The sequence below is a fragment of the Mauremys mutica genome, chromosome 2 (genome assembly GCF_020497125.1).
Source record: "Mauremys mutica isolate MM-2020 ecotype Southern chromosome 2, ASM2049712v1, whole genome shotgun sequence".
Lineage (NCBI taxonomy): Eukaryota > Metazoa > Chordata > Testudines > Geoemydidae > Mauremys > Mauremys mutica.
In genome coordinates, this window is record NC_059073.1 from 269,110,243 (window position 1) to 269,398,600 (window position 288,358).

Here is a 288,358-nt window from a genome sequence, read left to right on the forward strand (position 1 = left end):
TATTAGCAAAGCTTGACTTATAGCTGACTGTCAAAGCAATGTTTAGTTTAAACTGGAAAACCAGCAGCATTCATTTTAATACACAGACTGATATGCTGGAAAGTTCTGGCCTTACTCTAAGTGAATGTAATGTCAGAGCTAGCTCTTCCAGTCACTGTGCATTGATTCCTCCAACGTGCAGGGAATTCTCCATTCTACCAGTCCAAGTTAAATATTAACATGAATTGTCAGTAGGTGAACTCTGTGCTACATTTGAACTGAGAAAGTGAGCGCCTTGGTTAAGCATTCAATCAGATGGGGAAAAAAACCAAAACACTCAAAAAACAATGCCTTGAACTGTAACTTGTTTGTTTGACTTTCACTGCACTGGAGCATGGAATTAATTCAAAGGTAATTTTTTGTTGTTGTTTTAGATTGAATAATTACATCTTCAAGTGTTTGACATTAAAACTTGAAGCAGATTTAAGCATTTAGGATATATTGCGTATTAATTTGTGAGAAATGTCCTTGAATCGTTCTTGTTAAAACACAATATGTGACCAGAGCTGATCAGAGCATTAAATTACACATTGACAGCTTGTGCCATTAGAAAATGTAGAAGAAGAAAGATTTCTCTAACAACTAGTGAAGGATGGTGTTAATTGCAAAGGTAAAAAGCCTTCTTTGGAGACTGTGTAGTCAGGTATTTGAAGGTATTTCCATATATTTATAAGGAGAAATAATGTTGGCTCATAGGAACAAAAATATTCTTTGTGTGGATCTTTACCCACTGCACCTTGTTAACAATGCTGACTGAAGCTTGCCAACAAAACATTCTAAAACATTTATCCACTGTCATATTCTATAAGTTACAGAAAGCAGCTGAGCCTGTGTCAGGTTCTTTATTCCGAAGTGGTAAAGTACTTCTTTGTGAACCTTGGCGTTAAAACATTAGAACGCTAATTGACAATTTCCAGCAATCAAAGTAAATGACTGAAATAACTTATGGGTAAAACTGAAATAAATTTCATAACAGCAGCCAGGGAGTTTCTAGGGGGCAATGGTTTCTAATGCCTCATGTTGCCCCAAACATGGTATTAGCTTAAACCACACCCTCTGATGCGCCTTGTTGTTTAATTGGCTAACTGTTCTCAGTACAAAATACATCACTGATAGCACTATCCTTTTCTAGTATAAGGAATGTTCATTCCAAATGTAATATGAAACATATCTCTAGGGGGACCAGATGTCCCGATTTTATAGGGACAGTTCCGATTTTTGGGTCTTTTTCCTATATAGGCGCCTATTACTCCTGACCCCCGTCCTGATTTTTCATACTTGCTGTCTGGTCACCCTACGTATCTCCCCAAAATTATATATTTTGAACTAATATGAGGCTCCAAATAGAATTTTATGTGTACAGTTACTGCATGCTAAATTCTACAGATATGTAAAGGAATATATATGAATTACAGTGATCAATTATTTTCATTGTTCAGCTAGGGTAGAACAAGGGAAGTTGGTCTTAAACTTCAGAAGGAAAAAAAGTATTCAAGGCCTGAATCAACAAGCCTTTAACTCCATTGTTGAGAAGTAAGAATAGGCAAACTTCCCTCGCCTAATTTCTGAACACATTGTAGGACTGAAGGTTCAGTCTTTGTTTGCATTTTGTATTGGAGAGGCTCTTTGGACAAAAGAGAAGCAGAGAGTGGCAGATTAAAAACACAGAGGCTGGGGAAGAGGGGGAGAATTTGCACAGCAAAAATATAGCATGCATACCATATAATGGGCACCAAGTTATGGCAGTCTAGCTTTTTGGGGTTTCTTCTATCCCTAACACATAGCACAAGCTTCCAGCCATTGGGTGGAGAATAGAGAGGTGCAATTGGTTTAAGTTAAAAATAAATGGATCACAAATTCAGACTATTTTTGTGAACCTCCCCAAAACTGGTTGAGACACTAGCATAGAGCATCTAATTCCACAGACTTCACCCACCCCTAATCAGAGCAGTTAGGCAATAGAACAAGCTGCCAAGGAAAGTTTTGTAACCAATATCCCTGGAAATATTTAAGACTAGACAAGACACTTGTCTATTAGAGATAGTGTAGGAATAATGAAATCATGCTGCAGCGGGGTGAACTATCACATACTGGCCTCAGCATTAAAAAAAACACAACTTTTCTATTTTTAACAAATATTTTATTAATTGTAATTAATCACGTCACCACCCATTCTCCCCTCTCCAAATAGCCAGAGATACATTTCTGCCAGTATTAATAAATTATACATAAAGTTTATGGTATAAAAAACTGAAAACAACAAAAATATGACCAGTTTTAAGAATAAAATAGCTTTATTTTTCTTTCTTTGGTTCTGTTTGTTTTCCTGATCCATAATAATTGCTGGCTGTGTCTATATATAAGCAATTCAACAAGTTTACTTTCCCAAGGCTAGAGAAAATCATTGTCTTCCAGGAGAAGAGCTGGAAGTTCCATCATTTGAGGCCTTTCTAAGCTGACTGGAGGAAGCAGTAGAAAAGACACTGTAGGGTACTATCCTGCATTTTCAGAGAAATAAACTAGCTAGTGCTTACAAAGGCCTCAGTGCTAGGAATGGATCCATGAAGACAGACCTTTGCACCTGTCCAGAGCACCCCTTTACTTCAAGTCTGTGCAGACATAAGGAGCCACTGTATGGATTTGATTGCAGGTTTAGGGCTATAGTTACATAAGGCCACATTCTGCTGTGCTTTCTTGAACAAATTTCCCATCAATGGAACACATCTCTAATAAAGACTGCACCATTTGGCCTAATGGACTGTAGACCCAGGGACAGTCCAGGTGCTTTCCTTGACTGGGAATGTCTGACAATCTTTCACCTACATTATGTAAACTTCTAAAACAATTTGTGCCAAAGATGGTCAAGAAATCTCACCTATAAAACCAGAAAGCAAAATATATAGCTAGTCCGGGGGAAGAAAACCACGACCAGCAAAAAATTCCCTTTGGACTTCCGTAAGGATGGATGGGTTCCTACAAGCACAAAACTAATACTCCTTGATCTTACTAAGCACTGGTCTACACTACAAACTTATGTCAGTATAAAGATGTCACTCACACTGTTGTATCAACCTAACCCCGAGCTTAGAGAGGGCTTCTCCAGTCACCGTAGCGATCGCTTCTCAGGGAAGTGGAGTACCTATGCCAATGGGAGAGCTTCTTCACTAAGAACTGCAGTTCACTAGTGCAGCTGTGCCGCAGTGCTGTAAGTGTAGACAAGCCCCTAGTTCCATGTAGCTATCCAATTATTGCTTAAATACATTAACAACACTTGATTTCCCTACTTCAACTGGAAGCTGAGTTCACTGGTTTACCACTTGGTAAAATAGCACATCCTTACGTTCTTCTTATAAATGGTCTCTCTTTTTATGCCCCCTAGTTCTTACCTGTCAACAAACTTCAAATAGGTAACAAGATTTAATGATGTAATCCTTGAGGGAGGCCCCAAAATGTGTCCCTGTAGGGCTTGCCAGAGTCACAGAATCACTGGGTTGCAGATTTGTTGCAGCTACACCTCTTCCCATCCTCCTATGCCCCTCCCTCCTTTAGCATGACCTGGTTCTCTTCCCCACCTCCTGTGACCCCTGTGTCCATGGCTGCCGCAGAGATGGCACAGAGCTGGCAGAGTTAGCTCTGGGACATATGCAGTGGCTATCCGTTCCAGTGTTATTCTCTGCCCGCCACCTCAAGCTGGTGCAAAGAGGCTGCAGCACAACCTTGGCCCAAAGAGTTTTAGACAGCACACCTATACATGCCTTCTCCACCCAATTGCTCAGTTTTTACCCTCCTGATGCCACAGTGGCACCAAGGGTTTCATCACTAAAGAGCAGCGCTGTTCACCTTATGGTCAGCTTGATGTATGTATGTGATCTGAAGGACATATTCAGATTGTTCAGAATCTTATCTTTATTTTTTTAAAGGTACATTTCTAGGTCTTGTTGTTCTGAAGAAAAGCTTCCAAATGTGAACTGAGTGCAGTAGAACCCCTATAGCATTAACTAATTGGGGATTGAGGAGTTCATAAAACTGAACATCTCAAAATGACAGAAGGCCCAGTGCATAAGTTGCAGTATGGTGCACTGCATCACTTTCCTCTTGTCCTTCAAACCACTGCAAAGCCATTGCCAGTGCACTGAAGGCATTGGAACATAAAGGGATGTTGACTTGTTCTTTGTCTACATTACTCTTGTGCAGGGGTTCTCAAACTGGGGGTCAGGACCCCTCAGGGGGTCATGAGCTTATTACATGGGGGGGTCGCGAGCTGTCAGCCACCATGCCAAACCCCGCTTTGCCTTCAGCATTTATAATGGTGTTAAATATATTAAAAAATGTTTTTAATTTGCGGGGGGGTTGCACTCAGAGGCTTGCTATGTGAAAGGGGTCACCAGTACAAAAGTTTGAGAATCACGGCTTGTGGATATTTGTGTGTGGGGGGGTTTTTTTTTTTGTAAGATTGGCGTTCATAAAATCAATGTTCTAATCTAATGTTTGCCTGAGTCTTCAGAGAGCCTGAGACAATGACTCAGGCAAATCAACTCCCCTGCACCCTATTGATTTCCTTGTGGTGTCCACTCTAAGATCCAATGATATTTCATTATCAACTAGCTATTTGAATGCTGATCATTCAATGGGGGAGCAGGTCAGTGAAGCCCACAGGGAGGTGGGAGTTGCTGCAGGGAGGAAGTGAAGAGGAAAGAACCCAGGAGACAGACAAGAAAGAGGCAGGGAAATTGAAAAAGGAGGCGGGGAGGACTAAAATGCTTTGGTTTAACTGAAGTTGTGGGGCTCAGTGTAGGGGAATTGGGTGGAAATTAGTAGCCTGTGATATACTAGAGGTCAGACAAGAGGATCTAATGGTCCTTTCTGGCCTTAAACTCTACAAAACTATGAAGGAAAAGAAGCAAACAGCGGACACAGTGGTGGTGATAAAGGGGAACATATTTTTCTCATAGAGTGCTGCTGAATCTGACAATAAGGTACTGAATAAATAACACCTAAAAATTCAATTGCTATATAATTCTTCCCTTGGTCTGTCTGGAAACCTCCCAATGACATCAGCAGGAGATTGCTGTGGATTGAGGGCAGTATGGAGTCCTAATTTTTTTCTCTGGCCTACAAAAACCTAAATTAACATCGAATTCAGCCCTTAGCACAGGAATCGGGAACCTTTGGCACACGGCCCATCAGGGAAATCTGCGGGCAGTTCAGGATGGTTTGTTTACCTGCAGTGTCTGCAGGTTTGGCCAATCACAGCTCCCATTGGCTGCGGGTCGCCGTCCCAGGTCAATGGAGGCTGCGGAAAGCGGTGTCCAGCATATCCCTTAGCCCATGCTGCTTCCCTGATGGGCTGCATGCCAAAGGTTGCCGATCCCATCAAATTAGTTTGACACCCTGCTATAGCGGCATTTTAGCATTGACAAGACTTGAATTTCTAATGTCAAAAATAAATAAGAAAACATTTTTTAGTTTTATTTTACAAAAATATTTTTAGGTCATCTTTATTAAGCATATATATAAGCAATAAAGGGCACAATCCTATTTTTTCCCCCTTGGCAGGTACCCTTTACCAATCTTCAGTATGGTAACTGTGACAGTTTGTTTGAATAAGAACCATATATTTGGTTACTTGGTATATGAGTCACCTTTTATTCAGTTTCTACAAACATTCATCTGAATGAAGTTTTGTAAAAATGTTTCGGGAAAGGGAAAGTGACGCCAATAATTATGTGATTCTGTATTTGTATGTGAATGTGCGCCAGGGTCAAATCCTGACTTCATTGAAGTCCACGGAGAAACTCCCATTGACTTCAATGGTGTCAGGATTTCACCCAGAACTCTTCACCTGGAAATCAGGGAACTAAAACATCACCATGTAATGTAGGTGGCAAAGCACAAGCGAACCCAGCAAATTACAGAGAGAAAGTACTCCAAGCAACGTTCTGATGACTAGTTTGTGAGGCAACCTGTGGGCTGAAGTATATTTGCAGGGACCATCCGTGGAATAATTTCATATAGCAGACAGTGTATCGAACTGTGTTCATGGATAACTCACAAACAGAAAACATTAGTGGACTATATAGGTCAATGCAAATAATTCACCTGAATCCAATCTGCCCTCAGCTTTTCTTTAAATGGGGTGGTGTGGCACTTACATACAGTCCCCTAACTTCCTTATGCTGTAGTCTGTTCAATTTAGCCCTTTCTTCCTTCAAACAGAATGAATAAATGTAGGCACTTTGGGTGAGTTGCGTGATAAAGCCAATCAGAAACCAAGCCATGAAGGCTGAGGGATTTTCCTGGGATTGACTGTAAACACAGGAACTAAGATTGTGTGTGTAAGAGAGCAAGAGAGAGAGGGATGGGGAGGGAAGGAGAGTGAGCAAGAGAAGCAGAGGTGAGTGTGGTCCCAGGAGGAAGCTGAAAGTCAGAGCTTCGTATAAGCACAGAACTCTTTGAAAAGGCAGACTTAGACTTCTGTTTATTTCTACTGTGTTCAGGGAAACAGGACTTTGTGTGCATTCTTTGTAAGTAAATGGGATAGCACCAAAAAAATACTTGACTTGTATAGTCAATTTCTTCTTATAGTGGAAAGAACCTGGGAAGGCCCCAAATATTGGCTAACCGCTCAGGCCAAAGAAGCAAGGGGAGGATACGGTAATAATTAATGTGAGTATGCAAACTTCATGAAGGGCTTGTCTAGATTAAGGAAACTGGCATTGTTGTTAATTCATTAATATAGTTACACAATGCAACCCCCACTGTAGGTACATTGCACTGGTCAACAAGGGCTTGAGCTGGTAGAATTTACCCATCACACTAGTTCAAATTTCCCTGATCTAGACAAGCTTAGAGGCTCCTGAGCAGTTGCTAGGGCAGATTTTCAAAAGAGTTCATCCTCACAACAGCTTGTTTTGGGCTCAGTCCTATAATGTGGTGAGCACCTTGGCCCTGACCTAGCAAAGCCTTTTAGCATGTGAGTAATTTTAAACATATGTGTAGCGTCACTGACTTTAATGAGACTATTACGCATTGCTGGATCAGGGTCAGAATGCCCAGCACCTAATGGAACTGAGCTCTTGAAAATCTGGCCAATATATTTCAGTGCCTAAATGGGAGCTCTTGGGTAGTGAGCTTTTCTGAAAATCTAGTCCTCAAATATCAACCCTCTTAGCTATTTCAGTAACGATCATTTTAGCAGAAATTTCCAGCATATGTTTTTATCCCAGTCCTAATTACCTCCCCAGGAGGGAAATTTAACATGAAATAAACACCACATGGGCTAGTCTACTGATTGTAGAATTATTGTTTATTTGTACTGGGGTCGTACTTAGTACAGGGGCACTGGAATGGGGGGGGGGGAAGCAGGGAGCTATGTTCCCCTCACTTTTAAAAGTGAGAAGGCTATGCCCTCCCACTTTTTATTGGCTGTAAGGGTGAGTGAGGAGGGTAGTGGGGATAAGAGCAAGCAGAGGGCAGGGTCTTGGGGGAAAGAGGTGGAGCAGTGACTTGGGGAGAAGGGGCAGGGCCTGGGGGGAAAGGGTGGCGCAGGAGGTGGAGCCACAGTTTAGGTGCCTGTGGCCCCCCCACTGTTAGGAAACTTCTGCCATCCCTGAATTAGTAGCCCTACTCATGGACCAGGACACCATTGTGGTAGGCACTGCACGGACATAGTATAAAGATGATCCTTGGCGAAAGAGTTTACAATCTAATTAATTAAAAACTTCAATATTTCAATGTAGATGAAGCTGTCTCAAAATTTCAAGTTTGTTCCACTATAGTGTTGCAGAATCCATGAACATTTATCATTCAGGTCTAGCTTGCCCCAGTGTACATAGGACCTTGCTGTTAGGTACATCATACTGGTTCCCCAGGCAAAATAAACTATGCCAACAAAAGGAATATAACTGTTTGTATGCACTAGGGCTTTTGCTGGCAGATGCCAGTTAGCGATGTGATTCTTTTGTTTTTTTTGTCACACTCCTAACTGACATAGCTATGCCAGGAAAACTTTTAAATGTACATCAGGCCTGAAACCAATGTCTGAACTGTATGTGGTTGTTGGAGAGCCCACTTAATTTTTCAGAAGATTCTGGGCGTTAGCAAAAGCTGGTCAACAGTGGAATTTCATTTTTGCAAAAAAATGTCAGTTTCAAAATTTGTTCCCTTTTGATGTGGAACAAAACCAAGACCTTTCAGATTTTTTCAGCGAGAGAAACCGTGCCCACTCCAGAATAGCCAATAACCCAAGTTGGAGCAAGGATTTGGACCTGGGTATCCCATGTGAGTACCCTAACTACTGGACAATTGACTAGTCTGGGGAATTGGTCTCTCTCATTTTGAACACAAATTCCATCCTGGACTTGAGAAACCTTCCCAATGAAAGTTTTGTTGAAACTGATATATTTCCACAAAAGGGTTCGGTTTTGACAAATCAGCATTTTCCAACAGAAAAATGTTTGTTGTCAAACAAATTCCTGACTAGTTCTAGTGTTAATTTGAATGTCCTGGCCAAATTCCATCTTGGGTAATTGGATTATGTTTACCCTTAAATTACTTCTGAAGGTCAGTTGTTATATCATGCCAAACTAATTTGCCTAGCCATACTTCTCCTTTTCAAAGAATCCCTAGTGATCAGTTTCATCCCAGAGGTCTATGTTTGCATGGACAAAAGCAATTCTCTTATAATTAATTTAAGCAGCTTTTCTGCTTTGAATATAATGGGCCAGATTCTGATCTCCATTATTCGGGTGTAAATCTGGAGTAGTTCCATTGACTTCAGTGTGGAGAAATAGCCCAGAGTCTGGCCCATTATGTCTTCCTTGCCTCAAGAAAAACATGCAGAGGTGACACTCTCAAAGAGTTGCTGGTAAGCAATCTTCCTTTATCATACGTAAAGGACCTGAAAGCTGAATACAGCTTGTACCAGAATCTTTCATTTCACAAACAGTATGTATCTTCTTACACCATGAAAAAACATCAATTGCTATCAGATAAAGGGATACTGATTAGTTACTTTAAAAAGAATATATTGAAAGCAAGAGTGGAAGATTGCATTTGGTTCAGCTACAGTTACTTAGATACCTAATATGCAAAAGTCATGGAGCAACTTTTATGCTGGATTAACATTCAAAATAAGGACTCTGAATATTACTGTAGCAAAACAGCAAACATAACTGGGCGGTTTGACCAGCTTTCATTCTTATAACATTATAGATGTATTGTCTGAACTTCACTCTAGAACATCCTTTTGATTTGAGGTATCTACTTTCCAGTTATATTTGTGACATCTAATGAGTGGTAGATGCCCCCATGACCTGGTAATCTCATTGGTCCATCAGAATATGGATCATGCAGACATTTTTGCATAACCAAAACTGCTATCTTTAATATATTCTAGGCTCTTCCTTCAGTCAGTGGCAGGGCAAGTGGTGTCTTTGCTGCATCAATGGGTTATCAGAATGTTGAAAAAAAATCTGTCTAGTAAATGCTTCTTTTGCTTTAGTCTGGAATCACATTGTGCTTCTTAAATAAGTTGTATGGCCTTTACCAAGTGGTAATATTTTGTTTACCAGAATTTTTAAAAAAGCTTAAATTACTGGGAATGTGGCATTCCCTCTCAGTACACTGTCATGTAACAACCTGAAATCACTAATATAGTCTTAATTTGGCATCTCTAACAGATATTTATTTTTGGCATCGCTTTCGCGCAGAGTATGAGTGGGTCTGATTCTCCTTTTGCTTGTATTGTTTTCACACAGTGTAACTCCATTGGCTTCAGTAGTGTTGTTCCTGACTTCTGCCTGTGTGAGAGTAGAATTGGGCCCAGTATCTTTTTAACTTGCCCATTTTGTTACAGGATTTGCATATATAACTGAACAGATCACTGCCCTTCATCATAAAAATAAGTGCCAGCTTGTTTGATCATTCAATCCAGCTAACTAGACACATTTCAAACAACACTGGTGTGTACACCACTGATTCAGTATTTTAAAACAGCCACAGAAATTAAATGTAAGGGATTTGAGGCCCCACAATGTTATTAAGTAAATATCCAGTGATGATAATATGTTGGATACATGAGTGCCACTGCTAACTTAATTCCATTTCAGGATACCAAGAATCACAAACACCTCTTCCCCACTTTAATTGCTGTGTTTCATTTGTTTGCTCATGTAACGCAATACTTTGGACTAGAATAGAGACTGAAAGGTCTCAAATAGTTTATTTCCTGGAACAAGCCCAGAAATGCAGGAGAGGCCCAAACACGTTGAATATCGATCGTGAACAGCAGCTAGCCTTTTGCTTTTTTAAATAACAATTTGCTGACTTCTAAATTGATTATTATGATGCCGTTTTGAATTCCTTCTGTAGTACGAATTCTTTAGTTTGCATAAAGGAAATATTTAATGGCAGCAGGCTGCTTACTTTGGACAATGATTCACTTTTAGCATTTTAAATGAGACATTGGCTTAATAATCAGGAGATTAGTTACAATTCTGAATCATATGCTACTGTGTCTGCCAGTTGGTAGCCAGACACTAGAGCAGATATGTCCACTGGTGACTGGACATGAAATGTCTCTCTCTCTGTCTGTCTTCCCCAGGCATATTAACAAAGTAAGCACGTGAGCCAGGAACTCTTTATCCTTAGGCAGCAACTCTACCAGGTGAGCCATGATAAGCTTGTCTCTTCTGGAAATTATTACAAAATGACAGGATATTGAACCTGTCAATGTTGGGTGAACTTGTGAATACTGAAGTCCTCTATCAATATACTCTGCACTTCTTGCCCTATAGTGGACTGTTCATTTCCACCTAGCCAGATCAGACCATCCTGTGTGTATATCAGTAGCCTTGTATTTTTTCTGAACAAATAAATGTATAGCTTAATTTGCATTTAGTCACCGCTTGGGATGCTGTTTTGTGCCCTGAGTACTAAATAGAAGTTTCTAAATCAGGAAATTCTTCAGTTGAAATTCCTGGGGAAATTTTAAGTAAGCAAAACATAATTACCCAAGGTAGAATTTGGCCAGGCCACTGAAAAAGATGCATTATATAACCACAAAGTTACTCTTGCAACTCATCCAAAAGGTAGCAGTGTGCCCTCCAGCACAGTACTCCACAGTGGGTCTGTGGTATAACTTTACTCCTACCCCATTTGCTACAATCCTTTCCCTGGTGGCTTCCTTTCTTATTTCTTTCTGCTTGTCCTGGTGACTGTTGCATCCCTTTCTTTTCCTTGGTGGCTCACTTTAATCCTGGGGGGTATGGTTGAACAAAAACAATGGAGAATATGCTGCAGAGAGCAACCCAGTATTATCCTCTAGCTCCAGTGAGAAGGTCCTATGATTTTGCAGGATAACGATCTGAGTTCTATCTTACTGCTGCCCTGATGTACCAAGTGGCAGTGGTGTGCGCATAATGGCAATAGCAGAGTCCTCTAGGTGGTAATTAATTCCTTGTGTGGGTATGTTGACATTCTCCAAGATATGCCATTTTTTGACATTGGACACATATGACCAACTGGGTAGAACAGTGGTTTTCAATCTGTGGGACGTGGACTATGTCTAGGGGGTCCTCAAAAGGTTGTCATTACCAGAGAACAGTGGTTTTTTAGGGGTCCGCAATGAAAAATGTTGAAAACCACTGGGGGAGAATATATACAGAATGAGCAGCAAATATGGATTGTGCTTAGAAGTACTGAGAGTTTGCACAGTTTGTTCCTTTTAGAAAAGGGCACGAAAAATGCACATGTGAACCTGGTAAATTAATGAGTGTATTTGTACCTAGTTTCTCTCAACTTGAATGTGTGAATAGTTGTTCAAAAATATCTTGTGTGCTTTGGGCCCAGAAGCTATCATTGTAATTCATCAAGTGCACAGACTAACCTCACTGCCCAGCCAGTTGTGACAATTTAGCTCATTGTGACTGTAATATTAAAAAATGTGTTCTCCTGCTATGGCCTAATTTGCCTTTTCCCTTTTTTGCTGATAATGTAGCTGCACCCACACTGTGAACATAGTGTAAAAAGTTTCTGTTCTTTTGGCATCTCTTATGGACAAACTGCCAGGGTCTTTGCAGCTTCAAACAGCAAGTAAAATTAAAATATCGATGCCATCGTTGGCTAGATTTGTGACATGGAGATTTATTTCTTGAAAATGTGCCTGTACAAATGTCACTCAGCAGCATGAACACTTAGGCAAAATACAGATGTATGTTAACCCTACCTAAAGTTCTTTTTTTAAAAAGATGGGCCTGAACTAGAAATGAGCTCTGTTTTATATGTGTGGGTCCCCGCCACGCCCTGGGGGTGTGCTAGGGTGACTAGGTGTCCCGATTTTATAGGGGCAGTCCCGATTTTTGGGTCTTTTTCTTATATAGGATCCTATTACCCCCCACCCCCATTCCAATTTTTCACACTTGCTGTCTGGTCACCCTAGGGTGTGCACATGTGTGAGTCCCAGCTGCTCCCGCCCCCCTCATTGAAGGAGGTGTGCAGGGTTACTGCCCTGGGAACTGCAGGGCACCGTGGACATGGGGCTGGCTGGAGGCAGGGCAGGGGCTGACTGGAGGTAGAGTCTGGTTGCAGGCAGGGGGTGCAGGGCTGGTGCGGGCACGGCAGGGGGTGAGGGGCTGGTGCGGGCAGGGCAGGGGGTATTGGGATGGTACGGGCAGGACAGGGGGTACGACAGGGGCTGGCTGGAGACGGGCTGGCTGGAGACAGGGCGGGGGTGTGGGGCTGGCTGGAGACAGGAGGTGTGTGGGGTGGGCTGGCTGGCTTCAGGCAGGGCCGCAGGGGGATGCGGCAGGGGTTGGCAGGGCTGGAGGCAGAGGAGTGCGGGACTGGCTGGCTTCAGGTAGGGGTGTGTGGCTGGGGCTGGCTGGAGATGGGCTGGTGCGGGCAGGGGTTGCGGGTACAGCCCACCCTGTACGGTAAGTGCCCCCTCCTCCTCCATCCTCCACCGGGGTAGCAGCAGCAGCCCGGGGCTCCCCTGCATCCACCGCCCCGGCCTTGTAAATAGCCGAAGGAGTCCTGGGGAAGCGGCTGGGCTCCAGCGGCTATTTAAAGGACCAGGATGGCAGAGGCAGCAGGAGCCCCCCCCACTACCCCAGGGCTCCAGTGGCTATTTAAAGGGCCGGGGCGGTAGAAGCAATGGGAGCCCTGGACTTTTTAAATAGCCCCCAGAGCCCCGCAGCCCTACCCCAGGGCTCCAGCAATGAGGCTCTGGTGGCAATTGAAAGGGCCTGGGGCTCCAGTCCCTGCTGGGAGCCCCAGGCCCTTTAAATTGCCCCCTGGGGAAGCCGGGCCACCCTGGGACAGTGCACCAGCTCTTGCTGGTACGCCGAACAGGGGCTTGGGCGCTGGGGCCCTCTTAGGGGCGGGGCCTGATTCAGGGGAATTGGTTGAATTGGCCTAAAGCCGGCTCTGAGGGGCAGGGTGCAGGGCCTGTGGCAAAAAGTGGATGGGTGAGGCCTGTCCACTTTCAAAAGTGGGAGGGCCCTGGGCCCTTGCTCCTCCCCCTCTGTTCTGGCACCCCTGCTTCCTATGTGACTCAATCGCTTTGTACCTGAGTTCCACGCCAGTAAACTAGTGATAGTCGTATTTCTTTTCTGTCTGCCTGTCTTTCCACTCTGTCTGTCTTGTTTATTTATATTGTAAATTCTATGCAGCGGAAACTGTCTCTTAACATGATGGGTAAAGCCCCTAGTACAATGAAGCCCTGATCTTGGTTGAGGCCTGTAGGTGCTGCTGTAATACAAAGAAAAATAATGATTGAGTCTAGGTGGAAGTAGCGATTTTTCTGAAAGTTTATCTAATCTGTTTAAACTACCCAGTCATCATAGCTATTTATATCCAGTCATATCTGAATAGCTGGTGACATTGTTCGCAGAAGTGTGCGTCAACTAGATTCCAAGCTGCTTTACAGAGAGAAGCAGCTAACACTTTTGTTTAAACATCAGCACTCAGTTTATGATTCATAACTATTATTAAATCAAGGTTGATACTGGCTTATTGTCTGTTTGGCCACAACTGCACTAGGAAACAGTACCCTTTTTGACACTCAATGTCGGGTACAGCTGCCTCATGGCTCCAGTCACTGTTGAAAATGGTTGTTCCGCTTGGAGAAAGGGCCAGGTGAGTTCAAATCTGATTGTAAGCAAGCATGGTCAAACCTTAGTTCTAGGAGGGGTTGATAACACTATTATACAATACAATGAAGGGTGAACGTGGTCAGTCCTGTCTGCACAAATGGAATAACACTTCTAACATTAGTTTTAGGTGGGGCTGGGATAGGTAGCCAGACACTAAGATAGGTAGAGGGGAAATCTGGCATCAAACACAGCAACTTTTAATTGTACACACAGACTTCCATTGGTATTGGCCTTTCATGGTGACATCACAAATAACATTACTTTTCATCCAGATGGCACAGTTGCCCTTCAGTTGGTGCCTCCATCTCTAAACTCAGAAATGCTGGGCTATAATTAAAAGTGTAACAATACCTGTCACAGTTTATTCACTGAGCTTCTTACTCCATACAATTTTGTACTGCTGGGCTGAGCTAAACTGGCACAGTTGTCCTTCAAATGCCCTTTTGGATAGCGTGATCTAAGATGGAAAATTAACAGGGAGCTAAATGTATTCTCCAGTACACAGGCCTAAAAAGGAGAGAAGGTTGCAAAGAAAGCAGGAAGTCTGAAAAAGTCTTGATTAAATTTCCATATATGTTTGTTCTGAAGATACAGCAAGTACCAATATGAAAAAGCTATTAAAATACTCCTGCCTGCTCCCTTTTTTCTGGAATGTTGCTGATTGCAACTCCTTCTACTGAAGTTTTTCCCCTTTGAGTGCTATAATTCTGAACTGCTATAAGAGCACATATTTATAATAATGCCAGGCAGAAAAACCCAGAATCTAAAAACACGTATATGGAGGGCCAGAGATTCTGTTGAAATAAAGTTGTTAATGGAATTAGAATCACAATGACACACTGTGTATGGTTTCCGTTTATTGCACCCTGATGACTTCTGAAGGAAATGGGCCAGACTCCTACAAATTCTTGCAAATAGTGAGGAAAATATATTTTAACGCACAAGATAAAAAATGAGCTTTTAAAGCAGATTTAAGTGTAGCTGGGCTTCAGGATAAATAGTCTTTTCAAAGGCATTTGGAATCTGTTTCATCAATCAAATTACTGAGAAGTGATGATTAAGCTGTACTACATCAGATCAGGAGCAAATTTTAACCCAGTAAACTTCTTCCACAGCAAATACTAGGTTTTGGGTCACTGAATAGTCTCCATACTGACCTTCATTGCAGGCACTTTTCTAGTCAACGACAGTGCTTTAGACAAGTGTGGAAGGTGACAAGCATTTTTTTTCTTTTTAGCTTAAGTGAATTTTGTGCTGTTGCAAGGAGCTGGGCTGACAGCAGGGTCACTGCTCTACCAAGTTGCCTCTACTTGGCTGGAAGGGACCACCTGTAAGGCCTTGTGTACACTGGGAAATTGGCCGGCATAGCTATAGCAGAATAAGCTATTTCACTGTAGCTATTCTAGAATAGCTTCCAATGTGGATTCTTTTTATTCTGGAGTAAAAATGATTTTATCCTGGAATATTTACTGCATTGTGTGAGTTTATTCTACTATAGTTATGCAGGTCAGTCTACCTGTGTAGACGAGGCCTAAGGATAATAGGATAGGTCAATTTTCATGTCTTTTTCATCCCTGGGGTTCCAGGATGAGATTACCTAACAAGAATGCTAATTTTGATTATGCTTCTGTGGTAGGGATAACTTTCCATTAGGAACTGGACTGAGAAGGCCTCCTCATGTTATGTAAGCCACTAAACAGGTACCAGTTTCAAAACTCTGTTCCTAATGAGACAGATTTTCCAAAGACATCAGCACTCTCAACTGGGGCCAGATTTTCAACAAGAGCTGAGCTCATGTTTGGCTCAAATGAGGTGGCCAGACTTCAGTACCCAACATCTCCTCTTATTCTCAATGGAGCTAGTGCATGCTGAGCTCTTCCCCAAATGTGGCCTAAATCTACTGTTAAGTATCTTTGCGTCAAATTAGATCTGCTCAATTACACTTCTAAGTAGGTATGCGGTACAGCTGGTCAAAAAATAGAATTTCCATTCTGTGGGAAATTATGGCATTTGAAATTTGTTTTTATTTTTAATCTGAATGAAAAGTCAAATTTCATGCAGAATGGCAATTCTGAAACCATTATATTGTTTTGCTTTTGATGTCAAAATATTTTATTAAATACAATACACAAATGATTGAACTATTAAATTTAATGTTATATTTAATATAATTTAAGACAAAATGATAAAATAGAAATGAAATATCACCTTATCAAAACAAAATGAGAAAGTTGAAATGATTCATTTTGATACTTTTCTGTCTAAAATTTTGTCTAAATTGACACCTTCCCATGAAACATTTAAATTAGGATGAAATTGTATTTTTAGACAGAAAACTGATCCAGTGAGAACTTTTTTGACCAACTTCAGTATCCAGATGCTTAAATCAGCCTACTAAGTGTCTCAAACACTTAAAATGTCATATGGATTTAGGTGTCTATTATTTGGTGCCCAATTTTGAAAACAGGACCCCAGTTACAACCAACATGGACTAAATGTGAAGTGATGAAAGGCTCCTGCAACAGCTCATTATTATCCGCTGAACCATCTATCCTGCAAATCAGATAATTGCTTTAGTAGGAGGAAGTAGCTACTCTTCCACATTAAGAAATACCAGCTGCAAATGAATCATTATGATAGATATCTGTTGTCAATTCTATCCTCAAATCATGTGAATTCCAGGTAGAATTCCAGCTTGAAACAAAACTCCAGATCCAAGCAACTTAAACATTTGAGCAAGTTCAGATTCAGAGGTGGATCTGAATTTTTGTGGACTGGGTCCTTCTTTGATTCTAGAGCATCTCCAAAGGCTGGGGCTGGGTTAATTCTAGAGCATGTCTGGCTTGCAGAAACTCTAATGCATGTTAAACTAGAATTCATTCCAGCATAGACAACGTTTGAAAGCTTAGAGGGCATCTCCTGAATGCAATGCCACTTCCCTCTTCCAAAGACCCAATATGTGACACCTATTTATGGTCAGGAGAAAGGGGTGTTGTGGAATTTCTGCTGCATGTTTTAGAAAGCAAGAAAGGTACTTGGAGGGCAAAGGGATGTATGAATGAGATGGAAGATTGAGAGACAAAGACTGTGGAAGAAAAGAGGAGAAGAGAGACTTCAGGGGTTGGATAAGCAGCCATACTTCTCATTATTTATTTGATCCAAATGTCAGAAATCAGTTTGGTTTGCCTCTCACTAGTTTTTGACCTGAATTGGTAATTCTTCTAGCCGTATTTCTTCTAGAAATAGTGTAACAATTTAGCCAAAACCCTGTGATTTTTTTCGGAAATCTTTTGTCTAAATGCCATTATAACCAACAAAAATACATTTACCATGAGCCTGTAGCTTCCTAAATCCCATAATCTTTACTTCTTTCTTAATGTGCACACAGATAATGATTTTCTTGTTCTTATATTGACTTACTTTTCAGCTTTTATGCATTTTGACGGCAGGGAGGGCCATATCCTCATGCCTCTCAATCTCAACCTCTTCATGTGTCAATGTCAAAAATTAAAATGCACGAAACTTGAATCAAAACCTCCTGCAGAATCTTCAGACCTGTAATGGACTCATAAACAAAACCATCCCTGGTAAATAATGTAATTTAGAATGTTGGTATTGAATAATGTGTATTTTAGGTTGAAAGTGTTTTATGATTGAAGGCGTTACAACTTTCATTTTAATCCTAAATGAATGACTATCAAAACCAGAGTTAGAATGGAGCCAAGAACGTATCAATTTTTCAAAACACCATTTACAAGGCATATTTTTGATTTTTGTTTGGTCACATGTCCCTAGATATTATGCAGGCTGTGCACTGACTTGTGATTGAAAGATCTTTGGTGTATGAGGTGGTGGGTTTTGTTTCTTCAAGCTTTTCCTTTACTGCCATTTAAGATGGAAATGGTCCCTTTCCCCATTCATTTTAATTGTCTGCTGTGAATTCAGCGGTTTTATGTTGGTACATTTGGCATAATTCCATTTTATCCTTCCTCACCATGCTGGAAGTGGGCTCCAGATCAGAGACACTGAAAAGGACATGCATTAGTATCAGTCTTTTGAAAATGGGCATATTCCCAGAAGCACACAGCTGCTTCTTGATATTGTTTAACAAATTCAAAATAGCTGAATTTGTCATAGGTAAAATCTTTCTGTGTCTAATAATAACGGGTGAGAAAAAATCTCTGTTGCTTTACTTTTATGTTTTACAGACATCAGGATGCATAACAGCTGTGAAGTCCAAAGGATGAAAACTTTGATTTTGAAGCATGCACAACTTCGCCTAATTGCCTCTAATCCTCATCAGGAATAGTTAGCATTTAGAAAGAAGGAGATCTTTCCATCTCTTTGAGCTTCCATCTGAGATCTCCCCAGTCATTTGAGCAGCCTGGCAGAGTCTTCTGCTATTCACTGGTAACCCAAATTCCTTCCCTTCACAATTCATAAACTATAATCTAAGGAACATTTTGTAATCTAGTGATGTCACATGATCTCTATTGCCACACTCCCTGCTAAATACATGCTCTATGCTGGATCCATGCAGGAGCACTTTATTTTAAAAGACAATCCTTAGTTTCAGTTTCTCCATTTTGGTTGCACTCACCAGCACAAACCAATGCTATGTGTTGTGGCATGACACTGATATTCTTCACAGCGATTCTTTTATGCTTTTATAGCATGATGATATCACAGTTCCTTCATATATTTTGTTACTGTGGTATAATATTAAAGCAGTCATATGGCCTTTCATATGCAACTTGCTTTTTTAACCTCCTGAGGATTAAGCTGGCTGCGTTGTCTGTAGTGAGGTCTAGTGTTTAGAACAGGTGATTCAGAGTTTGGATACCTGGATTCTGTTTTTTGCTCTTCCACAGACTTTCTATGTGAACTTGAGCAAAACACTTATCTTCTACATCCCTCAGTTTATCAAAAGGGTGAAGGGGATTCAGCTGCACTTGCTTACCTCATAGGGATGTTAAGAGGCTTAATTAATTGTTTACAAAGCACATTACACAGTGCTTCTAAACCAAAAATCTCACAGCAAAGCATCAGTCCTCCCGTGACACAAATTACAGAGCAGCAGGGAGATCTCCAAACTCCCTGCTATATACTAGAAAAATAAAATGCTGACCTGAAGGCACTTTTGAGGAAACAGGGAAAGTGATTCAACTGTGGACATTTATGGTCTGAGCACCTGCAGCCCTTACTAATTTCAGTGGGAGCAGTGAGGGGTAAGTGTCTCTGAAAGCCAAGCCAATAAAGAATAGACCTTATAGTTTTTTGCTGCCTCTTGTGTCATTCAGAACTTTCGCCCACCTCCCCTTGTGCATCCAGGTCAACAGGTACAAGATGATCACTACATGTCCTGCCAGATCCTGCTGTGGGCCTCACAAGAGCAGGAAATTTCCTTGCACTCTCCCACTTCTACTCTGCACCCACATAAAAGCCAGGCAGACTCTGTCTCTTATTAAGAATCTTCCCTTTTAGTACTAAAGAACTTGGCTATAGGAAAGCAAAGCTCTTCCATTGTTAGTAAAACTGCACCTATCTTTCCACATCAGCCACCAAAATGTACAGGAGCTGGAGTCTTTGCTCCTTTTTTCAATCTTGTGAATTTTGGGTGGCTGATGGAATTTGTGGCACTTGAGGAAAACCCTCCTTAGTGATCTGAACAAAGCCACTCAATGTATTGTCTGACAGCCTTGGGATTTGATTAACAAAATTGTTAACTCCATTTGAAATGGTCAATGTTCTTTTAGTATTTTTTTCTTCAGTATCCATTACTAATTACGATACTGAATCGAAGGCTACTCCCACCACTGTACAGATTAGTTTGGAGAGATGTTTTGCTTTTAGTAGTCATAACAAACTGGCATTGGTATTTACTTTAAAGCACTGGTATGTTCAAAGAAACACGTAGTTAGAGTGATAAATCAGTATCCTCACACTTTTTTAATCTGAAAAAGGAATTCAAGGGTGCAATTTTTAATGACTTAATTTATATATACAGCATATTTTCTTATCTTCCAAACAGATGACTGGTATGGCACCATTCACCGTAATTTGACAGGTGGGCACTTCACATTGTGTAATGGAGCTATAGTGTGAACAACCTGTGTCAAACAACATATGTAGTATCATTGTTTAGGGGACTGATCCTATAAGGAAGTGGCTATCAACCTTTTCAGACTACTGTACCCCTTTCAGGAGTTTGATTTGTTTTGCATACCCCAAGCTTCACCTCACTTAAAAACTACTTGCTTACAAAATCAGACATAAAAATACAAATGTGTCACAGCGCACTTTTACTGAAAAATTGCTTAATTTCTCTTTTTTACCATATAATTATAAGATAAATCAATTGGAATATAAATATTATACTTACATTTCAGTATATAGTACATAGAGCAGTATAAACAAATCATTGTTTGTATGAAATTTTAGTTTGTACTGACTTTGCTAGTGCTTTTTACGTAGCCTGTTGTAAAACTAGGCAAATATCTAGATGAGTTGATGTACCCCCTGGAAGACCTTTGAGTACCCCCAGAGGTACACATGCCCCTGGCTGAGAATCACTGCTTTAAGGGGCTGTATTTGCCTGGTAAATTGCTGAGTTCCCTCAATTCCCAGTGAAGTCAGAAACCATAGTGATGGTAAAAACTGCTATATAAACTATAGCAATAGCTAGTGTGCACTACAGTACATATTTCATGGGCCTATAATAAATATTGTGATACTTGACCTGTAGTAAATACGATGCTACATGTGTAAGATACTTAGCGTGCAAAGATTTATGCATTTGCTGATTTTTATTCATGTGAGTAGTCCGGCTGGGCCTGATTTTCATTGCTGTAGAGGGGCTCTAGTGTAAATGACTATCAGACCTGTTGACTTCTGTAGGGTTGCCAGCACTGTATTTCAAAAATAAGGGACTGTTTTCTTAGCACCCCAGCCCCACACCTCCTCGTGATATTATTATTAATTATTATCATCATAATCAATAAACAAATAATAGCAAAATAATAATAAGCAGTACTCACCTACATTCCCCAGGAGTATTTCTTGCTGCTTTTTGCAGCACTCAACAACTCCCAATCTTGTTGTACAGAGATGAGGAAATAAGGGACGTCTCTTGTAATAAGGGACTGTTGGAAACCCTAGTAGCACAAATAATCCTGTTGTTTCTGCAAAAATGCTATTGTAAAATAATGTAATTTATTTGTAGCAATGTTAATATAGTAAATTAAACTGATAGTAAATTGCAGGAAAAAACTTCATTAATATTGAGTAAAATGTGACCTGCAAAGGAATTTTTTAAACTGTAGTTTTTTTACTTCTTTATGCTGTAGAAAGAGGCCCGAAAAGGTTTTTTGTTTTTTTAACCCTACAGAAATATCAGAAATGTCAATTTTAGTCTTCCTTAATTTTGATCAAGGACCTCTGGACGATCTCAGGGATACTTATTGTGAGCTGTTACATCTTAATTGAATTGGTGTCAGTTTTGAACCTTTAACAACTATTGTATTTCAACCAAGATTTCTTCTGTCACTGGAGTTCAATAGGTGATTACTAGTGATTTCTAGGTTCCCAACTAGATATGCCTTATAGAGGCCTGATTTTTAGAGGCAAGGTGCTCAGTACCTTTTGGAAATCAGTCCTCCTTACGGTAACTCAAGTTTGGCAGTCAAGATCACTGGTCAACTTTGAAAATCTTGGTCAAAGAGCTTTAGATAATCTGAATAAAAATCTCTTCAGTTGTTCTCTTTTTCAGTCTCTTGCCTCTTATATTCTACTTTCTGAAGTGTTCCAGTCACTATAGAATGTTGTGGTGTAGAAAAGACTTGAATTCTGAATGTGTTTAAAAACAAACAACCCCTCTCTCCCCACCCCGCACCAAAAAAAAATCCTCCTTTTTTTATTAAAAAAAAAAACGCTGTAGGTCTTCTGTGTATAGAATAAAGTAGCAATACATCCATTTTCCCTCCTTTTGTGGATCACCTTTTAGAGTCAAAAGATTCTGTTACTTTGGGAAAAGACCCTTAATTGAATATAATTTGTTCAAAAACTATCTTTAGAAATCCAAAAATTCATGGTTAATATTTCCTAAACCATCTTGACTCTGCAGCCCTATCACTGCAGCCAACTCTCCATATTCCTCTCAGGGCAGGTCTATACTACAGCCCAAGTTGATCTAACTTAGATCACTCAGGAGTGTGAAAAAGTCCACCTGCTCCCTGAGTGATTCAAGTTTTGTGCTGTCCACACAGGCGCTATGTTGGTGGGAGACACTGTCCCGCCAACATGGCTGCCGCTTCTCACCAAGGTAGTTATGCCAACAGGAAAGCGCTCTCCTGTCGGCATAGTGCGTCTTCACCAGACGTGCTACAGCAGTGCAGTTGCATTGGTGCAGCTGAGCCTATGTAGCACTGCAGTGTAGACTTGCCCTCAGTGAATCCTTTGTATATACTTTGAAAAAGAATATATGACTTGACTGAGTTGACGAGACTCATGATCAGGGCTGGCTCCAGCGTTTTTGCCGCCCCAAGCAGCAAAAAAGAAAAAGAAAAAAAAAAAAGCCGCGATTGGTGGCACTTCGGCGGCAGCTCCACCGGTGCCGCCGCTTCATTCATCAGCAATTCGGTGGCAGGTCCTTCCCTCCGAGAGGACACTGAGGGACCCGCTGCCTAATTGCCGCCGAAGAGCCGGATGTGCCGCCCCTTTCCATTGGCTGCTCCAGGCACCTGCTTGCTGCGCTGGTGCCTGGAGCCAGCCCTGCTCATGATGGTGGTTTGCAAGGCTGCTGTATTTGTGTAGTTTGAAGGTGGAGGGTAGTAAATGTGTATTTCAATGTATTGGTTATATGAATAGTTATGTCTCTGATACCAAGTGTGATCCTTTGCCACCACATTGCTCCATGCTCTTCCCATGGTGTTCCAGTGATGTGGAAATGGAGGGAGGAGTCTGGAGCAGGGGCGGCTCCAGGCACAGTGCTTGAAGTGCGTGACTGGGGCAGCAAGCCGTGGTGGGGTGGCCTGCCGGTCGCCGTGAGGGCGGCAGATAGGGAGCCTTCGGCGGCATGCCTGCGGGAGGTCCGCCTGTCCCGCGGTTTCAGCAGCAATTCGGAGGTGGGTACGCTGAAGGCACGGGACTGTGGGACCTCCCGCAGGCATGCTGCTGAATCCGCGTTATCAGCGGACCTCCCGCAGGTGCGCCGCCGAAAGCCGCCTGACTGCCGTGCTTGGGGCAGCAAAATACATAGAGCCACCCCTGGTCTGAAGATGGCAGACTGAAGTTCAGGGGACCTCTGGATTCTTCTCTTCAGACCCCCAGGGGCATCAAGCAAAAGTGAATACAGTCTGAGGCATCTCCATTAGGTGGTGTCCCTGGAGGTATGGCACCTGTAAGGACAGTGTTTCTACAGGTCAGGGCCAGGTGGCAGAGAGAAGCTATGTCCCATGGGTGCTTGAGGAGAACCTCAAGCTTCTTCAGGGAGTAGAGATGAAAAGGGACCAACCACCTCTCATTGGAAGAATTCCTAGGAACCTCAGTCCGTTAAAACCTGTTCAGTTTCCTCTCCTGTATGTGGCAATAGCCCATACAGTGGCAATTAGGGCCTTTGTAAGATTAAGAGAAAGGTGTAATATTCTTAATGATGCGAATCAGTGGTTAAAATCATGATTTTATATGAGTTTCACCTCACATCTGGCCAAATTCTGCTGGCAATGATGCTGCTGAATTGATTAGTCAAAAGGCAGAGTCTAATTTTTCCTTTTGGTCTATTTTGATTTTTAACATAACTATTTTTGAACATGGACTTAAACTCTGGAGAGGTGCATTTGGAATTTTCAATAAATATATTGTTAAGCATGTATTGTAATAGTTGTCCTCTGTAGAAAACAGTGACAAAACTCAATCTGCTTTGTATTCCCTTTCTTACAGGGAAATATAGAATAATACCATTGTACGCAGGGCCGGCTCCAGGCACCAGCTGATTCTGGGGCAGCAGATTCTAGGGGGCGGCTTCCGCCCAATCCTAGGGCGGCACTGACGCTTTTTTTTTCTGCTCTGGCCGCCCTGTAGGGGGCAGAGGAGGGCAGCCCGCGTCCTTCCCTCCCCACCGACCGGAGCAGCACGGAGGTGATGAGCGCCCCCCTGAAGCCCTGGCTGCCCCCTTCTCTCCCTCCCCTTCCCCCCATTAGAGCGGGCGCATACTCTGCAGCACAGGGAGTCCCCTGGCTCCGGCCGCCCTGTAGGGTTTTTTGTTTTGTTCTCCCCTGCTTTGCCGTTCCCCCACCCCCGCTTTGCCGCTCCAGCCCCGCCGCAGGTTGGTTTTTTTTCACCTGCTTTGCCGCTCCAGCCGCGCAGGGTTTTTTGTTTCCCCCCCACCCTGCTTCACCGCTCCGGCTGTGCTGCAGGTTTGGTTTTTTTCTTCCCTGCTTTGCCATTGCAGCTGCGCCGTTTTTTTGCCCCCCCCCACCCTGCTTTGCCGCTCTGGCTGCACCGTGTTTTCTTTTTTTTTTCTTCACCTGCTTTCCCGCTCCAGCTCCCTGTCCCGCCCCCCCCCCTTTACCGCTCCAGCCCCACCGTGTTTTATGGTTGTTTTTTTTCCCCCTGCATTGCTGCTCCGGCTGTGCTGCAGTTTCCCCTCCTCCCCCTTTGCCATTCCAGCCCCGCCATTTTTTTGTCCCCCACCCCACCCCGCTTTGCCGCTCTGGCCCCACTGTGGTTTTGTTTTTGTTTTTTCCCCTGCTTTGCCACTCCGGTGGCCCCCCCCCCTTTTTTTTTGCTTGGGGCGGCAAAAAAGCCAGAGCCGGCCCTGATTGTACGTACATTTATTGGCAGTTATGTAGATCTGAGTGATTTAAGGCATAACCAGCAAGCAATAATAATGCACAGTAATACAAAGTGTGCGGTTAAGATTTGGGTGCACAAGTTGCTCACTTGCTCTCTCTCCATCTAAACCTAAAATTGTAGGTTCTGAAGAGATTCATTACACTTTTTTTCTTTACGTGTTTTACCAAGCATACTTGATGGACTTTCACAGGTGCAAGAACTAGATTATTTTCAAATGAAAGAGACAATAAATAAAATGCTACAGTGTAGCAGAAAAGTGACCTTTTAAAGAGGGACTGCATACAAGATTTCATATCCCTAAAGAAAAATGTAAGCACCATTAATTTGGAATACAAAACAAAAAAACCAAAAACCCTGCACTGTTTCCAGATTCATTCTTGGAGTCTGGAATCTGCATTTGCTTACAGACAGAACTATCTGCGTTCCTCTCTAGCAGAAATATCCGGAAGAAAGTCCCTCACAAGGAAGATATTTCTGTGGGGAGAGGGAGGATTTCATACTGGAATAGCCTGATCGCTTGCTGCTACTAAATTATTAACTGGCTTTCTAAGCCTCTGTGCTGGCAATTCAGCTTTTTTTCTCCTTCAGGCAGCTTTGGCTTGAAGTACAGTAATTGTTAACAGTGCAGGAAGACTGAAAGTGGAGGGAATTCAAGTTTATACTTCCTTGAAAACTGTTACTGCAAACCGTTCTGGTTCTGGTGTCCTGACTTCATTATAAATAAGTGTCTGGGAGGTGGTGATGTTATAATGGCTGTGGTCAGCTCATTAATTTGTTTTCTTGCTGAGGGGAAAATGATTTTGTATATATACATAATTAGGAAATTGATCCCACTGCATCTGTGAGTCGAAGTCAAAAGTTATTCACCTCACATGTTCACATTTTTAATATACTGACAAAAAGGTAAAAGGGGAAAAAAAACCTGTGTGACTTTAGTGGCTCTATAAAGTAAGGGGCAATTGGCACTGGGTTGAACTACTTAGAGAGTGTAGGCCATTATTGTACAGGGTCCCCTGCACAGCGTTACCTATGTACCAGCCTTGGCCTGGAGCCTGGATGTGTTTCAATCCTGCATATTTTGTCTTGGATTTGCCAAAGTGCTGCTGCTCCTCATGCTGGGTTTGCTCAGGGTCTGTGAAGAGAGCCTGAGCATAGTTCAGAGAAACATATACATTGCTAAGCAATGTGAGCAACCTCTATGTCCACACAGAACAGAGCACTGGTGAGTATGTGTGGCACGACCAGGGAGCTAAGAATAGTTGCTTAAATACAATCCAGTGACTGCAAAGGGTCTATGCAGTGATTGCTTTTAGGATTTGCAATTGTTCCTCTGCTATTGTGGGGTTGGGGCTTATTTGATCATGTTTAGAAGAAACTGATCTCAGCAGCAGTCACTGACTGATCTATCTCTGAAGGCTCCTGTGAAACGTTCTGTCTCCCTCAGCCATTGGCTCCAGGCCTCCTGGCCTCTGTTGGCCACAGTGTTCCTGCTAGCCTGTTAACACGATGTGCTTCCTCCCATCTTCCCACACTTCATATTACTGGACCACAAGGAACAAAGTAGAGAGCTGTGTGAGTAATTCTTGACAAAGTCTGACAGAAACACATTAACGCTTTTTTGGTGGAACATTTCCCCCCGTTGTTTGACCAGCTCTAGTCACAAAACACCATGTTCTATGTACTTTTCAACAACTCACCTCTGTCTCTTATCATCCTCTTCTACCCCACTGCAGGATTGAGTCCTTTCTGAATAAAGGTTGCCAGTTGTTCCCTATTACACCCACTCAACGGGAGTGGACATATTGTGATATATTTTAGGGTGAAGCCATCAAACTCATTTTTATTTGTGAAAAATGTGAACCTCTTATTATTTAACACTTACATTGTGTAGCCAGGTATGCCAGGGCCCCATTGTTCTAGGTTCTGGATAAACATGTTGAAAATTATTAAGTCTCCAGAAATGAGAGTAACAATTAGTTGTGGTCTACATGTGAAGGTCTGTCCTTTCCCCTTTCTATTCTGGGGCTATTGCTTCTATTTTCTTTTAGCAAGCACAACACTGATAGTAATTACTGCATTTATCAGCATGGTAGATAATGTAGTCTCATCCAAGGTCACTGTGTATGATACTTGAAGTATTTGAGGTGGGGGCAAGAAGAGGAGGGTATAATAAAGGTGAAATATGAGCACTGCACTTCTATGACTTCTCATAAACTCTCCCCAGTGGCTAAACAGTTCATTTTTCAAGCTCTGGTGATGACCTGTTTAGAGAGTAACAAGTTCACAAATCGCCACTGTACTAGTGTGCAAGACTATCACATGAGAACGGCCATACTGGGTCAGACCAATGGTCCATCTAGCTCAGTATCCTGTCTTCCGATAGTCACCAATGCCATTTCATTCAGTTCGTAAATAGCCTGCAAACACATGCCGATTTTTATGAACTATTTAGTTATCTGAAATTGTCCAAACACTTTTTATGTCAACATATTTCACTCCGTGGGTGTTCAGAAAGTATTCTCTTTGGCTATGTTTTTGGCTACTAACCATTCATCATTTTAGATATGTGATTATCCGCAAATAAACAGCAAAATAAAGACAATGGATTTTAAGAAGGCAAACTTTAGCAAACTCAGGGAGTTGGTAGGTAAGATCCCATGGGAAGCAAGTCTAAGGGGAAAAACAATTGAAGACAGTTGGCAGTTTTTTCAAAGAGACATTATTAAGAGCACAAGAGGAAACTATTCAACTGCGTAGGAAAGATAGGAAGTATGGCAAGAGACCACCTTGGCTTAACCAGGAGATCTTCAGTGATTTAAAAATAAAAAAAAGAGTCCTACAAAAAGTGGAAACTAGGTCAAATTACAAAGGATGAATATAAACAAATAACACAAGTATATAGGGATAAAATTAGAAAGGCCAAGGCACAAAATGAGATCAAACTAGCCAGAGACATAAAGGGTAACAAGAAAACATTCTACAAATACACTAGAAGCAAGAGAAGACCAAGGACAGGGTAGGCCTGTTACTCAGTGGGGAGAAGGGGGAAGGAAATAGTAATAGAAAATGTGGAAATGGCAGAGGTGCTTAATAATTTATTTGTTTCTGTTTTCACCAAGAAGGTTGGTGGTAATTGGACATCTAACAGAGCGAATGCCTGTGAAAATGATCAGAAGAGGCTAAAATAGGGAAAGAACAAGTTAAAAATTACTTGAACAATTTAGATGTTTTCAAGTCACCAGGGCCTGATGAAATGTATCTTAGAATACTCAAGGAGCTAACTGAGGAGATATCTGAGCCATTAGCGATTATCTTTGAGAAGTCATGGGAAACGGGAGAGATTCCAGAAGACTGCAAAAGGGCAAATATAGTGCCAATCAATAAAGAGGGAAATAAAGACAACCCAGGGAATTACAGACCAGTCAGCTTAACTGCTGTACCCAGAAAGATAATAGAGCAAATAATTAAGCAATCAATTTGCAAACATGCAGAAGATACACATGCATCTGACGAAGTGGGTATTCACCCACGAAAGCTCATGCTCCAATACGTCTGTTAGTCTATAAGGTGCCACAGGACTCTTTGCTGCTTTTACAGATCCAGACTAACACGGCTACCCCTCTGATATCTAGAAGATAATAAGATGATAAGTAACAGTCAACATGGATTTGTCAAGAACAAATCATGTCAAATCAACCTAATAGCTTTCTTTGACAGGATAACAAGCCTGGTGGATAGGGAGGAAGCCATAGATGTGGTTTATTTTGACTTTAGTGAGGCTTTTGAACTGTCTCACATGACCTTCTCATACACTAACTAAGGAAATGTAGCCGCCTTAGATGGAGCTACTATAAGGTGAGTGCATTACTAGTTGGAAAACCATTCCCAGAGAGTAATTATCAGTGGTTCACAATCAAGGTGGAAGGGCATATTGAGTGGGGTCCTGCAGGGATCGGTCCTGGTCAATATCTTCAGAAGTGATTTAGATACTGGCATAGAGAGTACACTTACAAAGTTTGTGGATGATACCAAGGTGGGAGGGGTTGCAAGTTCTTTGGAGAATAGGATTAAAATTCAAAATGATCTGGACCAGGTGGAGAAATGGTCTGAAGTAAATAAGATGAAATTCAATAAGGACAAATGCAAAGTACTCCATTTAGGAAGGAGCAATCAGTTGCACACATACAAAATTAGAAATGACTGCCTAGGAAGGTGTACTGCGGAAGGGGATCTGGGAGTCATAGCGGACCACAAGCTAAATATGAGTCAATAGTATAATGCTGTTGCAAAAAAAGCAAACATCATTCTGGTTGTATTAGCAGGAGTGTTGTAAGACACGAGAAGTAATTTTTCTGCTCTACTCTACTCCAATTAGGCCTCAGCTGGAGTATTATGTCCAGTTCTGGGCACCACATTTCAGGAGGGATGTGGACAAATTGGAGAGAGTCCAGAGGAGAGCAACAAAAATGATTAAAGGTCTAGAAAACATGACCTGTGAGGGAAGATTGAAAAGAATGGGGTTGTTTAGTCTGGAAAAGAGAAGACTGAGAGGGGACATGATAACAGTTTTAAAGTATGTAAACAAGGAGGAGGAAGAAAAATTATTTTTCTTAACCTCTGAGGCTAGGACAAGAAGCAATGGGCTTAAAGTGCAGCAAGGGCAGTTTAGGTTGGACATTAGGAAAAACTTCCTAACTGTCAGGGTGGTTAAGCACTGGAATAAATTGCCTACCGAGGTTGTGGAATCTCCATCATTGGAGATTTTTAAGAGCAGGTTAGACAAACACTGTCAGGAATGGTCTAGATAATTAGTCCTGCCATGAATGCAGGGGACTGGACCAGATGACCTCTCAAGGCCTCTTCCAGTTCTATGATTCTGTGATTACCTGCCTAAAGCATATGGTATTATTTCTTCTTTCTCTCAAGATGACTGAACTATCTATACACAGGAAACCAAAGGAAATTCAAGATGGTTGTGCAAACACTTCCAGCATGAAACTTTGTGTGACTTTTAGTTCCATGAACATATTTGCAGAAATGAAAAATGATTGCAGAAAATGAATAAAAAGAATCACAGTTTAGAAGGATATCTGCAATTTTTATTTGCGTGAATAATCACAAATAGTTAGTTATTGCAGTGTTCACACAGATGTAGTTATTTCTTTGGAAGGCTGCTGTGTTGTATGTAATGATATCCTACAGACTTGATTGTATTATAGAGATACAATTGGCACATCTTATTAAAGGGTAACAAAGATTTCTCATGTGGAACCATGGCTGGCCCCAGGCACCAGCGAACGAAGCAGGTGCTTGGGGCGGCCAATGGGAAGAGGCGGCACGTCCGGGTTTTTGGTGGCAATTCGGCGGCGGGTCCCTCAGTCCCTCTGGGAGTGAAGGACCCGCCACCGAATTGACGCCAAGGAGTGAAGCAGCGTGGTTGAGCTGCCGCTGAAGTGCCGACGATCGTGGCTTTTTGCCAGTTGGGACGGCAAAAAAGCCTGAGCCAGCTCTGTGTGGAACTTTAGAGAGACACATAGAGAGACACCTCGGGAGTTATAGCGCAGAAAGCTGCTTTACTGCACAGGAACTTGCCAGTGTAGATGGGGCCAAAGTGGGGAGGTAATATCTTTTATTAGACCTGCTTCTGTTGGTGAGTGAGACAAGCCTTTTAGCTACACAGAGCTCTTTTCAGGTCTGGGAAAGATAGTCAGAGTGTCACAACTAAATGCAAGGTAACAGATTGTTTAGCATAAGTAGTTAACCCAACCCATATTGTATGTGGAGCATAGAAATAATTGAAAAAAATAAGTTTCAGTTCCAGTTAGAACATTGAAAACATGTATTTGTGATGAGAGTTATTAGCTAATTTATCACTCTACAATTTAGACCCTGATCCAAAACCTATTGAAATCAATGGCAGTCTGTCCATTGATTACAATGAATTTTAGACTGGGCCCTTAACGGGTCTCACAAAGTTTTAAAGCTGTTTTACTGCCACTTTATAGGGTAGTTTTTGAATCCTGCTTAACTGAGGGAAGGTATCCCTTGAACTCTTTCTTGTTGAATACACTTATGATCATCTAATCTGATGATCTGCATAACAGAGGCCATAGGTTTTTACCTGACGATTCCTGCCTCAAGCTCATAACTTCTGCTTGAGCAATAGCATGTCGTGTAGTGTACCTTAGTATAAACTCAATTAGTGGTATTGTGGAGACGGCTCCAAGGTATACTATTGAAATCACACGGCACAGGTGATACTGTGGTTTAAATAAAGATAGTTTAAACTCTAACCCAGTTAGAGCTAAAGTGGAGTCTGTCAGATGGGAGACAATTTCCAGATGGATCAGTGTCCAATAGGAAACCTTTAATGCGAGGAGACAGTTGTAGTAAAAATAAGTCATTGCCTGATATATTTTACTTTTATTATGTAGTCCAGAGACAGAGGTACAATATTGTTTGTCTTAATCTGTGTCTTGTACAAAAGACACCCCTCAACTTTGATTCTCTCTTTATCTGCTTACAACTCCTGGCTGATGAGGAATTACAAAATCCAGCTTGTTTCCTAAGCCTTTTCTATAAGTGTGCACAGGACAAAACCAAAGCAAAACAAAGGTTGTCTGAAAAATCTGAGGTACTTTGGGTTTGTAAATCCTTTCAGGAGATCCTGTGTTTACTAGAAGTGAACTACATGGGTTAATTTGCTAAAGTGTTTTGAAAGAATTAGCCAAATGAGAAAAGAAACAATTACCTGAAGTTGCTGCTTGTTGCCAAGAACAAAAGTAAAACAAATCAGTGGCAGGATGAGTGGATCCGGTTAAATAATTATGTCTCTCCAGCAGGAAGTCTGTCTATCAACTGAAAGGTGAGACAGCAACATAATGACAATGCCCTGTGGATCAACTCTGAGATTTTTTTTAAAAAGCTACCAAAACACTAGAATAACTGACCAAAACTAACATTTTAGCATTAAAGCTCAAGCAGTAGGCGGCCAAATTATCCTCTGATTCATGGACATCTAGCTCCACTGATGTTAGTGGAGTGCATGGGGGTAACTGAGGGCAGAATATGACTTTGTCCATGAAATGTCTGTTTTAAAGCTGTACAGCTGTGATCTGCAAAAGTATCTCTGGCATTTCCTTCTTTCCATGTAGGAGGTGAGCCCCACAAAAGCATGCTGAAAACTTGTGCATTAAAATGAAATAGGTAAAGATGAGTGTCAGACTCCATTTGTGACATGGGAACTGTGGGTCATAGATGCATTTAAATCAGTCGGGCGACAAAGGACAGAAAGAGTTTAATTATAAAAAATACATTTTTAAAAATAATTAAAACCTCTACAAAATCTTTTCAAATGTGAGTGCCTAGAGTTAGTTCCCGTCATCTCTAATTAGCCCCCCCTAAATAAATGGCCTGATTTTTTTAAAGGCAAAGAGCACCTGCAGCTTCCATTAACTTCAAGGGCAATCGTAGGAGCTCATCACCTGTGGAAATGAGGCCTGTTATTAAGTGGACATAAATATGGGTTTAGGAGCCTAACATAAGGTGCTCAAGTTTGAAAAATTTGGCCTTAGTTTCCAGGACTGCCTATATAGCACCTCTCAAAATCACTACATTCAGTTCTTTGTTTTTGTTTTTAAAGACCACTTCATTCTCTAATACCAAGAAATCCAAAATTAGCCATCTCTATTTTGAAAACATCTGTGGGTAACAGATTGGTGTAGAGTTTTGAAGTAATCAGTTCTGCTCTTATTTACATTCTGTAATTAAGATGACATTAACCTGCTGCTACATAATTCATTTTGATTGAAGATTTCTTTGTTTTTGCTATTTGGCTGCTAAGAAATTTACTGTCAAGAAAATAAAACAAAAGCTTCATCTTCTCTTTGGAGAATTAGGGTACTTTGCCTTAAGAATTTTTTTTTAATAATCTGTTTTAATATAATACAAGAGATACACAAATCCAACGAAAGGGCTTCTCCATTTAAAAAAAAACAAAACATGTTAGATTTTAACTGTGGCCATTTTCCAGGAGAAGCTATTGTAGTAACTTTACAAAATGCTCAGTATCTGATGGATTAAATCATTCATGGACACTGTGGTTTGGTGTGTTGGTTTCTTTCTTGATTATGACTAGCAGTCACATGAGCCCTGGGGTGTCTGGGACATCATAGAATATCAGGGTTAGAAGGGACCTCAGGAGATCATCTAGTCCAACCCCCTGCTCAAAGCAGGACCAATCCTCAGACAGATTTTTATCCCAGTTCCCTAAATGGCCCCCTCAAGGATTGAACTCACAACCCTGGGTTTAGCAGGCCAATGCTCAAACCACTGAGGAACACTATGAATATAGCTGAGTGGAATTTTTTTTTTCTGCAGAATTTTTGACCTTTCTGGGAAAATTGTAAAATGGAACATATTGATTTGGAAATGCTGCTGTGATGCCCCATGGGAACTATAGTTCAGGTGCCTCATGACTCCATTCTCATTTATAAACTGGGTTTGTTGGCAGGACTACATCTTCCATGATGCACCAGGATCACCCCTCTTGCTGAACTGCTGTGATGCATCATGGGAGATATAGTCTGGCTGGGGAGCCTGATCCATATTGGAAACGTGGGCATGAGGCATCCAAACTACAGCTCCCATGAGTCAGTGTGTTAATATTTCCAATTTTTATTTTTTAGGTATTTGTTTTTTCATTGAACAGTCAATATTTTCTGCAGAAAGCAGACACTTTTTGTGAAAAAAATTAATCAAAACCCTAATTTTCCATTGAAAACCAGTTTTGATGGAATTTTTTTCACCAGACCTAGTTGTGAAGCTATTGCAGAGTTCATGCATAATAATGGCACAAATCTGCCATTCATTGTTCAATGAAAACATAAAAAGGGAACAGGGTTTTTATGTGGGGTTAAACTTCATTAGAAAGGCACTTATAAAAGTCAGACAATATTGTTAATGACAACACTACACTGAAGAAACATGGCTTTATGATTTGTAAGGTCAGCTACACCATGTCATCATATTTAAGGCTCAACTGGTGATATTTTGGTTCTAAATTCAATTTTTTTTAGTAGCTAGTAATTGAACCATAAAAATTCACTCTAGCCTGACACTAGCCAGACAGGATATCAATAGATGGTAGTATTTTATCTATTTATTTTAGGTGATTTTTTCCCTTCATAGGTGAAAACAATAACTCCCTCAATTAACACCCCGCCCCCCCCCTTCCCCATAGGCTTTTCAAGAAGAATTCGCTTCATGGTTACTCTAGTGTAATGAGTTTTGGAATGAATCCTCTGCCCCAATATTAGGCATGCATTCACTCCTCTGCCCTAATGATGCATGGTAATTGGACTACATCCTCATCTCTCAAAACAGAAAAAACAACTCTCAAAAGCTGCACCCCATCAGAAAACCATACAGAGTCTTACTGTCAAAGGGAAATTATCATAGATGAGTGTTGATAATCAACAGCAATCAAGCTTGCACATCTAAAATAAAGCAGTTACTCTCAAGACCTATATCATGCTTAGCCTACAGTAGATCAAAACCCAACCCAGATTGATTGCACTTAGAAGGTTCTGAAGTAAGATATTCATAAAAGTTCCAGGTCGCATGAAATATTTCCAAGCTATTATTAGATAGATCTGGTTGTCATCTTCTCTGAGGGCATGATCAGTAACTATAATCTGTATCATAATGAGTGCATGCAGGTGGGTGGCTCTTTCTTATTACAGTGCATCTTCATGACTATTCTAGTCATCGGGAGACCCAAGGATGACATCTATCAGTTACCTTTATACACATGTCATCTAATACCTAGGATGCTGGTTATACTTGGTGTTTTTTACCTGAGGGGAGGGTATGATAAAACAAGTCAGATAGCAAACAGTGATGTTTGGCATGCATCTTGTTTCATTTTTTTTATTGCTCTTTCCTATGGTTCAATTACTATGGGTTGTGCCATAGGCTAGAGGAAAGACTGTGTTTAGATCTCCAGATTGGAAGTAACATGACAAATAATTTCCTCTGAGAATTACTTTCCTGTGGAAATTCAGGCAAGACCAATATTTTAAGCACTTGCCTAGTTTGTGGAAATCATGAATCTATGCTGTTCTTTCAAAACTACTAAAATATGATTCGACACTATTCCAACAACCTAACTGAGGGTTTCTGAATGGAATCAAAATATATGTTGAGTTTTTATATTTGTTCATTGCTTTGGTGAGTATGTAGTTTCTGTAAACAGCTAATGCATTTTGAGTTTACAACTCAACCTTGAGTCTACAGTCACAGCGGCTTGGCTAGTATTTCTGCTAATACTTTAGCTAATTTAAGTAGATGTACCATATTCAGTATCTGCCCTTCTGTAAGGTAAAGGTTTAATATAGAAGAGACTAATTACACTGAGTGCTATTTGATGTCTTTGCAAAGTGTGTAGTTTGAGTAAATACCAAGCTCTTTTGCTGTGTGAAGGGTACAGCTGAAATATTTCAAGCTTTTGGATGTTGTTCTTAACTAATTTTCCTGTCTTCTGCATACAGGTGTGTCATCAGATATTTGACCAATGCATGAATAAAAAGCTGTCCTGTCCAAACGATTCCTAAAAGGGAGATTTTTCAAAGGAAAAATGGGAATTAAGTGCCCAGCTGCTGTTGATTTTTCAATGGCTGCTTGGTGGCTGAAAGCCCTTTCTGCCATTGAAAATCTCTAACTAAATGGGAGATCAGGGGGACCAGGACTCTTGGGCTTTTTGTCTTGGCCCTGCCATTTTGCTGTGTGACCTTGGAGAAGTCCCTTAATGGCTGTGCTTTGGTTTCTCCATCTGTAAAATATATATAATGAAAACAGCTTTGATGAGATGTTGTGATGGTTAATGACCTAGAACCAGATTTTCCTACCCTTATTTGTGTTGAGTAATAACTTGCTCTTTGAGTATTTCCATTTATTTCACTATTCAGTACCATTCATTGTGAGTAAAGGATCTGGCCGGATCTGGCTCCTAATGTTTGCAAAGTCTTTTGGAAAAGTGCAAAATATTAAGTGTATAATGAATACCCTAAACTCAAAATCTTCCTGATGAGTTTATGTGGTTGTTGTAGTAAAAAGAGAAATTATATTTCCCTCGGAAATAAGTATTTGTAAATTTTGAAACCACTGCATTTTTAGATAACACATTTTGGCCCAGTGTTGAGTTGCTGAATTATAAGGATACCAAGTAAATCCACTTAAGACCTTAAGATGTAACACCCTACTGGAGGCAATTAACAACTCTGAGAAATCAAATGGAAAGTGGTGAGGTTTCATGTTGAAGCAAAAAGACTCAGAAGTTTAAGGGAAAACATGGAAATTGCCTGAATGCAAATTAGAGGTGTGTGTGAAATCTTGTCTTAGCTATTAGTGAAGACTGACAAAAATAATTTTATTTTTGATTGTTGGATGGTAGGGAGAAGTCTGAGGAAGAATTCCATTCCCTAAGTGGAGGAGGAGCTCACTAGCAGGCAGCCTGTGGAGGTGAATAGACCGATGGGCCTCCTGATTCAGAGGGAGCTTTACGGGAGGTTCAGCTGCCTTGGGTTCCTGACTATTGAGAATTTACCTGATCTGCTCAGGGGAAGAAAGACTCTGGACACTTGCATGGTCTGGGCTCTGTCCTTTGATGTATTTTGTTTCTCTGTCTTTGCCTTTTTCTGTAAGGAGACTAGGGGAAAACAATCCAGAGGAGCAGTGATGCAGCACTCTTTGGGGGTGCAGAAACTTGCTGCCCACCACAGAGCCCTGGACTGGCACCTGGTGGAGAGGGTGAGCCAAGATTCTCCTACAACATCTGGATGGGGCTGAAGGTGAAAAGCTTCCTCAGATACAGGGGAATCTGGATTGGAAGATCATATAACTTGGAGGGCCATGACTCTGGAACCTTGGCCTGGTGAGGCCTGGGACCCCTTGCCTGACAGCAGGATTGTCCTTTATTGGACTCTCTGTATACCCTGAAAAGGGTGGATGTGATTCATTGCCTGGCCAGAGGTCTGAGTCGCAGGAAGGTGCTGACTGCTGCAGGGCTAGAGCAGCTGTCAACAGGGGCCACCAGGAAGGAAGAGAACCTGCTATGCCATGCCTGACCACTAGGCGGTGCCAGCAATGAGTGATCCCCTTCATATACATGCTAGTTAGATGAGTTGAGTTTACTGAGTACAGACTATTTACCGTACTTCTTAGTCCAGGAATATCCATAATGTGGCTAGCTGTTGACCATGAATGTTGGGTCTTGCTGTTGTTTTTTCTCTCTGAATTCATGTCAAGCTCATACTGTCTGAAACCTTGGCTTTGGTATCAATCCAAATGGACATTGTGGTGCTTAGGACCAAATTTATTTGTGGTGAATTGATAGTAGGTATATTCATAGCCTCTGTGTTGTATGGGGAAAATGACAAAAGCTATTTTCACTGATAACTTACTTTCCATTTCTTTTTGTTGCACTGTTTATTATGTATTCTAGCAACTCAAAATATTGAACAGAGTAAATAAGCACTATGGAAATCCACAGATCAAAAATATTCATAATGCTTAGAAAGAAATACATATGTTTCTTTTGGTCTCTTTAGGAGGACTTTTGTTTTTCTGTTTTAGTCTCATTAAAAAGACAGCATGAACTAAACAGATAAAATAGCCACTCATTAGCCAAACTTGGCCAGATATTTTCTATCAATGCACTACTGTAAATACGGAATAATGTCACTGGTTTCCCTGGAGTAACTCTGGGTTTATCCAGGTGTACCTAGAGCTGGAGAAATAGTGGGGAAAACAGTGCACAAACACATTAGGGAATTCTGATCTGATCAAACAAACCTGTTCCAAATTGTGATATGATCTGACCGTGTTCATACTCATTGGCTCTCTGGTGAGTACTCTGGTGACAGGATTTTGTTTGCATGAATATTTAGGGAAGAACTCTTATATGCATGCAGCTGGTGCCTGCAGAAGCAAGAGCCAGATTCAATATCTAAGGGTTCCTCTTAACATTTCAAGACAAAACCATCTTGAATACCCACCCAGAAACCTAGGAAAATGAAATACCTCCCCTGAATGTTCGTAATAGGCAACGATTCCCCACTCTCAAGCACTGACTCTGTGTATAACAAAAGAAAAGGTGGGTTTTTTTGTATTGAGGGGAGAGGGAACACAGCATTCATTTGGGACCACAGTAATAATAACTGAAAAGCATGCAAATAATAAGTAAAGTATCAGGGGTTGGACACCCATCCCGCAGTATCTTGGCTAGTGTCCTTTGCCTTGTTTTCCCAACTTGCAGTATGAAAGTCTACTGGAGAAATGTCCCTTCGCACTCCTCCCTTGGCCATACCCTACTCACGGTTTATTTTTAGAGATCAGCAAAGTCCCAGAGTCCCACAGGCACATTCAGGTGCGTTCACCTCCAGCCCTCACAGCACTGGCTTACACATGAATGAGCACACGCTGTGACCTCCCAGCACAGAACGTTGGCATGACTCAAAACATTATATTTTGGTGTTTCTGAAATGAACTAGTTGAGGATTACTGGTTTTGCTGAGAAATGTTGGTAAATCCGCATAGAACAAAAGCAATTTCAAAAATACCCAAACTTTAGCTGGTTCCAACCAGCTCTACTCTTGAACTGATTTAAGAAGAGCCATACTATAGGGTTGCACTGATTTAGGGAAGCCAGTTTCTGAATGTTAGTTTAGCTGAAACTAATCAGTGCAACCTGAAAGTGTAGACAAGGCTTGATGGGGGAGGAAAAGGCAGAGTAGTGTAAATTGAACATGGAGTGTCAGCCTTCAGTTTGGGTTTCCTGGCAATTGTTGGTATGTGTCAAACTCTATTGTTTACATTATTTTTTACTTTTAAAAGCAAACACTGCTCCTGACAACAAGCTCACTGATACCTTTCAGCTATCTATTATTTTATTTACAATACAGCATTGGTCCTGTGGATTGTCCTTTATGACAGCTAAATGGAAAGACAGAGCTGTCAATGTCTGCTGGTTGTGGTACTGTAGTAGTATCTAGTTCAGTACTATTTGCATATTCATCCATTCTCCATGTTAACTACCAACTAAAAGAATGAGCCAAAAAAATGTTAAAAAATATTTTGAGTTTGAGGCAGTGGGTTTTCTAGTACATGTAGTCTTACCTGTCTGTCTGTTACTGCCTGCTCCTATTCCCATGGAGTGAGTGCGCAGGAGAGGTCTATCGGGTGTAGAGGAGGGTGTCCTGGATACTTAGCTTGTGACTATGCACAGCCTCCAGTGGTCACAAAACTTTGTGTAAGGGGATGTCAGGGACCCTGGCTTCAGGGCTGCCATATACCACACTAGTGAGTGATCCTGTCCATTCACACAGGCTATATGTAGGTGCATTTTACCCAGAGGGAGTAGGCAACTGAAGCCACATTTGAACCCCACAGACCTTGTTTTCCAACATTTCGGTGTAATTGCTAGACCACAATGCCTCCCTTAACTAATATTTGTAATAAATGTATATGTTACAGTTAAAACATGGCTATGTGGTAGCTGTTGGCAGTCTAACCATGAGGCTGTGAAATTAACCTTTGATCTTTCCCAGTTTAATCAGGAAATTGACTTTGGGAGTTATTCCTCAACTCTGGATCTGTGGTTAAAGTTAGACATCACTAATAGGAAGTCTAGTATCAGGAAATGTGTGAATGTTCATCCACACAAACAAAAACAAACCTTTGGCTTACATACAGTTTTACTGGAATTTTCCTCTACATTCTATTTCCTTCTGTAAGTCAGTAAAAAGTACAAGCAGCTTGTTAAAATCTCTGAAAAGCTCGAGACTTTTTTGGGGCCACTTTTACTTCAGGTGCCTATTACGTATTCACAAGAGCTTTAAAAGTCTGGGATAGGGATTTCAAATACTTGTGTGGGTCATCTGTAAACAGGTACATGCAATTCACCTTGATTATAGCTCTAATTAATTATGGTATTTTCCTTCCATATAGACAAAAGGCACTTTCTTCTCAAGGATCACATTTGGTTCCTGGTCCAGGTCAGTTTTCCAAATCAGTTAATTAACTTCAAGTTTGTCCAACTCCATGATTTAAAATCCATCATATAATCCAGAGAGAAAACAGGTTTGGAATGAAGGCATAATTTGGCAGTATCATGTTAGAGATTTTCGTGGAAAAAAATCATCAGAAAAACAGTAAAAGGAATATGTGTCCGGTACAAGCAATCTATGACTATTTCAAACACACTTATCATAGAATTATAGGACTGGAAGGGACCTCAATATGTCCTCTAGTCCAGTCCCCTGCACTCAAGGTAGGAGTAAATATTATCTAGACCATCTCTGACATGTATTTGGAGATTTTTAAGAGCAGGTTAGACAATGATAGTGATTCCACAACCTCCCAAGCTAATTTATTCCTGTGCTTAACCACCCTGACAGTTAGGAAATTTTTTCCTAATGTCCAGTCTAAACCTTCCTTGCTGCAGTTTAAGCCCATTGCTTCTTGTGCTATCTTCGGAGGATAAAGAGAACAATTTTTTCCCTCCTCCTTGTAACAACCTTTTATGTGATTGAAAACTGTTAAGTCCCCACTCGGTCTTCCCTTCTGCAGACTAAACAAGCCCAATTTTTGTCAGTCTTCCCTCATAGGCCATGTTTTCTAGACCTTCAATCATTTTTGTTGCTCTGCTCTAGACTGTCTCCAATTTGTCCACATCTTTCCTGAAATATGGCAACCAGAACTGGACACAATATTCCAGTTGAGGCCTTATCAGAACGGAGTGGAAGAATTACTTGTTGTGTCCTGTTTACAACACTCCTGCTGATACATCCCAGAAGGATGTTTGCTTTTTTGCAACAGTGTCACACTGTTGATTCATATTTAGCTTGTGATCCACTGTAAGCCCCAGATCCCTTTCTGCAGGACTTCTTCCTAGGCAGTCATTTCCCATTTTGTATGTATGCAACTGATTGTTCCTTCCTAAGTATAGTACTTTGCATTTGTCTTTATTGAATTTCATCTTATTTACTTCAGACCATTTCTCCACCTTGTCCAGATCATTTTGAATTTTAATTCTATCCTCCAAAGAACTTGCAACCCCTCCCAGCTTGGTATCATCCACAAACTTTGTAAGTGTACTCTCTATGCCAGTATCTAAATCACTTCTGAAGATACTGAGCAGAACCGTACTCAGGACCGATCCCTGCAGGACCCCACTCAATATGCCCTTCCACCTTGATTGTGAACCACTGATAATTACTCTCTGGGAATGGTTTTCCAACTAGTAACTCACCTTATAGTAGCTCCATCTAAGGCGGCTACATTTCCTTAGTTAGTGTATGAGAAGGTCACGTGAGACAGTTCAAAAGCCTCACTAAAGTCAAAATAAACCACATCTATGGCTTCCTCCCTATCCACCAGGCTTGTTATCCTGTCAAAGAAAGCTATTAGGTTGATTTGACATGATTTGTTCTTGACAAATCCATGTTGACTGTTACTTATCACCTTATCTTCTAGGTGTTTGCAAAATGATTGCTTGACTATTTGCTCCATTATCTTTCCGGGTACTGAAGTTCAACTGACTGGTTTGTAATTCCTTTAGATCAGGCCCTAATGTTAATATCCACAACACCCCTATTGGAATTCCCATTTAATTTAAAGAAGAAAATAATCTATAGTAATTTTGAAGCTGCACCCAAATCCGTTAACTGCCCTACCTGTAAACCTGGCCTGAGCCTGCAAACTTTTTCTCTTTGATTTAGATCCCAGTTTTATAATTAAATCCTTTGCATCCCTGCTGAGCTCCATTGATTTCAATGTGATTTGCATGGGCGTGTAGGTCCACTCACTCTGATCTGACTGCAGGTCTGGCCCTATGCACCTATTGCTGTGAGAAGCTCCACTGAAGTCTATGGCCAACCTGTCCTAGCTGTACTCTGTGCAAGACCTGAGGGGGGCAGTACGAAGTCCTAGTCCTAAGAGAGTGTCCCACAGAACAGAAAATGACAAGGTGCACAACAGGGGATTCTGCAAAATAATACTTAATAGCATCCCCATCTCCTCTCATAACCTTCTTAGAATTAGTAAAGCAATGATACTCAAAAAGAAATTGAACAAAATGTTCTCTTTGCACTTTAAAAGAGGATATTTAAATATAAGGAAGGGGGATCAGAACATTTCCTTAATTCCATCTCCTTTTCCACATGGAGAAATACAAAATTGGTCCAGAAATGCCAGCCACAGCAGGCTGAACCAGTAGGAAGAGTTTTGCAACCTATATGCACACAGCTTCACTGCACGGCTTCAGAGATGATCTTGTTCCGGAGTGAACACTTCAAACAACATTCTCAAATATGCCATTATGTTGGCTTCAATCAAACAGTTATTGCATGTTAGTCATTTGGTATCTGTTTTTTTCCCCCCCATGAAATACATTTAAATAATATAATAAAATGTGGATGACATATTAGTTAATCCTTGTTAAATACAATTGTATCTTGATCCAATATCTCTTCTAGAACTCATAAACGTTCTGGTCACTTTTGAGTATTCAGACTCCTTACTCTGTATTTTGGTCTCTTACAGTAGAGATCAAACTGTTCTAGTTAAACCCTGCAATGTGAATGACTACAACATAAAAGAGCTCCTGGCCTACAGTACTCAGACATTACAAATATACGATTAAAACCTTATTAAATACATATTTGGACAAGCTGCAGTAACAGGAAAGGAAATTTGCAAGCAGTAGGAATCTGCTAAACTATGATCAGATTTAAAACATAACTTATCATGTTATATGAGGTCAGCTCCTTAAAGGTGTGACAGCATTTATGCTAGAAAGCAGGCAGGACTTGATTCTTCTCACTACCCTTGTGCCAATCAGAAGTGTCCTTGAAGCCAATACATGATACCAACATAAAGCTGGTCTAAGGGCCTGATCTTAAGTCCACTGAATTTAATGGACAGACTCAATGGGCTTTAGATCAGGCCCTAAGGGAGAAGTGGATCAGGGTCTACAGTGGCACAAAGCTGTCATTTTCATTTTACTTGCAAAAATGGAAGCTTTAATGGATTTCTCCCTCCCCCCATCCCTGCACGAGAATTTGGTAAGAGTAAAGTTCCTCCATTGCTTCAAATGAGTAGCATTTTCATAGCAAATTTCAATCAGAGTGCATATTTTTCATATACTTGCCCCTTGTGAAAATAGACTTTTTTTGCACAGAAACATCACCACTTTTGCTGTGAATCAACATTTGTTTGTTTTTTGTCGTGTGTGTGTGTGTGTGTGTGTGTGTGTGTGTGTGTGTGTGTGTGTGTGTGTGTGTGTGTGTGTGTGTGTGTGTGTGTGTGTGTGTGTGTGTGTGTGTGTGTGTGTGTGTGTGAAAGCAGCAAACCATTTGGGACCTGACTCTGCAGGAAGGGCCTCCTTCCTGCTCTGTCTCAGTTATGTGATTAGCTCCATTGACTCCTGTGGGTAAGCACTGCTAAGCATAAGGGCTGCAGGGTTGAATCCTTGAACAGAAGCTGTAAAATACTTTGCTTCTTGTGAAGCCATTCAAAATAAAAGTCCTGGTGGTGTTGCTGACTGGGCTCCATTTTTCTCGCAGCTCTAGAAACCTGTTATTATCAGTGACATGATTATAATGACTCAACTTGAACAAAGCGCTTGAGGGTGGAGTTTGGCGTGCAAGCCCTCAATCCCTCTGACACTAAGGGCCCGAGCCAAAGCCGATTAAAGTCCAATGGGATTCTTTTCATTCCCTTCAATAGACTTCGACTCAGGCTCTTCATTTTTAATAGAACAGTTATAAAAAAGTTTGGTCATTTATCGAAGGGTGGGAGGGAGAGTGTCACAACAATAAATGCTTAGCAGTTGGGTAACAATTCGGTGCAATCTTTTCCTGCCTTACAAATGGCATTCATCTAAATAATGTTTATCTGATCCATAAATTGAGACTACATGATCTCCTGTTGGGGATAAAGTGCACACGAGTCCACATAGAGTTTTCACAATATTTGTCCTGCAAGAAGGAGAGTTTTGGGAATTCACCCTGGAGACCGGACCTATGGCTGCTTGTCTGTATATTCCAGTGCAGTTGCTGGGGAAGTTGGCTTCTATCTAGTGCTCGCTTCATGGTCCTGTTTTTGCCTTCTGGAGGTAAGTGTCCTGCCATTTACTCTTTCCACCTTTCCAGGAACTTAATCAAGTTACCAGTTCAAATCTAGCACATATCAATAGAAAGTACCATCTAACCATCTGTTTACTGATATATCTGAAATAAAATGCTGAGCTCAAGTCAAGGATGGAACAATAGATAGAGCTAATGGATAGGTAAACTAATGGAATATGGAGCTCAAGGTCACTGGTTCCAATGTGGTTCGAGTCACAGGTCACTGTGAACATCATTATTAGCTCACAGCTATGCAGTGGAATGAGTTTGTCATGTCATTCCTCTTCCTATTGAACAGGTATCCACTCCACAAAATTACTATCACACTTGGCTCCAAGTGACACCCGTGTTAGCAGTCTCAGCAGAGAGACCAAGTATTGAATAATCATAATCCTGAGCTATCCCCTGGGCTCTGAGAATAAAGGCTGACGTGTTGGTGGGCCTGGAGAAGCAACCCTGCTACTCATGCCATAGCTATCACAGAGGACTTCATTCTCCAGGGCCATCAGTCCAGTATCGTTCATAAGTGCTACTACATTCACAGAGAAAATAAATCCATAATATTGTTTAATTGGTGGGTTTGCTGAATAATTTATAAATGTCATCAATAATGAAATATAAACACTGGTTTCTACAAAGGTAGCTATTGCCTAATGGTTTTTATGTGCCTATATTAGCAACAGGCCTGAGCCAACCCCACCCAGATCCAGTGCTATCCCTGGAGAAATCTACATCCAGATTTTGTAACTCAGGATTGTTTGTCTTCAGTGCACACCTGCTTCCTGAGCCATAACAGCTCTTTCACCCTCATAACACTTACAATGAAATTAACTGAGAATAATTGGTAGTTAGGGTCCATTAGTTTCAAACCACTTTTATAATCTGTGGAGTACACGGTGCATATTTAAAAACAGGTTAAATAAAAATACATACAAAGGACGCAATGGGTGATTAGATTTACACAGCTAGGCATGCTGGCTCTGTAAAGCTGGCCCTGTCTTATAAAAATTAACACAGTTAACTACTAGTGCTCTTTCAAAGGGACATGTGTGTCATAGCATCATGAAGACAGTCAACAGAAGAGCTGTGTAAATGGGAGGTCCTTGAAATAGGCATTGCAGAAGTAGATTCATATTGTTTATATTTAGTAGTAATTTTGAATAGTTGTTTGTTATTGTATCTGTTTTTGTTAAAGATATAAATAAGGTAACCATATTTCTCTAAATTGAAAACAGGACACCGGTTAAGCAGCGCTCTCAGGTGGTTTGGGCACCACTGCTTGCCCCAGCCCTGCTGTGTGGGGCTGACAGTCAGAGCCACTTGGCATTGCTGCTTATCTGAGCTGACGTCATGGACATCACAACTTTTTTGGCAAAACTGGGCATTTGTCCCATTTGCTCTTGCCTAAACATTCCTCTGTGCCCACCTATGGCTAGAGCAAAGGGGACAAATGCCCAGTTTTGCCAAAAAAGTTGTGACAGAGGTGAAGAAAGAGACTTTCCCAGAAAAAATTCTATAATAAAAGAAATGGGAGCTGCCCCTTTAAGAATAGGGTGGGGGCCCAGTGAGTGAGCCATTGCAGGGGCTAGGGTGTTTAAAGTGAGGCAGCTGCTGCTGCTGCTGCAGGAAGCGGTTGGCCTACAGCTGTGCACCAAGGAGGTCTCTGGCCGCAAGAAGCTCCTAAAGCCAGAAGTTTGAATCCCAGTATAACCAATGGTCTTTTAGAAAAGCTGAGGCTCATGATGAAGGGTGGAAAAGATTAGGAGTTCCCACTGAATCTGTTTGTTCAGGGCCCTTCTGCAGGAGTGCAGCTGAGCAGGCTACAAAATAGTAGAGAGTGAAAATTTTCTGTGTGGGACTGAAAGCTGTCTGTGCTTCCTAGCAGAGCAGGATCTCCTGAGCGGGACAGAATGGATGCAAATTCCAGAATACAATCTAGCAAATGTAAGGCGCACAAGCAGCAGAGGGTAGATTCTGCAGTATTTAGAGCGTGTATCTGTTCAATGGAGGATGAGGGCATGTGTCTATTACTTCATCTGAATGGTCAAATCTAGGATCTGATTCAGAAAGGGAAGGTCAAACCAGAGTCAGAAAAGGCTAAACAGGAAAACCTCACTTTGCTACTTTGTAAGAACATGGAACAGATAGTGCTGCAGCAACAAAAACCAGGACAATTTAGAGCTAAGCTGCTGAAAATGGAATCAGAGCAATGACTGAAAGTAATGGAACGTAGCCTCAGTTCCATCCACACCTGCTATCAGTAGTTAGGAAAGATGTCACAATTAGCGAGCAGACTGGTGATGTCACACAGAAGAACAAGTTAAATGTAGTAATCTGGAACACAAAACTGAAAATGGATTAAAGAAGGGTTAGCCGGAGAAAGACATTATAGACCATGTGATTGGTGCAGGCAGCCCCGGATTAAAACTCTGAAGTTACCTGGAGGGCAAGAATGATCTCACATTGCCCAAACTAAGGCAGATCCCACAAACACATTGTTTTGAAGCAAATGCCATTGATCTCTATCAAAAATTAACTAAGGCAGGTTTCCTCGTGTGTGCAGTAGATCTTCATCAAAAATAATCTTTGTGGCAGAGAAGACAGTCTATATTAAAATATCATCCTGAATTGGTCCAAAGTCAGTTTCTATAGTCTATCTGGACTGGGTTGCATAATGAAAATATTAAAACTGACCTAAAACCTGTACTTAGAGGATTTAAATGTAGCTGATGAAATTTTCTTGGGAAAAATTGAATACTGCCTGTAGCATTGAAATGGAGTACAAGCAAAAATTAAGAGCCTCAGGGCATCTGAGACCATTACAAATAAATGCTATGCAATCTGTTTTGAAAGAAGGAGAAATGAAAGATCTCATCACTGTCAGCCATAAACTGCCAAGGCCAAATTTGTTAGTTACTCAGGTGGAACAGAACAGTGAAGCAATCTGATAACTAGCAATTGAAATGTCTGCTTTCACAAAAACCATGAGTTCAGGGAAGACCTGTAGTAGTTCCCCAAATTATACAGTTCAGAAAGGACAAATGCTGCAGAAATTCTGTCAAAACTGCCAATGGGAAGAATCAACTGAAACATGATTTTTGCTGCAAGTGTGGTAGCAATGCACTCTGGGCAAGAGGATGGCAGGTCAATATCAGTAATTCGGAAACAAGAGAGGGTCGCATCCAGTGGGAAAGGAGTGATCAACCCTCATTAGTCTTCCACATTATCCAGGCTGCCTCACAACTCTGGTTATATAGCACAGGTTCTGATGGCAGGTTGCTTAAAGCAGTGGTTCTCAACCTTTCCAGACTATTGTATCCCTTTCAGGAGTCTGATTTGTCTTGTGTACCCCAAGGTTCACTTCACTTAAAAACTACTTGCAGATGGTATAGTGCTTACAAAAGCTTTTTTCCATTTTAAGCTAGCAAGTCTGGAACGCAAAGCTTTCTTTAAAAAAATTCTACTGGCTTGCCCGCATGCACGAGTTATTTTGTCTTCAGATATCATTGTAAATGCTCTGGCTTCATACTGTTATTCTACAATTTCTCCGCAAAGGAAACACAAAGCTTGGGGTGGATCGCTATTTATAGATGTGAATCCAAAAGCAATATATTCCTCACAGAATTGACGATGGCTTTTTTGCCAGTTATTTTGAATTTCTTACAATTTTCTCTGTCGCCGTTATTGCCGCTTCCAGCTCCTCGTTTAAAAAACCTATCCATTTTTAATCGCAACCGCATACATACCATGACAACTTCAATCTCATTAACATGCTTGCATGCATCAATAAATGACATAAAAAGCATGTCTAATACCGTGTGTATACTCACACATTATGTTACCGTATAATATAGTATATAGAGCAGGATAAACAAGTCATTGTCTGTATGAAATTTTAGTTTGTACTGACTTCACTAGTGCTTTTCATGTAGCCTGTTGTAAAACTAAACAAATACCTAGATGAGTTAATGTACCTCCAGAAGACCTCTGTTTAAACCATACCAAAAGGGAGATTTAAACTATAAAATAGCTTAAAATAGAAACAAGATTTTCATGTCATCTCACAAAAGTCAGGAATTTAGAGTTGAGGCTAAAATTCCCAGTTGGATCTCATGCTGCACTCACTGTCCTGGTATTATTTTTAAAGAACTGCCAGCGATCTATAAGTTTCAGAACATAGTGTTTTGTCAATCCAGAATATTTTTCCATAGCTAAATCCATTTCCAAGTTCTTGTGGGCTGAAATCTTGTGTGTTAGGTTATCAAAGTTTTTGTGGTTTAATGTATTTCCTAATTTTCTAGATACAATTAAGGGATCTCCAGAATGGTCCTTCACACCTCAAAGAAACTGAGTGAGTGTGTGTGTGTGACACAAATCTTAAACAAAATGCTTACAAAACCGCTAATCACCATCCCTGTCCAGCTCAACAATGATGCATCATTCATTACAAAATTACTCATATGTATGGGTGACGCCTTGCGGGGAAATCTGACAAATACTATTACATTACCTGAAGAATAGTAAAAAAAGTCAGTTTGTTTTCTTCATTGAGGCCTAAGTCTTAACCTCATTGTAGTCAATGACAAAACTCCCATTTAATTCAATGGGACTGAGATCTGGCCCTTTTGGCATGAAGAATGCCCTCCATGATGAAGGTATGGTAGATTAAAACAGAAACCTACAAGAGAGACAACATGTCTTAGTCACATGGTTAAAGCACAGGATGAAGTCCAGAGGACTGCAGGCTTTTCCTGACTCTATCACAAAATTGTTTGCCTAAGCAACTTGGTCCAGGTCACACAACACTTTCAAATGTAGCTTGTAAATTTGGGTCTGGGTGCTCAGCTGTGATTTCTTGGTCCTAGTTTTTAGACATGCTGAATACCTGAATCTTCCACTAATATACCTGGAATTGCAGGTGTTTAGCGCTTCAGAAAATCAGGTGCCAGAGGGAACTAGACGGGCAACCATAAACAGAGGCAGCTAAACTCAATGTCCATTTTTGAAAGTGTTGGCCTCAACTTCCCTATGCCTCAGGTTCTTCAGCTGTAGTTTAATAATAATAAATTAATAATTAATACCTCCATCATGGGTGTGTCAAGAGCCTTGATTAATTGGTATTTCTACTGCTCTTTAGGAACGTTGGATGAAAAACGTTACAGAGGTGCAAAGTATAAAACAAACTACCTTTGTGTTTGTTTAGAAGCTTCCCTGGATTCCCTGCACTTTTACCATACAAGCTGGAGGGGAAAATAATTCCATTTAACAGAAGCTGCTTTCATTTTGAGCAACCCTTCATTTTAAGCTGCAGGGGATGTAATTACATTTAATTAGAAATGGGCTGAGGAGGATGAGCTTTGGTTTTGAAAAACCTTGCGAGTCAGGTTTTGGTTTTGCAAAACCTAAACCAAAACCTGATGAGATTTGGGTCTTGGATTCCGTTTTATTTCAGCTAGTGAAGTTCAGGAAGAGGATTCACAGCAAAGGTTCTGGTTTTGGTGAATCTCTGCATTTAATAGAATCTGTGGTTTTCTAATGAAGATATATAATATGTTCTATTAATTTTAGTTCCTGTATAGGATGCTCACTCTAAATGATATTTGCCTGAGGTGCACCTTCAGCAGTGGAGCACTTGTGTTGGCAATGGGAGAAAAATAGATATTTTGCCAAAAGTCTGATAAGACAGTTTCTGTGAAACTGACAATAAGGGCTGGGTAGGCATATTATTCCTGAGAGAATTCTGTGCCAATAAAATAAAATAAATTAAATTATGTGCACAATATTTTATAATTCTGCAAATTTTATTTGTCAATAAATAAATGGCTCTAGCATGGCACTTGGGAGCACAGGCCACTGGCTGCACAGAGATAGGAGATTACCCTGCAGACCCCCCTCCACCGGGACAGGGACTCGACGGTGGGGCTGCACCCAACCCTGACACAGCACAAGGGATAGGCCTGCCACAGAACCACCCCGGGGCCCTGCCCCTCTGTGCCAGGCACACCAGGTGCGGGCAGCCAGGCTCAGCCTAGCAGGAGCCAAGTGTGGAGGGGCTTAGTGTGGGGGATCCAGGTGTGGGGTGAGAGGTTTCTGTGTGGGGCAGTCTGGGTGCAGGTGGCTCAGTGGGGGATCTGGATGCACAGGGGCTCATTGGGGGGTTCCAGGCCCAAGGGCAACGGGACTCTGCAGGGGGTCCAGTTGAAGGTGGTTGGGGCTGAGTGCGGGGGGGGGGGTCTGGCTGTGGGGGGTGATGGAGTGGTGGTCCAGGTACAGCTGGTTGGGGCTCAGCAGGGTGGAGTTCTGGTTTGGGGGGGCTCAGGGTAGGATGGTCCAGGTGTGTGTGGGGGTTATTGAGGTGGGGATTCAATGGACCTACTTAATGGGGGGGCTCCAGCTACTGCCAAGGGGAAACCACATTCTGGACTCCTGCTCCCCCCATTCTCCTATCCCCTTCTGTTCCTCATCCCTTCCCCACTGCCATCCTGCCCCACCCCCTTCCTCTAACCACTGTCCCCTGCCCAGCCTCCCTCCCCTCACTCCCACATCCACCCCGCCCCATCTGCCTCCTCGCACGCCTACATTCCACTTCCCCTGCCTTAGCTCATTCCCCTTCCTTCTCCACTGCTTCTTCCCCTAATGCCTCCACCCTCCTTGTCCTACCCCACCCCTGGTGAAAACAGGCTGGCTCCCAGCACACACAGAAGGGGAGCACAAGCGGTACTAGGACCCAGGAAGCAGCATCCATCTGCAGAGTCAGCGAGTCAGAGTGGCGCTCTCCCTCTCCGGGGCAGCTATGTGCGTGCAGAAAGGGGGGTAGGGGGACAGTGGCATATGACTCTGCATGCCCCAACATGCCTCATCTCTGTTTTTTGGGGGAAAATACCTCTCCTGCTCCCCCAAACGACACCCATGGACATCCCCAGCCTCCCCCCCCCGATGATTTACTTCTCCAAGAGCTGCTCCAGGTGCCAGAAACCATGCGCCCACAGTGCTGGGGAGGGGCGCGGGATCTCACTTGTAGCTTCCCTGTGATTTTCTGTAGGGAAGTGAAAAAATCTTCAGGGGACATGAATTCTGCATGCGCACAGTGGTGCAGAAATCCCCCAGGAGTGGTATATATACTCAACCCCTTTACACTGCACCTGAAAATGTCATTTACATTTATATCAATTTTATGGCCTTTTTACACTGCTAGGGTAGGTCTCAGTGTAGATGAGAATTGGGCCCCAAAATTAGTGCATTGAATTAAATCTTGCTTCCACTTCATTTGCTGTATTTTCACCTGCACTGGTAGAGGCTGAAGAAAAAACAAACAAAAAAATCCACGAAACAAACCCCAAATCCTGTAATTAACTGTAAAGATGATATTTTCACTGGGATTAGCACTGCAGATGTTAATATCTTTCACTTTCAGCTATGGCACTGCAAAAAGCTATCACTTCTTCAAACAGCCCCGTTCTGGACCAGATAGTCCTGTGCTGCATCACAGATAGTGAGTTGTGACTGTCATGAAAGGCCACAAAATCCGTTTAGCATATGCTGAGATGCTAGATTACTTGGGAAGCCATGTGCTTGGAAGGCTAGAACACTGGACTTGAGTGTGAAAGGAAGTGGGATCCATTCCTGCCTGTGTCATTGACCTGCCTGTGTCATTGATCTCAGGAAAGTCATTTCACTGTGCTGTGCCTCAGTTTCTCCATCTGTAAAATGGAGATAATGAGATTGACCTCCCTTTATGAAGTGACTGACTACTCAGGCAAGTAAAGGTTACATAAGAATGGCCATACCGGGTCAGACCAAAGTTCCATCTAGCCCAGTATCCTGTCTTCTGACAGTGGCCATGCCAGGTGCTTCAGAGTAAGGGTTTTCAGGAATGGGCCTCTACTAGACAGCAACCAAAAGGAAATAAATCTAATATAATGGTGTAGTAGAAAGTATTACAGTATTGGGGAAAAAAAATCTTTAGCACTAAATTGAATTCAACTCCAATTATAACATCTCTCAGCTGAGTGTCTTCTACTTGAATCAGAAGACATACTTATCTTTTGAAGTTCAAAATGAAACTGCTCTTCACTGCTAGATAAATCCACTTGAAAATGGGAACAAATTTCTTTCAGAACCCATCTCCAAGTAAGTCCTTACACTTCAGTGTGTGCTGTTTCCTTGTTATCTCAGTAAAGTTAGGATAAAAACTGCTGCTACAGATAATGCATGGCTCTTCTTCTCTTAGACCCTGGGAAGAATTTTTACATGAGAAGGAATGTAAGAGTGTTTGTTTATAAAAAATAAGAATTAACTCTGTAGTGCATTTACTCTAACCACACAGGTAGAGAGAATTTGGCCTCGCTTTATGCCCAGTTTCCTCCTGGGTTTTGTGCCATTGGAAGGCAGTGGAAACCATTAAAAAATCAGTTTACATAATTTTCAGTGCTCAGGAATCTAGATGCATAGGTGCCGACTCTGTGGATGCTCTGGGGCTGGAGCACCCATGGGAAAAAAATAGTGGGTGCTGAGCACCCACTGGTAGCCCCGACGATCAGCTCCTCTCCCTTTTCCACAGCACCTTCCATCCACTGACGGGTCCTGCCAATCAGCTCCTCTCCCTCCCTCCCAGCGTCTCCTGCCCACCATGATCAGCTCTTTAGCGGCATGCAGGAGGTGCTGGGAGCGAGGGGGAGGAGCTGGGTCAGGAAGAGGCAGAGGGAAGGGGCAGGAAGAGGCGGGGTAGCGGTTGGGCCTTGGGTAGAGTGGGGGTGGAGCCTGGGTCAGAGCAGGGGTCGAGCACCCCCTGAGAAATCAGAAAGACAGTGCCTCTGCCTAGATAATTTTTTTTTCTGGATTAGGTCCTTCATAGTAGAAAAAACAAAGCCTCCCAAAACAAAAACCCACCCAAACATTACATCCGCTAAAGATCAATAAAATGGCACCATAAATTCTTAGTCACCAAGTGGGATAAGCTGGTTTCCTATCAGACACAGATTTCTGGAGAGCCAGAGGGGGTTATGCTCGGGTGAAGGAATGTTTCTGGGCACCAGGAGTCAGGGCTAAGTAGGGACTCCTGCCTGTAGTGAGTTCTCTGTGACCTTGTGATGAACCAGTATTTCCTTCCACAGTGATTTCTCTCAGAACCCCACCACTCACTGTGGCAGCTCTGAAGCCAGCAATAGGAAACCGAAGCTGAGGGAGGAACCTACACAAAGCTTAGAACAATTTCATGGAGGGTGGTAGGGGAGCTTTGTCTCTGTGACTCAAGAACCTCTGGATGCCAACTGATAGAGAGCCCTGGGGTATAGTGAGTGCAGCGATCCCTTGGGTTCACCAAAAGAATGTTATGTGAGGTCGCTAATGAAAGCCTGTGTCACACTGGTCTTCATAACCATGGTGATGAGAATATGTGATGAGTTATGTGTGTATATACATCCTAAAAATTATAGTCTGTTGTTAAAAAGCAGGTCACTCAAAGGTAACATGTCCTGAGACAAACTCCTCCAGATAGGGGGTGAGAAATTGTGTATTGTATTGTCACACTGTCCACACTACTAGCATTTTAAGCCAAATGCTAACAAAGAGCTGGTGGAGTCTTGTGCAGGGAACTAACAAGAAGAGGCAAGCAGCTGGGATGGGGTTGAGGGGGGGGCGACAATGGGACTCTGTCTTAGGTACACCTCAAAGGCCTGTTCTGATATATTTAGGGGCGCAAAGGAACACCCTGGCATCCTTCACCTAGGAAGTACACAGCCAGCAAGTTTGCTTCATGGAAAAAAGGCTCTCAAGCAGGGTTGGCTGAAGAAGCTGGAGAGAAGTTTGGGTGAGACAAGCTTCTTTGGCCAGGAAGGTAACTTGTTAAATTTAGGCTTTAAAAAGCATGCTATGTATTTGTTTTATTTGTAACTATTTGTTCTCATTTCTCGCACTGTTTCTTTTATTTTAATCTTTCTTAAGTAAATTTCCTTTCGTTCTATCACTGAACTCAAGCACTGTGCATAGTACAGGAGCGGAGGGGTCTATGGTCAAACTGGGGTACACAGTTTCTTTGGGAACAGAACTGGGATTTTTGTGGGCATCCAGTCATTACAGACTGGATACCTCTGGGGGATGCTTTGGAATGACTTGTCTGGGATGATCTGTTGTCAGCCGGCAGGGCTGGTGTAGCCCAGGGGAGAGCACCAGAGTGGCTGACAGGCTGGTTGTGTTAGGGACTTCGTACAAGCAAGATTCCCTGACACTGGAGGTAGGTGATAAAAAGGGGATTCTACAGCCCTGGGTGCCCTGAGAAGTGTCAGTCTCCTGGTTCCTGGAGGTGGGGAGTGAGTTTGCAAAGGGCTCACTTAGTGTAGGCAAGAGGAAGGAGCACAGAGAACCAACTTTGCTTACAGAAGTGTTTTGTTAGCAGATAACACAGCAATGACAAAGGTAGTAGTCTTCTGAGTGCAGTTTGACCTACCGTACTAACCCCTAAAGTGCTGGCTGGTGCATATCCCTTTTTAGCTTCTGTCATAGGTCTCACCCCCACTTGGAGCTGTTGGGTTCCAATATGGGGACCTGCATGGACTTTCCTAAACTAAAATCCTAGTTTAGATCTGGTAAAAGCTGCCACCACCCAATAATGTACGTGTATTGGGACACAGTCCTTCCCCAAAATCCTTGGGGATCCCAAGAGCCCCAAATCCATGGAGTTCTTACACCCAGGAGAAATAAACCATTCCCCCCTGCTTCCTCCCCCCTCCCTTTTCCTAGGAAGGATACCGGGATCCACTACAGAGGGATGCTTCCCTCCTCCCCTTTCCCTGAGAATCCACCCAAGGAAAGATCAACCAAGTCCTTTACAGAAAAGATTTATTAAAGACTAAAAAGAAAGTAACTGTCTCTGTAACCAAGATGGAACAATACACAGGGTCTAAACTTATCAATCTCTGGAGAGAATTCCCCCTCCTTTCTTTCTCAGTAAAAGCAATAACAGTACAGAATTAAAGAAATTCTATAGCAAAACACAGAATTGCAAATACAGAAATAAAAGTATAAGAATACTAGTTCCTTGCTAATACTCACTAGCTTGAATAGAAGAATTTATTGCAGAAACCTGGGAGGACTTGATTAAGATGTCTGGACTCCCTCAACTCCCAAGAGAGACTCTCTAAAAAAACAAAGAACAGGAAAAAAAACTTCCCTCCACCGGGATTTGAAAATATCTTGTCCCTCATTGGTCCTCTGGTCAGGTGTCCACAGGTACTGCTTGTTAACCCTTTACAGGTAGAAAAAAACCTTAACCCTTAACCAACTGTTTATGACAGCTTCAGAAACATTTGTTAATACTGAGAACTTCATTGAGGCCTTAGAACTGGGGCAGACCACCTGAACACTAGTACAAGATGAAAAGATGATTCTGTTTCACATTCTACTGGCTTTCTATTGTGCAGATTCCTTTCCTTTGACTTTAGGCTTTTCCTTTGTCTTCCCTTCATTTCCAGAGTAGCCCTTTAGCTTTATACTAATCTTGCCTCTCTTCTCTGTGACTATAGACTGGTCTTTTTTTCCTTTTCTCTCTTTCTTCTCTCTCTCTTTTTGTTTGGGTTGTTTTTCACTTCCTTTAACTCAGAAGTCCCCTGTGGCAGAGTCACAATTCAGTTTGTTGACTAAAGTGACTAGGCAGACCTGTCCTCTTCTGTATCATCAGCTCCATCATAAAATTTCTCAGTGGCAGTTCTAAAGGTTTCAATATAGTCATGGCCATGAATTATGAGAGGGCTGGGTGCATGGAAAGGAAGTTCATTTTTCATTTTCACTTCATCAATTCTATTGAGCTGGACTTTTTGAAATGCAGCGTATGTCTGATATCATTTGACGAGAAGTGCCAATCTGCACCTAAACAAGCTAACCTGGCTTCTGTCTGCCACCATTCTTACGCGCCTTATGGTCATGGAAGGTCTGAAATTCACTCCCCAAACCACTACTGAGCTATGATTTAGAGCTGGGCAAATAATTGAGGTTTTGGTCTGGTGGCAGTTCTGAAAAATTGAAGAAAATTTGGTTTGGGTTGAACAAAAATCTCTCTTTCTTTTGAATTTTCAGTCAACTGAAGTCTGTTTCAGAGAGGGAATTTGAACTTGTATCTTTCACATCCCAGATGAGTTTACTAATCACTGGAGTTAGGTTATGGGGGGAAGGCAGCACCACCACAACCTCCATCGTGGCTATTTTATGGATGACTGAAACTATTTGTGTCAAATTCGTGAATAGTTTTGGGTTGACTGAAATGGTAGTTTTCAGCAAATAAACTATTCATCCATAAAAGTCTCCCAGCTCTGCTATGATAATTTTCAGTGAGCTGCTCCTTCCTAGGATGTGGTAGCAATGGGGGTAGAACTTCCTTCCCAGCACTGCTAGGAGCTTTGTAACTGGGTCTGCTGTGGCTATTTCACCAACAAAATGTAATCTGCACGCTCTCTGGTGGTTTTCTACCATCTGCTATGGTTTATCCAGTGCACAGACACTGGCAGTTCTATAACCATTTATACTGTATTCATCTTCTCTCTCTGATTCTCTCACCATGTATCACTTCTTACCATAACTTCCACATGCTTTTTTCCATTCACCTGTTCTCCAAATTTTTTGTTAGAGCTGCTCAGGTTTATTTTTTGTGTTCTTCTTGGCCTTTGACTAACCTTGTGGCAACAAGCTATTTCGATTGCCTGTACTCATACACTGTGCAGTTGTGTTTGGGCTCCAACAGTGGAGGAGATTTCAAATTCCTGCTTCTTGCCATCAGATTAATACAAAAACAAAAAACATTCTTTCCTTTGGAAAATAATTCACACAAGCTTTTGTCCTGTTGAGTTTCTTAAAACTCCTAACCTTTACAAAAAACAAAAGAAAACAAAACTAAACCCAACCTTTAATTTTTGGCCTAACCTCAGATGACAAAATTTATTTTAAATGGTGGATGGCTAAAAGGCAGGCTTCCATTAGTAAGCCATGTTAACCATAGTTTGAAACTGGCTAGCAGGAATCAAATTTTTTATTTCTCCTCAGTGATGGAAGGATTCATTTTATGATAAACGTTAATATACTTCAAAGGTAAAAAGAACAGGAAAGGTCAAGCCTGTGCATGTGCTAAAATTGAAAGCCACCTTATCAGTGCTGTTTAATTTCAGGGCTAAACTGACAACTCTCCTGAAATATCTAGTTCAAATGAGTAGTTTACCATTGATTATTAGCCCTTTATTTCTAGTGCTGGTGGAAGAAGTATACTTTGTACCATGGTTCCTTCCTTCCTGCCTTCTCATTGATTGATTTGTTTCTTTCTTCTCTTTGGATTTTCTTCTTAGAACTTTAATTCGATTAATTTTTTTATAAAACAAACAAATCAAATATCACATTCCTAATACTATCAGATGAACGTCAAATAGCATACAATCCATTTGCAATATATATTGGAGGCACATTGTGGGCCATAGTTTAGTTTACAGGCATAAGAGGATGTTATTGACGTTAGGCTCTGGACTCTTTTATCTTCTGCATGGGTTACTCCTACAACGGTGACAAGCATTTGCTATAAATTATTCTACTGGGGTGTGGGGAAAGGAGCATGGTTTGCCCCAGGCAGAAGTAGCATTTGGCTTCATCCCTGAGTGGCTCCACAGAGACACAGGGTACTCTCAAAAGAGTCTGACACCCCCAATCCTGCAACTTCTTGCATGTGAACTAACTGTTGCAACCCTGTGGTCCCAATGACTTCAGTACAGCACTCTGCCCTCATCAAGAAGTTGCAGGCTTAGAACCTAAATTTAAATGCTTATTATAGGCCTGATCCAGCCACCTTTACTCAGAGTGAATAGCATTCGTTAACACAAATTGGCAAATGGTGTATGTTAGGGCAGCAGGACCAGGCCCTCAATAGCAGCACGCAGCTAACATTAGTGGATGAAATTGATTTTTGCCCTTTAACCTGTATATAGGGTTACCATCTTTGAAATTCAAAAAAATCGGCAACCCTCCCCCCACAAGGCACGCCTGCCGCAACCCCAACCACAAGGCAACTCTGTAACGCCCCCCTTGAACAGCCATTTGTAGTATCTAGAGAGAGAACACAGAGATAAGACTGAGAACATTGCACGTCTCCTTACTCTTGTGTGACTCAAGCCCTCTCTCGCGCACACATGCGGTGCACTTGCGTGTTGATGGGCAGACAGCTGCTGTATTTTCAACAGTTTTTTAAACTGCAGAAGTGGGAACACTGCAGCATCTTTAGCTGGACACAGAAACTTTTAACATTAGAGCTCCCAGTGTATTGTGGTAAAAATGCAAATCTCTAGACCCACGTAAAAAAAAAACTTGGCAGATTAAATTATTTTCCTGGCAACTGGCAAATCCACAAAAAATTTTTTGAGTTGGGTCAATTACTGGCCAGGTGGTAACCCTACCTGTCTATCTTTTGTTACACTCTCTGCTGTAGTTGCAATGGCAATGTACTGGTCAGAACCTGTTCTGGTCTCAGCCTCAGCATGCATGTGTAACTCTTGGGTGCACAAAATCGATAGGAGAATAGACTTCTCTGAAACTAATCTGAAATTCTAAAGTCAGAAGAAGACTGCAGAATAATAACCTCAGACTTTACTGAGATAACATTCACCCCTTGGAGGCTAACTGCCCGGGGTTTATATTACATTTTGTAAAGACTGTAGCAGGTTAACTAACTAAATAAAAAGCAGGGGTAGCTTCAGTGACTGAGGCCAGAGGAGATGGGCCCCCTTTGCTTAGCCTAGTAAATTAAATATTAAATACATTTAGGTGTGGCATTCAGCATGTTGGATGCTTACGCACACCAGTTCTAAATAACTCAGATTTCTAGTAACCTTATATTGAGAAGAATAGCTTTTTGAGGTGGTTTTTAGTTGTATTCTCTTTGATATGAACACTGCTACATGATGCACAGTGCCTTCGTAATCTGCAGAAGAGAGGAAAATGATAAAATAATATAGATTGCCATTCTTTGACTATACAGGTTATTCTTGGGTGGGGAAATGGGATTTTAAATCAGTGGTGTTTTCTTGGAATTCTGTTGTTATGCTGTGTGTGTGTGTGTGTGTGCGTGCACGCGCGTGCGCGCATGTGGAAGAGACAGAAAGTTCAAGCTTTAAAGTCACAGATCATGTGGAAATCCACAGGAGGGAAGGGGCATCTGCTTAAAGGCACTTGCTTCTGCACCACTACCTGTTTCCACCTTCTTGTCTCCTTGAAGCTCTGGAGACTGTAGCTCTTACTTAGGATCCATGCTGACATGATCTTGCTTCAGCTGGGATCGTGTCAGGAAGAGAGATTTGTCCATGAAAGACATAGCAGGTGGGGGTGGGGTGGTGTTATTCCTGTGCATGGAAGGGAGACCTCTGCAAAAATACTGCAGACATCGTTCGCAGTGATTTGATTGGATTCACCCTTTGGCAATAGTGCGGACAGCAAGCATATTGTGGAGGGTGGTTGTCACACCCCCACTGTCTCCACACCTCCAAATATAGACCCTACACAGTGATTTCCTAGAGCAGGGGTAGGCAACCTATGGCACGTGTGCTGAAGGTGGCACCCGAGCTGATTTTCAGTGGCACTCACACTGACCAGGTCCTGGCCACCAGGTCCTGGGGGGCCCCTGCATTTTAATTTAATTTTAAATGAAGCGTCTTAAACATTTTTAAAACCTTATTTACTTTACATACAACGATAGTTTAGTTATATATTATAGACTTATAGAAAGAGATCTTCTAAAACCATTAAAATGTATTACTGGCACGCAAAACCTTAAATTAGAGTAAATAAATGAAGACTCGGCACACCACTTCTGAAAGGTTGCCGACCCCTGTCCTAGAGGCTGACAGGAAAGGAGGGAACATGACTTAGTGCTGGCATTGCCCTGGCTCACTTCCCCAGCCAGATTCACATTTTTGGCTGCCTTCCTCTCATGGAGATTGTTATGTCTGTACCCAGCAGAGAAGGAGATAGACCAGAGGGTGCTGAGAGAAACACAGCTGTCTGTTGTGCAGCCTTTATTGTTCTTCAGAAAAAGTGAGGCTTTTCACTGGGGAGGGGAGTGTGTGCTCATTTAAAGAGGCAGGACATTACATTCCTCCACCCTGCTTTAAAATAGTTTCCAAACACATATGCATTATTGTTTACATGGCTAACATACAACAGTATATAACCTAACTAAAAATTGTGGGTGGACTACCCCAGATTCTCAGGTTGCAAGGGATTATTCTGGTCTGGAATAGCAACTCACTAACTAAACAATTTATAAGTTCAGGCGCACAACTGATTTATGCACTCTTTTGGGATAACATGGTGATGGCAGTGTGAGTGTCCTAAACAACAGCAGTAGCCAGTCTTAAGGAACCAGCTGGATTTGGTACCAAAGTTTCTTCCACAAAGTCATCAAAATTACGAATTTTAACGGAAGGAGGTTCGATCAGAGGACTAGAAAGTCCTAGTTAAACATCCCCCGACTCTGGTACTTGTCATATGAACAACTCTGGTCCATATGTTTCCATAAAATATGATTAGACAATTTTACAGTGAATGAAGCTGGTCCCATGCATTTTACAAGTTCTCCAGGTACCCATTTAACTCCATAACTATAGCTGTGAATCCACACTAAGTCTTCCACTTGAGAAGAACAATGCCAAATCTCATGTTATCGATCAATTTTCATAGCTTGGGATTTGGCCACAATGTGAGGCAATATCAGGATGTAGCAGGTCCCAACAGGTATGCAAAAGTCACTTCAAGATAAGAGTTGCAGGTGATTCCTGGGTAGTGGCATATGGTGTATTCCTACAGACAAACAAGAAATTGTCCAGTTTCTGCTGATGAGTGAAAATAGACTTGTTAGCTCTTAGGACATGCTTAAGTGTCTGTACAAAGCGTTCTGCTAGTCTGTTTGTAGCAGGATGCTAAGGAGCAGAAGGTATGTGCTGAATTCCATTTAAAGCTAGGAACCTCTGAAATTCTTCAGAACAGAATTGAGGTCCATTATCACCCACAGACTAATGGTAAACCAAACTGGCTAACGAAGGTATGAAGATGTCCAGTGGTTTTGGCAAAGTCATTCTGAAAACTTCTAGTCATATCAAATGGGCATTGACTATGACCAAACATGTAACTTTCTAAAGGTCTGGCAAAGTCCACATGAATATGTGTCCAGGGGCTTTGAGGCCATGACCAAGGGTATAGGGGCCAGGATCATGCTGAATTTGCTGACACAGAACTTCACCTTCCTGTGAATGTCTTTGTCAGTCCCCAGCCACCAGACATAATTCTGGGGTATGGCCTTCATCAATACAATACCAAAATGACCTTTGTGAAGAGCTTGCAAAACCTGATATTGAAGTTATTTTGGAATAATTACTCACATTCCCCATTAGATACAACTGTGATTTGCAAATAATTGATGTTGATGTGACATGAATTATGTGAACTAAGGATTACTTTGACCCAACACTGACCTTGTAGTACCAATCCCTTCGCAAGAGAAAGCACATCATTCTTAGCCGTTTCTTTGTTGATGTATGTGCTAGTAATGGGTAACCTATTCATCAAATTGAGATAAAACACTCCATCTGAAATTTCTTTTGGTGGAAGGAAGTTTGGGCATGGCAAGTGTGACAGCCTGTCAGCATTGTCATGCTGAGTCCCTTTACGGAATTGAACAGTATAAGAAGGAGTGAAAGTAGGAATGCCCATTGTTGCAGCAGCTAATGATGGAATTCCATCTTTTGTTCCAAAAATTAAAAGTAAAATGTGATGATCCATCAGCAAGGATAAAACATCCATCATACAGATAGGTATGGAGCTTGCAAATTCTGAAGATAATGCTGAGAGTTTCTTGTTCTATTTTGTGCATAGTTCTTCTCAGGAGTGTTGAGTGTTTGTGATGCAATGGCAGTTGGTTTCTCCATGTCATTAGGAAAAATGCACCCACTCCATATGGTGAAGCATCACAAGCATCAAAGTGCATAAGAACTTTGGCTGATGTCAACGGTTTCTTTGCTTCCTTAAATGGACAGTCACAGTCCTCAGTCCATTTCCATTTTTTCTTTGCTTGTAACAGGCCATGTAAAGGTACCAATACTGCCACCAAATTAGGCAGAAATTTACCAGAGTAGCTGAACGGTCCCAAGAATGAATGTAAATGTGACATGTTCTCTGGCAGGGATGCTTAAACAACCACTTTTCTTTCTTTGGTGATTTCCTTAAGCCTGTGGCATCAATTACATGTCCAAGGTATTCAACTGAAGGTTTGAAAAACTCATATTTGTCTCGACATACTTTCAGTCCATGGTCTTCTAAACATTGCAAGATGGTGTCCTAATTTTGAAGATGATTGTTTTGATCCTTTCCTGTAACAAGAATGTCATCCAAATAGAATGGAACTCCATTCAACCCCTTCAGAATCTCATTCATGGCTTTCTGGAACAAGACAGGTGCTGATATGATATTGAAATGCAACCTGTTGTGACAAAATAAGCCTTTGTGCATGTTGATTTTGAGATATTTGTGAGATGCCAGATCAGTCTCCATCTGTAGGTATGCACTGAGCAAATCCAATTTACTATCCTCTATTAAAAGAAGCAAACAAATCTTCAATACAAGGGAGTGAATACTGGCTTATACATAAAACTGGATTAAGTGTCACTTAGAAATCTGCACAAATTTGGATGAAGGCATCCTTCTTGGTAACTGGTATGATGGGTGTAGCCCACTCAGTGTGTGAAACTGGTGACATGATTCCAGTGTTCAGTAAAGGTCCAAACCAGCTTCTACCGGAGGCTTCAGAACATACGGCATAGCCCTAGGCTTGCAACATTTTGGCTGGCTGTGAGACTTGACAGTAAGCTTCACTCACACATTGCTTGTCTGTTTTCAAAAACTTTGAAGTGTGTGTGCAATATTTCTTGATGATTTCATGATCACCTTGATCTCACCTTGAGCTTCTGAAGCCAAGATCTGCCAAATAATGGTGGATATTTTCTTTCAATCACATACAAGGATAAAGCAACTAATTGTCTATCTAGTTGAACCTGGAGTCTCTTTTGGGACTCACTTTTCTCAGGTAGAAGTCTTCAAAACCATGGACATTTCTTCCAGAGGAAATTGAGACAATGTCTGGTGATATAGATGCAGAAATCAGTGAAACTGCACCTCCAGTATCAAGCGCCATTCTTATAGATACTCCGATCAAGTATGTTACCCAGATGCAATTTCTTACTCCAGCTTCCAATAACGTGTAGTGGTAGGTTTTGATCAGTGTCACTGGAGTTCTTGCTTTCTTCCACATTATGAATTCCCGACTTCAGTCTTCATAGGTGTCTTGGATCTATGGGTCTTCTTGGACGCATAGTTACTCTGTGTTGCTAGTTGTTGAACTATGTAACAGATCACGGTGATGTGTCCTTTCTTCTGGCACTTCCTGCAAATAACATGGCAAGCCCAGCAGTCCTTCTCTGCATGATTTGTGCACAACAGCCACATGGGAATTCCTTACATTCCCAGTGTCCTCTGTCTCGCTGATTCAGGAGGTCAACTTCTCGGTTCACATTAAAGTCCAAGGAATCCTTTCTGTGGTCTCCATGACAATAGCTATTTCAACAGCCTTCTTGAATGTGAGCGCTGACACAGTCAGTAACTTTTTCCAGATTTTGTCATTGTGTAGACAAATTGATCAAGCAAGGCATTACATAATGTTTGTCCAAACTGCTAATGCTTTGACAAGTTCCTTAGAGCAGCAACAAACTGTGCTACTGACACTCAACTTTCCTGATGTCACTAATGGAGCCAATATCATTTTGCTATCATTGATGGGGTAGGAGAAAAATGTTCTTGCATTGCTGTAGTAAGTGTGGCGTATGTGGCAGTTCCACATATGCCTTCAGACTCATCAATGTTGGCAAAATTGAAATTGCTCTAAATGGTTGAGGTACACCACCCATGATTCGTGGTTGTCGTTGAATTCACCAACATTGCCCCAAAAAGTTGCTATTTTACTGCTCTCCTGTCAGACTTCATGTTTCCTGGACATCATCTCTGCCACAGGGGAATTTTTTTCCCCTTCACAGTGCACTCTACAGAATTCTTCTTTTGGCTGCACGTGGACTCCCCCTACTGGGTGTAGACCCTCAGTGCAGGCTACAGACTGTTTGCCTACCTGCTGGCATGTGATCAGCCAAGATGGCTGCTTGCTTCCCCTGCACTGCTTTGTATGAACAGCTCCAATAGTAATTGCAGAACTCTTTCCCTTTGAGCCATCTTTATTGCACACGTCCCTTCTCTTGCTAGCTAGCTGTACTTGAAGCAAAATGCAGCAACCCTCCCCCTTTTAAAAAAACTATTTTCTTACCTTTTCTTCTCCTTGTTCAGGCAATGGGAGCCTTGGATGCTTGTGGGATCTAAATCACAGTTGCCAACTTTCACATGGCAAATAAGCAACTTTCACAATAAGGCAAAAATCAAGCTGATCCCATTTCAAAACAAGCCAATCCCTAAGAACCACAACACTTCATGTGACCAGATCGGCAAACTTTGGTATACGTACCGTGTGCCACAGGTTGCCGATCCCTGGACTAGATCCCCCCTGGCATGCAGTCCTGGACTATGGTGGACCCGCTGTGCACCCCTGACTCTCCCTGCCTTGCCCCCGCTTGCTCCCTTTTGCCCCTCCCCCCCCCCGCCCTTTGCCCCGGCTTGCCAGGAGCTGATCAAAGAAAATAAGTAACAAGCTACAACAAGCAACAAGCCAAAAACTAGCCAACAAGTAACTCACAAGCCAATTAAGCCAAAAACAAGTCCAATTTCTGTATTTTTTTCACGGGTTTGGCATGTCTGATCTAAATCCCTCATTGCCAATATGATATATGTGGACCCAGAAGAGAAGGAGATAGACAGACAGAGGGAGCTGATTGAAACAGACTTGCAGACTTTATTGTTTCCCAGCAAAACTGAAACTAACAGGGAAGTGAGGCTTTTCACCGGGGAAGGAGGAGTGCTCCCACATTTAAAGGGACGGGACATCATAGAAGTGAAGGGGCCCACAGCAAGCTGAGAAATGTGGAGATAGCTTTCTTTTAGTCCCTCTCCCCACTAGGGCTGCCAACATTGTATTTCCAAAACAAGGGACTGTTTTCTTTGCACCCACCCTTCCTCCTGATGTTATTATCATTATAATTAATAATTATTCATTAATTAGAAATATAAATAATATTAAGCGGTACTCACCTACATTTGCCAGGGGGATTTCTTGCTGCTTTTTGCAGCATTCAGCAACTCCTGATCTTGTTGTACAGAGATGGAAAAATAAGGGACATCCCTTGTAATAAGGAACTGTTGGCAACCCTAATCCCCTCCCCACCACCTCCATGAATATTATGCTTGTGGAAGGGGACAGACTCGCAGAAAGGGAAAAAAATTAATAGGCAGGAATTGTAGACCAAACTGGATGAGCAAGCATCTCAGAGAGGTGATTAAGAAAAAGCAGAAAGCCTACAAGGAATGGAAGATGGTAGTGATCAGCAAGGAAAGCTACCTTATTGAGGTCAGAACATGTAGGGATAAAGTTAGAAAGGCCAAAAGCCATGTAGAGTTTTCCCTTGCAAAGGGAATTAAAACTAATAGTAAAAGGTTCTATAGCCATATAAATAAGAAGAAAACAAAGAAAGAAGAAGTGGGACCGCTAAACACTGAGGATGGAGTGGAGGTTAAGGATAATCTAGGCATGGCCCAATATCTAAACAAACACTTTTTGTTTTGTATGTTTTGTTTTGTTCAGTCTTTAATGAGGCTAATGAGGAGCTTAGGGATAATGGTAGGATGACAAATAGGAATGAAGATATGGAGGCAGATATTACCACATTTGAGGTAGAAGCCAAACTTGAACAGCTTAATGGGATGAAATCAGGGGGCCCAGATAATCTTCAGCCAAGTATATTAAAGGAACTGGCACATGAAATTGCAAGCCCATTAGCAAGAATTGTTAATGAATCTGTAAACTCAGGGGTTGTACCATATGACTGGAGAATTGCTAACATAGTTCCTATCTTTAAGAAAGGGAAAATAAGTGATCCAGGCAACTACAGGCCTGTCAGTTTGACATCTGTAGTATGCAAGGTCTTGGAAAAAATTTTGAAGGAAAAAGTAGTCAAGGACATTGAGGTCAATGGTAATTGGGACAAAATACAACATGGTTTTACAAAAGGTAGATCATGCCAAACCAACCTGATCTCCTTTGAGAAGGTAACAGATTTCTTAGACAAAGGAAATGCAGTGGGTTTAATTTACCTTGATTTCAGTAAGGCATTTGATACTGTTCCACATGGGGAATTATTAGCTAAATTTGAAAAGATGGGGATCATTATGAAAATTGAAAGGTGGATAAGGAACTGGTTAAAGGAGAGACTACAACGGGTCGTAATGAAAGGTGAATTGTCAGGCTGGAGGGAGGTTACTAGTGGAGTTCCTCAGGGATCTGTTTTGGGACCAATCTTATTTAATCTTTTTATTACTGATCTTGGCACAAAAAGTGGGAATGTGCTAATAAAGTTTGCGGATGACACAAAGCTGGGAGGTATTGCCAATACAGAGAAGGACTTGGATATCATACAGGAAGATCTGGATGATCTTGTAAACTGGAGTAATAGTAATAGGATGAAATTTAATAGTGAAAAGTGCAAGGCCATGGATTTAGGGATTAATAACAAGAACTATTGTTATAAACTGGGGAGGCATCAGTTGGAAGTAACAGAGGAGAAGGAGAAGGACCTCGGAGTATTGGTTGATCACAGGATGACTATGAGCCGCCAATGTGATATGGTCGTGAAAAAAGCTAATGCGGTCTTGGGATGCATCAGGCGAGGTATTTCCAGTAGAGATAAGGAGGTGTTAGTACAGTTATACAAGGCACTGGTTGTTATATCCTTGGGGCAGCCGGTGTAGGAAGCAATCACTTGAGGCCAGAGAGCAGACAGCTAACCAAAACCTCCATTTTATTTACAGACACAGAGAGCTCACTCAGCCGGTTGAAACCGGCTGAGCTATCCCTTAATAGTCTAACTCAGTTGCCATAGTAACAAAACCCATGACAACCAAATACACAACTTATTCCTCCCCCCCTAATAAGAACATCCCCAAAATAAAACACACACTAAACTAGAGAAGGAGGGTAGACTGCCTCCATTCCCGGCTAAACCCTGGGGATTATTTTGCCCCATAACCGTGGGTTCGCCCTAACTAAAGATCCAGCCGATGAGGAGGCCTTCTGTCTCTAGGTGGATTACGGCGAACTTCTGGTGTTGTTGCACCCGAAAGTACTAGGGGCTCAGGGTCCGCAGCACGAATAGGTGAGGAGGTGGTATCAGCTCGTGCTGGGCAAAGGGGTATCTCAGCTGCCGGCGGTAATGGAGGAGAACAGTCAGGAACAGGTGACTCATGATTCGGTGTCTCACCAGGAGGGGTGAAGTCAGACCCCTCAACTGCAGATGCGTCCTGAAGACTGGCATGACCTGGCAACAGCTGATCTACATGTCGCCGCCAGGTAAGATTCTCTGCAGTCCGGACTGTATAGGAAACAGGTCCTGTTTGAGTGATGACTGTGGCCGGGACCCATTTAGCTCTGGAAGTATAATTCCGAGCCAAAACTGGCTGTCCTGGGCTAAAGGTTCGGTCTTTTGCTCTGGGTGCCCGTCTGATGACTTTATATTGCTGCTGATGTTGCACAGTTTGTCTGGGTTCAGAAGGTTTCAGCAGATCAAAGCAAGTGCGCAGCTGTCGTCCCATCATTATAAAGGCTGGGGAAGCCTGGGTCGTAGCATGAGGTGTGTTTCTATAGGAAAGTAAGAAGGTATCCAGACGCTTTTGAATGGAGTGTTGTCCCTTTGCTGATTTCAAAGCGTTTTTCATTGTCTGCACAAATCTTTCAGCTAATCCGTTGGTGGACGGATGATATGGTGCTGACGTGATGTGGTGTATCCCATTTGCCTTCATAAAATTTTGAAACTCCTGAGAGACGAACTGCGGTCCGTTGTCGCTCACAAGTTGTTCTGGCAGACCGAAACGACTAAAGAGTCCTTGTAGTTTTTGAATAGTACTCTCTGCAGTAGTGGACTGCATTATAGAGACTTCTGGCCATTTAGAATGGGCATCTACTGCCACCAAGAACATGCTGCCTTCAAGGGGGCCAGCAAAGTCAACGTGAATACGTTGCCACGGGTTTTCAGGCCAGTCCCATGGGTGTAGGGGTGCCAACTGGGGTGCATTTCTTACACCCTGACATGACATACAAGCTTTTGCCTTCTCTTCAATAGCACTGTCCAATCTAGGCCACCAAAAATAGCTTCGTGCAATTTCCTTCATGCGCACTATTCCACAGTGACCGGAATGTAGCTGTTCTAACATCTGTGATCTCAGGGGTGGTGGAATAATGACACACCTCCCCCACAACAAACAACCAGATTGGACCGATAACTCCGTCCGCCTGGACATGTAGGGAACAAGGTCGGGTGAGACCGGAGAGGTTTGTCGAGATTTTCCATGCATCACCAGGTCCATAACTTGGGATAATACTGGGTCAACGCGGGTTGCCTTCTTTATCTGAGTAGCAGTGATGGGTGTATTCTCTACCTGTTCAAAGTAGAAGATTTCCTTTTGGGCACTATCTTGATGTTTGACCGGTAAAGGCAACCTTGAGAGGCCATCTGCATTGCCGTGCAGAGTGGATTTCCGATATTTGATTTCATATGTGTGTGCAGAAAGTATCAATGCCCAACGTTGCATACGACTAGCAGCTAATGGGGGAATGCCTGTGTAGGGTCCAAAAATTGATGTCAGAGGTCGATGGTCTGTAAGAAGAGTAAACTTTCGCCCAAACAGGTACTGATGAAACTTCCTAATTCCAAAAACAATTCCTAATGCCTCACGTTCGATTTGGGCGTAGTTAGTTTCTGCTTTGCTTAGAGTGCGTGAAGCAAAAGCAATAGGTCTTTCTTCTCCCGAAGGCATAATGTATGACACGACCGCTCCCACTCCATAAGGGGAAGCATCGCAGGCCAATTGCAGGGGTAAGGATGGATCAAAGTGCGTTAGAACTTCAGAATTTAACAATGCATCCTTAGCTTTGTTAAATGCAACATCACAGGCTTCAGTCTACTTCCAGGCCTTGTTCTGCCCAAGGAGCTCATGAAGTGGTTTTAGCAGTGTGGCTAACTGTGAGATGAACTTTCCATAATAGTTCAGTAGTCCTAGAAATGAGCGCAGCTGGCTTACATTTCGAGGTGGGGGAGCCTCCAGAATAGCTTTAACTTTTGCAGGGGCCTTATGAAGAACTGCAGAATCGATGATGTGTCCCAAATATTCAACAGAGGGCTTGAAGAATTCACACTTGTCTTTGCGAACTCGTAGGCCATACTCTTCCAGTCTTTGTAGGGTAGCCTCTAAATTCTTTAAGTGATCCTCTTCATTTTTTCCAGTGACCAGGATATCATCCAGATAGCACTGAACTCCTGACAAGCCACACAAGATCTGGTCCATAGCCCTCTGGAACAGGGCGGGAGCCGATGTGATTCCGAAGGGTAGGCGACAGTATCGATAAAGCCCCTTATGATTCACAATAGTCAACAGCTCTTGGGACTTTTCATCGACGTGCATCTGTAAATATGCTTGACTCAGATCAATCTTACTGAACTTTTGTCCCCCAGCCAGGCCTGCGAAGAGGTCATCAATGCGGGGAAGCGGGTATTGCTCTGCACACAACACTGGGTTGACAGTGACTTTAAAATCACCGCAAATCCGGAGAGAGCCATCTTTCTTCACTATTGGAACGATAGGAGTGGCCCATGAGCTATGGGTAACTGGTATTAGGACTCCATTGGTGACCAGGCGCTCCAGGTCTGCTTCAACTTTTGGCCTGATGGCATATGGCACAGTTCGGGCTTTCAGATATTTTGGTGGACTGCCAGGTTTAATGTTCAATGTCACAGTGATTCCCTTCATACTTCCCAAATCATCTCCAAAAACAGCAGCATGTTTCCTTAGTATAGGGGTTAGACTGGTTTCTTCTTTAGTCATCCGGTGCACTTCTGCCCAGTTCAGCTGAATCTTCCCAAGCCAAGACCTACCCATTAAGGCTGGGTAGTTACCTCTCACCACAAACAGTGGCAATTTAGCCGCCCATCCATTGAGCTCCACCTTAACATCAATAGTGCCCAACATGGGCACAGCTTCACCTGTATACGTCTTCAGAACAGTTTTTGTTGCCTTAAGCGGAAGATGCTGTAGCTTTTCCTTATACACAATCTCAGGAACCAGCGAGACAGCTGCACCGGTGTCTAGTTCCATGCGTATAGGTTTGCCCTCCAATAAGGGGGTTACCCAGTATTCATGTGAGCCCGCTGCCAAAGACAAAACATGCAGTGGCACTTCCTCTTGTGAGGCGGTGTCACCTTGATCATCCTGGGTCTGCTCTAGGGTATGCAAGGTTCCTCTTTTTGTCGGCCAGACCACAGGCCTCTTTTTCTGTGCCTGTAAACAAAAGAAAATGTGTCCCTTTTTGCCACAGTGTCGACACACCAGGTCCTTACACCAGCATTCTGATGCCTGGTGTCCTGGCTTACCACAGCGGTAACATTCTTGACTCTGCACAGTTTTGTGGGTCGGTTCTTGTGACACTTTTTGCACCCTAGGGGGTGCACCGATGTATTGTGCCTCCCTTGTAGCCAGTTCCATGGAGACAGCAATATCAACAGCCTTCTGTAATGTAAGCTGAGCCTCTGTCAGTAGGCGCTTCCGTATAGCTTCACTGCAGAGGCCACACACTAACCTGTCACGCAGGGCATCATTTAACATCTCTTTAAATTCACAGTGTTCTGCTAGCTTTTTTAAAATGGCTACAAATTGTACAACTGTTTCATCTTCCTTTTGGTCTCTTTTGTGGAACCTATATCTTTCAGCAATTACCAGTGGTTTTGGGGAGAAATGAGACCCCAGGATTTCCACAATGTCACTGTAAGATTTAGTCTCAGGCTTAACAGGGTGTAGTAAGCTGCGTAGCAGAGAGTAGGTTTTAGCCCCTACAACAGTTAAGAATATTGGCACCTTCTTCGCTTCTGTAATGTCATTTGCAATACCAAAAAGCTCAAAACGCTCAGTATACACATGCCACTGCTCTGTATTCTCATCAAAAGGCTCCAGGGGCCTGGTCAGAGTAGCCATGATTTTTAGTTTCACTTTCACAGTCAGTGCAAACAAGCAGCTTTTTTTCTTTGTTTGGTCTTTACCTTGACTTCTACTTCCTTCTGTTACTGGAGCAGCACCAGGATCCCATCCTCGTCGCCAGTGTTATATCCTTGGGGCAGCCGGTGTAGGAAGCAATCACTTGAGGCCAGAGAGCAGACAGCTAACCAAAACCTCCATTTTATTTACAGACACAGAGAGCTCACTCAGCCGGTTGAAACCGGCTGAGCTATCCCTTAATAGTCTAACTCAGTTGCCATAGTAACAAAACCCATGACAACCAAATACACAACACTGGTGAGACCTCATCTGGAATACGGTATGTAGTTCTGGTCTCCCATGTTTAAGAAGGATGAATTCAAACTGGAACAGGTTCAGAGAAGGGCTACTAGGATGATCCGAGGAATGGAAAACCTGTCTTATGAAAGGAGACTCAAAGAGCTTGGCTTGTTTAGCCTAACCAAAAGAAGGCTGAGGGGAGATATGATTGCTCTCTATAACTATATCAGAGGAATAAATACCAGGGAGAGAGAGGAATTATTTAAGCTCAGTACCAATGTGGACACAGAACAAATGGATATAAACTGGCCATCAGGAAGTTTAGACTTGAAATTAGATGAAGGTTTCTAACCACCAGAGGAATGAAGTTCTGGAAGAGCCTTCCAAGGGAGGTAGTGAGGGCAAAAGACATATCTGGCCTCAAGACTAAGCTTGATAAGTTTATGGAGGGGATGGTATAATGGGATAGCCTAATTTTGGCAATTAATTCGTCTTTGACTACTAGTGGTAAATATGCCCAGTGGCTTGTGATGGGATGTTAGATGGGGTGGGATCTGAGTTACTGCAGAGAATTCTTTCCTGGGTGTCTCGCTGGTGAGTCTTGCCCACATGCTCAGGGTTTAGCTGATTGACATATTTGGGGTTGGGGAGGAATTTTCCTCCAGGGCAGATTGGCAGAAGCCCTGAGGGGTTTTCACCTTCCTCTGCAGCGTGGGGCACGGGTCACTTGCTGGAAGGTTCTCTGCACCTTGAAGTCTTTAAACCATGATTTGAGGACTTCAATGGCTCAGACACAGGTTTGATACTGGAATGGGTGGGATTCAGTGGCCTGCATTGTGCAGGAGGTCAGACTAGATGATCATAATGGTCCCTTCTGACCTTAAAGTCTATGATTCTTTGATTCTACATAACCCCTGTGTTTCTACTCATCACAGAGGCAGTTCATGGAAGCCTTTCCACACTGCTTGGCCAACATACCTTAGTCTTACTCCTTTTCTGATGAGATGAAATGGCTACTAAATCTTCTTTCCTTTTGGATCATTGGCCTGTCTTATGAGACAGCCAATACGAATGCCAATTGATGCCAAACATGATGGTAATTATGCAGGGGATGGATACTCACTAGAGGTAGACTGCAATTGCAAGATCATTTCCCATGGGCTGTCAAGCAGCCATCTGCTAGTAATGACTGCTGATTGCCAGTTCAAATTCACTGGTAATGTATAGCCGAAAAGCTCTGTATCATATAACCAGTGCTCTGAGCCATTCCATCCTTGGAGATAATTTCTCAGCTTCTTTTTAACTTTTGACACCTTGGTCAGACATCTGTATGAGGGTGTCCACCCACCGCATTCTGCTGTTGATGAGATGCAGGTCACCGACTACATGCAGCTTTGAACCTTTCCGTGGGCTGACAAGAAAAAAGAAAAATCAATGACTTTAGTTCTGAGAATGGAACAACAACAGGTGCCTGCACCATTACAACAAAGAAGGCAGAGTTCTGATGATTGCTCTGTCCATTGCCACCACAGTTATGTTCTTCTCTGGCTGCTGTGACAATTTTGACTTCCATGGCTATCATTTTTGAACTCCCCCTTTCAGTTTTCTTGGGTGTCACTCCATGATTTCTCCCAGGAGCGATGATGGGATTACGTCAGGGATGTCAAAGGAAATAGCTGTGGCAGCAGAAAGCAGGTGGTAATAAAACCCTTGCAGGCAAAGGTCAGTAATCCATCCACTGTACATTAGCACAAGCAGGTTTGATGTGATAGATGTCAAATATACTTTGAAATCAGGTAAATATTTTAGAAAGCAATCCACATTTAGAAAGGGCACCTTGCATTAACCCTTTGAGTTAACTCCTAAACATCGAGCTAATTACATCTACACCATAGATATAACTCCAATGCGTCTGTTAGTCTATAAGGTGCCACAGGACTCTTTGCTGCTTTTATAGATATAATGGGCACTTTCTCAACCAAGAAAAGCTACTTGTACTCCAAGACCAGAGCAATGTTTTCAACACTACAACTAAGGGCTGATATTGTCCTTAACTCTGTGGATGGAGAATGAAGTGAGGTGTTGTGATCCTTACAGCTCCATACAGCTCCTTAAAAGTGAATTATCCAAGATGGACTTAACTATTTTGAGAATTTTTCTATTTTTCAAACTTTGCCACTTCACTGTTTACCCCCTGTCATGGGACGTATATACCTCATGCTGGCCCAGCAACCAAGGGTTAATGCAGGTACTGCCAGCCAATGCGGATTGGCAGCCTCATAACAGCTAGGAGAATAAAAGAGCTGGGAAGTAGAGGGGCAGGGAAGTTGCCAGAGGAGCAAGCAGGCTGGAGAAGGGAACTCCTGAAAGCAAGCTACTGAGAAGCCATGCAGAGACAGCATCCTGAGAAGGAATGACTGGACCAAGAAGCTGAAAAACCTACAGAAACCAAGGGAAGTAGGAAGGAGCTCAGGGCACGGCCGGAGTAGTTGAGTCCTGACTGTCTGGCTTAAGGACCCTGAACTCACTGAGAGACTTAAGAACTCTCCTGAGAGAGTTAGGAATTGAGGGGGTTTCCAGACCCCTTGGGCACTAGGACCAGCTGACTTCTCCTAGAATAAGGGGGAAACCCACACACCTCAGTGCAGGGGCTGTTCCAGGCCCCAGCATGCCAAGCACATGCTTGGGGTGGCATGCCACAGGGGGTGCTCTGCCGGTCGCCGGGACGTCCACCGGAGCCACAGGACCAGCGACCGGCAGAGCACCCCCCGCTGCATGCTGCCGTGCTTGGGGCGGTGAAATGGCTGGAGCCACCCCTGCCTCAGTGGGACTCAAGCAAGGGGAATTGACTGACTGCCCTGCTGGACCAAGCAAACTCTGGTACAACACCCTGCCTGGCCAAAGGGGGTACTGTTGTATTGATGCATTAGCTCACCCCCCATTTTCCAAATCATTTTATGAATAGGTTGAACAGTACTGGTCCCAGTACAGATCCTTGAGGGACACCCTATTTATCTCTCTCCACTGTGAAAACTGATTGTTTATTCTGTGACAAAGTTCTGTCCTTGATTCCGTGGGTCCTGCATTTCCTGGCAGATTTTTGCTAGCCTCAGAAGCTCCCTGTGACCCTCCACGTAGCCCTTCTCTCTCTAGAGGCAAGGGTCACAGCTTACTGAGCCATTTTCATCATAAGCCAACAATGGAGGTGAGGAGAAGCAATCCTCCCTCACACAGTCTCTGTCTCCCAGTCTCAGTGATTAATCAGGGAGGGGAGGGGGAAGCCCAGGCCCACCCTCTACTCCAGGCTCCAGCCCAGGGACCCTAAAATTAGCAGCTATGGTAGCTGACTTTTTGGAAATAGGACATGTACAATTCCCTGGGCCACTTCCCCACAGCAGCCCCCCACTCAATATCTCCTTCACTGTTACCTCAAGGCCTCCTTCCTTACACCTGATGTGGATTTGTACTGCTTCATTCCTCCAACAGCACAGTTTCCTCCTATAGCTCCTGACACCCACAGCCCACTGACTAACTGGGAGGCTTTTAACTAGTTCCAGCCAGCCCTTGATTGGCTTCAGGTGTCTTGATTAACCTGGAGCAACTGCCATTTGGTTACCATGGTACCAGGGATTTGTTTAGCCTGGAGCTAACATACCTATTCTTCACTACTTTACTGTAGCCATCTGGCCTTGCCCCATCACAATTCCTACCCTTCGTTTCCTATCTTTTAACCAGTTACTTATTCCTGAGAGGACCTTCCCTCTTATCCGATGACAGCTTACTTTTACTTTTTTTAAGAGCCTTTGGTGTGGGACCTTGTCAAAGACTTTCTGAAAATCCAAGTACACTATATCAACTGGATTACTCTTGTTCACATGCATGTTGATACCCTCATGGAATTTGAATAGATGATGAGGCATGATATCCTTTTATAAAAGCTGTTTTGACTCATCCCCAACATAGGGGAGGAGGGATAGCTCAGTAGTTTGAGCATGGGCTTGCTAAACCTAGGGTTGTGAGTTCAGCCCTTGAGGGGGCCACTTAGGGATCTGGGGCAAAAATTAGTACTTGGTCCTGTTAGTGAAGGCAGGGGGCTGGACTTGATGACCTTTCAAGGCCCCTTCCAGTTCTAGGAGATAGGTATATCTCCTATTTAAAAAAAAAATAGCATGTTCATCTATGTGTATGATAATTCTGTTCTTTCACACAATTTGCCTGGTACTGAAGTGAGGTTTACTAGCCTGTAATTACCATGATTGTCCATAGAGCCTTATAAAAATATTGGCATTACATCACACAGCTGCTTGTGTGGTTTAAAGAAACCAATCTTCTTCTTTAAAACAAGTCTCAGTAGTGAAAAGGTGGAACAAGGGAATATAGTAATGGACCAATACTATTGTCAGGATAATGTTTGTTCCTAATACAGTAAAAAAACCCTCCTTTTTATTGTTCTTAATTCTGCTGGTCATGGGTTTATCCTTGTGTCCCTTGGCTTCCCTTATCAATTTCAGATTTTCTTAGCTTTGTGAAATTGGCCTTATTAAAGCACTAAGTATATATATTACTGAACGGGCTCCCAGTGTGACACTGTGGCCAAAACAACTAATGTGATCCTGGGATGGATAAACAGGGAAATATTTGGCATGGTGCAACCATTGCTGGAATATTGTGTCCAGTTCTGGTGTCAGTAATTCAAGAAGACTGTTGATAAATTGGAGAGGGTTCTGAGAAGAGCCACAAGAACAATTAAAGAATTAGAAAACCTGCCTTATAGTGATAGACTCAAGGAGCTCAGTCTATTTAGTTTAACAAAGGGAATGTGAATGGATGACTTAATTACAGTGTATAAGCACCTACGTGGGGAACAAATATTTAATAATGGGTTCTTCAGCATAGCAGAGAAAGGTAGAACACGATCTAATGGCTGGAAGCTGAAGCTAGACATATTCAGAGTGGAAATAAGGCATAAACTTTTAACAGTGAGAGAATTAACTATTGGAACAAGTTATGGCGGGTTGTGGTGGATTCTCCATTACTGATAATATTTAAATCCAGACTGGGTGTTTTTCTAACAGATATGTTGTGGGAATTATGTTATGAAAGTTCTATGGCCTGTGTTTTATAGGTCAGACTAGACCAGAGGTTCTCAAACTGTGGTCTGCGAGCTCCATTTTGGTGGTCCGTGGATAGTTCCCTCTGAGGTGCGTGCCTGGGTGGCCGCACACAAAAGAATGAAGGGCCACCCACCTAATTAGTGGCTCCACTAATTAGGTGCCTGGATCCTGGAGAAGACGCACATGTAAGGTGAGGTGGTGGCCTTGGGGGGAGTAGAGGGTAGGTGGGAGGGGGCAGTGGGGTGAGAAGAGGGGGTGGGGGGCATTTGGGACATGCAGGACTGCAGCGGCTAGAGAAAGTGGCTACTTTCCCAAGCTCCAGGACTGCGGCTGCCGGGGAGAGACGGCACTCCTTCCCACTCCCAGCTCTGTGGCTGCCCTGGTGGGGGAGAGATCCCCCCTCCTTCCCAACCCCAGCTTGGGGGCTGCCACGGCAGGAGAGAGAGAGGGAGACACCCCCCCATTCTCAGCCCCACCTTGGGAGCTGCTGCGACAGGGTAGAGAGGGCACATCCATCACATTAGAAAGATAAGACTACTGATATAAAATATGAGTTGTGTGCTTTTATTTGTAGAACAAAAAAAGTTTATTCTTATTAATTATTTTTAATATAGCACTTTTATCCAAAGCTCTTTACAATAGTTAGCTAACGGTACAAACAACATTTGGAAAGATCATTAAGTGGTGTGCCGAGACCCTCAGCAATTTTCAAATGGTCCCTGGAAAAAAAGTTTGAGAACTACTGGACTAGACGATCACAATGGTCCTTTCTGGCCTTGAAGGATGGGACAGACCTCCTGGGTCATCAAACCCAGACCCCTGATATCACAGGCAACACTGTCCTGTAGTCACATTCATAGATCCATCAAGTTATATGGACAGTGATAACTCAAATTGGACCTCTCATGGGGACTTGGGCTGGGTCAACCCACCCCTCTACTTTCCTACTTCACGTTGTTGGGGTTGTGAGAGTGGCTTTCCTCCTTTGTTAGGTAATGATTTGCTTTAAAATTAAGGGCTGATTGTAACCTTGAGCACCCTCAGCTGTAGGAGCATCCTGAATATGTGTTGCTAGTTTAAATTCAAAGCATCATTTGAGGATTCCTGAAGCTAGCAGTGAGGATGGTGCTGAGACAGCACTATGGAAGCATCCTAGAGATTCTTTTCTCCCTTAGTGTTTAGTTTCATATTTCTTTTATTTTTGCCACTGTGGGTGATCAACACCTCTACAAATCAAGCCAGTTCTATTTAGGTGCTTAAATATGGATTCCAGGCTTAATTTTAGGCATCTAGTTTTGAAAAGGTTGACCTTAATCTTTGTGCTCTTTTTATCCCAAGAAACTCCTAAATATGCTGAAAAAAGGGGAAAACTCTCTCCTGGCTGCTTTTAGAACTTGGATCCCAACAGTCTGCTCCTCAGGAACTTCAGGAGTTTTAAAATGATGTCATTGAACTTGAACAGCTAATAAAGCAGAGCCCCAAAGGGAGAAATATGCTATCTTTCCCAAGACATGTTGAAGCATTCCCCCTGCAGCTGTGATGGGCTGACACACAAAATCTCCACCCTTTCACCAGAGGCAACCTCTAGCTTCTTCAGACTTCAGCTGTATATCATCTGTTTACAACTGGTGTCAAAAGACCCAGGAGTTTTCTACCTGTCTGCCTGGTAAACATTGCACCACTCACCATATCTGACTACAAGATGTGAAGTCTTTCCTTCTCTTGCTTTCTCTCGCTCTCTTTTTAAAAGCTGTCAGTATTTCAGCAACTATGAGCAGCAGATCTTTGTATACTTTAATCCATAAATAAACATTTCTTCTTTTGAACTTCATTAAAATTGGATGTGTTTTCATTGTAAAACACTCCAGCATCCCTATCATTTAGACATATATGGTGATGAATCTTGCAATTAATTTTTGTCGTTAGGAGTACTGGCAGCCTAGAAACACTGAATTTATGCCAGAAAAGTAAATAAATAAGTCAAACAACTAGACATGTTGCTTATATCAGGAATTTTAGATCAAGAACCTAAGTTTTGCTCCTGCTGCTTAAACAGACTGGGCCAAATTCATCTTCGGTGAAATTCCCTTGCTTTCAGTGGAGTTTTATTCCAGAGCCGAATTTGACCTGCTATATGTAAGATTGTGTCAGACTTTCTTCCAGTAATACTTGTTGATGTATCAAATTCTAAATTCCCAGCTCTTCCCGTTATGCTCCTGACCTAAAGAAAGAAATTCCTGTCTTTAAAAGCTCATCAATCAGTATTGCATGGTTAAGCTGATAACAAGGCTAAGACTAAGCCAGTGTTAATTTAGCCAGATGTAGCATTCTTGATGATATTTGTCAGCAAATCTATTTTAATTAAAGCTGGATAATGAGATCAGCAGATTCAGAGTATTTCAGGTGATTAAGCCCAAGTGAAAGACTAAAACTAAACAATGACTGCGATGACAGATATTATGGTGAAACTTGTGCTACTGCTGTTTGAATGAAATATGGCAAATGAGAGTAAATTTTACTCAGCTGAGGAATAACTTCAATGGTGGTGAATTTGAATTTGGTGTTGACAGATTTGATCTTATGAAAGTTTGCAGGGTGTGGGCAAGCACTGTGCAAGCTTCCTGGAGAGCTGTGCATGTCAACACCACTCATGAACAACGCCATGTGCTCTGCGTCAAGGTGTGTGCCAGTAACAGCAGCAGTGAAACTGAAGCAGCAGCAGGTACTTGCATTGGAGGCTGGGGCAGAGGAAGGCCAAGTCTGTTTAGAGTTGTGGCTCTCTAGAAGACCCCTGTTAGAAAAACAAAGGGCAGGAAAACCCTTAGTAAAATCTGTTTTAAAAGGAATCTGTTTTTAAGACATATTAGTTAAAGGGTGTTGCACTAGAAACTTGAAATGAAGAAAAAAATCAATTCAAGTGGACAGCAACATTTTAAAATAAAATGTAATCTGCCTAAAAAGACACTGTCCTATGATAGAAAAATCCATCTCACTGTGTGAGCCTGTCCCTCCCCCCCTCTTTTTTTTTTTCATAGCTTTTCTTTCCTAAGAAGCGATGAAATATTCTGGCCTCTGTTTCTTCCCAGGCTACGTGACCTGCCCAAGACCTCTTGGCAGAGAGGCTGTAGGAGATTGTAATGTTAATTCTGAAGCGTGTGAAGAGAGCTGAACCATGATGGGTAATGTGACTCACCTTGGAGAAGTCGGCATTTTCCTGCTGAGTGAAAGCAGAAAGTTTCAGCCTGCTAGCACAGATGTGCTACTGGACATTACGACGGTAGAGGAAACCTTGTCTGCACATCCTGCTTGTTACTAGAGGAGAGTAAAAAATTACGTACTATCATAAATGTTTAATGAGCTGTGTTTAAAAAAAAAATATGGTGAGCAAAATACCAAGTTAATTAACTACAGAGTCCCAGCATTCCCCCAAAGGAAGTGTTCAGGCCAAATATGGCTGAACTATCAGCTGTCATATGAGGAATATTTTAAAGAAGATTCTATTATACACCCAGGGGTTCATTCGCCTCAATAATGAGGACAGTTACCTCTAGGGAGAGGAAGCTGCATTACGTTTGCCACTTAACCAAGGGTTGGTTTGACAGGCGTCAGCTCAGAGCGTGTCAGTGTGTATATATAGGGAATCACAGCTCCTTGTCTCTACCTCACTTTGCAGGAAATGTGGTGCTGTACAATAGTTTGGATTTCTATCTATGGATCTGTATATGGCACCATGTGGGATATTTTTAATCCCAAACCCAACTGTTGAGGTAGAATCCAATACCTGGTAAATATTAAATAGGCTTTTTTTTTTAAAAAGAGCAACACTGTGTGTGCTGACTTTAACAGCCCTATGTGGCCCAGAGGGAAAGAAAAACAGTTTTCTCTTCTTGTTTAGGTGGAGTAATTATATCAACAGGAGAACGCTCTCCTGTCGACATAGAACGTCTTCACCAGATATGCTGAATCAGCACTGCTGCATCGATGTCAATTTAGCACAGTAGTGAAGACAAGCCCTGAGTGAGCAATTCAGATATTACTCATTTGTCACCTCATTGGCACAAATAAAAGCTCTTCTGCAATCATGTGAACAAAAGTCATTTGCATGAAAGTTTGTGGATAAGTGAATTAGAAAGTGATGCAAGTACAGGTGAACTAATGTGCAATTTAGCGTCTTCTAAGTATTTGCAATATTCATTCAGCTCCAGAAACCATCAATGAAATACTGTAATAATAATCATATACAGTTAATAGACTTTTAAGAAGGGGCTCTAGTCTCTATCCTATTAAGATTAAAGCTACCGTCAGTCTTATATCAGACTTTCAACAACTCCCCATACTTCACCAAAATCATACCAGTGCTCCTGAAATTTCAAATGCCACATCCCATCCCAGAGTAATGGTTTGGAGGCATTTGCAATTATAGAGATTTCAGATTGGATTAACTGTTTTGATTAATTTTGGGGAAAAAAATCCTAAATTTTCTTGTCTAGTCACAACTCCAGAACAGCTTATTTTTCAAAATTCAAATGATTTATTCTGCTGCCCTTTACTGGCAAAAGCATCTTTCTCTGGTTTTTAAATGGCTGATGTTGAAAATATTTAGCTACTTATAGGTGTTTCGTGAATACTGAAACACAGATGACCATGTTTTTCACACTGATGCATGTGTGCAATACACAGGCATTCTTTCAGAGCACGTTATCCACAGGCACTATTTTGAATCACACAGTGTGTGTGAATGTCTTGTAAAGTGTGCATGTTTTATCTCAACATGGCTAACAGTGTCTGTCAGCGTCCCTGTGGTGCTTGCAAAGTCTGAGACTCCTGGTCAATTCTTGATCATATTTTAAAATTTACGGGTATTCTTAGGCAAAACACTTCCTCAACCTGAAGTTAGGGTTCAGAGACTCTTGACCTGATCAAAGGATGAGTATAAGTGGTCAAATAGTGTAATCTACACTGTTTTGACATCTGGGAAGTATGCACAATCGGTGTGTATCCTATGTGCTGAAAGAGTCGGATGGTTTATGAGGCTGTGGCAGGAAAAGCAGTGAATAGGAGAGTCTGAGGTAAGGGCAAAGATAATTGCGCTAACTGTTATTAAGAACACATGGACAAAGGGTTGGACTTCTTATTCCAAACTGTTGGGTAGCATTGCAGTACTGTGTTAAGCACCTGTTGTGTTCTGCCCCTGATGTGACCATATTTCACTGGGGGCTGATAAAGAGTATACAGTTTGTATTGTGCTTTGGGATCCTTTGCTTACACCCATTATTTATATTACAATAGTTATGGAACATTTTTTTGAAGTGAACTCATGCTTTTAGGGTCAAACATAACGTTTCTGGATTTTCTTAGCTCAGCTGTCATGCCTGTTGTCATGCCCTGATATGTCAGGAATGTAAGACATTATCACAATGACATTTAAGCCTGGGGAAGTTTGAGGAAGATGCAAGGGGTTATGTCTTTAGAATGTAAGTGGGGGTGTTTGCTTGCCGCATTGCGTAGTGGCCAGAGAGGGGTGAAGATGGCAAAAAAGGATTAGCAAACATTTGTTTGATTTAAACTGGATGATTCCTTCTATGGTATTTACTACTGCTTTTAGTTGTGCTTGGCAAGCATTTGAACAAGCAAACTTTTGTTTTCAAGAATGGTCAGAAGATGATAAAGTGTGGCAAATACGAGGGTCAATTTGCATTGTTGATGTCTGCTCAGCCACCTTGAAAGCTATTCCTTGAAAGTCAGCCATTCAGGGAGCAGAAATAATACGATGCAATGTAGATGACTAGTCACGTAGCAGGAATAGTGAATTAGGAATGGGGGATACTTGAAGTGGTAGTGGTGAACACATTGTGAGCAAGCCAGGGACATATATTTGCATAAACCATTCACTGAATAATTTCAAATAACAAAACAAATCCGTAAGCACCAAAGTGCGTGGGTGGATAATTCCAAATCAAGAGCAGAGCTGAATTCATCAAGACTGTAATTGAAAGTCAATGGACTCTGGGTTTCCTAATTCTCTTAGGCTCCTTTGAAAAACCCAGCCTGGATGAATTGTTTGCAGATGGATGCTTTCCCAGGCTTTATTAGTGATGTAACTTTTCCCCCTGACAGACCCTCAGACCTTTGGAACATGTCAAGCTAGGTTCCCCCTGAAAGTGTATGGGAGCACCAATGCAAGGACTTAGTGATCCTTTTTCCTGGGAAAGTGAGAGGGGACAGCAAGCACCTCTGTCTCCATTCTCTGAGGTCAAGAGATCATTGGCCATCTCTGGAGCGAGGAAAAACATGGACAGAGAGTAGTAAGTTGATGGTTGTATAACAATGGCGTCTCTTGTATTTTTGCTGCAGCTGGCAGGAATCTCCCGCTCATAAATAGTCTGCTCTGATCTCCAAAAGGTCCTGCAGGAGAAAACAAGCAGTTCTAACATGCTGCTACAAGTCACTTGCTACTAGTCATTATCAGGATTGCATGACAAAATGGGAGACTGGGAAAAGTGGGCTGCAGGGATGTGGGGGGGGTTTGTAAAACAAAGTTCTGAAGGTAGATGGGGGCATGACTAACCCCAGCCCTACTTGCTTCTTTTCCCCAAAGACTTCGGCATGAATCTTGCACTGCAAGGGTCTCATTCAGAAAGTACTGACAGGCATAGTATTGGTCTGAGATTTGTGGAGGGCTTATTCAAATGCCACTCGTACCTATCCCCCCCACTTTTGTTCTTAACTGCCTGAAACGGCTCATTTTTCTTTCCAACTTACTGTTCTAAGCACTGATTTTAGCCAGGAGCAGCGAGAATGACAGAAACCTATAAAACGGGTTCATAGTTGGAAGTGGAGCACTACACGCTGAGCTCTGCCTGCCAGCACTTTACTTGGATTTTAAGTGAAGGGTGGGGGGGAGAAAGTAAGAGTTCTCATCTTTGCTTTTAATTAATGCAGTCACCATTTTCATTCTGAAGTGTCACACGCAGGAAATCAAAGGAGTCTTGTATAAATAATAAGGAAAAAAATTCTCTCGATTAGTAATGGAAAACATTTTCAAACAAGATCTACAGAATTATGATCGGGCTGGCACTTCCTCAAGGTGAAAGTCTCTCAAAATCATTACATAAATTATTGATTTGTCCAAGTCTCTTCACTATAGGAGATTTACAATCTCACTTTCATAGTTGTCTGGGCGGGGGGAGGGAAGAAAGAATCTTATCTAGGTCAGAACCAAAGTGTCTGTCTCTTTCAACATAAAAGAAACTTTTAGCTAAGGTGAGCAGCTGTGCTAAGAAACTGTGGGCCTGATTGTGCTCTGACATCAGCATAAATCAGGAGTAACCCCATTTAAATCAATGGAGTTACAATGAAGTAAGTGTGGTCAGAATCAGGCCCACTATCACAGTTTTAGGAGTAAGAGAAACATAGTTATTAATAGTGAGTAAGATGTCTGGTTTGACTTGAATTTCGGTGCGGATAAGAATTTGCTTCAACAGGAAAAAATTCCCCCCAAATGGAAATTACAACAGATTTGGGTGAATTAGGAGACTGGGATACAGTGTTTTCCTCTCAAGGTCACCATAATGGTTCTGGCTCAGTAGAGTATGAGAGCAGTGAATGAAAGTCAGGCACATGAAATGAGGTGTAGTAAATGAAAGGACAAGTATAGACAGTACAGAATATCAGAGGCTGAGGAATTCTTGGACAACCAGATTCAGAAAATCATCACCCCAGCTTCAAGAAAGAAGGGAATTGGACACCAAGGAACCAGAGAGAGGAGGCTTGGTGGTTCATAACCACAAGAAGCAAGAGGAACAGGTGGCCTTCTATATGGCTGCAAGTATACAAGGTTGGGCAGGCTGTTGACTACCAGAGAGAAGAGGACCAGGAGAAATTCTGTGCAGCTAGAGTTATCCAATTATTATCATAATCTCATTGTGGAAATGGCAGGAAAAAAATCTCTGAAGATTCAGCTGGTTGAATGAAATGCAGAGCTGTACGGGACATGCCGGTGAATGACTGCTTAGCTCATCCTGTAAGATGATTCCACAAATGTGCCCTCAAAGAGATATCCATCCACCCAAGGAAGACAGGTGATCCTTGCTGGGAACTCCATACTGAAAAGAATGAACAGAACACCCTTCCATGTAGAGGTGGACAATAGGATAGTGTGCTGTCTTCCTAGAGTCAATACAAGATGTGACCCTAAGATCGGACAGGCTTCTGAAGTTTAAAGGCAAAGATCTACTGGTGATGGTGTATATTGGTACTAATGAGACTGCTTTGTGGGGTACCTCACAGATTATAGACAACTGCAGGGAACTCTGAAGGGTGCTGAAGAAGAACATCCAAGTGATCTTCTCAGAGATCCATCCTATACTGTGAGCAAAGGAAGACAGAAGGCAGCGTAGAGATGGCTAGGTAAGAAGTGTAAGGTTTTGGTTTTATGGAACATTGGTTCACTGTCTATGGGGAGAGGAGCATGGGCAGCGTGTGGTCCCCTGGCTCGGGGAGAATAGCCCCAGCCCTGCCCCTTCCACCGGAGGCCCTGCCCCTTCCACCTCCCTGATGGAGCCTAGAGCCCCCCCACCGTGGCTGCTGGACCCTATTCCAGGCTGTCCTAGTCTAGTGCCTCCAGCCCCTGAGTGCCCCCTGCCCTGGGTGGATGGGTGGGTTGCGCGCCCCATCCCCTCCCAGCCCCAGAGTGTCAGGCGGGCGGGTGGCATGGCCCCAGCCCCCAGAGTGTCGGGAGGGCGGGTGTTGCGGCCCGAGCCCTCCCAGCCCGAGTTGGGGCTACAGCACAGGGCAGCTGGGAAGAGCCAGAGGAGGAAGAAGGAGGAGGCCTGGGGGCAGAGCATGGGAAGGGCCACGTGTGGCTGTTTGGGGAGGCACAGCCTCCTCCAGCCTATGATACCTGCTGCCTATGGAGAGGGGCCAGTTTGGATGATGTCCATCTCAGTAGAAGGGAAGACAATCTTCTAGGGTCAGGCTGGCTAGAGTAGTTAGAAGTGCATTTAACAACCAAAAGGGAGCGTGAAAAGAGAGAACAAACGACACTCGTTTAGAATAAAATCAATATGCTGAGAACAAATCTAATCAAGGCACCAAGGTACAGGAAGAGAAGAAGTTCTTTAATTGCCTGTACACCAGTTGTATCGGAGCATTGGATTGGATCAAGATAGGATGGGTTTTCTAAAAGATCTGCTCTAGTGCAAAGAGGAATTAATTCAGGGAAGTCAGATGGCCTGTGTTATACAAGAGGTCCGACTTTTTGATCACAATTGTCCCCTTTGGCCTCCATAATCTATGAACTGATGAATCATCTGATGACCTGTTAATGGCCTATGTCCACATTACAAACCACTACCAGAGTCCATACTAAATAGTAACATTGGTAGACAGACTAAAGGCATGGAAACTAAACTATCCTCAATCGGATGGCATGTCTTCACTAGCCGTGTTAATACGCTGCCATGGCAGCGCTTTAACGTGGCTGTGTAGTTGCTATAAAAAAACCAGCCTCCACGAGGGGCGTAGCTACCAGCTGGTGCACTGTCTATACTGGCACTTTACAGCGCTAAAACTTGCAGCACTCAGGGTTTTTTTTTTCATACCCCTGAGTGAGAAAGTTGCAGCGCTATAAAGTGCCGGTGTAGACAAGCCCTGAAATGTGTCCCTGCAGACCATGGCCGTGAGACAGGGGTTGGATGGCATGTGGGGAAGCTTGCACTGCTGCTGCCTGTGCTGTTCCTGTCTAGTGGATTGAGAGCACTACCATCTTCTGGGGTAATCATCTGAGTATTTTTCACATGACCCAAATCAACTTAATTTATTACATTTGCAACCAAAAGAAAAATGTGGAGACAAAGGGGTGTGCTTCCTTCTCAGGGTGGGTGATTAATTCCAGTTAGAGTAAATGGAAACTATGTGATGAAAATAGAATCCTAGTCTGGGGTTTATTCCACTCTCTCTGCCTCCATTGATGGTATTTCACTGGTTCTAATGAATTCCTTGTGGACATGTCTTACTGGCACAGGACTTAGGGTCAGTGTTGCAGAATTTGGGAGCAGAGCTGACGAGTGAGTAAAATAGTATCGTCTGCCAAATTCTGCCTTTCTGCATCAAGTAAAGATGCCAAAAAATTATCTCCTGTTTTTTTGACAAATAAGGAAACATGGAAAGAAATTGATGCCTTTAATAGTACGTGTGTTAATCCAGTGCCAGTCTTTGGTGAGGAAAGAAATTAGAGCACTGAACTGGGACTCAAGTGATCTAGAGTCAGTGCCTGGCTCTGCCACAGATTCATGTGTGATTTTTGGGCAAGTCACTTAACATCTGTGCCTCAATTTCCTACCTGTGAAACTGGAGCAATAATCCTTCTTCTCCCCACCCTTTGTCGTGTCTGTTTCAAGTTATGAACATATCAGAGCAGGAGCTACCTCTTACTGTGTGTTCAGGCCTACCACACGGGGCGCCAATCTCTGTTGGGGCCTTTACATGCCTTTAATTCAAACAGATGATTGCTAATAATGAGAAGTAAATTAATATTTTAAAAATGCAGCTTAAATGCTAACATGCAAGAGGTGTCAGACAATAGTACCTTCAGCAAACCCCTGAATCTGGGTGTGCTGTAAACGTCCTTCTAAACTTTCCTACCCTTACTCCTCACACTGACTTGCTGTCCTGCACAGCTAAAGAGTAGCTGCTGCGCTGTCTGACATTGACTGTACTTTGAAGTTACTATAACAATGATATTGCAGAGTTCCATATTTGTTTTTCAATAACTTCCATATCATATATGCTCATATGATTTTTCTAATGGGAAGGTTTTGCAGATGCACCAGAAAATCAAGTTAGGTTCTTTCTGCTCCATGCGCCGTCACACGTAACAAAGAGCCTGCACATTAAACTTAATGGAGCACATTGTTGATGATGTATGAGGCAGAATAAAATCCAACTTTTGGTCCTGACAACTTGCAACCAACTACTGAAAACTTGATTTTGTCAGTAGAGTAAGCAGATATGACTCAGACACGCAGGAAGCAAATATGATGAGTAAGAAGGTGCCATTTTTACATGGATACATTTCTGACCACAACTACACTTTAATGCAGACCAAAACACTGGCTTTATATTTCCTTTGTGGAAGAGAAATGTGCTAATTCCTGAACTGCAAGGATTCCTAAATATCAAGCAGCAGCTTTGTCAGAGGAGTGGTAGCTGTCATACACTATCTAGTTCAAGCTAAGTACTCTCTTGGGGTAGTGAGTTTGTCACGTGTTAAACCCACTTTGTGCACTGGCTGTGGAGCTCTTCCCTTCTCTTCCTAACCTTAATATACCCAGAGGAGTTACTCAAACCTACATGGTGTAGAAAGTATGGATCTAATTTTGATCTTGCTTATCTTGGTATAACTCAGGAGTAACTCCACTGAAGTTAATAGTGTTACTTTAGTGTAAGGAAGATCAGACTCCAACATACGATATTGAAGCACGGTGGCTCTTTTAGAGAAGCTACAAATGTATATTTTTCCAGCTGAGATTTCTACAGATCTGTTTTTTTTATACCCTTCCCTATAACTAACCAGATCTTTCCACCAGATGGTCTTTTATTGCTATTTTATTCTCCCAATAATATTTAATATTAAATAACAATTGTTTGCACTCCTGTAACAGCTTTCATTCAAGGATACGAAGAAATATTTCTATAAACTTTAACTACAATTAATAGGTATTTTTTTACAGTGGCTTTCCACAAACTATAGCTTTTCAGACCAAAACCAAAATAAATCCCTTAAAAAAGGATTAAGGTTATTAATACATACCAATTAATTTTAAACATTTTCAGAATTTATAGTAAGATATCTTGTCCAACTCACATCAGAGTTTGCAGAAAAAACAAACCAAACAAACATTTCTTTGGTTATGGAACATGCATGAGCAATTTCAGACGGGAAGCAGATTTTAATAGGACATTAGAGCAGGATGCAAACTTATAATGGAAGATTAGTTACAACCTACGGAGTTTCTTTGAGCTTTGATTCCTGACACTGACCGTTACTAAGGAAGTTCTGTTTTCCAGTGCTGGTTTTAACATGGAGAGTTCTATCTTTTTCTTTGTCTCAAAGTATAAAATATATTGGTTGTTGAACAACCAATATCACTCAGACACCCCAAAATCTGTATGGTTAAAATGGCATACCAATAGGGAATATTAAAATCCTCTGGGTAGAGTTGACTATCATTTACCCCAATGTAATTCTGGAGTGAGTATTTACTTCAATGCAGTTAACACCAGATTTATGCCTGTGTAACTGAGATCAGTCTTTATTTCCCATTGATTTCAATAGGAGTTAGGTGATTTTGAAAACCCCACTATGTATCTATGTGTATCATTAGATGCCTAAATACCCTTGAAAATCTGGCCCTTAAGGAGCCTAAATCCCACTGACTTTCAACAAGATTTGGGCCTAGATTTTTAAATGTCTTTAGGTGTATTGGTGTATGTAATGTATAGGTGTATTTAAATGTATTTAAATCAATGGATATTAGCTGCCTACACAGCTTTAACAGTCTGAGACTAAGCCACTTTTAAAAATGGACCTTGGGTTCCTAAGTCACTTACACACTTTTGAAAAACCCTAAGTGCTTTCCCAGGGTCTTACAACAAGTCAGTGGCAGAGTTAGGCCTGGCACTTTAAGCGCACCTGCCTTCCAAGCTCTGTCCCCTTTTCTGGTTGGTAATTGTCTCCACAAAATACCAGCCACCTTTTGAGTTTGGTCTAAAGAACAATAGGAAGGTACGTTGATAAAAACAAACTGATTGGAATTAAAATTAGGTTATTTTTTGGCGCTGCTGCTTGCTGTGAAGTCCTGTTGAAAGGCGAGATCATTTGTGAATACGGTGGTTGAGGGCTGTAGTACAGGGTAGAAAATGACATTTCTTTTTTGGCAAAAATGCACCAGGTATTACACAGCTGGCACAGCTGTCTGAAAATGCCACTGCTATCCTATGCATCGGCATTTTGTATAAGACAACATACTGTGCATATGGTTTTTGTCTTGTACCTAGTGTGTGAGTCATCAGGCCAGTAATACTAGTTGAACTCCAGGAGAATGTTACTATATAAATAGTAACATTTTTTGTTTAAATATTAAAACACTGGTATTTTTCATCTGAAGAAGCCCCTTTCCTTCCTTCCCCTGCAGCTGACTCTGGGCTGTGCTGCTCCTGCAGGGCTGAGTCACAGCCAATGCTGCTATGCAGCAGCAGGAGCCTGAGCCAGAGCCCATCCCCATATTAGCTCCTCCAGACTTTTCTTCCCCATGCTCCCATCTGTAGCCTTGCAATCTCCCACACCCCAAAGGTCCCCCTGCTTCCTCCAGACATTAGCCTGCTTTAAAAAAATGGGTTGGAAAGTGATTGGACAGATTCTGACATAAGGACTGATCTTTTTTGGGCTCCCACGACCACCAGGACCTGGAATGTAGTGATAGTTGTAAATAAATCCTGATTTACAAAAGCTTTACACGCCTTATATATAGTGTGAACTTTCAGGATGCTGTGCATGGCAAAATGGGTGGCGCTAGCTATTTATGTCAGTTCCAGATTTGCTCCTGGACTGAGAATCCCGCGACCAGTTTGCTATCAAATTTTAAAACTTTGCCCCAAAATTCAAAATCTTTGTTTTATAAACAAGGAAGGAAATAAATCCTTGATATTTTAAATCTTATACTGCTCACTAATAAACATGAACAGATTGGGTCAGCTCCTCTGCTGGTGTAAACTGGTGTAGCTCTATTGACTTCTGTGGAGGTCGTATGTTCACTTACACACCACCGCAGGGTCTGATCTGGCTTAATACTTATCAAATACAAAGAAATTTACATTTTGTCGCAACACAACCACCTGGATTCTGCCTCATGGAATTTGGGTTTATTTTAGTATATTTTTTGTCACCTTAATGCTGGTATCTAAATATTTTCATTTAGATGGTTCCATTAAGTGGGAAATTTAATCAGTTAATATGTTTTCTGTTGATTGTAAATTTTTCTTATGAAAGATTTTTTTAAATGATATGATAAGCAAGGGAATTGGTTCTGGATAAACTATCTTTTCTAGCACCATAATATAAAGATGTCTTGCTACAAATGTGAACTTGTAGGGACCAAGTTCTCGAAACCGGAACTGGCAAATTTCAGATCTATTTGCCAAGCCTGGTCTACACTAGGCGTTTAAATCGGTTTTAGGAGCGTAAAACCGATTTAACGCCACAACCGTCCACACTAGGAGGCACCTTATATCGATTTTAATGGCTCTTTAAATCGGTTTCTGTACTCCTCCCCGACGAGAGGAGTAGCGCTAATATCGGGATTAACATATCGGAATAGGGTTAGTGTGGCCGCAAATCGACGGTATTGGCCTCCGGGAGCTATCCCACAGTGCACCACTGACCGCTCTGGACAGCATTCTGAACTCGGATGCACTGGCCAGGTAGACAGGAAAAGCCCCGCGAACTTTTGAAATTCATTTCCTGCTTCCCCAGCGTGGAGAGCTCATCATCACAGGTGACCACGCACAGCTCATCAGCACAGTTAACAATGCAGTCTCCTGAGAATCATAAAAGAGCCCCAGCATGGACTGCACGGGAGGTACTGGATCTGATCGCTATATGGGGAGAGGATTCAGTGCTAACAGAACTGCGTTCCAAAAGACGAAATGAAAAAGTATTTGAAAGAATTTCTAAGGCTATGACGGATAAAGGCCACAGCAGGGACTCAGTGCAGTGCAGAGTGAAAGTTAAGGAGCTCAGACAAGCCTACCAGAAAACCAAAGAAGCAAACGGAAGGTCCGGGGCAGGTCGAAAAACATGCCGCTTCTATGCTGAGCTGCATGCAATTTTAGGGGGCTGCGCCACAAGTACCCCACCCCTGACCGTGGATTCCGAGGTGGGGGTTGTAATCTCTGCCATGGCTGAGGATTATGCAGACGAGGAAGATGAAGATGAAGAAGAGGAGGACGACCTAGCAGAGAGCACACAGCACTCCGTGAGCCCCAACAGCCAGGAGCTTTTTATCACCCTGACGGAATCACCCTCCTCCCAGCCCTCACAAGCAACTATCCCAGACAATGACGCCATGGAAGGGAGCTCTGGTGAGTGTACCTTTGCAAATAGCAAACATTGGTTTTTAAGCAAGCGTTTTTTAATGATTGATTTGCCCTGAGGACTTGGGATGCATTCGCAGACAGTATAGTTACTTAGAAAAGTTTGTTAACATGTCCTGGGATTGAGAGGAAATCCTCCAGGGACATCTCGATGAAGCGCTTCTGTAGGTACTCCAGAAGCCTTTGCAGAAGGTTTCTGGGCAAGGCAGCCTTGTTCCGCCCACCATGGTAGGACACTTTACCACGCCATGCATGTAGCAAGTAATCAGGTATCATTGAGTGGCAAAGCATAGCAGCGTATGGTCCCGGTGGCTGCTGGCATTCAAGAAGCATCCGTTCTTTATCTTGTTGTGTTATCCTCAGCAAAGTGATATCGTTCAGGATAACCTGGTTAAAAATCAGGAATTTAAGTAAGGGGGGTGGCCATTTTTCTAATGGGTTCATGGACTGCAGCAGCTTAAAAAAAAACCTTTCCTGCACGTAGCGAAGCGGGGGGAGGGGAGGAGTGAAATGCCGAGGATCTTTTTTGTGTTTGGTCACCGGCGATCTTCCCCAAGCTACCAGCCACGCAGTGGGTGGGGGGGTGGGAAGGTTGTTGATTAGCAGGGAGCTAGCGTGGTATTAGCCATGCGTTGGGGGGGAGGGGTAAATCACTACAGAAGCCGAAAGACAGTGGCTTACCATGGCCGCATGCAAGCTGAATTCTGATGCCTGGACCTGTGTCTGTGAGATCTGTAACTCCAGAGCTGCAAGCACTCACTATTAAGATGAAAAATGTGACCTTGTAGGGAAATCACATGTGCTAGGTGAATAGTGCTGTTCACTGTGAGAGAGTATAACCATTGTTCTGTAAAATGTATCTTTCTAAATATTTATCTTCCTCATGCAGCTGCAAATTTTTCAACCATCCCTCCTCCATCCCAAAGGCTAGCACAGATAAGGCGGAGGAAAAAGAAGACTGAGATGAGATGTTCTCGGATATTATGGAAGTTACACGCAATGAAAGAGCTCATCTGAATGAGTGGAAGGACGTGGTATCAAATTACAGGAAAGAGGCCAGTGAACGTGAGGACAGGAGGGATGAACGTGAGGACAGGAGGGATGAACGTGAGGACAGGAGGGACAACCGAGATGAGAAGTGGCGGCAGGAAGATCAGCGGTGGCGGGATGCAACTCTGGGGCTGCTGCGTGATCAAACTGACGTGCTCCGGCGTCTGGTGGAGCTTCAGGAACGGCAGCAGGATCACAGAGTGCCACTGCAGCCCCTGTGTAACCACCCTCAACCCTCACCATGTTCCATATCCTCCTCACCCAGACGTGTAAGAACGCGTGGGGGGAGGCTCCGTGCACCCGCCCACTCCACCCCCGTGGACAGCCCAACAAGAAGGCTGTCGTTAATGTGAAATTTTTTTAATGGCCTTCTCCATCCTTCCTATCCTCCTCCCAAACCACACCCTTACTTCTCTCCCTCTTTTTATAATGAATTAATAAAGAATTCATGATTTTTAAACGAGAGTGACTTTATTTGAATAAGTAAGCTGTACTCGAAGGGGGAGGGTGAGTTGCTTACAGGGAATGAGTCAATCAAGGGGGTTGGGTGTTCATCAACAAACACAGCAGTCACACTGTACCCTGGCCATTGATGAAGCTCCTTTTCAAAGCTTCTCTGATGAGCACCGCTTCCTGGTGTGCTCTTCTAATCTCCCTGGTGTCTGGCTGCGCGTAATCAGCGGCCAGGTGATTTGCCTCAGCCTCCCACCCCGCCATAAAGGTCTCCCCCTTACTCTCACAGAGATTGTGGAGAATACAGCAAGCAGCAATAACATAGGGGACATTGGTTTGGCTGAGGTCTGAGCGAGTCAGTAATGTGCGCCAGCGCGCCTTTAAACGGCCAAATGCACATTCCACCACCATTCTGCACTTGCTCAGCCTGTAATTGAACAGATCCTGACCACTGTCCAGGCTGCCTGTGTATGGCTTCATGAGCCATGGCATCAAGGGGTAGGCTGGGTCCCCCAGGATAACGACAGGCATTTCAACATCCCCAACTGTTATTTTCTGGTCTGGGAAGTAATTCCCTTGCTGCAGCCGTTTAAACAGAGTAGTGCTTCTGAATACGCGAGCGTCATGAACCCTCCCTGGCCATCCCACGTGGATGTTTGTGAAACGTCCCTTGTGATCCACCAGTGCTTGCAGCACCATTGAAAAGTACCCCTTCCGGTTTACGTACTGGGTGCCCTGGTGCTGCGGTGCCAAGATAGGGATATGGGTTCCATCTATCGCCCCCCCACAGTTAGGGAATCCCAGTGCAGCAAAGCCATCCACTATGGCCTGCACGTTTCCCAGAGTCACAACCTTTCGTAGCAGCAGCTTTGTGATTGCTTTGGCTACTTGCATCACAGCAGCCCCCACAGTAGATTTTCCAACTCCAAATTGATTCCCGACTGACCGGTAGCTGTCTGGCGTTGCAAGCTTCCACAGGGCTATCGCCACTCGCTTCTCTACTGTGAGGGCTGCTCTCATCTTGGTATTATGGCGTTTCAGGGCAGGGGCAAGCAAGTCACAAAGTTCCATGAAAGTGCCCTTACGCATGCGAAAGTTTCGCAGCCACTGGGAATCGTCCCACACCTGCAACACAATGCGGTCCCACCAGTCAGTGCTTGTTTCCCGGGCCCAAAATCTGCGTTCAATGGATAGAATCTGCCCCATTACCATCAGGATCTCCAAAGCGCCGGGGCCCGTGGTTTGAGAGAATTCTGTGTCTACGTCCTCATCACTGTCATCGCCGCGCTGCCGTATCCGCCTCCTCCTCGACTCGGTTCGAAGGTCCTGGTTCACCATATACTGCACGAGAGTGTGCGAGGCGTTTAAAACATCCACGATTGCGGTATTGAGCTGAGCAGGGTCCATGCTTGCTGTGCTATGGCGTCTGCACAGTTCACCAAGCAAAAAAGGCGCGAAACGCTTGTCTGCTGCTTTCAGGGAGGGAGGGGTGAGGCTGTGCCCAGAACCACCCGCGACAATGATTTTTGCCCCATCAGGCACTGGGATCTAAACCCGGAAATGCCAAGGGGCGGGGGAAGCTGCGGGAACTATGGGATAGCTACGGGATAGCTACCCACAGTGCAACGCTCCAGAAATCGATGCTAGCCTCGGACCGCGGACGCACACCACCGAATTAATGTGCTTAGTGTGGCCGCGCGCACTCGATTTTATAAAATCTGTTTTACAAAACCGGTTTATGCAAATTCGGAATAGTCCCGTAGTGTAGACGTACCCCCAGACATGAGCAAGGCTGGTTCTTATACACATGTGGATTTCAACTGTTCATGCAGGCCTAAACATAGAACAATTGATGTTAACATTTTTGGGTCCTGGGGATAAGTGAACAGTCAAAAATTTAACATAAGATTCCATTTGACTTGTTCAATGTGGGCCCAGGTGTCATTATGACTACATAGGCTGCATGAATGCAGATATTTCTCATGAACTATTTTTGTCCTGGTTAACTTAGCCTGTTCTCATCATCAGGAACCCTCTATTGTTCTGTGAGCCACGGCAGTCCCTAGCTATAGTGCTTCATGGGAAATGTAGTTTGGTTGAAGAGCCTAGCCCACAGAGGAGAATTGGGACATGAGCCAACTAAACTACAACTCCCATGAGGCACTGCAGCAGTATATCCAAATTTTTTAAAAATAGATTTCAAATTAAATATTTCAGCTTCTGGGAATTCTGTTTTTTTGACAAAAACTTGAAATTTTCCATTTAAAGCAGATACTTTTTGCAGAAAATATTTTGTCTTGTTGAGCCTCCTCCCTCCCCCCCCGCTTTTTTTGTTGTTGAAAAATAGGTTTTGGCCAGTCCTAATTACTACTCCACATCCACTACTAATAAAATCTGTGCACCGGCAACAAGGAGACCGAGGGACCAAGTTCTCTATTATTGATTCCTGCTGGCTCAGCTGGTGGTCCATGGGCCTTATTAAATGCTCTGCAGTCTGCGCTCATACTTCTATTCCCTTGAGCTATAGCTTCAACCGTGTAGCTGCTCTCACAGCATGCCAATTCCTAATAACATTTGTTGAACAATAGGGTTCAAGGTTGGCTCATCCCTAAGATTAAGTCTTATCAGCTTTCAGCACAAGCATTTGTGTAGTACTTAGATAGACTTGCTTTGCCTGAAGCTTTCTGAACAATTGGCTTGCATGCTACTGCTGCTAACCCCAGTTCTAGCTCCTCTGGTGACCTTTCTCCAGACCAGATTATTTATATGTATCCTGCAGTTCACTAGGGAAGTGTGTGTAGGCTTCCAGACAAAGGTTACTGTCTATTATATGTGGCCTAAAAATATTACTCTGCACGTGTATAAGAGTCAATTCTGATTATTTTCCCCATGAGTTTATTTCTATCCTATTGTATTATGGAACGAATACCTGAGATTTGTGTTTTCAGATATTGTTGTAAAGAGTGTAATTATAGTAATAAATATTTGTACCTAAAAAGCAATGGGCCATATTCATGGGTGGTATAAAAGTTGTTAATGTGATTGCCTTAGTAAATCAGGTACTGGAGATACTAGTATCTAGTGAATGTAACTATTTCCACACTATTGCAATTCACTAGTAGTATAAGCAGATCATCTTGTTACTGGAGGCATAAAGGGTATGTCTACACTATCTGCCAGATCGGAGGGTAGCGATTGGTTTATCGGGGATCAATATATTACATCTCATCTAGATGCGATATATCGATCCCCGAACGCGCTCCCGTCGACTCTGGAACTCCACCAGGGCGAGTGGCGGTACCGGAGTTGACAGGGGGAGTTGCGTCCGTCAATCCCGTGCTGTGAGGACAGGAGGTAAGTCGAAATAAGATACTTCAACTTCAGCTATGCTATTCCCATAGCTGAAGTTGCGTATCTTACGTAGACCCCATCCCCTACTGTAGACCAGGCCAAAGAAACATGCCAAATGCATGATCTTTGGTACTGACTGACCCATGCAGCAGTAATGTAGCCACTGCAAAGGAGAAAAAAAAATTAAGGGCCCCAGTCCAATTTGCTCTTTCCAAATGTCAGTGGCTGCTGGATTGCTGTATATGCTTTGCTGTAAACTCTGCTGGGGTTGGTATAATCATTTTCTGCTTTTTTTTCCTGTTTAAAAAAAAGAAAGCCAGGTCTACAAACACCCACCCCCCTCTCAGCTGGTGCTGAGGAATTGGATATTCCCTCCTTATTTTTTGTAACTTTCTTCTTTTAAAACCACGATAAAAGGCAACAAAATCGTCCTTCATGTTCTGTGTTTCTGGAGCATACAGCATGGGGGCTGACAAAAAAATCTCTTGGAGTGTCTCATGCTTGTCCCACAGGAAGTGAGGCACTTTGCAGGAGAGAGTGCTTTCTTCCTTTCTTTAGCTGTGCTGCTGCTGCTTATTTGGTGGTGATGTAGGGCAAAGCAGGGGGGTGGGGCGCCTGGGGGCTGGGTTTGGAGAAGGGGATCTGCACATGGGTGACAGGCATTGAAACAGAAAAGGCCTCTTGCTGCTTTTATTCTTCCACTGCTTTTGGCAGCGCAGGGCCCCCAAATTCCTGTCGAGTTTGCAAGCTCTTCAGAAAATGTTTTATTCAAAGAATGCTCTTACGAAGTTTCTATTGTCTCGTGTCTAATTTTTTTAACTAAACTCATCGTTGTAGGTATCTGGGTTGATACAAAACTCAAACAGGCAGAACGGGAGAATGACAGATGAAGCTGTAGCAGAGTTAAAAGTAATGAGAGCTGAAAAGTGAAATCAATAAAGCTGCAAGTAAGTATTTTCCTAGACGGACTCCAGTGAGGGAGAGTGGATGGGGCAACGAGGAAGGGGAAAAGTGAGCATAGTTTTAGAGTCCCTCATAGACTAAGACAAGTTAGGCAGGAAGGATGAAAGGGGGAGAGAGCGTTCAGTGCAAAAGCGTGACTTCAGCTGTAGAGAGGAGACAGAAAGGAAGCAATTCTCAGGAGCAATAATACTATTATAATAATACTTCGTGGTACCTATTAATATTCTAGGAGTGCCCGAAGGACTTGGATCCCATTGTGCTGGGTGCCATACAAACACTCTAGAGGTGGGCAGATATGAAGAGGGTCTAATTCAGAGCTTGGCCACAAAAGTCAGTGAACCAAACTTCACCTGTGTGGAAAGGTGCAATGCTGCCGTGCCCCTAAGGAGGGTGCAGTATACTCTTCCGCCTAGTATCCCCACAGAATGGGGACTAGGCACCTTTCCCCTTTTGGGTACAGGACTTTCCTATAAAGGTTAGTTTGGTTCAAACCACACTTCTTAAGCATTTCCTTATGGGAAAGTCCTATAGCGAGCCCGAAAGGGGAGAGGTGGGGCTTGGATTTGTATGGAAGTGATGGGATTTGCATTTTTAACCCAAACTCTTCATTGCTTATGGAAAAGTCTTTTAGAATTTCATAGGGATCAAATGAATAGGGTCTAATTACTCTAATAACCGAAAGCATTGAAAAAAGAATGCTAACCTTTCCTAAGATATTTTTTAAACCACCTAATAGAATTCTCTAGCAGGGACATAATTCTGCATTCTGCTCTACAAAATGTTTCGAAAGAGCCTATGGAATAGTTCTAATTTAGTATGAAAATCTCTAGGACTTCATCAGGGAGAGCACCAGTAATCTGCTCCCACATGTTTTGTTTATTTTTTCCATTTAAAAATAAACAAGGTCTGGTTTTATCTCCCTTCCCCCGAAAAAATCAAACACACAGAACCTGTTGCATTGCTGCAGTCTATGGGGTGGAGAGGGCAACAAACAGCTCATGCACTGAATCCTACCAAACCCGCTTCATTTAAAATTCAGAGCAGGGTTTTCCCAACAAGCCAAGGGGAGCAGTTGAGCACAGGGGTCAATGTCTAATGGAAAAATAGTTCCTTCTCACCTGTGCTAAATGAATGTTTCGTGGCCACAACAGGGGGGACATAACTGAAGTGATGCGTAGAATAGGGAGGGAGCATCCCGGCTTCAGCTGCCATGAAATATGCTTCATACTTCCATTGCCAGGGTTTGTCTCTCTTTTGTGCATCTGAAAGTAAATGAGCTAAAAGGATCCTTGTTTATGCAGACGACACCCTCAGTTTCTGTAACTGGGGAAAACCTGAGTTTATCAGAAATGAAAAGCTAAAGGAAATTAGTTTCCCTTCAAATAGTCCAGATGGAATTTTAAATTGACAACAACAAAGTACTCAGGTGATTTTTAATGAGCCAAAGAAATGAGTTCCTGCAGCTATTTATCAGAGGATTTAGGAAAAAAATAATAATTAAAAAAAAAACAGGTAGAAAAGTTCTGCAAGGCCTCAATGAAATTTCACTAAATGCCCAGCTAATGGAATGAAGAGTGAATGGTTGGCATACAGAGCAGAGCTTGTTAGTAACAATAGACTGGGTAATCAATCAGTGTCTGGCATCCAGGGGCGGCTCCAGGCCCCAGCACGCCAAGTGCGTGCCTGGGGTGGCAAGCCACGGGGGGCGCTCTGCCGGTCGCCGCGAGGGCAGCAGGCAGGTTGCCTTCGGCGGCATGTCTGCAGAGGGTCCGCTGGTCCCGCGGCTTCGGCGGACCTCCCGCAGGCTGCCACCAAATTCGCGGGACCTCCCGCAGGCAAGCCACCGAAGGCAGCCTGCCTGCCGTGCTTGGGGCGGAAAAATACCTAGAGCCGCCCCTGCTGGCATCTTAAACCACAGCTGACTCAGTCTTAGGGCCTGATCCTGCAAACCCTTATTCACATGGACAGTTTACTAATGTGAATGCTCACACTAATGTCAGTGGGACTATTTGTGAGAGTGAAGACTGTACTGGAGCAAGGCCTGGCAGGATCATGCTTTTACTCTGGCTCATTTATACAGAATGCAGTCATTGCATTAACAGCAGTTGTTAGAGGGGAATAAAGCAGACCACTGTAAATCTTATGTGGCACCAAGTTCTGTTTTCAAATACACTCTGCAGACTGCTGAAACAAAGGACATTCCCCTCTTGCTATTCATCCACACAAGGATGTGAAATCCTTTTGCTTTTCTGGCCCCTTTCTCCCCTCATCCATGCTATGTAAACAGTGCAGCAGCATCCATTATTCAGCTATCAGAAGGCTGTCAGGATCTACTGGCTGCAAAATTTGGAGTTCTTAGATTTTTCCTTTAAAATATGGAAAACTGTATTTGCCAAAGCACTGGAGGGGGAAATGAAATTCAATACCTTCCATGGAGTAATGATTCCTTATAAGTGTCTCCCATGCTAGGGGGCCATGAGATGTTTTCCCCCTGAGTGATATGGAGTTAGTTTTTCTTGTGTGTCATTGTTCACATTTAACTACCTACAGTGAAGGTTATAAATGAGGAAGATCACTGTAAATGGGATCTGGAAAACTCATAGAAGGTCTACGCAGCAAGAAAAAAGGACATTGAAGTTGCACATGAAAATTAATCTAACAGCAGCGAGCCCTTAAGTCCCTGTAAATATACATTTCTTTTGGTTTCCAAGGTCAATTTTCAGAGCTTTTAGAAAATGTATATTATGGGTGGGTGACTTCTGCAAAATGTCTTCTGCTCATTTGAATTTAAGTTTAAACTACTTGTGCGTAAGGCCGTTCAACGCTCCCCCTACTTGTCCTCTCTTGCCCCTTGTCAGGTTGCCACCGCCTCTTCTGTTTTGCCAAAGTTATGCCAACCTCACCTGGCTGTTTTCAGCTTCTAACACAAACCTCAGTGCAATAGCCATAATTTTCATTTCTTTAAACAAGACCTAGTTATTGACAAAGCTACTGATTGTTTGTCATTAACAAACAAATTAGACTGAATACTTTGTGCTCAATTCTTTGAACTTGTCTCTAATTTTATTAGTCCACTGATATATATATATATAGTGTTAAAGAGAGTTGGCACTAATATATATATATATTATTAGTCCATATATTAGTGCCAACTCTCTCTAACACTATATATATATATATATATATATATATGTGTGTGTGTGTGTGTCTATATAAATATGTGTCTTCAGAGACAGAATTACTATCTTTATGCAGTTAGGGAGGAAGAGAGTGGGAGGACAGAATGAGTGGTTTATTTTTTGCCTTTGGCAAAAATTCCACTAGTACCAGTTCCATTTCTAAGTGGACTGTATTAGCGGAATTATTTTGTGTATTTCATTGACTCCTAGGTCACATAAACACAGCACATATCCCTGTTTGGGTACAGGAGTGAGGAGCGGGACAACATGACACCCAAAAATGCTGGGAGTGGAGGGGCACTGACACCAATGTGCCTACACAAAGGAAAGGGAGCCCTGGGTTCCATTATGGGCGTGGGTATACTGCTGAGGGGTGAGGCTTGGCTCATGGCTTTGGTTGGGAATAATGTCTGAGAACAGGATCTATAAGAATGGGTTGTGGGAAAGGAGTCACATAAAAAAAGTACTGTGACTCAAAATCAAGGGTTTTGCATATTTCCCCGTCTATATTAATACAGCTGGCTGGCTTTTGCAAACTTACTTTAATATACTGTGCTACAGTGTCTGAACAACAGTAATGTAGCAGACTGAACTAACCGAAGCAATAAAACAAGGCTTATTTTGTTACAACCTTAATAAGACCTCTTGGATTCTGCTTCCTAGTGCTGGACTAAGGGCTAGCCTCTGGAGCACTCCATTCTAGTTAGTTTCCCTCTGTAGCCCCTTCCCTGTTTAAATCTGCTGCGGAAGTAGCATTAAATGAAGCTATTTTTTTCTTGGTGTAGCAGTGATTTTTTCCCCTATTTACTATTTAAATATCTTTGAGTGTACGGCAGATACTGGCTAGGCAAAGCTGCTCAGTTCTACTTTTGTATTGCAATAGTAGGATGTAATCAGGTGGCACAAATCTGCTATCATTGTGGCATTTTGAAGGGACATTCCTCAGTTTTTGCTGACAGTTTGTGCAATTCAGGCTTCTTTTAATGAAATTTCTCAATGTTTTGCTCTGGCAAATCTATGGTAGTTAGGAGCCTAAATACCTTTGAGGATCTGGGCCTATATGTTAGCTTTACCTTCCAGTGAGATATTTTGCACACGTATAACCCACACACCTCCCGGGTGTGGTATTCTGTCTCATCTAGTGGCACTGAGACCACTTACGGAGAGAGATTGAGTCTGTTCTACAGCCTTAGCTAATAGCCAGTTGGCTTTTAGCTCATGCGGTAGAGACTCATGCTCTAAGCTCCAGAGGCCCCAGTTTCCATCCCGCCTGCTGACTTTTACAAGCGGGGGCTCGTCCGGGATTTCACCTGGGAAAACACTTGCATTATTTTTATTTGTATAGTGCTGCGGGACTCTAGTCATGGACCAGAACCCCATTGTGCTAGGCGCTGTACAAACACAAACCAAAAAGACGGTCCCTGCCCCACACAAGCGTCAGACATGCAATTCACTTCTATAGTTCTGTTTTGTGAAGAGCAAACAGTTCTCAGCTCTTTAGATAATCTGATCCAAGGGGTCGTCCCCCAAATGAAATGCATGATGTCGCTATGTTTAAGGGAGTGGGGCTTTTAGAGTCTTGCTTTTTGATACCGACAGCTGAAAGTGACATATGGCCTTTAACGTCAGAGACAGTCATGTTTTTATAAAAAGCTTGTGTGCTGATCTATTTTAATAAGCTGCCCCACACTTCCATTCTCGTTATCTTCGTTGGTATGACCTGGAGGACGTTCAAATAGGAATCTGCCCCTGAACTCTTTAAATGCAGGTTTTAAGAATAGTTGTCCTTGTGTAATCCTGTTTCATCTTAAAGCCCTTCCTTCCCCCCACGTCCCTAACCCAGTTAAATTGTCTTTTGATCGTTACAAAAAGATTCTGATTGAATCAGTAACAATGCACTACTGCTCCCTACCAATCTGGATATGGCAGTTATCATTCCATTTGTGTCTGAAGTTTCTTGAGTTCTCTAGATGTGTCTGTCTGTCTATTTTCTTGTACCATGCCCAACCCTGTGGTATCTTTAAGCTCCTGTGACTAGTAGTTTAGGCTCTGCCTCTCTTCCAGGCCATTTATTTGTTAAAATATGGACAATCCAAACTACATCCGTATTATTCCTGTGATGAACCTAATTCCATTTCTCATCTCTTCAAAGGAGATGCTTCTTTTTTGGATAAGCAGTTTACCTTTAGGGCTAGACCCCACTAATCTCATTTCTCTTCTCTTTTTCTATCTAGATCCTCATATTGCACTCATCTCTATAATTTCAGAGTGCCTTTCAGCAGTGCATTAGGCAACTGTGATATTTGGTTCATTCTCTCATCCTCTCTCCAGGGAGAAAAGTGTGTACAGCAAAGCATATTGTTTTGGAGTTTAAATATATGCACATGTTGCTATATGTTTGTTAGAGAAGGCAATGTCAAAGAAATGTGGCCTGCAGAATGTGGTGAGGTTTGCAATGGTCCATCATTCCTGAGGAAGTTAATTTCACAGTCTCAGATTGGCCCCTGAAAGAAGCTCTATCTCCTGCACAGATGAGCTTTACCCTTATTACAGAAAGTTGCACTGTGCCAGAGAAGCAAGGTTGTTGACCACGGTCTTCATCCTGATGATCTTTAGCTATCCTGGGCCCACGCCAGGGAATACGTTGAAGATAAAGACCAAGACCTTGAACTTGATTCCATATTCTAGGGGAAGACAGTGTAGGGAGCAGGTTTGATGTGTTTGTGGTAGCCAGTGTTGCTGAGGAGACGTGCTGTGGTGTTCTGTACCAGATGTTCCTAAACGCTTAAGGCTTCATGGCCAGGTATATTGCTTCACTGTAGTCCAGCCGAAAGATGACAAAGGGGTGAATAACTAAGGCCAGGTGGTCATTTGGCAGGATGGGATAGATTCTCTTTGCCAAATGGAGATTGTAGAAAGCATTACATGCAGATGCTGCTATGTGAGAACTTAGCACCAGTGACGAAACCAGCAGCACTCCTAAGCTATGGACTGAACTGGCCAATTGTGGGTGTGTGCCTTCAATTGAAGGAGACTACCCCTGGCTGAAAACTCTTCAAAGTGCTTTCTGCTGTCCAGCAATATAACTTCTATCTTGCTTGGGTTCAGCTTCAACCAGCTGTTATTCCTCCATGAGCTCTGTCTGAGGTCAGTAGAAGAACTTGGATAAGCAGGAGTTGGCTGTTAACCTGGGGAAAAGGGGGTCATTGGCCAACTCTGTATCTGTCCTTGAAAAGTGAGTAGTTTGAACTCAGGATAATTTGGCACCTATACATTTCTAAAAGATTGTACCCTGCTTTGTATTTTCAGCTGCATGCTCTGCACTGTTAATTGAGTTAATTAAAGTCTGCCTTCACGAGAGATTGTAAAAATGCTGTCAGACATTAAGGGTTAATGAGTCTGAACAGGTGTGAGAGATTAGATGTAGCTGAGAAAAACCAGTGTGTAGGAGGATATATTGATATTTATTCTATTAAGTCTTTTCTTGGGCGATAAGACAAGAGAAAAAAAATCACTTTCTTCAAGAGGTTTTTAAAAATACGTTTTGTAGTATAATTCATTCTTTTCGTAATTAGGAGTGCTTGGATGAATATAGAACAAGGAGGCTGGTTGTATTGACTGAGTAACTATGTATCAGACAACTCGCTCATCTTGGACAACCTCCAGCGCTTGCAGCCTCACAGAGAGTAAAGCCGACTACATGCGAAACAGCCTTGTCAGCCCAGGATAAATGTTAATTGGCATCATGTTTTTACTGGAAGAACTTGCTCCACTCAGTAGCAGTCACACTGGTATGCTACATTCTTGCAATCAGTAGACTGCATTGTAAACAGTCTGTTAGTCATCCAATTCTCTATGTAACTCTCTCCTGTCCCACAAGGCTTTGTTTACCTAGCAGAATCTAAGACAGGCTTCCCTCTATCTCAGCCTTCTGTTACAGGCTAGTGCATTCAGGAGACGCATACCTCAGCAACCCAGTGAGAAAAATAGATAGCTGAGGCAGGCCTGAGCCACAAAAACTTGATTTAAAACTAAGTTTCCAAATCCAAATCTTTCAGGTGTTCAGAACAGGGATGTTGTTTGGCCCATTGCAGGGAAATGGCCTAATCACAACATTTGGATTCAGGGCCAACTTCAGATTTTGAAAGTTCCAAGGTTAGGGGGTGTTTAGATTTTGGATTCCAGTTGGGACAGGTTGCTAATCTTTCATTCTAGTATCTGGCAGTCCTCACTGCCAAAGACTGTCGAAGGATTGATCCTTCTGGGACTAGGCTGGCAGGTTTGCTAAGAAGAGCATTAAACTAAGAAATGCAGGGGGAAAGTTGGGAGAGGTCTGGTTTTAATTCACAGGAAGATCAAAATGAAGTAAATGAGGATACAGTAAAGGATAAAGCAGCAAAGAGTCTTGTGGCACCTTATAGACTGACAGACGTTTTGGAGCATGAGCTTTCGTGGGTGAATACCCACTTCGTCGGATGCATGTCATGCATGTCATGCAACCGACAAAGTGGGTATTCACCCACGAAAGCTCATGCTCCAAAACGTCTGTCAGTCTATAAGGTGCCACAAGACTCTTTGCTGCTTTTACAGATCCAGACTAACACGGCTACCCCTCTGATACTTAAAGGATAAAGGAACAGCAGAAGCTAGGCATATGGATAGCAAAAGGACTATACCTAATTTGGCTAGGAAATTGGGTGAGTTCAGAGAGAAACAACTGAGATGTTTGTATGCTAAAGCGAGGAGCCTGGGAAACAAAACTGGAGGAACTATAATTACTGATGCAGGACATGAAACTGGATATAGGCATAACAGAAACATTGAACAATAGCACTTCTGACTGGAATACAGGTATTGAAGGGTATGCACTGTTCAGGAAAGAGAGAAATTAAGATACAGGTGGTGGAGTAGCATTGTACATCAATCATGTGGTAGGCTGTAAAGAAATAAGTGAAAGCACTGATAAAACAGAATCAATTTGTGTCAACATCTCTATGTGGAAGGACAGTATAAGAGGTTATATTGGGGAGTGTTAGAGGTCTGCTAAATACCACCAGGGTTAGATTTGGATATGGCTCATTTTAGTATTATTCAAGAGATAAATACTAACAGAAATTGTGTCCTTATGAGAGACTTTAACGTACCACATATAGATTGCAGATCACATGTTGCTAATAATGATAGGGTCCTGGATGTAAGAGTTGATAGATGTCTTCACCAAATAGTCATTGCGCCAACAAGAGGTAATGCTATTCTAAATCTGGTTTTAGTAAGTAGTGAGGACATTGAAAATAACTTTGGATCAAATGATTGAGTTGATTCAGTTTAAATTAAATGAAAGGATAATAAAAAACAGGTTAGTAACTAACGTTTTTTATTTCAAAAGGGGAGACGTTAGGAAAATGAAGGAACTAGTATGTGCAGTCAACTGGACTGAAGAGCTGAGGGACTTAAATGTTTAGGAGGCTGGGAATTTCTTTATTCAAAGGTTCAAAAACTACCTGGAATGGGAAAAATCCTAAGCAATGGGAAAAACATGTAGGGAAAGGCTGCAGGCCTAAATGGATGAATCAACACCTCAAAAGAATATTGCAAGTAAGCAGAGAGCCTACAAGGAATGGAAGACGGGACTGATCAGCAAAGAAAGCTACATCTTGGAGGTTAAAAAAAATTAGGGATAAAGTGTGAATTGCCAAAAGTCAAGCTGAGTTAGAGCTTGCAAGGGAAATTAAAACAAATAATAAAAGGTTCTTTATCTACATAAATAAAAAGTGAACACGAAGAGAAGAAGCGGGTCCGCTATGCAGTGAGAACAGGGTAGACATTAAAGATGATCTAGGTATGACCGAAACATTACATTAATACTTTGCCTCAGTTTTCAGTAAGGAAGGTTAGTGTAGAATATGGTGGGTGGGGACAGCAGGATGGCTAATAGGTATGAGTGTATAGAAATGGAAATGAACACATACTAAAGGGAAAATAAAACTCTGAGATTAATGTGCTCAAATCAGGGGGACCGAATAATCTCCATCCCAGAATATTGAATGAACTGGCACATGACATTGTAAGTCTGGTAGCAAGGATTTCTAAGTCTATCAGCTGGGGATGGTAAGTGTGAATGGAGATGAGCAGACTAGCAAATGTAGCACCTATATAAGAAAGGCGGGGAAAGTGATCTGGGCAACTACAGACTCATTAGGCTGATCTCAATAGTATGCAAGACTTTAGAACACATTTTGATTGAAAGAATGATTAAAGAAATGGAGAGAAATGGAAAAGGGTGTAAAACACAACCCAGGTTTACCAAAATTAGATTGTACCACACTAGCTGGGAATTTTTTTGGAAAAAATAATGGATTTCTTAGACAAGGGAAATTAAGTAGTTCTAATCTATCTGGACTTCAGTAAAGCATTTGACACGGTACCACATGGGAAATTAGTAGTTAAACCGGAGAAGACAGGGATTAGTACAGGCTTTACAAATTAGGTAAAGAACTGTGGTTGACAATGGGTTGTGCTGAAAGGATAGCTATCGTGCTGGAGGGAGGTTACTAGTGGACTTTATTTTCAATAATGATCTTGGCACAAAAAGTAGGAGTGTGCTAATGAAACTTGCTGATGACACAAAATTGAGAGGCATCATCAATATAGAGGACAGGAATATTATACAAGAACTGGATGACCCAGAGGATAAGAGTAATAGAAATGGGATGAAATTTAATAGTACAAAGTGCACGGTCATGCTTTTAGGGGCTAATAAAAATTTCTACTATAAGCTAGAGGCTTGTCATGACAGAGGGGAAGAAAGATCTGGGTGTATTAGTCGATCGCAGAATGACTATACGCTGCCAATGTAATGAGGCTGTTCAAAAAAACCCAAAGAAACAAATGTGATCCTAGCATGTATCAGACAAGGTATTTCCAGTAGATAATGGATGCATTAATACCATTGTTCAAGGCACTGGTAAAACCACATTTGGAATATTGTGTACAATTCTGGTCATCCATTTTCAAGAAGCCTGTAACAGGTTCAGAGAAGGGCTACTGGCATGATCAGGGGAATGGAGGACCTCTCTTATGAGAGGAGACTGAAAGAGTTTGGCTTGTTTAGCCTAGCAAACAAGTGTGTGATGGTCATTGTGTGGCCTGGCTTGTGTTCTATCCTGATATTCCTACCCTGAAGGTTTATACACACCCTCAGAGAAGAGAATTCACCCAGTCTCATGTCTAGGCAATTAGATCTGAGTATTCTGCACAGGTGCTAAGATCAAGAGAGAAGTGAATTCAGGTGAGCAGTTGTTTGATATGGAAAAAATTAAGCAGACAGAGAAATCGCAGAAGAAAAAGAAAATAAAAGTCTGCTTTAGAAATTGCATTTGGGCTGCTTTTCTCTGTAATCAGAGCCTTCAGTGCTACATCTTTCTAATTTGTCGGGGGAAAGAGGAACATGATATAAAAATCAATAGTTTTTCTAAAAATGATAAGATTTTTGTTTATACAGCCAAAGTTTGCAGGTCCTGATTGAATAGTCTCTGTTTGCCCTCACAGAGCCCTTGATAAGTTCATATACAAATAGCTTTGGTAACTGGTGCCAGACTGCCCAGGCCCATCTGAGTCCAGGTGTAAGTGAGCACATAGTTTTGCAAGTAAGCCCATAGAATTACGGCTATATCTCTGAACCTTAATTGCCTGATAGAAAATAAACACTCCTGGTTACATGATCCCCCTGTTACCAGAATAACACAAATCAAGACGATCTGTGATAAGGAGGAGTTTTTAATGAAAGAAGGTCGTGTTTCTCCTTAAATCCCTATGAGCCAAAAGTAAGACTTTGACTTGATTTGAAAGACAGAAAACCAGACAATGTAAACTGAGCTTGAGAAGTGTGAAAATTAAAAATTCCAAAACCTTTTCAGACCTGACCTAGGGCCTGATTCTGCTGAAGTGCTGAGAGATTCTGCGAGATCTTCCACCCTGGGCTCCCACTAAGGGTATGTCTACACTACGAAATTAGGTTGAATTTATAGAAGTTGATTTTTTAGAAACTGATTTTAAATAGTCGATTGTACATGTCTCCATTTAAGACCATTAAGTCAGCGGAGTGCATCCACGGTACCGAGGCTAGCGTTGACTTTTGGAGCATTGCACTGTGGGTAGCTATCCCACAGTTCCCGCAGTCTGCTGCCCATTGGAATTCTGGGTTGAGCTCCCAATGCCTGATGGGGCAAAAACATTCTCACGGGTGGTTCTGGGTAAATGTCGTCAGCCTCCCCCCCCCCATGAAAGCAACGGCAATAAATCGTTTCTTGCCTTTTTTCCTGGGTTACCTGTGCAGACGACATACCATGGCAAGCATGGAGCCCGCTCAGCTCACTGTCACCGTACATCTCCTGGGTGCTGCTGGCAGATGCGGTACTGCATTGCTACACAGCAGCAGCTCATTGCCTTTTGGCAGCAGATGGTGCATTATGACTGGTAGCCATCATCTTCATCTCCAGGGTGCTCTTTTAGCCAACCTCAGTGAGGTCGGTCAGGGGCGCCTGGGCAGACACGTGTGCTCCTGGTCAGCCTCGGTGAGGTCGGTCAGAGGCGCCTGGAGGACATAAATGGGAGATAGGCACTTCTGAATGTCCCCTTAATAAAATCACCCTATTTCAACCAGGTGACCAGGAATAATATCACTCTCCTGAGGATAACACAGAGAGGTAAAGAATGGATGTTGTTTGAAAGCCAGCAAACATCGGGACCATACGCTACCATGCTTTGTTATGCAATGATTCTAGACTACGTGCTACTGGCCTGGTGTGGTAAGTGTCCTACCATGGAGAACGGAATAAGGCTGCCCTCCTCAGAAACCTTTTGCAAAGGCTTTGGGAGTACATCCAGGAAAGCTTTATGGAGATGTCCCTGGAGGATTTCCGCTCCATCCCCAGACACATTAGCAGACTTTTCCAGTAGCTGTACTGGCCGCGAATGCCAGAGCAAATTAATCATTAAACATACTTGCTTTTAAACCATGTATAATATTTATAAAGGTACACTCACCAGAGGTCCCTTCTCTACCTGGCAGGTCTGGGAGGTTTCGGGGGGTACTGACTCCAGGTCCAGGGTGAGAAACAGTTCCTGGCTGTCAGGGAAAATAGTTTCTCCGCTTCCTTGCTGTGAGCTATCTTCAACCTCCTCCTCCTCCTCCTCATTTTCCTCATCCCCAAAACCCGCATCCCTATTGCGTGCTACTCCATTGACGGAGTTAAAGCACAGGGGTGGGGTAGTCGTGGCTGCACCACCTAGAATGGCACGCAGCTCATCATAGAAGCAGCATGTCTGGGGCTCTGACCCGGAGCGGCCATTTGCCTCTCTGTTTTTTTGGTAGGCTTGCCTCAGCTCCTTAAGTTTCACGTGGCACTGCTGCAGGTCCCTGTTATAGCCTCTGTCCTTCATGCCCTTGGAGATTTTTTCAAATGTTTGGGCATTTTGTCTTTTTGAATGGAGTTCTGATAGCACAGATTCATCTCCCCATACAGCTATCAGATCCCGTACCTCCTGTTCGGTCCATACTGGGGCTCTTTTGCGATTCTGGGACTCCACCATGGTCACCTATGCTGATGAGATCTGCACTCACCTGCACCTTGCCATGCTGGCCAAACAGGAAATGAGAGTCAAAAGTTCGTGGGCCTTTTCCTGTCTACCTGGCCAGTGCATCTGAGTTGAGAGTGCTGTCCAGAGCGGTCACAATGGAGCACTTTGGGATAGCTCCCAGAGGCCAATACCGTCAAATTGTATCCACACTACCCCAAATTAGACCCGGCAAGGTCGATTTCAGTGCTAATCCCCTCGTCGGGGGAGGAGTACAGAAATCAATTTTAACAGCCCTTTAAGTCGAAAATAATGGCTTCGTCATGTGGACAGGTGCAGAGTTAAATCAATCTAATGCTGCTAAATTCTACCTAAACTCGTAATGTAGACCAGGGCTTAGTGCCAGTGAAAGATGGGGGGTGCCCAGTGCCTTTTAGGACTAGGCCCTTCTAGTAAAAAACGGAGAGGTGCTGAGTACCTGTTAATCCTATTAAGTTCAGTGAGAGCTCTCAGCACCTCTCAGGATATGACCCAGTGGAGGCCAGACCAGGACATTACTGCAGACATTTGTATCTAGCAGTTGTTAAGAAGTTGTACTCACTGTGTGCAGTCCTTTAATTTTTCAAAATCATGTACAAATTTTTTTAAATGCATCCTTCTGTGAAGTAACTATTATTATCTTGTTTTAAAGATGGGGAAGAAATGACACAGAAAGTCATGGCTTTCACAAGAGAGCCATGAACGGTACCCTGAAGTTCTTGTCACGTAGCTTGAACTCAGTCCACTAGACTAAAGTGCCAACAGTCGATGTCTTTTTATTTGCCTATATTATCTGCCAATGTCTCACCTTTAGAAATCAGGTTAGACGTCTCTTCCTCCCATCCCATCAAAAATAATGAGATTGCATTACAAATCTTGAGATTTAAAATAAATGTCCTGGACTGCTTTCAGGGATGCCATCTGATTTTTAAACCATTAGGGAAAGTCACCTCCTGCCAATTTGTATGTGACCATCTCATGTTGGAAATTCAACATTATTTGTGTATTTAATGCAGACATCCTCCCTGGTACTCCACTTGCTCTCTCCACCCTCTGGGGGATGTCATTCTTCCCCTGTTTACTCATCTGCTATGACATTCTCTTGCTTCTCTCCCATTCTCCCAGCCCCTGACCACCCTGCCTGAGTCCCTCCTATTATCCCTCTGTTAGACTCAGAGGCTCTGGCTTTCTCTGCTGTATCTGTGATGTCTAGCCAGGGTGGGGGATGTGGGTTGCTTGGGTTCCTGCTGCGCCTTCCCTTTGTCAACTGTTTAGGCGTCTCCCCTTAGCTCCTCCTTTCCTATCCAATGAGAGACTCGGGAAGCTTGTGGAAGAGGATGCCAGGAAAGGGAGTTCTGAGCAGCCAAATGGAGAGGAAAAAAAGATGAAGGGGACATACCCTATGTGTGAAGAACTGGGGTAGAAGGATAAGGGTGGGGGAAGAGAACTACTAAGCAAGTTCAGCCAACCCTGCACATGCCAGTGAGGTATGGGGTCAGGAGAGCATGGGAGCAACTCTACAAAATAATGAATGCTTGTTTGCCTCTCTACATCCGTATGGACACTGTTAATACTGCAGACATTGAGAATGCAGGTCCATGCAGAATGATATAACGGAAGTTACCTTTCTAAAGCCACATTTACTGATAGGTAATCTATAGGGTTTGTCACAGTACTACCTGATAGAATGACTTCCAACTCCTCATATTGTGGGGGCAGTTAAAATAAACAGGGTAGGGATCACCTTTTTGTTAGCTTTTTGTACAGCGCCTAGCATAATGGGGTCCTGGTCCATGACTGGGGCTCTGAGGTACTACTATAGTACAAATAAATACTAACCATAATTGTTAGTTTAGAATTCCCAAATGATGTACCTAATAATATACAGATGGCCTGATTTTCAGATCTAGAAATATGCACTTATGAATGCAAACTTGCATATTAAATGTTACCCCTTGTTTGTGCAGGCAGTTACTGTGCTTTGTATATAAATACAATAATTGCAAGATCAAATGGCCAGTTGCACTCAATGTATGCAACCACAGCAATTGCATGAACATTTTGTGCCTAACTTTCAAAGTTATATTAACAATATCCTTTACAAAATCTCTAGCACAATAGATCTAGCATGTAGCAAAGCACAATAACCTGAGAATGAACCATTATTGCTGAATCAAACTAATGTTTGCAGGAGATGCAAGCACTCAAAAAGCCCTTCATAAATCATATATTTATGTAACTGTATAAATTAGAGACCTGACTGAATACACACTTCCCACTGATTCTGCTGTGCCCTTTTAGTTGCTAGTTACAGATGTCATGATCTTTCCTGTGGAGTAACAATGTTTTTTCTCAATGTGCCTTGAGAAGAGTACAATATCCTCAGCTACTGGCTTTCAATGGCTGTCAGCAGGCAGCTGACCAGGGAACCTTTACTTGGCAAATGTGAACAATCAGAGAACTTTTGTTTGCAGGACTGAGGGAACCTGCTTCAATGTACTCCCCCACTGAATAGATGTAGCCTGAACCTCCCTGTCATTAATAAATGACTAGATCAACCTCTCTCACCCTCATATCTTTTTCCAGTTACAAGTGTGAGGTTTAGGAAGTGAGACATGAGTAATATTTGCTGTAATTTGTTTGAAAAGTTGCAAACTAACAGGAAAAAAATTCTTCCTTTGCTGAATTACATAAAAGCTGAGAGTTAAAATGTGGCAGAAGACCGACTCATTAGCCAGATATTATCATTAACCAAATATTATTGTACTACCCTTTCTCTGCTGGAAGGAAAGCATTAGAAATCCAGCTGTTCATTTGTATGTAAGATGTTTGGGAGATAAAGCTATAATGAAATATTTAAACTGGAGACAACTTTAAGGAGAAACTGTTTTTTCAGCGAGGGAATGGAAATTGGGGGCAAAGGCCATGGAGGTAAGGGTGTATAGAAGAATTGCAGAGGCCTTTGTTCAAGATGGGTGGGGGAAATTTATGCTAGCAAAGGTATTAACAATTTAAGATGTTCTGGGACCAGTAAAAGGATTCTAGCATGTGCTGAGCCAAGCTAAGATAGCCAGGTGTTTTTGGAGGCCTTACTGTCTTCTGAGTTCAAGAAATTTCTCTCTTTCCACCCTTTTCACATAGTTGGAGTTAAAATTGTTAAACACTAATGCTGGTAGAAGAGCAAATACAACTTTGGGGGATTTATTTTATAATGATTTTACCACTTTGTGACTAGCCTGTAAATTACTATTTCTTTGACACTTGAGTAGTGGATGAAATTCAGCTGGCAAGCTTGTTTTATTCCCTGCAGGTATTTCCAGGTTTGTCGGGTCACTTGGATATCTTTGCTCTCCTGCTGTGAAAGAGAAAGGTATATCTGATAGCTGTGTGACACTTGGTACTTTGGGTTTGGGGGAGTCTCTGACCGCCTTTCCTTCATGTCCGGTCTATGTGCGTTTGCCTCCTCCGATCCCCTAAGAATTCAAATGAATCCAAAAACTCAAAGTCAAAAATCACAAAGTTTAACTCAGTTTTGCTACACAATCATGTGGAACTACAAGCTTTGCATGCAGACTTGTAAATCAGTCCTGGTCAGTTCAGCTGGATGCAGTATTCCTCAAAAGGTTTGCAGAGCTCAGGAGACGGATAGACCTGGGAAGACTTTTCAGTTTAAAAAACCCCCCTGAAACTAAGGGTACGTCTACACTACGGGACTATTCCGAATTTGCATAAACCGGTTTTGTAAAACAGATTTTATAAAATCGAGTGCGCGCGGCCACACTAAACACATTAAATCGGTAGTGTGCGTCCATGGTCCGAGGCTAGCGTCGATTTCTGGAGCGTTGCACTGTGGGTAGCTATCCCGTAGCTATCCCATAGTTCCCGCAGCCTCCCCCGCCCCTTGGCATTTCCGGGTTGAGATCCCAGTGCCTGATGGGGCAAAAATCATTGTCGCGTGTGGTTCTGGGTACAGCCTCACCCCTCCCTCCCTGAGCAGCAGACAACCGTTTCGCGCCTTTTTTTGCTTGGTGAACTGTGCAGACGCCATAACACAGCAAGCATGGACCCTGCTCAGCTCCATACCGCAATCGTGGATGTTTTAAACACCTCGCGCACTCTCGTGCAGTATATGCTGAACCAGGACCTTCAATCCGAGGCGAGGAGGAGGCGGATACGGCAGCGCGGCAATGACAGTGATGAGGACATGGACACAGAATTCTCTCAAACCGCGGGCCCCTGCGCTTTGGAGATCCTGATGGTAATGGGGCAGATTCTATCCATTGAACGCCAATTTTGGGCCCGGGAAACAAGCACTGACTGGTGGGACCGCATTGTGTTGCAGGTGTGGGACGATTCCCAGTGGCTGCGAAACTTTCGCATGCGTAAGGGCACTTTCATGGAACTTTGTGACTTGCTTGCCCCTGCCCTGAAACGCCATAATACCAAGATGAGAGCAGCCCTCACAGTAGAGAAGCGAGTGGCGATAGCCCTGTGGAAGCTTGCAACGCCAGACAGCTACCGGTCAGTCGGGAATCAATTTGGAGTTGGAAAATCTACTGTGGGGGCTGCTGTGATGCAAGTAGCCAAAGCAATCACTAAGCTGCTGCTACGAAAGATTGTGACTCTGGGAAATGTGCAGGCCATAGTGGATGGCTTTGCTGCACTGGGATTCCCTAACTGTGGGGGGGCGATAGATGGAACCCATATCCCTATCTTGGCACCGCAGCGCCAGGGCACCCAGTACGTAAACCGCAAGGGGTACTTTTCAATGGTGCTGCAAGCACTGGTAGATCACAAGGGACGTTTCACAAACATCCACGTGGGATGGCCAGGGAGGGTTCATGACGCTCGCGTCTTCAGAAGCACTACTCTGTTTAAACGGCTGCAGCAAGGGGATTACTTCCCAGACCAGAAAATAACAGTTGGGGATGTTGAAATGCCTGTCGTTATCCTGGGGGACCCAGCCTACCCCTTGATGCCATGGCTCATGAAGCCATACACAGGCAGCCTGGACAGTGGTCAGGATCTGTTCAATTACAGGCTGAGCAAGTGCAGAATGGTGGTGGAATGTGCATTTGGCCGTTTAAAGGCGCGCTGGCGGACATTACTGACTCGCTCAGACCTCAGCCAAACCAATGTCCCCTATGTTATTACTGCTTGCTGTATTCTCCACAACCTCTGTGAGAGTAAGGGGGAGACCTTTATGGCGGGGTGGGAGGCTGAGGCAAATCACCTGGCCGCTGATTACGCGCAGCCAGACACCAGGGAGATTAGAAGAGCACACCAGGAAGCGGTGCGCATCAGAGAAGCTTTGAAAACGAGCTTCATCAATGGCCAGGGTACAGTGTGACTGCTGTGTTTGTTGATGAACACCCACCCCGCCTTGACTGACTCATTCCCTGTTAGCAACTCACCCTCCCCCTTCGAGTACAGCTTACTTATGCAAATAAAGTCACTCTCATTTAAAAAGCATGAATTCTTTATTGATTCATTATAAAAAGAGGGAGAGAAGTAAGGGTGTGGTTTGGGAGGAGGATAGGAGGGATGGAGAAGGCCATTACAAAAGTTTCACAGTAACGACATCCTTCTGGTTGGGCTGTCCACGGGGGTGGAGTGGGCGGGTGCACGGAGCCTCCCCCCACGCGTTCTTACACGTCTGGGTGAGGAGGATATGGAACATGGTGAGGGTTGAGGGTGGTTATACAGGGGCTGCAGCGGCACTCTGTGATCCTGCTGCCGTTCCTGAAGCTCCACAAGACGCCGGAGCATGTCAGTTTGATCACGCAGCAGCCCCAGAGTTGCATCCCGCCACCGCTGATCTTCCTGCCGCCACCGCTGATTTTCCTGCCGGTCTTCCTGCCGCCACCTCTCATCTCGGTTGTCCCTCCTGTCCTCACGTTCACTGGCCTCTTTCCTGTAATTTGAAACCACGTCCTTCCACTCATTCAGATGAGCTCTTTCATTGCATGTAACTTCCATAATATCCGAGAACATCTCATCTCGCGTCTTCTTTTTCCTCCGCCTTATCTGTGCTAGCCTTTGGGATGGAGGAGGGACGGTTGAAAAATTTGCAGCTGCATGAGGGAGATAAATATTTAGAAAGATACATTTTACAGAACAATGGTTATACTATTTCACAGTGAACAGCAGTATTCACCACCTAGCACATGTGATTTCCCTACAAGGTCGCATTTTTTCATCTTAATAGTGAGTGCCTGCAGCTCTGGAGTTACAGATCTCACAGACGCAGGTCCAGGCATCATAATTCAGCTTGCATGCGGCCATGGTAAGCCACTGTCTTTCGGCTTCTGTAGTGATTTAACCCTTCCCCCCCAACAACGCATGGCTAATACCACGCTAGCTCCCTGCTAATCAACAACCTTCCCCCCCCCCACCCACTGCGTGGCTGGTGCCTTGGGGAAGATCGCCGGTGACCAAACACAGAAAAGATCATCGGCATTTCACTCCTCCCCTCCCCCCGCTTCGCTACGTGCAGGAAAGTTTTTTTTTAAGCTGATGCAGTCCACGAACCCAGTAGAAAAATGGCCACCCCCCCCTTACTTAAATTCCTGATTTTTAACCAGGTTATCCTGAACAATATCACTTTGCTGAGGATAACAGAACAAGATAAAGAACGGATGCTTCTTGAATGCCAGCAGTCACCGGGACCATACGCTGCTATGCTTTGCCACGCAATGATACCTGATTACTTGCTACATGCATGGCGTGGTAAAGTGTCCTACCATGGTGGGCGGAACAAGGCTGCCTTGCCCAGAAACCTTCTGCAAAGGCTTCTGGAGTACCTACAGGAGCGCTTCATCGAGATGTCCCTGGAGGATTTCCTCTCAATCCCTGGACATGTTAACAAACTTTTCTAAGTAACTATACTGTCTGCGAATGCATCCCAAGACCTCAGGGCAAATCAATCATTAAAAAAGGCTTGCTTAAAAAAAAATGTTTGATATTTGCAAAGGTACACTCACCAGAGGTCCCTTCCATGGCGTCATTGTCTGGGATAGTGGCTTGTGAGGGCTGGGAGGACGGTAATTCCGTCAGGGTGATAAAAAGCTCCTGGCTGCTGGGGCTCACGGAGTGCTGTGTGCTCTCTGCTAGGTCTTCCTCCTCTTCTTCATCTTCCTCTTCCCCGTCTGCATAATCCTCAGCCATGGCAGAGATTACAACCCCCACCTCGGAATCCACGATCAGGGGTGGGGTACTTGTGGCGCAGCCCCCTAAAATTGCATGCAGCTCAGCATAGAAGCGGCATGTTTTTCGACCTGCCCCTGACCTTCCGTTTGCTTCTTTGGTTTTCTGGTAGCCTTGTCTGAGCTCCTTAACTTTCACTCTGCACTGCACTGAGTCCCTGCTGTGGCCTTTATCCGTCATAGCCTTAGAAATTCTTTCAAATACTTTTTCATTTCGTCTTTTGGAACGCAGTTCTGTTAGTACTGAATCCTCTCCCCAGATAGCGATCAGATCCAGTACCTCCCGTGTAGTCCATGCTGGGGCTCTTTTACGATTCTCAGGAGACTGCATTGTTAACGCTGATGAGCTGTGCGTGGTCACCTGTGCTGATGAGATGAGATCTCCACGCTGGGGAAGCAGGAAATGAATTTCAAAAGTTCGCGGGGCTTTTCCTGTCTACCTGGACAGTGCATCCGAGTTCAGAATGATGTCCAGAGCGGTCACTGGTGCACTGTGGGATAGCTCCCGGAGGCCAATGCCGTCGATCAGCGTCCACACTAACCCTAATCCGATATGTTAATACCGATACTAGCGTTACTCCTCTCGTTAGGGAGGAGTACAGAAACCGGTTTAAAGAGCCATTAAAATCGATATAAGGTGCCTCCTAGTGTGGACGGTTGTGGCGTTAAATCGGTTTTACGCTCCTAAAACCGATTTAAACGCCTAGTGTAGACCAGGCCTAAGTGAGTTTCACATTACAAGAGTTTAGGGGCTAAAATTTCAACAGTGCATGTGTAACCATGGGCACAGACTCCCATGCATGTTCATATGGGGAAATAAGTGCACAAGACATTTGAACATTCACAAAACATGAGTGCTGGAAAAGAGCCGCAGTCATGGTGTGAACTGGGAATTGCAATGGGCTGGACACAACCAATTGTCCCCGGACAGTGTGAAAAATGCACCCCCAACCAATGATGTGAGAGTTCTAACTCTGAGAGCGGCAATGGCTGGTTGCAGGAGGCTCTCCAAATGTGCTGATGTTGTTAATGGAGCTCCTCACTGTGTTTATTCTGTCCAAGGAACATTTTGTCTTCCCACCTGCAGGAAGGCGCTGACCCCCAAGATGCTGGGCTAGATGGGCCAAGATACGACAGACATTAAATCAAAAAGCAGCTGCCCAATGTTCAGTAGCTAAAGTTAGAAAGCAATGGTGGGCTATGACAAGAGGGAATCCCTTCCAGAGCGTCTGAGGGAACAGCCTGCTGTCCAGTTGGTTGATGTCACAATTTAGGCATACATGAAAATCTGAAAAAATTGTCCTGTACAAAATAGTAAGTAAGAAGTAGGCTCACAGATTTTAAGGTCAGAAGGGACCATCATGATAATCTAGTCTGACCACATGCGTTGGTGTATTATTCCTTAATAGACCCTTAAAGTCAGCCTGAGTTACCCAAGTCCTCAAATCATGGTTTAAAAACTTCAAGTTACAGAGAATTCACTATTTACATTAGTTTAAACCTGCAAGTGACTCATGCCCCATGCTGCAGAGGAAGACAACCCTCTCCCTCTCCCCAGGTCTCTGCTGATCTGACTTGGGGAAAAATTCCTTCCTGACCCCAAATATGACATCAGTTAGACTCTGAGCATGTGAGCAAGACCCACTAGGCAGACACCAGGGAAAGAATTCTCTATAGTAACTCAGATCTCTCCCCATCTAGTGTCCCATCACCGGCTGTTAGGGATTTTGGAGTCTCAAATGCTTAAAGAATATCGTCTGCCTTGAGGTCTGTTCATTGCCTCCCCATTGGACCCTAGCCCTTCTTCTTCTGGTTGAGATCTGCAGTTCTCTTTTGAAAAGAAAGTAGAAAATGAAATGTAAACAAAAGAAGCTGCTTCCTGTATCTGTGTAGTAACAACTAGCAAGGATTGTCACTGCAGAGCAGGACACTGCATGATGCAAGTGACCAGCAATGCCTAACCCCTTCTTACCATGTACTTACCAGTTTTTAACTCATGAAACCATTGTGGTATTCATCTCTGAAAGCAGATGACAGACAGCCTGGTTACAGGGCAGGCAATGATCCCTAAGATAAGGAGCACATGCATAGAATACAGGAGATATCTGTCACTCTCTACTCCATCAGGAAAGGCTGATCAGACACATGGAGTTGTAATACAGTGGACAGACAGGGATACAATGGGGGCCTCTTTCTGGAGCTGGACATGTGACCGTGTCAATCTCTGTCATGATGGAGGGGCAGCTGGGCCAAATTTGAGTGGTGCTGTGATCCTGGGTACCTGATTGGCTTTGCTCATCTTTGCAGCTCTTCTGGTACCCGTGGGTACTGGGCATCCCCAGCCCTGAGGGAGAAGTGGAGCATGGAGCACCAGGAACTCCCCAGGAGAGTGGAAAGATTGGATCCGGGCTTTTGGTGTTTCCTGATGAAGTGGAGATGGAGGAGAACGATGCAGTCTGGGGCTCCCAGAACTGCCTGGCTACAGTTCAGGTGGGTGCTCTTCAGCCTGACATGGGGCACGGAGATTGTGGTGCTGGGTGCAGGACGTTGGTATTGGGAGTGGTGCAATGTGGGGTGAAGACTGTGGGGCTGGGAACGGAGCTGTAGGAGGTAGAACTTATGTAGAGCTGAGTGAAGGGGAGAGAGAGTGGGTCTGGGTGCAGGGCAGGGGAGGGAGAGCTCTGGGCCCCCTTCTTTGGACAATTCTGGTTGTGGCCCTATGGACAGATATTTAGAATCAGCCAATTACTTCATGTGTCATGAATGGCAAGGATTCTTTGGCCACCATCGAGCACAAGGAGAGTTGTTTCAAAGGGACAGCCTTTCTCACCACCAACATCCAGCCCATGGATTCCCATGTCATCCGGAGCTGGCTCTAAGTTGGTAACACTAGTGCTGCAATAGGTTCTACTGGTGAGTCATTACAGCTAGACCTTTCCTTGGGAGTAGCACAAACTTTCTGCCCTCTGGTCTCCTACGCGCCTTAACATTTTTCTCTACCCCTCAGCCTAGGCTACAAACACTTATGCCTCCATGGATTACTGGAACTGGACTTGATTTCCCTGCCAGCAACCCACAAAGAGGCCCCAGACTGTCAGCCCAGACCCATCATTCATCTTCTTGTCTTTTGTAAAATCTCTGGAATCAGTAGATAATGCCTGACACACTAGCCAGGCACCAGGATTCCCACTTATTTCCTAACTGGAGTCTGATGGTAATGCTTTGTGACTGAATGCCATGGAGGAAAGCCACTCTATGGTTAGAAGAGTCTCTGACTTCAGAGATTATCTGCCTTTCTTGTGCCTAAAATTGTCACCAGGGAAAATGAAGCTGTTCAGTAGTGTTTGTGAGGAAACGGAACTACTTAAGAAAACCATGCATTCGCATAACAGGGATCAAGAATGGGGAAAAAAATCTGTAATCAAACCCAGTATTTTTTAACATTTCTTTTGCGTTAAGGTGTTTCTATGGCACAGAGTTTCAGTGGTCCACCCACAGAAGTTAATGGAACCAGAGAATGTCCAAAAGGCTGTGAGGGAAGAGATTATTCCTTTGATGGACCACTCTCTTGAGGTGTGGTAGGGTTTTTTACAAACTTTTCTCCACAGCCATTGAAATAGCGTGCCCTAGGTGTCCTGTTTTCTGGCTTTGTTCTCACATATCACTTGGGTTTTCAGATGACCTGCAATGGATGAAGCGGGAGAGATGATTATAGAGCCAATGTTGGAAGTCTTATGTTGAATCTGACAGATTGCATCTTTAAGAAATTTGGAGTTTAATGCCAGGGCTGTATGGCAGGAAAAGAAACATTTATTTGCTTCTAACATTGCATCTGCAAAATTGGATTTGTTTGAATGGTGCACAGCATGCTTAATCCAAACTGCCTTCATTTGGTAGCTGGTTCAAGTTCTTCCCATTGTGAGGAAATTTCTGGTTACTTTGTGGGGGCCAACCCTTTTTTCCAAACCTGCCTTTCAGGCCCTTCTCTTTCCTCGATGGTGAAGACCAGAAGGGAGACTCTAAGTCTTATGCTTATGGAGATTTTCAACATTTTTCTTAGGGAGAACAGGTTGCTAGCTTTTCTTAAAGAAATTGTTGTGTGATCTTTACTTAAGAAATGATGAATATATAATATATAATTTCCTGTTTCTGGTTACAAGTATAGGGAAGATTTTGGTGAGAACATTTCTGAGAACCTAGATACCTCAGATTTACTTGCCTCATATCAGTCTGGTTCTGGATTTGGCACAAAAATGGTGGTGAAATCAATGGTAGATGATCATCTTCTGGTAATGGATGCTAGTCAGGTGTTCCTGGTGATATTGTTAGATCTATCAGCTGCCTCTCATACCATAGATCATGTAAGGCTATTGACTTGCTTGCATAATGCAATGAAAATGGATGGGACTGCTTTTGAGTGTTTCTTTTAATCACTTGAGAGGATTCCCAGAGAGTGGTTGGGTGATTCCTTCCCCTCCCCCCCCAAGACACTGTCATGAGATGTTCAACAAGGTTTCATCTTTTCTCTTGTTCTGTTCAATGAGCATATGAGGCCATTGGGAGGTCAGTATTGGCTGCTGTGTGCCAGTAACTCCATATCTCTTTTATAGAACCAGTCAGTGTTGTTGGATGCTTTGGGCAGTGGTTAGTCAAAATTCTGGTTAGATGTCTGAAGGTTTATGTAGATAAGTTTGTGGTGACTGGAAACCAGAAGATGTGATGTGGATTATATCTTCCCCTTTGAAAGTGTGGTTGGGTTTGCTACTAGAGTTCACAGTCTTGGGGTATTGTTGGGTCCACAGCTGCTGTTAGATGATCAGAGAGCAGCAGTGTCTCAGAAAGCCCCTTTTCATCTCCATCAGGCCAGGATATTGTAACCATTTCTTTCTTTCTACTTAGATGTCCCCATCATAAGAGTATTTGAATGCCTCCCAAGTATTTATGGATTTATTCTCACATTAGTCCTTTGAGGTAAGGTAGTTTTATTGTTATTATTATCCCAGTTTTACAGATGGGGAAGTGAGACAGAGAAATTGTGACTTGAAGATCACACAGAAACCTGTGGAAGAGTAGGAACTGAACCCAGAGCTCCTGAGTCTCAGACCATTATCTTAATCACAAGAGCAGAGGTTGCTGGTTACAGACATTGCTAATGTAATCCATGCCTTTGTAATTTCAAATTTATATTACTGCAGTGTGTTTTACATAGGCCTACATGTTACACCAACTTGGAAACTGAACCTTATGCAGAATATGATGGCTTACATCTTAAGCAGTGTATTTCGCTGGGTGCATATGGAGTCTTTGCTTTCCATGATCTGCATTGGCTTCCTTTTGTAGTGGGGTTGAAAGTGTTGGTTTTGATATATAAAGCCCTGGATGGCATGAAACCTACTTAGAGATCATGTCTCTCCCATGTCTATCACAACCACAAACATTGGAGGGACTCAACTGAACAGCCCTTAGTTTACAAGAGGGTGCTACCAGCAGGACTGTTCCACTGGGTCCCCCTCAACTTTGAAACTAACTCCACCCTTGGGCTGAAATAACCTGACTCTGTTGACCTTCAGACTACAATGCAATGCCCATCTCTTTGGGGAAGGAAGTCTGTGACATTGGCTGGTATTTATGGGCGAGGTAGGGTCTGTGGTCTTATTTCTGATTGTTTATTTTCTGGTTTTGGGGTATGGAAACTTCTGGCTTAGCTCTTATGTGATGGTATCTTTAACTCATAACAGTAGCGCATAGAGCCCAAGAGAGACATGTTTTTAAAATACTTATTCTAAGCTGAAATAAAGCGTTGGAGTATCTATTATTAGTGAACACACAAGTGGTAGAATAAAGATGGCAAAAATTCAAAATACAAAATATGAAGTAGGGAGATCAAATGAGAGATATAAGTTAAAAAATGTCAAAAGTGTCAAGAGAACTTAGGTAGGCATCCCACTTTTTAGCCATTCAGTAGCTTCAAGGACAGCAGTATAGAATCTGGAAAGTCTTCTTGTTCAACTACTGAATGGCGGCTTATCTTGTGCTGGTCTGTCAACATCCTCAGCTGCACCACAGCTAGGCAGAGGGCTGTTCCTGAGTCCCCAGGTGTGCACCTCACCGCCCCTTATATGAAACAGTTGAGCTTGCTCCAGAGATAGCATGGCAGCTTGAACTAGGCATTCTGTCATCAGGCTATGTCATGAGGAAAGACTTTGTTACAGAGGGAGCAGCTTGTTCGCATTCTGCTCACCACAATGTGGTAGCATCCATCATAGAGATGATCGGTAACATAGCCCAGACTGATCTTCTGCTGAGGAGTCAGTAGAAAAGTGCTTCCCATATGTCTTTGAAAAGTGGCAGTTGTGGGTTCTCCTGAATTTTGTCAAGGAGGTTCTTTGCTGCAATATAATGCCTGATGTTAGGAGGCAGGATATTAAAGAGGACAGGTAGCCAGTTAGTGTTTGTTGATCTCAGATCTCAGAGCCTCTGGTATTCTCATTTTTTGATTCAGTTATACGTCAACTAGTTTTGTGTGGGAAGAATTTTACCACACAGGACCACAGTATTTTCCAACTGAATAGTAGAGAGCTAGTGCTGAGCTGTACACTGGATGGTAGCTAGGTGGAAGGGAATTGTCCTTTCCTGGTTTTGATATAGCTATTAGCCTAGCTTTCTGCCATCTCCTAGGTATCTTGTTCTCTTGGATGACATGGCATCTGAAAATTGACAGCCATTTTGTGATCTTCTTGTTATGTCCTAGGGGCAGCCGGTGTAGGAAGCAATCACTTGAGGCCAGAGAGCAGACAGCTAACCAAAACCTCCATTTTATTTACAGAAAACAGAGAGCTCACTCAGCCGGTTGAAACCGGCTGAGCTATCCCTTAATAGTCTAACTCAGTTGCCATAGTAACAAAACCCATGACAACCAAATACACAACACTTCTTACCAAGGTGTAATAGCATTTCTGGTGAATTCTTGTCCAGGCTGCCTGCTTTTCCTGTTTTCTTGCAGCTCAGTTCTCTCTCCAGTTCCTCAGTGGAGAAAGGCTGAAAAATGTCTTCCTCACTCCAAGGTGGAGTCTGTCTGTATCTGTGCCATTCCCTCTTTACAGACTCCTCAAAGGACTCATCCGTGTTTGCTTTTGCTGTGTTACGTATGTGGTGATGCTGTTCTGGGACACTTTACACTGATGTGGTGGCTTCTGTGCTGCTCATGAGTGACCATGCTTTCCTGGTAGACCTTGTCATGTCCATATTTGATGTAACATCTTCCTAAAGTTCCCTATGATTGGCATTGAGGCTGTGAATTAGGTAGTTTGCTATCTCTGAGTCACCAGATTTTTTCATACTGCTTCAGTCCACATCTATGCCGGGGATATAAGTCTTGTAGTAGCCACATAGGATGGATTTAGTGGCTGCTTTAAAAATTGTTTTGGAGAAACAAGTGAAGGCATTTTCTATGGAGATATTGAGTGACATGCACACAATATATACTCATCGCTCACTTCTGAGTATTTGTTTCCAGTCTGCTCTTCTGTAGTTCCACTGCAGCCTAGAATAGTGCTTATTAAGAGGATTGTCACTCCTATCCTAGTAAAAATGGGGCTGTGCCGGCTGTGAGGGAAGTTTCCAAGACCTTTTGAGAAGGTTGGTAATAGCTGGTCTCCTTCTGCCTGAGGTGACCCAATAAGGTAAGGATAGTAGCTCTGCTTCCACCTTGCAGAGAAAAAGGTGTCTGTCTGCTTAGAATCAAGCAAGAGATCTTGGTGATTATAGAAGCCCAATCAATGAGATCCAGCCCATTTTTGTCAGATTCTCTTTCACCTTATGAGTTGTGGAGGCTATTGAGGTCCCCAACATATATGGATGGTTGGTGAAATACTGGTAAGGGTGGTGTGTTCCAGGCTTCATCAGGAGGTTTGTAAACATTTGGAATGGCTGATTGACTCTTACAGTGTCACACTGAGGTGAAGTAGCTGGTATGGCCTCCACATCATCCATATAAGATTTCACATAAATGGCTCTGCTATATTTCCCATGAAGATAATAGCTAAATATGTCATAGCCTTTTATTGTCAGTCTACTGGCAAAGAAAGAAGCTACTTGCATTTCTTGGAGACGGATAATGTCAACCCCATGACAGGTGGCAAAATTCTCTGGTACTTAAGTGCTTTCAGATGACAGCCCCTTCACACTGCATTGAAGAATATAAAGTGAAGAACCTAAAAATTACCAGGATCTGGATTATCCAGATTCGGTCTGCTGTTTGCTGCTTTAGTTTCCCCAGAAGGGTACTCACAAGGTGCATGATGAGAACATAGCAGCTTTGACTCCATTGGAGTACCTCACAAATAGTAATGGATTTACCCTCAGAACACTCTAAGGAAGGGAAGTATCATTGTCCTCATTTTAAAGATAGGGAACTTAGCTACAGAGATAAGACTGACATTTTAAAATTGGCCAGATTTTGTGGCTGCCTTGATTTTTGGGGTATCCTTCTTGAGGCACCTGAATTGTTTATACTTTAAGTTGTCTCAGCTTGGATAACCACAAACCATAGCACCCAAAATCAGTTGCCACTTTTGAAACTTTCTGCCTAAGTGACTTACGACTTTCCACAGAAGTCAGTAACAGATCTGGGATTAGGACCCAGGTGTCTGAGGTCCCAGTCCAATATCTTTAACCAGCATGTTATATCTCTCTGTTATACCTCAATGACAAATTTATGGAGCTCAAAAATGAACATTCATAAAAGGTTTTTCAACGAGAAATGGGACTGACCTCTTGCAATGTATATACAGAAGATTTTGCAATTTTCTATTGAATATGCACATGAGGGTAGATGGAGTTGACTCATTGTAATGCTTCTTCAAACTGTAACTTAAAGTAGTTACCTTACTAAATTGAAAGTTTCTGTTCTGTTTGTGATTTTAAGCTGTATTCAATGTGAGGTGGAAAAAGACTTCTCTTTTAGCTAGTAAACCAAAACCCACCAATTAATTCTATGATGCCCTCCTTATTATGCCCTTATTATTTGCAAATACAAATACTTTTTTTCATTAGTGAGTGAACTTGTCAAGATCTGAGTGTCTGCATTTAAAATGGGCTTGGTAGAATTTCACTTCATATGAAAAGGGTTAACTATGAACTAGACTATGGATCTTAAATACATCAGCAGGCTAAGTAGCTGGTGACTGCCGCAATCAAGAGTTAACTGTGAGGAAATGAAACAGGACTTATTTACATTTAGAGTGATGCCTGAGTTCTTAATCACCTCAAAGCATTTAAAAATTAACTTTACTACCAACAGCTCAAGAGGCATAATGAACCCCAGGAGGGAGTTTTCTTTTCTTTCATTTTCATTGAAGCCGTCTATTCATTTACATCAGACTGCGCTCTCTTCAGTCTGTCTTCCTGCTACAACCTCAAAAGTTTCCTTATTTAATTTTCTTAAATAACTTGTGGTTCATTTGGTGTGCTTCATCATACAGCTAGCATTAAAAACTGCACAAGAGTGGCCAGCAACTTCTAATGAATGTGCATGCACAAAATCTGTCTGGACACGTAAGGAAGCAAACGTAGTGTTTCTTTTGTTTCATTGTATGTGTGTATATAGTACATAATAAGGAAAGCAAAGTCTTTATTTTTTCATTATTATGATCTTCATAACTACAGGAGAATAGATTTTGGGACTGAGCTAATACATTCCCATGATGTTAGTTATCAACAACAGGAGTAAGGGTACAGGGTAATCAGATAAACCTAAACAACATGGCGATTGATATATGACAGCCAGCGATTAAGACTAGGAAGCTAATATACCCAAACTAGTACAAATTCCCCAAGCTCCCCACCATCAATATGTTTCATCTTGACTTTCATTTGCCCTGAATTCCATAATAGGGGGAATCCTTTCATAATATGCTCAGCCAACCCATTATTTCTATATACTTGTTTTTAGTGCTGCAAGCATGAAGCAATAACACCTCCCAAAAGTGGTCTGCTCCCTAGGGAAAGGCCTAAGATAGGAGGAAAAGAATCTCTTCTTTGAAAGTTTCCCTTTAAGGTATGTGCTGTTTTCCTGGGCTATTTACAGCTGAAGTAAAGGCAGTATTTTCTGAAACAATAGTAATGAAGAACAAATCAATAATCCAGTAAAACTAACATGCTTAATAATGGAATCCCTGTCTTTGTTATCTTATCAGTTATTTCATGGACCACTGGCATGTAATCATTAATATTTTTTTATTAAAGATAAACAGAACTATTGACACTAGAAGTTATTCCCTTATCTAAGTAGTAAAGAGATGACAGATACAAGATAACAAAATACAGAAGAGCTGATGAAGCATACATTATTGGTTATAGAAAATATACATGATTTTCTTATAGAGGTTATATACCTAATTTATTTTTAACCAGTTCATTCTATTTGGGTAATCTTTCATTGAAGACTTCAGCTGTGAATCTAATACAGGCAATAAATTACTCCATTTCTCTTATTCTTGTCATCCACATTTCTGTAATGGATATTGGTTTTTCCCACCCTAGGTCCTGATCCTGAGTCAGTGAGGCCTCGTGTGCCATATAAGGGTCCACACAGAGATGTAATTGCATGAATGCAGCCTTAGGGTGAAATAGAACTTCCTGGCTGCAGTCAAGAGGTATACACAGATTTCTTTGTTTAAACTCAGTGACCTGGGCATTGCCCCAACACGACAGTCATCAGGATTTGGTGGCATTATCTCTAAAATAACTCCTGCATAATCTTTCTAGATGCTCTTCTGATTTGGGACATATCCAGGAAACAGCTCATACTACTATGGCATCCCTCATTTTATTATGGTGATAACAAATGAGAAGTGATTTATTAATACTTTAGATTGATAGATGGGTGGATTTTGCTGTGTTCTCTGCAGGGGCATAATGATATCACCAATGGGGTCTGAATGTCCCATGAAAGGGCAGCATAATATCTGTCCAAGCATCTGGAGAGAAATGGTGGATAATTTCCTTTCCCCAGTCAAATCTCACATTGTCAATATTGCCCTTTTGTTCTATAGGAAACCAAGTGTATTTGATATACTTAATTTTTTTAAATTGGAGATGTAATTATCTTGTAATTTCCTTACACTGAACCTTATCATGCCTTCACATTTTTAGGCAGAATGTCCCACTGGAGCTCAATGAGATGCTATGCTTAAAAATTAACGGCACAATATTGTCCATAGTTCCCCTATTATAGTTAAATTGTCTCCAGGCCTCAGGATTTTGTAAATAATATCCTAAGGCTCATAAAATAGAAAAGTTCTGATTTTCCAACTTATATTTGTCTTACAATTGATTGAAAGAATTTAGCCCAGTTTTATTTCTTTTAATCCTTTTTGTACCCATTTCCCCCTTAGCCCTTTTATGGAAACTAGGTGTTCTGTATATTAGCAATACTGATCAATTTTGAAATGTCCCTCAAGCATATTATTCATTTTCTCATTCCTTCCCATCTTTGCAACACATTGGATTCCACAAATTATATGCTCTGTAATTCTTTTCTGGCCAATAAATAGGCCAGAATCTGCATTCGACAGCACACTGGCAGATCACTGCTCTTGCAAGGAGTCCCATTGACTTCAATAGAGGTACTGGGGAGCAGGGGGCACAGTAGTCTGTCTATGTTTTCAGTTGCCGGGTCAGGGCATTAAATGTATTATCTCTCACCTTTTACATCCTCCAACCATTTGGTCCCATCATTATTTCAATTCAAAATAAACTTTCTTTGGCTTGCTCAGTAGTAAACCATATGTTTGTCTAGGCTGTCCCTCCATTTTCCTTTGTAATAGCATTTATGTTTTACCCCTAGTTTATTGTCGTTCCATATGAAGAACATGGGATGTGTTTGTCAATGCATTCTATACGTTCTCTGGGGGTTGGTGATGAAAGGTATTGATACAAAAATAATAATCTTGGGAGGTTTGTTGATTTTGAATGTTTCTAGTCTAAAGCTAATAAAGATAAAGGCAGCACATTTCATCTACATAATCATTTTTTCCCCCTGGAATAGCTTGCATTAAATTAGTCTTTTAGATCTGGCTTTATTTTTGTTTCTAGGTGCCTGAATCCCTTTAGGTTCAATTTTAATTTATTCCTGATATCAATTTTTTCTGGACCCCTGCTGTTCAGCATCACATTGTAGCTACATTTTTCATGTCATTTTTCTTAGAGCCAGAAATTGAGCCATATAATAATAGGAGATATACCTATCTCCGGAAGGGACCTGAAAGGTCATCAAGTCCTATCCCCTACCTTCACTAGGCAGGACCAAATACAGATTTTTGCCCTAGATCCCCTCAAGGATTGAACGCACAACCCTGGGTTTAGTAGACCAATGCTCAAACCACTGAGCTATTCCTCCCTACATTACTTTATTGTTTTGTATAGTTTTGGGATTAGTTTTGAAGGGTTTGAACTATATAATAAATCTCATCCTCACTAAAAAACATGACACAAGTATACTTTTCTATGTGAACAATTCCCTTGGTAGCTCCAGGGCTGTTATGGATTGTATTTCTAGGATTGTGACTAGGAATAGAAATGGTCTATTGATCACGTATGAGAGAGGAAGTGCTTCCCCACTCAGTCTGTATCCATTTGTGGTCCACACTGTGGAAAGAGTTTGAGAATCCTGGACAAATATAGTTGTAGATATTTCAATAGAGCTCAGTGGGAGTTAGACTCTACAGTATGAATTCTACTCAGAAATACATTTTTTCTTTTTTAAGGCCTAATTTAATTTAATGAATTGGTGTTCTACATGTGGGACATCATTAAATCTGGAGTTCAAATGAAGGGAACAAACATGTCCTTTGCTCACACCAGTACAGATCCGTCAACAGCAATTCTGGGCCCAGCTGGTAGGGTTGCCAACTGACTAATCATACAAACCCAAAGACACTTGCCCTGCCCCCTTTCCCGCCGCTTCCCTGAGACCACGCCCCTGTTCTGCCTCTTCTTCAAGGCCCCACCCCCTGCTCACTCCATCCCTCTTCCCTTCATCATTCGCTCTCCCCCACCCTCACTCACCTTCATCAGGCTGGGGCAAGGGGTTGGAGTGCAGGGTGCAGGCTCTGGGAAGGAGTATGGGTATGGGTGGGGATGCGGGGTGTGGGCTCTAGGAGGGAGTTTGGATGTGGGAGTGGGTGCGGGCTCTGGGAGGGAGTTTGGGTGAGGGGTGCAGGTTCTGGGAAAGAGTTAGGGTGCGGGAGGGGGTGCAGACTGCAGGCTCTGGGAGGGAGTTTGGGTGCAGGAGGGGGTGCAGGGTGCAGGCTCTGGGAAGGAGAGAGGGTGTGGGTTCTAGGCTGGGGCAGGGGGTTGGGGTTCAAGAGGGGATCAGGGGCTCAGGGCTTACCTCAGGTGGCTCCCGAAAGCAACTGGTACACCCCTCTGGCATCAGCTCCTAGGTGAGGGGCCCAAGGGTCTCCACATGCTGTTGCCTGCAGGCACTGCCCCCGCAACTCCCCCTGGCCACAGTTCCTAGCCAATGAGATCTGCGGAGTCAGCGATCAGGGCAGGGGCCACATGCGGAGACCCGCCTCCCGAAGGGCTGCAGGGACATGCTGGCTGCTTCTGGGAGTGGAATGGAGCGAGGGCGGGCAAGAAGCCTGCCTTATTCCCACTGCGCTGCTGGCGGTGGCAGCAGCCGAGGGCCCCTGGGCCTTTTTAAATTGCCAGGGCCCTTGGGCAATTGCTCCCTTTGTCCCCCCACCCCTGTTGGTGGGCCTGCACCAGTCTTAGCACTAGGCACTTTTAAATTAGGCTTTTGTGGCTTCAGCTTAAAAAAAAAATTAAATATATCTGTAACCAATAGGACATTCTCTCAACCAACCAATCCCCTATTCCTACAAACAAACAAACACCCTATCCCATGCAAAGCTTTATTGGGAGAAAAGCCAGTGACTCTATGACAGGGATTTTACTGTTGCCAGTCTATTTGGTGTGGAAGGCACCCAGATGCTAGTTGTTGTTGGAGGAAATAAAAACTCCTAAAATGGAGAGCTAAATAGTAACCTGCCCTTTAGATTCACAGATATTGTCCAGAACCATCTGCTCTTCAGCTATCTCATCAATGTAAATGGAACTGAACTTGTGTATGTGCTGTGTTGTCTGCGATTTCAGACTGTGTGTCCTGAATTACATTGTTTTTACTGAAGTAGCTAGTGTAAGATTGACTGTCGAATCCCTTAGGATCCTGACTAAAATTAAATGAATGTCATGACGAGGCTATTCCAGGGAGCAAAATTTTAAGTAAACATACATTTTAAATAAGTAAACAACTGTCTACTAGGAAGTTGCATGTGTTTATATAGATTTGTTTTTAAGTGTAGAATGGGGAATTACACACACGAGGCTCGCATAGAGATGAGAACATGTTCTTTAATGCTTAACATCCCTTCAGACATGCAACGTTACAAGTTAATAAATAACATAGTAAGGATTTTCTCATTCATAGAGCCCTGCTTCCACTGAAGTCAATGTCAAAACTTAGATTCCATTGGAAAGTGGTTTATGCAAGTGTAAGCTTTGTAATGTGTCTAATTGGGTAGTTACATCGCTCCCGAGGTTTTCCTAGTTAAATTTATCCTGCAGATAACTGTGTTTGTGTGTTTCTGTAGAAACTGTTTTGCAAAAAACCTACAATCTTTTCCCTTCCCCCCATGAAATTTATAAATGTAGCAGTGCTATTCATAAGAAAAAATGCACAAAAATTCTCCTGGATAGGCAAGCCCGAGCTTTGCAACAGTTAGGTATTGAATCAGGACAGCTGTGTAATGCAATCACTTGAGTCTGTGTGACTAAATTATGCAGTATTTTCTCTACCGGAGTCAGAAGATGCAGTCTTTTAAAAAAAGGTACAAGATGCAAACATTAGCTCTGTATTGAAACATCACCAAAGTTCAGGGGAGGAATGGAGAGCGTATTGAAATCTGAGATCTGGGCTCAGCACCTTTCAGAGAGATTGGACTTGGACCCAGTTCTGAACCGTCTAAAAGTTTGGATGGGCCACATTAGTATTGACCTAGCTATACTATTCATAATTCAGTATGTGCGGATTAATTTATTGCATGTATTACCAGAGACTGGACATATGCTGCCTGGGATTACACTCACTTTTTCCTTTATGAGGCAAATTCTGCTCTTGGTTACTCCATGCAAACCCATTGAAGTTAGTGAAGATTTATGGGGTAACCAAGGTCAGAATTTGGTCCTGTATGGTAAGGGAACAAAATCCAGTGAACTGCTCAATGCTTATTGCTATGTGCAAGGGGAACAATAAATAATGGAAAGTGGATTTGGAGTGCAAGCCATTCAGCTCTGCAGGGAAAGATCAAATCTCTTCAAAGAAAAGTGGCAAGAAAATGTAAGTCTCTTCTTAGTAATGATGCAAGATGAATTACACACATTCAATAGGAAAAACTTGCTTCTGCATCATATATTTCCCTATTTTTCTGCCATTTCAACCTTTTTCTCTATTTGAAGTCAGTGGGAGTTTTGGGTGTGCAAGGAATGCAGGATTAGGTCATCATAATTCAGCTGTTAGTAGTTGCCATTTAAAAAGTGAGCATTGCCCTCACCTAAGGTATTGCAGCTGCTTCTTGTATTTAGACCTGCTGGCTTACTTTCCCTCATATATGAATAACAGCATCTCAGATGCTTGTGTATGGTAATTGTGGGTAAACATTGTCATTTTAATGATGACCAATACAAATAATATAAATAAATCTTATACTGCAATTAGATGAATACATTGCATTTACAATTTATTAACTTAGTTCAGTTTCCTCTACACAGGAATTAATTACATTTTGTAGTTGTCTTAATCAATAAAGATCCCATCTAGGTCTTCAGTGGTCGGGCCACTTTTTCTTTTCAGGACAGTCTGTCTCAACATCTTTTCTGTCTGAGCAACATGAAGTAACATGAGACCAAGACAGCCTTTGTAAAATGTCTTCTTCAGTGAATAAAAACAGAGGCTATGATCAGGGCTCCGGGGGATGATTTGGTTAATTGATACTGTATTACAAATGATATGCTATGTCCCAACATTATAAAGGCATGTCTGCCCATTTCCAGATGATATGCTAAATGTCAAGAATAATTTTCAGTGGCAGTTTTTTGAATTGTTAATGGTACTGTTGCTTAACTGTGCCAAAATCCTTGACCTAAATATTTCTGAGTGAATCTATCGTACAGGAGACTGCAACTGTGGCCAGCTGTAAGTTGTCTTGTCTTCACACTTCCAGAGAGGGTGATGCTGTTCTGGACTGAGATGTCTAAGTGCTGAATCTTGGAGTTCTGACCAAAACTGTGCATTTCTCTTTCTCTTTTTGCAGGTGATCAAACATTCCCTGAAGGCAGGAAGAATGACACTAGCTAAATTGAATTTCAGAACCCCTCCCCCCAACTTTATTTTGATTTTCAGGTATCTGTGAACCATGAGGCTTTCCCACCTGTTTAAACACAGGCACATATCTTGTTCATGACAAACTGCTATGTACAGAACAAAAGGGTATGTGTGTGTGTATGAGTGTGTGTGAGAGAGAACAAAACAACAACCAAACTTTTCCTTTATTTTGTTTGTTTGTGAAAATTTCAGTGTGAACAGCTTCACTCTGGAAAAGATGAGATCGACCTTTGCTGGAGAAGGAAAGATATGTAAAGACAAATGACAATCTTTTGTTAAACTACAGGTGTTAGTCTCATGCTGGGCCTCTGCATGAGATCTCAAGTAAAGAAACATCAGTGAATATTTAATTCACTGGTTTGATTTGGATTTTAAACACTAATGTTTTTACCTCCCCCCCCCCAATCTGCTCTTTTATTTAACTTTTTTACATAACATCTTGAATTTTTAGTTTGTAACAAGCTTTTCTCACTCCCCTCCCAAGCCCAAAGGAGAAGGAAAAGAAACAAGCTAGTCTAAGGCCTGGTCTACACTAGGCGTTTAAATCGGTTTTAGGAGCATAAAACCGATTTAACGCCAAAACCGTCCACACTAGGAGGCACCTTATATCGATTTTAATGGCTCTTTAAACCGGTTTCTGTACTCCTCCCTAACGAGAGGAGTAACGCTAGTATCGGTATTAACATATCGGATTAGGGTTAGTGTGGACGCTGATCGACGGTATTGGCCTCCGGGAGCTATCCCACAGTGCACCAGTGACCGCTCTGGACCGCAATCTGAACTCGGATGCAGTGGTCAGGTAAACAGGAAAAGCCCCGCGAACTTTTGAATATTTCCTGTTTGCCCAGCGTGGAGCTCCGATCAGCACGGGTGGCGATGCAGTCCGAAATCAAAATAAAAAAAAGAGCTCCCGCATGGACCATGCGGATGTGATCGCTGTAAGGGCAGGCAAATCCGTTCTATCCGTTCTATCAGCGCTCCGTTACAGAAGATGAAATTCAGAATCCTTTTTTAAAAATCTCCAGACAGACGCCAGAGCAGGGACTCAGCGCACTGCAGCGTGACAAGCGTAACGGAAAGCCAAAGAATCAAATGGATGCGCATGGACTGGAGGACTGAAGCTATCCCACAGTTCCTGCAGCCTCCTAAAATTATTTGCATTCTTGGCTGAGCTCCAAATGCTTCTAGGGTCAAACACAGTGTCCGCGGGTCAGGGCATAGCTCGGCAATCTACTCACCCACCCCCCACCCACCCCCAGAAGCGAAAGGTAAAACAATCCTCTGACTCTTTTACATGTCACCCTATCTTTACTGAATGCTGCAGATAGACGCGATAGTGCAGCACTCAACACCAACATCCTTGCTCCCCCCCCGTCATGGGCGGCTGATGGTACAATACGATGGAAATCCATCCTCATCATCAGCATAAGCTGATCGTGCAAAAAGATGGAAATCCATCCTCATCATCAGCCTCAGCTGATGGTACAAAAGGACTGGTAACCGTCCTCGTCATCAGCCTATTGGCCCTAATTTTTTCTGGTGGATGGATGGTGCAATATGGCTGGTAACCATCCTCATCATAGCAACAGGGGGCTGAGCTCCATCAGCCCCCACCCTTCATGTGTAAAGAAAAGATTCAGTTGCCCCTGGACTAGCAGTGGGATGCTGGGCTTCTCTCCTACACACTGCTTAATGTCCTGTCTGGACTATCATAGCAGCTGGAGGCTGCCTTCCACTCATTTCTCACTAACAAGTCAGTGTGTCTTATTCCTGCATTCTTTATTAATTCATCACACAAGTGGGGGGACAATGCTACGGTAGCCAAGAAAGGCTGGGGGAAGAACGGAATCAACAGGTGGGGTTGTTACAGGAGCACCCCCTGTGAATAGCATACAGATAATAATTTCTGCGGGCTCTGACACAGAGCAGGTGGTTCTCTAGCACACTTGCCTATATTAGGCAGCACTGATTCTATTTTTTTATACCAAAAAGGAGGGATTGACTCAGGGAGTCATTCCCAATTTTTGCTTTTGCGCCCCTGGCTGATCGGCCAGGGGCACTTATGACAGCAGCCAATGGTACAAAACGATGGAAGGTACAATATGGCTAGTAACCACTCTTGGCTTTTGCGCCCCTGGCTGATTGACCAGGGGCACTAGCAGGAAATGGTACAAAAGGACTGGTAGCCATGATCATCCTCAGTTCCAATTTATGGAAGGGTTTGGATGGTGCAATATGGCTAGTAACCATCTCTGCTGTCATGCAAAAGCAAAAGCATGCTTCTGTGTAGCGCTGCTGAATCGCCTCTGTGAGCGGCATCTAGTACACATACGGTGAGAGTCACAAACGGCAAAAAAAGCTCCATGATTGCCATGCTATGGCATCTGCCAGGGCAATCCAGGGGAAAAAGGCGCGAAATGCTTGTCTGCCGTTGCTTTCCCAGACGAAGGAGTGACTGACGACATTTACCCAGAACCACCCGCGACAATGATTTTTGCCCCATCAGGCACTGGGATCTCAACCCGGAAGTTCCAAGGGGCGGGGGAGGCTGCGGGAACTATGGGATAGCTAGGGAATAGCTACCCACAGTGCAACGCTCCAGAAATCGACGCTAGCCTCGGACCATGGACGCACACCACCGATTTAATGTGTTTAGTGTGGCCGCGCGCACTCGATTTTATAAAATCTGTTTTACAAAACCGGTTTATGCAAATTCGGAATAGTCCCGTAGTGTAGACGTACCCTAAGTGAGAACACTAAATGTGGCCTTGCCACAAAGGGCTGGATGTCTCTGAATTGGTTTGGAATGTATTATCTGTACCGTGCAGCCATTGGTATAACCTGCATAAAAGGTACAAAAAGTGTAATGCAGACTCTAAATGGACTTTCTTGAACTGCTTTTGATTTGGACTTTACATCACAATGCCTAAGTGAGCCCTGTAAAATATTTTCATGAGTATTCACAGTTATCTTCAACCATGTTTGCACATCTTTTTCTGCAGACATAAGAGTGATCAAGTTTTGCCAGCATGAATACTCACAGAAGCAAATTTTAAGTCTGTTTATTGAAGTATTTGCCGAGGGAAAATGGGCTATGTTATTACTACAACGCTGTGCTGGTGCTGATGTTAAGACTGGTCCTTGATGTCTGCTTGAGGCCTAAACATGCGGGGTATGCAATGTCTCGTTCCTTTTCATGAAAGGTTTATTAATAGAAAAGGCAGGTGATAAGCAGAGTCCCTCATACAATTTAACACACCAAATGGGAAGAGTGCACAACCCCTCTGACAAAGGCAATTAAATGGATCTGCGAGCATCCCTCACAGATTGGACTGCATGCATACATGTAACTACTTTCTGGCAATGGCTAGGTAATGACAGAAAACTAGCTACCGGTAAATGAAGTGCACTTGGTCTATTTGATATAGGATGGGACGCCGTTCAGCAGAGGTACAGCATTCTCTGTTCTATTCTATATGGTTTTTATACCACGCTCATTACCATAGTATCTGATCTCATCCTCTCCCCACAGGGAGAAGCGTGTGCAGTAGAGTGTTTTTGTTTTGGTAGTGTTGTGTGTGTTTTTAATATAAGAATACCTGTTGCTATGTGTTTGCATTATAGAAGGCAAGGTCAAAGAAATGCACATTACACTTGGAGCAGAAAGTGGTAAGGTTTGTGATGATCTTTAGTTGCTGGGGGATTTCATTCCACAGTCATGGATCACCCCTGGAGAAAGTTCTGTCTCCCCACAGATGAGCTTGACTCTTATGGTTGAGAGTTCCAGTGAGCCCTTGAACTTGATTTGAAATGGAGGACAAGTTTGATATATTGGTAGTAGTGAACCTCTTGCCAGAACTGTGGCACTGAGGCAATTAAATGAGTCAGACAGCAATCATCTGCAGCTAGGATGATGATACTTCTCCATTGTGTGGATGTAATGAGAGAAACTAATCTCTGCTCCCAGACAATAAAATTAACAGTAGTTTAATTTTTTTTTGAAAGGAATGATGTTTCTGGCAAGACCTGTATTGGCCAGAAAGGAAAGTGTCTAAAGTGTGTCTTAAAAATTCCTAATTTTGTTTATTTTTCCTGGGATATTCAAAGCCCCCCTGGCTTCCTCATGCCCTCCTCCTTATTAGAACAATACCTTCATCCAGTCAGAGACAAAAGTAATACTTATATAACCAGTCACAACTAAACACAAAATAATTTGCAAAAAAAATAAGAAAGAAAAAAAAAAGAAAGAAAAGCACCTTTTGAGAAAATTGCAACCCCCTGGCATTTTACAAGCAGAAACCTATATTAAATTAGTGGAGAAAATAATTGGCCACAAACAATTCACTCAGCTGAAATAATTGCATAGTGTTGCAAAGTTACCTGCTGTACTTAGTGAAAGCCCCCAAACTTATTGCATCCTCATGCAAGTTCTGAATGGAGATGCTTCCTAAACTGGGATCAGCTGTGGAGAGATGAGAATGTTATTTGGCTGAAGGAGAATGCATATTCTTTTACCTCAAGAGGCTAAATGAGGTGAACATCTCTCTTGAACAGTGTTAAGAAGAAGATATTTGGTAGGGCTTTGATACAGACTGGACTTGTTAATTATCTTTATCCCTGGGTTTCTGCAGGGCTGCCCGGGGGGGGGGCAAGAGGGGCAATTTGCCCCAGGCCCCGAGCCCCACAGGGGCCCCCACGAGAGTTTTTCGGGGCCCCTGGAGCGGGGTCCCTCACTCGCTCCGGGGGGGCCGGAAAACTCTGGCGGGGCCGGGCGCAGGAGCTTCTTCGCTCCCGGTCTTCGCCGGCGGGGGGTTCTTCTGCTCCGGGGTGGAAGGACCCCCCGCTAGCGAATTACCGCCGAAGACGAAGCGGGACCCGCCGCCGGAGTGCAGCTCAGTCTTCGGCGGTAATACGGCGGCGGGGGGCCCTTCCGTTCCGGGACCCGCCGCCGAAGTGCCCCGAAGACCCGCGGCGGGGACCCCCCACCGCCGAATTACCGCTGAAGCAGGACCCGCCGCCGAAGTGCAGCCCGGTCTTCGGCGGTAATTCGGCGGCGGGGGGGCCCCCGCTGCGGGTCTTCGGGGCACTTCGGCGGCAGGTCCCGGAACGCAAGGGCCCCCCGCCGCCGAAGACCCCAGGCCCCCGGAATCCTCTGGGCGGCCCTGGGTTTCTGGCTTTCTGTGACACTGTTTTGCTTTACTAGCTGGGAGGAGCAAGGAGAGTTTTGTGGGTTTAGCAATCCAGAAAGTGCTCCTCGTGCCAATCATCCTAACACTCTACAGGAAGGGCTTCTTTGCAGAAACTCTTCTTCAGTTATTTCCCACCTTGGAATGGAACGTAGTCCCTTTACGTGTGTTATGTGCACTATTTTTAGCTCAGCCATGTGAAATACTGGAAAAGCAGAGCTGATGGCATCGTTCAGAGCAGGAGATGATTTCTCATAAGATTTCTGGAAACCTAATAAACCAAATTTGCTTCCCCAGTTAATTAATATGATCACTAACAGTTTTACTACAGGGAGGGAGTGCTGCCTAGCATTTAGAGCAATGGATGGGGAATAAACAATCTTCAATTCTATTCCAAATCTTCCACTGCTTTGGCAGGTCACTTTACCTCTCTGTGCTTCTGTTTACCCATTGCTTAGGTATAATAATGTCTGCTGTGTGCTGCATGTATCAAGGGTGCTGTGAGCCTGGATTAACGTTTGTGAAGAGATTTGAGATCCCTTTTTTATTATTGTTAAGCACCTATAGGTTGCTTGGTGTAATATAAGCCCTATATGAAGGCACAGTCTCTGCCCTGAGAAGCTTATGATGTAACAGGCACTTAGGCCTGAATTCACAAAGTGACTTAGGCACTTATGTCAGTATAACTTATGTTGCTCAGGGGCGGGAGAGCTTCTCCTGCCAATGTAGCTTCTACCTCTCATTGAGGATGATTAATTAAGATGACAGGAGAGCTCGCTCCCATCATCTTAGGGCAGCTACACAAGACAGTGTACAGCGGCGCAGCTAGGCCGAGTGTTGCAAGCATGGGTGGCATGTAATGGAGTCTAGGAGAGACTAAGCTTCCCCAAAGCTCAGCCGGAAGAGTTGGGGGCTCAGCTGGAAGAGGCGGGGCAGCGGGCTAGCCTTCCCAAGGGGAAGCTTCACCCACTGCCCATGGTCACAAGCCTAACTCTTAGGCATCTAGAAAACCAGAGGAACAACAATGATCCAAATACCCTGAGTTAGGCACCTTAGTTCCTATTCAGTGAATGGGGAGAGAGAGAAGTCCCTAAAAATGCCACAAAAGACACCTAGAGTGGGGCAGTTAGCATCCCATGGGCAGAAACTTACGCTCCTGTGGAACTTTTGCTGCAAACGGTTAGAAACTGAGTGAGTTTAGCCATCTACAGTATTAGGCAGCAGCTGAGTGGGAGGTTTGTGGATTGCAGTGGTGCCTAAAAGTTGGGTACCTAAACCTGGGGTTTAGGCACGTAAGAACATTTGTGGGTATCCAAGGGCTAGATGATGCCTGTAAGGTGCAGCCTGGGATTGGAACGGGGTGGAGAAACTTGAATAGAGCTTGGAACGAGATTATACTCCCAGGGCGGCAGAGTCCCTCTGATGTGCATGCTCTGTCATACTGTAAGGGATGGTGTAGACTGCTCCTCCTGGTGCACACAGCCCACTCCTCAGACCAAGCGGGAGAGCTGGGAGGGCCAAACTCTTACCTTTTCCCTGCCCCTCCCTAGCCATTTTGGCAATTCTACACCCCTGGAGTGTCCCTGTATTCCCTCAAGCATCAGGATTCTGGCTCTGACAGCCCTTGGGGAATGTATGCGAGGGTGGGGAGGCTCCTATCCCCCTCCTTCATTCCCCTCCCCCACCCTGCAAACCTTTGCAAAGACCAGTCACAGTCTGGCTGTAAAGGCTCAAATCCTTGGGTGGAAGGCACAGGTGCATATTTATAACATAATAGCATTTATGTTAGGCGAAGTGACTGATACACCCCTGATCTTTGGGCCCTAGGGAATGAAATCCAAAGCCGGATTCGATCCAAATATTGTAAATTGCCCTAATATTTATAATGGGGCAAATCAAACCATTCGAATCTGAGCAGCCCCAAGGGTTACTTGAAATCTAGCTCCTGATCTGAATTTTGTAGTTTGTCTCTAGTTAAGAGATGAGTCTAGTGTTCTAAGAAATGGCTGAGAGAATAACGATTCATGTGTACGATTTACACTTGCTTCACATCTCTGCTGACCACTGAACAGGTTGATTACTTGGATTGAAATGGAAGGATTGACTGGACAGAAGGCTGTGCACTGCAGAGTTCTATTTCTGAGGCATTTACTTCCAAAAACATACAGGAGCTTGGGCAAACCATTTGCCCTGATTGCTTAATGGCCCGCTACATATATCTCATGATGGATTTGAATGGGATGTTTTCATGAATGGATAAAATATTGGCAAATTATAGGAAACTAATGCTGAAAGGAAAGGAAATGACATTCAGGAGAACAAGGGAGGCAAGACAGCCTCAGACAATGTGACAGACCCAGAGGCAACTCTAAGGCTGCCAACACAATTAGCTCTGGACCCTGTCATCCTAGTTAGTTTGGCATGTGGGTCCTGCAGCTGGAAACAGGAGGAGGAGGAGGAGGAGGACAGTGGTAAATTGCAGGCAGAATAATGGCTTTGTGCTTCCTCATCACTACCCAATGATATGTACGTTTGTTTTTTAAAATAACTAAAAAACCCCAAACAAACCTTTTGATTACAAAGATTTTGGAGCAATACTGCAAATGAAACAATCGTTTAAAAACACTATGTCTTGTAAGGTAGGGTGTGTGTTTTTCTCACATTGCTAAATACTACAGAGTAGAAGAGAGTGCTATTATCTTTTCCTCAGTGAGTCTTTAATAAGTACATTGGCTGTGCTTCAAAGTATTTGACGCTGATGCAACTATCTTAGGGGAGATGTATATACATGGATTTGTTCTAAGACAGGTACAAAAATTCCCACTGATACTAAGGTACACGGGATCATATTTGTCTCTGGTGTAACTCCATTGACTCTAGTGAGTTATTACTGGGGAAGAATTTGGCGAAGTAGGTGCAGCGCAACAGTGAGAGGTAAAATATTAGAGACTTTCAACAGCAATTGGGCTTTGCCTTTCTCCATTGTTCTCATGAATGGGGAAAAGTATTTTATGAAAGCAAAGTACACCCGGACACTCTTTTCAGCAGGGAGGATAAGCTCAGGTATTTCCTTTGAATTGTTCTGGGACCCAGTCCTAAAAGGCCTCTGCTCTGTGCACAGAATTCCTGTTCACTTCAATGTGTGGTATATAGTGGACAGTGTTGGTGTTGCAAGCTATCACTTTAAGGTGTGTGCTATCATTTTAAGGTGTGTGCGTGGGCTCCTGCTTGGAGCAGGCTAGGGGCCACTGTAGGGAAGTGTGTGATCTGGGTCTAGCAGCCAGCCAGCCTAGAGTACAGTGGGGTGAGTTGTTCCTCTCTGGTTTAGGGAGCAGCCTGGTTTGTCTCTCTCTGTTTTTTGGTTCTTGTGTGTTAGGGTTCTGGATTCTAAGATTCTAAGAAATAAAATAGTGTGATGCTGCAACCTTCCAGCAAGAGTATTTATATTTTTATCTCATTTGTGTGAACAATGCAGAGAAAACTGGCAATGAGGGTGGGTTTATAAAAAAGAAAAGAACAGAAAGGTACAAAGCAGAGTTGCACAACTCATTCCACTTGCTGCAATGTAACTGCTGCTAGGCCCAGACTGTACACTTCCCTACAGTGTGCCCTAGCCTGCAAGGAGAAGTGGAACACCCTTTCCCCTTCCATCCCCACTCTTAGGCCTGGTCTACACTGGGGGGGGGTGTCGATGTAAGATACGTAACTTCAGCTACGAGAATAGCTCCCCCGTCGACTCTGCTTCCACCTCGCACCCTGGTGGAGTTCCGGAGTTGACAGGGAGCATGTTCAGGGATCGATTGCTACCCGCCGATCCGGCGGGTAGTGTGGACATACCCATAATGTGATAGCTTGCAATTTCAACACAGTCCTTAAAACACCATGCAGTAGTACACCTGCATACATAGGAAGAGTTTCTTCCCTCTGCCCTGGTCCCTATACAGCACTCTGGCAGCATGCAGGGGTCATACAGGCACTACAAAGGGTGGTGAGAATTCCCCCAGTACAGGAGCAGCATCGTGCAGCATAACCAGCTCTATAATACTTCACTTGCAAACTCCAGGCATAGGAGGTGGCAAGGGGCATCTGAGTTGCACATGGTGCTATGGAGATTCTGGGCTGTGACACAGCAGCTTGGCATTGGGAGGCTACCATAAATTAGAGGAGCCTTTGGGGCATTCTAATTTAGGCCAGGGGCCACATTGGCCCCCAGATGGCCCAAAATCTGGATGACATATATGTGGTTTAAGACATATATGTCTTTTTAAACCCCCCCTCCTTTCCCTTTGCTCTACTCCCAAGAAACCCAGAGGAGAATCAGATCCAGATTGCTTACAGAAATAGTCCCTACACAGTCTGTGTGTGTGTGTGGTTGTGATGTCATCGAGTTAAGCAGTCATTGATTGGAACAAAGCACAGAGAATTTGGGGTGGTACCTGATACCAGAAGATTGGAGGAAAGCAAATGTATTAGTAGAGGACCAATGTTCCAAAAATGGTCAATTACCATTACACAGATTTAATCTTCTATTCTCTGTAAAATAATGGAGAAAAATATTAAGAGAAAAATTTCACTAAATATCTTAAGATGAGTCCAATTGACTTCATGGGGGATGGGGTGGGGGAGGTTGGCTGTGAAAACACGGAATAAAAAAATTGAATAAGGACCTCAGGATTTGGCCTGTAAGAGATAATGGAACCCAAAGTGATAAAATGCATGGACTTCAAAAGTATATATCTGGCCAGACAGATATGATGATTTTCTGGTAGAATTATAAAGTTCATGGAGGATTGGAAGGGGGTTATAGTCATGTATTTTGATGATGGTGAACTATTTATCTTTCATCTTGTGTAATCCTCCTCTCGAAATTAATTCAAATTGGTTTGACTATGAATATTGTCACATGGGCAGAACTGGCTAGGAGACCATCACCAAAGGGTTACCATATATGGTACGTCTACACTGCACACTTCTTTTGGCAGTGTGTAGAGTACGTGCAGTACACCGGGTATAAATAACAATGTAGATGGTGAGGCGCTGCTCTAGGTGAGTAAAGACATGACTGAACCTTCAGTGTAGGTACCCTACCTTGCTCTCTACAAGCCTAAGTAGTGCCTCCCACCTCTACGCTGCTATTCTGCTGCCAGAGCCTTTCCCACCTGCTTCCCCCCTCCAGAGCTTTTCATTGCCATATGTAGCTACACACCACAGCATGGAAGCAGCCTGCTCTTCACTGTGGTGTCTAGCTACACATGCCCTAAACCCTGCTGCCAGTGATGTGCAGTATAGATATAGCCATCTCATTGCAGCCTGTTGTCGAACAGCTGTCTTACCTCATCCCTGAGATGGCAGCATTTTGGGTGTGGGTAAATGATTCTTCAAGGTAATTACAGAGCCACGTTTTCAAAGGTATCTGTGCTTTCCAAAATGGTAACTGCACACATGTACAGTGGGCAAACTCAACAAGCTCATTCCAGTGTCAGCAGTGTTACTGATTCCAGCGATAGTACTTACTGCTTAAAATGGGGAATGCTGCCGGAACCTCTAAAACCAAGGTGAACTTTTGACATGTGCTCACTTTACATGTTAGTGCATGTGATTGTGAGTTTTTACATGCACTCTTTCTCTGTTCCCAGGGATTCTTCATACTGCAGGTGCCATGGCCAGAGGAAAATGTAGATCATGCTTCCATTTATAATCTGGAACTCTCTGCTCCCAACCTTCTCTTTAAATTTCACCTTAAACTTCTTGTCTTCTGTCAATGATGCTTGACTTCTTGGTGCAGCATATGTGATGCTATGGGTGAAAATTAATGGGGCCAGGATTTTTACCAGGTATGCTTAAGGTGCTATATAAAGTACTCAAGTATCTCCGCTAATCCAGCCATAGTAGACTCTTCCCTGAGTGAAGGCTCTTCACAGGCAACACAATTAGGAAAATGTTTATTTGCTCATTGAACACCCAGATTAAATTAGGATGGTTCTGCACTATAATCAGATGTCATGCTTTGCCTGTTGCTTAAACTTGTTCATTCCACTTGATAAACAAGGTATAAATTACATATTAGGGACAACAACATACTTCAATACACTGCAGACATAGATCACTAGAAAGAATAAATCACAATAGGCCAAATATGTCATCCTCCTCCTCCTCCTGCTTCCTTTCCAAGCTCAATTAAGAAGCAACATGTTTTTTTCTTTTTTAAGCTTCACTTTTATCTGTTCTCCTTCTCCTGTTTCCATGTCCTCCCCCCCTAATCCCCCTTGGCCTTTTTCTGATGAGAGTAGTGCTGTAGGATAATGAGGTAATTCCTAGTAGTGCTCTAAGTACCAAACACCTGGCTGATATTTTTTGCCTAACCGGGTCAGATAAAACCTGATTGCCCATAGGTATTTTATGGTTCTTGTTCAAGTTGAGTATGTTCTTCTGGGACCAGCTGTAGTTCTTGTGTACTATAGAATGTGTTAATGATTATATATTTTAAACTCAGGGATTTTGGCTTGATTTGGAAATTCAGCTCTAAATGAATGGCCAGGAGTGTACTGAAAAAGGGAGGATTTTTTTAGGTTTGCCTCCCAACCTGTTAACCACTTTTCTACAAATTACTAACCCCTTGCAGTCTCTCCTGATGTGGGTCCAGCTCTGATTTGGCAGTGACTCTTCTATCATATGCAGGGTGTAATACCAATCTAGTGGATTATTTTTAACAGAAACTACTGTGTTCACACATTGTAAAATTTAAAAAATACAAACAAACCATAAATCCCTAACATAAAGCTCTGCACAGAATGCCTTTTCCAAGGCTAATTGTTTCAGCAGAGTCTAATCTAAATTAGGTTTCAAACAAAGTAGTTTCCATTTTTTTATTACTCGTATGTAACCATTAGAATTGCATGATTATTTTGTAAAACATTGGATTAATTTAGATTCAATAAGGCAATTACAGTCAGCAAAGGGATTAACAATTTAACAGACCCCCAAAAAGGGTAATAACATGCCCAGTAATTTAGCTGACTGTGTGATGATTCTACTCAGATTCCTACTCCTTAAGCCTGTGTGGACTCACTGTTTTCCCTGGTGCTTAAACTGCAAGCTTGCATGCAAATACTTGCTTCTCAGTGACTGAGGCCTATGCTGCTTTGGGCCAAAATTGATTGCTGAAGTTACATGACTGAAATGCCTCAGGTAAAAAATTCAGTCAAAAGAAAAACATTAAGTAGACAGCTATGTAAAGTATGCTGCCTGACAGTAGCTAATGCTCCCAGGATGGAAGAAGTGCTGCAAATAAGGTCAGTGGAATTAACACTCAATTACCCCCTAAATATGAAAGAGAGTGCCACACATACTTCTGACTACATTTCAAGGCAATCAGAATTAAAAATCATGTGCATATCTGGTTAGTTCCTCTTTCTTTCTTACAAGCAACTGTTGGTCAGTCATAAACTAACACTATTAACCATTTGTAGACACTCTCTCTGTTTATTTCCGAGCATGGAGCATTTGAAATTCTGTCCTTTTAGAGGATTGAGTAAACTCCGTCTAGTCTCAGATCCCCAGCTGGTCTAAATTGTCATAAGCTTAATTTGACTTCAGTGGATTTGTGACAATTTATACTGGCTGGGGATCTGGCCCTTAGTTTTGTTTTATACAGTCAATCCATTAATGTTAAACTCAGAGGTAAGGAAAATACATGGATGAGGAAGTAGGCTGTAACTCCTAGATTTGTTTAGTATAAATCAGGGTGGCAATTGTAGTTCTTGTTATAGTGAAACTCTCCATAGGTTTGGAGCCAAAGCCCACTGAAGTCAATGGGAGGTTTCAATTTACCTGGATCAGACTCAGGGTAAAACTCTTCCCTCTCCCTCTCTGTGTAATATTTAGTTAATTTATTTACAGATGTTCTGCAGCCTATGCCAATTGTTATTTAACCCCAACTCTCTTTTGTCTCCCATATTTTCTTCCCAATAACAAAATCAGATGAGAGTAAGCAAGACTGCAAAACCCCTCTGAAGCAGACATCCCCTAGTCAGTCATTACTAGCTCAGCAGTGCAAAAATGACTCACATTTTTCCTTTCCCAGGTTTTATTCCTCTCCCCCCAAGCCCTTGCTATACCCTGGTAAGTAACCAGTATTAATGATCCACCTCTCCCCTCCCTTTGGCCTTTGGGGTGGGGAAAAAGGATTTATTTTTATGACTGTCCCAGTTTTGTAGCTAAACTTCAGTGGGATTTTGCAATCTGAAATCTGACCTTTTCCAATTGGGTTTGGAGAATGAAATAACAGCACAAAGCCTTTTTTCCACATTTTTGTTCCTGTGCTTTGTGGCTCTCAATGCTGCAGTGAATCTGAGAGTTCAATTAGGCAGCATGTAATTGACAGGTTCCTGAGTTAAATACTTGGGATGGGATCATATCCTTAAAATAGCTTAAAGAAAAACTGTAGACAGACAATCCGGCAGACAAGTCTTTCCAGGCTCTTGGAAAGCCCCTATTTTCTAAAGCACTTGCACTGTAAGCGATCTGGAAGTCTTGCATATACAGTAGTTTATTATACCAGGTTGCTTAGAGGCAGTTAACATGCAAACATATCCCTTGATTTAATGTCCAGGAGGCATTTTTGAATTTTTTTCTGAAGTATCATTGTTGCCAGTTATTAATGTGACATCACTTCCCCGACCGAGCTAGGTTTTCTGTCTGTGCTCATCAGAGCTCTGGATGCACCGAATTTTAGCTTCTTTAAGATAAAAGCCTCATTTCGTGTGAATTCAAGCCCCATCTCCTTTTACCATGTTCGTTTGCAATATCCAGAGGAAAAAATTATCAACAAAGAAAAACAGGAAGAAAGGCAACAGAAACCTTCTATCTCCCGCTGCTGTTAGGCTTCCCAAGTTTGTCAGGTTGGATAAAGTTGTTCCATTTTATTGCAACTCCACTGTTGTAGCAGGATCAAGTCTGAAATCCCTGTATGCCCTGAGTGGCAGAAAAGAAAGGCAAGCTTTTCTGCTCTTGAAAAAAAGTGACAGCACAAAAGTGTACAGCTTCCAGCTTTTATTTCTGTAATCGCAAAAATGAGCCTTCTAGGCCAAGATTTTCAAAAGTGATGAGTTGATTTTTGGATGCTTCCATTTTTGGGTTCCCAACATAGGATGCCTTAAAGGGGCCTGATTGTCAGAAAGTGCTGAACACCGACCCTCTGAAAATCAAGCCTCATTTAAGGTACCTCCCCATGGACACCCAATAAATGAGTCACACGAATCATGGTACTTTACTGTACGTGTTATAGGATGTTTTAAAATTACTTAAAATTTCAACAGAAATGTATCACACCAATTAATGTAGTGAGAAAAGTAGCAGTATTGGGTGGTCTGAGATGACCAGAGAGTGACCAGCTAGCAAGTGTGAAAAATCTGGACGGGGGTGGGGGGTAATAGGTGCCTATACAAGAAAAAGTCCCGAATATTGGGATTGCCCCTATGAAATCGGGACATCTGGTGGTCACCCTCGTCTGAGCACAGAATGTGATGCTGTACTTATGGCCTCCATTACTGTAGTATCTGAATGCCTCACAGTCTATGTACTTGTCTTCACAACATACCTGTGCAGTAGGGAAGTGCTGTTATGCCCATTTTACAAGTTGAGAACTGATGCACAGAGAGATAACCAGAGTCTCAAAGGTATTTAGGCTCTTAACTCCTGAAATCAATAGGAGTTAGGGCTTAAGTGACTCTCTCTCAAGGTCAAACAGGAAGCATATGGATGAACAAGGAACTAAACCCAGGTCCCCAGAGGCCCAGGCTAGTACCCTAACCACCGGCTCGACCACTACTGTACCTGTATTGTGGAGCCTGAGGCAAGTTCCAAGCACTTAGCCCTGGCCCCGCGCTGCTCCGTTCCAGGAAGCAGCTGGAACCGTGTCCCTGCAGCCCCTGGGTTCCCTGCATCTGCTGCTCTTGCCTCCCACGAAGCTTCCATTGGCCGTGGTTCCCTGTTCCCTGCCAATGGGAGCTGCGGGGGGTGGTGCCTGAAAGGAGGCAATGCAGGAGCCCTCTGCCTCCTTCCCCCTCCCCCCCGGACCGAAGGGGCATGCTGCCAGCTGCTTCAGAGAGCGGCGCGGGGCTCGCAGCGCCACAGGGGGCAATCCCACGGGTAGGTAGAGGGGCGCAGGGAGCTTGGTGGGCCACATGCAAGAGCCTGCGGGCTGCATGTTTGAGACCCCTGCCTTACGTGTTGACTTCAGTGCAGCCAGACTGGTTCATGCAAGCTGGCGTACACCTGGACACTTTTTGCTGAAAACTTTTTTTTGATGGAAAAAAGGCCTTTCTTTTAAAACCAGAAACATTCTGCAAGAGCTTTTGATTTTTCATAATGTTCCATGTTTTTTACTCAGACCCTGAAATGTTTGCATTTTCATTGACTTTGCATTTTCCTGTTTCTCTCCCTTCCCCTCTTTATTCCTTTCTGCCACTGAAGGCAATAAAAAGGATGATGTCTAGGGCACTTTCTCCCCCGACCCTGTCAAGGCTGAATCCCCACTCTGGCACTTTGAGTGCAGAAGGTGGGGGCCCACAAGGATTCTAAAAATTAATATTGGCCACTCCAGGCTTGTATTAAACTTATAGCTTTTCTCTAATCTTGGTTGGTAAACGCTGCCACCAACCAAATGCAAAAAACCCCTTGGACCAGGGTTTCTCAAACAGGGGTCGCTCCTTGTGAAGGGAAAGCCCCTGGCAGGCCGGGCCGGTTTGTTTACCTGCCCCGTCCGCAGGTCCGGCTGATCGCGGCTCCCACTGGCCGCAGATCACTGCTCCGGGCCAAGGTGAGCTGCTGGAAGCCAGTGGAAGCCGCGATCGGCTGGACCTGTGGACGGGGCAGGTAAACACACCGGCCCGGCCTGCCAGGGGCTTTCCCTACACAAGCGATGACTCCTGTTTGAGAAACCCTGCCTTGGACCGAGGTAGGAGCACTTGGGAATTCCTCCCTGTGGGATACCCTGAAGCCCTTTCACATCCTGCTCTAGGGAAGAGCTGAGAAAGAAAACAAAGGAAATTAACTGTGGCTACCAGCTAATCAAACAACATGCACAAACCTCTTAGAACACCACAAATCCAATCCTGTTCCTAAAAAAGGTAAATTTATTAAAAACAAAAAAGAAAAAGAATACATCTGGAACTTAGGCTTTTGCTAGATTTTAAAAGAGCAATTCCAAAAATTAAGCACCCAAACTAGCTTTCTTGGGGGTTCAGCTTAAAGGTTATGAGCAAACAAAAGCATCAGGGGTTAGCACAGAGGAGATCCACAAGTCAAAATAAGAAATAAACCTAATTGTGTCTGTCTAAACATTCCCTATCGAAATAATTTCCTCTAGGTATGGAAGATACTTTTTCATATCTGTTTCAAACCTTACACAGCATTGCTGCTCTGTCCCTGCAGCCCAGAGAACAACAGACAAAGGGAAAGTTTCTTTCCCAATTTTAAAAAGTTCTAGCCTTCCCATTGGCTTTTTTGGTCAGATGCCCACTTTTTTTTCTTTACCTAGGGGACTTTTTAACAGGTAAAGCAAGTAGAGAACAGTTACCAAGAGGGATCTTACAGCTAACTGGCTGGCTGGGTGTCCATCAAAGGAAGCTACCACCCCCCTCCTTCATTATCACAGACCCTCTTCAGTTTTCTTTTTTTCTTTTGCTATTTTTTAACTTTCCAAAACTTGATAATCTTTGGAAAAGCTGCAAAGTGGCAAAAGAAAAAACAAAACTCTGCAACTTTGCCACTCTGGAACTTTTCCAAAGTTGGAGACATCTGTTGGCTCTATTTTCTATAGACAAACAAGTGTGTCCAATGAGTGAAGGGCCACATACAGCAATATAATAAGAATGAATTTTATTTATACTGTGTCTACCTACAAAAGTATACTAGGTGCTTGGAAATGAAACAAATATAGATTTAAAAGCTTGACCCATCTTTCACTGAAGTGAGTGGAGGAGTCTTTCCATTGATTTTTGATGAGTTGAATTGGGCTGTAGTAGGCCCAGATCCGCAAACATGGAATAGAACCAGAATCAGACATGTTCCTTTATGTCAATACAAAAGCTCCTTACAATGTTTCTACATACTAGTGCAACAGCTAAATCTAAAATTCAGACTATACTACAAAATTAATCAACCTAACTTAAGTTGGCATACAGCTGCTCTAGTAATTACATCACTTGTGCATGTCTACACTTTGCTCCATGTGTTGGCAGTGCACATCCTCACCAGGAGCTTGAATTGATTATACTGTCAGTGTGGGGCATTGTGGGACAGCTTCTGAAAGCCAGTAACTGTCGCCATAAGCATCGCACTGTCTATACTGACACTGTGTCAACCTAACAACATTGATTCTATGTCACTCATGTGGGTGGAGTTATTAAGTCGGCATAGCTGGGCAGTTACCTCGGCAGGAGTGAAATTTTAGTGTAGACACTTTTATAGTTAAGTCGATGTAGTTAGCTCTCTTGTGTCAAACTAACTCTGTTGTGTAGACCAGGCCTGAGAGCATTACAGTACTCAGAATCCTATGCAGACATACATTTCCCCCTACCAGTTAGCAATTTTGCTAATTAACAAGCTGATTAACTAGTGAAATAGCAGTAATCACTTACAAATGACCTGATAAAGAGCTACTCTGGGTAGGTGTTAGTGGTGTCGGGCTTTCCTAATAAATACAACAAAATGAGTTTAGTCTGAGACTTCCTCAAAGAAAAGGGTTTGACAATAAAATTTCTGAGACAAGAGAAGTGGAAATATTATGTGAATATCTGAGAGAGTCTCTCTGTATTTCTTTCTGTACTGTTTAATGTGGTATGATATTAACCGCCTGAGGCGTATAACAGCTTGGCGCACATACAAAACAAGTTGGGAAGATCACAGTGTGAGACAACAGGAAGTTTAAAGAACAATTACAAATATTATCAGAAAAAAACTTCCAAAGAATTTAATGGAGTTCCCCTTCCCCCAATTCAATGAACATAGTTGCTAGGGTAATAATCATCCCTGGCAGACTTGCATGAAAATATACACATGGCTTGTTCTGTAACCTGAGGACTGGCATAAATCTTAGTGAGAATTTATTCAGTTTTTCCTGATGTGAGGTAGAGGATTTTGCACAATGTTACAGAGACTTCCCGAGTGTGGAACACCCAGCTGTCCAACATGAGCACTTGTAAAGGTTTAGAGGAGGTAATGAAACAGGTTTTTCTTTTGTTCCTCGTGATCAGACCATACTATGGGTGACCTAAAAAAGCCTGAAACAATTACGGTTTCTGATCAGTTTTACCTTACCCAGAATAGTGTAGAATGGAAGTCCTAAGCCCTATCTCTTCACCCTTTTCTTACTATGTCTCTCCACCCCTAATGCAGCCTGTGTCCAATAAGAATATTTTTTACTTACATCATGATTTTCATTCAAAAGTCTTAGAGCTTTACGAAGGTGGATAATTGGGGGGGGGGGGTTATTTGGCTTACCTAAGGTCAATCAATGAGCCAGTGGAAGAGTAGGGACTAAAACCAGGTGTCCACAGTGTAACCGTCACAATAGCATAAGCATTGTTTTTAGTATACTAAGACAGTCTGAAATCAGATTAAGCAAACTGGTAGGCTCAAGTCAACCCTTTATTCTTTTAAAGTACATCAGTTCCTTACCCAGTAGTTCAGTGGCTGCAAGTCTTTCAAATGAAGTCTTAAGACCCATCTGCTGTGGGTGAACATGGAAGATCTCATGGCACTTCCCACAAGATTAAAGACTTGCCAAAAGTCTACTCTTTCTCACATTTGTGGAGCAAGCTGTGTTCCATTGGGTTGCTACCCCCACTCCTGCACGCAGAGATTCCTTGTATTTCAGTGGTACTTCATGCATATAGTTTGTAAAGCATCTTAGCATCCCACCTGAGGTTAGGTACTAAATACATGTAAAATTGTGTTAGTCATGTTGTCTCATCTGATGGTTTTAGTTTATTCTTAGTGTGCTCACAAGCTTATTTAAAGTGCACTAAAATGAAGAAAATGCTGAAAGCTTAGGAAAAATCTGATCTCAGTGGAAGGATGGGCAGCAGAAGCCTACAAGTGAGTGCTACACTATCTACTCTGAAAAGTAGAGCTCTGGGTAGGGTATGACAACTCAATAGATGGACATGGGGGAGGGGGGAAGATGAGAGAGTCAGAATTTTCATTTGAGGGAAAAGATGGCAATTTGAAAGATTGGAGAGTAGGGGCAGGGAAGGGAAAAAAATTGTCCAGTTAAAGTGAGATTGTATTTGGTCATCCTGTCCGTGTGTGACAGATTTGCTCATATTTACTTCAGTGGTCTCACCCTAATGAGTGAATAACCATTCTAACCCTAAACCTAAGGCCTGGGCTACACTAGCGGGGGAAGGGGGGCATGTGTTTTCGAATTAAGATATGCAATTTCAGCTACGCTATCCGCGTAGCTGAAGTCAAAGTATCTTAGTTCGACTTATGTGGCCGTCCTTACGGCGGCGAGTCAACTGCCACGGCTCCTCTGTCGACTCCCCTTACTCCAGCCGAGGTGGAGTATGGGCGTTCGTAAGCGGATTGATTTATCGCATCCAGACGAGACGCGATACATCGATCCCCGATACATCGAACACTACCTGCCGATCCGGCGGGTAGTATAGATGTACCCTAAGTGTGTGGAGAAACCTAGGTGCCTTGGTGGTACGCTGTTGCAGAAGCTCAGTTCACACACCTATCTGTGCTTCTCTCACTTATGTATGTTTATTCAGTCCGTTTAAAGTCCCTACCAACCTGATTTAAATGAAAAATAATAGGAAGAGAGGATGGTCTAAGGCAACACTGTTGATGACATGGCCTCACTTTCATACCGAGTATACATTTGGGAAAGATTAGCCCTGTGCTCAAACACTGGTAATATTCTCAACACAATTATCATTCCTGCATTCATGATTTTGCAAAGCCTCCCCCCTTTCACGGGTTTCCCTTCAAAATGACATGAGGCAAAGTTTTGAGACAACCAATGAAAATTTAACTGAAGACTTTCCTAAGGGTGACTGTTGATCATAGTTCTGAGTGAGGCACTATAAAGTGTCCCAAGACGTGATGATTACATAGGCTATGTCTACACTACTGCAGTAAGTCGACCTAAGTTACGCTACTTCAGCTGCTTGAATAATGTAGCTGGAGTCGACGTAGCTTAGGTCGACTTACTGCCACGTCTACACCATGCTGGGTTGATGGGAGACGCTCTCCCGTCGACTTACCTTATTCTCCTCATTCGGGGTGAAGTATCGGGGTCAACCAGAGAGTGATCTGAAGTCAATTTGGTGGGTCTTCACTAAAGCCGTTAAATCAGCTCCCAGTGAATCGATCGCTGGAGCATCAATCTGGCTGCAGTGTAGACATAGCCTTAGAGGGCCCCTCAGTGCTCTGCCGTAACAAGGGAGCTCACCAATGAAACCACTGCTTTGGAAATATGCATGGAGCCGCCATCTGGATTTAGAGCTATTCTGAATAAATAAAGAGCTCTCAAGGGCACATAAAACTGGGATGGAGATTTACTCACTCCTACTTATTTCTATAAATGGGGTAGTGCTGCAGTTGCCCCAATGGCAGGACCCCCTGAGCCAAGAACCCATCCCTTCAACTTTGCAAGCTACAGCATGAAGCTGCTGATCAAGCTACTGATCAAATGAAGAAATGCTGTCAGCCCCCTTGAAGGCTGAAATCATTAAAGGGATACAGATAGTAAGAGAATACAAGCCCAGCCATGCATGTCTCTAGAAGTCAGAAGGAGGCTCTTTAAAATTAATTTAGCTTTTTAGACATCAAAAGGCAGAGAGAAGTTATATCAAATAATAACTGAACCATAAGAATACATCAAATTACAGAATTTCAATAACATTCCAGACGTATAAGTGGTCATCAAAAAAGTTCCTGTATTTCACAAGTATGACCCAGGGTTCTCTTGGTGCCAACTTGAAGAGGGCACGGGGGTGCATAAGGGTTACAGCAGGGGGTTGTGGAAGTACAGAAAGAACGGACAGGGATTTGTAGGGGATCTTAATGCATGACAGTCTTTGTTAGCAAGAGTTAGGCTAACTGTAACCCTAATAACGCGAGATTTGTAGAAGCGAGGATTGTGTGAGGCGAGTGGAAAAGAACTGTGTGAGAAGTTGTTTTTCGACCTTGTGTAGATAATACGAAATGTAGACTGGAGTCTCTTAAGTGAGAAAAAGAAGATATCAGGATATCTATATGTATAAACAAAATGCAGCTGTTGCTTATTATTGTCTGTAACAAAAGTATAAATGCTGCTGTAATTGTTTACTTGTTGAGAGACCTGTCTAGGAAGGGGAGACCCTATGTCCTAGTGCACTCTCTCCCTGCTGTAGCTGCTAAACAGAATAAAGTGTCTGACTCTGCTGCACCCAAACAAAAAGCGAGAACCGAGTTTTTCTCCGACAGAGTTCTAAGCTTTTTGCTGTCATTACCCCCATTTTAATTAATTATTTCCTCCCCAGACAGCATGGAGGACAACATTTTGAAAAACAAAATGGTGTCCTCTGCACAGCATGTATATGCCAGGTCACACCGGATGGAGGATGCCATTTTGCTCTACAAAATGGTGTCTTCCACACAGCATGATGTCACATGTATGAAGTCACTGTGTGGAGGATGTCATGATGTCGAGACTTGCGCGTGAGTTGGATTAAAGTGAGGGAGAGTTGCACGACGTCAGCCTCACTCTCTCTTCCCAGTTCCTATCTGTATCCAGTGGCAGGACAAGAGTCGAGACGGCTGGAGATAGGGCAGGATGCAGTGGATGACCAGAACGCCTATGTGTCTTGTCATGCTCTTGAGCGTTCCACAATGCTTGCTGTCACCGCCTTCCTGACCATTGAACCAGGTTTCCTCAGTCAGCCGGATCCAGCCTTCGCATGCAATGGGTAGACAAGCCCTAACTCACCAAGGGTCTTGGACTCATCGGCTACCCTCACCTGGTTTAGCCCGCCAGTCGAGACGGTTTCCAGGGTGTGGCCGCTGTCGCATGCTGACAGCTACTTGGAGCCACAGGTGAGAGCTGGGTGTCAAGTGGGGACCAAAGTGGATGAGCTACTCCTAGGAGTACAACTGCTCCCCTATCAGAGGTACTACCCCTCCCTGCAAGAATCACCTTCAATTTTGACCCAATGAAAGCAAGATGGAAAAGACCCCTCAAAAGACTTAAACCACAATGGTTGGGTGGTGTTGACACCTGCCCTTCACAGACATCCTCTCCAGTAATGCATCAGATTTGGCTCAGGACAGAAAATCATGAGGCACATAACACATTCAATGGCCTCTATGCTGTCTAAGTTACACCATGAGAATGAACCTAATCTATGAACTTGCTCCAGACTCATGTACCTTTTCTGCCCTTCTCCCTCTCCTTATTCCTTCAGTCCATCTAATACTGATTTTTTTCTCTGTCCCTTCATACAGTCTTTTCTACTTTGTTGTGAAAGCCTTTTACCCTGTAGCTTCTGATATCTTAAAAAATCTCTAACTCATTAGGACATCTGAAAAAATGTTTTCTCCCATATGCATAACTTCCTCTTTGCTAGTAGAGAATTAATTGCATTATTCAAATCTGTACAGCATTTTGGAATACATTTTGCATGAAAAATACTGTACAACATTCATTTTCTAAGATCACTGTTATAGACTCATCTTGAAGTTGGACTTCTGCAAAGACAATGGCACACACCAAGGGGCTCACATTATCTAGCTATAATGGAAACAACGAGGCACATTACTGTAGGTGATCAGAAGCACATTCACAAGCACAGTGTAAAATCAATCTGTTCCACAGCTTGCACTTTTATCTGTGCTTAGCAGAATATGATAGCATATCATAGTGTCCTTGATAGTTATCTTGGTCATGTATGTAGTATAAGGATTTTTATATAATATGCTGTAACAGAGGAAGAGGATGTAAGAAAGGAAGGGCTAAGGCACTGAACAGGGAATTGGGGGACTTGAGCTGTATTCCTGAATCTGCCACCCTTCCTATATATTATCTTTGGACAACACAGGAAACCGTGTTATCCAAAGGTACAAAGGGTGACAGATTCAGGAATACAGCTCAGGTCCCCATCTCTTTTCTCTCATTCTTTGCCTGTTTTGTCAATTTAAATTCAATCTTTTTGGGGACAAGAGTGTTTCTCTATATGTGTGGATAGAGCATAGCACAATGAGCCCCCAATCTTGGTTGAGGCTTCTAGGTGCTATTATAATATAAACACTGTCACAGGTCTGAAGGGCTACCACCATATTGAAAAAATAATCTATGTTCTATAAAAGAGTATTTCACATTCATTCCAAGGGAACTAAAGTGGTCAATGGGGTAAATATTTATTCACTGGGAAAAACAACAGAAAGCAGTAATAAAATGTACATTATACCTCCACTGAACTTCCCTGCCCTCACATATATTCATAAATTCCCAGAGTCCTTTCTTTGCCCAGTCAGAGTCTCAACATGGCAGCTTCCGATTTGATTGTTAATTAATCATTATTCTTTTTTTTTATTATGAAGGATACTTACCGATTTTAATCTTCCTTGCAGATTTCCATAGCTGCCATTGGTGGGGAGGGCTCTGCACAGTGCAAAAGCCCATAAGGAAGACTGTAAGAGCTAGAATATCTAGACACAAGAGAAGTTTTAGGGGGAACACTCTGTCTTAATTTATTATTGTTATTTATTATGTGAATTATGGTAGTGCCTAGGACTCCATTGTATTAGGTGTTGTATGAACACAGAACAAAAAGACCGTCCCTGCTCTAAAGAGCTCACAGACTAACTTAGTGGTCCCCAAACTGTGGGGTGTGCCCCCTAGGGGAGCATGGAGGAACATCTGGGGGGCCTAGAGTGGCCAGGTCCAGCCCCCACAGGGGGGCAGGAAGAGAGCGCCACCCAGCCCAGCTCTGCCCCCAGCTCCGCTCTGGCCCCAGCCCCAGCTCCCATTTGCAGTGGCAGCCCTGGCTCTGCTCCTGGCCCCAGCTTTGCTCCTGGCCCCTGGCCCCAGCTGTGACCTCACTCCTGGCTGCAGCTCAGCCCCTGCTCTCGGCCCTCTGCTCTCGGCCCCTGACCACTCCCCTCCGCCTGGCTGCGACTCTGCTCCCGGCTCAGGGGGGCATGGACACATTCCATTACTGGTAAAGGGGGGCGAGGGAGAGGGAAATTTTGGGCACCACTGCCATAACTACTTTCATACTGCCTTGTGAACTATAATACCAGAGCTGTGCAGAGTGATGGCAGGGGAAATGCTTTAACCTCAACCCTCACTTTTCTAACTACTGTTAATTTAAACCAGCCCTTACTGCCATGCTGGATTGGTATTCTCCCCGAGAATAATGCAATGCCTTCATGCCCTAATTCTGGCAGTGATTCTGAAAGTACAGTCTTTGATATAGTTCAGTTACTTTCTGCTGCAGCAACTGTGAATGAAGTGATGAGTGATGATTAGAAAGATTGCCAGCTCCCTGCATAAGGGTGTTTTGTTACTTTCAATTCAGAGGAGACCTAGTATCTATGCTTTTTTTTAAAATTCCAGGTTGTTTAATGGCCTTTTGCAAAACTATTAGATCTTAGGTCACACTCAGCATCTCACGTTCCGAGAGAGACTAGGGGTTTCTTTCCAAATTCATCTTCTGGTTGAACTTCCTTTTTGTTTACATGGATACAAAAGATTTTTTCTCCATTTAATCCTGACAGTCAATGTAAAAAAAGTACAGATGTACTGTTTCATTTTAAATGTTGGTCCCAGCTGTTTAATTATTATGGCTGTACCCCCAATGGCAGCCTCCAGAAGGCTTAAAGAAAGCCCAGCTCAGCCTCGTCAGTGTTGAAAGTTTTTATAGATTTCTGATTCCATGAACATGAATAAATCCTAATCATCACAATGAGAGAGACTGAAAAGGACAGGGGAAAAGGTGGTGGTGGTGGGAGGTTAGAGGCTGTGGCATGTGTTCAAGCTAGTTGTGTTAAAGTCCCTAGCCTCTGTTTGCCAGAAGCTGGGATTGAGCGACAGTGGATGGATCACTTGATGATTACGTGTTCTGTTCATTCCCTCCGGGGCACCTTGCACTGGCCACTGTCAGAAGACAGGATACTGGGCTAGATGGACCTTTGTCTGACCCAGTAGGGCCATTCTTATATTCTTAAAGACGGTATTAATTTTACTGGGTGGGGAATTGTTACTGATTAGTCTATTACTGTACGTCTAACCTTGCCCCACACACCTTCACATTTCCCTTTGCTCTGTGTTTAGATGTAATGGATAGCCATTTCTGAATTTCATACAAGAGCTTATCTGTCACAAAAGCAGAGATTGGTACACTGCAGTGTAACACTAGAATGCCCAGATGTATTGCTTTCATGAGATTTACACTGCTGTATATTTACATTTGTCATGACTGTCATTTATCGCATTCTGATCAGACAATTTCATGCTCCGTGAGTCACAGGCAGCTCTCTGTCACTCCTGGGCTCTGTTTCAAAAGTGGGTTTCTACAGTGGGTTCCATCCCGCATTCAGCTGGGGCCTGATCCTCCACTGCCTTGCACCCTAGGTAGTTATTTACACCTGTCTGAAGTGAGTGTCAAGTGCACTAAATCAGAATGGTAACATTTTATACTCACTTTGCACAGGCATCCATGACTACATGAAGAGAGAGGCAGAGGAGACTCAGGCTCTTGGAGAGCTTGCTGCTCATTCAGCTGCACCTCATTAAATCACACACCATTACCCTGTGATCACCTTGGTTTGAAAGTTGTTTTTATAAATGTCTTGTAAGTGAAATTGTTTAGTGGAAATGTTCTGCTATTTGATTAATAACAGGACAAAAGGGGCTATCGCTGCTGTAACAAGACTGAGTGATATAAGCAGTCCTACAAGACTGAAGAAAGGAATATATCACCATATGTAGAAAGGGAAAAATCTCTTAGACTGGAAAGCTCCAAGAGGTAGGGACTGTCATTTTTCATGTGTGCACAGCTCTTAGCACACTAATAATAAACACCCCTCAGTGCCCACTCTCTCTTTCCCCCTGCTTATGTGACCAGTAAAGTGTCAAGGTTTTGTTTCCTGAGCCCCAAATCTGTGTATGTGAAGAGGATTTGAGATCCCAGGGAAGCTTTGAACTGGATTCTTCTCTCAGCTACACCCATGTAAATCAGGAGAAACTCAAGTGACTCCAGTGGAATTATACTGGCAAAAATCTGCTGTAATTAAGGATACATCTACACTTAACATGCTATGGCAGTGCAGCTCTGCTGTTGTAGCACTTCAGTGAACACACTTGTTGCGCTGAAGGGTTCTCCTGTTGGTGTAGGTAATCCACCTCCCTGAGAGGTGGTAGCTAGATCGATGGAAACATTCTCCTAGCACTGTCTACACTGGGGGTTAGGTAGATTTAACTGCATCACTTGGGAGTGTGTGGATTTTTCACATCCCTGTGACATAGGTTTACTGACCTAATTTCCCTAGTGTGGACCAGGTCACAGAGCCAAGAGCAGCTATCCATTCTACCTCTTCTCATCTTGTTTTATATAACAGCCATGTGTGTCTAAACAAAGGAAGAGCAATCTTGAAATGGGGTGTGATTTCACTGAATTCAAGCAAGCTGAATGACAACGGCAAACCCCATAACAATGTTCCTTCTAAAAATGATAAAAGGTGTGGCCAGTCATTATGTTTTTGGGGGTTGGGAGAGGGGCAAAGGAGATGGGGCTGTTCAGTTTATATATGAATCCAACCCCCTGCACTAACCATCAGGAATGACCCTTGTGCCAATCCTTGCAGACTATTTCACAAAACTCATGGAAAACAGCTCCTCCCACCCCATCCAAGATCCATGCAGCTTTACTGGGAAGTCTGCCTGTCCTCACTAGATTTCTAGCACAATTGTATAGATAATCATTCACACCAAACCCAAAGCAACCTCCAAACCTTTTGAGATTTACCAATTACTGGGTAATTATTTAGCTTATTTTATGCCAGAGTAAAACTGCCCTGTGACAGCAATACAGTGCACATTTTCCTGTGCTAAGCACACGCCTCATTTTTCTTTCAGGTAATACGTATAATGCCCCAAGAGCTCATGCAAATCCATAGCACTTCATTACCAAACCAGCGTGTTTGTGATTAGTTTGTTGCAGCAATGAGGTGCTGCCTGAAAAAGGGATCTTGAGTAACAAAGCAGCCCGAGTAAAGTGCTCTCTGCTTTGGAAGTGACCTTCGTCTGCATGGTGTTGAATGCACATAGCTATTCAGGTGAGAGATTGAAAATCTAGTGGTAGACAGGAAAGACAGCAAAAGACTTTTCCAAAATTAATAAATCCATAAATAAATAAGAGACTGGTCTCCATACTGTCTGAAGGATTTTGAGATTGAGTCCATGCAGGCATAAGAGGTTTTTAGACCCTGAAATTTGAGTTTGGACAGGTGACAGACTTACATACATTTGTTTTGTTGTCTTCTATATCTCTCCTACTTCCAACTGGTTTTGAATAAAACTTTGCAAGACACTGAGATCAGTGACTGCTCAGATCAGTGTACAGTAGCTAGTCCCCATATAGACTTACAGAGAATGAATAGCTGCAGTAGTTTCTGGGCATTAGTCTCTATTGCATTCTGATTTTGTTAAGTTCTCCTTTTCAAGGCAACATGGAACAATAGAGCTTGCTTAGGCACCAAAGACTCTCTTAGTTTTTGTGTGGCTATACAGGAGTAGAGACCATTTTTGCAGGATACTTGAAATATCATGTGTTTCCACAGTTGTCAGTCTGGTAGCTGCAAGGAATGAAAGTGAGGCAAACCTTATAAAATAAAAAGGGAGTTTATACTAGATGACGTTAGAGTTGCAAAACAAATTGCAGTGACCTTACACAGGAGCAATCTTTGAAGGGCAAACTTTGTTCTCCTCACTCCCTATGCGATCCTCTTTAAGCAGTCATTAAATATTCATTCAAGCAATTATTCTTTGTACAGCTGGACTATATTGCCTTATTGCTAGTGAGAATTTCTAGTGTTCATAGTAAACTTTTTGTTTCTGCATGTGGCATTTCCATGGAATGGTAATGAAGATATACAGAGCATTACATGAGTGGCAGGCTACAATTTATTCTGGCCCATAGGTTTAAGTGCCTTCAATTATTCCTTACTATAATCATGTCCTGCAGTCATTTTCATGCTGTTGGTTCATTTGTGAGCCATGTGTCATCAGTGTGTAATCATGGAAGCAGCAACTCAAAGGACCCCTGTTACAAACTACCATGCAGAAAGTGATGAGCACAGAATAAAAGTATGTAGCAGAAATGGCCAGAACTGATTTGGTGAATTGCACTTTTAAACTTGTAAATATTCACAGATTTGCAGATAGGAACAGTTTTTGTTTGTTTGTTTTTTTTTATTTTTTATTTTTTTCCCCCCTGCTGACTACTGGATGGGATGAAACACCTTGGAATGTTTTCTGAATCTGCTATCTGCAAAACTGCCAATAAAATGAGTGGAATTAGTGGAGGCAGGGTCTTTAGTGTAGGGGAGTGGGAATCAAGATATCTAGATTCTGTGCACAATGTGACCTCTGTTTACCCACCTATAAAATAGGTATAGCGGTCATTAGCTATTGAACTTAATAGGGGTGTTGTGTGGCTTAATTGTTTGTGTACAAATCTCATCAAATGACTTTGCTGGATGAAAGGAGCCATAATACGTAGGCTTGGGGTGCAAATCCAGATCTGAACTTTCCCAGATTTCAAAGGTGTTTGTGTAATCCACTTATCAGTATATGTTATGCATCCTCCTCTATGTCCAATCCACAGAGGGGGTGAGTCTGTCATATCTGCCATTTATACAGCCTGGCTCTTTAGCTCAAGCTGTAGAGGCAGGGCTGATGAGAAGGAGAGAAAGGAGGGACAATTATACTAGGCCCCTGTGCTTCAAAACATCTGCAACATGTAGGTAAATAAAGAAATGGGAAGAAGGTGGGGTCCAGCAAAGCTGGTATAGCGGTCCTCAAATTTCTCTCAACCGGCCAGTGTTTTCGGCCCAGGCGGTTCTCAGATCAATCCCTGGTGTGTTGTCTAAGAGGGCAGCTATCATATAAGTGGGAGCTTGTCTGGAATTTCACATGCTCAGACTGATCTTCTTCTGGCCAGAAGCATGTAACCCACCGGTCAAACTGTGTGTGTTATGCTTGAGCTACAGCCAAAGTTGGCATGTGAGAGCTCATGGCTCTTTAGCTCAAGTGGTAGAGACTTTTATGCTATTAGTTCAGGACACCCCCCGTTGAATCTCCAGTGTATTGGCCAAGATGGTGGAAATCACATTTGGATCCAAGATTTTTTTAATTTTTTTTAAACCCATCTGTGGTGATGCATACAGTGTAATTACTATTCACTTAACACATATAAGAGAGAATGCTAATGTTGGATTGCTTTCAAAAGGCTCACAGTACATTTATTTCAGGGTTGTGCAAACTAATTTGGATGAAATAAGAACTGACTTCAAGTTTTTGCCCAATGATCAAACTAAACTGAAGCTGACCCTTTGGTTAAGGTCTAAAAAGTTTAGTTGTGGCCCTAAGAGCCCCTCAATGCCAACTGGCAGAGAGCCCACTATACTGTAACTCATATCAGGCCTGCCACTCACTAACCGCAATGCACTCTTGTCCTGATATGGATCCAAAAGGTCATTTGTAAATTAGTAAAGCACTAGTCATGAATATCATTGTGTGGTGTATGGATGGGTTGTGTATAGAAAATTATGGATGTGTACTGGAAATACATTCTTAACATGTACATAAATCAAACCTGTCCTAGACAAGGGAATGTGGATTTACCTGTCTGATCAGCTTAATTGCAGGCAGAGGACAATGAAAGGACATTTGCATATAAGGTAAACAAAGCAATTAAGCTAACAAGTGGAAAACAGCAGTAAGCACACTGGGGGACACAGTCTGCATCCTCAGGAAGTCTTCCTAGCATCTGTGGCAAAGACCATGGTCTTTGAGGAGCATAGAGATATTTTAGTTATCCATCACTTAAGGGACAAAAGAGGCCAGACCTCTTGAAGTCTGTGAAAGGTGGATCTTTCAACCACGGGGTTTGAAGTCTTTGGGAACTGACTATAAATGAGAAATTGCCTGAGACCATATTGCCCTCTGTTAAGCTTTAGACACTGGAAAGCATGTTGTATTTTGTTTTGTTTGTAACCATACCTCTTGCTTAGTATCAATTAAATCTGTGTTCCTTATTAATAAACTTATTCTTGTTTTTATTACCAAACTATTTTGGTGTGGTGTATTAAAGTGATGTGTGCATCCTTGGCTAATCTAACAGGCTGGTCGTACACAGTCTCTTTGGAGGCAGTTAACTTAATTATTTCTGAGTGTGTCACAGTGGGAGGGACTCAACACTGCAGAGGGACATCTCTGGGGAACTTGGGAACAGGAATTCACTGATTGTTATCTGCAAGGCACCATTCAGACTGGCATGCTGGTGAGGCACGCAGACTGGTGTGTCTGGGAGCTGACACACAGTCTAATCTCCAGCAAAGCTCACTCTTGCTGAGGCAGAGGGGTAATACATTGGTTTATGGTTCTGGACTGCCCTGAGAAGGGTGTCACATTAGTTAACACTTTTGGGAAAAGTGAAAAGGAAGGTCACTTTTCATGTGTGTATAAATTCTTTTTAGTTTTGACTGGGATTGGAAGGGAAAATACCAAAATGCAGTGAGAAAAATCTATTCTGGAGGTACTAAATGTACAAACTGGTCTAAACCAAAAGCAAATAGAAACATTCTCTCATGAGGTTTTCAGCAAGATTTCTAGACCAAAGAAGTTTACATAACCATCTGAACTTCTGGCTGCATCTCTGGAGCAAACCTTGATGGATGTTTCTAAAATTTGTTGATGGAGCTGCTGTCTCTTCTGGGAGGGCAAATCCTCTGCTTTCTCTGTCACCTTTGGAGGTTCGCGGATTAATAACACCATCTCCCCTTTATCATATTTATATTTCTCATGGTTACTGTATCTCAGCCCTTTCAGCATGTCACTTCACATACATCTGGTAAAGGGACACTGGGAGAGTGTTTTTCACAATAAAGCAAATCATGCAGTATTCTTTATATCACAGTTCTGAAGTTTTAGTTTGAAGGCAAGATTCTGGGCTGCATCTCCAGAGAGACAGCACAGATAGCACATCCCAGGAGGAAATGGGGCAAAGGTAGCTCTCTGTCTTTATTTCATATCCACAGAACTAAAGAAGAAAGAACAAAAGTAAGGTCTCCATGAGAGACCACATATCCCGCACTCATTAACGGAAATTCCTTTTGCCATTAAAGTCAATTCCCATGAAATTTAATGATGCAGGATCGAGCCCACTGTGGGTATCTCTCCTTAGCAGCTGGCTGCATGATCTCAGCACAAAATAAAAGCTGCTGCTGCAGCAGGGAGGGCAGCCCCTCTCTATTTAAAGATGCCGTGCACAGAAAACAAATGACAATAGACGCAAGCTACATGCACCCTGTGGACAAAGTTGACCCCAAAGTGATTTTTATGTCACATTTCTTTATGTTCTGGGATACATTTTTTGCTATGCATATGAATTATGTTACTATAGATATTAGTTTATAATGACATGTGGCATGTACGCTTTTTACTCCTCTTTCAACTATTTTAAAGTGCATGAGAAGATTTGTAATAAAGGCCTGGTCTACACCTAAAACTTAGGTCAACCTAGCTATGTCATTCACGGCTGTGAAAAAATTAACACCCTGTGCAATGTAGTTAGGTCAATCTAACCTCCACTGTTAATGCAATTAGGCTGCCAGAAGAAGTCTTCCATCGCTCTACTTCTTGAGGCGGTGGTTGTACTACAATGCTGGAAAAACTCTTTTTGTCAGTGTAGCACATGTCTGCTCTACAGCGGCGTAGCTGCAGCTCTGCAGGTGTGCTGCTGTAGTGCTCGTAGTGCAGAAGTATCCAAAGAAAAATCTCCTCCTGTGAAACTCAGTCATGCCTCTGAGTGCTCCTGCTCCTTAACTAAGGAAAGCTGGATGTGGTGGAGTCACATAGCTGATACAGAGACATTTCATTTCTAAGAAAAACAAATATAACCCATCCCAGAGAGTGGCATGCAGGAGCAGACCGTTTTGCTGTCTAAATATCCCCGAGTGGCCAAGACCTTCCCCTTCTCTCTTCCCCCACCCCCAAAAGCCTGCCAATCAGCACAGCAAAAACAGCTGGCCAACCACAGTGAAGCAAATAAATAAATAACGACATGAAAGCCACAAGGTACAGTGCTCTTGGAAGTTGGAAGCTTGGCAACTATGCACACCCCTACAAATGGCCCTGGTGACATGGGCTCTTTCAGTTACTAGCTGAAACAGAGAGGGTGTATATGCTCCATTACTGTGGTTTTTCTGAGGAAAGGGATGAGGGAGAAATACCACAAATTACTTTCAAGTAATTGCTGTGGCTGACTAGACAGACTCAGAGCATCATTTCTCATCTGTACAATGTATGGAAAGTATGAACATTTCAAACATAGCCAACTATAGAGAAATTTCTAGAGGTTTTTGGTTTATACCGGGAGTTTTCAAACTTTTTTACAACATGGGCCACATCTTAATATAGCCGGTGTCCCCTCCCATTCATGGGCGCACATCTGATCACTCCTACTGTTAGAGAGCTAATAATATCCCTATGGCAAGCTCAGCCTTTCTTCACCTGGAAAAGTAATAATATACTAAATAGTAATAATAAATTAATATCTAATTAAAGTGTTTCTAGCTTTTAATGAAGATTAGCACCTGGAAACAAGGAAGAGAATCAGTACTATGTGATCCACCAGCCCTCAGAAGAACATCATGGATTATTGTGCAGATCAATGAAACATATATAGAATTTAGAGATTAAAACATACCCATTGGGTTGCCCAGCCTGGCTACGTGGCCAATAGAGGATTATTTCCATTTGGGATGCAATTGATGTTCCTTAGATTGCTCATGTGATAAAGACATTATTGCAAGGACGTGATTCATTAGCCAGACTTGGAGTCCCATATTGACTTACCCGGACTCTCATCTTTAATGCAGCCCATAGTGACCACAGGTCCTGACGTGTAATGCGCTAATTTGATATAAGTGGAGACCACTTGGGTAATATTGAATGATTGCATGCTGACACCTGTATCTTCTGTACCTCTTTATTATAGTAAGGAGGTAGCTGCAATCTACTTGGTTTTTTGCAATGTAGGGCAGCCCTTGGTTTCTGGGAGGTTTCCAATGCAGCAATCAGCTAAGTAAAGTTTTGATACTCCTGCCTTATCATTATCTAGTCTTGTACTGGATCTTTAGTAGACAGATGCATCCTATAGACTTTTGGTATTTTAGTCATATTTATTTTGGGGCTTAGTCTGCTGATAATGCATATAATTTTTAATGATTCATATTTAGTACACCTACTTTGGGAACTATCACCCTTTCTACACCCCCCTGGTTCAGCCCTGTGACGGTACCTCCCATAAGGCTTTATGGGAGTATGACATAACTGGAATATGTTTTGTGCTGCCTGTGCCATGTATCATATCTCTGTAAAGGTTATGGTCTACTATATCTATTCATCCTATTTGTACACGTATATCATTTTGTACTTGAGGTTAAGAATATTGGCTGTATAGTGGCTTGATTTCTAAGTAAGCTTTGTGAGGCATTTGGTCAGCTTCTTTAGGAAGGAATTTGCAAGGTTAAGTACCTGATCAGGAAGCACTTGGGGAACAATGCATCTTGGAATGCTCCAATCCACATAAGAAGTCTTCCTGGAGACATACAAGATACCATGTGGACAATGGCTTCTGCCTGCAAAGACTGTGAGTCGTGCATGGACATGTGACTTGCCCAGAACTCCCTCTTGGAGCTGGATTTGCATAGGAGTGAGGAGGGGATTCTCCACCCAGAAGAGAAAGTCTATTTAAACCCAAGAGAGACCCCTCCATTTTGTCTTCAGCTGGCTAAAGAAGGAGCCTCTCTTCCATTTAATGTAGATGTTATGTTACCCGTGTCAACCCCAACAGTTCTGCAACAGCTGTCCCATAATGTTCTGTCCTTGAGACTCCACTGCCCCTAGCTCACAAACACCGAAAGCCACCCCCCCACACACACACTTAAAAAGCCACCTCCCAGTATATTTCTGAAATACATTTTTGTGGTTGCCCACCTTGGTGAGTACATCTACCCATCCACCTTTGTAAGCATCTGAGCAAGCTGGCTCAGTGCAGAGTAGGAGCTACACCTAGACGCATTCCTGGCTGGAGCAGGACAGAAGTCCTAGATCTCCTTAGCTTGTGAAGAAGAGGTTGCACAAGCCCAGTTAAGAAAAAATGGAAGGAATATAGATATCTATGTGCAGGGGGTGCTATACCTGGAGCATGACAAGGATGAGCAGCAATGCCGGGTGAAAGCCAAGGACCTTCAGCAATCACATCAGAAGGCAAGGGTGGGGGGCAACAGTATATCTGGGGCTGCCTCCAACCTACCACTTCTACACACTGAATGTGACTGTGGACACTTCATGAGAGCAGGGTTTGGAACCCCCTGCAAGTGCACAACAAGAAGCAGAAGGGACACAAAACATGTGGGGACCCTGGAGCTCTTTGAAACTCCACTGGAGTCATATCAGTCCTGCCAGGTGAGCACAGATGATCCTCATGATGAAGGGGAAGGGAGTGCAGGTAAGTGTATTGATGACTTATTTCTGATAAGCATGTTTGTTTCCCTTTTCACCCCTCTCTCTTCCCTATTTTAAAATGGGACCCATCTATGCATTTCAAGAACAGAGTCATCGACTTTAGAGTCCTCACTTTGCTTTTAAAACCATCACTGAGAATTAAAATTAATGTTTCAGAATGCACTGTGATGTTGGCAGACGGGGTGCCAGCTTATGCCAAGGTCCCCATGTGTCAAGGGAACTCTGACACTTACCTAACTGGAATCCATGTGGCTCACTTGTGTGATAGTATTGCTAATATAGGATTAGAATGATAAGAATGTGTGCTAAATGTCCAAAGAACTCAGCCTTTCTTTTCCATTGAAAACTCCATGGTTGTTGCTCCCTATACAGGAAGCTGCATGGCATGAACCCTGACCCCTATCACCGCACTCTAGGAAATGAACATTGTCTTATATCTCCACGACGTGTGATCAGCAAACTACAGGATCAGCAAACATTTTTGTATGTTTTAAAATATCTAAACATGTATGTTTTATTGGGCTGAGCTGCACATGGCTTCTGTCAGAGAGATGGCGGAGAGCAAAAAGCAGTGCCTGGGATTGTGAGAATTTTAAAAGTGGCATGAAAATTATGGGATGGGATATGCAATGTGGGACAGAGAAAGTGACATTGTGGGAACTTCAGCCCTACTTCACAGAAATTCCTGGTATCCCACAAAGCATTGCACCATGGCACACACTAGGATATCTACTCAGGCTGCATCACATCTTTATAGAATATCAGGATTGGAAGGGACCTCAGGAGGTCATCTAGTCCAACCCCCTGCTCAAAGCAGAACCAATCCCCAGACAGATTTTTACCCCAGTTCCCTAAATGGCCCCCTCAATGATTGAGCTCACAACCCAGGGTTTAGCAGGCCAATGCTCAAACCACTGAGCTATCCCTCCCCTCTAGTCATGCAACCCCTCCTAAGGAGAGCACACAGCACTGTTGCAAGCAGCCAAATGTACTTGTGCCTGAGTGACATACAAAAGTCAGTGGCTGTAAGCAGATGTAAGTTGCAGTGACCAAACTTTGTACTGTAGACACAGCCTCACAGTGCTCAAGCACTATCCAGGGCCAAAATAGCAGCGTGGCTGAAGGTCAGTACTGAAGTATATTAGCGGCCTTGCCCACTTGTCTTCTCCCTGGCTCAAGATATTAGTATTTCACTTTCAAGAACATCCTATTTATTAACAATTTTAAAAATTAGAAAATGATCCAAACAAAAAAACTTGGTATCAGAATTTATTTGTAATCTAAGGGCCAACTTTGGCTGCTCCTTGGTCGAGAAAAACGTCAATGGGAATTTTGGTTTGAATAAGCAGTGGACAGTTTGAGTCTTAAAAAATTCTATTCTCTGCACTTCTCAATTTATTTTGAACACTTGTGTGTGGTTTAGCTATGAAACACTTGACCTAAATCATAACTTTACAGGTACCATTGACAAGTATAAAAATGAGAACAATCAGTACAGTAGAATGAACGTCTTGCCTGCATAATTCACTTTGCAGATCTTTTAAAGAAATGGTAGCAAATAAGCTTTAGTTACTCATCCCTGTTGTTGCTGCCGTATTTCTAAGCCATGAAAACATGGGAACTACACACACACTATGCTGTGTGTATATGTAGTGTATATAACTATAAATAAACATACTACTATGCTAACAGCAGCCTTGAATGTATCTCAACTGTTTGATTCAGTGGTTGTTATTAAGCAGTAAACCCTCACCAAGAGTACAGTCATTTGTGCTGCTGAAAACTGTAAATGTCAATTTTTGGTCTTTAAAAAATTATTAAGCATAGAAAAAGATAGCAATTTCCAGTGTTTGCTTGGTTGGTAAGATGCAGGAAAATTAGCATTACTCCTGAGAGCTGCCATTGGTTAGCTGGAGGGAAAATGGATATCAATTATACATAATCTAAGAAGCCTCTGCATAATAATCAGGCCCAGTAGGGGCTTTGGGGCAGCTTCGTTATTCTCTTGTAAACACAAGAGCCCAGATAGACATGTCAGTCAGGAGTAGCGGCTGCAATTCTTCCTTTTTAACACCTTCACATTCTATTGCTTCAATATGCAAACAAGGCTGTTTAGCTGAGGGTTGAGGCTGTGCTAATGAGCTCCCTGCACTAACCCTGAAGTAAAAAGGTTCTGTTTCACAGCTGCTCAGAGACTAGTTCCTCTGGGCATGCTCAGGTATTGGAAAATAATTCCTTTTAAACACAGAAATGCCAATCAGGATTTTTTGCATACTTACCCTTTTCTCAGTGTGCTAATGCAATTACCCATAACTTGCAAACTTTTTTACAGCAGCAGAATTTTTTTTGTCTTTGAATTATGTATTTTTGCCACCAAAAAGGAAAGAGTGCTTGAAAAATTCAGCAGATGTAAAATTCACACCCTTTTTAATTCCCAGAGGACTATAACTCAAGGCTAATTTTCATATTTCCTTTTTAAAGGTGGAAGGTTCTTTTATCCCCTCCCCCACCAATACTTCTCTCCTGGTATTATCACTCCCATGTCCCTTTAGCTGGCCAGTGTCATTCTGAGTGACAGGAGAGGCTTTTTGAACAATGCAGCCAGCATCATTCTTGCTTGACTAGTCAAACTTCTGTTGGTTTAGAATCTTGAGTCTGTCCTAAAACTGGGTTTCAAGACATTGCTGCAGCTAAGTAATTGGGTAATTGCCTTGGTAAAGATACACAAACACCCCAATAACCCTTTTCATATGAGCTGTCATTTACAAATCACGATACGATTCATGATGGTTTCTCCGATATCCAATTATCCTCATGAATAAAGAAATCTCCTGCATGGAACACTCCGAAATCCCCACTGGGTTAATTTAGTGCCTGATAGAAATCATTTGGATTTTCTGCTTAAAATAGGCCAGGGTATGATTTCTTATACAATTATGTGACATGCACCTTCTCTCCACTCATTCATTTCCAGGTCTATGCCTTCTAGCAACATGACACTGCAGACAAGCCCTGTTGGCAGAGCCACATGCATGTGTGTCAAGTGCAAGTTACAACTATCTCAGCCTTTAACACATGCAGTGTTGGCACAGAAAGAAATGGATATAAGCTGGCCATCCATAAGTTTAGGCTAGAAATTAGACGAAGATTTCTAACCATCAGAGGAGTGACGTTCTGGAACAGTCTTTCAAGGGAAGTAATGGGGCTAACTTGTTTCAAGACTGAGCATGATACATTTATGGAGGGCACGGTATGATGAGACTGCCTACAATCTGTGATTGCTTTTAGCAAATATCTCCAAAGACCAGAGATGGGACACTAGATGGAGAGGGCTCTGAGTTATTGCAGAGAAGTTTTTTCCTGGTGTCTAATATGTTTGAGGTCGCATATTTGGGGTTGGGAAGGAATTTTCCCCCAGGTAAGATTGGCAGAAACTCTGTTTTTCCACCCTTCCTCTGCAGCATGGGGCAGGGTCACTTGCTACTTTGAACTAGAGTAAATGGTGGATTCTCTGTAATTTGACGTCTTTAGGTTATGATTTGAGGACTTCAGTAATTCAGCCAGACGTTAGGTGTCTATTACAGGAGTGGATGGGTGAGGTTCTGTGGCCTGCAGTGTGCAGGAGGATGGACTAGATCAGTGGTTCCCAAACTTGTTCCGCCGCTTGCGCAGGGAAAGCCCCTGGTGGGCCGGGCCGGTTTGTTTACCTGCCGCGTCCGCAGGTTCAGCCAATCACGGCTCCCAGTGGCCACGGTTCACTGCTCCAGGCCAATGGGGGTTGCAGGAAGCGGCGTGGGCTGAGGGACGTACTAGCTGCCACTTCCAGCAGCTCCCATTGGCCTGGAGCAGTGAACCGCGGCCACTGGGAGCCATGATTGGCCGAACCTGCGGATGTGGCAAACTGGCCCGGCCTGCCAGGGGGTTTCCCTGCGCAAGCAACGGAACAAGTTTGGAAACCGCTGGACTAGATGATCATGATCAACCCTCCAGCACTGTCCTGGAGTCTCCAGGAATTAAAGATTAATCATTAATTAAAGATTATGTTATGTGATAAAACCTCCAGGCATATGTCCAACCAAAATTGCAGTCAAATATTGTGACTTGCTCTTTTTCACTTTGTTATATCTAGGATTTCTAACTGCTGTCTTCATGTCTGACAATCCATATTAAAGAGTCAGTGGGAAAGTCTTAGCTTTGTAATATTTCAGTACTTAAAGCCAATGTAATCAATAATTTACAACAGATTAAATCCTATTTTAGTCCGGTAGAGCTAACTCCCTCCTGCCTTGCTGAAGCTCATTAAATGGGCATCATGTTTGGATGGATTTAACTGTGTTACATCCAAATAATTTTCTGTCATTTGGATTCAAACCCAAGTCAAAAGAGTCTACCCAGAATCTCAATGCTATCTGACCATGATTGGCGAATGGATAGAGTACACTATAAGCACTTTATTTATGGCATATTAGTGCAAATTGACAAGTAGAATAAATGTGCTGAAAGAGAGCTATGTAATGTGAAAATAACTCTAAATTTTTGATGACTTTACTAGTTTCAGATTGTTTGTAAATCACATTACCCAATTGTGGTACTAGTATCTCCCTGGATAAGTATGGATTTCTATAAAAAACTATTTTCAGACAAATAGTTGCAATATTTTCTAAGAACTATATGAAGAGACCTTATATTCCCCTCCTATGTTAAGATATGTACAAAAATTACACAATAATTATGTTATCTCTTGTTTTGCACTTACATTCTCTATCTTGCAGAAATAAGAGTTGGAAAAATCCTATTCCCCAGCCAATTCAACCCTCAGTGCCATTTCAGACTTATTCCCTGAATTCTTCAGTCCATTTTAATAAATGTCCCAAGCAATTAAGCTTTTACTACTTTGCTGGGGAGATTATTCCAGTCTTATAGAGTTCAGCAAGAAAGGAAGAGCTTGTGATTAAGGCACTTGACTGGAACGCAGTAGATCTCTGTCCAGGTCCCAGCTCTGCCACAAACTTCCCATGTGACCTGAGACAATTCACTTAGGGACAGACTTTTAGAAGTGTTTAGGTGCCTAAAGATGCAGATAGATGCCTACTGGGACTTTAAAAAACACAAAGGCACCTAACTCTCATGGGGCCAGATTTTTAAAACTCCCCACTGGAAGTTAGGTGCCTTTGTGTTTTTGAAAGTCCCAGTAGGCACCTATCTGCATCTTTAGGCACCCAAATATCTTTCAAGTCTGATTGTTGGTTCCTTTGTGTCTCAGTACTACATCTGTACAATGAAGATAATGCTGCTTCCTTTGATCCATATATTGCTTTGTCTACTTAGACTGCAAGAAATTTGGGGCAAAACTGTCTTTTAGTATAAATACATACAGCACTTAGCAAATGGGGCTTGGTTGGGGCGTCTCTCTAAGCATAACTGTATTAAAAATAACAAATAATCATCAAACTGCTAGGAAATTTTATCTCATAGTCAGCCTACATTTCCCTTTGCTAAGTTCCCACTGTTATTCTTGTAATGCTCTTGCAATACCCTTGTACCATTCTCCACTAGTCCTGAGTGGAATATGGGTCACAATGTTTTATTTAAAAAAAAATGCCTATTGTCAAAGTAACAAAACTTCTACCAAATTTTACAAAACATTTGATAATGTTTTTCACGACTTGGATATTTGCAAAAACTTTTTTTTTAAAAATTCACATTTGTCGAAGAAGTGGAAGATTGGACAAATAACCAGGGAGGAGTACAAAAGTATAAAAGTATCGCTCAGGCATGCAGGAGTGAAATTAGGAAGGCCAAATCATGCTTGGAGTTGCAGCTAGCCGGAGATGTTAGGAGTAACAAGAAGGGTTTCTTCAGATATGTTAGCAACAAGAAGAAAGTCAAGGAAAGTGTGGGCCCCTTGCTGAATGAGGGAGGGAACCTAGTGACAGAGGATGTGGAGAAAGCTAGTGTACTCAATGCTTTTTTTGCCTCTGTCTTCACAGACAAGGTCAGCTCCCAGACAGCTGCACTCTGCAGCATGGTATGGGGAGGAGGTGACCAGCTCTCTGTGGGGAAAGAAGTAGTTCGGGACTATTTAGAAAAGCTGGACGAGCACAAGTCCATGGGGCCGGATGCGCTGCATCCGAGGGTGCTAAAGGAGTTGGCCGATGAGATTGCAGAGCCATTGGCCATTATCTTTGAAAAATCATGGCGATCGGGGAAGGTCCCGGATGACTGGAAAAAGGCTAATGTAGTGCCCATCTTTAAAAAAGGGAAGAAGGAAGATTCAGGGAACTACAGGCCAGTCAGTCTCACCTCAGTCCCTGGAAAAATCATGGAACAGGTCCTCAAGGAATCAATCCTGAACCACTTAAAGGAGGGGAAAGTGATCAGGAACAGTCAGCATGGATTCACCAAGGGCAAGTCATGCCTGACTAACCTAATTGCCTTTTATGATGAGATAACTGGCTCTGTGGATGAGGGGAAAGCAGTGGATGTGCTATTTCTGGACTTTAGCAAAGCTTTTGATACAGTCTCCCACAGTATTCTTGCCAGCAAGTTAAAGAAGTCTGGGCTGGATGAATGGACGGTAAGGTGGATAGAAAACTGGCAAGATGGTCGGGCTCAACGGGTAGTGATCAATGGTTCCATGTCTAGTTGGCAGCCGGTATCAAGTGGTCAGTGCTGGGGCCGGTTTTATTCAATATCTTCATTAACGATCTGGAGGATGGTGTGGACTGCACCCTTAGCAAGTTTGCAGATGACACTAAACTGGGAGGAGTGGTTGATATGCTGGAGGGTAGGGATAGGATACAGAGGGACCTAGACAAATTAGAGGATTGGGCCAAAAGAAATATGATGAGGTTCAACAAGGACAAGTGCAGAGTCCTGCACTTAGGACGGAAGAATCCCATGCACTGCTACAGACTAGGGACTGAATGGCTGGGCAGCAGTTCTGCAGAAAAGGACCTAGGGGTTACGGTGGACGAAAAGCTGAATATGAGTCAACAATGTGCCCTTGTTGCCAAGAAGGCTAATGGCATTTTGGGTTGTATAAGTAGGGGCATTGCCAGCAGATCGAGGGAAGTGATCATTCCCCTCTATTCAGCACTGGTGAGGCCTCATCTGGAGTACTGTGTCCAGTTTTGGGCCCCACACTACAAGAAGGATGTGGATAAATTGGAGAGAGTCCAGCGGAGGGCAACAAAAATGATTAGGGGGCTGGAACACATGACTTATGAGGAGAGGCTGAGGGAACTGGGATTGTTTAGCCTGCAGAAGAGAAGAATGAGGGGGGATTTGATAGCTGCTTTCAACTACCTGAAAGGGGGTTCCAAAGAGGATGGATCTAGACTGTTCTCAGTGGTAGAAGATGACAGAACAAGGAGTAATGGTCTCAAGTTGCAGAGGAGGAGGTTTAGGTTGGATATTAGGAAAAACTTTTTCACTAGTAGGATGGTGAAGAACTGGAATGGGTTACCTAGGGAGGTGGTGGAATCTCCTTCCTTAGAGGTTTTTAAGGTCAGGCTTGACAAAGCCCTGGCTGGGATGATTTAGTTGGGTTTGGTCCTGCTTTGAGCAGGGGGTTGGACTAGATACCTCCTGAGGTCCCTTCCAACCCTGAGATTCTATGATTCTATGATTTTGAAAAAAAAGCTGGAGGAGGAGCTGGCACTTAATCCCCCTCCCCTCTGCCCTGCAGTCTATTGGACTAAGCACAAAACTGGGAACAGGGGTCCTGAGTTCTATTCCCACTTTGTCATACAGTGGCCCTAATAATCCCTTGCTGTTATATTGCACTTTACAAATACAAATCAGGATATAAATACCGTTTTGCTCATTGTACAGATGGGGGAACTGAGGCTCAGAGCAATTAAATGATACATATGCTGCTGGTCACACCAAACGTGAGTTTCAGGGCCAAGAGTAGAACTCCCACCTCCTGACTCCAGTGTCCCTGCTTAGTCCAGCAGACCCAGGTCCCAAAAGGCAAATCACTTGTCTTCTCAGAGCCTCTGTTTGTCCATCTGCAAAATGTGGATAATGATATCAACCACATATGAAATCTGGGTATGTACCGGGTTTAAGATGTGCATAGCCTCATGTATATGAATGGCAATGCCAGTTTAGAAGGATTTGATACAACCAGCTCACTTTATATCTTCCATCAGTCATCAGATGGTAAGGACTTTCAGGTATGACCATCTGTGTCCATATTCAGCCTAGTTATCTAAAGTTATCATAGCCCACTATAACTTCCCTGGTCCATCAGTTCCCATGATACATTATTTCAATGTATTTTTATTTTTGAAATGACAAATGTGTTGTTTCATTAGGCTTAACCTTTAGGAAACTGCTGCTGAAATTGTCAGCCGAAGGGAAGAGGTTCATCAGTGCAGGAGAGAAAACTTTCACTGGATTTGAATCTACACTATGAAACTCACTCCCACCAGAGATAAGGATGATCACCAATCTCTGCATTTTCAGAACTAAATGTAAAACTAATTTCTTCAACTTAGCTTTCCCTCAAGTAGTTCTTCAGACCCATACATACACAAATAATAATAATACTCTCTACAAACTAGTCAAGCTATTTCTTCCACAGGCAGTGAGATTATTGTTGTTTCCATGTTTGAATACTAGAATTGCTCATTTGGGAGCCATACTGATCTGTATAGATAGACACTTGAATGGCTTCAGATTTTGACTAATTTCATTTCTTTAAACTATTACTTAAAAGGGAACATAAAGAGTAAATAAACCTGTGTAATAAAATTGCAAATCATACTCACCTTATCCATTAAAATGTCCCATTGATACTTTAACTTATGTAAGGAATACCATTAGGCCCACGACCCCAAGGCTGAGAAAAGATACGTTAAGAATAGTGAATTAATACTATTGCAGCATACGTTATTAATGAGAATATGTGATGTTTTCATACTGAAAAAAGATTTACTCAAGTATATGAGAGGAGCGTTTGACACTGAAATACCTGGTGCTGATTCTTTCCTTTAGATGCCTTCATTCTATATAAAAATGGATCTGGAGAGTTCTACAAGGCAGGGGATATAGGGAGATGGTTGACATCCTTACAATTAAGAGGGATATAAAGTAAAGGTATGCTAAGGTATTCCAGCTAACAAAGGGAGGCGGGAATTCTCTTGGGCTGGTTATAAACAAGCACATTTGTCATTTTTTATCAGCTCAGAGAATAACTCTTTGATTCTGGAAGATTTTGCAGGAAAGAGTTCATGATGCAAACTGCCTTGTTTGAAAGATTAATCTTCAAAACTAAAGGATGATTGGATCCATTTAATAACTTGAGATGCTTTTTTGTGGCATCTGGAAACTAATCACACATGAAAACCCTTCTACAGGTTTGATCCTTTGATTATTTTTTCCATTGTAGTTGACAACACATTGCACATGATGTGACTGGGTGGATGCTGATTTCTGAGTTTTAATTTATCATCTATATATGTAATATATTAAAATAATTAATAAATGAACTGTCATGTTATATATTTCTTGCAATAGCCCTGCTTCCTCTAGGTAAGCCAATCTGCTACCTCACTAGAAGCAGGAACATCAGCCTAGATAGGCCAATAGTCTGCTCTGAGAAGGCAATTTCTATTGTATGATTCTGTATTATGGATGGGTACTGGTCTGGTACAGAATTAATTTATTGTCTGACATAGGTTGTTAGGATCAGGTCTGCCAGCCAAAACCTAACCCTAACTCAAGCCAACCAAGGAAATGGGATATGAAATGGACCAGAATGAAATGATGATCCCCTTTCCCATCCAATTTTGTGAATGTAATTGTCCCTTTTGCACAGTTCTTCTTGAGAACACCACAAAGGGGTGTGTTCGTGGGCTCTGTTGGGAATTGCATCCAGCCTTTCCTAGTTAGAAGAATGGCAGATGTGACATGGGACGTGGAGAATCACAGGGCCAGAACCCCGACTGTTATAAATCAGCATAAATCTATTAAAATCCATTGTTGATTTACACCAGCTAAGGATCTGGCCCACACAGGATCTGCTCCAGCCTGTTTGCAGGCTTATGATTAAAGAGAACTGGACATTCCTCACAGCCAGTGCCATTTGCATTCTACACATCCCTGAGAATAAGGAAGAAGGAAATGTGTGTGTGTGTGTACTTAAAAAGGGGAAAATTAGTAGGCGAAGGTTTCCTCAAAATTCCCAAAGGAAACAAATGTAGGACCCCCTTCAGTTCCAGTGGTGATATAGCATGTGGCTGACTGTAATGCACGCTTTGCAAATATTCATCTGTGAATCTTGTTTTCCTTTCAGAAAAGCCACCCTACCTTGGACATTGTTAGCTTAATTAAATATTTTCAATGTATAAATGTTTTCAAATTAAACCCTGACTCCATAAAATCATCCCGGGTCCTGACTTAGCTTCAGGTCATTAATTCTATTATTTAATGTTTTAATACATTTGAAGAAACTTTGTTCTTTGTCTCTGTCTACCAAAGTGCCTGAAGTCAACTTTTTTTCCTCTACTCCTGCTAAATTGCTAATTAGTTCAAGGTACACCAGAGATGAGAGCCTTTTAGATCTTGAAAACTTGTGTTCTCAACAAAAGTTTATTAAGACAGGAGTCAGTGCTCTTGATGAGAGATTTAAGGAGAATATGATATTCCTTAATATTTTTGTTGTTGGATAGCATCAGAGAGCTGAACTGTTGATTAAAACAGGCCCGATGTAATCAGAAGTTCAATTAAACGTGATAAAATAGTAATGCAATGAATTCAATTAGAATACTCTTGTTTGGGGCCTCTGTACATTTCCACTCATGGCACCTGATCGTCTGAAATTTTCTGGAAAGTCCTGTCTTTTGGGGCTGCTTGAGTACCACCTCATGGTGCCCAAACATTCAGGTTATATAAGAGGGGGCAAGCCCATCTGCCTCATTTCCTTCTCTCCACTAGCAGAGGTGGGAGATCTGGGTGTTGAGGACAGCCATTCTAGGTGCAGAAGAGAAGCCTAAGTTATACTCTGTAGCCCATGGCTTAGCCTTTTATGGCTTCTCCTATAGGATAGTTCTGTTCTGATAGGTCCGAGAGGTAAACTGAGCACTGATTTATTTAGTGTGTCTCCCCAAGGCAGATGAGAAATCTAATGTGCACATCTGACAGGATGAAGATGTAAGAACAGAAAGTACATCTTCTAAGGGCTTTTAAAAGTCTAGGCAGTGTTCTGGACTAAGCTGAGCTCCGAGGGCTCTAAGGGTATGTCTACACTACCAGAGTAGTTCGATTCTACTTAAATCGAATTTGTGGAACCGATATTACAAAGTCGAACGTGTGTATCCACACTAAGGACAGTAATTCGACTTTGTGAGTCCTCACTAACGGGGCAAGCGTCGACATTGGAAGCGGTGCACTGTGGGCAGCTATTCCACAGTTCCCGCAGTCCCCGCTGCCCATTGGAATTCTGGGTCGAGCCCCCAATGCCTGCTGGGGGAAAAAATGTGTCGAGGGTGGTTTTGGGTAACTGTCATCATTCAACTGTCACTCCCGCCCTCCTTCCCTGAAAGCGCCGGCGGGCAATCAGTTGGCGCACTTTTCTGGTGAGTGACAGCGTGGACGCCACAGCACTGCGAGCATGGAGCCCGCTGCGATCATCGCTGCAGTTATGGCCGTTGTCAACTCCTCGCACCTTATCGTCCACCTTTTTCACAGTCAGATGCTGAGAAATCGGGCGAGGAAGCTACGGCAGTGCGGTGAGGACATGAAGTCTGAGAGTGGCACGGACCTCTCACAAAGCACGGGACCCTGCGCCGTGGACATCATGGTGGCAATGAGTCATGTTCATGCTGTGGAACGGCGATTCTGGGCCTGGGAAACAAGCACGGACTGGTGGTACCGCATAGTGCTGCAGGTCTGGGATGAATCACAGTGGCTGCGAAACTTTAGGATGCGTAAGGGAACTTTCCTTGAACTGTGTGAGTTGCTCTCCCCTGCCCTGAAGCGCAGGGACACCCGGATGCGAGCAGCCCTGACTGTGCAGAAGCGAGTGGCCATAGCCCTCTGGAAACTTGCAACGCTAGACAGCTACCGGTCAGTAGCGAACCACTTTGGCGTGGGCAAATCTACCGTGGGGGTTGCTGTGATGCAAGTAGCCAACGCAATTGTTGAGTTACTGCTCTCAAAGGTAGTGACCCTGGGAAACGTTCAGGTCATCATAGATGGCTTCGCTGCGATGGGATTCCCAAACTGCGGTGGGGCTATAGATGGAACTCACATCCCTATCCTGGGACAGGACCACCAGGCCAGCCAGTATATTAACCGAAAGGGCTACTTTTCAATGGTGCTGCAAGCACTGGTGGACCATAGGGGACGTTTTACCAACATCAACGTCGGATGGCCGGGCAAGGTTCATGACGCGCAGGTTTTCAGGAACTCTGGTCTGTTTAGACGCCTGCAGGAAGGTATTTTCTTCCCGGACCACAAAATAACTGTTGGGGATGTGGAGATGCCTATAGTGATCCTTGGGGACCCAGCCTACCCACTAATGCCCTGGCTCATGAAGCCCTATACAGACGCCATGGACAGTGACAAAGAACTCTTCAACTACCAGCTGAGCAAGTGCAGAATGGTGGTGGAGTGTGCTTTTGGACGTCTCAAGGGGAGATGGAGAAGCTTACTGACTCGCTCAGATCTCAGCGAAAACAATATCCCCATTGTTATTGCAGCTTGCTGTATGCTCCACAATCTTTGTGAGAGCAAGGGGGGGACCTTTATGGCGGGATGGGAGGTTGAGGCAAATAGCCTGGCTGCTGATTACGCCCAGCCAGACAGCCGTGCGATTAGAAGAGCCCAGCGGGAAGCGATGTGCATCCGGGAGGCTTTGAAAGCTAGGTTCCTCAGTGAGCAGGGTAACCTGTGACTATTAAGTTTGTTTACAGAGAAGCTGAACCTGCCCCCATTTCTTTACCCAGCTAACGTTGACTATCCTCTGCAGTTACATACCCCGTTCCCCCCGTTCCTCCCCTTCCAACACACGTTTAAAAATAAAATACATGGAACTTTGTTAATTAACACCGTTTTCTTTATTACTGATTTCACGGTAAAGGGTTGAAACTGGGATGCAGACTGTGGTGGGTAGGGTGTGTAGTGATGTAAAGACCGCTTCTAAACTCGAGGAATGACAGGCTCCTGCTCCTAGACCAGTCCGCAGTGGCGGACTGGTTGTTTCAACAGAGCCTGCCACCCCTCCTTTTCGGGACTCTGTCTGTGGGGGCTATGTGATTTTGTGGCGGGGGAGGATGGTTACAGATCCCCTGCTGCATGGTTCTGTGATCCAGGATAAGGACCGCTGCATAAGATCTCTAACCGCCCTCCCCCGCCACAAAGTCACATAGCCCCCCCCCACAGAACATGAAAACCACCTCTCAGACTGACCAGGGTGCCTAGTGACTGCACTGTGTGTGTGACCTGCTGCTGAACCTGCCCCGTGTCTGTACCCTGGTAAAGGTGACTGTCCTGTTCAATTACCAACCCCCTTCCCCCCCTTCAAACACAGTCTCCTCTAAAAGAACATGAAGGAAACAGTAATTAACAGAAAAGTATTTTTTATTATCAACTAGACAGTTAGGGGATGAAACTGGGACGGGGGCTTGGGTGAGACGGGAAGGAAAGGACTTATCATAATTTTGGGAATGAGAGCCTTCTTGTAATTGAGCACTCTGCAGGGGTGGAGTGACAGTTTTCATGGTCCCTGCTGCCCCTCCTTCTTGGTACTTTGGGTGAGGGGGGTATGGGACTTTGTGGCGGGGGAGGGCGGTTAGAGATAGACTGCAGTGGGGCTCTGTCCTCCTGCCTCCGGTCCTGCAGAACATCCACAAGGTGCCGGAGTGTGTCCGTTTGCTCCCTCATTAGCCCAAGCAGCGTTTGAGTCGCCTGCTGGTCTTCCTGCCGCCACCTGTCCTCCCGTTCACTGTGTGAGCGCTGGTACTGTGACATGTTCTCCCTCCACTGGGTCTGCTGGGCCGCCTCGGCTTGGGAGCAGCCCATAAGTTCTGAGAACATCTCGTCCCGTGTCCTTTTCTTTCGCCGCCTAATCTGCGCCAGCCTCTGTGAGGGGGATGCCGGGGTAGGTTGGGAGACAGTCGCAGCTGTGTGATGGGAAAAAGGAAGTGAATTCCTTACAAAGATACATTTTTGCGAACAATGAACGTAGTCTAGTCTGTCTCTGTGAACAAGACCATGCACAGCACCTATCTCATGCGCACTCAGGACAAGGTCGAATTTTCGGCCTTCGCATTCATTGCCTGGGGTCTTGCAGTGGAGATCAGACAAGCGGGGCAGGACAGCAGAATTCGTGTAGCAGGCAGACATGGTAATCCGTAGACTTTTGGCTGCTTAAAACTTTATTTATAGCAGTGCCCTCCTTTCACGGTCAGAGCAATGCTCCTAGCGTTGGCCAGTTCCTGCTGCTGGCAATCCGGAAAGCATGAACTCTGCCCCTGTCCCACCCCCTCGCGGCTGTCCCCGGGAAAGATCCCTGTATGCTGCCCCTCTACCGCCTCCACCACGTGGCTGTAAACCGCCGGTTATAGTTATGTAAAGGAACAGGCAAGCAGTCCCAATACTAACATTCCCCTAATTCAAAGCAGGTCACCATGAGCAACATCACCCTGATGAGGATCAGTGACACAGATAAAGACCGCATGCTGCGTGAAAGCCAGCAAAAATCAGGGCCCTATGCCGCCATGCTCTGTGAGGCAATGATACCCGAGTACCTGATGATAGCCTGGCGCGGAAAAGTGTGCTACCACGGAGGACGCAATAAGGCCGCTCTCCCCAGGAACCTCATGCAGAGGCTTTCCAATTACCTCCAGGAGAGCTTCGTGGAGATCTCCCATGAGGATTTCTGTTCTATCCCCGTACATATTGACCTTCTTTTCCCATTGTTAAATATTCCTGTTCTGTTAAAAATAAATGTTTACACGTTTAAAGCACTTACCGACTGCTCCTTCCCCTGATTCAGGGTCCGGGTTAACGGCTGGGGAGGGTTGGTAGGGGATCTCCGTGAGGGTGATGAAGAGATCCTGGCTGTCGGGGAAATCAGCGTTGTAAGCGCTGTCGACTGCCTCATCCTCCTCATCTCCTTCCTCATCTTCCCCGTCCGCGAACATCTCCGAGGAACCGGCCGTCGACACTATCCCATCCTCAGAGTCCACGGTCAGTGGTGGGGTAGTGGTAGTGGTGGCGGCCGCACCTAGAATGGAATGCAGTGCCTCGTAGAAACGGCATGTCTGGGGCTGGGATCTGGAGCGTCCGTTTGCCGCTTTGGTCTTCTGGTAGCCTTGTCTCAGGTCCTTGATTTTCACGCGGCACTGCGTTGCATCCCGGCTGTATCCTCTCTCTGTCATGGCTTTGGAGATCTTCTCGTAGATCTTCGCATTCCGTTTTTTGGATAGCAACTCCGAAAGCACAGACTCATCGCCCCACACAGTGATCAGATCCAAGACTTCCCGATCAGTCCATGCTGGGGCCCTCTTTCTATTCTGAGATTGCATGGACACCTCTGCTGGAGAGCTCTGCATCGTTGCCAGTGCTGCTGAGCTTGCCACGACGTCCAAACAGGAAATGAGATTCAAACTGTCCAGAAAGGAAAAGGAATTCAAATTTTCACGGGGCTTTTCCTGTGTGGCTGGTCAGAGCATCCGAGCTCAGACTGCTGTCCAGAGCGTCAACAGAGTGGTGCACTGTGGGATAGCTCCCGGAGCTATTAGCCTCAAATTCCATCCACACCTACCCTAATTCAACATGGCCATGTCGAATTTAGTGCTACTCCCCTCGTCGGGGAGGAGTACAGAAATCGAACTAAAGAGACCTGTATGTCGAACTAAATAGCTTCTTTGTGTGGACGGGTGCAGGGTTAATTCGATTTAACACTGCTAAATTCGACATAACCTCCTAGTGTAGACCAGGCCTAAGTGTATTAGGTGCACTGAGCTGAAAAGAACTATATTATACCACAAAACCCCAGAGACCATGGAGGTTCATGTGTCATTGGCTGTGGAAAAGGAGGAAATGAGGGTTTAAGGAGTGACATGTCCTTTATATATCCTTGGGCACTTGTGCAGCCCCAACAGACACGCAGCATTGATAAAGAGTCCAGGAACTAAAGTGCCAGGAATGCTAAGCTACATACACCCCAAGAAGGATGTTGGTAAATTGGAGGGGGTTCAGAGAAGAGCCACAAGAACAATTAAAGGATTAGAAAACATGCCTTTGCAGTGATAGACCCAAGGAGCTCAATCTATTTAGTTTAACAAAGAGAACGTTAACCAGTGGTTATAGCCTGTAAGTACCTACTTGGGGAACAAATATTTAATAATGGGCTCTTCAAACTAGTAGAAAAAGGTGTAACATGATCCAATGGCTGGAAGTTGAAGCTAGATAAATTCAGACTGGAAATAAGGCATACTTTTAAACAATGAGAGTAGACGCATATACTTTAAGGCCACAAGGGACCATCTGAAGGACCCCTGCCTGAAGGGAGGGTTCCAAAGAGGATGGACCTAGGCTGTTCTCAATGGTGGCAGATGACAGAACAAGGAACAATGGTCTCATGTTGCAGTGGGGGAGATTTAGGTTGGATACTAGGAAAAACTATTTCACTAGGAGGGTGGTGAAGCACTGGAATGGGTTACCTAGTGAGGTCGTGGAATTTCCATCCTTAGAAGTTTTTAAGGCCCAGCTTGACAAAGCCTTGGCTGGGATGATTTAGTTGGGGTTGGTCCTGCTTTGAGCAGAGGGTTGGACTAGATCCTCCTGAGGTCTCTTCCAACCCTAATCTTCTGTGATTCTATAATCGTGATAATCTAATCTGACTTCCTGCACACTGCAGGCCACAGAACCTCACTCATCCTGTACAGACCCATAACCTCTGGCTGACTTACTGAAGACCTCAGATCATGGTTTAAAGACTTCAAGTTACAGTTCATACCAGCAAGTCACCTGTGCCCCATTCTGCAGAGGAAGGTGAAAACCTCCCAGGGACTCTGCCAATTTGATGTGGTGGAAAATTCCTTCCCAACCCTCCACCAACCAGTGATTAACCAGTGGTTCAATTTACCAAGGATGGTGTGGATTCTCCATCACTGACAATTTTTAAATCAAGATTGGATGTTTTTTCTAAGATATATGCTTTAGAAATATTTTTAGGAAAATTCTATGGCCTATGCTATACAGAGGTCAGCCAACATGATCACAATGGTCCCTTTTTGCCTTAGAATCTATGAGTGTACAGAGGCTACTCTTGAAGAGCCACAGTTACTGGTAAGTAATTTTCGTTGCATATGCACTTTTTGTTTGGACTACATAAAGTAAATTAGGTGTATCATGACTTCACAGCAGAATTGCAATGTATAGCTGAAAGAAGTACCAAAGAACCACAGCAATATAACAAGCAGATAGTCCCTTGACCTGTTGAGGGTAAATATTGTGATTTATTAACCAAAAAGGCAAATATTGGCAAGAGCCATATTTTCCTTGTGTGACAATAAATCTTGACGTTCAAAGAAAAGACAAGTGAATATATATGTATTTGGAATGTAAACTATATGTGGAATGTCCGACACCTTGTATAGTACCTGTGTGCAAGGATCTCAATACACTACAAATATTAATTCATTGAGCATCTTGACACTCTTGTGTGATAGGTCAGAATTAGTATTATTAGCCCCACTTTACAGATAGGGAACAGAGGAATTAAGTGACTTGCTGGAATCTGCACAAGACATGGCAGAGCGGGGAGTTGAAACCCAGGGGACAAATCCTTGCTCATCGAAGTAACTGGGAGTTTTGCCATTTCAGTGGGTCCAGGATTTCAATCAGGTCTCCTACCTCCCAGCTCTGTGTTTTAGCCACAATATCATCCTTCTCTTCTTCAAATCTTGCTACCAGAGCCCTACACTTAATAAGTGTTATTTTTTCCTTGGAAACCAATGGTCTGAAGGGAGATGATATTAGCAGTTCAGAAAATCTTCTATTTACTTAATGGGAGGTAAAGCGTGAACTCAGAACTTATTTCAGCCCCTCGAGCCCCCCTCACTTGCATATGGTTAGGAGTGCAATGAGGATCCTCCCTTGGCTGGCTGTGGGTGAAGACACAACAGCCAACACCTCCCTTCCTGGCCAGGCCTAAGACAGAAGTGCAGGGTGGTGCTGTGGCTGGGAACTCACTGCTTGCACAGGTGGTAACAGGCTGCGGCACTTGGCTCCTCACCCAGTGGAGGAGCCCGTGCTGGAGTCCTGGCACTGGGGGCTGAGAGGGAAACCCCAGCACTTTCCTGAATCTCCTGCTCCAGATGGGCATCGGGGGGCTGCAGCCCGGATGTCGGTTCTTTCCACAGGGAGTCGGGATGCTGGGGGCTGCAGGTCTGCACTGTACCTCCTCCTGAGCTCTCCGGGCTGCAACCTTCCCTGGCACTAGGGGGTTGGGCTTGGCAGTCTCAGCAGTTCCTTCCCTGCCTGCAGCTGGCTCTATCCTCTATGAGCTGTGTGCCAATCCCACAGGGCAAGCTGCACCCCTTTATCATCTCTGCCTCAGGACAGAGGACCCTACTGGAGAGGGGTCCTCTCCCTGGACCCTCCCTTCTTAGGGAAATTCTGTCATATGGTTACTATTGCTCAAGAACACTGAGGAAGTACACAGTGTGTTTTGAGCCAACTATGAAGCAGAATTCTCATCCCTGTAAAAATGAAATATATTTACTGACAGTCATCTGCATTTTAGCAACTTATTTTCAAAATTATTATGCTGTTGGGCAATAAGTTATCCCTTTAGTATTATCAAATGACAAGCCAAGGTCAGAAAAAAGCTATAACCTTGGGAGTGTAATACAAGCCTGGAGTGGCCAGTATTAATTTTTAAAATCCTTGCGGGCCTCCACTTCAGCACACGGAGTGACAGAGTGTGGATTCAGCCTTGACAGCAAGGATCTTGCTTCCTTTGATTCTTGGAGTGACTTTTAGTTTTAAAATAGCCTTAGTACAGATACAGGAATCATAGCACAAAAATCACCATCACATGTGGCACTAGTTGAAACTAATTCTATATGGGTCTGCTGGGAGGCCAAGGAATTACTGGGCATGAACTAAGAAAGATTTGGGCTGGGGACTGAACTGTCCTTTCATGCATCGAGGTGTTGCCTCCAGGACTGTCAATCCAACTGGTGTAAAATGTTTTTTTTTTCCTTTTCAAAAAAATTCAAAACAAATCAAAGTTTTCTTTTGATTTTTGATTTAAAATGAAAATTTTATTTCCTTTTGGTTCTCAAACACTGAATAATTTTTTTTTCATTTCAAAATTGGACCTTGTGAAGAGTCCTCTCTCTCTGCAGTGTCCAGGCATCTGTACAGAGGGCTGGGCTTTCCTCAGGTGCAATGGCCAATCTAATGTAAAGTTAATACAACCTGCAACTGTATTAACTTGTCTGCAGATTCCCTTCACACTGGATCCCTCCTCTATAAAGTGCACTCCAGGGGGAGCTGAAGGCTGCAGAGTCAGGAGGCCTGACAGAGCAGCAGAGGGCACCAAAGCCTACTGGGAGGGACAGGGACTCCATGTCAATAGTTCTTTACCTATGGTGGACATCTGAAATCTGTGTAGATCTCAGAGTTTAGCAGGCTGAGTGTTTCACTTCTGCATGGGTGGGGACAGAGAGCACCCCTGGAAGGAAGAATTGAGAGGGAACTCTGGGAGGAAGTTTTCCTCTCCCTATCACCTCAGCCTACTGGTTTTCCATGAAGGATATGTGGTGGGGATAATAAAATATATGGAGATATACCTCTCTCATAGAACTGGAAGGGACCCTGAATGAGTCCAGCTCCCTGCCTTCACTAGCAGGACCAAGTACTGATTTTGCCCTAGATCCTAAGTGGCCCCCTCAAGTATTGAACTCACATGGATCCTAGCTACTTAGAGGTGCAGTTTGGTCTAAGTGGCTAAACGGTGCTTTAGCTAAGGACTTCCTGAGTTCTAATCCCATTTGTTTCTGTTTGGTAGATTACTTAACTTCTTTATGTGGTTTTCCTATCTGTAAAATGTGGATAGTAGTTGCCTGCCAACCTCACAGAAGTATTGTGACGCTCAGCTGATAAATGCTTGCAAAGAGCTTTGAGAAAGTGTGATAAGCAGTATTATCTGTAAAATATACATTTAACTTATATCTATCCCAATGTACATACAGAAAAAAATACTTTGTGCATATATTCAAATATGTGACTAGTCAAAAGTTTGGTTCATTTCTAGTCTACTGGAAATAGAGTACAACTGTGATGATGTGAAAGGCTTGGGAGACACCTGAAATCTCTGGATGCTCTGAGGAGTCTGTTCAGCAGGACTCAGTGTAAAAAGATTTCTGCACAGAAATCCTTATGGGCTGAAGTTCTTCTCTGCTTAATACATAAAAATCCAGTTCTGCTGGTCAAGTCCCTTGATTATCTACAGCTAGCTTGTTTCCCTAAGGCTGCCCAGCTCAGCAAGACAAAGGAGCTTTTGTCTTGAGCCTTATTGATAAGTGCCTTAGCTAAAACAGTTTAATCCTGTTGACCAAGCCAGCCCCAAGGAAGCTAGCCAGCTCCACTATCCAGACTTCAATTACCTGAAATGTCTTATTATCTAAAACATCATTAATGTTGGAAGACACGATCCCGTTTGAGATAACAGGAGATCAGATAAATGAATAAGAGATTGGCCTGTTATATTATGACTCAGTTGATTTTTATTAAATTAAAACCTATTTATAAATATATTGCTAAAATGTATGTATTTAAGATATTCTGAAAGCAACTACTTTGGCAAAATTCCAAGTATCTGTTTTAGATTCTCACACCCATCTTACATACAAAATATTTCCAATAAGCATATAGCTAGTCCTGCGTATGGGTATGGAAAATATCCATGGGCTTGATCCTGCAGTCCTTCCTAGGCCAAAACTCTCACTGACTTGAGTATTGGTCAGGAGGGCTGCAGAATGGGCTATAGCAGAGAGGGTGTAATGGTCTTTCTTTGCTTTCCTAAGCTCTATTTGCCTTTTCCGAACAAGGGCAAAGCATAGTCACAGACTCCACAACTGTGTCATGCAGGGACTGCTGCTTCCTAAACCGTAAAATTTTCAAAAGCACCTAAGTGACCTAGGTGCCCAAGACTTCCAATGAGACTAAGGCTCCTAATTCACTTAAGCACTTTTAAAATGGTAACCCCTTGTTTTCACTAGGAAAAAAATATGTTTTAACACGTTAGCTAACACATATTGGAAATTCAAGTGTAGACAAGGAAGTTGTTGTTTTAAAGTGTTAGCTGATCAAGGAAAACCCTAGGATCCCTCCCATAAACTTTACCTAGACGAGATTACACCTGTTAAAATCTCTGTCCAGCTCCATAGATAAAGAGTTTGTTTTGTTTTTGGGTTATCCTTGCATTGCAAGGTAAATATTTTATCCTAGGAAAAGGTCCTTAAGAATTCATCGAGCGTCACTTAAATTAACAACAATAAAACCTACATTTCCCCAGCGTCTGGTACACATGCACCATAAAGGACACAGCATTCTGCAAATAAAGATTTTATATACAATACTTCTGTAACACATACATTTTTAAAGCATTTCCATGCGTAAATCCATTCAAAACCAGACAGCTCTATAAATTAACAATTGGTTGGATTCATCAAAGTGTTGATAATAAGTAGTTATTTTTGGCTTGGGGGAATTTTAATGACTAAAAGACAGCCCTATTAGTTGTTTCTCTGCTTTTGACTAGATAAATACAGAATGTGAGTTTCACTGTCTTAAACCAATTTTCATTATTTATGGAAAACCAGAAATAAAAGAGTTAATATAAAACATGTAAATATGAAAATGCTGTGATGGCTTTTAGAGAATAATGAAAACTGGACATACACACTCTTAAGAACTGTGGAATTTACTGACACTTACTCTGTGGAAAGAAGGGGAATAAGGAATAAGAATAGACATGTATTAATTACTTATGAGCAAATTAAAAATATCCCTTTGCTGAATTCTTCTTCTACATTAATTGTACTGTGATAGTGCCTAGATGCCTCAGTCATAGAATTGTGTTAGGTGCTGTACAAACACAAACAAAAAGACAGTTTCTGCTCCAAAGACCTTACCATCTAAGTGGAAGAAGATAGGACACAATTGGTGGGTACAACTGACAAATAAGGAAAGCGAAAGGAAACAATGAGACAATACTAGTCAAAGAGAAAGGCTGTGGTCTCAGCACACCAGCAGCGCCAAGCATTGTCCATTTTTTTGTAGGTATTGTGGCAAAGTAAAGTTAAAGAGATGTGAATGAGGACAATGAGGTGTCTGTGTAGATGTTTACAGAGAGCTCCTCCCAAGTGAGAGGGGCAGCATTGAGGAGCAGTAGAAAGTATGAAGGTCAGTGTTTGAAAATTTAACAAGTGGGACATTGACAACTAGTCTTTAAGTATGGTCTTTCAATCAGTTTTGCCTTATATTAATTTCATCTAGATCACATTTCCCTAGTTTGTTTATGAGAATGTCAGGTGGGACAGTGTCAAAAGCCTTGCTAAAATCAAGATAGCTCACGTCTAGTGCTTCCCCCCTACCCAGTAACCCTGTTAAAGAAGGTAATTAGGTTGTTTTGGCATGATTTGTTCTTAACAAATCCATGTGGGCTGTTACTTGTCACCCTATGATCCTCTAGGTGTTAATAATTAAGTAATTAAATAATTATTCTTGATAGTGAATGAGAGAGTAGATAGGCTGTGCAGGCCTTGAAAGCAAGTCATTTGTTTGAGGAGGTAGAGAATGCTTGCTGAGTTGAAGCTGATAGCTGGTGAATTTTTTCAGTTACATTTACTGAATTTAGAGGTGCAAGCATGGGAGCATCTCATACCCTTCCAGTTGAATTCCTATCAACTTAAACAGGAGCTACACCACTAATACTTGCTAAATGCTAGTACACAACCCTTTTCTAGACTTCTTACTTACTAATTAACCATCAACAATGCTACTGTTATGACTATTGTAATCTCTTACCTTTAGGGGGTCCCAACAGGTGCTTGTGGAACTCAGATAGAAAAAGTCTCAGTTGCCCTTTTAAATTTAGATATGATGCAGCAGAGTGGAGTGGAGTGGAGGCAATGAATGACAAGGGTTACAGCAATAAGATCCCATGGTGGCGCTGTTAGACATGTGTGCACATCACGGTGGTTCAATTAAAAGTAATTATTTTTCTTGACTCTTTAAAGACACAGGCCTCAGTCCAGCAATGCACTTCTGCACATGCCTAACTTCAAGCATGATAGTAATCTTATTCACCTCAAGGGGACTACTCAAGTGCTTAAAGTTAAGAATGCACTAAAGTACCTTGCTGAACTAGGGCCACAGATGTCAAGCTGATCCCTGCCCAAGAGAGATTATTAGAAATAAAAATACAAGGAAGGAATTACTGTGGTAGTTCAGCACAGGTCTGCATGTATCTATATCAATCTGCAAACTCCATTTGGTTTTGTGAATTTCATTTTCATTGTAAGACTGTTCTATGCCAGCACTTCTGTCTTTTAACCTCCAGCTTGTGCTAAAACCTCCAGGGAGGTGTCAGGAGAAGTTCTTGCAGCTAGCAGAGGCCTAACCACGGACAGCAATCAAGAACTATTAAATTAGATTGTCTTCCATTCAAACAGAAACATGTGACATGAGCTAGCTGCAACCTAGAGAAACCAGTCCTGGCAGGTGGGCATGTAACTAAGCTATGGATCACCTGATGAGGCACTTGAAGCAGGCCTGCACCCCCTCACTCCCTCCTGGCAGCAGCATCACGGTAGCTTGGAAGGAAAATTCTAACCACAGGCTCACTCCCACTTACTTGCCAGGTAGTGGGAGACTCCCAAGAAATAACACAAACACACATTATGTATTCAACAAAGTAATTATATTAAACAGAAAGTAAATATAACAGGGTCAAACATTCCTCTCAGGGTCACCAGTCCCCTCTCTGACAATACCCTTGAATTTTCCTAGTCAAGTGACCTGATCAAGCAAGAGTAAAATTTAGTGTCCCATTTGTAGGGGGCTTGATGACCTGTGACAATGAAATCTTCAGTAGCAGCAAAAAGCAGCTTGGCTGACTTGGTTCAGTACAGCCCCAAAGTTTCACACGTGGGATAAGGTGGTAAGTCCCTCCACGGATTTAATAGGCAGCAGGTAATAAAATCCCCAAACCCTTACTCCCTATCTTGAGGAAACAGTTCAGGGAATAGCGGGATCTCCTGGACAATTTCCCTGACTATCTAACTAAAGGATGGTGCAATCACAACTCCCTCAGCTTCAGAGATGAATCCCTAATTCTCAGCCTCTGCAGAGGGGCTGACAATTGCAGTTGGCAGATACCCTCTTCATACAGGAATCAGGGTGTTTCTGTTCCCAAGATTTTCCCTCACCACAAAGGGATGCAGGGTTCAAGTGCAAATTATAACAACTCTAATAAAAATCCTAACTTGAGTCTCCTACCTTAGTGCTCAGATACAGTCACAGCAGGCAGGCAGGCAGCACTGTACTAGCAGCAAGAGCAGCACTTGCCAAGTGGTAACTGGTTTTCCAGGGAGCTGAAGGATTAACTCAGCCTGAGTGGGTAGAGAATATTCCCACTAGATTTCTAGCCACTAGGAATTACCTTGAACAGAGAAAGGAGCAAGCTTAGGGATATGGCTTCCAGGTATCCAGAGGGAAGGTCTCAGGGCGAACCTGTATGCAGGCCTGGGACTCAGGAGCTCATCAAACAGCAGGTTCTTCCCTTGCATTGGCTGGCTTCAAACTCCTGCACAATAGCTTCTCCTCTCTCACAATGCTCCCAGGGACAGGCATCTCACTGAGAACCTTCCTATTGGCCAGGCTAGATTTCCTTCCCGGTCTTTTACTTGTCAATCATTTGACCCCCCTCTTTTCCTCAGACACTGCTCCTTCCCTAAGGAGGCTCACCTGCTACCCACCCCAACCAAAGGGTGGTTGAAATAATATCTCTCCTCTCTCCCTGTTGGTTACCTAGCAGACTCCGAGTCTGCTCTTGGTCCCCTTTTCCCCCAGGACAGAGTGCCTCTCCCTGAGCTATTAGCACACAGAGACCCAGGAACTAAGGTAAGCTCCTTGGAGATTATGGAGGTGATTGCTACTTTGAATAGATTTTAAATTTATCTCTTCTGCTTTGTCTGTGAGTAAAGTGTGGTTGGTTTAGAAATTGCTTTGCAAAGTCTGTGCCCCTTGCTTTCACTGTCACATAGTCCCCACAGAGGGAAACAGTAAACTAGAGTATCCACTGCTTCAGTAGAACTCTGGGATCATGCATAAGCTACCGGGGAGACAGTGTTGGTTTCGGGGCCTAGGCAGTTGGACTGTGGAATCCCCATCTCTCAGGAAAGAGTGTGAGATGGAGGATCTGTAACCTGAGATTATGCCTAGGGGACCAGAGACTGTGCTTAGACTCTGCCCATACCAACGGTATGTGAGATCCAATGGATGGATCCAAGTACAGCAGCTTGTTGAGCGTTCAGTAGGGGAGCTCACTCTGTGGTGTAACAATTACTTTACATTGACATCTTTCCTCCCATATCTGATATTTTACTTTTTGTTTCACCTGTGGGCCCGAAGGAAGCGAATGTTCTTAAGAGGGATTTGAATGAGATGAGTGTCAGTATGGCATACTGAGAGCTGGAGGTTGTTGTATGTCTGTAGAGCTGCACGGAAGGAATGTCAGTCTTCACTTCTGTATGTCTCACCTCCGCAGTGACTCTAACATGCAGAAAGTCCTTGCACCTACTCGCCCCCGATGCTACTGCCTAACTTTAAAATGTTGTTACACCTGTAGCTGATTCAGTGTAGAAAAGACTTTTCTTTGTAAATTTCAAATCATTGTCTCCTTATAGTGGGGAAAATGCTGAAAAAGAATGGTTGGATATCAGTAGTTCAACTTTAGAAACTAGCATGGAGTAGAAAACCTTTACAACAACACTTGCGTGTGCACGCACAAAATCAAAAAAACCCTTTATCCTTGGAGCATGAAGATCTGATTCTATAGAAGTTTTCCTGTGATCACATCTAAAATGAGGGCAACATAGAACTTGAGGAGAAGTACCATAAGCATATGACTAATTCTTACCCAGGTGTTAAATAGGGTTGGCTTGATATCCCTTTCAACCACACACTTTGCTCTGGCATTTATATTTCATTTACAATGGTTTGGCTTGAACCATTCCCTGATTTTATTAGATTAACTCTGCATCAAGGCTTTCAAGATATACAGGTACATAGCCAGTAGTAGATGTTGTGCTGATGACTTATATCATCTGTTATGTTAACCCTTCCCCCCTTGTATGATATTGGAGGAATACAATAAAATCAATTATATGGATACAGTAGTTTCCAATAAATTCCTTTTGAAATTCATAACAGATACCTAAGATGGCAGTTGTATAATCATAGACTTTTTGAGATATGCTTTTGTATTGCATCAGAGAGACAAGGTGGGTGAGGTAATATCTTTTATTGGACCAACTTCTGTTGGTGCAAGAGACAAGCTTTTGAACTACACAGAGCTCTTCCTCAAGTCTGGGCAAGGTAGGTATTCAGAGTGTCACAGCTAAATACAAGGTCATAGAGATTGTTTAGCTTAAGTAGTTAACACATATTGTAAGAGATCATTCAAGGTGAACATTTGTGTCTATAAAAGGACTCTGTGAAGACGAGCCTGTTTCTGCTTTCAGTGACATTTGTGTCACAAAACGGGAGTCCATGAGATTGCACAAGTGGGTCTCACAAAGCACACTATTTAAAAAAACAAATGTCTCACCTATGTGGCAGATCATTAAATGTGGAAAAAATATATCTTCTACATTTTTGTTTGTTTGGCATTGAGCTCAGTGCAGACAGTGGCTGTACTGGCCTGGTAGGATGGCCGGGATTAGAGCAGTGGTTCTCAACCTATTTACCATTGTGGGCCGCATATGAAGCTCTTCATGTGTTATGTGGGCCGCATCCACATAATATATATACTACCTGTGTGGCCGTGAGGATGTCACATGGGCTACTTTCTGGTTTAATTTTTCATTCATTTCAAAACTCACAAAGTTTACTAAGGTTCATAAACCTTTTGACCAAATGAGGATTGTTTTATGGTTAGCATCAGACGATGCAAATCTTTGGGAGGTGAAATTTGTCATTTTTAACTGAATTTTGTGATGGTAATTTGGGCTTAAAATTCAAACCTACCAAGACTGACGAAAGAAAATATCTGCATGACCCACTAGAAAGTGAATTGTTGGATTTTATACAATTCTGTTATTATTTGATTGTGTGACTGGTGGCTCCTGCAAATGCAGAGAAAAGGATGGATTTCTGCTTTTCTTTTCTTCCATTTTTAGTTGAAATATGCTCTTGAAGGATAAACTGAAGAAAACGATGGCAGTAGAACTGTGTGGGAACCAGAAGTTCTGTAACTTTTCAATTTTTGTTACAAATCAGAACAAAACCAAAATTTGGTAGGTTCCTGTGAAACCAAATTTTTGAATTTTTTTTGAGTCAATTTAAATATTTCATTTTGATAAAATAAAAATGTTTTTATTTTGACTTTTTTATTTTTAATACAGTTTACAATATGCAATTTAAAAACTGAAAAAGTCATTTTGATACAAAAAATTGAAATATTCAATTCCAATATTGTTGAAATGGAACATTTTTTACATCAGAATGATATTTTGTTGAAATTAACATGTTCGTGTTCCCATGGAACATTTTTATTTCAAGAAAACAGCATTTTCCAATTAAAAAAAGTTAAGTTGGAAAATGTTTGACCAGATCTACATGTCAGTATAGCCAGTTTCATGCATCTTTAAAGTTATATTTTATCCTGTATCCACAAAGGACTCAATCGTACAAGCTCTTCATTTGTGGAACTTTCACCGGTGTGAGGGGGTACTTCACATGTTCTGAGCTTACAGCATGGGGCCCAAAATGAGAGAAACGCTATTAAGATTAAAAAGAGTTACTGACCATTACCTTTCCACCAAAAAGAGCTAGCGCTGAATTTTTCCAAAGCAATACTGGAGATTAAGACACACAGAGAGAGATTGTCAGCTTGTTTAAATCAATGTAGCTCAATTTACTTCAGTGAACCTATATTACTTTTGGCCAACTGAGAATCTGGCCCATATTTTTTTTATTTTAATTTTAATGGAAGAAAGATATATGTCTAAATACCCTAGGGTGCTTTAAAAGTCTCAACCTAGACAGAAGAATCCATATTTCCTTGAATTGTGTCAAAACTATGTTTTTAATAGCATATATTGTTTTGTACGGGGGTGGGGGGGGGAGAAGGGGAATTTTAAATAATGGCCTAACTGTAAACTGTGATTACGTTTTCCCATATGCACCCACTCACCTTTAATCCATCAGTTAAAGTGTATATAAAATTATGTTTTCCTTAAGGACTTGGCACCTTCTGGAAAACTGAAAATTTGGATTGGGCAATGATAATGAAAGCGATAGAACTAGGAATGTTGTAACATTAATCTTAGTAATCACCTCATGACAAAGGCCATAGCTTAAAAGGGCATTAAGATCTCACACTGTATCTACAAAAGAAAACCCCAAAACAAAGAAACCCTCTGAGTTAATTAAAACAACTATTAAAACTGAAAGAATTAAAAAATCCCCCAAACCTAACTTTACTATTCACCATTTCGCTGTTGACTTTTTGCCTTTCACTCAATAATGTGAGTAATACCACTCGGTTTTGATTTATAAGGCCAGAGTTTGCCAGCTATGGTGAGTATCACCTTGCTCTCTGAGTACTCCTATGAGTAACAGTGACAGAATTGGGCTCATACTTTCTGGCACTGCAGGGTAACTATGGCTTGGTCTACACTACCAACTTATGTCAGTATAATGACATCGTTCAGGGGTGTGGAAAATCTACACTCCTTCTCTCGGCATAGTAACCACCTCTTGGGGAGGTGGAGTACCTAAGCTGATGGGAGAAGCTCTCTCATCAGTATAGGTAGAGTCTTCACTAAGCGCTACAGCGGCAAAGCTACACGGGTGCAGCTGTAACACTGTGAGTGTAGACAAGCCCTACGTAAATTAACCCCCCCAAAAAAAACTTTTTATAGAAATTTAAAGGCTCATAACAACATTTCTACTCAGATTAGTTTTTGTAGAATACCTTTTAAAAATCTATTTTCCTTTTCCAGAATTTATATTTGGGTTCTCATCTACTTGACAATGTTGCTTTAATGGACATTAAAATAACATGTAGACTAAAATGGCTCTGTCAGAAGACCAACTGACAGATGAAGGATGAGATGAGACCAATCTTACCTATTTTAGCCAGATAATATAGCCCTAGATAATAGAAAGTAAGAGAACTGGGATATTGCATACAAGTTTGTGGCTTTTGGATTATCAAAACACTTCCTCATAAATCTGGTTGAAACTTTTGCACATGTTTTGGTCTTTTCCTCCAGTCCTCAGTTGTCAGACTTCTGGCACAATATGCTGTGGATTATTTCCATACAGATATTCCTGCTGTCCCTGAAGTCTGCATTTTGTATATTGCTTTGGATGACATTCAAACCAAGTTTGTTCCCTTTGCTCTTGTTATGGCAGAGAGATTTATTACTCTTCACTCGTTGTGCAACTCCCCTTCTTCCGGTGGGGATGGATGGCAATTGTAAAGGACTTGACTTCATTGGAGAAAGAAGTCTGCTACTTTAAATGCTGAACTTCAGTGTCATTCTCACACTCTTTCCTGGCCCAATGACTTTTTAATTATCTGGATGTGGGAGACCTGTGTTCAATTCCCCGGTTTGCCTGACGGGCAGAAGTGATTTGAAGAGATGTCTCCCATCTCTCAGGTAATTAAAGAGTCATTGGGTCAGAGGCAGAGTGTGAGAATGACTTCATAGTCTTGTGGTTAGGGCACCCTTATGGGACTCTCACTATCTAATCCCCTGCCCCAAACACTATTTAATTAGCTATCAAAAGTAGAACATCTTCGGCAGGAGAGAATGAGGGACTTCTGTATTAGATTGTCCCATAACTTAGTGGCTAGAACATGCTTCTGAGAGGTATGGAATCTCCTGTTCAAATCCTCTCTCTTCTGAAGGGAGAATTAAACCTGCATCTCCTGCACACCAGGTGAGTGCTCTAACCACTGGGATAAAAGTTATATAGTGGCTCCTCCTCCACCTAGATTTTGAATGAGATCCAATCCAGTAGGTTGCCACTGAACATGCCTTTATGGATCTGGGACAATCTAATTAAATTACCTATGACCTAGCACCCATGTCTGTCTGAGTCTTGCACAAAATGGCCTGATGCATTATCACCTTCTTTAATTCCCCACATTATTAGGAACTTTCTCATTTGTGTTTTATATATGATCTGAATAGTTATATCCCATATTTCAAGAGGAAATTCTTCTGACGCTAAGCTCTTTATTGATACAGAATATGGAGGTGTGAGCACAAAGGCATATTCATTCTGCTAGGCCCAACTTGCTTCCTCCTGGAATACCCTCAACTTACTGTTTGGTAACTGATTTATTATTTGCTATTTCTTATATTATATCTTGTCAGCTTTATCTTCAGGCATTTCCAATGCCATGGCCAATGTTGCCAACCTTAAGTGCTCAAAAAACACAAGAAAGACCTCCCCACTCATTGTGAAACTGTCTTAAAAGTAGGGCTGTCAGCGATTAAAAAAATTAATTGTGATTAATCGCACTGTTAAACAATAATAGAATACCATTTATTTGAATATTTTTGCATGTTTTCTACATTTTCAAATATATTGATTTCAATTACAACACAGTATATAACATGTACATTGCTCACTTTATATTTATTTTTGATTACAAGTATTTGCACTGTAAAAAAACCAAAAGAAATAGTATTTTTCAGTTCACCAAATACAAATACTTCAGTGCAATCTCTTTATCATGAAAGTTGAACTTACAAATGTAGAATTATGTACCAAAAAAACCCACCTGCATTCAAAAATAAAACAATGTAAAATTTTAGAGCCTGCAAGTCCACTCAGTCCTACTTCAGCCAATCGCGCAGACAAACAAGTTTGGTTACAATTTGCAGGAGATAATGCTGCCCACTTCTTGTTTACAATGTCACCTGAAAGTGAGAACAGGCATTCACATGGCACTGTTGTAGCTGGTGCCGCAAGATATTTACGTGCCAGATGTGCTAAAGATTCATATGTCCCTTCATGCTTCAACCACTATTCCAGAGGACATGTGTCCATGCCGATGATCGGTTCTGCTTGCTAACTGTCCAAAGCATAGTGGAGCGACACATTTTCATTTTCATCATCTGAGTCAGATGCCACCAGCAGAAGGTTGATTTTCTGTTTTGGTGCTTTGGGTTCTGTAGTTTCCACATGAGTGTTGCTCTTTTAAGTCTTCTGAAAGCATGCTCCACATCTCGTCCCTCTCAGGTTTTGGATGGCACGTCAGCTTCTTAAATCTTGGGTCAAGTGCTGTAGCTATTTTTAGAAATCTCACATTGGTACCTTCTTTGTGTTTTGTCAAATCTGCTGTGAAAGTGTTCTTAAAATGAACCTGTGCTGGCTGGGTCATCATCCGAGACTGCAATGGCATGAAATATATGGCAGAATGCAGGTAAAACAAAAGAGGGGACGTACAATTCTCCCTCATGAAGTTCAGTCACAAATTTAATTAACACATTTTTTAATGAGCATCATCAGCATGGAAGCATGTCCTTTGGAATCGTGGCCGAAGAATGAAGGGGAATACAAATATTTAGCATATCTGACATGTAAATACCTTGCAACGCCGGCTACAAAAGTGCCAATGTGAATGCCTGTTCTCACTTTCAGGTGACATTGTAAACAAGAAGCAGTCAGCAGTGTCTCCTGCAAATTTTAACCAAACTTGTTTGTCTGAGCGATTGGCTGAAGTAGGACTGAGTGGACTTGTAGGCTCTGAAGTTTTACATTGTTTTATTTTTGAATACAGTTTTTTTTTGTACATAATTCTACATTTGTAAGTTCAACTTTCATGATAAAGAAATTGTACTACAGTACTTATATTAGGTGAATTGAAAAATATTATTTCTTTTACTTTTTACAGTGCAAATATTTGTAATAAAAATAAATATAAAGTGAGCACTGTACATTTTGTATTCTGTGTTGTAATTGAAATCAATATATTTGAAAATGTAGAAAACATCCAAACTATTTAATAAATTTCAATTGGTATTCTATTGTTTAACAGTGCAATTAATAGTGATTGATTTATTGAGTTAAGCACACGAGTTAACTGCGATTAATTGAAAGCCCTACTTAAAAATCCTGAATTTTTTCAAAATGGAGGGTTTTTTACTTGCCTTCTGTTTTTGGAGCATTGGGGTGCACTCAGGCCATGTTTTCAAGCTTTTCTCCACAGCTACAAGGAAATTTTTTTTTTTTTAAACTGGAAGGTGAGATTCTCACACAATCACTACATTCCAGTAGCTCAGGCTTTTAGTAAAATATCAAGTATTGCTATAAGACTTGAGATAAAATCTCAAGAGTTCTTATCACTCATGTGCAGGGATACAACAGTGAGGGGGCCATATAAGAACACAGAAAGGTCAGGCACAAGAACATCAGTTGAGCTGTTGCATATGAAAAAGTATGATCAACAAGCCATTAACAAAGGACAGATGTCACATAGCTTCCTCAGCATCAGCCACCTCTCAACCAGGTAGTTTTATCTGCAAACTTCAGAGGGATGCTATTTAATAATTGAACTGTAAGGCCCTAAGTCTTCAGGATGTTTCATGTGGATATGCTCCTGCCCCACACAGAGCCCTGTTGACTTCAATGGGGCTCCGCAGGTCGACTTCAATGTGTGTGCAGCAGTCTGCCCATGCAGAGGCAGTTGCAGGATTGGGATCCAATGTACTAAGTGTAAGTAGGGTAAAACTGCAATTAGCAAAGAACATCATAGTTAGGGGGTGGGATACCGGTGCACACAGAAGAGTCTCTTTTTGGTTGAGCAAGGTCGTGTGATCTCAAGGGCAATGCCTGTAAATTTGGAATGAGGTGTGAACCTGAACAGTGGATTTTGTGTCTGTATGTGTATCTTACAAATCGTGCAGGAAAGTTAGACTGTAGCATGCTCTAATTCTAGATGTTAATGATGTCAGAAGACTCAATAGTGGCAGGAGACATCTGGTATCTCAGGCATCTTGGAACAATGCATTCCAGGGCATCTTTAATCAACCCATAAGTACAGCAGTCTCTGCTAAAAGGGAAAAAGAATAAAAGGCCAAGTTAAGGTTATTTTAGAAGCAGAATGTTTCTAAATCCTGAAAATACCAATGTTATTTGTAGCTGACCTTTTAGAGATGAGGAACGGCCAGCTCATAATTCTTAGTTTCAAAACTCAGTTTCTTTGACTGATGTGTAATTTTTCTTGTTTGAATCTAGTTTTTAATTTCAAGCCTAAATGATTGCTGACCTCAGCTGGAATACGTGTGCTCTTCAGCATCTGCTCATGTGTAATTCACTGGGGAGGTGTCTGGATACATGTGTTCTTTTTACATCTGTGTGCTAAATCCAAGATTCATGCACAAAATTAGCACTAAGGAGCCTTATGTGGATTTGTGACACATGGTGGAGACAAATTGGGTCTGCAAAGCAATGACTGCAATGAGCCTGATACTGTGCCAGATTTTCTCCTCAATTACAATGCACCCATTAAATTCCCAAGCAAGTCAGTGCTGTTGCATTGCTCAAATAGAGGGTAGAATTTGGCCAGTTATTTTCATATGTGACTGATATAGTCTTGCTCACAAATATTCTTCACACTTTTTTATCCAGATGGAAAAAATCTCTTAGCATGAATAAGAGGCAAAATCTGACATCTAACTGGGCACCATCTTTTAAACCTTCATTCTTCAGGGCTGAGAAAAATGGGTACAATTTTTGTTTTCATTTGTTTTACAGAACTTTGTGTTCCGTGATTACCCTGGAATAGAAATGGCTTGTACAAAATATGCAATGAAGTATCAGTCATTGGATTAATGTAATGCGCATGTCACTAAATCAAGGGCCAGGCATACACACATTTTTTGACTGGGGCAATATGATAACTAAACTGTGCTATACTTTTAGGTAGCAGTGGGATGACACACTACTTGACTAAACCCCAGCTGCCAAAACACATAGTGAATGTGCATGCCCTTTGCCACAAAATGATGCAATGCCCACTACCTAATGTTACAATACATTACAGTATATTACATTTGGGACTGAGAGCCTGGATCAAAGGAATATATAGCCCTTGAACACATAATGTGTATTCTGCAGTTCAGAGGTGTGAGGTCTACATTGGTTTAGAACTATCCAGGTACCTCTAAAAATTCAAGTTCTTTAGCAGTGTATTGTACCAGTGAAGAAGGTGGGAATGTTATACTCTATCAAAGAGTGGCCTAAAAGGAATCAGAAATATTGGGCCAAATTTATTCCAGATGTACGTCAACCAAAGTTGGCGTTACACCAGTGTGTCTAAGATTTTGTGGTACTGCTGATACTGTAGCAACTTCAGCTTTTCTCTGACTAAATATAGGCAACAAAGCGTTTGAGGTGTTGGGAATTTTTTAAACATAATGGACACTGGCCATTTTAACTAGCTCTGTTTAATTTGGGGGGGTAAAAGACAAATTTAGAAGGAAAGCAGTATACAAGAGAAGGCAAAATAGTTGCAAAACTTGTCAACTTCTATATTTCTTGGGTGCTTTGATAAATTTTGATTTTTTTTAAAAGAAATTTTAATTTGCTTAAATTGGGGGGAAAATGCACTTTCACTAATTTTGTTTTCCATGGGGGGGAGGGGACAGAAAGACAGAGATGGGGAGTAAAAAATCAAGAGAATGTGGTGTTTTGCTTTGTTTCCCCCCACGCACCTTTTTTTTAACTTTCCCGAATGAACAAGTCACAGAAAATTTCAAACGAAATGAGAATTTTTCATTTCTTTCAATGTTTTGGGGAAATATACTTACTTCTGTCTCCCCCGCTCCCTCCAACCAACCAGCTGTAAATGTGATACAGGGTATGTCTACACCGCAATAAAACATCTGTGGCTGGCCCATCTCAGCTGACTACGGCTCAGGCTGACCAAACGTCTACACTGCAATTTTATAGACCCACAGCCCAAGCCCTGCAAGCCTGAGTCAGCTAATATGGGCTAGTCACAGGTGTTTTACTACAGTGTAAACATACCCACAGCAGCCAGAGTGGCAAACTCTACAGACAGTGATGGGTAATATCCTTGGCCCACTGAAGTAAGTAGGACCCACATCTTCAAGGGCATTTAGGCACCTAACTCCCATTGATTCAAAATATCCTTGAAGATCTGAGCATAGGAGTTTTGCCGATTGAGCTCCAGCTCCATTTCAATCCTCCTTTCAGAGATGGTCTTAACTATCTCACTTTCCAAGCTGACATTTTCCATGACTGATGATTCTTTTTTGAATTTTGAACAAACAACTTTTCAGCTACTTTTATGTTATGACAGAGTGAAAAAAACATACACATTCCCTTTTGATCTGATTTAAATATAAGTACTCAAATAAATAAAAATGTGGCTGAAGCCAGCTTCAAACTTAGCTTGTTTCATTGTCCCCGTGGAGGAAAGAAAAACAATTCAAATGGAAATAAACTAGTTTGGGATTAAAAGTATAAATATTATGGGTGGGATTTGCAAAAGCACTCAGCCTTGGCCTAACTATGCTTCCATTGAAGTCAGTGAGAAATGCCCATTGATTGCTTTTCACAAGTGGGGAACTGAGGCATGGAGATTAAGACCTTGTCTACACTTGCGGCAGTGTGTAGGGCACTGTCTCTCAACCTTTCCAGACAACTGTGCCCCTTTCAACACACTGTTACTGAAAAAAATGCTGACTGTCTCATTTTTACGATATAATTATAAAATAAATCCATTGGAATATAAATATTGTACTTACATTTCGGTGTATAATACAGGGGTGGGCAAACTACGGCCCGCGGGCTGGATCCGGCCCCTCAGAGCTTTGGATCCGGCCTGCGGGATTGCTGCCCCTGTGGTGCTGCGGGCCCCGTGCTGCTCCTGGAAGTGGAAGGCACCATGTCCCTGTGGCCCCTAGCGGGGAGGAGGGCAGAGGGCTCCGTGTGCGGCCCTCACCTGTGGGTACCTCCTGCAACAGCTCCCATTAGCCGGGAACGGGGAACCACGGCCAATGGGAGCTTTGGATGTGGCACCCACAGGTGAGGGCAGCCACCCCCCACCCAGGGGCCTCAGAGATGTGGTGCTGGCTGCTCCCGGGAGCACATGGGGCCCCAGCAGACAGGGTGCTTGCCTTAGTGGTGCGGCACCACTGCCACCCCGGAGCCGCTCCAGGTAAGCAGCACCAGGCCGGAGCATGCACCTCGAACCCCTCCTGCACCCCAAGTCCCTACCCTGAGCTTCCTGCCTGCACCCCAACCCCCTGCCCTGAGCCCCCTCCCACACTCCCCTGGACCCCAACCCCCTGCCCTGAGCCCCCTGCCTGCACCCCACACCCCTCCTGCACCCTGAACCCCTGCCCTGATCCCAGGGGCGGCTCTAGGAATTTGGCCGCCCCAAGCACGCCGGTCCTGCGGCTCCGGGGGACCTCTTGCAGATGTGCCTGCGGATGGTCCGCTGGTCCGGCGGCTCCGGTGGAGCATCCGCAGACACGCCTGCGGGAGGTCCACCGGAGCCGTGGGACCAGCGGACCCTCCGCAGTCATGCCTGCGGGAGGTCCACCGGGTCCACTGGTCCCGCGGCTCCGGTGGACCTCCTGCAGGCATGACTGTGGAAGGTCCGCTGGAGCTGCCTGCCGCCATCCCGGCAAAATGCCGCCCCAAGCGTGCGCTTGGCGCGCTGGGGTCTAGAGCCGGCCCTGCCTGATCCCCTTCCTGCACCCCAAACCCCTGCCCTGAGCCCCTGCTGGACCCCACACCCCTCCTGCATCCTGAATCCCTGCCCTGATCCCCCTCCTGCATTCCACACCCCAACCCCTTGCCCTGAGCCCCCTGTCACACCCCACACCCCTCCTGCACCCTGAACCCCTGCCTTGCTCCCCCTCCTGCATCCTGCAACCCATCCGCCTGCCCTGAGCCCCCGTTGCACCCCACACCCCTCCTGCACCCCAAACCCCTTCACTGAGCCCCCTGCCATACCCCACAGCACTCCTGCATGCCGAACCCCTGCCCTGATCCCCCTCCTGCACCCCAACCCTCTGCCCTGAGCCCTCTGCCACACACCCCTGGACCCCACCCCCAGCCCTGAGCCCCCTGCCTCACCCCACGCCCCTCCTGCACTCCGAACCCCTGCCCTGACGCCCCTGCATCCTGCACCCCAACCCACTGCCCTGATCCCCTGCTGCACCCACACCCCTCCTGCACCCTGAACCCCATGCCCTGAGTTGTCTGCCGCACCCCACACACCTCCGGGACACCAGTACCCTGCCCTGAGCCCCCTCCCACACTCCACACCCCTCCCTGCACCCCAACCCCGGCCCTGAGCCCCCTCGTAAACCCCTCCTCCGTCCCAACCCCTTGCCCTGAGCCCCTTCCTGAACACCACACGTCTTCCCACACTCCCTCCCGCACCCCAACCCCCTGCCCCAGCTGTACATTCATGGTCCTGCGTGCTATTTCCCCACCCAGATGTGGCCCTTGGGCTAAAAAGTTTGCCCACCCCTGGTATAGTATGTAGAACAGTATAGACAAGTCATTGTCTGTATGACATTTTAGTTTGTACTGACTTTGCTAGTGCTTTTTATGTAGCCTGTTGTAAAACTAGGCAAATATCTAGATGAGTTGATGCATCCCCTGGGAAAACCTCTGTGGACCCCTGGTTGAGAACCACTGGCAAATCATGTAATCATAGAAGATTAGGGTTGGAAGAGATCTCAGGAGGTCATCTAGTCCAATCTCCTGCTCAAAGCAGGACCAACCCCAACTAAATAATCCCAGCCAGGGTTTTGTCAAGCCAGGCCTTAAAAACCTCTAAGGATGGAGATTCTAGCACCACCCTAGGTAACTCATTCCAGTACTTCACCACTCTCCAAGTGCAATAGTTTTTCCTAATATCCAACCTAGACCTCCTCCACTGCAACTTGAGACCATTGTTCCTTGTTCTGCCATCTGCCACCACTTGAGAACAACCTAGCTCCATCCTCTTTAGAACCCCCCTTCAGGTAGTTGAAGGCTGCTATCAAATTCCCCATCACTCTTCTTTTTTGCAGACTAAATAAGCCCAATTCCCTCAGCCTCTCCTCATAAATCATGTGCCCCAGTCATTTTCGTTGCCCTCTACTGGAGTCTCTCCAATTTGTCCGTATGCTTTCTGTAGTTGAGGGTCCAAAACTGGATCCAGTACTCCAGATGTGGCCTCACCAAGTGCCGAATAGAGGGGAAGAATCACTTCCCTCGATCTGCTGGCGATGCTCCTACTAATGCAGCCCAATATGCCATTATCCAGGGCACACTGTTAACTCATATCCAGCTTCCGGTCCACTGTAATCCCCAGGTCCTTTTCTGCAGAACTGCCACTCAGCCAGTCGGTCCCCAGCCTGTAGCACTACATGGGATTCTTCCTTCCTAAGTGCAGGACTTGTTGAACCTCATCAGATTTCTTTTGACTCAATCCTCCAATTTGTCTAGGTCTCTTTGGACCCTATTTCTACCCTCCAGCATATCTACCTCCCCACTAGCTTAGTGTCATCTACGAACTTGCTGAGGGTACAATCCATCCCATCATCCAGAACATTAATAAAGATGTTGAACAAAACCAGTCCCAGGATCAATCCCCGAGGCACTCCACTTCATACCAGCAGCCAACTAGACATCGAGCTGTTGATCACTACCCACTGAGCCCGACGATTTAGCCAGCTTTCTATCCACCTTATAGTCCATTAATCCAATCCATACTTTTTTAACTTGCTGGCAAATATACTATGGGAGACAGTATCAAAAGCTTTGCTAAAGTCTAGGTATATCGTGTCCACTGCTTTCCCCATATCCACAGAGCCAGTTATCTCATCATAGAAGGCAAACAGGTTGGTCAGGCATGACTTGCCCTTGTTGAATCCATGTTGACTGTTCCTGATCACCTTCCTCTCCTCCAAGTCCTTCAAAATGGATTGTGGCTGACTGGTCTGTAGTTCCCCGGATTCTCCTTCTTCCCTTTTTTAAAGATGGGCACTATATTTGCCTTTTTCCAACTGTCCATGACCTCCCCCGATCGCCACGAGTTTTCAAAGATAATGGCCAATGGCTCTGCAATCACATCAGCCAATACTCTCAGCACCCTCGGATGCATTAGATCTGGACCCATGGACTTGTGCATGTCCAGCTTTTCTAAATAGCCCTTAACCTGTTCTTTCACCACTGAGGGCTGCTCACCTCCTCCCCATTCCATGCTGCCCAGTGCAGCAGTCTGGGAGCTGACCTTGTCTGTGAAGACGGAGGCAAAAAAAGCATTGAGTATTTCAGCTTTTTCCACATTATCTGTCACTAGGTTGCCTCCCTCATTCAGTAAGGGTCCCACACTTGCCCTGACCTTCTTGTTGCTAACATACCTGTAGAAACCCTTCTTGTTACCCTTCACATTCCTTGCTAGCTACAACTCCAATTGTGCGTTGGCCTTCCTGATTACACCCCTGCATACTCGAGCAATATTTTTATACTCCTCCCTAGTTTCCACTTCTTGTAAGCTTCCTTTTTGTGTTTAAGCTCACCAAAGATTTCTCGGTTAAGCCAAGCTGGTTGCCTGCCCTATTTGCTATTCTTTCTGCACATCGGGATGGTTTGTTCCTGTTCCCTCAATAAGGCTTCTTTCGAATACATCCAGTTCTCCTGCAGACCTTTCTCCCTCATATTAGCCTCCCAGGGTATGTGTATGTGTAGTTACATGCTGCAGTGAATGGCAGGCTGTATCTTCACCCACTGTGGTATGTAGTTACATGTGGCTGTGAAAGGCTTCAGCAAAGGGGTGACAGCGGGGAAAGTCTCCAGCAGCTCCATGCTGCCGGAGCCTCTCACTGCGTTGGGGAAAGGCCCTGGGAGGGAGGAGCTGCTGGAGGCTTTCCCCCATGAAATTAAAGACTCTGGCAGTGGGGAAGCAGAGGGACATTACATTGCTAAAAATAGGAGTGCAGATGTGGGAGACACTGCTTGGGTAGGGTAGGGTAGATACACTAAGATTCAGGCATATAGGGCACTCTACTCTACTATGCAGTGCCTCAGCATCTACACTGCTATTTACACCTGTGCTAGCTGGGTATGCAGTATCTGCATGTACACTCTACAGTAAATGTAGACCTACTCTAAGTGACTTGCCAAAGGTCATACACAAAGTCTGTAGAAGAGACAGGAGCTGAACATAGGTCTCCTGAATTACAACCCAATTCCCTAGTCTCAGGACCATCTTTTCTTTAGTTCAGTTGTCTTGTTACACCTAATGCTTTACAACAAGGATGATTTAGCTCAATAATTCTACTACAGTGTGAACTCACACATATGGCACATCCTGTATATTCCATAACATGGATTAAATAACACAAACATTAATACATTAAACTGGAATAGAAACGCTTCATGTGTGTAATGTGGCTGAGTTATGTGAGTGCAAAACAGCTTCAGTGGAGTGCTACAAGGGATGACCTTGGCCCATTAACTCTTGGAATTTCCTGATCTGAGGGCTTGATTGAGCAGTCTAAACACTGTGTTTAACAGTAGGCTTTATATTTGGTCTTACATTAGGTACATTTTCTAATGCTTTGACATACTCTGTATTATACAGTATTTTTTTTAATAACATTTAAGTAGTTGGAAAACATTTTTTTTTCCTTCACGGGAACTTTCACAGAGGATTCATACAGTCTATGTTCACTCTGCCAAAGCACTCTAAATGTTGAAACACTTTTCCAGGAACACTACCTCTTGACGGCTTTACTTCTGAGAGTGACTGTGTGTGTGTGGCGGGGCATTTATAATAGGCCGTCTTTTTGTTTAATTCCTAACCAGTCACAAGTGTTAGTCCCCAGTCCTGCAATTGGATCTACGTGGGTGGCACCTTGGTGCCTCTGCAGAGCCTGGCTTAAAGTTAATGGGGCTTGGCCTGTGTAGCCCACTGAGAGGGTGTTACAAGTCCATCTCTGTGCCTGATCCACAATGGATATGAGTCTACTACAGCTCCATTTATAAGCCTTGGCTCTTTTCCTCACACTGCATAAATTCCATGCTTTTAGCTATGGAGGTGCCTAGTTCACTCCTGCATGTGTTGACCAAGATGGAGGCTGTCACACGTGCACACAAAGGGACACCCATTTGGATTGAATTGCAGGACCAGGCCTTTAGAAACTACATGTGGTGTTGCAACTGCTGAGTTTCTTAACACTGAGTAAAAATAACTCTTGGGGTTGTGTGACGTGTACACTTGTTTGAGTTGTGAACCTTGCAATCTTTTGGGGGGAGTATATATGGTATTCCAAAAACTACTTTGAATCTGAAAAACTGTATTTCTTGTAAATTAACCCCAGGTTTCTTTATAATAATAAGACATATATCTATCTCCTAGAACTGGAAGGGACCTTGAAAGGTCATTGAGTCCAGCCCCCTGCCTTCACTAGCAGAGCTAAGTACTGATTTTTGCCTCAGATCCCTAAGTGGTTCCTTCAAGGATTGAACTCACAACCCTGGGTTTAGTAGGCCACTCCTCAAACCACTGAGCTATGCCTCCCCCTTTCCTAAGAGTGAGTCAAATAAAACAGTTTTTTCTAGTTACCAGGAAGCTCGTGTTGTGTATTTGGATAGAATACCTCTTGGACACTGTTACAGGCTGGCAGCAATATGTGGCCTGTATATATTTCTTTTTTTTCTGCCCTTCTTACTACAGTCCTTCTATATCTGTTTTTGCATTAAGACCCATTTTTCAAAGTCGATCTTATATGAAATATGTTCCCAATAATATTTTAACTTTCAAGCCCACAACATTTGAGTGGGCTCAACATTAGACCACATGAGGCCAGAGCTTTAGCTGGTGCAGATCACTATTACTCAGATTTGGCCCCTGATTTCACTCAGACCTCATAACTGCCTGTACAGACATTTTGGTTCTTCTTTCTACAGTGTTTTATCCTTATTAGACATTGTAGCAATTTCATCCTCCTGCATAGGCATTGATTAGTTTTGTGGTGACCAGGAATTCATTGTTTGGAGTCTTAGGGCATGGGCTTCTCTTTCAACTACTCTTTCCCTTATGTTAGAGCAGGGGTAGGAACCTATGGCACGGGTGCTGAAGGCGGCATGCGAGCAGATTTTCAGTGGCACTCACACTGCCCGGGTCCTGGCGATCTGTCCGGGGAACTCTGCATTTTAATTTAATTTTAAATGAAGCTTCTTAAACATTTTAAAAGCCTTATTTACCTTACATACAACAATAGTTTAGTTATATATTATAGACTTATAGAAGGAGACCTTCTAAAAATGTTAAAATGTATTACTGGCACGTGAAACCTTAAATTAGAGTGAATAAATGAAGATTCGGCACACCACTTCTGAAAGGTTGACGACCCCTGTGTTAGAGCTTCATTGGTTGAACGCAACTACATCAGCAGGCAATTTTTTTTTAACACTTCGGGAAATATCACGGATTTTTTTTTTAATGCAGCAGGCTTATTTTCTTGGTTCTAATGAAAAGGATCATTTTAAAGTCTCTCTTTCTCTCCTCTGTTAGATTTGTACTTTATTGTAGTCTCTTCACCAAGCAGGCGAAGATTGGATAAAGGAACATATGATTTGCCATACCAGTTTAGATCATTGATTCATCAAGTCTGGTACCCAGCCTCCAGCCATATCAGAAGAAGGTGTCCCCCAACTCCAGTCAATAAAGCAATATTGCACATGGGGTTGGGGACTGGATATACCAGTCTGATCAGCTACCTCATGAAGCATGAGCTTGGATAACTCTTAACACATGTGTAATGTAAACAAAAGGAAAAACAAAAATAATTTTCTTCCATGACAGGTTAGAAAAGAAAAATTGCACCACTAGCCTGGAATGAAAGAGCTATGCGAGAGAAATCCGGCTGCTGGGGAAATGGCTTTTGGCCAGGTTAACATACACAAAAGTATTTTCCTTACACATTTCCTCCCTCCCTCTTCACCCTGCCACCCCACTTGTTCTGTATGCAAACACAGTCTTTGAATGGTGACCTGCAACAGGAAGCATTCCTCTTTCAGCACATATTACTATGCTCCAGGAAGTGAATGTGTTCCTGCTAGTGGAAATAATGCATTGGGTGACCAGAAACACACCTGCAGGAGCTCATCTTTAAAGGGTGAGCTTCAGATCCTCCAAAACGTTAAGGAAAAGTTGTAGGGAAAGATGGATCCCTGCCATGTCCTTTATTCAGAACACAGTGCAGAACTGAGAGGAAGAGAGGCTCCTAAAGGACATTAAATATCATGCAGCATCATTCACTTAGGGCTAGACTCAGCCTTTTCTCAATACCTTGTGTCAAGGGTGGTGTATAGGTGTATGGCTCCAGGAGGTGCCTTGGGAAGGAATTAGCTCAGTCACAATTCCTTCCCTACTCCCTGACAGCAGTAATTTGCACCTGCCATTTACCCTGGGGCTGGTTTTTGCTCTGCTGACACATGACATAATAGGTTGAACACAATACATGGTCAATAAATAACTTTACTAGTGAACTTAAACCAAAACCAAAACCAACCCCAAAATCAGCATGAGGAACAATACTATAATGGTCAAAGCATGAAAGCAAGCCTGGGCACTCTCTTCCTCAGCTCCTGCGAAAAGAAACAAAGAAGGAACACGATCATTAGGAAGTTCAGCATTGTCAAAATAGTTAGCACACTTGCTATACTTATTGTATTAAGTCTAAGGTGGCTCAGGGTTGGTGTTACAGTTCAAAGATAGCCAGAGCAGGGTCTCCCGGACACCAAAGCTCTGCAACAGAGTAGAGGAAACACAAGCACATAGTGATCTGTAATCTCACCATAGTAGAAACGGACACAGACACTATGTCAAGCCTCCAGATGAACTAAAACCTCTCCCCTTGAATCCCCTGGAGGGACCAGTACCACATGAGAGACAGGAGATGAGAGAAACTGACATGGGTTGGAGGGAAACTCCGAAAAGGATGTTCTTCCTCCAGGCCCTGGCCCAGAACCTACAGGGAAACACTGAGAGAAGAAAGTTGCTCATTTTATAATATAATCAAGGCTGATGCTTCTCAGCCTTTCCAGATGACTGTACCCCTTCCAGGAGCCTGATTTGTCTTGTGTACCCCAAGTTTCACCTCACTTAAAAACTACTTGCTTACAAAATCAGACATAAAAATGCAAAAGTGTCACAGCGCATTAATACTGAAAAATTGTCACTTTCTCATTTTTGCCCTATATTTATAAAATAAGTCAATTGGAATATAAATATTGTACTTACAGTTCAGTGTATCGTATATAGAGTAATTTAAACACATCATTATCTGTATAAAGCAACAAAGAATCCTGTGGCACCTTATAGACTAACAGACGTATTGGAGCATAAGCTTTCGTGGGTGAATACCCACTTCGTCAGACGAAATTTTAGTTTATACTGACTTTTTATGTGACCTGTTTGTAAAAGAAGGATAATATCTAGATGAGTTGATGTACTCCCAGAAGACCTGTGCGTACCCCCAAGGGTATGCATACCCTGGTTTGAAAACCACTGGTCAAGGCTATGCTGGGGTTCCCCTGAGACCTCTTCTATTTGGTTCCCCAAGAATTCAGTTCAACTCCAGTCCTTTATTTGGCATACAGCAGAGCTACACTTAATTGATGAGACTCAAGTGCAGGGGTGGCTATAAGACATGCCACACATCCAGAGTTACACGGCAAACCTTTTCCTTTGTATACATTTACACATTACATTGCATTTACTGTATGTTGTGTTACACGTTTTGGGATTGCCTCGGTCACTTAGCAGGAATCAATCCTTGTACAGCATGCTCTGTCCATGCACAACTTACTCTTTATGCCTCATCTTACATTCCAGGCTTTTTTATATTTTGTAGATTTTTTATAGCATGATAAAAGGCAAAGTTAAAATCACTGAAGAATACTTTAAAGGCGGAGCAAGTTTATAATATGGGATTATGCCGTAGTGGGCTATACCAGAGGAGGTTTGTACTTTAAGACTAGTATTAATAATTAATTACAACTATTGTGGTCTTGATAAATGTGTTGCTGGGCAGCAAACGTAAAAAAAAATTAACCCCACGCCCCCAAATGCAAATAAAATAAATGCTAATATAAAAAAGAAAAACACAAGCCGTGGCATGTAGGCCTGGTTTAACATTAGTCATTGGCTATGGGTGAGGCTAGATTTCTTGGGAGACAGGAACAGGGAGGTAAATGGATCAACCTGCTGGAAACAGAATGTTTGTACTAGCAAAGATATGGGGGGGGGCATGCCCAGGAAACCATTTACAATGGACAGAATAACAATGGATAAAATAAGCCTGGAACGTAAGATGAGGTACAGAATAAGTCGTGCGTGGACAGAGCGTGCTGTATGGTGATTGATTCCTGCAAAGTGACCAAGCCAATCCCCAAACGTGGGATGCAGTGTCTAGTAAATGCAATGTAAAGTGTAAATGTACATCAAGAAAGAGGTTTGCTGTGTAACTTCGGATGTGTGGCATGACCTGTCACTACCCCCTCTGCTTGAGTCTGATCTGTCAAAACAAAAATGTTTTGCTGGCTGTCTGAGTTGAGTACCACTGTTCAGTTGGCTAGTCTGGCATGCAATAGGCTTGGTAAGCATTGAGAAAGAAAACCTTTAGAGAAGAGTCATTAGCAACAAATCCTACATCTTGGCAGGAGGTAAGACTAGATGATCCTTGCAGTCCCTTCTATGATTCTTTAAGTGAAAGGAGATTAAAGCCTGAAGACTTTATGTATCTGGAGGGTGATATTATGATAGGTTCTTATGTTTCCAGACTTTTAAGCTATTTGCTAGGAAGCGTTACAAAAGTATTATATTAATTATAATCTAAAGTTTCCCACTGAAATATTTAGCCAATCTTATAGGCAAAAGTATGTGTTCATTTATATTCCCATCTGCACATCTCTTGAGAGCCATTTGCTGTTCCAGTAGTCAAGACAGCGATCAAACATTGAAATAAAATTACTGCCATAACTTAGCAGTAGAAGTTAGGTCTCTTAATTCAAACAACAGTGCTAACTAATTTGTCCTTGTCAACATTAAATAAGTAACCAAAATATATGTATTTGAAGTCCCTGGGGAGCAAAGGAGAAAGACATGAATAATTATTTGGGTTTTTTGTCATTACTGCCCTGATTAATGTTGTAATGTAAATAGGTCGTTCTCTGGTATATGTTTTGTAACTGCTGTTAAGTCTGAAGAAGGCTAGTGTATAGATATAATGATGATACTGTATTTTTCCATCCTAGCCATCAATTAATAGTAAACCATGGTGGATATAACAATAATATATACTGAGTTCATAAAGAGATTATGTTGCCATGTAAATTAACACAAGTTTCTTTCCTTTGAATTTGCTACATAACAATGTTTTAAAATGCAAGTTTTCACTGGAAAAACATAAATTAATTCTCTAACGTGTTTATTTCAAAGAAAACCATCACAATGTGAAAGGAACATACAATGATGAAGTGCTGCCTGCATGAGTCTTCCGTTAGCCTGAAACAGAGTTCTTAAATGACAAATTCTTCTCAAAGGGATGTCAACTCTGAAGCCTCATGACAACACTTTAACCATGTTACTACTACTCATTTTAGCAGAAACATCAAGCCAATGTACTTCTCTACCTGGGTTGGATGTATGGCAGATAATGTATTGTACTGTGAGGCATATAGTTGATAACAAGATTAATGAGAAATGAAGAATTCAATTCCCTCCTCTTCCAAATTTAATGTCATGTCTGCCCCTGCTAAAAAAGCAGAACTATAGGAAGATGTATCTTCTCTTCATTAGCAAGAGCCTCAACAGCTTCCTGGTTGTCAAAAAACAAAGCCACATGCTTGTGTGTGCACCAAAAGCCCAACTGCTCCCTATCAAACTTGCCCTGACAACATCTACACTTGTCCATTCCAGTAACTTGTCACTTAAAGTCGTCCCAGTTAACATTGATTTGTTGCTTATTAACTAGAGAACATGGTCGTTTAAAGTTGCACAATGCTCCCTTATAACGTTTGGCAGCCTCCTGCTTTGTCCATTGCTTGCAGAAAGAGCAGCCCGTTGGAGCTAGCTGGTGGGGGCTTGGAACCAGGGTGGACCAGCAGCCCCCCTACCAGTTCCTCGCTCTCCTAATTTCCCTGTGCAGCAGCCGCCTAGCAGGCTATCAATTGCTGGCAGTTCAGCTGTCTCTCCCCCTACTGCCATGTGCTGCTCCTGCCCTCTGCCTTAGAGCTGCTCCTGGGAGCCTCCTGTTTGCTGTGCGGGGGGGAAGAGGTGGGCTAATGTCAGGGTGTCCCCCTCCCACCACTCCTGCCCCCCGCTTACCCCATCGACATAGAACGTAGAGGGACACAAGACAGGGCTCAGGAGGGAGGGAGCTTGCGGGAAGCAGCTGCTGTCTCAACTTGCTAATCTACTTTAAAAAACAATGTGCTTAGAGTGGGGTCCGCGTACTTAAAGAGGCAATGCGCATCTCTCTCTCTCTCACACACACACAGCGTGTGTGTCTCTGTCTGCCATGCTGTCTCCCCTCCCTCCATTGGTGCTGCCTTGTAGAGTATGAGGCAACATTAACAACGTGTTAACCCTTGAGGGCTCAGCCGAGTTCTAGTTCATCATTTAGCAGTAAGGCATTCCTTGGGAAATATCCCACCCTGTGACTCCACCACCTCAACCAAGCTTCACAATCATCATTGCTGGGTACAGTATTAAACTGTTTAAATCATATATATATATATATATATATATATATATATTCTTTTGTCTGGTGAAAAAAATTTCCCTGGAACCTAACCCCCCCATTTACATTAATCCTTATGGGGAAATTAGGTTTGCTTAACATTGTTTTGCTTAAAGTCACATTTTTCAGGAACATAACAACTACAACATTAAGCAAGGCGTTACTGTAAAAATATGTAGCACTCTGAATATCTTAAATTTGAGGGACCAGAATGTAACCATGAATAGTGGACATGATGCTGAACACAACGTGTCCTTGTCTATGCTAATTGCAAAGTCGTGGTTAATATCATGTTAGTTAACTCAACCCTGCAAGGTGGTGTCCTAACCCAATAAAGTGAAGATAAGGCCTTTGTGTTGGCACTGAGTAGCTGTGCTAGTTGGTTTAGGAACTAAAGAGCCAGGAAGAACTGCAGGGCATATCTGTGCCCAGCACTCTGAATAAAGAAACCTGTGTATATTCATGACACCCAAGTCCTGTCTCTACTGTGAGTGATTCCAGAGGATGGCTTTTTGTTTGGCACATAGCTTCTGCCACTGATAATAGGGAATCTTAACCAAGAAAGAGAGAAACCTAGAATAATTTACAGGTGGAGCTGAGGGCAGAATGAAACTGACCAACAATACTGACAAAACCAAACCCAGGGGAATCAGTTCCTCCACCCTACAGCTGGTTCCAAATGTAAATCATTTACATAGATATTTCTTGAATCCGAAAGACTAGACTCAGCTCCCTTTCTAACATAAAAGGAGCATAAATAGCAGCTGCTGGGTTATGACCAGTATGAAGATTAAACCAATTTGAAATGATATGGTTTAATTTGCATCTTGCATCAAAATTGTGACATGTACATTCTACAATGATTAAAAATTCCTAAAAATTTATAATTCATATAAGATCTTGAAGGCTTGACATTCTTAAACTGACCTATAGTGGAACTTTGCTGTATTCATTTAAACTTACAGTGAGGCCAATCATAGAAGCTTATAAACCAGAGATATGAAAGACCCCCTAGTTCAATTAGTCCATCATATACTTTGTTTCTAGTCCAGTTTTCTATAACTTTGTCTAGTTTAGCTTTCCACTTCTTCCCTTAGGAGAGCATTCCATGGTTTTAGAATGTCTTGTCAGGAAGTTTCCCTGGTGTTTAGCCTAAGTTTCCTTTTCTTAATTTCAGTCCATTATTTCTGCTGCTTACATTACCCTAAATAATTTATCTCCCTCATTGATGTATGCATACTTCATATAACTTTAGATGGTTATGATGTCAGACCTTTGTTGTCACTTAGATAATCTATACTTTACACACACACACGAGTCAAGCACTTAAAAGTTAGGAAATGCCCAAAATAAGGTTGCTAACATTTTTGGCCCCTTTGTGTGTATGCATTTTGATACATTTTATTTTTGTAATCACATTTTTTTCCCCACAGGACCCCTGTCTCATTGAATGCACAGACAGGATGGTGCTTGCTTAGTGTGATTTCAATATTCCTTTTTTAACCTCCTCATTCACTGTGTGGCCCTAGGCTTGTTTACAGGGTACCATCCAAAACCTGCACTGAAGCCAGAATTATTTATATCCTCATGGGAGCGTCTAGGATGCTCTCACCACAGTATCTGAGTGCTTCACAAGCAGTAATGAATTTATTAGGGCTGTCGCTTAATCTCAGTTAACTCGTGATTAACTCAAAAAATTAATCACAATTAATCACACTGATAAACAATAGAATACCACCTGAAATTTATAATATATTTTGGATGTTTTTTTCTACATTTTCAAATGTATTGATTTCTATTGCAACATAGAATACAAAGTTTACAGTGCTCTCTTTATATTATTACTTTTGATTAAAAATATTTGCATTGTAAAAATGATAAAAGAAATAGGATTTTTCAGTTCACCTCATACAAGTACTATAGTGCAGTCTCTTTATCTTGAAAGTTTAACTTACAAATGTAGACTGTTTTTGTTACATAACTGCACTCAAAAACAAAACAATATAAAACTTTAGAGCCTAGAAGTCCACTCAGGCCTCCTCCTTGTTCAGCCAATCACTAAGAGAAACAAGTTTGTTTACATTTATGGGAGATAATACTGCCCGCTTCTTATTTACAATGTCACCTGAAAGTGAGAACAGGCAGTGTTGTAGCCAGCATTGCAAGGTATTTACGTGCCAGATATGCTAAACATTTGTATGCCCCTTCATTCTTCGGCTACCATTCCAGAGGCATGCTTCCATGCTGATGATACTTGTTAAAAAAATAATACGCTAATTAAACTTGTGACTGAACTCCTTGGGGGGAGAATTGCATGTCTCCTGTTCTGTTTTACCTGCATTCTGCCATATATTGAATGTTATAGCAGTCTAGGATGATGACCCAGCACATGTTGTTTTAAGAACATTTTAACGGCAGATTTGGCAAAATGCAAAGAAGGTATTAATGTGAGATTTCTAAAAATAGCTACAGCACTTGACCCAAGATTTAAGAATCTGAAGTGCCGTCCAAAATCTGAGATGCACGAGATGTGGAGGATGCTTTCAGAAGTCTTAAAAGCGCAACACTCAGATGCGGATACTACAGAACCCGAAGCACCAAAACAGAAAATCAACCTTCTGCTGGTGGCATCTGACTCAGATGATGAAAATGAACATGTGTCGGTCTGATCTGCTTTGGACCGTTATTGAGCTGAACCCATCATCAGCATGGACACATGCCCTCTCATCAGCAATAGTGGTTGAAGCATGAAGGGACATGAATCTTTAGCGCATCTGGCATTTAAATAACTTGTGACGCCGGCTACAACAGTCGCATATGAATGCCTGTTCTCAATTTCAGGTGACATTTTAAGCAAGATGCGGGCAGCAGCATCTCCTGCAAATTGTAACCAAATTTGTTTTTCTGAGCGATTGGCTGAAGTATGACTGAATGGACTTGTAGGCTTTACAGTTTTACGTTGTTTTATTTTTGAATGCAGTAATTTTTTTTGGTACATAATACTACATTTGTAAGTTCAACTTTTATGATAAAGAGATTATCTGTACTTGTATTAGTTGAATTGAAAAATACTATTTCTTTTGTTTTTTAGAGTGCAAATATTTTTAATCAAGAATAAATATAAAGTGAGCACTGTACACTTTGTATTCTGTGTTGTAATTGAAATCAATATATTCAAAAATGTAGAAAACATCCAAAATATTTAAATAGATGATATTCTATTATTGTTTAACAGCACGATTAATCTCACGATTCATTGTGATTAATTTTTTTTAACTGCTTGACAGCTCTAGAATTTATCTTCACACCCTATGAGATCAGGTATTACTAGTCCCATTTTACAAATGAGGAGCTGAGGCAAAGAGAGATTAAAGCCAAAACTGTCACAAGCTTCCACTGACTTTGGGAGCCGAACTTGAGACATTTAAGGGCTGTTTATTTCCAGAGTTCTTAGGAATCAAGATTTTTATAGAACTTAATTTGTCCAGAGCATGCCTCCATTTTCAATTGAAAATGTCAAACTAAATTTTGTTGAGCTTTTCATGCTGAAGGAAGCTTCAATATTTTGACTTTTTGTCCCAATTTGGGACGAAAACGAGTATTGCAATATTGGGATTTTCTGCTGGATGGAAATTCCATTTTGTTATTCACTCTAGAAATTACATTAAAAAAGAATCCTACCTCTGTTATGTGCCACTGTACCCTGCTGATCCCTGCATCATCACCATCATTTTAACCCTGACCCATAAGCAGTGCGGCACAGATGACTACCGTTTGAGTTATGTTAACTGGCACCAGGAGAAGGCTGTTATCCCATACAAAGTGGATTGGCTGAGGTTCTTGGTGAGAAATAGCTCTTTTTGTTTCCTTTCCCTCTCCTTGAGAAGGATCTTGGGGAACTCCTGTCCCATGCAGTGCCTCAGAGAGAGAGAGAGATGGGCTGCGGGGGCCAGGAGGGTAGTCAGGAGGAGCCTGGCCTAGTTCTTTTCCCCAAGGGGTTACAGCTGCTGTAGTAGCTCCCAGGTCATCACAAAGCAGCATGCACTGCTACTGCTTTGGTAATGGTGTGAGCTCAGCTCTTCAGAATGTTCATTTATTGTTTTGGCAGGCTGCCAACATATTTCTGGGGAACCTAGGAGAAAGAAGTGAAATGGTGATTTTTTTTCAACAGTTTATAGCTTGGCTAAACCTGAATGGAATTTCACGAGATAAGGAAAAGGCACTTCTCTAGCCTATGGGCTTCCTTCCTGATGAACTTCAAAGGCCTGCTGCAAACAGTTGAGGTATTAGAATTTCTTAAAAAAGGGATATAAGATTTTATTTTTATGATGGGAAGTTCTAGGCAACATAAATACGGGCTTGGGGTTGCCACTACTGCTCCCTATAATCTAGGGGTATGTCTACACTACAAAATTAGGTCGATTTAATATGTCAATTGTTTAGAAATCGATTTTGATGTAGTTGATTATGCGTGTCCCCACTTAAGACCATTAAGTCGGTGGAGTGAGTCCACAGTACCGAGGCTAGCGTCGACTTTCAGAGCATTGCACTGTGGGTAGCTATTCCACAGTTCCCACAGACTCCACCATCATTGGAATTCTAGGTTGAGCTCCCAATGCCTGATGGGGCAAAAACATTGTCACGGGTGGTTCTGGGTACATGTTTTCAGCCCCCTTCTCCCCCCACATGAAAGCAATGGCAAAAAATCATTTCTCGCCTTTTTCCCTGGGTTACCTGTACAGACAACATAGCACGGCAAGCTTGGAGCCCACTCAGCTCACTGTCACTGTACGTCTCCTGAGTGCTGCTGGCAGATGCGGTACTGCAGAGCTACACAGCAGCAGCTCCTTGCCTTTGCAAGTTAGTGAAGATGGTTACCAGCTCTATTGTACTGTCTGCTGCTGTCTCCTGGTTCCTCCTGGCCAGCTTTGGTGAGGTCGGTTGGGGGCTCCTGGGCAGACATGGGTGCTCCTGGCCAGCTTTGGTGAGGTTGGTCGGGGGCGCCTGGGCAGACATGGGTACTCCTGGCCGGCCTCAGTGAGGTCGGTTGGGGGCGCCTGGACATAAATGGGAGTGACTCCAGGTCATTCCCTTCTTTAAGTTTCATCTAATGGAGATTCAGTCCTGCCTGGAATATCAGGCAAGCCTACCAAAGAACCAGAGAGGCAAACAGCCACTCTGGGTCAGAGCCCCAGACATCCTGCTTCTTTGACAAGCTGCATGCCATTCTAGGGGGTGCCCCTACAACTACCCCATCCCTGTGCTTCCCTCCTCCACCACCCTTCCCGGGCTACCTTGGCAGTTATACCCCAATTTGTGTCATGAATTATTAAAGAATGCATGAATTTGAAACAATGACTTTATTGCCTCTGCAAGCGGAGATCAAAGGGGGGAGGGGAGGGCGGTTGGCTTACAGGGAAGTAGAGTGAACCACCATTCTGCACTTGCCCAGTCTATAGCTGAACTGCTCCTTACTACTGTCCAGGCTTCATGAGCCATGGGAGCAAGGGATAGGCTGGGGTATGTGCAACCGCGTGGTGCTACTGACTGGGAGAGCAGCCTGAGGCAGAAGCCTCCAGCTGGCATGATATTCCAGGCAGGACTGAATCTCCATGAGACAAAACTTAAAGAAGAGAATGACCTGGAGTTATTCCCATTTTTGTCCAGGATCCCCCGACCGACCTCACCGAGGCCGGTCAGGAGCACCCATGTCTGCCCAGGCACCCCCGACCAACCTAACCGAAGTTGGCCAGGAGCACCCACGGGACGATGACAATGGCTAGCAGTCGTATTGTACTGTTTGCCATCCGCAGGCCAAGCAAAGGGGGTGCTGCTGTGTAGCACTGCAGTACCACGTCTGCCAGCAGCACCCAGGAGACGTACGGTGACAGTGAGCTGAATGGACTCCATGCTTGCTGTGGTATATCGTCTACACGTGTAACCCAGGAAAAAAAGGGAGAAACGATTTTTTGCCATTGCTTTCACGGGTGGAGGGCTGATGACATGTACCCAGAACCACCCACAACAATGTTTTTGCCCCATCAGGCATTGGGTGTGCAACCCAGAATTCCAATGGGCTGCAGAGACTGCGGGAACAGTTCAGTAAGCCAACCCCGTAAGCCATGTCATCAGTTGCCCCTCCCTCAGTGAGAGCAACGGCTGAGAATCATTTCGTGTCTTTTTTTCCACGCAGATGCCATACCACAGCAAGCATGGAGCCTGCTCAGATTGCTGCGGCACTTATGAGCACTGTAAACACCACGCACATTATCCTGCAGCGTATGCAGAACCTGCAAAAGCAGGCGAGGAGGTGCGATGACGAGAGTGATGAGGACCTGGACACAGACTTCTCTCAAAGTACTGGCCTCGGCAATTTGGCCACCCTGGTGGCAATGGGGCAGGCTCATGCCATGGAACGCCGATTCTGGGCCCGGGAAACAAGCCAAGACTGGTGGGACCATATAGTGTTGCGGGTCTGGGATGATTCCCAGTGGCTGCGAAACTTTCACATGTGTAAGGGCACTTTCATGGAACTTTGTGACTTGCTTTCCCCTTCCCTGAAGCGCAAGAATACTAAGATGAGAGCAGCCCTCACAGTTCACAAGTGTCATAGGTCTCACCCGCACTTAGAGCTGTTGGGTTCTAATATGGGGACCTGCATGAAATTTATCTCTAAACTAAAATCCTAGTTTAGATCTAGTAAAAGCTGCCACCACCCAATCAGGTACGTGGATTGGGACACAGTCCTTCCCCAAAATCCTTGGGGATCCCAAGAGCCCCAAATCCATGGAGTTCTTACACCCAGGAGAAATAACCCATTCCCCACTGCTTCCTCCCCCCTCCCTTTTCCTAGGAGAGACACCGGGATCTAACTACAGAGGGATACCTCCCTCCTCCTCTTTCCCTGAGAATCCACCCAAGGAAAGACCAACCAAGTGAGTGGCGATAGCCCTCTGGGAGCTTGCAACGCCAGACAGCTACTGGTCAGTTTGGAATCAATTTGGAGTGGGCAAATCTACTGTGGGGGCTGCTGTGATCCAAGTAGCCAATGCGATCACTGAGCTGCTGCTATCAAGGGTAGTGACTCTGGGAAATGTGCAGGTCATAGTGGATGGCTTTGCTGCAATGGAATTCCCTGACTGTGGTGGGGTGATAGATGGAACGCATATCCTTATATTGGCACCGGAGCATCAAGGCAGCCAGTACATAAACCGAAAGGGGTACTTCTCAATGGTGCTGCCAGCACTGGTGGGGATCACAAGGGATGTTTCACCAACATCAACGTGGGATGGCCGGGAAACTCGCATCTTCAGGAACTCTGGTCTGTTTGAACAGCGGGAGAAAGGGACTTACTTTCCAGATCAGAAAATAACCAGTGGGGATGTTGAAATGCCTGTAGTTATCCTGGGGGACCCAGCCTACCCCTTAATGCCATGGCTCATGAAGCCATACACAGGCACCCTGGACAGTAGTGAGGAGCTGTTCAACTGCAGAATGGTGAAAGAATGTGCCTTTGGACATTTAAAAGTGCACTGATGCAGTTTACTGACTCGGTTAGACCTCAGCGAAACGAATATGCCCATCGTTATTACTGCTTGATGCGCACTCCACAATATCTGTGAGAGTAAGGGGAAGACGTTTATGGTGGGGTGGGAGGTTGAGGCAAATCGTCTGGCTGCTGATTATGTGCATCCAGACACCAGGGCAGTTAGAAGAGCGCAGCAGGGTGCGCGGCGCATCAGAGAAGCTTTGAAAACCAGTTTCATGACTGGCCAGGCTACAGTGTGAAAGTTCTGTTTGTTTCTCCTTGATGAACACCCGCCCCCTTGGTTCACTCTACTTCCCTGTAAGTCAACCGCCCTCCCCTCCCCCCTTGGATCACCACTTGCAGAGGCAATAAAGTCATTGCTGTTTCAAATTCATGCTTTCTTTATTAATTCATCACACAAATGGGGGGATAACTGCCAAGGTAGCCTGGGAGGGGTGGGGGAGGAGGGAAGCACTGGGTGGAGTGTGGGAGGACGGGAGGAGGGAAGGACAAGGCCACACTTATTTATTGAATGCCAGCTTTCTGTTGCTTGGGCAGTCCTCTGGGGTGGAGTGAGTGGGTGCCTGAAGACCCCCCCCACCGCGTTCTTGGGCGTCTGGGTGAGGAGACTATGGAACTTGGGGAGGAGGGTGGTTGGTTACAGAGGGGCTGCAGCGGTGGTCTGTCCTCCTGCTGCCTGTCCTGCACCTCAGCAATACGCTGGAGAATATTAGTTTGATCCTCCGGTAGCCTAAGCATTGCTTCCTGCCTCCTTTCATCATGCTGACACCACCTATCATCTTGATCCTGCCATTTTTCCTCTTATCCTTGCATTAATTTTGTGCTTTTCTGCACTTTGACATTGTCTGTCTCCACGCATTATGCTGGGCTCTTTCAGTGTGGAAAGACTGCATGAGCTCAGAGAACATTTCATCACGAGTGCATTTTTTTCACCTTCTAATCTTCGCTAGCCTCTGGGATGGAGATGATACGGGGAGCATTGAAACATTTGCAGCTGTGGGAGGAAAAAAAGGGAGAGTAGTATTTAAAAAGACACATTTTAGAGAACAATGGATAGACTCTTTCACGGTGAACCAAGCTGTTAACATTATATAGCATGTGTGCTTTCTTTACAAGGTCGCATTTTGCCTCTTATATTGAGGACCTGCTGGTTTGGTGTGAGAGATCATACACGCAGGGCTGGCGGGCAACAGAATTTGGCTTGCAGGCAGTCTTGGTAAGCCACAGTCTTTTGGCTTCTTTAACCTTCATAACATGTGGGAATGGTTTCGAACAGCAGCGCCCTCATGTCCTATACCAAGCACCCGTTGGGTTGGCCATTTAAAATGGGTTGGCCATTTAAAAGGAGGAGCTGCAGTTTTCGGGTTAACATGCAGCACAAACCCAACTAAGCACCTCCACCCCACCCTATACTCTGGGATGATTGCTTCACCCCTCCCCCCACCACGTGGAACACAGCGGGGATGATTTCTGTTCAGCCACAGGCAAACAGCCGAGCAGGAATGGCCACCTCTGAATGTCCCCTTAATAAAATTCCCCTATTTCAACTAGGTGACCAGGAATGATATCACTCTGCTGAGGATAACACAGAGAGATAAAGAACGGATATTGCTTGAATGCCACTGGGACCATACGCTGCCATGCTTTGTTATCCAATGATTCCAGACTATGTGCTACTGGCATGGTAACAGAGGACGGAATAAGGCTTTTGCAAAGGCTTTGGGAGTACATCCAGGAGAGCTTCACTGAGATGTCCCTGGAGGATTTAGGCTCCATCCCCATACACGTTAACAGACTTTTCCAGTAGCTGTACTGGCCGCGAGTGCATCCCAAGTCTTCAGGGCAAATTACTCATTAAACACGCTTGCTTTTAAACCATGTACAATATTTACAAAGGTACACTCACCAGAGGTCCCTTCTCCACCTTCTAGGTCTGAGAGCCCACCTTGGGTGGGTTGGGAGGGTACTAGATCCAGGGTAAAAAACAGTTCCTGGCTGTTGGGAAAAATGGTTACTCCACTTCCTTGCTGTGAGCTATCTTCAACCTCCTCCTCCTCCTCATCTTCCTCTTCCCCCAAATCCTCATCCCTGTTGCATGAGAATCCATTGACAGAGTCAAAGCACAGGGGTGGGGTAGTTGTAGGGGCACCCCCTAGAATGGCATGCAGCTCATCATAGAAGCGGCATGTCTGGGGCTCTAACCCGGAGCATCCATTTGCCGCTCTGTTTTTTTGGTAGGCTTGCCTCAGCTCCTTAAGTTTCACGTGGTACTGCTGCGGGTCCCTGTTATAGCTTCTGTCCTTCATGCCCTGGAGGTTTTTTCAAAAGTTTTGGCATTTTGTCTTTTAGAATGGAGTTCTGATAGCACGGATTCGTCTCCCCATGCAGTGATCAGATCCCGTACCTCCCATTCGGTCACTGCTGGAGCTCTTTTGCGATTCTGGGACTCCATGGTCACCTGTGCTGATGAGCTCTGCATGGTCACCTGTTCTGATCAGCTCGCCATGGTGGCCAAACAGGAAATGAAATTCAAAAATTCGTGAGGCTTTTCCTGTCTACCTGGCCAGTGCATCTGAGTTGAGAGTGCTGTCCAGAGCGGTCACAATGGAGCACTCTGGGATAGCTCCCGGAGACCAATACTGTTGAATTGCATCCACACTATCCCAAATTCGACCCAGCAGGGTTGATTTCAGCGCTACTCCCCTTGTCGGGGAGTACAGAACTCGATTTTAAGAGTCCTTTAAGTCGACAAAAATGGCTTTGTCGTGAGGACGTGTGCGGGGTTAAATCGATCTAATGCTGCTAAATTCGACCTAAACTCGTAGTGTAGACCAGGGCTAGGACTGTTGATCTTTCCTCAAAATGCTACTTCTAGTGACAGCCAATATGACTGAAGAAGGTAACCCCTCTGTGATGTACCTAGCCAAACATGCTGTGCTGTGAGGGCCACATTGGCATTGCTGATTGGCTTGGTTTATGGGAGGGAGGAGCAAGGATTCACATACTTGCTTGTCCTGTACAAAAGCAAGGGATAGTGAGTCCTTCCTTAGAATGTACTGGTGGCGCACATTGCCTCAAATGGGGTAGGGAGGAGCTGGGTCCATAGTCCCTTTCCTGCTGCATTGGCCTGCACTGCAGGCCAGCTACCGGGATGGGCTGGGGAGAGAAATTCTTCAACATCTTAAAATATAGTATAGTAGGTGCACACCTTTCCCCCTGCGCACTGGAGAACTTGGGAAGAGACTTAGTCCTCCATAAACACAGTCCACTTCTGAGACACCCTAGTGCATAGTAACCCATTCAGGTCACTACCTTAATTGTACAATCTAGCCATAAATATGGGCCAGGGGAGAAATTCCTTTCTTTTATGAGCCTACAGCCATGCTTTATCAAATTTCCATCATGTCAAATTAACATTTTATTGGAATCAACCAGTTCAATGTCACAGACGGAGAGGGAAAAATAATAATCTCAAGGTTAGCAAATATATCCTGGTTAGCAAATATTTCTCTATTTCCAACATTACTCCAGATCCACACATTTCCAACATGGAGAAAAACCGTCTCTGAATACCAACTTGTCTCTTGATAGTTGGCTGGCAGAACAGAAGGCATCTCTACCATCATAATATTAATTGAAGCTTCAATGCAAATTCTTCTGCTCTCACTGAAGCAAGCATGAGGCTGTGTCATCTTCCTTCTGTGAGAGGAAATGAAAAAAAATCAGGCTCCATTTCATACATATTGCTAACAGTTCCGCTATGGATCATTCTTGGCATGCGCCACATTGTTATGAACTGAAGCTGGCATCAGGATCGTTGGCAGTGGCAGCTGGTGAACTGTGGGGCACAACAGAAAAAGAAAGCTAATGACCAAGTAAGGACTAACCTGGGCCCTAGATTCCTCCTCAGCTGTGAGGCTGGAATCTATGGAAGGTTGCTATGGATATAGTGTGTTCATGGTTCATATTTAGTGACACAAGCACACTCACACACACGTATGTGTCTGCGTACTTTGCTGCACCAATGCCCTCTATAGATGAACCACCACTGGTAGCAGGGGCTTCTGAGCTTGGAAGGTTGCAGAGGGGGAAAGATTCTGTCTCATTTCCCATTTAGGAGTTAGTTTACTATCCAGAAAATCTATTCAGTGTTCCTCTTTCGATTAAAAACTCATCCCTGGATCTGAAATAGCCCAAATATCTTGACCTTCAGGACAGGGCCCCTTTATTTTCTTAGGCTATTGATGACAGAGTGGGTTGTGGGGTAGGAGTCGTTGGAGAACAAAGGTTGGGGAATTTATAGTCTGGCTCGGTGGTTCTCAATCATTTCCATACAGGGACTCCTCTCCTATTTAGCTACATAGAGAGGGTCAGTAGGCTGTAACTCACTGACACCTTGTCATGACCTCCAGTTTGAGAAACTTGTGGTCTAGATGGTGGTTTGATTTACATTCTATAGGCTGCCTGGTTCATCCATATTTTGGATTAGTCTGTAGATTTAAACAATATTTGTACAAGTGCCCACATCTCCAGGATAGGGGTTTTTTGTTTCAGTAAATTAGTAATTTATGGTACTGGAATAGCATTGTTTGTAATATTTGCACAAAGTTCTAGAATATCAAGGTATTAATGATTTGTTTGTAGGCAACATAAGGCAAACACACACACTTTTGTATATTTGCTGGAATTTTATTACTTTAAAAGGATAAACTCAATTAGTAGACCTCATTAATGTCTAATATGTAACTGTTTGCATTGAATATATTTGTTCATTAGTTAGGTATTGCTGTCTATACTATCAGATAAAATGCATTGCCATGGCACAGCCCATGCTAGTCAGATCTCTCATTTATCTGATGTGTGAACGTACTACTGCCTTGACAGCTGTGTGGTTCTATCAGCCAGAGGCTAGGAATCCTAACTTGCACTTTAATTTGCTTGAAACTTGAATGCATATGAAAGTACAGATATTACCTTTGGCCAAACAGAAATGAGGTAACATATTAAATGCACCAGTGAGTAAGCAACTTTTTAGGAAGGAGTGTTAATGTTGGATTCAAATTACCAGTCTCTTTCCTGTCTGTTGTAATACATCTGAATCTTTCATCCTCATGGGCTATTGTCTCTTCTGTGTGTGGCTGGAATGCTTGGCAACACGGACAGAGGCACTCATTTCAAGGGGAGGTATATAACCCACACACACAATGATTTTGGAGGCTATATGTAGCTTGGTATCTTTGTGTGTGAACAGGATATTCAGTTGGCCGTCCTAGATTCTGAAATCCTTTCTTTCAGCTACAAAGCACAGCCAGCACATAGAGTGGCAGGGCAAACTTCCCCCCGACTGCTTCACTCACCATGTCTGACCTTGGCTTGGAGTGAGAGACTAGATAGTTCAGTCTGCACAATTGTTCAGTCCTTAACCTCCCCGAGGGGACTGCCATCTAGAGCGCTCACTGCTGTGCTTTCTTTGACACTTGCCTACTAGCAACTGGGCTGAAACCAGCAACTCCATTTACAGATCTTTAAGTCTCTCACTAATAACCCTGGCTGGATTTGAACAAGCATCCCCCCAAAATTGACTGTAGACTGGGGGGGACCCCTCTTTTTAAAAATTAGATGAAAAATCACTTATTTAAAAGAATCCTTGGAGGTAATATGATCGCAGTGGTGGCACATGCTTGGCATATAAAATGCTGGACTATCTGGCCACTTATTTCAATACATGTTCCTAATTACAGTCTCCGTATCATAAGCAATTACTGTTAAATATAGTGCATGGTGGAAGGGAGAGAGTAATCGCAGGTAGGTTTGTTTGGAGCAGCATGAGCCTGTTTTTGCCTCGGGCTTAGTTAGCTGTCAAGAAAACCCCCGGAGCACCCGCAGTTCGCAGGCTTTCCAGCAGATCACAACCAATAAAGGCGACAAGTCCAAGCTGTGGAAGGTGAGCAAACATGTGTTGTCACCATGAGCACCACAGAACAAACCACCTTTACACAAGGCACCATCGAATAATCACAAACAGTCACTTAGGTCAAAAACACTCCCTGGCTTTAGAAATATGCGAGTCTTGTATAAAGAACTGATCAAAATGAGGTCACAATTTTGTGAGGCTGGTATCTGCTTCTTTGTGGGCAATGTAAATGTTTTGCCATGTGTATTGTTTGGGCATTTGCCCCTCTCTGAGGGGGGAGGGCAAGAAATGCATCCCTGAGGCAGGAAACTCTGCAAAAGATCAGAGTGCGAAGTGATGAATATCTACTAAATATGTGGATCCACACTGCTGCCAGTTAATTCTGGTGAGAGAGAATAGAGCAGAAAAGCAGTGCATTGTGCTTATGCATGTGAAGCAGATTGTTAATGCTTGTGTGCCGTGGTGATTAGTTTATAGAAAATTAAACCCACGGTGGCCCAGATTCTGCTACCCTTACTCAAGACCAGTCGAATCTTACTCTGGGAGTAGTCTCATTGAAGCCATCAGGAGTATTTGTGGAGTAAGGTGCTACTCTACAAATACAGGGCCAGATCCTGCCACTTTTATTACATATTACTGTATGTTACTTCATGGCAATGTCATGATCCTAGGTCTTAGTGCTAGAATCATGTGCTCTATGATAGTAACCCTGTTTGTTGGTTCCCTGGTGTTTATTAATAAACAGCTACAGTACTGCTGCAGATTTGGGCTGAAACACAGGGAGCAGACATAATCTCCGGACACCTGTTTATTATTGATTTTTTTTCTTGGTTCAGAGGAAGATTAAAATCCAACCCACAAGCTCTATAGTGAATCTCAGATAATCTAAACTGTGAGGAGAGGTTAGACATCTTTTTCTAACTTGCCAAAACCTCTTTGGCCTCCAAGGATTTAGCAAAGATATTTGGGTGTCTTGACAGGTAATCATAAGAGTCCTGGTTTCAATAAGTAAGTAACTTATGCAAGTGCTCAGTTGACTCTCTGAAATTCTGCACCTTTATGGTCCTCTGTAGACAGATCATGCTTTGTGATTCTACACAAGCCCATTTTCACTGGACTGATACTTGGCTGCTGATGAGCAAGTTCATGGCTGTGACACCAACCTACCAAATCCTTCAAAACCAAGCTTCTGCATACTTTTCTGGTTGAGCTCATCCTTATATCCTGTATTTCCTATTCATCACACTCCAGAGGTGTATGCTTACTTAGCAGTCCTGCCTCTCAACACTCAGGCTAAGGGGGCATGGCGCCAAGTCATTATCTACCTATCTGAGCAGCCTGCGGAGTACTAAAACCTTGTCCAAACCAAAAAGGCTGATTTCCATCCTGTTTTTTTAAAAGGATAATACAAAACTGAATTTTCTTAAACTTAGATTTTAGTAGGGTTGGAGTCTGATTCCATTTTAATCAGGAGGTGCGTGCGCACATGCACACAGGGAAGAGGGAAATATTGAGCAGGATGGGCAAGGAGTTTCAATAAGAGAAGGTCCCATCCAGCTTTGACTTCTAAAGCTGTGTAGGCTTATTCTGCCCCCTTTTCTCACACTCAGAAGCCCCTTACGGTTCCCATGGAAGGTACTATTCAGCATGAGAAAGAGTGGCAGAATGAGATCATGAGCTATTTATGTATCTATTAGGATGTTTCCCAACATTTGCCCATGTTGAGTCAAATCTTTTTTTCCATGTTTGAAGTCCAAAATAATTGGGCTTTGTGCACGAGAGGTTTGGGAGAGGACAGATTTGTTACTTAACCCCCTACTATGAGGCAGGGTGAAGGGCTATAGCGAACAGCTGGCACTCTAGCCAGTTGTGGCTAATATATCTATACAGTTTGGACCCAGTGGAGATCTCTCTGTGACACCCTTAGTGCTAATGTAGCAAGAGCTGCCATGGAACTCAGTTCTGTGCAGTCCCCCATTTTTTAATATACATGAGTTATTTTAGATTAAGAAAAACAATGAAAGTAAAGTCTTCGAGAGAGCAGTGAGTGCATCTATCCACTTCCCCAGCAAAACGGCAACTGTGCTCCACACACAGGCAGAGCTGTTTTAAAGTTCCCAGGCAGGGGAAAGCAATGACTTCATAGTAACAGAACTACCGACACTGCACTTCCAAAGACCGGGAGCTTTAAGGTTTTTCCACTTTAACCCCCTACATATGTGCCTCCTGATATTTGCATATTAATGGCTTGTTCAGAATTTGCTTCTAAACTGAACTAATTTAAACCATTGTGCCAGTTCTCTCTTCCTTCCTAGGGGTTTGCTTTGGGTTTTGACTTAACAACAAAACATAAACTTTAGTCTAAGCTGTTTCCCTTGAGCTTGGCTGTTCCTAGGCTCTTTCTCCTCTATGTCCTATCTGCCCCTGTCTTCCCTTTTCTTCAGAGACATGCTCCAGGTCACTCCAATCCTTGGTGCTACTAGCAGCCTGAGTCAGCAGAAATACCTGCAGCTTCACGTTGGTTCCTAATACTTACCAGACAGACCCTGTTTTCCTATGCATGCTTCATGAGGCTTCATGAGTCCAATTGCAGGATCTGGCTGTTAGACTGTAAGCTCTGATTACTTAGATCGTAAGCTTTCTGGGATGGAGAATGTCATTTCATCATATGTGTCCCCCGTGCCACCTGTGGTAGGGCCCTGTTCCGTGACTCAGGTTTCAGTATGCCACTGCCATACAACTTAATAGAGCCTTTGCATTTTTTTCTGTCAAAGTTCAGAATTAAAATGAAAAATATTGTCAGTTTCAAAATTGTTTGTTTTATCAGTTCAGTAGCTGGTCAGAAAATATGAAATCCAATTAATTAAATATCAATTTTTGTGGCCTTTTTCCCAACTAAATCCAAAATTTTGACAAAAAATATATCACAGAAAAAAAACCAGTTCTGGAAAATGTTGACCAGCGATAATAAATTACCAGCTCCTTCGGATATATTCTTCCTCATAGAAATAAACATAGGAGAGGCTTCTTCATCTCAAGAGACCCAGAGCTCCATTGCAACGTTACACCGCTCCTCTAAAGGCAAAATCCATTGTCTGAAAGGATTTTTCCCTGACTGAAAATTTAAAAATATACACTTCTTTACAACAATTCTGGTGCTGTAAAACCAGCTGGGGTTGTTTGGAATTAATGAATACCTCACGACTTAGCCAAGTTCAAGGATACTCTTATCTGCTTTAGCGTTCCATGCGCAATTTGATATAGCTCTGTTACTCCATAAGGCTTACATCTCAAAACGTACTTCTGACCACTGAAAGGCAGCTTTTCAAGTTCATACATGAAACCCCCTGAGGTCTAATATATTAAAACTTCTTTAACTGATGCAATTTTAGGAGATGGAATGTAGTTTTTCTACCATATAAGGCTTTACTTTAGGGTTATTTCTTCTTTACTCTTAGAACTTATGAGCACTCTTAACTCAGGCAAATCTCCTAATGGAGTAGAACTGGAGCTTTGCCTGAATAAGGAATGCTGAATAGGGCTCTTATGGCAATATGGGATAGAAGAATTGCAGTAGTAGGCAGAGGAGAACAATAAATATGCAATTACAAAACCTGACAGTCTGCAGTCCAGTCTGCATTGCACTTAAAAGCAAGTAGGTGTACACAATGGCAGGGAGGTTAATCTTTCTAGAATCATGTTTATTATGTGTAGTATATAGAGATAGCTGATGGAAGGAAACCTTGCAGACCACCACCAGGACGTGGTACAGCACAGATGTTTCGTCTCTTCCAGAAAATGAGCCTCATTTTTCTAAGTTGGCAGAATCTGTCTCAGAAATATTTCCAAACTCAGCAGCAGTGCTTCTGTGTGCAGCTGTGGCTTGCATTTGTCAAAGCTTGTCTCAAAGTGGTGGAAGCAACTCAAAAGTTCCATCAACAGCACAGGGCACAAATACTTTGCTCTTAACATCCTGTACCTAATAGTTTTGGCCTGTTTTTGTACTGAAGGTAACACACAGTGCATTGACTCTCCCCAGTAATAGAAATAATTGCAGGGATCTCACGGTACAAACTGTACACTTAATTTTTTTATAATTGTATTTTTATGGGCATCGATTTCTTTATTATCCTCTCTGACAGTGGCTTTCTTTGTTTGTAAACCATCTTCTGAACTTGGCATATAGAGGGACTAAAAAAGACACCAAAGCTGCAGTCAGTGGTATTAACAGTGGGAACCTCAGCCTCCTATTATAGTTTAAAAGTTCTCACATTTTAGGCAGTGAGACTGTTGTGCCTTTGTTCCTCACTTTGCATATTCAAGTTATGACTTGAGAAATCCAAACAGTTGTACGTTGCTTTAATGGGTTGTAACCTACAAGTTTGTTCTTAGTGTTATAGCTTCCTGAAGTCAAGTAATAAATTACAGGGTAGGCAGTCACAAAATGATGCAAGGAGGCTATTAACGTTATCACAGGAACACTAGCCAAAATGTCTCCACCTGAAGCTTTATATGGGAATGAAACTCAAAGACTCAGCAAAATATCACAGGAATCACTGGATGATAGATTTACAGTGAATATCTTGGATGGACTTTTCTTCAAGATTTAGAGCCAATGAATATACTCTATCTGATTGTAACCATTCCAGGAAAATAAAGTTTGTTCATACAGCATATGCACCTTCATATTTTATGATATATCTACTGTTTTTGGCACTTTAATAAAAATTAGCTATTTTTCTCCTACCTGATGAATACCATCGTAGCTTCTATTACCAGAATGCTAGGCATTTTGCCTGTCTCCTAACAGTTAGTTCATGCCACTGAGATTTTAGTGTGCTCACTTGTCAGATAACTTACAATCCAGATACAGAGCTCCTTATTTTGTTGTGTTGCTGATATTAGCTCAGCAACTGAAAGGGCAGTAATTGTAGTAGGATATTAGGCCCAAGTTATGGTAGTAGGATATTATCTTTTACCTCTATGGGTCTGAATCTGACCAAGGACAATAGTGACCACATATGTCCTTATGTGTGTGTGGGTGTGCACCACTTAGATGGGACAGAACACCACACCCAGGAGGTGTGCGGGTTATACTTACTTGAATGATGTTCACTGGTTTCAGTGAAGTGAATTGGTAGTGTCTTACTGCTAGCTCTTGTCAACAGGTCTCCATCTCTCAGTATCTACTACCACCACAAATGGCACACAACATTGTCTCTTCGACATTTGTGTGGCCTCATCTGGAGTACTGTGTCCAGTTTTGGGCCCCACACTACAAGAAGGATGTGGAAAAATTGAAAAGAGTCCAGCGGAGGGCAACAAAATGTTTAGGGGGCTGGAGTACATGACTTATGAGGAGAGGCTGAGGGAACTGGGATTGTTTAGTCTGCAGAAAAGAAGAATGAGGGGGATTTGATAGCTGCTTTCAACTACCTGAAAGGGGGTTCCAAAGAGGATGGATCTAGACTGTTCTCAGTGGTACCAGATGACAGAACAAGGAATAATGGTCTCAAGTTGCAGTGGGGGAGGTTTAGGTTGGATATTAGGAAAAACTTTTTCACTAGGAGGGTAGTGAAGCACTGGAATGGGTTACCTAGGGAGGTGGTGGAATCTTCTTCCTTAGAGGTTTTTAAGGTCAGGCTTGACAAAGCCCTGGCTGGGATGATTTAGTTGGGGTTGGTCCTGCTTTGAGTAGGGGGTTGGACTAGATGACCTCCTGAGGTCCCTTCCAACCCTGATATTCTACGATTCTACAACAGGGGTTGACAACCTTTCAGAAGTAGTGTGCCGAGTCTTCATTTATTCACTCTAATTTAAGGTTTTGGGTGCCAATAATACATTTTAACCTTTTTAGAAGGTCTTTTTCTATAAGTCTATACTATATAACTAAAGTATTGTTGTATGTAAAGTAAATAAGGTTTCAGAATGTTTAAGAAGCTTCATTTAAAATTAAATTTAAATGCAGAGCCCCCTGGACTGGTGGCCAGCACCCGGGCAGTGTGAGTGCCACTGAAAATCAGCTTGTGTGCCGCCTTCGGCACCCGTGCCATAGGTTGCCTACCCCAGTTCTACAACATCATGTTGTCAGTCTTACTAAACACAATCCTAAAGATGGGCCCCGAAACTGGGACCTGGAGTGGGTCACTGCAGATGATCAGTGAAACATGGTGGTGAGGTAGAACAGTGAAGAGATGCTTGCCCTGCATATGACCACGCTGTAGTTGTTCTGTGGCTGGTTAGAGGGCTGTAGTTTATAGGGCTCTTAATCCAGCACATCCAAATTTAACACAGAAAAGGAAGTAGACAGTTGCTAGGTAACAATGTATTTCAACTGTGAAAAAGGCCACTGGCTGGAGACTTCAGAAGAGAAGAACTTGGGGCAGTACTTCAGTATATTCTTAATGCTAAGCACAGGTCATAATATAGATTACACAGAGCAATTATCACAGTTAAAATGGCTATAAACCTTTATGTTTTAGACAAAATATGTGGTGCAGAACAGATACAAATCGATGTTCTAGAAAATGTCGTCCCCCCTGCCCCAACTATGTGAAGTTAGATCTCATTACTTTAGCATACAGGTTCCTTGCAGAGGCTTCTCCTCATAGTAACACTATTGCTCTAATAATCAGATCAGTCTAAACCAAATACCCCAACACAAATTAAAATAAAAAAAAATCATCCACCCTCCCAACTCACAGTGTGCACAGCAGAAGGGAACACAGTTGGGGGAAAAGCCGAAGTGGGACTCTAGGGTGAGGGGGAATGGTAACTCAGGAATGGATGTTGCACCTTAACTCTGCTAGTAATCTTCATGCCTTGGAGAAAACAAAGGGCTGGAGGTAGGGAGTTCCCAAAAAAGAACTGGACTAAAAGGTTTGACTTTTTCTCTTTATTAAACTGTAACTTTTCTCTTGAGCCTCCAGCCCCAAACTACAAGTGAAATTTGTAAAAAGGGAAAGCTGCCTGCTGCTATATGTGACTCCCATCCCATGTGACCAGAGAGTGCAACTCAAAGCTTTAGACATTGGCAGCGCTCTGATGGACACCATAATTTTAGATATCATCATGATGCTCTTGGACAAAGTGTAGAAACTGGATTCCTGACAAGTGGTTCCTTCTGCCACGCAACAGATTTACAACACCAGATAAGTCTCATGTTGGTTTGGAAGAGTTGGTGATTTTTTTCTGAAGTCTTCTGCCTATGAGAATGTATCAGAAACAGAAACTGGTAACCTGAAGCCTAGAGTCCTAAAACTGTGACAAGGCCCTGATCCTGCAATTGGGTGCAGAAAGGTAGATCCCTGAACCTACAGCATCCCATTCAAAGTCATTGGTGCTCTACTCAGGCACAGTGGTCTGCCTGATTGCAAAACTCTTCTAGCTGGTAGTCTTGATCTCTGCACATATCCAGTGTCTGTCCTCTGAGATCAGTACTGCAACTGATAGCAGAGTCAGCTCAAATTCCCAGCCTCCTTCATGCCTGACCTTACAGGGGAAAAAGCTAATAGGTGGTTTTGTAGCCTCAGGAACTAGAGTGCATCAGGATGGCTGTAGAGCTATGAGTTCAGTTCCTGCTGGGGACCAATTTTTTTTCTTGGAAACAATTGTAGTTGCCATCACTCAGAGAAAGCAGTTGGTCAGGGGACAGGAAAAGAGAGAAAAGTGAAAGTGGGAGGGAACCAGTTTAAGAGGCCTTCCCATGTACCTGAAGCCAGTCAATGAGGACTGAGACAGTTGAAGGGTATGTCTACACACTGCAATTAAAAACCCACAGTTGGCCTGTGCCAGCTGACTCAGGCTTTCAGGGCTTGGGCTGCGAGGCTGTTTCATTACGATGTAGACTTCTAGGTTCGGGCTGGAACTGGGACCTAGGACCCTGCGAGATGGGAAGGTCCCAGAGCTTGGGCTGCAGCTCGAGTCCAGAAGTCTATGTTGCAATGAAACCTGCAGCCTGAGTCAGCTGTCATGGCCCAGCTGTGGGTTTTTAATTGCAGTATAGACATATCCACAGTTATCCATGACCCACTTGTGTGTGCGCAGAGCCAGTATGCAGGTGGGGTTCTCCACCATGAAAAGCAAGAGGTGGAGGATTTATAAAATTGATGGTATAAAAACAATTACGACTAGTTTTCTGTATGTCCTATTATTCTGATGCTGATTGCTAGGTGTTTTTCTTGTGGTAAAGAAGAAACAGGACATATCTGTATTCAGGCTGCTGAACACAGCCAAGATTCTGTAGTTTTCTCTGGGTCAGGGCCAGTGCAAGGATGTTTCGCGCCCTAGGCGGAACTTCCACCTTGCCCCCCCCGCCCCCCCGCCCTGAGGCACCCCTCCCTCCCCCGCGGCAGCTTCCCCCCTCTGCCCTGAGGCGCCCCCTTGCGGCAGCTCCCCACCCCCCACCCTCCGCCCTGAGGCACCTCTCCTACCTCAACTCACCCCTGCTCCGCGCACGAGCACCCCGAGCACGCCGTTGCTGCTTCACTTCTCCCGCCTTCCAGGCTTGCGACGCCAATGAGCTTAGGTGCCGCAAGCCTGGGAGGCGGAAGAAGTGAAGCAGCCATGGCCTCCTTGGGGAGGAGGCGGGGCAAGGGTGACCTGGGGCAGGGAGTTCCCCTGCGTGCCACCCCCCCCACCCTTACTTGCAGCAGGCGGCCCTCCCCGCGCCCCCCTGCCCCAGCTCCCTCCGCCTAAATGCCAGCGGCAACTGGGGTGGCCGAAGATTTGGCCGCCGTGGTCGCTGCTGAAGAAAATGGCGCCCCCCCTTATTCCCAGTGCCCTAGGCGACCACCTAGGTCGCCTAAATGGTTGCACCGGCCCTGCTCTGGGTCTCTAGCTTGCAGACTAACTAAATGTAACCTATACTGGCTAATGTCACCACACAGGATCTCCACAGTCTTGCCAACCACCTGTGTTCAAAAATCACATTACGTTCCAAGAAATCATGCATTTGGCTTAAAAAAATTTAGACTTAAAATAAAACAATACATTTAAAAGAAGTAACTTGGAGTCTTTGTTGTTGTTTAAACTATATTTATTCAGGAAGTTTTAACAGCTTAGCAAATCTTAGCCACATAAATATCAGACAATACAATAATCATTACAACAGTGACCTTTTGTTAGGAGAAACATTATACAGTTGTATAATCATTGGATCTCTCTATTTAAGAGGGTGTTACCCTGTAATAGAATGACCATCTTTACACTACCCATGACATGTCATTTCTAGTTATTTTATTAAATTGAGTGAATTCTGTGATAGACACCTATTTAACTATTCAGACATCTCTATCAAATGTTAATATTGGGGGGGTGGGGGGGAAAGACAGGTTGCTTTTATTTTTTCCCAGATGAATGCACTTTGTCTACATAGTATTGAATAAATGCTAACCAAATATCTAGGCATCTATTTGCCTTTGTTTTGCTGGGTACATAATTGTTGGATATGCTTTTTATTTGCCTTTTTATTTTCTAGCCTTTAAAATTTATGTTTTTCAGCTTTTCCTTGCTAGCTTTTCGCTGCACAGGGGCTAGATGCTTTTTGTTTTAAATGAAAGGAAGTTGAGATTTTCTCATAACAATGTGATTCCAGAGCTTTAAGAAAAACACCAAATATTGCAAAACTTGCAATAAAAATCACAAGAATTGGCAAGACTGTTTTCAGTCTGTAATAGTAAGGCTTTCTCCCTGTTCCCCTTAGCCTTCATTTGTAATGGTGCCATAAAATTCACATGATGGAAAATGACATCAAATCAGACACAAATTACATATAATCTACAGACGCATCTATACAAATTAATGCTGGGCATTATAGTGTCATTTGGAGTATTTTCATTGAAGAAGTGAGATGTTATAAAGGAAAGGAATATATTGCCAGGAACAGAAGTATTTTTGTTGAGTGGTAGACAGACTTTTTTGATTCAATGTGCATTTTTAAAGTAGTTATTTTTTTAAAAGGAACAATGCCGGGAGTGGTTCAACAGAACTAGCAAGTTTGCATTGCTGACCCTGCAGGATGACTCTGACATGTGATCACATGCTTGTAACACGAAAAGGATTTCTGTATCATTTCACCATTCTGAGATATTTATCGGGAAAATTATACAACATATAGTCCCCTCTCAGTGGTTTTCAATACGTTTTGAATGAAGAGACTGTGAGGACAGCTGATTTTAATCTGAGAATCCACTTTAAAGGGGCTCAGGAGAGTCAGTGCTAATAGAGAAGCTAAGAGATACAAAAGTATTAGTTACTCAACAAATGGGAACATGGTAAGTGAGAATCCAAAGATAATACAGAAGAGGAAATAGATACCTGCTGATCCTGCCCTAGACACAAAGATAATGAATGGAGAGTGCGGAAGCAAGCTGATGCCATCTAGGAATGTCTTTTATCATATAACGCATATGCTGCTGTGGACTGAAATGCCAAGTTCAAACTCAAATGAGGATTCAAAGACCAGAAAGCAAGATGTTAACAGAAATGGGAGATACGTTAGAAAATTAATTTATAGTGGGATTGTCACACTGGAGAACACTTTAAAATATATCAGGCTAGTAACATATGTTTAGGTTTGAGAGGTAGCAAAATATTTTTGTCTCACTAAATAATTGAGATTTTTAATTGTATATTCTATTCCTATCGCTAAGTCTGTTCCTGTATCTTTGTAAGTTGTCTGGGCTCGGTACTGTCTCTTCACCTGTATTAGCCCAGCACCAAACACAAGGAGGCCCTGATTCTGCTTGGGGCCTTTGGCCACTATTGCAATCTAAATGATTATTATTAATAACTTACCTTATCACTGTAGCTTTCTTTTCACCCTCTCTCCTTTTCCCTCCTTCATTCCCATCTGTGTCCCATGGGCCTGCAACTCTGTTGTCTACTTTGACTACTCTTCTCATTGGATTACTCCCACCATTTCTTCCTCTACAATGTCACCAAAATTCACCCATTCCATCCCCATTGCCAAAACCCTGGTCCAGGCTTTGACTATAGTAGCCACTCCTCTTTGGTGCCCTGGCCTCACTCTTTGACCCCATCCCATATAAAATGCAGCCCTGAAAGTCATATACTTTGTCTGCATCTCTGACCACATCCAGTCTTCTTTAGAGCTCTTTGCTGGCTTCCTCTTGTCTGCTGCATCAAACACAACCCCCTTCCTTTGCTCTTCACCTGCTGTCTGCACTCTGCTTTCTCCATGCCACAGAAATAACTACCTCTTTATTGCTGGCTCTCATTCCCCTCTTTATTCCCGGTCCATGTGACTCTCCGATTGGAAGCTTCTTCCTGACACATTCCATCATAGCTTAATCTCTCCTTAAATTACATTCCTCCATGAGGCCTATGAAATGTAGTTTTCTCCTCTTAGAAACAGTATAATTAAAAAACAAAACCCACCACTGGCCCTGAAGATGTCCACCTCACTGACCAGAGAAACTACCTGACATTGTGACACCTGTAACCCTTGTCCTCCTTCTGCTCATCTCTTCTGTGTTTCCCATCAGACCCCACAGGTCTCACAGCTGGGTCTCACACTCCAGATCTCCACCTGGCAGCTCTCAGACAGCTGGGATTGGGGGTCCATGAAGCTCACTTGTGCTCTGCCCCAGTGCTCTGGTTGAGAGCACTCCAAGGCTCTTTATTGGGCCACAGCCCCTATTTAAGATAGAGGAGGCTACAGGAAGTTGTCTGTAGAGCTGGGCTTCACCCTGCCATGAACTGCTGGTCTGATGTTTACCTGTTCCTGCCTTCTGATCCTGACCTCCCAGTATCCTGATTCAGCCAGACTCTTGATAACTGCCTCCTGGTTCCTGCCCTTTGGTTCTGTTGCCCAAACCCAATCAGATGGTATCTTGTCTCTTGATCCCTGCCCTCTGGTTTATCTCTTTATTTTTAATCTCCTGGTGTTCCAGCCTGACCACTCTCCCTGTGCCTACACTAATCCCTAGGCCAGGCTGCCCAGGCCCCAGCCCTGACACCTATCCCTAATTATATCTTAACTTAAATATAATTTTATTGGGGCAGTGAATATGGCTTCTGCTTGTCTGTAAAGCATTGTGCACATCTGTGTTGATCCTCAGCAAGGGGGTGTTCTCCCCAATGCAATCCAGATGTGGTGAGTCCACTTATTAAATGTTGTTACTGCCAATGACCCTTTTTGCTCTATGGGTAACTTGATGAAAGTTTGATGGATAAGAAATTCATGTTCTTGGAGAGATCACTGTAACTGGAAAAAAATAACAGCATTGAGTCCAAGCCTGTTCATTAAATAAAAAAACAACTCACAGTACTGGATTCAATTCTGTTTCATTTACAGTGTTCTTGAGGATCACCCTTTCCAGGAACATTTTTTTATTCAGCAAACTTTCATCATGTTACCTATTCAGCATCAAGGATGTTGGCAACAGCACATCTGGATCATAGAGGATACAACACATCCTTGCTGTGAATCAGGACAGTTCCGTTTTCAAGAAAGGGGGCATGTTGTCTGCTCCGTGTACTCCCCCCCCCATCCCTAAATGCATTTGCGTGCCACTAAGGCCTTGTCAACAAAACTGTGTAGTTAGACAAAAGTCAGATTTCGTCGAGAAAACAGTGGAGGTGTACACACAACAATGCTCCTTCCACTGGCAAAACTCTCCTGTTTTGCTGACAAAATAAAACCACCTTGATGAGAGGCATAGAGCTTTTTGTGGCAAAGTTATATTGTCAAAGTGTCTGTGTAGACACCGCGCTTGGTTTTGTTGCTGTAAATGGCCTCCAAGAGATGTTCCATAATGCCCATCCTGACCTCTCTGGTCAGCAGTTTGAACTCCGCTGCTCTACACTCAGGTACACAGGCATCAGCCTCTCCCGCTTTAGAGGCCCAGGAATTTTTGAAATTCCACTTCCTGTTTGCTCGGCGTGGCGAGCTCATATTGTATCTTCCCAGCTGACTGTGGAGGCTCCACTTGGCAAACACTGTCCCGCTTGGAGCACAGCTAAATTGTTGGATCTGCTGGCGCTGTGGGGAGAGGAGGCTGTGCAGTCCCAGCTCCCTTCCAGCCATAGGAACTTCAATACCCATGGGCAGATTTCTCGTAGCTTCTTGGAGAAGGGCCACGAACAAGACATGATGCACTGCCTAGTGAAGATAAAGGAGCTGAGGTAGGCATACTAGAAGGCAAGGGAGGTAAACTGTCGCTCTGGTGCTGCGCTGAAAACCTGCCGATTCTATAAGGAACTGGAGTCCATGCTTGGCAGCGACCCCACCTCCACTGCCAAGAGCACCGTGTATACTTTGGCGGGGTTGGAGGTGGCAGACAGTGCACCTAACCCCGAGGATGAAGTTGTGGACAAGGAGGTTGAGTTGGAGGATGATGTGGAGCACATGGCAGGGTCGTCCATTGGCACAGTGAGTCAGGACCTCTCTTCCACTCTGGAGGGGTCTAGCCAGTCCCAGCACTCCAGCTCTGGAGACCGTGTTGCAGGAGAGGAGACCCCTGGTAAGTGCTCTTTCTGAGTTGATGCTACTCAGTTATATTAGGTACAGGTGCCATTTGTTCTGTATATTCTAGAAGTCAGTGAAGGGATAGAAATGTGCAAGACTAGCTGTGTTTGTGCTTCACATTCCCCTGTGCAGGTAAATAGTGTGGTGAAACAGTGTGTTAATGCACATCGAGATTTCATGGGAATCCTCCAGCGAGAGCTCTAGCAAACTTCTGCTGAAGGTTCCTTGGCAGAGCTGCTTTGTTCCTTCCCCCATTGTAGGAAACTTTTGCATGCCACTTGGCAATCATTTGTTCAGGGACCAAAGTGGCACACAGGTAGGCAGCATAGGGACCAGGTCTGAAGCTGCAGGCATGCAGTAGATGCACCCTTGCATCATTGCTTACCTTCAAGAGTGAGATATCGGCTTCAATGACCCCCACCTGTGGAAAATGGTGGCAGAATTTACAATATTGTCCTTAGTCACCTGCAGTGATCCCCTTAAAACATCACCTAGGCCCTTTGCACCATCTTGGATGCCCAACCCCCACCTGGGCTGAACTCACCATGTTCAGGGTGTTCGCCAAGATGTGTGCTTGCCAAGGGACAGTGAGAAAGTGATTGGTATGTTACAAGAGGTGTGTTTTACTGTAATAATTCAATGCTCTGCATGAACTAACAATCATGCTTGTGTGTCTGAAGATGTGGCCTTCAGGGGAACCCCTTACACATTGGTGGAGTGCCTCTGCCAGATAAGGAAGTGCCCAAGGTGGAGCAAGGAGGACATGTTCTGAGATGTGCTCCAATCCTCGGAGGGAGAAAAAAGAGAACGCAGGGACTGGAGAGAGACCCTCAAGGAAAAATTTAAAATGGAAAGGCAGGAGAGAAAGGAGAGTGAGGAGCACATTCTAAAGGGCCAGATGTGGATGATAAAAGTAATGAAGGAGCAAACAGAGATGTTGAAGTCCCTAATCACACTACACTCATAATAGATGTGTGCTCGCCCACCCTTGCAACCAATACAGAACTGCTTTCCATGCCCTCCCCAAACAACTCCCACACATTCCTTGCAACTTCCTGGAATGTCTCAATAACCCATTCACTCCACTCCTTCTGACAGCTTCCAAAATGATAACTGGACTTATTCACAGCTAAGAGAGCCTACACTACCCTGCACTGTTATCTCCCTTCCCCCTAAGCCTTTTGTGTGTGTTGTTAATTAGTATTTAATAAAAACAAACACCCTGAGAGATAACCAATCTTTGTCTTCTACACATGGTGATTGCTATTGGTAGTAATATATAGATGCAGTTTGATCATTTGCTGACTACAAATTCAGCTCAGGAATCATCAACATTTTCATGCAAAATAAGATAACATAAGTTAATAAAGCATGGCAGAGTGCTGTATAGAAAGACACATTACTGGTACTCATTATCAAAATGTTGCCTTAAAGCTTCCCTGATTTGAATTGCGTCCTGTTGTGTCCCTCTAATAGCCCTGGTATCTGACTGCTCAAAATCAGTAACCAGGTGATCTGCCTCCATGCTCCACCCCAGGGGAAACTTTTCACCATTAGCCTCACAAATACTATGGAGCATGCAACAGGCTCCTATGACCATTGGAATGTTTTCCTAATTTAGGTCAAGCCTGCCGTAAAGGTAGCACCAGCATGCTTTTAATCTGCCAAAGGCACATTCCATGGTCATTCAACACCTGCTCAGCCTGTTGTTGAAGTGCTCCTTACTGCTGTCCAGGTTTCCCGTGTAAGGCTTCATGAGCCATAGGAGCAAGGGGTATGCTGGGTCTCCCAGGATCACTATGGGCATTTCAACATCCTCACTGGCATCTTCTGGTCTGGAAGGAAAGTCCCTGCTTGCAGCTTTCTGTACAGGCCAGTGTTTCTGAAGGTGTGTGCTTCATGCATCTTCCTTGACCACCACACATTGATGTCTGTGAAATGCCCATGGTGATCCACAAGTGCCTACAATACTACAGAGAAGTAGCCCTTTCTGTTGATGTACTCCATCGTAAGAGGGTCTGGGGCCAAAATTGGAATATGTGTGCCATCTATCTCCCCTCTGCAGTTAGGGAATCCCATTGCCACAAAGCCATCCACTATTTCACTCACATTGCCAAGAGTAACGGTCCTTTGAAGCAGGATGCAATTAATGGCCCTGCACACTTGTGTTAACACTTCCCCAATGGTGAACTTCCCAACTCCAAATTGATTCGCAACCGAGCTTCCACACAGCAATCGCCACTGAGAGGATAGTTCCCATTTTGGTGTCCTTGTGCCACAGGACTGGGGTCAACTCCGCACACAGTTCCAGGAAGGTGGCTTTCTGCATCCAAAAATTCTGCAGCCACTGCTCATCATTCCGGACCTGCATAACAATGTGATCCCATCACTCAGCACTTGTTTCCTGAGCCCAAAAGCAATGGTCTACCATGTTCAGCTGCTCCATGAATGCCAAAAGTAATCTGGTATTGTTTCTTTCCATGGCACACAGAAAATTAGGCAACTCTGATTCCTGTTCAGATTGGGAGCTCATGATCTACTGCATCACTGTCTGCTATGTGTTCATAACAGTGAACACCTGTAGAGAGCAGTGCAGAATCCATCCTTTTACACACAGATGGAGGGCACACAGTAAATAGGCGCTGTTGAAAAATGCCACAAAACCAGTTGGAAGCCCATGGAATGGTGGGATGGCAAAAACTGCGTCATGCAACATTCACCCGTACCCATCATGCACTGCGAACCACTCCGCCTTCCCACAATTCCTACCTGCAGAATTTGGTAAGTAGCATAGTGAGATAGCTACCCAGGGTGCACTCCTCTCACTGTCAATGCTAGAGCACCAAGTGTGGATGTGCTCTGCCAACAGAAGGAGCATTCTGTGAACATGCACTAGCCATGTAATTATAGCGCTTTTTGATTAATGTCATAACTTTTGTTGACAAAACTGTGTAGTGTAGACAAGGCCCAAGATGGAAGCAATAACTTTGTGTTTTGGTTACAATGGCTCTCTTAACTCTTTAGTTCATAGGCTGTTATGATCAGATGGGACAACAAATTTCAACAAGTGGTTCCTGCAGATATTTATAGTTAAACAATTTGTTTTACTATTATTCCTGTTACTTATCACACTGTAAAGATCTAAAACTAATCAATGCACTGGCTGCTGGATATAGTGAGTAGTCTGATGCAGGAGACACATCCTAGTAGGTTGAACAGGCCTATAGCATTGCCATTTACTTTATCCCCCTCTCAGTGCAGAATTGTTCCTTACTGTCTATTTTCTTATGCCTTGTCCAGTTTAGTTTTAAACATCCCAAGTGATGGGGCTTCTTGCAAGGTCCTAACTGAATTTTTGAAATGCACTGGGTTTTTTTAAGGTAATGGCTAGGGTTAATAAGAGGAGAGACTGATATCCCTTTAAATTTAATTTTTTTCTGTGGAGGAAGGCAATAAAGGAGGCGTGAAAAGAAACAGAATCAATGTATGGTGTCTGGCAAGTGAATAGTAAGGGACAAACTGTGAGATCTGATAAGGGACACAGCTGTGAAAAGCCTTCTGTGAGACTTTGAATCTGAAATGGAAGAAAATGTAGACCCTGAAGGGCCCTGATGAGGCAGTTGATGTGGTCAGAGAAGCAAATGAGGAAGGTATTTGGCCACTTCCCTGGCCCATCCTTCTTCCTCTTCTGCTGTCTGACAGTCCCTCAAGAAGGCTGGTCTGGAGTGATAATATTGGACTGAAGAAGCAGAGGGGGCAAAGAATCAGAGGAACACCATTACTGAGGGAGATTGGGTACAGATCATCAATCTTTATTTGAAGTGCCTGGACACTGCCTGGCAATAATATAAAGAAAGATGCATTAAAACAAAATTGTGTTTACCTGCACATATTTTTAAAATTATTGAAATATCTACAATCAAGGATCAAAGTCCACCTCTTTCCCCTTCCCCCCATCCCCAATGAATTCAATGCAGAAGGAATTTCTGGGGGCCTTAATTTTTTCCTCTCTTCTTGTCCTACTCTCATCAGCTGCCTATCTAAGGCAGATTTTAAAGGCCCCGCGTGCTGCACTTAATAAGGGCCAAGGATCATCCCCAATTTGATGTGCTGCATAATGGGGAGCCAGTGGAGGGATTCAAAGAGCAGGGTGATATGTTCAGACTGAAAACAATACTTGAAGGGATTTTGTGGAAGTTCTTGGACACAATGCTGAACAAACTTTAACTGAGGACTATAAAGTCAAATCTGGAAGGCTCCGGACAACAAGCTTGACAACATTTTCTGGTAACACTGAGGTCTTTGAGAGATTCAGAGCCAGAGCTTCAGTCAATGTTAATTGGCATAACTCTAGTGGGGTCAATTGAAGATTTACCTCAACTAAGGTTGTGGCCCTCAGTTCCTAAAGGGGTCAGTATCTTCCAGGTAATGAAAAGACAATGTTAGGCCCCAATCCTGCAGTGGATAGCATATGGGTGGATTGCTTCACCTGTAGGGAGCTCAAAGGAGACAGCACATGGGTGCAACAGTCTGCCTATGCAGGATCAGTGGCTTAATTTGAAATATGGAGACCCAGGTTGGATTTGCAAAGATGAACTCTGATACAGCAAGTCCTACTTTCAAAAACTTCAGCAAAGTACATGCACTGCTTCTGCCTTGCACTAGAAATGGAAATACTTGTGACTTTTGACTCAAAATTCTATACATTTGTTTATTTTTTAAAAAACATTTTCACCATGGCCTCTTAACTTTTTCCTAAAAATTCCCTGGACTCTCCCAGTCCTGTTCATCCCCAATGTATCAGTAGTAAGTTCACTCTTGCCCAACCCTCTCATGCATTCTGTTTGTTTCATTTGCTCATTTAGCATGTGTCTTTCAGCTGTGGAAATGCAGAATCTTCACTCCTTGAGTCAGGCAGGAATTAGACAGTTCAAGGCAGCATACATAGGTGCACAAGATGTGAACTTCTAGTACCTAATCATGGAAGAATGAGAGCAGCTATTATATGAGATTATTTTTTTTAAAACTTGTTTAAATATTGAGGGAATTTTTTTTTCTGGATTCAAATTGTTTTGTATTTTTATGATTAAAAAAACCAGCAAACGTTATTTAGAGAAGGAAAAACTTACAACCAAATGCAAAGTCATTTCTCAGTAAGACCTAGGATCAAAAGAAGCAGCAAAATCAAATGTTCTTTTGAGTTGCTCAGCTTATCTTAGAGAGAGAGAGAGAGAGAGAAAGAGAGAGAGAGAGTACAGTGTTACTATTGTGAGCTGCTCTTCAGTCTCAGTTCTTTCATGGGACCAGGGGGATCAGATGTTGGTAGCTTCAGCAGATCTGGAATCTGGCAGTGGGAGAAAGTAGTAACATTTAAAAAAATTCCTGTTTCTGGAACTGGATTTCCTTATGGTGCTGGAGTTCTGTGCTAGTGTCATTGTTTCCTGGCCTCAGGTCATGTTGGGAGCAACATGTTTCTCTAAATGCTCTTGGCTGTAGTACGGAGATGTTTGAGGCGGCAGTTCCCTTGTGTTTACAGGGACAGCCACTTCCCCGTTGCACACTATTCAGGAATTACCACACTAGTCAATATGGGGTAAATTTGCAAAGTGGGGCACAGGCAGTTGCCCTGTTAAATTCCATTGATGGTGATGGGAGTCGTGTGGCTAAACCCCTGCATGCTGCTTTGTAATTTATCCCTCTGTGTTCCTCAAACCTTCTGGCTCATGACCAATTTGGGTCTCTAATAGAAAAACTCTTACATGTTTTGTTGGTACATGGAACGGAAACAGGCTACTATTAGCACCATCTCGGCCCTATAAAAACTTTAAATTTCCAAGGCACTAACACTCTAAGTGAAGTACTGATACATTTGCTCTTATTGCACCCGCATTAGTTTCACAGGAGCAATAAATACTCCATAGTTAAAGTTCCTATTATGTGTCCCAAAAATTATTATTCCAATTTTCCACCAAAAGAAACTGATCCCACTAAATTTTTTGCATACTGTATTCGTTTCGGAGCGGGGTTTTTTTTGGAGTGGGGATGTTTGGCAAAAAAATCAGAACAGGAGTTTTTAAAGGTATAATGCTCTGAAATTTTTTCCTTCTTATTTATTTATTTGGAAATGTCCCCATTTTTTTTCCAGCTAGTAGCTCCAAAATGACGTGGATTAGAAAAATCTAACTATGTGTGGTTGTGTTGGCCTTGCAGAAGAGAGTGTCGTTTAGTATGTTTGTGGGAAAGGGTGGAATGGCAGAGAGAGAGAGAGCGAGATAACAAATGACATAAACAAACAAAACATGTATGTAAAAAGAATGTTAACATGGCAAAGTAGAGTTAGAAAATTCTAGAATTAAGGTTGCCTGTGTAACTTTAGTTTGCCCTCCTTGTGTGTAAGCATTAAGATGCAGTTTCTAATTACATGATGACATATTCTTCTTCCATAGGATCCCTGCCTCATTCAGTGCATAGGCTGGACCTGCTCTGAGGATGAATCAGAGCTGTGTAGTGAAGGAGGCTGTTGTCTCTACCACACCTGTTGCAGAAGTCAGAGAGTGTGCAGTGAATGAAGCAGGGAATCATGGAAAGAGAAAGAATGTTCTCATTGTTAAAGGAGTTGACAGTTTCCTGGAGAACTGGATTCTATCCCATCATTGGCTACAGAGTTTTTATGTGATGCTAGACAAGTTACTTAAAACAAAACTTTGCACGGATCTCCACTAATTCTGTGTTTCTGATTTTATGGGCGCCCAACTTGGGGAATTGGGATCTGATGTACAAGAGTGCTGAGACTCACAGCTGCAGCTGAAGTCCATTGGAGCTGAACCTGGAACATCTGAAGTGTTAAAATATGCTAAATATGCTGAAGAATCAAGTTCTAGATCTTTAAAGTTGGGTATCCAAAATTACTGGACATATAGCTTTGACATTCATCATGTCCATGGGCGGCTCTAGACATTTCGCCGCCCCAAGCAGGGCGGCATGCCACGGGAGGCGCTCTGCCGGTCGCTGGTCCCGCGACTCCGGTGGATCTCCTGCAGGCGTGCCTGCGGAGGGTCCGGTGGCCGCGCGGGACCAGCGGACCCTCCGCAGGCACGCCTGCGGGAGGTCCACCGGAGCCACGGGACCAGCGGACCCTCCGCAGGCACGCCTGCGGGAGGTCCACTGGAGCCACCTGCTGCCCTCCCGGCGACTGGCAGAGCGCCCCCCGCGGCATGCCACCCCAAGCATGTGCTTGGCGTGCTGGGGTCTGGAGCCGCCCCGATCATGTCTGATTCCCATCTGTAAAATGGGAATAATAATATCACCTCACTTCACAGATGTGTTGTCAAGATTTTAAATTCATGAATGTTTGTGACTCATTCAGTTACTGCAGTAATAAATGTCACAGAAAGTCTCATGAGGAAATTCATTTTATATTCAGTGCAGGGTTTGGATGGCATAAAGTAAATAAGGCCTTAGGCTGCAGATTGATTTGCCAAGGATAAAAGGAAATACTGACTAACTACCCACCCAGTGAGCGCTGTCCAGCCTATATACTGAATGAGGCTGGGGAATCCGATGGAGAAAATAGCATGTGATCATGTAATTAACAACTGTATCACAATGCATATGCACAAGTATAAAACAACATATTTCTCCCTAACCTTATTCAAGGAAACCACTGAACCATTTTAGCTGAAACTTCCTAAAAAATCCAGCCTGAGGGCGCTACCTAAAATGAAAACTTTCAGCCTGAATGGTTAAAGTTTGGCAAAGTTAAAAGTAACTGAAAAGAGGATTTATAATGGCAACTGTTAGGCAACGTTAAGTATAGGTATTGCTATGAGCTGTGCCTATAATACAGTTTTATAATATAATAAAACCCACACCAATGTGGGCAGGAAAGAGTATTAATAAGGGACTCATTAGAGCAGGAGTATGAATAGAAGGCACAGGAAGGTTGGAAAAGGGTTTGTCAGAGTGTACCCAAGCCCAGCATAGGCAGCAGCGAGCAATTGGAAAACCCAGACCAACCATCTTGCTCTACTTCTTAGAAGAGATGTTGTGAGTTAAGGACTATTTACCATTTTCCTATCTTTTGTTTGTTTGCAGGGTTTGGGGGCCGAGGTTGAAATTAAGGCCAGATCTACATTATAGACCTATATTGGTATAACTTTGTCACTCGGGGTGGGAAAAATCCATATCCCTGAGTGACGAATTTATACCCCCCCCCCCCCCCCCCCCCGTGTAGAAAGCATTTTGTTGACGGGAGAGCTTCTCCTGCCAACATAGCTACTGCCTGTCATTGGCAAAGCTCTCCCATTGGCCTAGTAGTGTCTTCATTAAAGTGCTACTGGGGCGCAGAGGCACCATTACAGAAATGTAGTGCTGTATGTGAAGACAAGCCCTAAGTGTCAGCCCTGTACCAGGGCAGAGCTCCCTGCCGAGCTGTGTATGTCCCTTAGGTGGTAGAATGCAGTATTTTCTTTCTTTTTGACCTGTTTTACCTCTTCTTGTTACTTGCTGCTGCAGCTTGGGGCACACTTGCACAGGTGTTTTCTTGTGCATACAGGGCAATGTTTAAAATACATAGTTATGGATGTATAATTGACACCAGGCATGGAAGGGGAATAGAAGATGAGTAAAGAAGGGACGATGTGCAGGGGAAAGGAATCTGGGAAAGGGCAAAGGGGTGGGCACTGAGAAGGGAGCCATGGAATGGAAGGGGTATGAAATGGTGGTTGGTATGAAGCTGGTTTTGGAATGTGGGTGTGGGATGTCCAGTGCAAAGTAGGTGGAGGGCTTACATGGCCAAGGGAGAGAAGAGAAGTGGATGGAAGGACATGGGGGCCTGGGGAAACTCAGAAAGTCAGCATCCTTTTTATCCATGTTAAACTCTGAGTTGATTTAACCAAAATCAGGTGAGATTATTGTGAGAGCCAGGAGAAGTACTGGAAACAAATTGTTAAATATAAAATTATATCACACATTCTAGATCCTAGGCTTAACTAACAAGATACTCCCATGTCTAATAAAGTATTGCTCACCAGTGCTTTCCAGTAAGTCTAGCTGTGACCGCGCTTTCATGAGACACCACAAGCTGTCAGCCAATGTCCTTGGTGAAGAATCTGATGTGTTTCTTTGCATTCCCTGATATATCAGACTAATCTTTTGATCCTGGATATTTTCTTTCTTAGATTTCACACTCCTTTTCACTGGCATATGGCTCATGTGCAAACAGGCAGGGCTGCTCGAACAGTTTTTATAGTAAGGGTGCGAAGTGCCATTGAACCAAACTGTAAACTCTGCGACAGTACCCCCTGCACCTCTAGTTCCAGCACCTATGCAAATAGGCATCCAACACTCACATGGCCAGACAAAGATAAGTTTTGTTACCTCCTGTCTGAAAGGAAAATGTCCAAGGTATGTCACCTCCTGGAAATCTTAACTCCCAGACCTTAAAACATATTTTTTAGTATAGATACAGATATTAAGGAATCAAGTACATATATTGTGTAACGATTATGACCACCAATGAGCTCTTGACTTTTTATAGAGACCTCACATGCCACCCTTTGCTGACCTATTATGCATATATCTAATCCAGGGGATCCTGACAAAACCCTGTGCACCTCTTGTGTCCTCTGCCAGTTGGCAACCAGAGGTTCCCTGGATCACAACAAGCAACCTACAGGAGAGTGTGAGAAGCTGTATTATAAGTAGAGCATTCCCAACAATATCTTACACGTCTGTCCATAGCTTTGCTGTGTAAATTCGACTCTCCTATAGCCATTTAGCTTAATTTGCACCCCTCATTCATCACCTTTTTAGCACTACGTACTGTGGGGGTCAGCGAGTGCAGGCTTGTCCAGATTTATTTCAGCTAGAAACTGGGCTGAAAGTCTCGATCTGTTTGGTATTTTTTGGCTTCATCCAGGTCAGAAATACACATGAACAGTCTTTCTCATGGCATTTTGTTTCTTCCGTTTTGGGTTGATAATGTGCTCTGTGCCGACATGGAGGGGGTGGGGTAAGAGACAAGCTAGCCAACATTTTTAGAACCTCAGAAAGTTGTGGGTGGTGGTTTGTGTCTATTATTTTATTTCATACAAGCTAGCTTCCCTATTTTATGTCCTTTTTGGATCGTACACTCACATTCTGAGCCTTAGTCAGTTAATCTCTGGAGACATCAAGTTGTCAGATGAGCAGCTGTGGTGAACTGAGGCGGGAAAAACTGAAATGGAAACTGCTGACCAGTTGTGTTTCTCAGCATTGCATCATCTTATTATAATGGCCAAATCTTACTAAAGAAAAATAAACTGTAGGAGGTTTGCAAGCTGCTGATTCGGTTTTCTGAATAGAAATTTAGTGTTATTACCTGTCATAACTGTGGCAAACAAACAATCACCACCAAAAACTACTATTGCAAAATAGCATGAGAACAGGCATGCAATTTTCATATGTGAGAAATATATGGTGTAAAGCTATAGGAGGAAACAGAGGGAGACTGCAGCAAGACTCACCTCTATTTTTGCTTCACTCTCTTTTTAGACATACTATTATTTCTACTGAAGTCAAACCTAGAGGACCCAGCTGAGATTTGAGCCCAAGTGTGCTTGGCACTGTACAAACAGAGTGGCAGTCCCTGCCACAAAGAGCTTATGTTCAAAAGGTGGGAGGAGAAATAGAAACACTGAGATGTGAAATGACTTGCTTAGGGTCATACACTGGTTGGTAGCAGGTCCAGGATTTGAATCCAAGTGCTCTGATGTTCAGGAGAGTGCTCTAGCCACTGGATTATTCTGCCTCCTAATATATACTTTTGTATGTATCAGATGTCCCCAAATCCCAGTTCTGCAATCACATAAGACTTCTTTGGTTTAAAAAATCCTGGTGAAGAGAGTAAATGAAAGTAGCAAGTAAATGTTTTTAAAATAACCATCTATAACAAGTGGAAAAATGGGGAAGTTGATAGAGATGAGTACAAAATGGCAGTTAGGAAATACAGACAACTGATAAGGAAAGCTCAAGGTTTCAATGGAAACTCTGTGGCCGGTAGGGTTAAGGGAATTCTTTAAATGTGCCAAGAATAAACAAAATCCTAACAATGGTGTAGGTCTGATACTAGATAAGGATGTCAATCATTCTGCAGAAATGGAAGTAGTCAACAAATATTTCTGTTGTGTTTGGAAAGAAGGGTTGGGAAGGGTGAACCGATTTCCTGCTTCCTGATCTTGCTGGTGCATCAAATACCTTCAGTGGAAGGAGGGACCTGACAGGGCTACAAGCCCAATATCCTACTCCAACCTCATTTGGGGGCAATCTGGGTACTCCTAATGGGTAGTGAATTGGACAGGGCTGCCTAGACCTGAGGTGGCTGGCAGTTCAGGTACTTACTTTAACCAATAAACTGGCAAAATAAGCAAAAACTTTGCTCATAACCTTGGCCCTACCCAACCTTGGCACCAGGGAGGGGATGGGGTTGGGGGCAGATGATGATTTGGAAAGAAGCAGGATGATATATTCATATCTTAGAGTGATAAGGAAATACTTTCTATTCCATCTGTAACCAAGGAGGATCTTTAAACAGAAACTATTAAAGTTAAACACTTTTTAATACTCTTTTTAACTTGGACACCCAAGAGTATTAGCAAAATTGGCTGGCAAGTTCTCTGAACCATTAACGTAATTTTTGGGGTATGGACTGTCTTTTTGTTCTGTGTTTATGCAGCATGTAACACAATGAGTTTCTGGTCCATGACCGGCTCTCCTAGGTGCTACAATAATACAAATAATTACTAATAACACGGGGAAATTCCAGAAGACTGGGAAAAAAGCTAATGTTTTTTGAATATTTAAAAAGGGAAAATGATGAGAAGATTACAAGTCTGGTTGATAATGGTAACTGTTGACAAAATATTTAGATTTTTGGAAGGCATTTGATTTAGTCTTGCTTGACATTCACCAGGGTTTAGTTTAATTAGCTGTATACTAAATCAATGTAGCCCAAATAAAGTGGATTAAAAACTGGCTAACTGATACAGCTCAAAATGTGAATGGGAAATCATTGTCTTTTGGGGTGTTTCTAGTGGAAGCTGTTCTTGGACCAGTGATATTCAATAACTTTCAGTGATTTGGAAGAAATAAAATCTTCACTAGTAAAACTTGCACCTGAGACACACTTGTTGGAGTGGTAAATAAAGAGGGAGACAGGTCTCTTGACTAATGCAACCTCCTTTAAAAGTGTGTCATCGGCTGAGTAGAACTGAACTCCTAGCTTTGCACTGCTCAGCTAAATTGTGCGATGTACTGTTTATATGACTTGCCCTGTGTTTAGTACTGCGTTCCTGAATAATAGTGTATACAATTTAAGTTACGCAATTCCAGCTACGTGAATAACATAGTTGGAGTTGACGTAGCTTACGCTGACTTGTTGCGGTGTCTATACTGCACTGGGTCAACAGGAGAAACTCTCCTGTTGACTTACCTTATGCTTCTCATTTCGGTGGAGTACCGGAGTCGATGGGAGAGCAATTGGTAGTCAAAATTAATAGGTCTTCACTAGACCTAAATCCCAGTAGGCTTAAGTGACTATCTGACTCAAGGTCAGATAGGAAGGTTATGGTAGAGCAGAGAATTGCAGCTAGTCTCCTAAGCCCCAGGCAAGTCCCTAACCAGTGAAGCATCATGTCTCTGCTTCAGATTGTCATGTTTCATTTTGGGTTTGTTCGTTAAATTTAGTTGAAGAAACATGTTTTTTTGTTCTTACTATGTTTTAATGCTCTTAAACAATTTTATTCCAAACACAATATGTCTCATATTTATGGCAATTTCTCACCTGGTTTCAAGTTCATTTATTAACTACAAACACACAGCAGGAGTGAATCTCATAACCCTCAGTTCCAAAAACACACGCCTGTATGCAGGGAGCAAAAGAAGCTGCTCCATTGGCTCAGTTAGTAGAGAAAGTCTAGGTTTACACAGTGACAAATGGGCTGCCGTGTTTCATCCAGGAGATAGCAGTGCTGTGTGCAAGCACATACAGCTGAATGCTTTACCGGCAAACAGCCTAAATTCTATCTTACCATCTCTAGGTGTTCATTAATCTGTCTTCCCAATGGTTTTCCCCATTTAAAATATAGATTTCCTGGCCAGGCCCCCGCCGTTTTTGAAATAATTAACCTGGCTTTAGATTTGCCCCTTTCCCCCATCATTTCCTTGACCCAGTTCCTTTGATTTCTAAGGTTCCTGTAAACGTAACTGTTGTATCTTCTTTCCCCCTTGCTCTCTCTGGGTCAGCTCCTCAGCTGATGTAAATTGGCATGGTTCTCCAATGAAGTTTACAGAACTATGTTGATTTATACGACTTGAGGATCTGTCAGTCTGTCTTCCAGCTCTTCTAGTACAATTCACTTGGTGGCAGAATACATAGTTTGACTTTTGCCTGAGGATTACACTTCTGAAATAATTGCTGGATGATGATTTTTTTTGTTCCAGGATGAATGCTTCCTGGAAAACAGCTTTTTTAAAAAGATGGTAATCATTACTTATGCATTATTATTATTTTTTTGCATTTAAGTAACTGCACCATAAATATCCATTATCAATAACTTATTGGAAACATATTAATTAGTTTCTCAATGAGGCTTTACTGCGGAGATCTAAGTGTTTCTGAATTTCCTGCGTGGGTGTGTCAGACTGACATGCCATGTCTGGTTTTAGGTGTTTGTTGGGTTAAGCTATTATGAATAAAGTTTGAGGTGCGTAGGTATATTACTATCAGCATCTGAGAACAGTGATTGCAAGATAGGCATTAAACAACTTCCAGTTGATGCAAGTTTAGCACAGTTTTTGCTAATTCAGCCAGAAGGAAGCTCACTTTCGGTGGAGCTGGTGATGGTATAAACAATTCAAAGGGTCCCAGCTGAATTAATGCTCAGACTGCACTGTTTAGCCACAGGACAAGATGTTCAGTGACTGGACAAGTCTCGTCATCAGTTGGCAGACAAAATGCTGTGAATGTTTCACCTACACCTACACATTCTCTCTCATTCCAGAAACTCCTGTCAGCAGATGTCAGAATGTGAAATATTATGTGAGAAAATTAGAGACAAGGTGGGTGAGATAATATCTTTTATTGGATCAACTTCTATTGGTGAGAGACATGCTTTTGAGGTTTGGGAAAGGTACCAGCAGCACCAGATCCTGCCATAACAGATGCAAAACCTGCAGACATATCTCCACTGCTGATCAATACCACCCACAACACATCTCTTAAGATCCATGGGTCCTACACATGCCTATCACAACATGTGGTGTACCTCATCCAGTGCACTACATGCCCCAACAACAACTATGTGGGTGAAATAAGACAAAATAATCACTCCATATATCTGATCTCTCAGTCCTTGTCCTCAGAGGAAATCTGCAAAAGATGAGCCTGGAAGCTTAAATTCATAACTTTGCTAGACACTAAAAATCATGGTCTTAATAAAGACACTGGATGTTGTAATAAGCCATAAAATCTGTAACTGACTAACCCTCCTTTTTTGTCTTATGACTGCAGAGGTGTTAATGGGCGACTTTGCTTTGACTGATCCCTTACAATATGTGTTAACTACTTATGCTTAACAATCTTGTATTGTATTTAGCTGGGACACTCTGAGAGCCTTTCTCAGACCTGAGGAAGAGCTTGGTGTTGCTCAAAAGCTACAACACTGTGGACAACAACGTGAGAAAATGACACACCACAAGCTATGAAGTAATTTGATAATGCAAAATCGTGCAGAAGTTTTTACTTTTGAGTACATTGTTAAAACCAAATTACTTGTAAGAAAAATATCCTCCAGAACATGGAAAAGCTGAGATGACCCCTTCCCTTCTCCCCCAGCTGTATGGTAATATACAATTCACTTCCAAGTTCAGCATTAAGGGACCTTATCCTACTGTATGAGAAGGGAGCAAACAGGAGGGTTTTTTAAAGGTAGAAATGACCTAAGAGTATCAGAAAAGGGAATGAGACAACTTTATGCCATGGGACCTGGTCCTACCTTCCTGGGAGTCCACATTCAAAGTTAGCATACTCCATGGAGATTTCCAAATGCCCGCTAAATAGTCATGAAGGAGGGGAAATCTAGTTTCAGATTTACATGGAAGCTTTAAAAATAGCACATTTCAGGTTTTATGTTTAGATCACAGAACTGAGAGTCAAAAAATCTAAGTTTGGTTCATGCCTTTGCCACAGACTTCTTGTATAATCTTGGGCAAATCACTTAACATTCAGTGCACCTGGGCATAACAATTTCCCATTGAACTGTGCTGTTGGATTAATTAGTGTTTATAAAGTATTTTGAGATCCTTAGCTAAAAGGAACTATATATAAAGGCAAATACTTTATTATTGGGTATGCTGGAAAAGGCACCAGTTTTTGAATTATGTATATATGTGCTTTGCAAGTTAGATTGGAAATTGTCCAAACCAAATCTGTTGTACTACACATTTTTGCTTCTCCATTATGCAGCAACAGCTATTGATTTCAAAATTATCTTGGGACCTTCTAAATGTCCTGGGTTAAATACTAACATAAACACCATCAATCTTCTAATGAATCTAAAAATTATTTCCTAGGACTGAAAACTAGCCCTATTTCCATCAGTTTAGTTGTTTGGCTGAGAGAGACTGACATAGAAAATCAACCCCGGCAAAGGTTATTCCAATCATTGTCCCTGTATCGGTATCCAAAGTTAGAGCACGAGTCAGTGATTTTAAAAGTGCTGTCTCAGTTTAATTGTGGTCTCCAAAACTAGATTAGCATTTAATAGTGCATTGAAATCTGTTAGAGATCCCTGCAGTTGCTCATGTGCTAACTTTTTTTGGATATTATACAGAGATGAGAGAACAAAAATAGGGTGATAATTGTCAGTCCTGCCAGGATCCCCATCTTGTGGACAGGTGTTACTATGGCTGCCTTCCAAATGGAGAGGATACTTACTGTCAGTTTCACATGCCAAGCTACAGAGAGCGAGAGACACAGAAAGGCCAAAGATGTTGCAAGATGCCTTATGCCTGGCTTAAGGAATCTGAGGTCAGAGTCATCAGCAGCTGCATGCTAGTTTTGCTAATTTAGACCATGTGTTTTAGGAACTCATTTGGTCCAATACTGTAAATGAAACTCTAGTGTTAACCCAGGTACAGTAGGACATCTCTTCCTCCACCTTCTTTGGCAGGCAAAGAAAAGAAACCCCTTTGGCTATCATTATGAAACAACTAGTTTGACCTGTTAATACTTGTTTACACTCATTGGTGCTCTCATCTGGCCCAGGTTATTCTGGTTTGTGTGCCCAGACACATATCACAAATGGGCACACTGACTTATGAGTTGTATGCAGATTATTTTGCAACTGTATTTCATTTTCCTTTTTGTACATTTGCCTATGCCCCCTGGGATGAATGAGAAAAAAATAACATAAAATAAAAAATATCTCCAGTGCTTTCCATTTAATTCAATTTTGAGCCTCCATTTAATTAGCTGAAAACCTCAGGAACAAAATCATTTGTAGTGCAATGACTTTCTCCTCTTATAGTCATCTTTAATTGCTTTAGGCAGCTATTGCCGGCCAGTTCAGTCACTGGCTATAGATCAGAAAGTTCCTGATTAATTAATTGGGAAGGTCAACATTGTAAATGAAAGATCAGGGCTCAAGGAAGATGAGTACATCTGAAAGTTGTTAATCAGACATAGTTATTGACATAAGCGCTGCTGTTTGCTATGCAAGCTGTGATGTGCACCGTGGTGATCATAAAGATAATGAGATCAGCTGCTTATTTCAATCAAAGTGACAGTAATAGACTTGGTAACAATAAGAAAACACTGAATAGTCAAATATAAAATGTTTACGAGTATGCAAGAATGACTCTATAAAAGTGATACCTCTGATCTGTGTGCTTCTTTTAATTTATACTAGTCTGTTTCAGTCAGTTAATATCTTTAGGAAGGCAGTGCTGCCAGCTCTTGTGGTTTTGTTGCAAGGCTCGTGATACTTGGTGTTTTTTCATAAAGCCCCAGCTCCTGGGTTTATATAATCATGTGTGAATCACAGCTTTCATTTTTTAAAAAAGAAGATCAAGTTTCTAGCTTACGGGTGGAGAAAAGTTTTAAAATGTCACTCAAGTGTACCCTAAAATCTCAAGAAACTAGAGGACTAGTAAAATGAGCCTAAATGTATTTATTTATTAAAAAACTAATTTTTGAACCCTGACTTGTGATTTTTTAAAAAATATTTGAGATGGGCAATTGTGTGGATGTGATGTTTTTCTTAAGTAACCGGGTCAGTTTCTTACTGGTACTCACAGCTGATACATATAATTTTGGCATTGTTCCGATATTTGCACATGTCAGAAAACACTTTTCACTAATCTTCCATTGATGGAAATTTATATCCAAAGCACTGACATCAAGAAATCCAGTTTAGGAACAAGACAACTGAATGTAACAATTTCATTCTGTAGCTGGTGGTCCTTGTGTTGTTTTCACTCACTTATTCAATAGCTGTCTTCACTTGTGCCGCAAGAAGAAACACCTCTCACAAAAGTGCAAACTGATGTGTTAGTAGACCATTGTTGCCCATTACGGTCCATACTCATGTAACCATAAATATAGAGAATTTTACATCACAGATTAATTTAATACGTATTTAAGGGTATTTAAAAATCCAGATGATTGGCCTTCTTAAGAAGCTCTCAAAATGTCCATTATCATGCTGGTGGACAGTAACGAGTCCTTCAGATTCAACGTGCTCTATTGTTTAAATCTTTTTAAAGCAAATTATGGATGCAATAGACACTAGCAGCCCCTTAAGATGCATGTCATACTTTCTGGTTATGTTCATTTCAGATACCATGCATGATCCACCATGGTTAAGTCATGGTCATATGTGGTTCAAGAGTGAGTGAAAGTGCATTGATCTGATAAGGGATTGAGTGAAAATGGTCTTGCACTGTTCAATAGGTTTCTTCTGCTGTATTCACAGTAATATATACCTCTTTGACTAAAATAATTTTTATTATGTTTTAATTCCTGTTATCACTCAGAACCAATGAAGTTATAAGAAAGGGAACTGGATTATTTTTTGGCTCACACTTCAACAGAAAAATTAACTATGTTCCAATTACAGGTTCTTTGTTACTGATAGGGCCAGAGCCAGAAAGACCCCAGATTAAAGCTGAGATCCCAGGCTGAGTTTTCAGGACTTTCTGCTGGTACTCTCTTTGGGGGTGGTATGGCTCTACACTGCACAGGGCTGTGTCTAAAGGTACAGCTACACTGCAATAAAAAACTTGCGGCACTGAGCCTCAGAGTCCGGGCTCCAACCTGAGCCCAAATATCTACACTGCAATTTTATAGCCTCACTGCCTAAGTTAATTGACCGATCCCAGTCATGGCTGTGCTGCCGGTCTTTTATTGGAGTGTAGATGTACACTCAATGGTATAAAGAATGAAGAGTACTTGTGGCACCGTAGAGACTAACAAATTTATTTGGGCATAAGCTTTCGTGGGCTAAAACCCACTTCATCGGGTGCATGCAGTGGAAAATACAGTAGGAAGATATATATACACAGAGAACATGAAAAAATGGGTGTTGCCATACCAACTATAATGAGAATAATCAATTAAAGTGGGCTATTATCAGCAGGAGAAAAAAAACTTTTGTGGTGATAATCAGGATGGCCATTTCCAACAGCTGACAAAAAGGTGTGAGTAACAGTAGGGGGAAAATTAACATGGGGAAATAGTTTTTAGTCAATGCTATACTGTTTCCCTTCCTCATGCCATCCTGATTCATTCTGTTCTATCACCCAGAAGAGAGTCATACTGTTAAAGAGAATCCAACATCCTCTTGTCTAAAGGGCAATAACTTCCATTTCTCTCAGAGCAGATTCTAAGGTTTGATTCGATTTATTTCAAAGTGAAGAAACTTAGGCCAAGGAAACTTGAAATCTTAAAACACTCAGCTTATAAATCAAACTTGGTCTGAATTATTTTCCCTTCTATTTTGTAACACCTAAGGATGTCTTTATATGCATAGTTGTACCAGTTTTACTAAAGGTATGTGTCAAGGCTGATTCCCGACTCTGGCACTTCGAGTTCAGAAGGTGGGGGCCTGCAAGGACTTTAAAATTAATACTGGCCTCTCCAGGCTTGTATTAAACTCCCAAAGTTACATCTTTTCTCTGACCTTGGATTGGTTAGCCCAGGAAGGCACACTTGGGAATTCCTTCCTGTGGGGTACCCTCAAGCCCTTTCACCCCCATCTGGGGAAGAGCTGAGAAGAAAAATAAAGGAAATCAGCTGTTGCGACCAGCCAATTGAACAACATGTGCATAAACCTCTTAGGACACAGAAATTCAATTCTGTTCTTTAAAAAGGTAAATTTTATTAAAAACAAAAAGAAAGAAAATACATATGGAAACTCAGGCTACTGCTAGATTAAAAAAAACAACAAGGATTAAGTATCAAGAATAACGTTCTTGAGGTCCATCTTAAAGGTTACAAGCAAAACAAAAGCATTTGGGGTTAGCACAAAGGAGTCCACAAGCCATAAAGAAATAAAAGGAGAAAAACTTGATTGCATCTTCCTAGACGTTTCCTGGTCTACTTATGTATTTGGGGTTTTAGATGAGTAGTTTCTAGGTATGATTTGATGATTTTTCATACCTGGCCCAAAGCTTCTTACAGGATCGCTACTCTGCTCCCTCTCTCCGGAGAACAACCACAGACAGACAAAAGGGGAGTTTTGTTTTAATTTTTCAAAGTTCTAGCCTTCCCATTGGCTCTTTTGGCCAGGTGTCCACTTGCTTCCTTTTACCTATGCATCGCAGTGATACTTTTTAACCCTTTACAGGTAAAGCAAGTAGAGAACAGCTACTAAGAAGGATTGTATAGCTAACTGGCTGACTGGGTCCATAAAAGAGAGCTACCCCCATCCCCTTCATTTATCACAGAATGATTTAAAATCAGTTTAGTTACGCAGTACAGAAAGTTGTCTGGACACTACTAAACTGATATAAACCTGGGTTTGAGGGAATCTCTGGAACCAACTGGAAAAGCGGTGAAACAACGCAAAAGTAAACGGAAAATCACTATAGCAGAAAAATCTGTGTCTTAGCCGTGCTGCTATGAAATTTGTTTCTTCAGAAGTGAAAAAATTTGATCACAAGGCAACATATCAAAAGGAAGGAAAGAAATTACTTTGGATATGAAGGAAAGAGAGTTTACCATTACAATAGGCAGAACATATCTTGTTAAAAAGATAAACAATATTTAGCTTATTTTGGTCTCATCTAAGACTAAAAAATTGCATTTATAGTATTTCAATATTCATGATTAAAGGGGTTGAAAGCAGATGCTCTACCAGTGAAAGAAAGATAATATCATCAATGAGCAGAGTAAGAAATAGCTTATAAAAGCTTCATGCCCTAATGGCCCTGATTAGAAACTTGACAGGATCTGAAACTGAGGGTATGTCTACACTGGCGGAGTTACAGCGCTAGCAGTTACAGCACTGCTCAGAGAGTACTGAAGGGAAACTGTTGTTGTGTGTTCACACTGTCAGCGGCCTGCACAATAATGTGTTCACACTTGCAGCACTTGCAGAGGTATTTGGAGTGATGCACTCTGGGCAGCTATCCCACAGAGCATCTCTTCCTCTTTAGCTGCTAAGAGTTGTGGGAAGGCGGAGGAGGTCGCAGGGCATCCTGGGTCCTGTCCCAATGTCCCGTAATGCATTGCTTCACATCCCAGCAATCCCTGTGCTTCCGTCCTCATTTGGTGCCATCTTTCAACTGTGTACTGTGCGCTTTGCCTTTTCAGTCTGCAGGAATGGATCCCGCACTGTTGACCAATATGCTGCTCGCTCTGACTAACACGTCAGGTGTGGCAGTGGAGTTATTCCTTAAACTACAAAGGCAAGAGGCGTGTGACATTGGTCTTGCCACACATAGTAGCTACAACATGAGATTGCTTGTGGCATTCATGGATGTGCTGACCACAGTAGAATGCCGCTTTTGGGCTCGAGACTGGCTAGCCTCCTCCAGGGTAGAGAAGAGCTCCTGGCTGCATGCATCTCTGACCTCTGAGTTGTCCTCTGCCTCTGGGTCACCCTCCCCCTCCACATCCTCATCCAATATTTCCTCCTCCTGGCTTGGTCCACTCTTGACTGCACATGAGCTACTGAAGTATCCACAGTGGCTTTCACAGTGGAGGTGGGGTCGCCACCGAGGATCGCATCCAGTTCTTTGTAGAACCAGCAGCTCGTGGGTACAGCACCGGAGCAGCAGTTTGCCTCCCACGCCTACATAGGTATCATAATTCCTATGGCTGAAGTGCAGCTGGGACTGCACAGCCTCCTCTCCCCAAATGCTGATGAGGTACAGCAGCTCTGCATTGCTCCAAGTGGGGGATTGCCTAGTGCGTGGAGCAGGAATGGTCACCTGGAAAGATGCGCTGAGACCACTGCACGCATCACCGAGCATTTTTTTTCTTTTCTTTTTTTAAATAATGGACTAGGGACATGTATGGCAGATCGTTATCAAGGTCTATTGATTTTTGAAATGCTTATTGCTAAATCATTTTCCAGTTATCTAATGATTTCATAGATATAGAAGGGTAGATTTGGGTGGAAACCCGAATAATTTACTGAACCTGATCATTTTTCAAAATTGGGATGGGGGAAGGAGACAAAGAACAGAGGTAGCGCAGGATAATTGATATTAGTAGGGCTGAGAAAATTCCATCGTTAAACATATACTTCACCACCCACGGAGACGTTGATGCCTAAAGGTGGAGTCCTATCACACTTATTTTTCTGTCTCCACTCCAAAAAGCAGCAGGATTGGGACTTGCAATAGCAGGAAAATTGTTGAATATTTTTTGGCAGGCTAGTTAAAATAATGTTGCTATGTGGATTTAGGATACTACAAAGAAATGTTTAAATTTAAAAATAAAAAATAATAAAGGAAACACTCTATTTAAATTTTGGGCATAAAAACAATGTTCTATTTGGCCGGGTGTATATTGTACACTTCCATAGCAACTTCCAGGAACTCAAAAGACATCAAAGAAATCAAGACTTTCTCCTCATAACACTCAAAAGGTAGATAAGTATTGACATATTACTTACAGAAACACAGAAATGATATAGTGATTCTCCAAGGTCACCCAACAGTTTAATGGAAGCATTTGCATTAGAATGCAGCTCTTTCTGGTATAGATTTAAACACCAGATTATGATCCCATATTTTATCCCTGTCCCAGAGAGTTTATATACAAAGTGGAAGTGAAAACAGAAGCACAGAGAAGTGACATAACTTTCCCAAGATCATACAGAGGGCCAGTGACAGAGCCTGGAATAGAATTTAGGTCTTGTGAGGTCTATGTCCACTAGATCAGATTACCATGTCAATGGGACAATTTGATTGTAACAGAGTTAATCTTTGCATATTGAGTATTTTCTGAATGCCTTGGGATTTGTTTAGCAGAAAATCTTAGACTTAACTAGATCATTATTGTTTTAAGATTATTTTGCTTCCCCTCCTTCCTATTTTCTGCCTTGTACCTGAAAATCCACAATCTGGTGACAGTACCATAAAATTAAATAATTGTAAGAATACGGTTCTCATTTTCTTGCAGCAATATCGCGAAGAGATTAAAAATGTCTTTATTAGACAGATGACTCTACTACAACTTAAGAACTGTTTAGATCAGGGGTTCTCAGACTTTTGTACTGGTGATCCCTTTCACATAGCAAGCCTGTGAGTGTGAGCCCCTTATACATTAAAAACACTTTTTTATATATTTAACACCATTATAAAGGCTGAAGGCAAAGCAGGGTTTGGGTTGGAGGCTGACAGTTCATGAACCCCCATGTAATAGCCTCATGACCCCCAAGGGGTCCCGACTCCCAGTTTGAGAACCCCTGGTTTAGATGAAGGCACTTCTACTAGTGAAATTCTTCTCACCCCCCAACATTCTGCTCAGTGTTCATGAACAGTCTCCATCACGTTATAAGCACATTCACAGCAGACTTCTGGCTAGATGCTGTGAAGAACAGGCATGTAGCCCTTGGCCTTCGACAAAACTTGTTGTAAAACACGTGCGTGAATAGCCCATAGCAACACTATCAACCATTTGGGAGAACAGTCACAATTCAGAGATCACATTTCTGCACTTGAAGCAATGTGGTTTGCAAATGACTCAACATTAAAAATGACTCAGTGGGAGAGAAGGAAAGAAGTTGATATAAATATCAACTGTCTCATCCCTCACCTTACTGTTCAGAGAAATTTCAGTTAATCTAATCGAGGATGGAGTTTTAACAAATGAGTTTAATTTTGAAAGTCAATGCTTCAGCAGCTAGTTTTTACAGCTGTTAAGGCTGGGAATACTACTATTCCTGCAGTGTGATCTGAACTGTCTGTGGAAGGAGAAATCTTTACTTTTTTGCCTGTTCTATTCTAGTTTGTATTACCCCACACTCCTTATTAGTATTGAACGATAACTTGAACAATCTGATGTGGCACATTTCTTCTGCCTCTTACTGGAAGATACATTGGATGAGATTCTGTGTTGTGTCTTTAAGTAGGGTTGCCAATTTTGGCTGGACGTACTCCTGGAGGTTTCATCACATGACGTAATCATTAATCAAAGATTAATCTTTAATTCCCGGAGACTCCCAGACAATACTGGAGAGGTGGCAACCCTATACAGCACAAACCTTTTCAGGCCAGGGTGTGAAGGCACTAAGGTGGCTTTTAAGTTACCTTTGTAACTTCACAAGCCAGAGCAGCCACAGAATAATTTAGACAGCGCTAGAGGGCTGCCTAAGTTATGGCAGCCTGTCCCTGGCTCCTAGGGGCAGCTGAGAATCTCGTCAGTGCTATGTGCTGTATCCTTGTCCCTGACGAACCCCTCCCATTCCCTTTGGGGGTCATGAGTAGGTCTTGGCAGGCAGTCTGTGGCTATCCTCAGTTCTTGTGCTGGGAGTACTGCCCCCTGGCCTGCTATAGTGCTTTGGCCCCTTTATCCAGAGTACAGGAGCCTGTGCGGGGGAGTAAATATGGCATCTTCTAACTATATAGTTCTACTACCCATTTATATTTAAAATTGGAGTAGATGGGACAGGGGGGAATTGAATCCTTTTTTGGATTCAAAAATGGCTTTTTGATCAGACAAAAAATTACACAAGTAAAAGTTTTTTGCCAAAAATTGAAATAGAAAATTTAATTGTTTGTTTGTTTTCCCTTCCCTCCGTCCCCCCAAAGAAGGGGGGAATAGCTGAAAACACTGGGTTTAGGGAAGGGGAATCAGTTGTTGTTTGTTTTTGGCAAAAACAGAAACTTCCACAGAAAGTTACAAACAAAAAGAGAAACCACTGTTCTATTATATTTTTTGGGGGGTGTGGGGGAATTTGACCAGCTCTCTAGGGTAACTATCTTATTTTACAGATGGTGAAACAAAGAAGCATACAAATGTACATATGAGTATTTGGACAATGAGTAACCATCCCACTAATGTTCATGAAAACAAAACTTTGCTAGAACGAATATTCTTAAAGAAGGAACAAAGAGAACTGAACAGCTTTGCAAACTCTGAGTTTGCATTATTCAACCAGCTCCAGACTGTGCTACATGAATCTATTAATGCACGACAATGAGGCCAGACTAGTTTTGAGCAGCATTTACAGTTAACATTTTCAGCTCTACATATACTAACCCAACCTACTTTAATTGAAATAGGATAAACTCATTTAACTCTAATTCTGGTCCGAATCCAGCCAAATGCACAGTCTTGCACTCTTCCCGATTCTAACATTTCAGTCCTGCAGCCCTCACTTGAGCTTAATGCACAGGGCAGCTTGATTGGTCCCACTTAATTATGACTGAATTTTCTGAAACATTTTGTCAACTAATTTTTAAATCCTAATGTAATTTCTCCTAGGGTAGGAAAACTGTTTACTCTGAACCTCTTGATGATTAGAATGAAAGGGTTCTCTTTTTTTGGTTTATGTCATGCCCTAGTATCCAGCAAACATTTTATAGGTAATGATCTTTTGTTGTTTTCTAGTCCGAAAGAAGACCTGTAAAGGGCAAGAACTGCCTATTTTTAAAGCCACTTCTGCATTATGCCATTTGCAGTAATAATGTTCATTTTTTCAAATCTAGATTATTTTGGTTTGTCTCAAACAAGGCAAGGGGATGTGTTTTAAAGGGGTAAGTATTATTATTGTTAGTATTACTGTAGCCCCTTGGCACAATCAGGATCTGGGCCCCATTGTGCTAAGTGTTGTACAAACACAGAGGGAAAAAAAGAAGAGCTTACAGTCTAAATGGTAAGTGGTTTTAGCACCCTGGATGCTCCTTCTCAATCAAGACAATCTCTTCCCCACTGTGAGCTCTGACATCATATTAACACTACAGCAATGGATTTATCTCAGTTTGCTGCATGTTCATGACTTGGCTGCTAACCAAACTTAACACAGCTATGATGGCAGAGTCTTTATTTTAACACTAGATCGCATCTTGTAGTTTCATGGGAGAGATGAACCAAGCAGCATGACTTCATCCCTGATTAGGTGAGCTAAATATGGTCATCATAGATCCCAATCAGATGACAAAACTCCAAGTGAAGGCAAGGATTATTAATATAAGAGCTGCACAGCAAATTAAAAGAAACATGAGGACATAGGTAAAAATTTCAGTGCAAGTTCAGATGGGACTAATCTGGAATAGAACCTTTGAGTTACGAACGCCTTGGGAATGGAGGTTGTTCCTAACTGAAATGTTCGTAACTCTGAAGAAACATTATGGTTGTTCTTTCAAAAGTTTACAACTGAACATTGACTTAACACAGTTTTGAAATGTTATTATGCAGAAGAAAAATGCTGCTTTTAACCATCTTAATTTTAATGAAACAAGCAGAGAAAAAGTTTCCTTACCTTGTCAAATCTTTTCTTTTAAACTTTCCCTTTATTTTTTTAGTAGTTTACATTTAACACAGTGCTGTACTATATTTCCTTTTGGTCTCTGCTGCTGCCTGATTGCATACTTCCAGTTCCAAATGAGGTGTGTCGTTAATAGGTCAGTTTGTAACTCTGGTGTTGTAACTCTGAGGTTCTAGTGTATCTCTAAGGCAGGGATCGGCAACCTTTGGCACACGACCCTTCAGGGAAAGCCGCTGGCAGGCAGGGCCGGTTTGTGTACTTGCAGCGTTCGCAGGTTTGGCCAATCACAGTTCCCACTGGCTGCTGTTCACTGCTCCAGGCCAATGGGGGCTGCGGGAAGCAGCGGCCAGCACATCCCTTGGCCCATGCCACTTCCTTCAGCCCCCATTGGCCTGGAACGGCGAACTGTGACCAGTGGGAGCGGCGATTGGCCAAACCTATGGATGCTGCAGGTAAACAAACTGGTTCGGCCCGCCAGCGAATTTCCCTGATGGGCTGCGTGCCAAAGGTTGCTGATCCCTGCTTTAAGGGTATGTCTTCACTAGCAAAATTAAAGCACTGCTGCAGCTGCCATGGCTCTGTAGTCACCTCACGAGTGCTGGGAGAGAGCTCTCCCAGCACTGTAAAAAACCCACCCCCACCAGGGGAGTAGCTACCAGCGCTAATCCATAATAATGGCAGATCATTTTATTGATTCCCATAAATTGAACTTCAGTTGACCAGTCAAAAAGACAGAATTCTCAGCATGTGCTTTGCTGCTCCTCTAAGAACCTCTCTTCACCTCAGGCAGATTTTGATCCCCAAACTATCCCCATCTGTTGTCAGCTGTTGTAAACACTGATCTACATCCATTTACTTTCCTCCAAACAATTTATTTGAGTTCATCCTTGAGAAAGTACAGAAGGAACTGTAAACACTAAATACTGTGCTTTTCATTTTTGTTTTTTTCCTTTGGAAGGCACCAGTGCCCAGCTTGCATACCCAGCATTGTTCAAAAAGCAGGAAGATTAAAAAAAATCAATAAGAGTCTAAATCACTCTGACAGACTAGAATCTGCTAATTAGTAAGGCTCTGATTCATAGTCAGTGTGAACACCTGTCTAATTCCAAGCAAACATCTCTGCATTAATCTGACTGGTGGCATATCAATTGATTGCAGACACTTATGAGAAACAAAGAAAAAAGAAACCAAGTAATAATATTTTAAAAAGTTATTCAAGTTGAATTAATGATTACAGGTTACTTCTGGGTAAATAATACCCTCCAGGGCAGAATTATTGTCACTTTGAGAAAGCTATATATGAATCCATGGAGAGACTCATGCATGTGCAAGGGAGCTCTAATTTTGCTGAAATGAATAAATAAGTGGAGGGCTGGATGCCTCAGATATTGGTAACAGCCTTTCTATGCTATGTCACTGGTTCAGACCCAGGGCAGATAGACCTTGCATTCAGCAGATGAGATTGGAGAGTATTTTTAAATAAATTAGTACATAAAGACATAGCACTAGCAGGGATCTCTTGGGTGTTTAAATCCAATCCCCTGCTATCACAGGCAACCCCATCACATAATCCCAGTCATGAATTTATCAAGATCCATTTAAAAACAAGTTAGATTATTTGCCCTCACTATTCCTATTGGGAGGCTGTTCCAGAACCTCACTACTCTGATGGTTAGAATCCTTCTTCTAACTTCCTACCTAATTGTATTAATGGTCACTCTGTACCCAATTAGCAGTAATAGTTTGATTTCTAATATGGTAGAGCCCATGCCACAATAAACACACGGAGAAGACTTTCAAAGGCACACTTTGGCACCTAGGCATGGATTACTGCTACAGGCAGGCTATCAAACCTAATGGGTTATCTCATTTGGTTTGAAAAAATCTTACAGTTACAGAAGAACATAAGAATGGGCACAGTGGGTCAGACCAATGGTCCATCTAGCTCAGGATCCTATCTTCTGATAGTGGCTGGTGCCAGGTGATTCAGAGGGAATAAAAAGAACAGGCAAATTATCAAGTGATTCATCCCCTGTTTTTAAGTCCCAGCTTCTGGCAGTTGGAGGTTTAGGAACACATAGGTTGTGTCCCTGACCATCCTGGCTAATAGCCATTGATGGACCTAGCTTCCATGAACATATCTAATTCTTTTTGAACTCGGTTATACTTTTGGCCTTCACAATATCCCCTGGCAATGAGTTCCACAGGTTTGATGTGCTTTATGTGAAGAAGTACCTCCTTTTGCTTGTTTTAAACTTGCTGCCTATTAATTTAATTGGGTGACCCTTGGTTCTTATGCTTTGTGAAGGTGTAAATAACACTTCTCTATTTACTTTCTCCACACCATTCATGATTTTATAACCTAGACTATTATATCCCCTCTTAGTTGTCTCTTTTCTAAGCTGAACAGTCCCAGTCTTTTCAATTTCTCCTCCTATGGAAGCTCTTTCATACCTTTGTTCCATACTCACAAGATGGAATTTAAAAATTTGAAAAAATTGAGTGTTTCGCAAAATTTTAGCAAATTCCCTCCCCATCTTTTTTTAACCAACCATATTACCAAGTTAATAATTTGGGAGTATGGAGGTTCATTGTACAAAATTGGAATACACTACAATTTCTGCAAACCTTTTATGATTATGCTCTCTGAAATCCTGAGCCCAGGCTTTCACCCCAAATGTGTTGTGCACATGGGACTGAAAAGGCATAAGAAGTGCTAATCTGTAGAGCTGGCTGGGAACTTTTCAACAAAATGTTTTTCATAAGAAAATCCTGGTTTGTTGAAACCAAACATTTCATGGGAAAGGATCACTTTTGATGAAACTTTTGTCTGGAAGGTCTAGGATGGAATCTTTGGTCAAAACCAGAGGGAGGTAGCCTAGTGCAGTAGTTTTCAACCTATGGTTTGTGGACCCTTGCAGGTCCACAGGTTATATCTAAAGGGTCCGTGAAAGGTTGTCATTACCTCCTGGGGGTCCGCAGACTATGTCTAAGATTTCCAAAAGGGGTTCACACAGCCATTGGAAATTTTTTGGAGTCTGCAAACAAAAAAAAAGTTGAAAACTACTGGCCTAGTGGTTAGGGCATTCCCCTGGGTTGTAGGAGGCCTAGATTCAATTCCCTCTGGTGTGAATCAGACAGAGCAAGCGTTGTTGAACCTTAGTCTTTCACCTCCTCATTGAGTGCATTGATTATTCTGGGTGGGAGTCTCTCTTTCTCTTTTTAAATGAAAAAAAATTGAAATATCTCATTTTAGTTTCTAATTGGAATGGAACCAAATTCAGAAACTTTGGATTTTTTTTTTTGGCAAAATGGAATTCTTGTTTTTTGGCCAGCCCTGCTAATTTGCTGCAAAAATCTGGACCAAAAACATTGTGCTTATCAGATATTCCTAAGTGTAGCGGTATCTCCACACCGTCATTTATGTACCATCAGTACTATGGTTGTGTGCTGCACTGAGATAGTATGCACAGTAAAAAAGGGCATGATCACTGTCCTATGTGGTGCAACAGCAGAAAAGGAACCTATGTTAAAGCAGCCCCTCCTCTCCCTGTGATATACATCCATTTAAAAAAGTGATCCTCCATACATAATATGTCTGTGCTATGTATTAGGGCTAGTAGAACCTTTGTTCCTTCAGTCCTCTGCAAACACAGCTTAATGTTAGGCTGGGGAAAAAATGGATGGATGCTCTATATATGGTGTGTGTGTATATACTATTTTTCATAAAAACAGGAGAATGGCCATAGTGGGTTAGCCCAATGGTCCATATAACCCAGTATCCTCTTTTCTGACAGTGGCCAGTGCCAGATGCGTCAGAGGGAATGAATTGAACAGGGAAATTTCAAGTGATCCATCCCCTGTTGTGCAATCCCAGCTTCTAGCTGTTGGAGGTTTAGAGACACCTCGGAGCATAAGGTCTCCTCTTATTGGATTTAAACATAGGCATAATTAAATTGTCTATCACTACAATTTATTTAATAAAAATGCTCTGGATTAGATTCTTCTTGGCTCAGTATCATTTCACCTGCCTTCAGACAGGCACTGCAAACATTTCAATCTAAATAAAGAGAAAAGTAGCCAGGTCTTGACATGAATTTTCACTATAGCTCTTATAAACATCTCTATTATCTGCCAAAATGGTATTTTGTAATTTGCAAAATCAAATTAATCTCATGAGATGTTGCTATGAATCCTATGCCACACCGTACATGAGAGGAATTATTTTCCTCTTTATGTTTCCTATATAAGCACACTAATGTCACAGAATGCTCTGCTGCATGAGGGGTAAAGATGTGTCTGTATTAATGGGTCTTAAATTTAAAGTACAAACGGGAAAGAAAATTTTAAAACAATCAGTGACTCACTCAAGCATGACCAAGGGATATAATATGGGATTTTGCATTACATTGGAAACAAAGATTAAGGGGAAAATTGTACTCGGAGTTATACTGGTGCAAATCTGGAGTAAATGCAGTGCAGCTGAGGCTATGTCTTCACTAGAAATTCTGCAGCAGCACAGTTGTAGTGTTTCAGTAATTGGAGGGGGTCTCCCATCACTGTAGTTAATCCATCTCCCTGAGACGCAGTAGCTAGGCCAGTGGAAGATTTTCTGTCAACCTAGTGCTGTCTACACTGGGAGTTGGGTCAGTTTCACTATGTCACTCAGGGGTCTGGATTTTTCACAACCCGAGCCACATAGCTTGCTTGACTTAACTTTTAAATGTAGCCCTGGCTTTAGACAGAATTTGGTCATTAGTTTGCTTTGGAAAAAACAATTAAATACTAAGACAAATTCTAAGTCTTGAATTTGATGTTTTCCTGGGCCATTAAAAAACAGCTTCAGCAGAGTGAGGCAAAACACTGGGAAACAGTAAGTACAATAACATTGCAGAATATCTATTTTTCCACAGACTGAGGGCTAGTCCACACTTACCGTCCGGGTCGACGCGGTGAGTTCGACTTCTCGGAGTTCGAACTATCGCGTCTCATCTAGACGCGATAGTTCGAACTCCGGAAGCGCCGCGGTCGACTCCGGTACTCCACCACTGCAAACGGCGGTGGCGGAGTCGACCTTGGAGCCGCGGAGTTCGACCCCGCCGCGTCTGGACGGGTGAGTAGTTCGAATTAGGGTACTTCGAATTCAGCTACGCTATTCACGTAGCTGAATTTGTGTACCCTAATTCGAACCCCCTTTTTAGTGTGGACCAGGCCTTAGTAATGTTATTATTATATCCAAATTAGTGTGAAATCATTACTTGTCCCCAGATCTGAAAAGCTACTTTAGGATACACTGCCTCAAAGGCTGCTAAAATTTAAAGGTACACTTTTTTGATAAGATACTCTTTCCAAGCTTGCCAAACTAAATGATTCTCATGGACTCATAGACTTTAAGGTCAGAAGGAACCGTCCTGATCATCTAATCTGACCTCCTGCACATTGCAGGCCACAGAACCTCACCCAGCCACTCCTGGAATAGATCCCTAACCTCTGGCTGAATTAGTGAAGTCTTCAAATCATGGTTTAAAGACTTCAATTTACAAAGAATCTACCATTTACATTAGTTTAAATCTGCAAGTGACTCATGCCCATTCCGCAAAGAAAGGCGAAACCCCCCCAGTGTCTCTGCCAATCTGACCCAGGGGAAAATTCCTTCCTGACCCCAAACATGGCAATCAGTTAGAACCTGATCATGTGGGCAAAACTCACCAGTGAGATACCTGGGAAAGAAGTCTCTGTAGTAATGCAGGGCCCTCCTCATCTAGTGTCCCATTGCTGGCCATAGGAGATATTTGCTGCTAGCAATCATAGATTGTCTACATGGTGGTTAAAGCAGCAAAGAGTCCTGTGGCATGGTGGTTAGTTCAGGAATTTGGCTACACTCAACAGTAGGAGGAAGATAGTTTTGAATTAGCCTGAAGTATACCATGAACACAATGGGAAAACACATTGTTTGCTTAAATTGAGATGTCTTTTCCAGGCCTCTGTTCCCATAATCCATCCTCAAAGGACTTGATTTTGTGTCATTAACATCAATGGGAATTTTGCTGTTGAGTGCAATGGGAGCAGGATTAGACCCAAAGGCTCTAGCTTGCCCTTTCTTTCTCCATTGATTTACCTTTAGGAGTCTCCTGAAGAGAGAGATATGTGTGTGTGCAAGAGTGGAGGAGGAGACAGGATGCATGGTTGCTCTACTTTAAGTTACTACCTCAGCTCCTGGTTGGTCTGTCTCACACTTCATCTTTGGGGGACCCTGGAGTTGCTCTGCCCCCACAATTGAAGAGGAATCATTAGATGAGAGAGGTGCTATCCCTTACTCCAGCCTGGCATGTGCCAGGATCTGTTGGAGACTGGGTCAAAAAGTGGACATGAAGGGTTATTAAAGGCCTAATCATGGGAAGATTTCCCAACCCAGATGCGTTGCACAAGGGAAGCCATATTCATATTTAGGAAGTTGTGGGATGGGTAGGTTGGATGAAAACCTACCCACCCAAAGCACAACATCAGGTAGGGCTAATGGAGTGCTGTCTGGGCTTGCTGTTCTTGGGAATAGACAATAATGAGAACTGATGAGGACCTCCATGGGTTTGGATAACTCAAAGCTTTTGAGCAACCGGATGCTTATTGAAACAAAATTCTCAACATCTTGAGAGTCCCTCATCTCTAGAAATAACTATATAGGGCCAAAATTTTCAGCTGGTAAAAAACGATATAGCTCCATTACAGCTAATGTGTAGTTTTGCAATCGTAAAATGATTTTTACTGTATGCTCTTGTTGTCCTGGATTTGAGGGGTGTATATGCCCCAGAATGTGATCAAGCTAATTGCAAGTGACTCTTTGCTGCTTTAACCACCATATGATGTGCTTTCAGCCTCTATGAATTAATGAAATAGAACGCCACATGGTCAAGGGTTAATTTGGAGAGAGGCTTTCAGAAGCAACGTCATAACTACTGGCATTCTTGCTAATCAGAATGTGAAGAGGGGAGGAAAAAAAGTAAATAGCTGAGAATGATATGTGGATGGACACCTTTGAGTCTAGATGCCTCTGATATTAAAAGTTTGTTCAAAGTTAGGAAAATTGATGATTTAATAGGGGTTATTATGACCTATGTGTTTTGTAGAGTAAGTTATAAAAAGTTTAGATAATAGAGCGTACATGGGAGGAGTCCTCTGGAGCTATCCTGGGAGAGATGTTTTTCCTGACATCTTTACTCCTTGGCAGGGAGGCGTTTGGCATGTGCTGACCCGTCGTTGATTACTCAATACTGTCTCAGAATATAGGTAAATATCTCAGATGTTCTAAACCTATTGCTTATGTCTATGTGTGCTTAAATCTAATAAACCGCAGTGTTAGACAAGAGTATGCTTACTTGCATTTAATCCTTGATCAGACAGAATCGCTGAGTTCCTATTGATTTATTCCTAACAGAGCCTGGAGTGACATAGTTAAGTTGCCCCTGTTGGGAGTTCTGAAAACCCCGGGCAAAACTTATAGCACAAATGTCCGTAAGAACATGCAGGAAAGTGTCCCATCATAGCAAAAGAGCTAGTTTGGGGTCTGGTTTATTATTGTATGCTGCAGTACTCTTCTGTCTATTCTGCCAATGCCAAAGTTGGGAATTAGCATGCTACTGCTCTCCATACATTTTGACTGTCCTAAGAGAACAGTCTGAAGATTTTGTTATATTATTCCCTGTGAAATCCTAGAGGCAGGCCAACATTATTTTAAAAGAGAAAGGAGATCATTATTATTTTAGCTTGTCCCAAGTAGAACTAGTTGAAAAATGAAAAGGATTTCCATGAAAAAAATTGAAGGAAACTTTATGAACTTTTCTGCTGAAATATCAAAATTTTCTGCCTAGTTTTGGGTTCCCAAGTAAGCAGCAAATACTTTGATAGTGTAAAAATACTGTATAGTGTGGGTTCTCTGCCAGGGGAGGAGGCTAAGGCTGTCAGCAAGTCAATTAGAACTCCCTGCTTGTTTTCTTTTTTATTTGCCCCAGTTCAGATTAAAGCAGGCTAAAGAACGCCATTGGCTCTGTTTGGGCAAGGGATTTCCCACCCTGGGGAATCCTTAGCAGAGAACTTCCAGGTGGCTTTCAGTCATCTGAGCAGGGCAGAGGCAGAGGTTTGGAGCAGAAAATCTGCCCCTATGTTCCTAGTGACTGTGAATTCAAAAAAGCCAAACCAGGCTATGTATTTGGTGTTAATTGTTAGAGAGCAAAACCAAACGACCTTTTGCCCCATACTAACAAAACACTGCTTCTGGTGCTTGTTTGGACTTCTTCAACAAAAAATGCAGATTAATCAAAACCAAAACTTTGTGGAGGAAATGGTCAGTTTCAATTATTTTTTAAATTTAAAATATTTTTTTAAATTGTCAGTGTTTTGACACTTTCAAAATGAAAAATTAGTTTTCTGGGTCAAAATGAATATAAATATAGCTAATTGTAGTGCCTATTTTTTTAAAAAAAGGTCAGAATCAAAACTCTCTTGACATTATTGAAACAAAATGTTTTAATTGACTGAAATCGATTTTTTTCAGATTTTTGGTTTGTGAAATTTTTTTGAGATTTTGACTATTTTGGCCACAATTCAGATCATGAAAATTTAATAATACTTGAACATTTTCATGGGGTGGTAAAACCATTCCCAGCCCAGCTCTAATTGCCACCATACCCCATCTCTAAACTTTTGTGAAAAATACAAGATAAATGGAGTGGAGACCAAACTCCTTAGTTTAACAAGAGAGAAGGAGAAGATACAAACCAAGTGGACATTGACAAATAACAAAGGCTGATTTAAAATAATGCTTGTTTCTGATATCCCAAGAATTGTCTCCGATGACTGTCAGAAATTTATGATCTGAATAGCGTTTTAAAGGAATGAATTGGGTACGAGCCACTTCTTCCCACGCAGCAATTGTAGACACTGGTTTGATGATGTACTTGCTAAATCAAAGAGGCCCGTTCTCAATGAATCTCAGGGAGAATTTCAGCAAGTGATGAAGAATTTTGAATTCAGAGATGTTTGCTATAATAAAGCCATATAACACCCCTACTCCCTTAAAGTTATGCTATCTCAGTATGTAAATAACTCAAATACCAGTAAACTTGGGTGGTGGAGGGGAAAGTGGAGTGTTAATTGATCTGGAAGCATCATAAAAACTTTCTGCATCCATTTCACTTACAAATGCTCACTGATGCTATGTTAGCAGTAATTTATGGTGTGCTATGTGTATGATATAAATAGCTATTAGTTAAAGCAGTGAGGATTCTCCCTGAATATATCCAGTGAATACTAAGAGGGGCGTCTCTGCTTCCCATTAGGAACTATTAACTTAAAAAAAAACCACTCATCAATGGCACATCTTCCTCTATATTCCAAATGAAGATTGAACCTCAAGCTGTTCTAAAAAGCCCTACAAGTGCTCACAGCATAATGATTAGTATGAGTTATATGTGCATTTCTAATGCACACATCAGTGTGGCATCTTGGAGACAGATAGAGAATTAAGAAACCCATCAATTTGTTTATGAAGGGGACTTAAAAATTGCAGCACTGAGTGTTATGGATCCTAGCTTTTTGGGGCCTAGAAAATCACAGGAACAACAGTGAAATCCACAAAGCCTGAGTTAGGCACATGAGCTCCTACACAATGAATGGGAAGAGATTGGCGCCTTTGACTGTGATCCACAAAGCAAGCAAAATAGGCAAGGAGCTCCCGAAGCTAGCCAATGGGAGACAGCAGTCAGAGGGGTATGTGCTAAGCCCCGCACCTCTCTTGGAGATAGGTACCTAAGTCCAGCCTTCAGGGAGGTGCCTACCTCTGCTGGCAATCCGTGAGCTAGGGGAAGGTAGGTGCTTGGCTGCCTAAATTTTGTGTGAGACCCAGAATGAAAATGAGGAAGGGGACCTCCCTTATAATCTTTATCCTAGTAAGTGGGGTACTGACCCAAGATGTGGGAGACCCCCCTGGTTCAAGTCTCCCTCCTCCTGGGGAAAAGGGATTTGAACAGGGATCAGCTGCTTCTCACGTGAGTGCCCCAACTACTAGCCTATGTAATATCCTGATGCAGGTCTTTCTCAGTCTCTCCTATTGATGTTGTTACACTTTAATTAAACAATGGAATACTAAAATATTAATTGGGCCAGAGTTAGAAAGACTCTATGACCTAGTGGCAAGGGCCCTAACCTGAGAGGTGGTAGATTCCTGTTCAAATCTTTTCTGTCCCTTAGGGGGACAGGTCTTGAACTCAGGAGCGCCACATCCTCAGTGAGTACACCATCCACTAGGCTGAAGGCTTTATGGGAGGGCAGTGTTGTCCCTGTATTGGGGTGTTCACCTGACACTAGTCTAGAAGGGGTTAATGAAGCTGAGAAGGGGCAGACTAACTGGACAGGTCACAGCTGAGGGGAATTAGGTGGCCTAAGTAATCCCTGAATGATGATGGAACCCAGCTGAGAAGGAGCAGGTGGAGCCTAGTATAAAACCAGGAAGTTGCAGTAATGGATCCTGCAATCACTCTCTGGACATTAGAGATGGAAGGAAGGAAACCTAGTGGGAGAGGTTGTAGGAAAAGGCTAGGGAAAGGCTGCATGTTTTAAGATGGTGCAGACCTTGGCTACTGCTTAGACAGCCCCTGACCTGGAATCATGATTGGAGGGCAGGCCCGGGTTGCCCTACCAGCTATTGGAAAGCGTCACAGTCTGGGAAATGAATGGGAAGACTGCCTAAGACAGTTCATATGCACAGACTTTGCTATCCTGGAAAGAGGAAAACACAGAGTGACCTGGTCAGAAGGTCTAGTCACGACAAGGAAGCACCCTGAGTTGCAGAGAGATAGTGATATGTGAATGTGCAATGGAAGGGGGTGTCAGACCTGGAAGGAGCTAATCCTCCAAGCAACCAGGGGGAGGTGCCATAGTGGAGGGTGGATCCTGTGACAGTTCCCCTTCCCTTGCTGCTTTATGCGAACTTGCCTGAGTGAACTAATCCAGAAGGCATACTCAGAACACCTACTTTTCACAGTTTGTGAATCGCTCTAGGGCTTACGTGGGAGATAAGTGTGCAGATCCTATCAGGAGGCAGTAGACCACATGCTGAGGCAGGAGATGATGCCTACAGTGAGGCTGCAGAGTGCATGCCCAGAGGAAAAAACGTAGACACTGAGTGACTTTAGTCACCTACAGGGTTAGGTGGCAGCTGAGCAAGAGTTTAGGCACATAGATGCTCAAGTCCCATTTTAGGCACCAAAGTACCTTCATGGATCCCACTCAACCTCCCTTACTCCCTGATTCAGCCACTAATGCTTAGTTGGTTTATAGTTTGTTCAATCCTTCCTTTGTCATGCAGGCAGACCTTGTTATTGGGGGAAGGCTTATAAGGAGAGAAGGGGATTTAAATCATACTAAAAGGGTCTTCTTCAGGCTCAATCTGATTTCTTTTTCTTGTTGGATTTCCACACTTTCCCATATAGGCAGTATCATGTCCCTTTAGCCCAAAGTCCCATCCCAAGTCCCATCAACCATGGGATCCTTGTTGAGTGCAGTTGCTTTAGTTAGCAGTGAATGGAGACATCTAGTTAATTAAGTACCAGGACCTTGAAACTGGTATAGGATCAAATATGGGGCCAGTGCAGTATGTGGAGCAATGACTATACATTCTCTTGTCTGTCACTGTTGCAATATCTATCTAAGCTTTATTTAATAGGCAGACATCTGTGTATGGAATAAGCTGTACATTGTGTGTGGCCTTCACTTTCTGCCCCTGGCAGTGAGCCAACCTGCAAGTGAAAGAGTCAAACCCTGCTGACTCCTCCTTGCTGTTGGTCACTACAATAAATCCAGTGTACTGTACTACCTTGATTGTAGCAAACTGCATGAAAATTGAAGGGAGGAGCACAAGTTGCAGGAGGGAAGAGTTTGGATGAGGCACCAGGAAGTCAGACTGTATACACATGGCAAGAATGTTAGCTGCAATTGAAGCATCTCTGTAAATAGTTCTCTTAATAAAGAACAGTTTAATTTTACAAGCTTGGAGTCATTTCATGTTGTTATCAAGTACATGGTACATGAAACATTGATGTCTGTAATGAAAATGTCCTCACAATAGATGATGTTAATGTCCAAGTCAGCTTCTTGAAGCATTTTTATCTTCCTACCAACATCACCTCCATCTTACCTAGGTTGAGTTTAAACCAGTTGCTTTTTATCCCTTTGGAGAATATGGGTATAATTTTACTCCACAACATTTAAATCATTATGAAGTCATGAGCATAACTTGATAGTTAAGGTTGTCAGACATTCTTAATTAGAAATCTCATTTGGTCCCCTGGGTGCAGGAAACTCCTTGCCACATACCATTTCCAACATGAGGCGAGAATTTGTTCTGGAAAGTGTGTGGTTAATTGGACAATCCATTTTTGGTTTAGGAGACTTTGGAAATGGCATGTCCTCCACTTTGGGGAAAAATGTGCTCACTTGTTTTAGTCCCCAGAATTTAAACAACTTGATGTAAAAACCTCAGAGTTGTTGTATGTACTGATCCTCCATTAGAGCCAGCAGTTTTATCAAGTTGGAGTGAAAAAAGATGCTAGAGAGAGGTGAATTCATTCCCATCAGAGGTGTGGAGAATGTTATAAGTGCCTAACTAAACCTACATTAAGAAACTGATTATATAAATGGGCTGATCCAAAGACCACTGAAGTCAATGGAAAGACTCCTATTGATGTCAATGGGATTTGGAGTAGGCCCCAGGATTGTCAATCCCCCACAAACCTCTTGTTTAGCATTTTGTCTCTGTAACAAATGGATTTTCCATCCCACAAAAATTCAAGATTTTTTTAAAAAGTTATGTCAAATTGGACAAAGCCACAATTTTGTTTTTTTAAATGAAATTCTGAAAAACTATTTTTCTTAGTTTTGGGATCATCAAAATGTTTTCATAAATTTGCAACATTTCATTTTGATTTTGACCATTTTCAATTTGTTAAAATATTACAATAAATTTCAAAATGAAAAACTGAAATGCCATTCAAAAGTGTCCAAATGATATATTTGGACATTTTCAAAATGTTCCTTCCAATTTTTGCCTAAACTAATTTTGTCAAAATTTGAAATTATTTTTTGTGAAAAAAATTCACTTGACTCAAAAGGCATTTTCCAATGGACAACTGTTTCAACAACACTTTTTGCAAGTAGGGCTACTAATCACGCTGCCACCTCCATTTTAACCTTGAGACTGAATCCTAAACCTTGACTCCAGGCCTTCAGACTACTGTAAAATGGAGGTGAGAATTCTCTTCACCAGCAGCCATGCTGTTCTACAGCCATCTAACCTTGCCTCCACTACTAGATGTGGACCAAATCACTATTGTCCTGCATAAAACAGGCATCAAACACTACCCTATCAGAATGGTTCCATGTTATACCTGCTCTGGACTGGTGTCAGTCATAACTCAAAGAGCAGGACAAAGATGAATCTGGGTTTCTGACTATATACCAGTCCAGCTACCATTCATGGCGCTGGAGGAGTGATGTCTGGGGAAATTAGTTATTAGCTGGGAATGACAGGTGCCCATCAAATAAAAAACCTCCCTCCCTAGATGGGGGAAGGAAAGAGTGAGAGTAATTTTTTTGGAGCAGGGACTGTCATTTATTGTATATTTGTACAGTGACTAGCACAATGGGGAAAGTTGCTTGTGGCTTTCAGGTACTACTATAATATAAATAATAATTAAAGCTAGAATAAGCACTATTCTTTTGCAGATGATGTGGGGGGCCGGTATTTGGTCACCTCTGTCTTCCCTTAAGAGGTTACTCCACGGGGAACAGGAGCCTAAGGACATCCATAGTCCCTTCCTGCATATGGCTCACAATCCATGGATGGTTCGCTGGTGTAAGTGTGTTGTACCATCTTTGTGAAGCCACGTAGGTCCAAACTGTGAAGTGATTTCTGATTGAAGAAGCAACCCCTAACATTATTTAGAAACACTGAGGCTGATGCAGAGCCACTGTACTCGATAATTAGGGGCCCCTGTAATTGATCATAAGGAACTAGCAAATCTCATGCTCCAGTAAGGTCAGGAGTTGGTCAGGATGGAGGGTAGGCACTAAAGAGTAGGCCCAGCATACTATCTAACCCCTACTGAAGTAAATAGGATTGCTCAGTGGAGGATCAGGCTTTGTCACTGTGACTCATTAAAGAAACAGTGCAGACACATGAGACAGTTATATCTTCCCTGCTAACTGGGTGATATTTTTAGCCATTATTCTTGCAGCCCCTTACTCTTGAATTGTACAAAAATGAAGTTTGTGAGCTGCCATGCTTTCCATTTGACATAGCAGGCTGTGATCTCAAATGCCTGCAAATCAAATCAGAAATAATAAGTGCAAATGCAAAGCATGGACTTTCCAAACCGTATCATTCCAGGAACTGGATATATTTTTTTTTCAGTGGATTGTTTTTAAGAGCAAAGAACATACTGTAGGAGTACTGTGTGGCAACAGTGTCCATTGGTCGTACTGTTTCTGGATGTATGATTGACATGGAGGATGCTGCTTTTCATGAAGGTGCTGTCACCTCCCAGCACCTATCCTCTGTCATAGTGCTGTTATCACTGATGCTGAGTAATCATAAAACCTAGGAGCTAATAACACTGATAATAAAAGAATAAACATAGAAAAGAAATGTATTTTCATTGCTTTTTTACCATTAATCCAGCCTGCTCCCCCACCCCCAATCAGGCTAATCAGAGCAAGGAGTTCACCTTGCTACTGGAAAACCAGATTCCTCGGCTTCCACATGTGCACAGTAATCGCCTGTGAGCCAGGGGAGGTGGCCTATTCCTTTCAGGCCAGCTTGATAAGAGCAGTAAATTTCAGGTCCCAAACCTCCTGGGATGTGGAAGATGTAAGCTGCAGGAAAGCCCTGCACAGTTCAAGGACCCAGACTGTCTGCTGGAAGGACTGCCAGGAATGATAAAAATGATAATAAATTTCATTTTACTGCTCCTTTCTGCTGCAATAAATTTTTCTTATATCTTCACAAAAAACACACATGGATCATCTTTATAAATCCACAGGGAGAAATTTGCGTACAAAAGTAACATTCTCTTTTTTTTGCACTTCTGTTTGTGATGCCCTTTCATAATTTATGGATGGTGTCCAAATGGGTTGGAAGAATAGATTGAAATTTTAATCTACACATGTCATTACAACGCTGACGTTAGATAAAAACAAACAAACAAACAAGCACAAAACCCTAGAAAACTTTCCCCTTTCCATAGTGGTTTTTTGTCTCCCAAAATATTTCTGTGATTCACTGGGTAGGTTTTTGTTTCCTGGCTTAACTCCTTATGGGCTGAGCTATAAGCAATGCTATTATTAGAGTATGTTTACATATTCAGTATGTATATTTGAGCAGCAGCAGGAGTGGGTTTTGTTACTATTGCAATCGTCTCTAAACATTTTTGCCCAGATTCTTTGCTGGTGTAAACTGAAGTCAATGTAGTTGCACCAGTTTGCATCCAGAGAAAACCTGGTTTGGTACACATGGATAATGACCACCAGCAATGGAAATCCTATTATTGCGCTCTGGTTTGATTAGAAAAGCAGTTGTAGTGATTATGTGCTGCGTATACAGGTTTATTGTGTGATAACTCCTAGAGAGAAAGAAGAGTTGCATTTGAGTTGGAACTTCACTTTTTCCTTGACGGTTCCCAATTAAATGACATACTTGTATCCACACAGTTCTTGAAATGGGGGTTAGCCTCCCCCAAGACGAATAAACATCAGAACAAAGCTTAAGCCATGAAGTTTAGGTCTGGAATTCAAACCACAGCAGTGTTCAGATACATTAAGATTCAGGATTTGGATTTAGCTTCTGAGAAAGAGTACAAGTTCTGACTGCAAAATTCTGGATCTAGATTCCAAAACACCCCTTGTCAACTGCATTTTGGTGGTGGTGGTGATTGTTCAGGTCTATGTCTAGTAAATATATACACTCTGTATTTTTATAAAAGAGGCCATTTATTTGATAGACAGAATTCTGGGTGACACAATGGTCCACTGTGTGCATATTTTCAAAGCGTGTAGTAGAAGAATGTAGAGCCTGATTCAGTACTTATTACACTGGATTTATGCCTAATTGAAAGGTAGAAAGCTGGGGGAGTGGACTGGAGGATCAGGCCCACCAGCTGTTTAAAGTGAATGCATTTAAATGTTTTTGTTGAAAAATGTAAACAAAATGTCCAAAAATGTCTCTGGCAAAAACCTACAATAACTACTTTTAGCCCAGAGGCCAGACTGGGAGGTGGTATTATTATTATTATTTATTATTAATAATCAGCATGTTTATTATGGTAGCACCTAATAGACCCCATTCTTGGCTGGCCTAGGCACTGTACAGGTAGATAGATCCCAACCTCAAAGATCTTACAGTCTAAATAAGATAAAGAAAAGGCAGAGGCAGGATGGGGGAAGGAGGATAATGCACAAGCAGAGTGAGCAGTGTGATGATGGTAAATGTCATGTTACTTCTGCTATACTTTTTATGGATGGTTTAGTTGGGAGGAGATCAGCTAAATGGGAAGAAATGGGGAGGGAAGGATTGAAGGAAGCAGAGGTGAAGAGAGTAAGTAAACCTACCTTTTGGTCCAGGTCAGCTCTGAGAGTGGTGAGAGGTGTGTCACAGAGCTGGCCCTTTAAAGGCAGCCTGTCTGTGACAGGTTCCTGTAGGGGAGAAGGTGTCAACTCAGACCCACCTGGAAGCAACTAAATCCCTAGGTGACTGATTGGGAGCTGTTTAGGAGATGGGCCTGATAAAGGGTTACTAGGAGACAGCTGGGCTCCTAGAGACAGGAAGCGCCTGAAGGAACACAGTAAGGAACCTGGACAGTCTGCCCCAGAGAGAGGAGCTCCCTGGAGATGAAAGCAGCGTAAGGACAGCTGGGCTGCAGCTGGCTAATGGAAAGTTGCTGCAGGTGAGTGGTGCAGCGGATTAAGGCAGAGACTGTACTGAATCCCAGGAACTTCAGGACCCAAGCCTGTGCACTCTTGAGCCCAAAGAGAGAGAATACAGGCTGGAGAGGCCAGGACTGAGCTACCCAGGCCCTAAGAGGAAAGCTGTACAGTGCCTGCACAGGGAGTGTACAGGGGCCAGGATTATGAACGAGGGCTGTGCAACCTGTGAACTAAGGAGAGAAAATCTTATTTCAAATTTATTTAGATTTAATGAGGTAGATTTAATGAGGGAATCTGTCCTTGCATGGCACTACAGAGGACCCCGAGGCAGGGAGCCTTTGTAGTGCCATACAAGGGCAGACTCCACCCCATTACACCAGCTCTATACACTACCTCCAAGCTTATGGGGTTCCCTGCAAGTAGCTTTATTTCCCCAACATTTATTTCCCCCTACATCTTCCTCACTTCACCTACTGAACTAATCCTCATGATATTCCTTATTAGACTTTCTACTGCTTCTCTCTTCATTGCTGACTTTTCCCCCTCTCTCTCTTCTCTGTTCTTCTTTTCTTCATATCTCTCTCCTCTCTTCTTTCTTTTTCCTTCTTTCTTCCACTCTTTGTGCTTTCCCCCATTCCCCTTCCCATTCCACACTACATTTCCCTGCTTTTCCTCTCTGTTTTCATCCCTCTCTGAGATCCCTACCCTGGCTGTTCTAAACGTATACACATAATGGAAACCCAGATTTCCTTCTAAGCTGTGAGATCATGCCACTGACATTTGGACCTGCTGGTGTGACACACAAAATATCAACAAAGAGCCCCTTGCAGTGCTATAAAGTGCTTTCACATAAACCATCCCTGAGTTGACAAAAGATTGTGTGCGGGAGCAGGAGTGGCAGTAGTGAGTTGGTAAGGGGCAGAACATAGCTGAAGGAAAAAGACTAGGGGTGAAATAACTAGGAATGGATGAGAGGAGTGACGAATGGAGGCCACAGCTGAAAGGGATTGTAGAAAAGTTGAAGGGACCAAACTGAATGGGAACATTTGTAAGGGAGGGGAGAACAATGATGAAGAGAATGATGGTGGAGAGGAAT

The 288,358-nt window shown here is 42.8% G+C and overlaps 2 long non-coding RNA genes across 4 annotated transcripts; both read left to right on the plus strand.

Moving 5' to 3' along the window:
- Positions 1 to 262: 262 nt before the first annotated feature.
- Positions 263 to 134,538, plus strand: LOC123363630. 3 transcript variants are annotated; one of them, XR_006576838.1, is made up of 7 exons: positions 301 to 390; positions 108,947 to 109,021; positions 109,693 to 109,837; positions 120,158 to 120,340; positions 127,803 to 127,907; positions 128,393 to 128,505; positions 134,227 to 134,538. It is a non-coding gene; the product is annotated as an uncharacterized LOC123363630 (long non-coding RNA). The 3 variants fall into 3 exon arrangements; XR_006576840.1 differs by lacking the exons at positions 108,947 to 109,021; positions 109,693 to 109,837; positions 120,158 to 120,340; ... (1 more) ...; positions 128,393 to 128,505; positions 134,227 to 134,538 and adding exons at positions 6,625 to 6,705; positions 10,643 to 10,705; positions 17,620 to 17,779; positions 18,401 to 19,452 and having other exon boundaries at positions 283 to 390; XR_006576839.1 differs by lacking the exons at positions 108,947 to 109,021; positions 109,693 to 109,837; positions 120,158 to 120,340; ... (1 more) ...; positions 128,393 to 128,505; positions 134,227 to 134,538 and adding exons at positions 10,643 to 10,705; positions 17,620 to 17,779; positions 18,401 to 19,452 and having other exon boundaries at positions 263 to 390.
- Positions 76,901 to 80,891, plus strand: LOC123363629. Its single transcript, XR_006576837.1, has 3 exons — positions 76,901 to 77,071; positions 79,469 to 79,603; positions 79,968 to 80,891. It is a non-coding gene; the product is annotated as an uncharacterized LOC123363629 (long non-coding RNA).
- Positions 134,539 to 288,358: the final 153,820 nt, after the last annotated feature.